Raw genomic sequence first — 248245 nt, 5'->3', positions numbered from 1 at the left:
GTTCAAGCAGGGAGGCAGTGTCAGCAGCAGCAGAGGCTCTCTGTGCCCTTGGGATGAGAAGCTTGTTTTCTTGCGGTGTTTCCAAGCAAGGGCCTGGAGGATGCACGTAGAAGGGGCAGGAAAAGCTTGTTTTGGGAGTATAAAAGAAAACTCTTGAGACCCAGCCTGCTCAGCCCCAAAGCAGAACGCAAAGGGCCTTCTCCTGAGCTCCATGTCGCTGTGGTTGGCTATCTAACAGGCAGGCAGCAGTGCAGTCGGGGGACATCCTGGGTGAAATGCTGCAGTCTGCATGATGCTCTCAGACTAGATGACTGCAGCGGTTCCCTTTGTGGTGAGACAGTTGGTGACTTTAAGTCCAGCAGCCCCGACTGTAACTAACCTGTGGGCAATCACAGTGGTGCACGTGACAGCAACCTCTGGCCCTCTCTCGCGTAGCCTTGCAGGGGCCACTGCGTGCTGGTCTGGGGCAGCTGCACTGAAATCACTTCCCGTTGAGTTAGACTGAACAGCGTGTGTGCAGGCTCCGGAATCGGTTGTAGACCAAGCTGGAGGAAAGCGACATCGATTTAAACCGAGTTTAAATGGATTTAATGGGTTTGCTTGAAGAGGCGCATCCACCACTTTAAAGCCATTTCAGGTGAAGTTGGTGGGATTCTGTATTTAGACCAGGCCTGTGGGTCAAAGCAGTATCTTACGGGATGCAGCACTTGGTTAATTAGGGCAAAATCCTTCCCTTGGATTTTGTCTTATTCAAGCACATTTCCTGACTGTTCGCAATCTATTTAAATAACTTCCTCCAGTAAGTACCATCAGGGGGTGAAAACTTTATTGGGTGCCCAAAGAAGAGACATGTGTACATACCCAGATGATATGCATGATAACGTAAGGTGTATAGCATGCAAATACAAGGGCAGAAAAATGCCTGAGCTATACATGAACTAAAGCAACATTTGTGAATATGGTGGCAGATACCCAGGGCACTACTGGCAGAAGTGTGAGAGAGAACCGAGGCAGCAATCAACCAGACCCTAGTCACAAACTAGTTGTGAGGATGGTTTTCAACTATCAGACTATTTCTTCCCTATACAGGTACAAAGCTCTTTCTCCTATTCAGTGAGGCCAAGGAGGGCAGAGGACCATAACACTGCGTGTGGCATAGATTCATTTTCCGCTTCACCGTTTGCATGCGACCTGGCCGGTATACCTGGCAAGGTGACCTGGTAGGAGGTTGCTCCATGCTAGAAGGTAGCTACTGAAACATCGAAGCCGTTGATCGATCCCACTGGCTGGCCCCACATAGTGACACGAGGAGCCTTTCTGCACGTCACAGAAAGAGAACCTGAGAGCCGGCTCTTCTGCTGTCGAATGACTTTGACCCAATCGATGCTATGAGGTTTGGCCAGAAGAACGCCTGCTCTGCCGGTGAAACGCTGAGCGCGCTCCCTGAAAGCCCCCGTGGTGGCGGCACCCTCCTTTCAACAGGCGGCGTGAGGCTTCTGCTCGCTGTCTCGGGACGTATCAGCCCTTCTGCTGCCTTGCATGTCCGCGGAGCTGCCTGGAGGGGTAGGCGCGTGCACCAGTGGGCGGGCAGTGGCCTCCAAAACGTCTGGCAGGAGGCCGAGGTGAGTACAGAAGAGGCCTCAAGGCAGCTCAGTCCGGAGGTGTGGGAATCTGTACATGATAGCGTATGAAATAACTGCAGTGTACATAATGGCATCTCTATGTCCTCTGAAAAAATAACTTGCTGTTTCTCCAAGCTTCCGGCTTCTCTTTGTTACCTCCCGCGTAAATGCCCTGTGGACCCGGGGTGGACACAATGAAACCCCGTTCACTTGCGCAGGACTGCCCACGTGGACTGAGGCCGCGGCCTGAGGGTGAACGTGGTCTCGGGAACGGTGAGGTCCAAATCCGATTCTGCGACTCCTGGTGGGGCTCGGAAAGTGAAGGTCTGCAGCAGCCCTACAAAGAACAGGAACAGCTCCATCTTGGCAAGACTTTCGCCAATGCAGTTCCTGCGCCCTGCAGCATCCAAAGACATCAGTAGTTAGAGAAAGAATTGCTGGGCGAGGGAGTAGCGGGGTGATAGGTATTGCAATGTTACAGTGATGAGGTGATATTTTAGGAGCAGTAATGGCATCTCGGTATCGCTATCATTATACCCAGCTGAACTGAGGTTCAAGTGCAGCAAAATGGTCTGTGTCGGAACAAGATGATTATGTGGCTCACCCAGGTGACCCAAGCCCCCACGGGTCACCCTTGTCAACCTGACCTCCGACCCGACCACCTATGGGTGACCCGGGTGACCTCCCGGTAGCTGATCTCACCTGTATGCGGGTTCTTTTGCTAGCCCTGCATGTGTTGAGCAAGGAGGTGGCAGACACCTGTCAAGTTTGCTGGGTTATGAAGAGAGCAATTGAGGATGAACCCTTTCCATGGCTATGTGGTGTCATGGCTAGATACCTGCCTGATAACCATTCCCTGTAACCTGGGACAAATCACTTCTCTTCACACCTTCCTTTTCAGCACGCTTTGCGTGTCTCGACTATTTACGCTGTAGGCCCTTCAGGTTACAGGTTGCTTTTTGTTCAGGGTTTAGGCAGCACCTAATCCGATGCAGCTGTAGTTCTAGACTGAGATGTCAGAGTACTGTTGGTGGTAATAATAACCTGCTCTTTGCCTGCTGATGTATCATCTAGCATACATCCTAGCCTTCCAGCAGCTTCAGACAAGCTCTGTCTCCAAAAGGGCAATGGTTTGATGATTTCTTTTTCTTCTAAGTTATTGCCCTGAACTAGCAGGGTGCAACCCCAGCCTGCAGAGCCAGGGCATCCAGCCATGGGGCCTCCCCATGGCTCAGAAAATTTGGCAGTGGTGGAGCAGTGGCAATTATTACTGTCATTCCACCCTTGCTGCCAAATTCCCAAGGTCCATGCTGCTGGGTCAGGGCTGGGACCAGGCCATATTCCCTCTTCCTACGCAACTGGATTGGGGCCAGGCTGACCCCCATGGGCCAGGTCAGGCATCCATCTCACGCGCTGAATGGGGCCCACTAGCCACATGCAGGCTGTGGATGCACCAGGCACTGCCCATCCAGTCTGCGGGGCAACAATGTTGGGCACTGCTGGCCTAAACTGTCCCAACCAGGAGGACAGTCTGTGAAGGTCGGTATCATGAGGAAATTATGGACCAACAAGAACATGGTTTCCAACATGAAAAATCAAACCTGATGTAGGTTAGAGCACCAATTTCCACACTAGAGACTTGGGGACTGGAATCACTGCTGGATTTCTGCTCTCCCAACTACCACATAAGGGAAACAGCTGTTAAGTGTTGGGTTGCAAGGCAAAATCAGAGGGATTCTGCAGGAAATTTCCCTTTAAGCTGCTTGAAGTTTCCTGCTGAGCTGGGACCTGTAAAGCTTGCAGTGAGGCTGTTCTCTCCAGCTGTGCCCTCTTGTAATGCACTCTGCTGGAATAACAGCTTGCACAGCCTGGAAGCAGGTGGCTTGGGAAGTGATCCACATGTGGAGGCGCTTACTGCTGTGCTGTACCACATGGCCAGAGAGGTGATGCCTTTTTACTAGGGAAGACTGGAGAGGGAATTTCTCATACCTTGCAGTGGTTCTTGCCATTGGCATATAATCCGAATACTTATGGCTTGGGAGGTTTCTTTGGCATTCTTGTTTGTTTGTGTGTGTGTGTGTGTGTGTGTGTGTGGCTACATCAATGCAGAGAGGCGAGGTAGAAGCTAGTGGTATATTTTGCACTTCTGCAAATGCATCATTAACAAAGCTTCCCAACACCATTGTGACAAAGTATTCTTCTTCACTCTATTTTGCAGCTGAAATAGAAGCCTGCAGTGATTTAAGTGACTAGCCTGAGGTCGTGCAGTGATTTGGTGGCACAGCCATAAGAAGAACCCAGATTCCCTGGTATGTAGTCACTTCTTCTAGACCCTAGATTGTATGTCCCCTCCATAAAAAAAAAAAAATTACTTGCTAGAAATGTCTGGTGATGGTCAAGACTGCCATTAAAAGACTTATCTCAAGTGTGTAATGACCTGAGAGAAACAGGTTGGTAGTTTGCTGCTTAGTGTAGGAGAGGAGTGGTCAAGGACTTCCCCTGTTCTAGCTGTCAGACAACCACAGGGGCAAATCCAGCTCCTAGAACTAAGGTTTCACAATGAAAGCCCTAAATACAGGGTACATTGCATCCCATCCTGCTTCTAGACCTTCTTCTGCTACATGGGCAACTGGTGCCATCTTAGGGGGGGCATGTGCCCCCCCAGCAACCAGTCAGCGACCAGAGGGGGGTCCCCCCCACGGCCAATCTCACCGACTGGGGGTGGAGTTCCCTGTGGCAACTTACTATGAGTGGCCGCGCTCCCACTACACCCAGCGCTCCCACACCCCGGCCGGTGCTTGGGGGGGAAGAAGGGGGGAGACAGGTGGCCCCCCCTGCCCATCACCTAAGTGGGGCATGCAGCTGGTCAGGGGGTGCACCAGTGCTCTCAGGGGGTGCACGTGCACCCCCGTATACACTGCCATTGTTCTGCTACATATTCATTGGTTTCACTTGATGAGTTAGCCCTTTTTGAAGTAAAATTCAAGTACCTGCTGGTCAGTGCCCTATCCAACTCTTGCATGGATAGGGCACTGATCAGCAGCAATTGTACTGAGCGTCCTGAATCCTGGGCGCCCTCTGTTCCTTGCAGTTACCTGAGGAGAAAGCCAGAAAAGCGTCCTTCTTTACAAACTTCCCATTGGTGTCAAGGAAGTGGTTGGGATTGAACTCATATGGTGTCTCCCACTGAGTTTTATCCAGCAGCACAGAAGTGAGCGAAGGGATCACAGTTGTTCCCTGGGGCACAAAGATGAGGCAAAGACATCAGCAGGGGTAAAAATGCATCTTTGTCTCTATAAGTTCCTAAACATCTGACAGTGAGTTGGCCCTCCTGTCCTGAAGAGCTGCCCTCGGACGCATTGCTCAGAGCTTTGTATGGCAAGACCTGTCTTTTTTTTCCTTCTTTTTTTTTTTTTTTACAGAGCCAAGCACAATGAGGTCTTGGGCCCTAGGTAGGGCTCTTGGATGCTACCACAATAGTGGTAATAGGTAAGAGCAGTAATGTTTAGTGCAGGATCTAAGCCTGCCAACAGCATACACATTACAGCAGTGAGATTGTATCTGCAATTCAGGCAAGAAAGGGCTGCAGAACTTGCTCATTAGGAATCAGTAAAGTCCAGATAGCTCCTCTTCATCACTATTTGCCCTACTCCTTAAGCCATGCTTCCTTATGTGATTCAGATTGCCCACTGAAGTACACAGGAGCTTTGCTGCTGACTTCATCAGAACCTGAGCGTGACCTAACAGACACTCTGTCATACTGGATATGCCAAGTTCAAGGTCTGGCTTGGGTTTCTGCCAGCCGTGTTTGCATAGTTTGACTGAATTTTGCACAGCGTACACATATGCTGAGATTTTCAAAGCAATGTAGCCAATGACAGGTGTGCACCTAACTCTTCTGAGCTGCTTTGGAAGCCTTAAGTCAAGGCTGACATCCTGCACGCTCGGCAAACAGCTCCACTACGGTCAGGGTGAGGAATTACTCACTGTAAGGGTGGCTCTTAGTGCCTATGTTTCTGGTTATACTTGCTAGCAACGAGCAGGAATTATGTTTGATCCTTTTTTAGAAAGATTATCCATACCTTGGGGATCAAGTAGCCTCTGAAATGTGTGTCTACAGCTGTGCACCGTGGGACGTGTGGCAGGAGGGTGATAAACCTCTGCACCTCATGTATCACTGCATTAGTGAAGGGCATCCTTCTCCGGTCTTCGTATGTGGCCCGACTTCCTGGTTCGACAACTCTTCCAATCTCCTCTTGCACCTTTTCTGGAAGTAAACCCAAGATCTATCTGCCCCATTTCCAGACCTTTCTCTCTCCCTCAAAAAATTATTGTGAGTCCCCCAGCCCTGGTTTCCTTAATCTGCTCAGTCCTCTCTGTAGTTTAGCTCATTTGTTTCCACTTAGACAACCCCTCCTGATGCAGGTCTCTCCAGGAGGCAGAGCAGTTTAGTGGAAGGTAGAGATGGGGCTTAATCCGTTTAGATTAGAAAGTCTTTGGGTGAAGGGGCTATATTTGTATTCTGTGTTGATGCAGCCCCTAGCACAGTGGGGTCCTCATTTATGGATGGGTCTGGTAGCACAACTGCACTATAAATAATGGTAAGTTAGTAGTAAGGAGACAGGATGCTGTTGCAAGCGGCATTGCATGTACTCATCCAGGCCAAACCTCCCCCTTTCTTAGTGCAACGTAACACAAGGGCTGCTTATACATGTGCTTGGAGGGGGGGGGGGTGCATTTTAATTAGAGTGGTTCCCAGAGAGGTGTTCCAAAATACCTCACCAGGATGTGTATTAAGCCCCTGTGCCTTTAAAAATGGCTGCAGGATGCTTTAACTAAAGCTTATTCAATGAGTTTTAGTTAATGTGCCCCTGCAGCCATTTTAAAACGCAGGGGGGTGGGGGGGAAGCTTAACGCACGTGATGCTGCAGCAACTCTGGAGCCTTCTAATTACAACCCGGAGCAGAGTCGATTAGCCGCGTCTGCTCGTTCGCACTCTAGCTAGAAAACAGAGCAGAGTCGAGTAATCGTGTCTGCTCATTCATATTCCAGCTAGAACACCAATGAGCATGTCTACAGGCAGCCAGGCAGAGTGGACCCAGTCTGTGGCTCACTTTGAATCTCTGGGTATTTCATCATCAGAAGGATGGTCCACTGCAATGTTGTGGCAGTCGTCTCAGTGCCAGCCATCACCAGGTCGAGTATGGAGGCCACCAAGTTTTCATCATGGAAGAGGCTCTTCTTCTTGTTCTTCTCCTTTAAATACACAAGTTTAACTTTGTTTTGAAAGTACTTTAACCAGGTGGCATCAGAGCTGAGCAAGCTTGGGAAATGCCACTCAGGCCGGTGATTGTCAACCATGGTGGGTTGTTTGAAGGGTGCTGCAAGGTGTGAGAAGACAAGTGAGGAGCTAAGCAAGGTGTGAGGAGGTAAGTGCAGGCTCAGGCCTGTCTCTGCCTGGCTACAGCTCTAACCCTGCTGTCCCGATCCTCTGCAAGGAGGTAAGCACTGTAGTAAGTAAATTCATTCTTGAAATGGGGGACGTTCAAGTCACAAAAGTTATGGAGTGATTTGAGTCTGAAAAGGTTGAGAACCGCTGTTCTAGAAATAGCTAAGCACTTCGAGTATAATGGTCGGTGACTGACCACACAGGTCTCTGCGTTCAGGAGCATGCGCGTGTGTTCCCCGGCTGACTGTATAGCAGACGCACAGGGCACATTTAACTGGTGGCAGCCACACCCAGCTGAGGTCACTGAGCTAAGTTGAGGCATTGTGGCAGTGTCCTCAAACAGGGATGCTGCCACATTCAAAAAAGTGGTGGAGGGGTGCCCTGAACCTAAAAACAACCATGGACTTAGGCCATCATGTTTTAAGATGCTTTCCCACATCTGGGAGTCAAATGAAGAGCTGGGTCTGCACCACGACGTTCAGAACTGAAGGCAGAGATAAACCTCCCCCAAAAGTGTGGGGAATTTGGATGCTGGGTTTGGGTCCTTGGTGCATCTCTAATCAAATGTAGTGCTGAGCAGAGCTTTGGACCCTACTCACAGACGCAGCTGTGTACTCCAATTTGCAAGGGGTGGACTTAGCCTGTCCCCATCTCAGTGCAGTTGGAGAGTCAAGTTTAACTACATCAGGCTTCCCAAAAACCCCTCCACGGCTGCCCGCTCACAGAGCATCCCTCTACCACCCAGCTGGAGGAGAGTGTTGGCATGAAGGAGGAAGTTCAAAGAGGCTTCACACCAGATTATCAGAACGTGTTGAACCTTGAATCCTGTCCCAGATGAGTGACTCAAAGACTCAGCATGCACACCTCAATCAGCTCCAGCTTGAAAGATGAGAAACTCAGAGCTCAACAGTTTAGTCTGTATTAAAAATCATGCTGGGCATATGCCAATCATCTTAATTAAATGGATAATATATGGAGGGAAAAAAACATGTCTAGCACCTATAGTTGTGATATAATGACTCAGTTTCAATAAGGGTGTGAGTGGTTTTAGGATAATGAAATCAGTTACTGATATCTATATTCTTGTAAACAGAGGGGCAGATTTAACCAACATTTAACACCATTTATTGGTTTGTAGGAACCAACAGTTTACTTTAGATTATAAAGGAGGTTTCAAAAACAGAGTGAAGTTTGTTCTCTCATCTAAATCTGGTAGGAGCCCATGTGGCATAAGTTATGGCAAATGTAAGGGAAAGGATTCTCATCTCATTTACATTGGGTAACTGCATGAATTTCAGTAAGGATCCTGCTATGACTAATACCAGGATCTAGCTACTTGCTTTTGTGGAGAACATCAATTGTAAATGGATTCAGTCGGTCAAATACCTCTTCCTGTTTGAACACCATGGCATCAATGTAGCTCCTTATGTTGTTCTCATTGATGTCTTGCCTGCTTGCCTTGATGTAATTCCTTAAAATGATGCGCACATCTTCTATTCTTCTCAGCAAAATCTTGTGGGTTTTTAAAAAAAACCCAAGGAGTGGGTAGAAATTAAAAAACTAACATGGAAAAAACATAAAATGTGTTAGCACTTTGTTTTACAGTGTAAGTACAATGCAGAAAGGACCCAGACACCGGGGAAACAGAATGGCCCACGAGTGGAGTAACTTATCAGGTTATGAAAATATCGACCACGTGGGCAGGGTTACTTACTTGCAAGTATGGAGAGCCAAGAAGGTTCATAACTTCATCTATGAGTCTCAACAGAGAGAGAAACATTGGGTCTTTGTAGTCAAACCTCTCCCCAAACAGCATAAGAAAGATGATGTTGGTTGGAGCAATGTTAAATGATCTTAGGCTGAAAGGTTCACCTGTGATAGGAACAACCAAAGCATCAGTCTCAGCCCCATGCAGCAGTCCCTTCCAGACATAATGATACAGTGTCTAACCTTCTTGCTCCCTGGCTCACCTCGGTGGGATTTGATCATCTCGGTGAGGAAGTGAAGCTCTTCAAAGATCTTTTCCTCCATCATTTGCTTCCCCATGCCAAGATTGCGCATGGTGGACATGGTGAACCTCCGTGTTGTTCTCCATAGCTCCCCAGTAGAAAAGAACACACCTACAGGAGACAGTGGTAGCACAAGTAAACTGGGGGTGAGCAGGGCACCGGCCCAAGGTACTGACTTAGAGGGGAGACAAAAAAAAATAACAGCTGTGATCATTGGCCCAGCTATGCCTCCAGGAGGGAGAAAACCCATAATGGGTTGGGTTTTTTTGCCTCTCTCACCGGTAGGTGCCACCATTTTGGACTTGATGGAGTCCTACTTGGTGGAATAGGGTCTAACAGGGGACGGCTGAATCTGTGACTTCCTCACACCATCTTTTTCCTCTTTTCCCATTCTCTAAATGTCTTAGAAAACATTTTATCTCCTCTTGTTTTTTCCCTACGCTCGAGTTCAAATTTGAACGGAAACTTTCCACCCCAATTCTCTCAAAATACTCCTTGATTCCAGTGAAGGGTAGTTATGTGGTCATGTTTGATATCTCTCCCATCCATACGCTGACTCTGAACGTGGCTATAGATAGCTCTGCTTTCAGTTCATGATGGGCAGAGCCCCCTGCATCATGGCTCTGGAAGCTGAACTCACCGTTATCAAATGAAAAAACAAATCAAGGGGAAGGGAAGAAAAATATTACTCAGAGGCAGGATATCTATAAAAAGGATATAGTGAGGAGCTACTGGTGCATAGAAGCTTGCTCTAGCTGGGAATTTTCTAACACAGCATTTTTTTCTCCAGCAGAAAGTGCCAGTTCAATTGAGACCTGGGTTGCTAGGAAGGGTTGGTTTGGATAGGTCTTCTGATAGTTCAGGGAAGGTTTTAAAACAAACCCGGGGCAGGTAGGCACCTACTTTCATTGACTTCCTACTTTCAAGCACATTACTGCCACCCGGCCTTTACAAATTCTTCCTCTTCCCCTTCTAACAGCTAGGATGTTATTTGGACCCAAACTTGCTTGCAGCATAATTAGCACAGAGAAAACCCTGGTGAGGCACTGGAAAGACAGATTTTCAATGTCAATTTAGCTGAAGTAGAGCCTTAGGGTGGGATTTCCAGAAGTGTTCTGTAGAGGAGTCAATGAGAGCAGAAATTATGCCAACGCTGAGCATTTTTGAAACTCCCGCCATTATTTCTCCAAGGACCAGTACCATTTCCGTGCTGAATTTCTTCAAATATTGGGATAGCAGGTCTGTCTACAAATTCCTCTGGGAAGTTCACCAGCGCCTCCTTCACAGCTTCATACCCAGTCAGGACCACAACTTTCTGGAACCCAAAGTGGAGGGTGAACACCGGCCCATATTCTTCTCCAAGCTAGAACAGAGGCCAGGGTTTATGGTCAGAACAGGAGAGAGAGCACATCAAGAAAGCACTGATTTTCTCTTAATAGCTCTAGACCATGCCAGTGCATTTGAAACACAATCCAGAACATGGCTGATGCCCATTCTTGATTCAGGACCAATGCTAGGCCATGAGATATGACTGCAAAGGCATTACACTTGAAAAAAAGTGCCATGATGGGTAGCTGAAGAGCAGCTGTTAAAATGGCAAGTCAGCAGAGACTCTTGGATGGGTTCTCCTAGGCGGTGAGGTCTGTAGGTTAATTGCTTGGTTTCTGTGTTGGGAAGAAGGTTAATGAAAAACAAATGCACCCAGAGTTAACGGATGAGGATTGGTTAGCAAAGCAAGTAGAGGAACAGAAGGAAGACAGAAGTGAGATAGACATTGCCGTGCAAAGTGCAAAGCAAGTCTTAAAGCAACCATGACTCATTTCAAGATAAACCACACGTCCCATTTTTCTACAAAAGCCCTCTGGATTCTCAGTTGCCTTGTGCTGAAGTGTCTGAATAGTGATACTTGACACAGGCCTTGCACTGGGTTGCAGTGATGTGAACAACTGACCCTGATGCCGGACAGCAGAGAATCAAGCCTCTGTATAGAAGTCAAATTGGAGACTTTGGCATGTGGGCCTTATGAATATAGTGGGAGCATCTACACGAAATGCTGAAAGCGCAGTGACTAATTCTACTGCACATTAGCACGTCACAGCAAAAGCCATGCTGGTGGGCTAATTAGTCTAGTCTACTGTGCATCCGTGTCACCTAAAAGACGTGCACCAGAGCTACTGTGCAGTAGAGCCAATTACAGCACCTTAAGTTAGTACCTGTTATTATAGGTACAGTACTAAACTTAATGAACCCTAATTACAGTGCATTAATTCACATGTAGACATGCCCTGTGAAATCCATCTTGCACCAGAGAAGATGCTTCAGGTTTTTCTGTCTTATTTTTAAGAAAAAGGAAGGGCATTTCGTTCACTGCTCCACAGCCAAGGCAGGCTCCATGCGGCTAAATCAAGCCATGATTTTCCTTCAGGAAGAGCTAGGTATTAAACACTGTGAAAAGAAAATAAAGTACTTTGAAGGCCCCAATGCCAAATTCCCACCCAAGGACACAGTGGCAGCCAGTACTGCCTGCAAGATCTGCTTTAGGGGATGAAAACTGGCTTCTTCCAAGTACTTCCAGACAGCTGCTCCTATTTGGTGAAGAAACATGCTTGCTAAGGCATTCTGTGTAATTCCCTGGAGGAAGAATCCCAGCATTGCAGGGTGTGTGCATCTGCTGCTACATGTCTTGCATTTTTAGAGGATGAGAATGTGACCCCTCTAGCTAACCTTCATGTTCCACACAGTGAGAGTTTACAAGCCATTTCATACTAGATTATGGAATAACCCAAGCTATTAGCATAGAGGGCTGAAATTTTGGCTCCTACCTGTTTCTGCTGTGGTTGCAGTGGCTTTTAACATACTGTGGTTTGCAAAGGAAGCCATTACGTGCTGCCTGCATGCTGTGAACTAGTGCTCCAGAGCTGCACAGAAAAGGGTGGGGGTGGTCCAGGGCAGAGGAGGGGAGATCCAGGGCAGATATGTGGCCAGTTTTGTAGCAAGGGGGTGCAAATAGGGCAACTCCCTGAGTACTGAAGCAAAAGGGTGCCAACAGGCACTGCCCAGCCAGGGTGGGGCACAGGATGGAGCTGCAAATGGCTCATTTGGGGGGGCATGGGAAAGGGTGGCTCCCACTGCTGTGTGCACTCCCAGACAAGCACTGGGGGGGGGGGGGCACGTACCCCCCTGGATCTGTGCGCAGGGCGAGGGCAGGCTGCCACTGTGGGCTTTGCCCCAGGTGCCAAACTTTGTTGCTACAGCCCTGTGTGTGGCCGTTACATAATTCACTGCCAATAACTCAGCATCAGACGTAGGGTGCAGCCTTCTCCACAGCCTATTAATTAACACGGCAGCCACATAGCGGTAAGGGAAAGTGAGGAGCCCAGCCCCCACCAGACCCTGCAATCTCTCTAGTCCATGTGCTCAGACATGGCTCATGGCTCACGGTAGTGACCAGTACGCACCATGCAGCTCTCCTATTGCTGTCGCTTATGCATTTATCCTGTGAAATATTGCAGGCCCTGGGAGACCCAGCCCGGGACCAGGACTTTACGTATCGGGCATGCTTTTTCCCTGCTCCCTGGCAAAACTTCCTGAGCAGAGCAGATGTTTCCAGAGCACGGAGAGGAAGTTTTACCCAAACTTCCCCCTGCACCTGAAGAAGCATGAAGGTCTTGGAATGACATTAACCTGACAACCTCTTTATCAGCATCATCTTACATGCCAGAGCTGTTGCTCTCGGTAAAGAAGGATAAATGGTATTTAAGGACAAGCTAGCAGAAAGGCTTACTTGGGTATTTATTCCAGTTCCTTGACAAAAATGTTCCGCCCATTTTTAATTTTGACCCTTTGCTTTCCACCAGCATTTGCCTGGTTAAGAATGGGGTAAAATGCTGCCCGAGGATATGGGGCTTTTGACCTTTCTTTTGTGTTTTTGGAAGTCTGTAATTATTTCCTCTTATTTCTCCCTGGTAATTTTTCTTTTCATGCTAGCTGTTTGCCAGCACCTTAAAAGCCTCCTGGGTATGGGAGCTGTCAAATTAGTATTTAAATTTCTGTAAGTGCTCTATACTTCATGTATCTGATGAAGCTTACATGAAAAACTCCCACATTACCCAAGGCCTTTTTTCAGTGTTTAATCACTCATATATGACACTGCATCAACTCAGGCAGTTGCTAGAAAACGCCAAGAAAAAATGTTACAATGCAAGTTGTACACCCCTGAAATGTAATTCAGATTAGAACAAATGTTCTCACTGATACAGCTGACACCGTCTCAAAATTCACAAGGATATTTGTTTTGTTTTGATCCTACCTTCATTAGCGACTTATCTTGCCTTCTAATATCCAGCAAATGCAGGTTGCCAATGATCGGAAGAGGAGATGGACCAGGCGGCAATTTACACGCTGAATTTTTAGAGCCAGTTGAAAAATAGAGAGCCCCTAATAATACAAGCGCACACAGCAGACAAATTAGTGCAGGATCACAAATGAATGATGTTAAAAAAGCCATTTTTGGTCTAGTTGTAATCTGGCTTCTGGGACCAGAAGCAATCAAAATGTGGTGGTGCAGTTCAGTTGCGAGCAGCTGGCTTCGTGTTTGCTTTTCGAGATTGCTACAAGCGCTCTATTCTTATTAGGGTTTACAGAGCACCTAATAAATACTCCACACTCCACCTTCTTTAAACACCTGAGAGAATGTGGTCCAAGCAGTTTGCAAAGCCTGTCCAGAAATTAAGAAGGTTTCAAATTACAAACCCCTGCATGTGTGTACAGGCATATGTACGTGGGATAATGGAGCTCAGCATTCCTATATCTCTTCCACACAAGACCTCTCTCAGAGCAATGGCATGACCTTCCAGGCACCTTGGTGGCATAAGGAAGAGGGGATTTTGCCTGAGAATCTGCTGTAGAACCTAAAAGTCAGGTGTGGCTGTGGAAAGAGATCTCAGTAATGTGAGGGCTATAAATACCCCCGGGACTTTTATCGTTAATGGAAACTTTAACTTTCCAGGTATCCGTTAGAGGACAAATGCTGCTATTAATGGCAATTGTTTCTTCACCAAATAGTCATTAAACAAGCAAGGGCTAACCTTGGTGTTGGTAAGTAGAGGGAGGATTATAGAAGAGCCAGTCACAGTCACTCAGTTGGACTGAGTGATCCTGTGTATTTAGTTCAAATGAAATGGGAGGATAACTGAAAGTGGGTCTATAACTACAAACTTTGGGCAAACTTTGGAAGGTAACGGAGCCAGCTATTAAAAACAACTGCACTGAGAGGCTCGAGGACTTCGTTCCCAAGCTTCCTCCACTGTGAAAGGTGCAAGTTCCCATCTGGAAACCGTATCCCAAGCAAGGGTTAAAAAGTTATGTGGGAAGGGAAAGGGAGTTCATAGCTAACTGGATAAATAACCACCTCAACAAAGGTCTTAGGAGTAAGCAAAGAAACTATAAGGAATTAAAAAAAAGGATTGATCAGCAAAGAAAGGTGTGCTGTGGAGGGCGGGAAGTGCAAAGATAAAATGAGACTTGCCGAAAGTTAGACCTTGCAAAGGAAATGAAAACAAATAGTCCAAGGTTCCTCAGCTATATAGATAAAAAGAGAACACAGAAAGGAGAAGTGGGGTCAGTGCATGGTAAACACCTGGTCAACATGAAAATTATGTATGCTCCCCCCACCCAAGTGAATACTTTGCCTTTGTTTTTATACACTAGGACAGACAGGATTGCTAGTGCCAGTGTTGAACTGGAGGGTACCATGGAGGTGGAAAGAAAGCGCAAGGGGCTCGGTGTACTAACATCAGAAGGGCTGGATCATTTCCATCCCAGAGCTGGCACATGAAATTACACATCTGGTCGCTACCAAGTTTGAGGTGGTACCGTAAGAGTGAATGTGGGACACGCATTTTTTACCTGATCTTTCTCTGGGAGGACAGCTGATCTTCCAAACAAAGCGCAATAAATGCAATATAGCTGCACTACAGCAAAGCATTTGATTTTGTGCCATGTGGGAAATCTTTACTAAAAAACGAGACAATAGGGGCTGATAGAAGTCATAACGTGAGCAAGGACTTGGCTAAAAGGGAGTTGCTTTGCAAGGAAAAGTATCAGTCTGGAGGGAGGTTACTAATGGCATTTCTCAGGGATTGCTCTTGGGACCAATTTTATGTAACGTTTGCATGAATGACGTTGGTACAAAAAAGAGTGCGCTAACGAAATGCGCTGGTGACACAAGTTGGAGGCATAGTAAATAGTAAATACAAAGGAGGATCAGAATATAATAGGAAAAACTGGATGACTTCAAAGACTGAGGCATCCACCTAAGGACCAACAACAGGAATTTCTGCCAGTGGTTGGGAGCTCAGCAGTTGAATATAGGGTTGTCAGCTCTATTTTAATCTGTTCCCGGAGGTTTCATCACATGCCATAATGACTTTAATGATTGATCTACTGTACTGAGTATACTTTACATCAGGAAGGCAAATGCACATTACTACTACATTTAAAAAACCCACTGGCTTACTGTATAAATTGGATTCAACATTTTATATTTCTTTTAAGGAATGCCCTATCATTTACTTTGCGGGTGACACTCAGCAGTCTCCTGGAGATTTATATCTAATTCCTGGAGACTCCAAGGCAACCCTAGTTGAAAGGATGATTGTGCAACCAAGGTGATCCAACTGAAAAAAGGCAAATACAGTCCAAGGACACACCAAGCAATGGATCCAGCTGAAATGGGGAAATACTGGTACACGTGTACAAGGAGCTGGTGAGACCCTGTCTGCAGTGCTCTGTACAGGTCTAGGTACCCATGTTCAGGGATGGATGAATTCAAATGGGAAGAGCTGAAGAGAATGGGCTTTGAGAATGAACCAGGGGACCTGCTCCTTTACAAGTCAAGACTAGAAAGAGCTGCCCTGGTTCGGCCTAGAAAAGCGAAGCTTGGAAGTGGATCTAATTTCAGTGTATATCTACATTATGCAGAGGTCACCAAGGAGGGGGAAGAACTATGTAAGCTAAAAGATAAACGTGACCCAAATCCCAGTGGCATAAACTGACCATGAAGGAATTAGGTTAGCTATCAGGAGGGGCGCTACTTCACGGTCAGGGTGGCTAGGGTCTGGAACCAGCTTCCAAGAGAAGTGGTGCAGGCTCCGACCCTGGGGGTGTTTAAGAGGAAGTTAGATGAACTTCTTGCTGGGGTCATTTGACCCCAGTACTCTTTCCTGCCATGGCAGGGGGTCGGACTAGATGATCTGCTCAGGTCCCTTCCGACCCTAGAAACTGTGAAACTATGACTGGAGGCTGGCAATTAGAGGACTGTGTAGGCATCAAGGGTGTGAGGTTCTGGAACAGCCTTCCCCGGCGGGGGGGAAGGGACAGGGAATCTAACTCCTTTTCAGATACAGCTTGATCACTTTGTGAACACTGTTACGGGATACGGCTGCCTGTTACAACAGGGAACAAGATTCAGTGACCTAAAAGTTTCCTTCCAGCCCTGGGTTCCTATTACTCTTCCATCTGCAAAATGGGAGATCAGAAACAGCAGAAAGTTAAGTAACTTAGCCAGGGTTATGTGGTAACTCAGTTGCCGAGTTAGGAGGGCAATAGCCTGTTGAATTGCCTGTAATAGCACCTTCACCGGGCACTGAAGCTGTTGGTAGAAGGGGGATTTTAAAAAAAAGGCTTTGAGCAGTATTACAGGGAGTGTGGTAAAGCCGCAGCCTTCTAGTCAAATGTCAAAAATCAAGCACCAGGTTTCAAGTGACAAGGTTCATTTACACTTGTCCCTGTAGCATCTCAAATCTCCATTTTGCAGAAGAGCTTTGTACTGGCTACACAGATAGTTCGCGAAGCTCAGGAAAATAGAGCGTGGTTTCTCAGCTTTTGTAGGACCTGTGCACTGGCAAATGGCTCCCTCTGTGCAGCTCAGTACATCAGCCCTTAACAGCTTTCTCTTCAGCCAGATGTGGTTCTTCAAATGCTTCATTTGAATCATGCTATCACCTGGGTTCCTGTTTAAATGGAAACCTTCCACTTCCATCATCTTTAGTATTGCCAAGAAGGAAGACAAAGAGGTCTTGGGTTATGTGATACCCTCATATGGCTGGAAGCAGCTGTTACCACGGGGCTAGCAGCAATCCACTCCTGGAAAGCATTGGTGCCAAAGTGTGTTGGAGTCTCAGTCCTGCCTGGGCAGGTGGGCAAAGAGAGAGAAGAGGCAAAAGAAGTACAAGAATTTTTGCCTTCACAACATCCGAGGCCGATAACCTAGTGACGTCCTTGCCCCAGCTCCCCTGGAACTGCTGTCACATCCTCCTGTGTTCACAAAAGCTTGCCCGTGGCGAACGCGATGAGGTAGGCCCCGCGACCACAGCAGACGTGTTCAAGACAGACAGATCCGGGCTTGCGTGCGGACCCTAGAGCACGTCCACTGTCACTTTTAGCAATTATTACGGCAGCACTGACTGCCGGCTGCTCCCTTCAGACATGGTCAAACCCCTGCCCCCGGCATGTTGAGTTAGCACAGCTTGTGTGGTCTTGGGGGATTTCTCCTGTCATGCCGCACCCTACGGCCCGTGGAGCTCTGTGCTACTACCCGTTGCTTTGGTATTCTGCCTTCCCTTTGCAAAATGTCTAAGTAATAAAAAGGGCTTTTCAGAAAGAGACTTAAACTGTCTGGGAAAGGATTTTTTCTTCCAAGCCGGCGCTGAGTGCAATGCCCTGAAATGACAAGGCGATGTCGGGCGCCTGTGATGACAGAAGATCCCTGTCTAGATAATGGACCTGCTACGTGTTTCCCATGCCATGCATTTGGCTACGTGCTCGGCTACCCGAGCACGCCGAGTCTAGCACAACACGACACAGACAGACATAGCACTAGGAGTGTGTTACCGGGGTAGAAGCACTGGGACAGCACACAGCGACATGCTGCTGATGTGGGCACAGCTGTACTAGTAAAGCAGCCCCCTGTGCCAGCTTCATAAAACCAGCCCCACCCCCAATAAAACACAAGCCACTGTAATCTGGTCAGTGGGACTGCATCGACAGCAGGGGGTCTGCTGGCCCAGCTGTCCGTCAGGATCACACCATAGACCTGGCCAGAGACAGAAACCTAGAAAAGCCTTCAGATGGTTTACGTCCACAGCTGCTGTGCTGATCGACACCTGGGACATCGTTGTGCCCCTGTGCCAATCCAGATGACCAAGTGTGGGCACTGGCCTAGCCCACCTGCCCAAGCCACAGACACTATCCTAGTGCATCTTTCGTGTGCACGCAAGGTGGACTGGGTTAGTTCTTGGTACGGTGGGGTTCAGTGTCCTTCTGGCTTCAGGTCCTTATCCTGGTCTGATTCCTCTCTCTCCGCTGGTGCTACTATGTCCATTATCATTTTTGGCTCTCTGGACTCTGTGCTCTCGAAGGCCGGGACTGCCAGTCTCTACTGCATGCAGGATGTCTGATGACCATGCTAGCTGCATTCTCCTTTGGCTACCTACCAGCAGATACCATTTATTTTCCTCTAGGCCTTATTCACGCCTTTCTTACCTTGGCACTGGGGGCACATTGGGCCAGCTGATATGTGCCATTCATGAACCTTGCCATCTAGATTTAGGTGGAATAATCTCTTCACCCATTTTTCCATTCTGTATCTCCGATAATGTCTCCTTGTCCAAGACACCTGCATGGAGCTGAAAGGTGTGTTCCTCTTTATCTGCCCGTTTGCAGATTTCAAATGTCATCAGGTTTGGCTTAATATCTGCACAAGCACGACTCACTACAAACAGGGCTGTGTATGGTATAGCTGTGCATCTAGCCGCCGTTTTCAATCACCAATCAGGACAGTGGGTTTCAACCTTTTTGGACTCAAGCTGTGAGCTTGAATAACGTCTGTGAATTGAATGGAACCCAATTTCAGAAACAAATGTATATATTACAGTGCTTACCTCCTTACAGAGGGGCTGGGCAGTAGGGTTGGGGGATTGTTCAGGCAGGGACAAGTTTGAGCCTGGCTTTTCTGCTTAGCGTATCTGCTTATCTCCTCACACCTCCCGGCACCCTTCAAAGGATCCAGTGGTCCCCTGGTTGAGTTAGACTCTGAGGTTCTTCAGACTTTTTAATTTGTAAAGACTGCCACCTGAAGACCCCCAGGTGGAGGAGGCAGGTTGCTAGTTTCCTGGAGGACATCGAAAGGTTAAGAGTAATGTGCATTCTGGGGAGGTGACAGGAGAAAAGGGTTTTATGTCTCTAACCAGGCCCTGATAAACTGGCTTTGTGTTAGCTCTGGAGTTGGGCAGAGCTGCATTTTGTCCTCCTCCTTATCTGGAGTTGCGGCTGCCTCTGCTACATACCAGACTGTCAGACTGGAATTGGGCACTGTATGGATGGATATTTGGCGAGCTTGGAGACTTGGACTTTGCAGGTGACATCTGTCTCATTAATAAATCAACTGAAGATGTGCAGTGAAAGACAGATGGTCTTGCAAATTCAGGCAAGCAAATAGGTTTTTATTATTAACAAATGAAAGGTAGAAGTTATGAAAGTTAATTTGCCAATGGATAATTGTGTTTGCTTGGAACGTGAGTTCTTGAAAACTGTTATTAAATTTGCTCATCTAGGGTAGCATCGTTCATGACACTGGTGACTGCGCAGTTGATGCCGAGTCTAGAACTGATCAAACAAGTGCTGATTTGAGCGACTGCAGGATGGAGACCCCGTGTGACCACTGAGAACAGCAAAATTAGGAAGTGCAGCATCCTCCTCTATGGAGCAAAATCCTGGAAAAAATAACAAGTCCATCCAGTCCAAACTGAACAGCTTTCAATGCTGGTGTCTGTAGAGTCAGTAAATGGATGGAATATGTCAAGAAGAGGTTGAAAAATGGGCACAACTACCCACAACAATCCAGGGAGCATGGAAGAAGAGCTAGGCACATTTTAAAAGTACTAGATAATAGGCTACATAACCAGGTTTTTCTCTAGTCAGCTCAAGGCAGTGGAGGGAGACTGACCATGAGGCACAAACAATCCAGTAAAGATTTGGAGAAGTGAGGCCAGGAGGTTGATGCCTGGTGCTGCCTGACTTATGCATCGGACTGGTGTAGACAGAATGACGATGAACCAAACCTCCAATCAAAGCCAAGGCTGATCTTCCTGCATCTGTAGTAAAGTCTCCAGAGAGAAAGTGAGCAGTTGATTGGTCAATACTGACTTGGTCCATAGGCAACCCGTGTACAGAGGCCATTCCCGGACCTCCTAACATTGACTAGACAGCTGTCATGGAAAGGAGAACTGCCTCTCATGCGGTTTGATCCTGCACTTCACCACTCAGCGAGCTCTCAAAGTTCTTCAGCTTCCTAATCCTCATTACACAGCGGGAGCGAGAGACCAGGTGTAGAATTGCTAATACAGTTGCCAGGTTCCCCGGATCATGATATGATTAAGCCATGCATATATGACTTGAATTTGCATATTCATTTAATAGAGGAGACATTTAAAGAGGATAATTAATAAGAAAGAAGATCTGCAATTGCCTTTTTCGATTGCAGTTCTCCGAGTTTCAGATTAAATTACTGCTTCTGAGCTAATCACTGCTATTTCCAGAGAGGTGGTTACACTTCCTACCCATAGCAGGATAATTTGCATGTGGAGTTGTGGGCAGGTAAGGTGGGTGTCACTGCTTTTGTAGCCCCTGTGCGAGTCCCTGAGTGACAGGCTGGTGCATCTTTTGCTTACATCAAAATTTGGCCCAATATCTTGCTGTATCCTAATCCTGAGATGCTCAGCACCTGTGGCTTCCATTTTAGCAGTGGGAATTGTAGCTGACTGGCAACAGTCAAGCAAGCCTGTAATCTGGTAAGCTGCAAAGCAAAGCGATAAGCATTTTGGTGCTTACCGCAGTAATATCTGGAGAGGAAGATACCTTTGCAGCCCTTGGAGCACAGACTGCATTCCTTACACAGGGCTAAGCAGAAAGGGGTAACATTTTCTAGAGGGTTTAAATCCCGTGTTCAGAGAATTAGGGTGCAGACAGATGAAACATTCCCCACCCCCCCATTTAATCAGCAGTATACTAATGTAGGAAAGTAACAGACAATAACTATTAAATTGGGTCATTTCACTCAGTCTGGTAAAAGATCAGGAGTAAAACTCTACCAGGGTAAGTTATACTAGTTTAGCTTTTGTCTGCTTCCATCCGGGGTAGCCGCTGGTTAAATGTAAACTGGCTATTAATAGTGCCCTGCCACTGTGTGGTGAGGACAGCAGTAGCAGGTACTGTCCCAGGACAGCTGAATGTCTTGGCTAAGTACAGACAGTCAGCAAGCCTGAGGCTGAATTTATTCTCTTTGCAGGCTAGTCTAAGCTGTGTGGATTGAACTGATGAGCAAGTGAGCAGACATTCACTTTGGAGTCCAGAAATGCCTGCAGTGGCCCAGGCCAGAGGCCAGGGGGCGCTAGAGCACTCCTCCCTGCTCAGCTGGACCACAGCCAGCCTGCCCACCCTGCAAGATGGGGCTTGTGGGGGAGGTCCAAAGCATCCTGGGATGCTGGGGGACTGTGAGTTAACTTGAATCTGGAGGGGATCTGGGACAGAAGTTGAACAAACCAATTGAACCTAAATCAGTGAAGTCTGGTACTACACCCATCCAGGTTTATCTTAAACAGGTTTCAGTCATTTTGAAAGCAGTTGATGTGCACTGAACTTCTGTTGTGTTCCGGATTTGAGCCAGTTTCCAATCAAGTCTACTAGTTCATGTGTCATTTCTGGCCCTGGCCCTTGGCAGTTTCTGATCCTGGTTTAATTTAGAGCTGGATACAAACCTGATGTGAATGACAGCAGGCATGAGGAGGGCTGTCTGCACCCCACATGACTAGTATTTCTGATAATAGCACCAAAAGGATGTTAATAATCCTATGTCGCAGCAGCAGGAAATAGGAGCTGTTAGGGAAGGACTGGCAGGGCAGACTCTGGTGCACAGAGGGAGCGCAGGCTCAGGCTCGGCTCAAAATTTGGGTCAAAGTGTCTCAAGAAGATTTTTTGATCCATCAAGTATTTATCTGTGTCTGTCTGCTCTGTTTCAGGCAATTAGCAGTTGGTTATAATAAAGGTGTGGTGCACAGACTGTGAGCTTTGAATTGCAGAGGGAGATTCAGAGGAGAGTCAATCCGTTCTGGCATCATCTGAAGAGATTACGCAAAACAGTTTGATTCCTTCAGTTAAAAACATCGCTGCTTCTTGTATCTTAGATGGACTGTTCCGATAATGACTCTCTTTGTTTCCCCATTCTTCGCTTGATGATGTCTGCTGGCTTTGGGTCTGACACTTAATTGTGTTTTACAGGCGCCAGGAGAATTCGTGGAAAGAATTACATGAATGAGAGGCAAACATCTGACTTTCCTGGGAAGAACAGAGAGCATAAAAGGGAAGAAATAAGGCTCATAATGACAAGGACACTTGAAATGTATAGAGTCTCTGTGTCTGGTTTAATGCAGAATTGCTGGTGGCTTTGTTCAGAAATCCGGAAGAAAGCCTCCCAGGATGGAGCGGCTTCAAGGGAACAACCGAATTTAAAAATAGTATATTTGGGCTTCACTTCATTTGCTGGCTTCTGAGCCTTCACTGTGCACTTGGCCTCTGTTCTCAAGATAGTCTCTACAGTCCTAGAGGTGACAAATGTACTTTTATTAATGAAAAACTGAGATTCTTAAGTAATTCCAGGACTCCAGGTAAGGGGGCTTTGAAACTAACACCAAAGAGCTGGTGACAGAGAGAGAGCTTTGCACAAACACGACACAGACTGAATGTTTCTGAGTAACTGCTACACCAGCATGTTTTGGGAAGAGTCCTGCCATCCTCCCACCGTGCCTCATCCTGCAGGAGGAGGTAGGTGGCTGCTTGCAGGCATTTCAGCTCGTGCACTTGAATTCTGCCAGAGCAGTGACACTACTCGGCCTTTCACAGAGCTTCTGGGCCTAATTTAGCAGAGTGCATCCCATCTTAATACTTTCTTCCCCTGTTCCTGTGGTTCTGTCTGCACGCAGGGCTCTCCCGGACCCAGAGGGACAGCCTTCCATCTTTAGTTCCCTCTGTGCAAAGATGAAGTTTATTTCCTACCTATGGGGACTTTGTACCATCTTGTACCATCTACACTTTTCCCAGAGCCTGACAAAGGGACTTCGATCCCGAAAGCTTGCAGAAAAGGAAAATGTTCTTGCTATTTCCCAGTTGGTCTAATAAAAGGTACCAAGACTTCTAGTTTTTTGTTATGTCTTTTTTGTCTCAGACCAACACGGCTAGCAAGTGCACCCCTACAACATCAGCATGGTACTTGAGGTGGATTAATTAGCATGACTGATAGTGCCAACTAGTCACCCCAGAGCTAATTAGCCTGCCTCCGTGGCCATGGCAGTGTGGCTTCCCATTCAAGAGGCAGCCCACCTGCAGCACCACAGCAGGCTGTAGATATAGCCCCCTCCTCCCTTCATGACTTGTTCCCCATCTCCATACCGGCCACAGCTTCCCATGAACACGTGGTCAGCATTATTCTCCTAAAGCCCACGTGACCAGACCTGCAGCTCCACCATCCCTGACCATCCCATGAGCTGAGGAAACGCATAGGACTCGTGATCTCTTTCCGTGTTCCCACCATGCACCCAGCCGGCTGGACTCATACAGATCTGTGCAGGTGAGAGAGCTGGGCCCTGACCCCAGGGACATGGGAAAGGCATCAGGTTTTGTACCCTTCCCGCTAGACTATGCCTTGGGGCTACCTGGGATTAGCAAGAGGGGAAGACGTTGTATCCTCCCATGCTCCCTGCATGGTGCACCCAGGAACCATCTGGCCCTGGGTCTTTCCACCGCAGCTGTGACTGAGCCAGCAGTTGGAAAGCACTGCCCTTAGCTGGAGTAACACTGCAGTTGCAGCACTTGGAGCTGTCACCAACCTCCCCCCGTTTCCTCCTGTAGTGAATGGTGCCTCTTTGGCATCAAAAATCTGATTTCAAACATCAGCAATTCAACATATTTATTACACGTGCTTTGACGATTCATAGGGTATGGCACAAACCAGGTGAGGCATTGGGGTTAAGGTGAAGCCAACATCCGCCGTGAGATCTAGGTCTGACTTAGACACGCCAGGAGGGGGTTGGAAAGTAAATTTCCGGAGCAAACCTGCAAAGAAAAGGAAAAGCTCCATTTTGGCCAGTCCTTCTCCAACGCAAGCCCTTCGCCCTGGAAAACATGGAGGTGAGTGGTCAGCAACACACTGCTTGGTTAATGCTTTTGTCTGAGATCTTTACAACTGTATCTATGGAGCCTGTAACAGCTGGTAGGAGGCAGCTGTTAGGGGGCACCTGACTGCTTTTAAGAGAGGTTTTGATACATTTATAATGTGGCTGATTGTGATAATGGGACTGGATGATGACCTAGGACATACCTCCAGTTCTTAGGTTTTGTGTTCCTATTTGGGTCTGATTTTCGTAGGTCTGAGCCTCCACAATCCCCATGGGAATTGGAAGGAATGGCATGGTCAGCAGGATGGCACGCTGAGTGCAAAATGTGCTCATTACCTATGGAGAACGGTATAAACGCCTCCTTCCGGATAAAATTGCCATCACGGTCCAGGAAGTGGGAAGGGTTGAACTGATCTGGTGTCTTCCAGTGCAACTTGTCATTCAGAACAGAAGTCAACAGGGGAATCACCTCTATTCCCTGCAAGGAGTAAGGATAACAGACAGGTCCAGCTGTGAACGGTCAGAGGCCGTCACTCGCACAGACCGAACGCATTTATCCACGGGAGGAAGTAAATAGCACTGAGAATCACTGAACAGATCAACATGATACTTCCACTCATGGGAATATTGAATCCCTTCAAATCCAAAGAAATCACGCTCAGGAAAGAATCGTGAACGCTACTGATGGATCTGTATTACACAGAATACATGGTTCGTAAATACTGAAATCCGTCAGCAGTACGATACTTCTCCTTCCTCCTCTAACTAAACAGTCAGCCCTCTGAGACGGTATTAGGTGCCTCCCAAAGAGCACATCTTGGTCAAAAACCTGCACTCGGTTGAGTGGGCATAAACCAAGAGAAACGGCATTGACCGCTGGACGCAGAATCCAGTTCTTCTAGATTTTGAGAACAGAATCTGCCCCAAAGCTTAGAAGTTAGATACAGGAGAGCAAACACCCCAACCTTTTTAGATTTATATTCTTCCCAGCTTTGAGCAAAACGGTGCGAGTGGTTGCAATGTCAGCTGTCAACCTCAACGCTTACTTTAGGTATCACGTAGCCCCTGAAATTAACATTCCTGGAGGTGGAACGTGATACGCTCATTGGGACAATATTGGCAAATCTTTGTATTTCATGGATCACAGCATCTGTGTAAGGCATTTTTTTCCGATCTTCTAGGGTGGGAAGCTGTCCTGGTCCAATGACCTTATTCATTTCTTCCTGAATCCGCCCTGGAGAAGAGAAAGGGACGAGGATTTCAGGTTTCCAGAGGAGAACACAGCACCACAACAGGCTTCTCATCTGCAATCTAAGGAGAATTTGGAAGAAATCTGGGTATTGCAGGAATAAGTGGTGGTGGTTCATCAGGTGACTCATTTCCCCTCAGTCATTACTGAGCCAAGAAACCCCACTATCATAGTGAATCCCACACCTGGTTCTCATCTCACACTGTTAGCACTCCGTAGTCTTCACTGGACATGCAGTCAAACCAGGCCATCCCTCAGATGTGAAACCAGTGAGAACAAGGAGGTAGGTCGCCAGCCCACAGAAGACCTGTCGACGGGTATAACTGAACCGAAGTGGAATCCAGCCTCCCGTTTGCTTCTAGTTAAACTCAGCTGAATTGCACCTCTTCATAAGATGGATTATTTTCTAATTTACCTCTAACTTGGGGCACTTTCTATTTACTCCTGGTGCATGCCCTCTGCCTTCTGTAACTGTGATTTGATGTGTAGCAGAATTGGATAAAAGGCTGGTTCTTAGCCTTACTCTGGATTTCTGGGTATTTCATCATCAGAAGAAGACCCCACCGCACAGTGGTAGAAGTCGTCTCAGTGCCAGCAGCGAAGAGGTCCAGGGTTGAAAACAGCAGGTTCTCATTGTGAAAGTAGGTGCGAGGGTTTCTTGACTCCTTCAAAACACACCGGGAATGCTCATTAGATCCATAGCAAGTAAACCCTGCATAGTAAATCTTAATGCCTTTCAGCTTTTAATGGGTTTGAGCCTCATTTCACTTTTAAGGAAAGGCAAGAATGTAGTTCAGTCTAAGCACCAAACTTATAAGAATTTGCTGAGTTGAAAATAAGCAAGCAGTGCTAGGGGCATAATCCTGAACAGTAAGTAGATCTTCAGACACTGTGATAGGATGTTTCTGTGCAAATCCCTGTCTGCTAGCAGTGATTCTATTGCTTTCACACCATGAATTTCCATGGGACTTCTCTGCACATTAGGTCACTTGGTCAACAATATCACTAGACTTATTCAGAAATCAACAGGCAACTTGGTGGGAGCACGGGCAGGTGGAGCTGGCCCTGATATAAGTCTATTCTGATCACAGTAAGTCTAGCATTCACATTCACCCCCGTTCCCTACCAGATGTTCTGCATTAATAAATGAAGCAAAAGCTAACAGAAAGGAAAGACACGGGTTATGCCGAAGCTTAGCTGTAGCATACCTGCTGTTGTTTCATCAGAAATGCATCTACAAAGCCTGTTAAGTTATTTTCATTGAATTTCTGCTTGTGTTCCTGAAAGAACTTCTGCAAAAAGGTGTTCAGCTCATCCACGTTCCGCTGCACGGTCCTCGGGGCGCCGAACAGAAAGCCAATGGAGGGGTAGAAATTATATAGCTGGCAGAAAACAAAAGGATTCGTGTTCACTGGCGTTCTGGACACCTCCCAGAGCTGCAGCCTGTGGAAGGGAGGAGCTGGCATAACACATGGCACCGTGGACTGTCTCATGCTGGGGGTCTATCAGCGACCACGGTGTGATTCTCGGAGAGGGCAGTGAAAAATCCCCAAGGGACTCCTAGCTGATTCATGTAAAATCCTTGATTTGCTATAAAAACGCCTTCCTGATCCTTAAAGGAGAGCAAGTGATGCCCTGAAGCATCTTGACTGGAAGGTCACAGCAACCCTAAATTAGCTTATACAGCCAAAACTTATGGGTGGCTACAAAGCTCTCGTGCCTTTGGGAACCTCCTTCCGACTTGTCCCCTTGGACATTCAAGCGGGAAGCATCCAGAGGGCTGCCTAGCATGCTTTGAGTGACAGAGGTAGGGCCCACTACGGGGAGTCAGACCAGGGGTGTATGTAGGACAGCGCTGGCAGCAGGGGGAGGAGTACACTGCTGCTTAAAGGAGAAGCAAGGATCTGCAAGGGCCCTGTGCCAGCGAACCATAGGCATCACTGGTTGATTATGGTTCCTGACCCTGGCACCCCTCCATGCCCCAGCACTTCTCTCAGCATCAAACCCAGCAGTTAGCCCTTGGCGGAGTCACACTTACCAGCACCATAGGGGAGCCCAACAGTTTGGTGTTTTCATTTATCAACTTCAGCAAAGTTAGAAACACGGGATCGTTGTATTCAAACCTCTCTCCAAACAATATAGAGCAGATGACATTGGATACGGCGCTGTTCAGTATTACCTTGGTGTCAAAGGGCATCCCTGTGTTTCCAGCAATGAAAGGAAATCAGTTTAGGAGTCGCGCTTGCATGGGAAACGTGCCAGTTTCACTCTGCTGGGCAGGAATGCTCCATCTAGATATCATATTTCCGAGAATATTTGATTAAGTTCTGGGAAGCGATAAGCCAATGATGTGGAAAGCTACTGACTCTAATGAATATGGAAACCATCAGAGGCTCAGTTAGAGCAAAGTCAGAGATATGCAAAAGGACCTTTTGCAAAAGGGGTAAATTCTTAACTCCCCAGATCAGCCAAGTCCTTACGCCTACGACTAAGCACGTGGGAAGTCCTGTTAGTCTTAGGCTAAAGCCTGTTGTTGACCTGGGCTCTCGCTGTTCTTTATCAGAATTAAAGTTTTCACACTCACCCTGGTGAGACTCAAAATATTTAATGAGGCAATTCAGCTCTTTGAGAATACGGAGCTCAATGGTTTTCTTTCCAACCCCAAAATTTCGCAGAGTAAATAGGGTGAATTTTCTCATGGTTTTCCATGATTCTCCATGACTGAAGCCTATGCCTAAAAGAAAGTTAGAGCACACTGACATATCATTTGGTTTATGAAAGTCCATAAAGCTGTATTTCAGCCTGTATGGAAGTTGTTACATGTTTTCAAAATGTCATGCATGTCAATGCACATATTGACAGATTTTCCCTCTCATAAGAATACAATGAACATACACATATTTAAAAAAAAATCAAATAAGCCCTTATTTACCATTTCCTTTGGTTATTTTCTGAAAAATGGGGATTTCTGCTCTCCCTCCAAACTCTTCAGCATGGGTTAAAAGGGCTTCCTTGATGGTTTCATATCCAGCCAGCACCACTGCCTTCCTGGGTCCAAAATGCACAGTGAAGATGTTGCCGTATTTCTCAGAGAGCTTCAAATGTAAATACATATGTTGATATAGTAACAGATCTGGATCCATAATAGTTTAGGAAGCATCAGGCCAGTATCTGTACACACAGCCTGAGCCACTGGTCATTGCCCTTTTGCTTTAGTTACTACCCCACACTTCTCAGCCTGACACACCATTCACACATAGGGTTGACCGGGTGACACCCGTAGAGGAACAGCTCCTCCATACTGATTTCAGGCTTATATTGTGGTCCCATAAAAGCACAGAGAGCCCAGGTCTGCAGGGAGATGAAGGTATGTCTACATCATGTCCCCAGCCTGCCTAGGAAGGGAGCGCTCTTGAGTATGCGCTGCCTGCCCACACCCTCATACACCAGACCCAGAAATGTGGCGTCTCCCCGTGGTTGTTGGTTTCTGTGACTGGTGTGGCTCCTGTTACCCATCTGGACTCGGGGCTCCGACCACTGGCTTCTGTCATGAGTCCTGTGTAGCCTAGAAATCAGAGCGCCACCACAAAAACCGCAGTGCTTGTGGTAAATGGGTGTTTATATACATGCTCCGGGAGTCGGGGTAGTGCTTTAAATAGACGGGCTGTGAGAGCTGCTCTAATTAAAGCACCCAGAGTGTCATGTGTATCAGCGTCCCCACGCTGAAAGATGGCAGCAGGGGCGCTTTAAATAAAGCTCATCGAACAAGCTTTAGCTAAAGCGCCCCACCACCATTTTTCAGTGCAGGGACACTGATACACATGATGCTGGAGCCTGCTGGAGCACAGTAATTACCATGCTCCAGCACACTCGATTAATCGAGTCTGCTCTGATGCGCTGTACTTATACATGTATAGGTGCCCTATAAGACTCAGCCAAGACTTCCCCATGTCCTAGAATCTCTCAGCTGACAGAATAGCTCCTGGGCCCATGTACAATCCAGTTTGAGGCATGTTTTCTTGGGCCTCCCAGGAAGGTGGAAGCTGAAAGCCTCTGGCAACAAGCAGAAGTCTTCATTTCAACCTCCAGCAGTTTGCCTGGAGAACAGCTATGGAGCCCTAGCAACAGAGGGCAAAGAGCACGTTCTGTTGGTGGAGAAGACCAGGCCGGGAGGATCAGGGATCAAGACCACTGCCACCAAGAAGAAGCGACAGGTAGTGGTGGTTGGAGACTCCCTTCTCCAACCACTCCCTTCTCCAAATGGAGGTGGAGGCATCCATTTACTATTTAGAAAAGTTGGACATATACAAGTTTATGAAGCCAGAAATGATGCACCCAAATGTGCTGTGGGAGTTGGCCAATGTGATTGCAGAACTCCTGGCCATTATCTCTGAAAACTTGTGGTGACTGGGAGAGGACCTAGATGACTGGAAAAGGGCAAATGTAGTACCCACCTTTAAGAAAGGAAAGAAGGAATATCCGGGGAGCTACAGACTGATCAGCCTTACCTCAGGCCTTGAAAAGTCATGGACCAGGTCCTCAAGGAATCCATTTCTAAGCACTTGGCAGAGAAGAAAATGATTAGGAGCAGTTAGTATGGATTCAGCAGGGGCAAGTCATGCCTGACCAACCTGACTGACTTCTATGATGAGATGACTGTCTGTGGACACGATACACATTGAATTCAACAAGGCTTTTGACATGGTGTCCCACAACATTCTGGCAAGCAAGCTAAGGAAGTCGGGGGTGGATGAATGGACTGTATACTGAATTGAAAGCTGGCTGGATCATCAGGCTCAAAGGGTAGTAATCAATGGCTTGGTGTCTCTTTGGCAGCCAGTATCTAGTGGAGTGCCCCAGGGGTCAGTCCTGGGGCTTCTTTTGTCCACTATGTTCAACAACCTGGAAGATGGGATGGAGTGCACATCTGGAGATGACACTAAGATGAGGGGAGTAATAGATATGCTGGAGGGTAGGGCAAGGACTCAGAGAGACCTCAACAAATTGGAGGACTGGACCAAAAAAAATCTCATGAGGTTCAATAAGGAGAAGTGCAAAGTCCTGCACTTAGGACAGAGCAATCCCATGCACCAGGACAGGCTGGGGCTGACTGGCTGGGCAGCAGCTCTGAAAAAAATGCACCGGGGGTTACAGTGGACGATAAGCTGAATATGAGCCAACAGGGTGCCTTTGTTGCAAGGAAGTCTAACAGCATCCTGGGCTGCATTACTAGCCAGCAGATTGAGGGAAATGATTCTTCCCCTCTATTCGGTACTGTTGAGGCTATACCTGGAGTACTGTGTCCGGTTTAGGGCACCCCAGCTCAGAAAGGATGTGGAACAATTGGAGTGTCCAATGGAGAGCAACAAAAATGGTTAGGTGGCCTTGGGCACATGACTTCTGAGCAGAGGCCGAGGGAACTGGGTTTATGTGGTGTGGAGGAGAGGGGATTTAGTAGGTCCAAAGAAGATGGACTTGGACTGGTGTCAGTGGTGGCAGATGACAGAACAAGGAGCAACAGTCTCAAGTTGCAGCAAAGGAAGTTTAGGTTGGATATTAGGGAAAACTCTCTCACTAGGAGGGTGGTGAAGCCCTGGAACAGGTTACCCGGAGGTGGTGGACTCTCCATCCTTGGAGGTTTTTAAGACCCAGCTGGACCAAGCCTTGCCTGGGATGATCTAGTTGGGGAAGGTCCTGCTTTGAGCACAGGGTTGGACTAGATGTGACCTCCTGAGGTCCTTCCAGCCCTCATTTTCTATAATTCAATGGTTCTAGGATCAACTTAGAGCAGACTAGAGCCTGCTCTATTTTATATGGCAAGCACTGATGCGGCATAGAAACAGTCCAGGGATTTAGGGGCAAAGCCACTTTGCTGAACTGAGGACAACTCAGCTACAGGTCAGAGTCTGGGCTAGGTTTTTATTACAGAAGAAAGCATCTATTAAAAGAGTAGCACAGTCACTTAGGGCGGGCAGCTCTGTTCATGTTGAAGAGCTGTGTCTTATCTTGTTTCTACTACTCCAGTGCGGGGCTCATTTTCTTCACTCAGTCCTGTCATTTCACTACCATGGAGTTATGCAGCAAGAGCGCTTTACAGGCGCTACAGTTCAGAATGAACATCCCAAATACTGAGCAGAGGCATACAATGTGGGGGGTGTCTGCTTGCAGGCTGGTGAGGAAAGCATGACAGCATCATTTAAGATCAGGCCACAAATATTGAAGTGATTCAGAAGTCATTCTCTTCGGCTCTCATTCCTGCAGTCATTGCAAGGAGAATTGCGCTAGGGTCCTACCAGAATCAGCTGCTGCCCCTTGGAACTTGAATCCCGCCTTGAGGCATTTCTCTCGGAGAAATTCACAGGAGCTCCTGGCTTTAATAGCAAATTAAGTCTGAATCATCTGTTACACACAAGAGCAGCTTTGACAATCTAATCATATGCTCAGGATTTTATACTTAGTTTAAACATACTGTAAGTCATCTGCTCCAAATTTCTTCTCATTTCATGTGTGCCCAGGATACCATTTGCAATGCATTAGGTACATCCTGAAAATTGAATTTCAGATTACAAGCTGCTCCTGTTATTACTCAAGACAAATTGAATTTTGTTTTCCTCGAATGATGGCTTGACAGCGTGGGAGAGACTGCAATACTGATTCTTTTCTCTCCAGCAGAATCACAAGGCATACAGCAAACAACCAGGAGCAGGCAAGCATAGTAATTCCCCAACCTTTGCTGAGTTAGTTCTTTACATTAATATATCTTGGCATGAGATCTAACTTGGAGCTGCTGACTTCTCTCAGCATCATGAATATTGGATGTGGCAGACTTGAAAGTATGAAGGAAGCCACTTGGTGGTTTATGGGACCTCCCAGCAGATGTGCATGTAAATCCTCCACCACAACTAATAGTTACTACCCTTCCTTTCCTCACAGCCACACTTACAAGCTCTGCAGAGAAACCAAGGATTGAATGGTTGGAGAAACTGAGCTCCGGTCCCCTGCAAATGCCAGGAGGGGTACGTCGGTTGGGCAGCAATGGGAATTTGTACTTTGCAACACCTGCCTAACTGGAGAATTGCTGTGCCCAAGGCCGCCCCTCCTCACTTTGACACTCGCATGCAAAACAGAAAGGCAAACATGACCTCAACACAGAATAGCAGTGCCCTGTGGGTTTCAACACAGCCTCTCTAGGTATTTGAATCGCTGCCCTTCACGTGAACTGGACAATAGCTTTATGCAATAGTGCAACATAGCTGGCCTAAAAATAGCGAAGCTTTTTTTCCCTGTAGACAAAAAGATACCCACGGAGCTCTGAAAATGGACAGAAATACAAAGTTTCCTTTCAGAAAGAGCAGTTGATTACCTAGAAACCTCAACAATCATGCCCAGAAATCTAAAAGAACATGGGCTCTGGGGAGGGAAGGGTTGAGGTTTGTACTTCCTCTGTGAATAAGCGCTGGGGCCCGGGAAGCAATGTAAAAACAAGCAAAATCCTTCTGTATTTGTGGTGCTGTCTTCTGTAAAGATTTGTATGTACCTGTTGGTAATGGTGTACAGGCTGGATCTATAGGGCTTGGCCCTAAGTCTGAGGTCAGGTCAGCTGTAGTGGCATCTTACACTCATCAGAGACTAAGTGGAGGTCTCTGCATGCCCAAAGGTCAACTGCTGGGGTGGGATTGCAGGATGGGAGCCTGTTTGTATCTTTGCATGCATATGGGGGTGGAGAAACGGGCATCTCTGTTGTAACTTAAACACTTCACTTTTGTTCCCACACCTGGATATGATTTAAACACATTACTCCCTAGATAGACAAGGTTCTTTGGGTGAATCTGATATCTTTTATTACGCCACCTTCAATAGTTGGGGAAAAAAATTTTCCCCCAACTATTTAAGTTGGCCTAATAAAAGATATCAGATTCACCCAAAGAACCTTGTCTGCCTATGTCCTTAGACCAACACGGCTACAACCTACACCCCTCACTCCCTCGATGTCATTCTCCACCCCACGCAGCCAGGCCCATGACTCTCATCCTGCCCCTTCCCTCTACTCCTTCCTACCTCCATCAGCGACTGAAAGGGCATCCTCAGATCCACCACGTTCAAGTTCCCGATGAGAGGAAGTGGGGGTGGCCCGGGGGGCAACCTGCAAATTGACCTTTTGGTGCTGGTCAAAAAATAGAGGAAAGCCGCCAGCCCCCCTGCCAGGCAGAGCAGCGAGCCGGAGCTCAGCCATTGCAGCGCAATGTCCAGGACGGCCATCTCGGATCAGAGCAGAGATGTGTTTGCATGGAGGAGCATCTCGGGTCTCTTGGGGCCTCTTATAAAGATGCCCTGACCTTCTGGCCACACCTGCTGGAGATGCGGCTATGGCACAGCGACACGGGGGCCGGACCTTTGTTTATGTACATTTGGATCAGATGTTCGGTGGGAACCTGTCTGCAAAAGCCCTGCTTTGTTCAGCACCCTGGATTATCCTGCCTGCTATTAAGCTGGGGCTCCTATTTCATCCCCAACACTTGAGAAGGGTTTTATTTGAAGGTGAGGAGCCTGACTGATGTGTAGGATCATCTGCCCCCATGGAAATCAGTGGCAGGCTCCCACTATCTTGCACTGGATTGGCCCCACTGGGCTCCTCTAATGCCAGCTAGCAGAACCCAGGCTATGAACGAAAGTGAGAACTGCGGTGGGGGGGAAGTGGCCGCGGGGGAAGCCTCCTGCAGTAGCTGTTCTGGCTGTGAGGCCTGTTGTTGGCTGGCCAGGAAGGAGGCAGAGCCAAGATAAATGATAAATGAGCTAACTCAGGCTTAATCTGCATTACGGAGTTTGGTCAACTTTTGTGGCCTCTGGTTTGCATTCATCCCTGCAGAACATTACCACAATGCGCCTTAATCCTGCCTTTCTGTTACTCACGTCAAACCACCTCCCAGGATAGCGCAGCCCCATGTGAACAGGGCTGAGAGGTATGGGATGCAGGCAACTTAGGAAAAAAAGGGCAGAGAGTTGATCCTACCTATGCACAATTACTATACCAGCAGTGCGTGGTGATGGTGAGGCGTAGCACAATGCACTATCCACAGTGCACTGTGTACCCGCAATGCACTGGGGCTCCACCCAATGCCATCACATGCCTGAGGGGGCACTACCCAGGCACAGGTACCAAGGGTAACATAGCAAAGCTGGCTGTTGTAAGCTAATAACATGGACGGCAGCAAAATATTCCAGTGCTGACAAACAGGTCTCAGGGCGCCGCCCCCCAGGCAGCTTGGAGGTCAGGCAACAGTCGCCCCCAGGGTTACTCCCCAAGGATGGCCATGACAGTGAACTTTGCTGTGGTGCAGCACCATCTGCAGACTCGTAAAGGAGGAACCAGCCCCCACTTCCAGAGTTAAGAGAGGATCTAGCCTGCACCCTTATCGGCACAAGAAGGCTTTTGCTGCATGTGATCGCTAACAAAGGGCCCTGAATGAGTGCCACAGATTTACACCATTGTCCTGAAGCCAGGCCCATGTGGCTCCATAGCAAGGACTATCCAAATGGAGATAATTTTTTTCACCCTGGCTGTAGATGCTGTTTGATGATGGGGTCATGTGGCATTACAGCCCTTTTGAAACCTCCAGCTTTAATAATACTTTTGCTAAAGCCCCACAGGCACCTGACACAATCTCCTCTGACGGAACAATGAATGATTATTTATTAATAATAATAAAAGTATATCAGCCGAAGGCAGCTTGAATCAATAAACTCCATCTAAATTGCCGTGAATGAAGGTGACTGCACACCTGTCTGCTCTGAGAAGCGTAGTGTTAGGTGGGCTTCATGGCAAAAGGGAATCGTAAAGAAACAAGTCAACTCCGGTCCACTGTGCAGAGAGGAGGAGGAAGATATGGATGTAGGCAAATCACTTTGGAGATTTGCCAGAAAACCAGGCATCCCCGTACTCTGAGTTTATTTCCTGTAATGGACTTTCCCAGTCCACAATGGCATAAAGAGATGGGGTGATGAATCACAGCTACTGTCAGGCCTTTGCTTTACATGCATAAGAGGAAACCACGCAAGCATGGCTGGGTTCCAGCAAGCTGTATGCACCAGCTATAGCTATATATGTGCTATACTGCTTCGTTAGGGCTCCTGTGGCTTCTGTCAAGGAAGACGAGGAGGGCCCTTAGAAAATGTCCATTTTGTTTGGAGGGATACTACCCAGACCCAATCACTGTAGTTACGCATATGACAACATATGGTCAAAAACCTTTCACAGGCGAAATTCTCAGTGACTTGACAACATCCCGCACGTGGCATAGACTGGCGAGAAATCATTATGTGAGGTTTTCAGTAGTAGGAACCATTGGGCTTTCTTAATGTTGCTAAAGTCTTTTCCCTGCTACCATTTCTCCTGTTGATCTGCTTCCCCCAAAGCCATGGCAGACCTCTTCTGCTGGATCCAGGGAGTCTCTGGGCAGGACTTGAGGAGCGAGTAGTGCTCTTCACTCACGCCTTTTTCTGCCAAGCTCTTTTTCGCATTCAACCTCGCAAGCTGAGGGGAGCAGCAAAACCAGGCAAGTGAACTTAACCATGCAGACTTGAGCCATTTCATCTGTGTTTCGTGGAAATACTCCACGCAATTCTCTTGGAAATGTCCGCAGAGTTATCTAACTTCTGTGTGCCGGCCCTGAGAAGAAAGCGTAATCCTCTAATGGGAGAGAGGTTAATAATAGCTACAATAACAGTAGGATAATGCAGAGAGAGGAACCTATTATAGAGCCATAATTCAATCAATGGGTCCTGATAACGTAATAAACCACAAGAGTGAACTTCATGCAGCGTGTACGCATCACAAGACACGGCAGCTGAATTACAGCCGAGAGAGATGCCTATCAGACTGTGCATTGTTAGCTGAAATATGTAAGGCCTGGGCACACCCTATTAAATGTTAACATTTTAGAATGACTTTAGTGTGATTTAAAAACACACACACACACACAGTGCTCTTAGTTGTGTGGACACCTTTCACCTTGACAAAGGCTAATGCAGAAAGAAAAAGAAGAAAGTTGCCCAGCCTTGACCTCTTTCCATTTCTTGTAATGGTCTATTGCAAGATTTTATGAGATCCCACCCAGTTCTTCTTCAGTGTCCCAACCCGACATGTTTATTTCGTAAAAGCCCAAGTGATTGATATCCTAAGTATCTGATGCATTCATTCTGGTACAAGTATCTTCTTCTGGGCTTGTCGCCCATTTCATGTCATTTAACTGTCAAATCAGTCTGTGTAGCAAGTCATCTTTGAAAAGAAAGTCTTTTAAAAAGTACTTTAAATAATGATTACCTTGCTGCAGGTTTTCAAAGGACGTCTCGCATTGCCACGTTCTGCACGTCTGACATTGGTGGGTCGTGTGATGGGTCTGAGCACTGGAAAAAGAAATGACTTTGCTAAATTGCTTCTTGTGGTAGAATCGGTAGGGAAACAGAGCTGTACTCAGGCAAATCCTGAGGATGTAGCAGTGCTTTCTCTTTCCCAACAAAGCTCCCTCATGAACTGTATTTCCTCCAAAACCATTATGCTTGCTTGTCGGGCTTTCATAGGGACACAGCCAATTCTGGGAGATTCTAGAAGTTCAGACCTTAAGAGGATGTATGTGACTTATCGTTTCCATATCTATCAACGCATTTGTAATACAATTCATGGTGGCTACTTGGAGAGGTCTGAGCTTTTCAGACTCAGAGACCCAAGGCTTTTTCGTTTTGATTGTTACAAGTTGGTAATTTTGTGCTGAGGAATCATATTATGAAGAGTTTATCGTTACGATTCTGTGGGCTCCACAGTGGGGGAAGAACTCAGAGACCTGACCTTGGGGTACGGGATCTCTCATCTCTTGTTTTTTGGTTAAAACTTGGCCCAGAATAGCAACTTAAACCCGTTTTCTGAGGCTGACGATCCACACCTGAGTGGGACCAAGGTGGTGACCTCAGGCAATACTCTATCATGTATCTTTACCAGGGGTTCTCGACCTTTTGGGACTCAAGGAACCCCTCATATGACTCAAGACACTCCTTTTTTGACCACAGAAAAATAATAGAACAATACTTTTGTTGTAGAGACCTCAGAAAGACCACAATAGGCCAGAATGGTTTTACTACCACCATAGTGATTCTCAACCAGGGTGCCATACACCCTGGGGTGCCTTGAAATCCTTTCAAGGATGAAGCGAGGTGCTACACAGGGTTAGCACTGCTAGGTTTACAAATGTGATTCACAAGATAATTCAGAGACTTCAAACCAACATCCATAATTGTGGTCTTTGGGAGTTCTTTGCAACAGAGAAATTGCTGTATGATTTTTCTGTGGGCAAAAAAAAAAAAAAAAAGAGTGAAAACTAAGAGCCGGCATTTTCCAAGGGCTACCTGGAAGATATCCAGGACGCCTGGAGTCTAAAAAGATTGGGAGCCACTGCACTATGGATTCCTGTTGAAATCTGTGGGTTGTGGTGAAGCATGTTTGCACACCTACCAGTGCTAACACCATGTGGCACCCATGACACCCTTGAAAGGATCTCAGGGCACCCTAGTTGAGAATCACTGATCTACTCAGCCAGAGATACCTTTGTGGAGTGACGTTCCTTACAGGATTCAGCAGTTCCTTCCTGGCTGCTGATGCTGGAGATGGGGACATGGATGGGGCCATAAGAGTACAGGTGAAAAAGGTAAATCTGCCAAGAATGTCTCTGTATGAGTCCATGCAAGGGAAGTGGGAGTTCCCTGGTGCCCAGGGCAGGCAGTTGAAGGTCACATTTTCTTTTTCTGGCTCTTCACCTTCACTCACTGTGTGACCCTGGGAAACATCACTTTGTCTTTGCACATTGTGGCTGTTCTCTAAAAGTTGTTCTCTCTCTCTCTACACCCCTCGTGCTGCTTCAGCTGACTCTTAAGAAGGAACGAGCCAGCCTTCTGTACAAGTTTGTACAGGGCCTAACACAATATGGCACTGAACTGGTTAGCATGCAGATTCGACTTCAACAGCAGCAGTAAATAATAATAATAATAATCCAAGTTATAAAACCCCATTATCAAAAACAATCTGCTCATTGGCTTTTTATTGGTCCAGGTGCCTAGATAAACTAGATGAAACCAGTCTTTGGTGGACAGGTACTAACAGAATTTATGCAAAAACCCAACTCCTAATTGGTAAATCATGTCAGATGCCACCGTTAGGGTGAGGCCTGAACTCACATAATCTATCCCTAAGGGTGTGCTGAGTCAACCCTGTGCGGGGGCTGAGAGGAAGAGTTGCTCTGTTTCTCCCTGTTTTCTGCCTGTTTTGTACATGAAGAAGGAACGTTAGCTTTAAGGGCCCCAAATTTCATGTTTGCATCTATGTGTAATTTTTCATCTGATTTCAGTCGTATACATTTCATGTATCTATTCCAGGCCAAGCCATATGGTCCCTGGAGTCTGCCTGAGTGAAAACTTCGTTATTTAGATTACAAAATATTGCCGAAGTACCCGATCTCTTGACTATTCATACTGTAAAGGCGCAGCCTTGCAATGGAATGTATTAATGAGGATTAAAGGACCCTGGCACTGGATTCTGGGATTATGGTCTTCCTGGTGCTTGAGTTTTGTAGCTCTGCAGAGAAATAATGCCAGGGAGTAAAAATGATATTCTCCTAAATGAGCACAAATTAGTTCGCTAAATTTTCAAAGTGATTTGATGATATAATAAAAGAAAAAAAAATATTTTTTACTGTTTAATAAAAAAACAACACCTTGGGCTTGAGTAACAGAGGGTCTTTTATATCTACAAAATGGTGCAAAGTGAAAGGCCTAGATTTTCCAAAGTAAGTAGTGCTTTTGACCTCTGTTTTCAAGGGGTCGCAATGGTGTGCCGTACTTTGGAGATGTTCCCAACGCTAGTCACTTTTAATGTTAGCTGATCTCTACTGTCCAATCAGCACAATAGTTTTGGATCTTTCTTACTAAATTTCATTTACCATATTTCTTGCGAAATAATCTGTAAAAAGCATTTGATTCAGCATTCTCCCTCCCAAGTATTTTGCAGCATTGCTTGTCCTGAGTTCTTGGGAAAGTATTTGGCTTGATCTGCTACAGGGGATCTGATTTTGTTGTTGTTGTTTGTTTACACTAATTATCGTTAAGCTTCATTTTATACCCTTGGGGAAAAAAAATCAGTCATTATACTGCTTATAGGCATGGATTAAGTTTCAAGACAATTTGTACCTTTCCTGGAAACCTGAGGAGGTAAATGCAATACATGCAGTAGCAGCTGAACCTAAGGCACTACTTGTCACGGTACCAAGTCTGAGTTTGGTTCAGTAAAAAGAATCAAAGTCCTAAACAAAAAACTAAATTACATGGTGGATAAGCACGGCCTTTCGGATGAGCTGCTGAGCAGTATTGTGTAATACGCAGGGGCTGGTCTGCCAGCCTGGAAGGAATTCACAAGGGGATTTTTTGCCTTGAACTTTCTGCTACAGCACAGCAAGGCAGCTGGCTAGGAGTGAAGGCATATAATCCAGGCAGTTTGCTAAAATCAGATGCTCCAATACTTCAATTAAAGTTGTGCAGATAAACTCAGGCTGTTTGTCTGATGCTTAGCCCTCTGAGGCCTAGAAGGCAATTTGTTGCATATATTTATGTAGAGGAATATCTCCCTTTTACTGTTAAGTGTTATAATGAAGTCAAGTGGAAAAGTGCTATTTACTTTATAATAAAAACATCTATTGTTCATATCCCCGAAAACATAATAATAAATAAAATCTCATATTTCAAGCTGTGTAAACCAGTTGCTTATGTAATAGAACTTCGTGTAATTTTCCATTTACAGTTGCAAGTACCATAATAAGAAAGCAATCAAAGCATAAAAAAACCACTTTAAATGGTGCTCCAGGTAATATTTCTGTAATGGCTGCCCTTAACAACTGCAACTGTTTTTCTTCACCCTGAACTGCTTTCCACTTATCTCAGTCATTTAATTAAAAGAAAATCAACTTAAAAGAGATAAAAGACCTGCTTAAACCAATTTCTGCTATAGGCAAAGAAGAAAGATTATAACAGTGTACTCCATGATTTACACATGAGTAGGTTAAACTGACACTCTTTCGCACTCTTGATTTTGCAATGAAATCTGGGGCTCTTTGAAGAACATATAGCATGGCCATCATCCGCAGGAGCTGTTGCTTTTTTTCCTCCATGCTTTCTTGAGGAGTCCAATTCAATACCCAAAAGCCAAACAGCCCTGAAGAAGGTCCTGAACTGTGCAGCCCTCTCCCATCTCTAACAGTCTATCATGCCATCATGCTACCCTGTCTGGATAGCCAGCTTGGGCAGCCACTGCCCTTGCCACTTGGAAGTATTGACTCAGACGTTGCTCTCAGTGTAGGATGCAGGAACACAGATCTGGAAGGGTCTCCCGGACCATCAAGTCAAGCCCCTGCTTTTGCATTAAATGGTGGGTGTAGACACAGAAATGTCTTGCTGGGCATGCACATCGCTGCATTATCAAAGCATTTTGCAAAAGTTCCCTTTATTTCAATGGGGATAAGATTTCACCCCAAGTCTCAGGCCTCGTGTCCCACCAGAGTAAAAGTTGCATGTGGTCTCTGTGGCCGTCTTTTCACAGGGATGGACTCTCTCCGGTCCATTCACAAAGCGCATCAAGAGCGGTGTCAGGTATGCGCCTGTTTTGGAAGCAGGGTTCATAATTCATCCCATTTGGCCTCGTGCTGAGAAGGGTAAGTGCTAAAACTCTTGCTAAAGTCGATGGGTTGGGTGTGGTTCGGGATCAGGCTCCCTTTCAGTACCTATGGAAGCTTGTAAAGGAGTAGATGATCATCTGCCAGTAACTGCTACTAGGCTTTTATGGAAACTCAGCCAGCACATCTCCACCAGGGACGTGTCTGGGCCAGTTTTCCTTAATACAGGCATGTGAGCAAATGAAAGAGGAAAAATGCAAGCGAGTTAGCTTTGAGAAGGTGCTGTCTCTCCAATTTAGCCAACATCAGTTCTTTCTTTTCCATCCTCAAGCAGATTCTCCCTGCCTGAAGTTCACTGTCATCTTTCGGACTTGGGGAAAGCTGCCGAGGAACAGTCTAGAAGCAAATTAGGAAAATCAGTGGGGAAAAGTTCAGCTGCCTGAGGTTAGCTGGCAGGGTAGGAGCAGGGGAGAGGGGCTTTCTTGGGAGGGCTGGTTCCAGGAAACTGCCCAGCGAACCTCCTGGGCAGCATGGGCAGCACCCAGCACATCCCCTGCAGTAAATCCCGGCCTCCGCTCAACACCAGAATCAACCCGGACCCGCAGGAGCACGAGTGACCCGTTTTCTAGCTGGAGCAGGAAGCGGGGAGGCCGGGGGAAGCTGTGCAGAGGATTGGGGCACGCGTTTGCTTCCCCACGCCCACAGCAACCGCGCAGGGGTGTGCCACAGCCTGGGAGGCAGGCCCCTGCACCAGGCGGATGAGTGGGAACGTGTGCGTGGCGTGACAGCCGTGGGCATGTTTCCACCGTGGCCCCATGGTGCAGCGCCGCGGTGGGGCGGCCAGCACTGCTGTAATGGCCCTGCTGGGGCCACAGCCCAGCAACGATGTCACTGCAGTGCCACCGTCCCTGGTGCTGCACTGCAGGGATGATGCCACCGCAGCAGTGTCGCTGTTGGCACCACACGGGGTGGCTATGTCACCACAGGACTGCCACAGTGGAGTGACAGCGTCAGTGCAGTGATGCCACTGCAATGGAGTGCTGATGTCATTGCTGGTGCTGCAGAAAAGTGCTGGTGTCATTGCACTGATGTCATTGCTGGTGTTGCTGCAAAGTGCTGATGTCATCACAGTGACGTCATTGCTGCCGCTGCAGCGGAGCGCTGCCACCATTTCACTGATGTCATCGCTGATGCTGCAGCAGAGTGCTGACGTCATTGCACTGATGTCATTGCTGACACGGCAGTGATATCATTGCTAGTGGGGCAATGACGTCCCTGCCAGGGGAGGCAATGAGGGGAGGGAAGCGGGGTTGTCACAGCAACGGCGCGGGGCGCCCGCGGGGGCCCTGGCGGGTGGCGGTCACGTGGCCCGGCGGCGCTCGGCGCTCGGCGGCTCTGGCCTGGCCTGGCCTGGCGCGGCTGCTCGGCGCTCGGCCGCTCCCCCTGCGCGGCGCCGCTCCCGGAAGAGGAGCGCCCGGCGGCGGCGCCACCATGTCGACCGCTATGAACTTCAGCAACAAGAGCTTCCAGGCGCGGCCGCCGGACAAGGGCGCCTTCCCGCTCGACCACCTGGGTGCGGGGCGGGGCGGGGCGGGGCGGGGCGGGGCCGGGCCGGTGGCGCCCCCTGGGACGGGGCGGGCGGGGCTGAGCGCTGCGTGTCCCCGCAGGCGAGTGCGGCGCCGCCCACGAGGCCTTCATGCGCTGCCTGCGCCGGGCCGACTTCCAGAGCGCGCCGTGCCGCCCCCAGGCCAAGGCCTACCTGCAGTGCCGCATGGACAGGCGAGTGGCGGGGCGGGGCACTGCATGTTGCAGGGGCTGTCTGTGACAGGGGTAAGGCGGGACGGCCGAGCTGGGCGTGGGTGTCCAGCGCAGGTGAAAACTGCCCTTCCTGCGGGCAGGGAGTGTGAAGCGCCTGGAAGCGTGTTGTGCTGGTGGCTCCTTGCACCCTGCGAGTGCCTGGAAGTGTGTAGCACGTCCACAGGGTCGGCCCTGATCATCATGCCCACGCTCGCTTGAGAACAAGCCAAGCCAAACCAAAGCCTCCGCAGCTGTGCCGGCCCGGCGCACGCAGCGCCCCACACTCTGGGCTCTTTGCTTCTCGCCCCGAACTTCGGAGCAGGCCGGTTTTTCTCCCAGGAAAACGAACGTGGGGGAGTCGTTCTGGATGACTTCAATGCGTGTACACGGCCTTAGCCCCGAAGGCAGCAGTTCCCAAATGCTGCCAGATTGCACACCCCCACTTAAAATGGTGCAGCCTCAAGTACAGGCAATCCTCAGACTTACAGCACAGTTGGCTCCTGAAAACCATGTTGTAAGTCGAGGGCTGCCTGTACCGCCACCAATTTAAAACGGTGCAACCTCAAGCATGGGCAGGTGGCACCTCCCGAGTCTGGAGGGTCCCCCAGCAGCTGATCGCCAAACCCAAAATCATCAGTGGTGAAAACAGAAGTGCGCTTCTGCCAGCACATCTGGTTTCGGGGCTGGCGTTTCCACGGGGTGCATGTGCACCCCCTACGCATTGCCAATGATCTTAAGCACCGCCACCCATTTAAAACGGTACAATCTGAAGTACCACCAGCAAATTTTTCATGCCACCACATACCACTGACAGGTTATCTGTGTACCACTGGCGGTACACACGCCACAGATTGGGAACCGCTGGTCTGAGGTGCAGACTTGGCCCTGCCTGGAGCCTGGCTTCCTAGCTCTCTGCTTATCCATGAAATGAGCCCACATCTGCTTTTGAAAGTGGTTGCCTCTTGGTGCTTGGGGAGCTCAGGACCGGTCATAAGAGTGGGGCAAAAGTTAGAGGGGGGCAAAGCTATCAGTGAAAACGGGAGTGAAGTAGTGAGTCCTGTTAGCTGGCAGGGGCCAACCGTGCTTGCAGTGCTCTCTGGCCAGTGCAGAAATGTGCAGCGTAGTCTTTTCAAGGTCATGGCTTTGGGAGTGAGAGAGAGGGCTGAGGACTTGCTCAGAGTATGCGCTCATCCACACGTGAAGTCAGCGACACTCCTTAGCTGCAAAGCATTATCCGTGCTGTGATATCGGTAACCCCCCACAAAGCCGACTAGTTCTCATTTTCTGGGCTTTGTTTCTGGGCCGCTATTAGAAAGCCTTGAAAAGGAGGAGTTAATTTCAGGGCTGCTAATCCCACAGCACCCAGAGCACTATGTGCATATTTAAGGAGTGCTGTTAACAGTGCTATTGTTGCTTTGGTATTAGTAACCCCAACACTGATTATGCTCCCATCATTTTCAAGGCTGCTAATAACAGTCATCTGACAGCTGGTTCTCTTTGTTTCTGGTGCAGTAAACAGTACATGTTGTTACAAAATAAAAGCAGGAGCAGGTAGATGAGATTCTGTGCACTTAACCAAAATGCATATAACCTGTGTTTTGTTATATGGGACTAGTGGGGTGTTACACAGCAAAGTGAATTATGTATGTAGCTGAATGGGGAAAGTGCATTTAATTGCAAACTAATTTCCTCAGATGCTTCAAAATCTCTTGTCCTTTCCATGGACTCTAGCCATGTTAGGCTTCTATTTAAATTAACTTGTTCCTGAGGGCAAGTGGAAAAAGAGGAGTTGCAACTTTTTTTTAAAGGGGCATTTGCATAATTTTCCCACTTACAGTGAAACAGCACGTTAATTACGTTGCAGTCTTTTTTTCATAAGTTCAGCATTGTACTCACAGAAATCTTCATAAAACCAGGTGTAGAAATTGATAGAATATTTATTGTGGATATTCAAGTCTCAGCTCAGTTCCTGGATAACCTATTGTGATATGGGATGCTGATCACCAGGGATCCTGGTTTTCCCTGATAAAAAAATTGCAAATTCTCTGACAAAACCACCCAAATCCATTATTAAAATTAAAAGCCCCCTGCAGCACCCCCTAGCCCTGCTGGTGCCCCTCAGCCCCCCCAATGCCTCCCCCAACACTGCTAGTGCCTCTCACAGCCCCCAGAGCCCACCCCCCCACCCTGCTGGTGCCCTTCGCTGCCCCCAATGCCTCCCCCATCCCTGCTGCTGCTGCCCCTCACTGCCGCAGTACTGTTGGTGACCCTCACTGCCCCCATAACAGCCCCTCTGCCCTACTCATGCCTCTCTTACCTCCCACCCACAGCCCTTCCCCCCAGCCCTGCTAGAGGGGGGCCTCCAGCTGCCAGGGCTATGGGAACACAGCCAAGTCTGCAGCTCCCTGCCCCCAACAGCAGGCAGCTGCCACAGAAGCATCATGGAGCTGGCTCCCCCACTGCTACTGCCTGCTTGGTTGGGGCCAGGGCCAGCACCTGGCTTCCCCAGCCCTGCTGATGCCCACCCCAGCTATGACCTGCAAGCCCCACTTACCTCAGGCTCCAGGAGAAAAGTGAAGCTGAGCTGAGCCGAGGGGAGCTGTGGCTGAGTGGGAGCCCTCCCCCTCCAGGCAGGGCTGGGGGTTTCCCACCCTGTTTGCAAACAGCTCTTGCAGGCTGGAGCTCAACCAGCCTGCAGAGCTGTTTGCAACAGCAGGGAATCTGCGGTTTTCTCTCTTTTTCCATGGGAAATGGAAAACCCAGATCCCTGCTGATCACACTTAACTGAAAGAATATAGGCAGAATAACAAGCGCTTTCTAGACATTACAGTTCCTGACCTGATGCCTTTAAAGTTTTGATAATTTGTCTGAGAGAGGTGGAGACAGATGCATGATTATCATCACTGTTTTGCTGGCAGCATTAGGTCCTTTTAAAGCAATTACTGCTAAGTTGTATTACCTCTGAATTAGAAATTGATATTGCCAAGTTAGTCATGGAGCACATTTTCCACTTTATATTTTTATTTAGGCAACTTATGGCTAAAGAACCACTGGAAAAACTAGGATTTAAAGACCTAATAGATGAGAAACCAGAAGGACAGCATCAGAAGTTACAGTGAAGACAAAAAAACAACTCTCGCCTCCTCTTATGGAAATTGTAATTATCATAGTACATATTGTACATTTACAAAATACTCTCTGAAGCAAAGAAAAAAACTCTGAAGCTTTCCACTCCAAAGTAAGATTTGTGAAAGAAGCAAATTGCTATTATTATCTCCTTTGATTAGCTTTCTCAAGAAACATGTGACTAATTGATTGACATCATCTTAAAGAGCCATAAGAATGAATTTGCATTGGGAAAACAATTGGCACTAAAGTATTTGTCCTTTCTCAGTTAAAGAGGAGTAAATTTTTGGAATAATAATAACTCCTCTGTGCACACAAGGTGAGGTCAGTTTTCTGGGATAATTATGTTACAAGATGAAAAAATGAGATGTCTTTATTTCCATAGATTACAAATACATTTGTTCTTCCCTTCCTTAGCTCTCTGTAACTGAACAGTAAAACATGAACAATAAAATTAATGTTGTTGTTTAAAACTCAAAATGCAGTTTGTCTTTACAGTTGAGCACAGCGCAGATTTTAAGAAGAGGCTTACGACACCTATGTACAAATCAGTTGGAAATATAATACTTCTACGTCTGGCTTTGGTGCACACATTATTGTTTTAGTCTCTAGGATTTCTCTTCTCTTACTGTGGAGGTAGAGACCACCCGGGGCCCAGTCGTGCAGTCTTTTTCCCTTGCACTTTCACTCGAATGCCAGAAATTATTGTCATTTTCTTAGGCGAGTTGTACATTTGCTCTCTGTGGGGTACTCAGACTGTTGTTGTTAAACCAATATTCACGTACTTTAGTTTCTTGATTTTTTTCTTTACAGTTCGCATGCTGTATTTGATACTTCTGTCACCTTCTGTTTCTCCCACTCTTAGTCCTTGTTTCCATACCCCTGTTTCTGGACTCTCTCTACTTCTTCTTCCACTGTACATTTATTTGCTGCTTCTGCCCTTTTCAGATGCCCCCAGGTCTGTTTACATCCTTACAATACATTTATGATGATGGATAGTGCTGGGGTAAAAAAAACAAAACAAAAACCCAACCAGTGTCCCTGATTGGTTTTGAACAGACTATAAATAATCCAAAGGGGTCTTTCTTCAACAAGTGACTGTTCACTTGCTGCTACATTTTATTTCCACTTCCTTCCACCGTTTAAATCACACCCTTTAGTCAGATTAATACATTTATAGAAAAGAAAGCAGAGATTTTATTACTGGAACAGATATTAAAGCATTTTATATTAAACCACTGAACAAGAGATTTTTCAGAATAATACTGTGAGTGAAAATATTTTAATAATCTCCAGTATCATCACAAGAAAGAAATCAAATTTCATGCTTCCTTGCTCCCTCAATATTATAAGGTGAAGAGAGTCTCCCTGAGGCCAGAAAAGAACCCACCAGTGGTGGAAGAATCCAGACCTTTCTTGTTAGAAGTTGGTTTAGTCTGCTAGATCTTATCCTGCATACTAATTGGAGAAAGAGTTATTCCACAGTTTAATTGCATTAGAAAAGCCACATATCAGATGCTGCTTCCGTAACTCTGGAAGTTAGAGAGCCAGAGAAATAACATTATGAAAGTCCTGGATGGTTGAATTTCAGCTGATAAGCTGGAATGATAAAATGGTGCTTAATTTCAGCTTCTCACATGACATGCATGTTGTTCAAAGAGAGGTGACTGGAGCCTTTCTTTGATTTATAATCTTTGAAGCCTGAATCCCTTGCCAGCTACAGACCGAAAGGAGTTTACATAGCTGCATAGAGCACCTGAGAAAGCAGCTCCCTGTGCACCACAGGTACGTCTGCAGTGGATTCCTTTTGTTTTGCAGAAAAACTGCTGTTGCCTTGGCTAGGGGGCCCCCTTATGGCAAGGAATGACTCTACTGTTGGTGCTCAACCTTTTAGCCCTATGGGCCAAATGAGTAGCACAGGGCTGGTCCCTGAGCCTGATGAGACCCTGGGGTCCTGCACCACTTCCAGCTGCTGGAATCACCCTGGCTTGGGCCTGAGTGCCTGGATGAGGTTCCTGGGCCCCGTACCACCTCCACCCAGTCCCACGTGCTAGGATCGGGTCCTACACCACCTTGCGTGTCTGATCTAGTGGCCTGCAGGGCTGCCCACGGGCAGAATAATGAGGCACCAGGAGCTAGGTCTGGTTGAGCACCCCTGAGATGGGTGGGCACAGCATGATGGTCCCTCAGCACCAAATGAAGAAGCAGCTACAGCTCCACAGCAAAATCTTCAACCCAGGCTTTTGAACAGTCCCAGCTGACACCAAGGCATCCTGCCGACATTCTCCAGTTTGCCCGTGGTCTTGTGCTACCTTCACAGAAAGGACAGTAAGCTCCACAACTGGGTCCCCTTCCATCTTAGGACTATGTGGAGGGCTGTGTGGGTGAGGAAGGGTGGACAGAAGGTGAGAGGTGCATCTTGTCTAGCTCTGTGGAGACTGGCTGGAAAAGGAGACCAAATCTGTGCTGCTGCCCAGTCCAGAAGATGGGTCCCAGGGCAGCCTTGTCCAGAGGAAGTTGTCCTACAACACCCAGCCCTTCTGCAGCTCCGAGCTTGGGTAGATGCCTGGGGTCGGCCAGTGCCTCCAGAGAAAGGCCTCTCTTGCTGTGGAGTAAACAGAGAGGAATCCTGCAGGTGAAATCTGGAATTATTTCATTTCTGCGGATGAAGAGGGAACAATCCAGGTTGTACTTCACCCCGGCAAAACCTTTTACATCAGCTTTTGGGGACTCGTGCCTCCCAGAGTTACTTTGAGATGACTGCAGCATACAAATCAAAGCCAGCATATGAGCAAGTGGTTTATTCTCCTGTTGTTTTACCAGCACACAAGCACCGAGGAGGAGACTGTCTCTGGGCTGCATGCTTAATTGAGCGTACGTTCTGCAACTGCTGGGTTGAGTGGACGGGTGGTTGTTTCTCAGGGTTAGTTTCCTGTTGCAGTTGGTTGGAGTTAATGACCCATTGTGCCTTCCATGGCATGAGAACCAAGGCGAATCCCCAGGCTTTCACTTCCATGTAAGTCTTAATGTACCGGGGCCTCTACCTTCTGCCACCTTCAGCTCACCCACAAAAGCTGTAGTAAGGCACCACCTAGTGGAACGCTGTTGGAGGAAGCTGTAGAAATGCTAATACTCGTTTAATAAGGTTCATATTCAAAATTCAAACTGCTGGGCTAAATGAAAGGCAGCTGGTGTTAAAGAGAGAGCCAGGCAGGAGAAGGGACTCTGTGTTTGGGAATAATGCTCCATGTAAGCCTTTGGGTGCAGTAATGAAAATCAAGCTATTCATGTAAGTCCTGGGTAATCAGAATCTCTCCATGTCTGCAGTCTGGGGGGGGGCGGTTTTCTATCTGGGGTCACTTGCATGATAAATCCAGATGTTCTGCTGGTTACTTGTGTTCCTGTGAACCTCCCAGGGGTCCCAGGCCAATCAAACTCTTATCCTGAGGACCCTGCCTTGCTCCAGGAAAATCATTGTGATGAGAATGGAACTAGCCAGAACACTTGATTTGTACATAGGAGAGATTTATGGAATGTGAGTCCTGCCCTGATCTCACCTGAATTGTCTTGCTGTGTGACCTTGACCTCTTGCCACTGCAGTTTATCCATCTCTGTCAGTGGGCTGGAACAATGCAAGTCCAGTCTGTCACGGGCAGGTGGCTTCTACAGCACATCAGCGGGGGGTCTTTGCCTGTGCCCGTGCCAGGATCAGACAGCTGGGATCTGTGCCCATGTTGCTGCTACTTCCCCCAGCCCCCTGTTCCCCAGCTGGAATGAGGCACAGCTTCCAGGTGGGGAGCTTTGTTGGGGTCAGGCAGCCAGAAGCTGCCCTCACTGTAGTCACATCTGCACCACAGCTGGAAACGGGGATGGGGAAGAGGCAGTAGCATGGATGCAACTGCTCCCTGGCACAACTCTCCAGTGTCTGGAAGCTGCATCCACACTGCACCCAGGGGGAGGATAGGAGGTAGGAGGAAGAAGCAACAGTGGTGAGGGCACAGCTGGAAGTTGCCCAGCCCTAGCACAACTCTTTGCTGCTTAGCCCCAGCATGGGCACAGGCCCGGGCACAGAAAATGCTGTATTAGTCAGTAGTCATCAGTGAGGTGAGTCTGTGGACTTAACTGCACCAATTCAGGCACATCAATTTTTGCCTCTGATCTAACAACGCACAGAGGGTGGACAGGTTCCCCGCTGCCTCTGGGAGCCCATGTACCTTTGTTAAAAGAAAGGAGCAACAGTTCAGGAGCTGGCCTGGGGAGTCCTGGTGCCTTGTAATCCACTTTAATCCCGTGTCTACTTCTGATCTCACTTAGGCCTGTGTCAGTCCAGGGGACCGTGCTAGAAGTCAGTTGCACAGCTGTAAATGTTCTGGGAGATCGAGGTTGGGTGGCTCAATTAAAATTCCCCAGGCTTTTTGGCTGCTTGCAGACATTGAAAAAAAAAGGCACTTTAAACTTGGTGCGCCAAGCCCTGCATATGCCCAGAAGAGGCAGTGCCTTGGACCCAGCTCACCTGATGTCTGTAAAGATTGGATATTTTAGTGGGACTTCTTTGGTGCTTTTTTCTAATAAGCGATTAAATAAGCTTTAGCTAAAAGCTCCTAAAGGCCCCACTAAAGCACCTGATTTTTACAGATACTCTGGAGCCGGGTCCAATTAACATGCTGCTGCTTCCAGTAAAGTGTTTTTTGGGGGAGAGGAGGCAAGGGTTTTTTTTTTAACATCTGCAAGCAGCCTTTGTCTTCAAGGTTATAGCAGGCTCTGGCATCGCTGCCCCTTCCTGCATCCTGTCATGTGGGACATGGCATAAAAACAAGCCCATCAGAAAAGCCTCCCTGACTACGCTTTGGGCAAAATCCTGGACTCTGACTGCCTGCTGACTTGGAAGGATGCTATGTGCTAGGGGCCAATCCTGCCCTAGCCCTGCAAGCACACAGGGCTCTGGTCACGGCAGAATCAAGGCAGTTCTGCTTAGGGAAACAGGGTTTGGAGGGGCCAGCATAGGGGGTCAACACCTTGGCTTGCCACGGCCATCGTTCAGGGCTGCCGTGTGTCCAGTCCTTCCTGTTCACAGGCAGGGTTGATGCGTGGCTGGTGCACGAGTTATCAGGGGCAGGATTTTGTCCTTGCATTCTGCATTATGCAGCAGCAGCGCTGACAAAACTATTAATAATGCAGTATGCTGAACCGAACAGGAAGCGAACATCATTAGTGAAGAAGGATGAAGCTGTCCTTAATAAACATGCACAGGAAATGTCAATCAGCTTAACAGGGTGGGTTCAGCCCGATTGCTTTCCTTTACCTGCTTTACCAGAAGCCCCTTTTGGAGACGCTCTCCTGGCTGATCCTTGGCTTTGACTTAGGAGTTCGGTTTCCATAGACGGCTGAGTGAATGGTAGAGGAAGGTGCAGTCACCCTTTCAGTTCCCCACGCCTTACCGTGTCCTAGCCGCCGACAGGAGGCACATTCCCTGGAGTTCACCGTATACATAGCGCACATGCGTGCATGTACAAGAGGGCAGAGGCAGCATCAATGTGTGGTTGTGTATTTCTCTTGTGCCATGTTTAGCAATTCAACGTGCCTCGATCTGTCTCATCTCAATGGGCATTTATCCCAGGCCCATTGCTGTTGTGCCTGTACATCCATCCTGATCCCAGGTGGTCTGTGTGCAGGAGAGCACCTAGTGGTTCTGGGGACCTTGGATAGCACCCGTCTTACCAAGTGGTGTGCACACAGCTGAGCTCAGCCCTTCCCTTCCCGAGCTGGCAGGGCCTGGTAATGCAGTCGCTGGCATGGCTTCAGCTGGAGAGTGAGAAGAATAACACCACGGAAATGAGAGGTGGGAGGATTCCTCCTCAGGAGGGATCGGAGTGGGAGGAACCAGCTGTTTCAGGGAACCCTCTGCCTTGATTCTCAAATATTGCAGTCAGTTTGGGGGTAACAATGCACAGGTCATGGGATAATTTCCAGCAAAGAGAGATCTGGATGGATGGCTTCGTTTGGGCTGCCTTCACGCTTGCATAAATGATGGTTGTTTATTGAAACCTGACCTGGCTAGTATTTTAAATCACTCTAGCGCTAATAGCTGGGCTGCTTGGCAGGGTAAATCACTCTTGCTGTACTAACAATGTGGGCTGACTGGTGTATTAAGCCCACTCGTGCAGTAATCACTTAGGCTGGCTGGGAGCTTCTATTCTGGCCTGCTTGACTTGCTTGAAATGCTGTTGCAGAAGTTACCCAAGCCACTGACCAATCTAGTAAAACACCTCTGAAAATGGCTGCTTTCTTTGTTTCTTTTATGCCATTTTCAAGGCTGGCTTGGATTGCTTTCATATAGGCTGCTATACACAGGTTATTTGAGCCCAAGAGTGGTTTGTCTGCAGCTTCTCCTGGTGGTGTTTTCACATTGCAATATGGCTATGGAACAATGCTGTTCCATTGTTGCTAGAAATAATTATGCTTAGTTAATTTTTGCTGATTTAGACAATAAGTGTACAGCAAAGCTTTCTGGTCCTATAGCTTCTGGTATAGTGGGCACTTTATAGAGCCTTTCTAACGATATCCAAATTAACTTGCCATCAGGATCTGAGAAAGGAAGCTCTGGTAGAGCAACTCTTTTCATAAAGAAAAAAGAAAAGAAAAAAAGTAGAGAACAGACTGTTGCCCTTTTCCAGCTGGCTCTGCTTGGGCTTTTCTCTGCCTGTCACTTTTACAGGCCCTCTCTGGAAAAGCACTACACCCGACATTTCTTATGGTGCTTTCATACCATGCACATCATGGCCACACACCGTCTCCAGGGGAGCGCTAGGAAGTGCCAACGTGTAGCCACAGCAGGTGACGTGGGCTTGAATCGGACCTTCCACAGCTCCCTTTAAGTGAGTGCCAATTGAAATGGAGCCGTGCCAGTTTATACCAGCCAAGAGACTGGCCCCAGTGGTATTTCACATCACCCACCCCCAGCTCTTTATGGTAAGTACCTGGGATCCACACACCGATGACACGCTTTCATAGCGTGTATGACATGGAGCAGATGAATACAAATAGATAACCCCTTCCCCGCCCCCTCCAACCCACAGTCACAGCATAACACAATCACTTCCAGTCCTTCACCTTTGTATCTTCCTTCTTCAGGGCATTTCAGGGACACAATACAGGTTAAGAGAGAAATCAAGGAAAACTCACACCTCCCCAGCCTGAGTCTGAGCTGGTTATCTGAGCTGTAGAGGTAAAGGGCTAGCAGCAGCAGAGGAAATAGTGCTTTCTTTCTCTTGGGCTGGGCTGATTCATTTAAAGGGCCTGCTGAGTGTGCGGTGGAGGGACGGGGAAAAGCAGCAGCAGCCATAGCTTTCCTTCTGGTGACTTCTCCTGGACTATTTAGTAGGAATCACTGACCTGGGATCCAGACCTCCAGAGGGGGAAGCAGCCAGTTGCAAGCACCGGTGGAGTTTATTGCAGCAGGCTGAAGACATGGGCAATTCACTTAGGGGTTATTGACTCCATTCTACAGAGGTAAACACTGAGGCAGAGATGTGAAGCAGCTTGCTTGAGGATATAGAGGGGGATCGGGATAGCAGTTCCTGGCCCCTTGTCTTGCAAGTTTACAACGCAGCCTTCTCAAATGTCTGCTCTGCCCATGGCCATGAATAGAAAACCTCAATACACAAGTATATCTTCAAGAGCAAAACCTCCAGGGCTGAGTTTATTTTTGACAGGAAAACCATAGTGTGACTACTATTGATTCACTTAGAAACTGGAGGTGCTGCTTCCCCCCATGTGCTGATAAGTAAAGCTGCAGGCATGAGGGCTGGGCTGCCTCTCTTGTATTGTTCAGGAAAGTGAAGGTGCTCTATCTGCTTTATATAACGCTCCAGTACACAGTTACCGTTGGCATGAATGATTGATCTTCCTGTTAGGGATTGGCTGTGCATAGAAATATTCACCACTTCCTTGTGTGAATGTGCTCTAAGGTACTAGTGTTTGAATTTGTTAGTACCTTTTTATTTGCGTTCTAGTGGCATTGATTTAATTATTCAGCTTTTGGCGTCTTAGAGTTTCAGTTAGTTTCTCTGAATTACTGTTATCAAATATCAGCATATTATAGCTAATGCTTCCTCTTGGTTTCTGTTCTGTTCATCACAGGTTCGGCCTTTACAAAACCTTAATTTTACATGTTGTGCTTTGCCTGGTTCCCAATAGCTAATACATTTTTCAGTGTTGTAAAACAACTGCTCCTTGGCTCTTGCCAGTTGCAGTCTTGGAAGGAATTTTTATGGCCGAGTGAAAAGCCAGAAATAGAATTTTTTAGATGAAAATGCTGACACTGTCATAATGAACTGCCTAACAGTGTAAATGGACTCTCCATGGTAAAACAAAGGCAAAGAGAAAGGAACCAAAGAGAGGAAAGAGCTGATGCCAAGGAGGGGGGGGAAGAAGCTGATGTCCTGGTAGCAAGCATATTCAAAATGTCACCAGAAAGACTGTCCTGCACAGAGATTTCCTATGAAACCTCCATAGTTTCTTGCCTGAAGCATAACTCTTGTCACACCAGGCAGCATTTCCACAGGCCCTGGATACTTCTAGTCGCGTCCCTTTCTAAGGCCACTGTTTTGTGACGCACAAAATATTCGCTGGGTTAAACATGTTTAATATCATGTAACGAAGTCCGACTGAACATGCCACTCAGCAGCAGGGAGAAAGCATTTGTCTGATAACGCAGCAGAGGTGATGACCCTGTCTCCAGTGCAGCTGAGGGCGGATGTGGGGGATCGCCAGTGACTTCCCTGGGACCACGAATGAGCCCCTAGCTGGTCGTGCCCCAATGTGTGCTGAAAGGCTCCTACCAACTCCAGTGGGCATTGGCCATATAAAAGCAAAGCCTCATCTGGACTCCCTGACTGGTAAGGGGTCCTGTCATTGTGGCACAGGCAGGTCGGTGACCGGACCCTGGCTGTGATGGATTTTGCCAGGTGGAACTCGCTGCCTCTCAGCTCATTCCTTCCCACCCCTCCACAATGCACAAACGTGTATAGTTGTTTCTGCTCTTACTTATGTAGGTGCAAACCAGGAATGACTCCGTGTAGCAGCCCAAGGCCAGACTCGGACCTGGTGTCCTGGAGCCATGCCGGGTGGCACTAGTTGAGGCCAATAGACGTTGTTAACCTAGAATCTGCAAAGTGGGTGAAATCAAGAGTCCATTCATAGAGCCACATGATGTAAATGAGGTCGGACCCCATCTTTTTTTATCCCAGTCATTTTCCATAGACAATATTTCTGTCTTCCAAACGGTGCCAGCTTTGGTCCCCATGGTTATAACTTTTCCACCTCCCACTCTTTTCCTCCGTTGGGCCCCTCTTTTCACAGGCACCGTTTGTTCTTCTCATTTGAAGTTTGGATTGCAATTTTTACAGTGAAGTTTTTATTGGCGGGGGTCGTGCTACAAATTCTAAGCTATTATTTGATTAAATGATGATGGTTTCTGCTGACAGATCTGTCCTGGTCCCTGTCCCCACCCCCACTCTCCTTTCTAAGCGGCTCTGTTCTGCTACAGCCCCTGTACTATTTGATTTTATTACAAGATATAAATTTCTCTCTGCAACCCTGGCTTACAGTGTGCAAAGGGGAAACAGGGATTGCCTAGCAACCATGAGAACAAAAAATTAAGAGAATCAATAAGCCTTGATGGAAAGCCAAACAGGGATTTTAAAACAAAATCTCTCTTTTTTTTTTTTATCTTCTTATAAGAACTTAATGACTCACTATCTCAGGTGTAGTGGGGAGAGTTGAGTGTTCATACAACAGATGTTGCTGGGTGCAGGCTGGGCCAGGGGACTGGGTCTCCAGGTGAAAATGTAACATCCCAACTTAGATTTCATATAAGGCTCTTATCCTGCAAATGCTCGTGTCTGTATTAGCATTGCATTGACTGATGCAGCTAATCGTGTTCAAGTGTTCCCAGGATTGAAGCTAAGATGCTGCTTTGGAGCCAGTTTTACTCTCCAATTTGCTGGTGTAAGTCCAGGATAAAGCTGCTGAAGGCAGTAGGTTTATTTCACATTTGCATCCGTGTAAATGGAAGGAGATTTGATTGGGAACAAGCCAGCTGTTTGCAGTACTAGCTGGAGCCCTGATAGTGCAGCTGGTCCAGTTCAAGTCAACAGCACTAGGATTACCTATGGAAGTAAGAGCTATAGACTTTGCTTAGTGTGATGGCCAGGTGTTTCGAGATCAGCAGCCCATAGATGGAAAAAGCAAGTTATGGTGATGTACAGAGCCTCGCCCAGGATCACTTTAATCTACTGATTCCCAAAGGGAGTGCTGCAAAAAAATGGGCCAGGTAGGGCCCTAGCCAGGCTAGCCCCACTTGGCAGGATCAGGCCCATGGACCAGTTTTAATCCAGAAAAAAAGTGATCCCCAGGTATCAAAGGGCTGGGAAACACTGCTTTAATGTCATTGAATCAGAGAAAAATAGAGCTGGAAGAGGCCCTAGAAGGCCATCTAGTCCAACCCCTGCTCAAGGCTGTGGCATTCTTGTCTAAACTATATCAAAGCATCAGAAATTAGCTCAGTTATACCCTGTGCGTGTCATTACAACTGGCAAGATAATTATAGAAATTATCTTCTAGTTTAGGGGTTATTTTAGACCTGTTAAGCCTGACCATGAATGCACTCATGCTGGTGTGTAACATGCCCCACCTGGGTAGCTCTACTCGGGCACTATTTACATGAGGAAAGCTATGCATGGGCCTGCTTCGGAGATCAGGGTCATGACTTGGATGCAGAGATGGTTTTCTGTAGGAGTACTTGAATCCTGGTCCTGAAAAACCTTGCACACATCCCTAATTTTAGCCTGAAGTCAGTGGGACTCCTTCCCAGACTGCCTTGCCGTTTTTAAGGACTGAGGCCCATCTCTGTGTCTCTGCAGAGTGAGATTCAATCTTGGGGGTTTGAGGGATGCCTGAACAACGTGCTGGTCTTAGGTCCCTTCACAAAACCAGACAAAGCCCTGGCAGCTCAGGATAAAGCTGCGTGGACTAAAACCTGCCCTGGGATGGTAACGTCCTAGGCTAGGCCTGATCTAGATACAAGCGGGCACGTCTACACATTCATTAATGCGCCGTGCATCGGGCATTGTGTTAGTACCGTAATAACTTCATGCCCGTAATGGGTGCTACTGCGCATAACCGCACACGAGCGCTTTTTGTGCGATGCTTAACGCTCGGCCGGATGAGCGCACATTGGCATGCTTTTTGCTAAGGCGCGTTAACATGAGTCCGGTGAGCATCATCGCGCATCCATGTCACGGATGTCACGGCCATCCGGGCTGGGGGGCCCGGGGAGATCTTCGCGTCCACCCCCGCCGCAGGGCAGGATCCCGGCAAGAGAAACGTCCACACGTCTCTGAAAGGAGCCCGGAGTAGGTGCCGGCAGCCCGGGCCAGGCCGGTGACGAAGTTCTTCCCGATGTCCAGCCTGAAGCGTGCCGGCCCCCGTCGCCGCCCGGGCCCGCCGGGTCTGGGAAAGTCGGGGCCTGCCCCTGGGGCTGGCGCCTCCGCCCCGCGCCACGCAAAGCCGGGCCCTCGCCCGCCGGCGGGGCGGGGCCGCGGGCGGGGCGGGGCGGGGCGGGGCGGCTGCAGGCTGCGGCTCGGCCACGGGGCGGCGGCGGCGCCGGGGACTGCGGAGCCCCGGGCGGCACCTGGCGCGGGGCGGCCGCGGACACCTGCGGCGGCAGCCCCGCGCGGAGCAGGAGCAGGAGCAGGAGCAGGAGCCGGGCCCATGGCGAAGGAGAGGGGCAAGAAGGCGCTGCGCGAGCTGGTGCAGAGAGCGGGCAACCAGCTGTGCGCCGACTGCGGCGCCCCGGGTGAGTGCGCGGCATCCCGCACCTGCTGCAGTGCGGGGCCCGGGCCCGGGCCCGGCCGCGGGGCTGCGGGCCGCCCGAGGGGCCCGGCGGCGCGGGGCAGGGCGCTCCCGCGCGAGGGGCCCGGCGGCGTCGGGGCGGGGTCCGGCCGCCTCGGCAGAGCGGAGCAGAAGCGGGGCCGCGGGGCGCGTGGTCCGGCTCTGGGTCCCTGGGCCCGAGCCCCGCTCTCGCGTTGCGCGAGCCCTTCTTCTCAGCTCGGGCTCCCGTTCGTATTGCGGGCGAGCGCAGCAGCCGTCTGTCCGGTGCGCCTCTGGCTGGGCGCCCAGGGGCGACTTATCTGGCTGCACTTCACCTATGTTATAACGTGTGTGTCCGTGGCACGTAACATGAGCAGATTCCCGCATGGGAGCAGGGACTGTTTCAGTGCTTCTCTCTAACCCTAGAGCAAGGGGGAGAGCGGGTACAGAGGGTGGTGGGAACTCTTGGGTATGCGTCACCCTGGCCTACTTGGTTAGCCGCCAGCGCAGCCGGCCGCGGGCGTGGGGCGTGTTGGTGGGGCCGCAGGTGTCGGGCCTAGCTTCGTATCTCCTGTGGGACTTGATTCGTGTCTGAGCTGACACGCGCTCGGCCGGGGGCTCGGTGGATCTAGCATTTCTCGTAGCGAGGCACAGGGCAGGTGGAGGTGGAAAGCGAGCCGAAAGAGTTTACTCAAAAAAATGCAAGTAAAAAGACGAGGAGCGGCAAAGGAGAGAGCAGAGGGGAAGAAGGGAGCGAATATACAGACAATGGGAGCAGTGATGGAGCAGCCACGTGGCCCCGGGTGGCAGAGGAGTGGGCAGTCCACTGTCATCCCGGGGATGGGTGAGGGGGAGTGTGAGCGCGTGTGCATCTGCTTGACTCTCAAAGACAAGGGGGATGCATGAGTCACTGAGCATCTGCGGAGAGGAGCCTTTGCAGAAGGGATTCTCATAATGGAGGCAACAGTAGAAGCAGGCAGAGAAACAGCCACTGTTTTCAGAGCCCTTTCATTTGGTTTGCTTAGAAACCAGCTGATTCATTTGTCTTCAGAGTCAAATGGTTTGCTGTAACATCTGGGCATTGTTGAGCATTGGAATTGGTTGCCAGTTTAGGGGCAAAAACTTCTCTCCCCTGTTGGTGGTACTGTGTTTGCGCTGAGGTGGGGCAGCCCAGCCCCATGCCATATGCGCGCGGTGTTGCGCTGGGCGCTGTGCACAAAAAGGTGGTGTCAGGAGCAGCTTATCTTGAATCTCTCCTTGTGACTGGGCTGTGACAATGCAAGAACAGCCTCCCAAATGCTAAATGAGCTTAAAGCCTCGGAGGGAGGAGAGGAGATCCGTTCTCCGTGGGCTACAGTGGCAATTTGCTCCTTCTGGACCACATGGCGGGGGATGTAGCATCCTGCTAACCCACATGACAGGAGCCAAGCACAGGGAGAAGAAGAGAGTCAAGGATGGCGGGGGTTGGGAGGGGAAATGAAAGTGTGAAATCTTTCATTGACACTTTTTCGCTGAACGGTTTTGAAAAGATCTTTAGTAAAAACCAAATTGTGCTTTTTTTTCCCCCACCCAAAAAAGCTTTCGTTTGCAGAAAAAGGCCATATCTTGATGAAAAATGTTTTAATTCCCAAAATTCCACACAGCTTTACAAAACAATGAACCTGCATTATCCTAATCTTTGAGACTTAATTACAGGGAAAAAAAGCCACTCAAATAAGAGGTGTTACTTGAAACAGTAGGCACCCCAGCAAACACGGTTCACATCTCTTTGTTGCATTGTGTGTCACACCTGGTAGGAAACGGGGAGGAGGAGCAAGTCCATTTCAATAGACTTGAAGGTGTTTTTCAGCATGGGAGACAGCTTCCCAGTCCAACCGCAAGTGCAATAACCTCTTGATTTTTCTATTCCCCCGCACCTTGTATTTCATTCGTGCGTGATGTGTGCCTGTGTATCTGCTGGTTCAAACTTCTCTCACGTGGATTTAGGTAGGAAAAAACAAAAATTGGAAGACAAAAGTGCAAATACCTTCTGAGAGGCACTGTAGTTTACAGCGGATCTAGTAGCATCAAAACCATCTGCTTTATAAAACCAGTGCACCTTTGTCACTTTGATGAGAATTACTAGTACACTAGTACAGAGCTATCCGTTCAGTGGGAGAAGGTAATTTCCACCTATAGGTGTATACATTTCATCTAATCCTGATGGGATATGTGACTGTGAGAAGGAAAAAGAGCAGCAAGGCCAGAAACAGTAGCAGAAGAGGGAATCATTACAGAGCTTGATCCTGTGGGGTACTGAGCTGAATTCCCACTGGAGCTGGGAGCACTGAGCTCATAACCGACTGTGGTTTGGGAAGAGAACTCATGCCAGAAACCACTTGCAGCTTGTCTCCCGCAGACACCGGCTGATCTTCCTAGACTTGTAATATGCACGTGGCTGGATAAGGAGCTTGTGAGCACAGGATGAGAGGGGAAGAATACCTGTTCCTGTGGTTTCATAGTTTCGTAGATGTTGGGGTCGGAAGGTACCTATTAGATCATCGAGTCTGACCCCCTTCTGGGCAGGTTTTCTGCTTCCTGCTATATTCTGCAGCCAGAAAGGGTTTTGGAAATGCGTGCTTGCTTGAACTTGCAGGATGCCCCATGGTAGCACATCTGCTGCTGTCAGGGTCTATAAACAGGCATCAACCTTGAAGTGACATCAGCCGTGCTGGGATGGGTACAGCTTAGCTGCTTTGTCGGGCAACACGGCGGTGCCAGTTGTCCTGAGCCAGGGTGCAGCAGTGTGGTGCGTACGCACAGAGGGAGCTCCCAGGGTCTGTATCGACAAGTAGGGAAACTAGGGCAGGTGCGTCCCGGGCCTTGGGCCCAATCCTGCAGGGGAATTCCCGGGGCACACAGGATCGGGTCCCTGACGATCTGGGTGTGCCTGCTTGGGGTGGCTCTGGGCTGCCTGTGCTCTCCTGCCATTAAGCAAACAGATGTCCATGGCAAACAAATGACACAAATGTTTACTACCTATTGGTGCAGCCAGAATTTGGGACATTTGTGGGGGCCTGATAAGGGCCACGGATGTCCTGCCTTGAGTTTGTATCACCATAACAATTTTTATGGCAGAACAAAGGTGATGTCTGCTCCCAACCATTCTGCGGGCAACAAGCAGAGTAGGGGTTCTGGATATGAAGGGTTTGGGATGCTTGTGTTAAGCAGACTCTTTACTCAGATTTTTTTAAGGGGAGATGTGGACTGCTGGATGCTTGGGGATACGCAAAGAACAAAGCCTTTTCTCTAACCCCATCGCTTCCTCCTGAAGTGCAGTAGCCCTTAGAAATAACAAAATCCTGACCCTGAACACAGGTGTCTTCTGTTTTTGGTGATAAATTGGATCTTGAGGCACCTAGTCACTGATGACTGTCATCTTTTTAGACTGAGATGCACACTGAAAAGCATCTGCTGCCATGGATTCAATAATGCTCATTGTATTAAGATTCCCAAGGTGATGCTACATAATTGGTATCATTCCTATTATGGGGGAAACCAATTTTTTTCTTTTTGTGGATGTATAAAAAATTCCTCCCAGGATTCTCTCACTGTCACTGACTATAAAATGTGCTCAGGACCTCTTCCTCTTGAATCTCTGTAGCTCTCCTCTTAATAGGTCATCAGTTCCAACCAGAACTGGTTTACCTTGCATGCAGATGCTGAATTTATGGTTCAGGCTGCTATTCAGCGTGGCACAGCTGAGTCAGCAGTGTCCACTGGAGGATGTGTTAACACACGGTGCAGCATTACTGCACACTGAACAAGATCCCCAAGACATCTGTCTTGTTCTGGCTCATGTCGCCGATGTAGTTTTTTTTAATCTGAGAATACCTGTCACTGTCTGGGACTTGTGGCTTTGCGGAGGTGTCTCTAACTTTGTAAAACTTTGTAAAATGTGACAACGTTTTTGCTATAGTTATGGCATGTTTGAATCTTTCTGTTCCCGGATGCGGCCTGCCAGGCACTTTCATCTGGCCTGCGGCATCCCCCAATGAACTGTACCCTGCCCAGTCCTTCCTCCAGCAAGGGTGGGAGCAAGGTGCCTACATCTGCCCTCAACATACCCTACTATACCTTGCTTCCACCTTCATGGGAGGAAAGACCCAGCCCCGCTAGCACCAGCTGCTGCTGCCGCAGGCCTCCCCAGCATCCGGCTCCCTCCGGGCAGCAGGTAGGGAAGTGGGGGAGCTGGGCGGGAGCTTGGGTCTGGTGGCAGTGCGGAGTCCATGCCCAGGGCACAGTGCAGAGGTCTGCTGGACAGGGTGTAGATGTGAGGGAGGGTGGGGGGTATGGGGACCTCCCCCACACTCCACCTCAGCCCCTGCATGGTGCACAGCCCTAGCATGCAGTGGGGGATGCTGGAGCTCGGCGCTGGTGAGCACTGGCCAGCACTGCACGCTGCAGGGAGGAGCACAGGCCTGGCTGGGCCATCTGTATCACGGGCGCTCCCTGCATTCATGCAGCACTGGAGGGAAGCCCCAGGCACTGGGCTGGGAGGGCAGCTGGCTCCAGTACCTGGGGCTTCCCTCCCGTGCCATGCAAGTGCAGGGAGCGCTGGCAATAGAGATGGTCCGTCAGGGGCTGCGCTCCTCTCTGTGATTTGCAGCGCTGGCCAGAGCCAGGCACCAGCATCCCCCCCTGCTGCTGTGCCGTGAGGGGGGGTCCCACACCCATCCCACCCTCTCTCTCACCCCACAAATGCCCCCTGCCCCATACACACACCCTGTTGTTGCCTGCATTGACTGCATTGACTGTTCCGGAGCCACACCCCCACAGCCCACAAACGCCACACCCCATCACACCCCCACACCCCCCTCAGCTGTCCCCTACGGAGTATAAGACTAAGAAATTATTCTGAGTTATTATGCAGTCACCTCTATACACAGTACACAAACACAGATCATGACAAAAATATTTTTTGTAATGAAATTAAAATACGTTATAGTAGGTGGTTGACTTCTAGTGTACAATTTGGGTTTTTTTCTGATTCTGAGATGGGAATCCCTCCCCCCACCCCCAAAAGGAGTATGGACTTCCAGTCCAAAGATAGGGACCAGGGGGCAGGGCAACCGTCAAGGGGCGGGGGCATCCATACGGCCCTCGAGAGCTCACCAAACCTCTTTAAGCGGCCCTCTGCCCAAACTAATTGTCTTCCCCTGCTCTAAGTTCGAACTCGGTTCATGGGCAGAAGCACGTTTAGTTATAGAAACACTGTGTTTCTGCTGATCTGCATCCCAATCCCTCAGGCTTGGATAAATTCTTGAGTCTCCTGAAAGGACTGGGAAACGCATGTTACGTGCTGGTATGACTGGCTGGTTGTATGGTCAGTAACCACAAGCTCAGGCTGTAGAGTTTGGAGTGCTTCATGCACTGGGTTTTCCCGTCGCGCGACAGAGGCAGCGCTGCTTAGGGAAGCTGATTTCCGAGTCCAGTTCTGCCGTTCCTATTCATACTGGGCTTTGCATTTCTCTGTGAATGTCTGGCTCTCCATTTTTTTGTAGTTTTAAAGATAAATGAAGCATAAAAATGTCATCCAAGTACCTTGCTCCTGGGCTTAGTTTGTAAGAGGCATAATGACAGAAGATTTGTATCTTTACCTGTTTAGTTTATCCATAAACCTCCATAATTATCTATAATATCGTGCAGCGGAAGTGTGCTAAAACTGACATCAGTTGTATGGTAGCGGTGATGCTTAAGGACCATGACTTATTGCATCCACAGTGGTGTGCTCTATTTAATATTCCCCTTGCTCAGTATTATTCTTCGATGCCTTTGCATAATCAAACAAAGCCTCTTGGCTGGAACTGGGGGGTGCTCGGAGGCTTTCCTTACCAGGTTGCACTGCTGTTTACTGCACTCGGTAATCATGGTCTTCTACAGCAGTTTGACAAGGTGGCAGAATGAGTGGCAAAATCTGAATTAGTAAAATTTCATCCTGAGCAGGCACAAAGCTATCGCAAATGACTGCTAATTTAGTGGGGAACGAGTGCAGGCTAGTGCTTGAGTTTGGCTCAAAACAGGGCTGCATGCAAGTTGTCTGATATAAAATGAATTGGGCAGTCCTTACACTTACACTGTAGAGCAGGGGCATCCAGCTCACCTGGGATCTTGGGCTGGATCCAGCCTGGGGTGGTGGCTGTGGAGCACTGGAGGGCTGTGTTGCACTGCCGTTGCTCTCCCCCCTGCTGCTGAGACCCATGAATACCAGAGCCCTATATCCCATGGGAGGCCACGTGCACAGCTGGCCGCACCTCTACCTTCCAGTAGCCCACTGGTAGCCCGTCAGGCTAGACGGGGTGCTGTGGGTCTCATCTAGCTCACGGACCCTATGTTTGCTACCTCCGCTGTAGAGACTATGTTGCTGTGGTTAAGTACGGGGCAACAGTGTGATTAATTGTCTGAGTGGAAAAACTCCTGTGCTTTGTTGCTAAAACAGCTTAGTCCCGGGGTGGGCAATTATTTCAGCTTAACAAGTTTTGGTGAGTTGTCAAGGCCTGCAAGTGTAGCCCCGCACACTGGTCAACACCTTGAGACCAGAAGTCCTGCCCCTAACCCCTGACCTTTGCAACCTATAACCCCACCAGCCTGGGCTCCGTGCCCCTAACCCCTGGCCCCAGGGCACTGGTGCGAGTCCTGCGCTCCCGCCCCGCTGCCACTTCCCTCCTGCCTGCCTGCCCACCCGTTGCTGCCACCACTTCTGTCCCCCCACCCACCACTGCCGCCCTTCTCCCACCAGCTGCTCCCACTTTCCTATCTGCGGGGCCGGGACGAGGGCCACCCTGCAGGCAAGGGTGGGAATCCAGCCATGCTACCCCTGCAGGGGTGAGCGGGGCTCGGCCCCATGTGAGCACAGCGGGGCAGTCCGGGGCTGGGCCGGATACAGTGAATTGGTAGGCACCCACTGGCAGGCCCGATGATATTGCCCAGCGGGCAGGATTTGGCCTGTGCACCATACTTTGTGTGTCCCTGGCTTAGTCGCTTGCTTGGTCAAATCAAGTCCTGTCTCATGCCTTATCTGTCAAAACAGCCGGCTAACTGAAGTAGACTGAAGCCTGTGACTGTGCTGAGATGCAGAGACCTGTGCGTGTTAGTCCACTGCCTTTTTGAGAGGAGAATTTTTCACGTGGTTATGCTGGGGAGCACAAATGAAAGGTAGCAAGATGCAATAGCTTTCATCTTCCTTGAGCATTATAGAGAGTACTAACAAAATATACAGTGAAATCTGGTGAATTAGTCTCTGGGTTCACTTGTAACTATGGCCTAATTAGTCCAGTGTTTCTCAACCTTGCTAGACTCGAGGCAGCCCTTGGAAAACATGAGGTCTTAGTTTTTGCTTGTTTTTTTGACTGCAGAAAAACAGTATTACTATTCTTCTGTTCCAGAGAACTCGGAAAGACCACACCGGGGCAGCATGTTTGTAACACGATGGGTTTTCTGGGTTTATCTTATGGATCATGGTTGCATACCTAACAGTGCATGGTGCCCTGTGGCATCCCTGAAAGGATCTTGAGCAGAGGTTGGCAAAATATGGACCATGTCTCTGGGCTCTGTTTCCTGGCAGCCCTGGTGGCAGTGCTTCCTGCTGGCTGCCACTGCCAGACCCAGCCCAGTGCACACTGTCACCCCTGGAGGCACCCCAGGGTGTGCTGCAGCACCCTGGTTGAGAAACACTGGATTTCAGTGCCTGAAATCCCTGCCAGAGTCCCACTGATTTGTATACAATATACTTGGAATAAGTCATCATGTAGGTACTTCCATCATTTAGTTACTTTAATGTGCACACACATTAAATCACAATGGAATTTGCTCCCAACTAATTAGCTTGGACTATTTGTAATATATTCTTTCTTTGTTTATAAATGTGAAAAAACATTCTTGATCATGTCTCTATGGCATGCAAAGTACATCTTTTTTTCTAAAGCAAAGATGGTCAGCTTCTGTTGCTTAGTCACTAACGGATAACTAGTTGTCATTACTTGGAATGAAGCCATTGTTCTTGAAGTGAAGCATTAACCAGCTTTTACTATAGGCTGCTTACAGATGTTAACCCCCCCAAAACAGCGCTTTAATTTTGAACTTGGTGTGCTCCCATGGCGGGCCCAGTGCATGCTCGGAAGAGGCTTTGTGTTTTTTGGACCCAGCTTGCCTGACGTCTGTGCAGATTGGGTGCTTTAGTAGGACTTTTTGGGTGCTTTTATCTAATAACCCTGCTGAAGCACCTGATCTACACAGATGTTGTGCTAGGTCCAACTAATGTGCCGCTTCTTCCAGTAAAGTGCAGTGTATTAGGGGTTTTGGGGGGTTTAATACCTAGAAGCAGCTATAATTACAGACTTGGGGACCAATCCTGCTTGCACTCTCTTGGGACCTGTGACTGAATCCAGTTGAATTTTTGTGTGTGTGATTCGCCGACACATTTTGTCTAACAATAATGATATCCATAGAAGTGGTTGAATGGCATAGTGGAACAGGGTGGCGGAGAGGTGGAGGCCCACTGGCATGTGGGAGATGGAGAGGAAAAGAGAGTGCACTAGTGGGCTACTGAACAGGAGGGTTTCAAATGGTAAATCGGTTGGTTTGGATTTTAATTCTTAACTGTTCTAATCTCCTCTTGGTTCCCAAGGGGTTTATTTCACTCTTGACACATTTTTAGCTATCCTTTTTTTCCAGTTATCCTGTTGGCACTAAACACAATCCCCAAATTGTCGGGCTGGGACTGCAGCTGTCAGTGTAAAGCCCAAGGCAAACGTCCATGCACGTACGCCCCGGCCCCACATGGGTCTGCACCAAGGAGTAACTAAAATATTTTAAGATGGGATGAGCCGATACAGCTACAGCAAACGGTGAGTTGCTAGTGTTATCGAGACCCACCCTGCCTTAAAAACGAGGCTTGTTTTAGCCTTGGCAGGCCTGGTCAGCAGAGTAAAATATGGCTCTTTCAGCGCAGAGCGCGAAAGCTTAGTTTGCTCTGGGGATGTGAAATGAGAGCAACATCAGCTCTGCTGTAGGCTAGAGTGGGCAGCGCTGCGAGGAAGGTGGCAGGCAGGAAGACAGCTGGCCGAGCTGGCGGTGAGCATGTACTGGCCTTCTGAAATATTGGGTCCTGCTGCCCCGCACACGGTTGCTGCGATGCTCTTCTGAAATAGAAACACGGTGCTTCTGAATGGCCCAAACCCTGCATCAGTAATTAAACACAGCTGCCGCTGAATTCAGTAGGGTTTTTGTTTGTTGAAGGACCAGTTTGGTTCAAAGCATGTATTATTTGTATTAGGAGAGTGCCATGATGCCTTGAGTGAGACTGAGGTCCCATTATGTTAGAGGTTCTGCACTCATATGGGGGGGGGAACCCACCCCCAAACCTTACCATTTAAATAAACTGAGCAGGAATGTGTCCCCATTTTAGAGGGAGAGTGAAGGGTGGCGAGACCAAGGGCCAGAGGTTCAGCTGGTAAAGATTAGCATGATTACCGTAACTGAGAATTGAGCCATAAATTATTTTCCCACATCCAAGACAGGGTCTTCACCCAAGAAAGGGTCCCATCTTGCATGCGGTGGTGCATCTTCCCTTGTTCGTTCTGTCTTCCTGCATCAGGCATTTCACCACTGACAGGCCAAATGACTCGGGTCAGTTCATGGACAGAGTCAATTGTGACATCTCATCACTTTGAAACATTTTAATGCAGCCTGAGGATCTTTTTCTTTTCCAAGGGGATTGTGACAGCCCACGTCCTAAAAGTTCCAGGCAGCATAAAATTGCCATCTCCGCCCAAACACGGCAGGGTGTCATAAGATAACATTTGTTTTGTAAAGAGATGAGCTGTTTTATCTCTGATAAAACTTGCACAGACTGATGTGCTCTTTGCTAGAAATTTTGCTGAACTAGACACAGCTCTGATCTGATCTCATTACTTTGGGAAAACTCGAAGCAAGATCATTACAGAATTGCTTTACTGAGACTACAGAACCGATTGTCGCTTTGAGGTTGGCACTTGACAGGCTCGTTCTTCTTAAACACATGCTTTCCCTTCCCTTGGTTTTTATATTGCAGGATGCTCATACATTTGTAAAAGAGAACCCTGTTTTGCACCTTGGCTGTGCCACACTTAATTTATAATAATCAGGGCTCCCAGATCTAATTGGGGATTGTTGCCTGCTTGCCAAAGTGAAGTCTCTTCCCAATTTATTAATTCCTTCCCAAGACAAATTCAGAAAAAATTATAGATCTAATTACGTGGGGCTGGAGAAAATTAAGTTTTGTTACTATCCTATGGGCCCCTCCCTCCCTCCTGATGCAGGAGGTAATTTTGGAGAGAAAGTATGCAGGAAGATTATCTTAGCTGTTTAATATTTGAACAGTACACAGAGCTAACAGGCTACTGTGGATCTTAGTATTGTACTGGGACTTGTGCTAATACCCACCCTAGATGTCACGCAGCTGTTAGAAATGCCTCTCTTCGATCCTGACATCAAACAGAAGTCCATCCTCATCTAGGTGGAAGTCAAAGCTCTGCTTTTTTTTATTTTTTGATAAGAGATGCTGATGCTTTGACCTTGCCCGACATTTCTCCTTAGATCCTGCAGTCTGAGTGGGAGCCGTTGTGAAATCCTCTTGCTGCGTGAAGCAAGCCAGGTCTGGAACGCAGCGTAGAGAAAGTTGGATTATACTGGCAGGTTCTGAGATTCCCAGGAGGGAGATGCAGAAATGTCCTATGTCAAGGAGCACTACACATCCTTTGCCAGCAGAATGGGGTCAGAGGAAGGGCAGGCTGAAGTGCTCTGGGTCAAGATTCAAGGGGACCGTGGGGAGAGCGATTTGACCGGGGGGGGGGGTCTACTACAGACCCCCAACCAAGCGGAGGAGCTGGACCGGGAATTTTCAGGCCAACTTGCAGAGGCACGTAAGGCAAGGGATGTAGTTGTCATGGGTGATTTTAATTACCCGGACATCTGCTGGGAGGAACAGTCAGCCAGGACGGACCGTTCCAGGAGGTTCCTGGCTGAGATACAGGACCTCCACGTAATTCAGGAGGTGCACAGTCCCACCGGAGGAAACACCCTGTTGGACCTGGTCCTGGCCACAGGCGATGACCTGGTAAGGGGCCTCCAGGTCCTTGACCACCTGGGCGATAGCGATCATTGCTTGCTGGAACTTGCCATCCAGCGCAGGGTGTCAAGGGCCTGCAGCAAGACGGTAGCCCTAGACTTTAGGAGGGCCAACTTCAACGAGTTGAGGAGACTAGTGGGTGAGACGCTGGGATCCTTGAGGGCAGGGGAACTCAGTGTCCAGGACGAGTGGTCGTTCCTTAAGGAAATGATACTCAGGGCCCAAGAGGAGTCCATCCCAACAAGATGCAAGGGGGGCAAGAGTGCCCGAAAGCCCCCCTGGCTCACCAAGGGTGTCCGGGAATGCCTGCTTGCCAAAATGGCGGCGTACACCCGGTGGAAGAGGGGTGCTGTCTCCAAAGAGGAGTATACCTCCTCTGCTCGGGCCTGTCGGGGGGGCCATCAGGAAAGCTAAGGCGGACATAGACCTAGGTCTAGCGTCCAAGATCAAGGGTAATAAAAAGTCCTTTTTCAAATACATAGGGAGGATGAAGAAGGCACCGAGTAATGTGGGGCCCCTGCAAAGTATGCTGGGCAATCTGGTGGTTGCGTGAGAGGAGAAAGCGGACCTCTTTAACCAATTCTTCACCTCCGTTTTCTTGTGCAGGGACTGGGACTTCCCCGCTGTGATGCCAGACGGACTTAAGGGGAAAGCCTCCAGACCTCAGGTTGGGGAGGGCCGGGTTAGAGAGCTTCTGGAGGGGCTGGACGTGTTCAAATCAGCGGGTTCAGATGCTCTCCACCCCAGGGTGTTGAGGGAGCTAGCAGGGGTTATTGCAGGGCCCTTGGCCCGAGCACTCGTGGTGCTTGGGCCAGGTGCCGGATGACTGGAAGATAGCTAATGTGGTCCCCATCTTCAAAAAAGGGAAGAGAGAGAGGACCCGGGCAACTATAGGCCCATCAGTCTTACCTCTATCCTTGGGAAACTCTTTGAGAAGATCCTCAAGGAGCACATCTGCGATGGGCCGGCTTCAGGGTGATGCTCAAGGGCAACCAGCACGGTTTCATCAGGGCCAGGTCATGTCAGACCAACCTGATTGCCTTTTATGATCAGGTCACAAAGGCAATGGATGCAGGTGTTGCCATGGACGTAGTCTTTCTAGACTTCAGCAAAGCCTTTGACACTGTCTCCCACTCCATCCTCATTAAAAAACTAGGCGACTGTGGCACTGATGCCTACACCGTCAGATGGATTGCAGATTGACTCAAGGGTTGTACTCAGGGTGGTGGTGGACGGGTCATATTCGACCTGGGGGGAAGTGGGCAGTGGAGTCCCCCAGGGCTCGGTCCTGGGGCCCACGCTGTGCAATCTCTTCATCAGTGATTTGGACGATGGGGTGAAAGGCAACCTGTTTAAATTAGCTGGTGATACCAAAATTTGGGGTGAGGTGAGCACGCTAGTAGGGAGGGAAAGATTGCAACAAGACCTGGGTAGGTTACAGGAGTGGGCTGACAAACAGGATGCGTTTCAATACTGACAAGTGCAGGGTGCTGCACTTAGGCAGTAGAAACCAGCAGCGCACTTATAGGATGGGAAACTCCCTTCTTGAGAGCACGGAGGCAGACAGGGATCTGGGAGTCATTATTGACTCCAAGATGAACATGGGCCGACAATGCGAGGTCGCGGTTGGCAGGGCTAACTGGACCTTGTTGTGCATCCACAGGTGCATCTCAAGTAGAGCCAGGGAGGTGATCCTCCCCCTCTGTGTGATGCTGGTCAGGCCGCAGCTGGAGTACTGCGTCCAGTTCTGTGCGCCCCATTTCAGGAGGGATGTGGACAACATGGAGAGGGTCCAGAGGAGGGCCACCCGCATGATCTGGGGACAACAGGGCAGACCCTACAATGAAAGACTGCGGGACCTAAACCTGTTCAGCCTTCACAGGAGAAGGCTGAGGGGGGGCCTGGTGACCGTCTATAAACTCCCTAGGGGGGACCAGAAGGGGTTGGGGGAGACACTGTTTCCCCGAGCGCCCCCTGGCATGGCAAGGAACAATGGACACAAATTATTAGAGAGTAGATTTAGATTAGACATCCGCAAGAACTACTTCACAGTTAGGGCGGCTAGGAGCTGGAACCAACTTCCTAGGGAAGTGGTGCTGGCCCCTACCCTGGGGATATTTAAGAGGCTTGATGCCTACCTGGCTGGACTCATTTGAGTCCAGTCTTTTCTCCCGCCCAGGCTGGGGGTCGGACTTGAAGATCTACAAGGTCCCTTCCGACCCGGCTTCTATGATTCTATGAAATGCAAAGAATGAGTGTGGAAATGTGTGTGTGGGCATATAAAATACTTTATTTTCAATGTCAGCTGGGTGCATCTGTAATCTAATCCTTGCTGGCATTCTTTGTGCTAGAAATACATGGGAACAGCTTCCTCTCTGAATGCCATCAGCATAAAACCTGATGAACTCCCTCCAAGCCAACAAAGGAGCACGGGTGTTGGTGACCAAAGAATCCCGCTGGGGAGCTTGCTTGTGAACGTCTGCCAGGTCCAGTGCCTCATTGACCTCGATGGGAGTGGAAGATGCTCGGCTGCTGGGGGTCTCTCGCACGCTGGTGGATTTATCCCTAGTTTGAGCCTTGGTGGCTGGTGCCCCAACACACCTGAACAGCGCTAGGAGGGAAGACCTTCCACAGTGAAGAGAGCCCTGTTAGCCACGGGGCTGCCAGTCTTGTGCGACCAGAGCTGCTCCTGACTGTGGGACTAGTAATAACCGAGTGTTTGGTTCCCATCTAGCGTGGGCCCCAAAGTGGGCCATAATGGGATCTGACTGCGACAATTAATATCGCTCGATTTGAATAACAAAGCTGCAGGGTGCCATCGCTAACCAAGCATGCGTCTTCTGGGGTGCGGCAGGGAATGCAGTTCATGTGGTTCACTCTGAAAGATAAGACCAAGCAATTTCTCCAAGCTGACAGGAGAAAACTAGGGTTGCTGTGTAGCTGGCGTCTCCTCAACCATTGCCTTCTTATGCTGATTCCTTCAGCTCTGTCAGACTAATTGCAATAAAAGTGGACCATTAAATATGTATAAGGAGAAAAACTATTCCCTTGCTTGTTATAAATAATTACTGCCCTGTGTAGAGTAAATGTTTAGCATAATTACTGCAAGAGAATAAACAAATTCTGACTGTGCAGGAGAGTGATAGAGTCGTCCCCACCCCCCGCCCCCCGTAGTCACCGATGGCCTGATCCAGTGCCAAGTGCGTCTCTGCCCCATGGACTTTAGCAGGGGTAAGGATGTCCGACTGCTCTGGGAATATGGTGGGATCAGGCCCTACATTGGGAATAGAGGTGCAAAAATGGACTTGTATGACAGTTTTGCAACTGATTTAGTTGCTTGGAAGGAAACTCTTCTTCTTGGATTCAGGTGGACTTGTGAGAGCTGACATTTATTACTCAGAGTTCAACCAAAGCTTCTTGTATTGGGATTGTTTGTGACGCAGGAGGAGGCTGGTGCGTGGGGGTCCTAGCCTGGCAGTTGTTGTTTTTCTCTGTTAATCTCTTCAGGTTATTTTAACCCTTTGTTTTAGGAAATGCAATCTAGTACATGTTCAGGGGTAACTCTCTTCCACTCAAAGGTTGAAAAACTCTCCTGGCTGAGATGCCTTTCCTGTCGTGTAATGTCAGTGACTGTGAGCCTCAGTGCTAGAACTTATATTCTCATGATGTCTTGCTGGCTTTTTATGACTTTCTCAGTTGAATTTTTTAATGTATTTTATTGTTGTGTACTGTGCCTCATGTTCTTAGCAGGAGGTGGGTTTATCAAGAAAATGTAGAAAGTCTCTTTGTTTTCTGTGCAAATGCAGAGAATAAAGAGAGAGTGAATTTTGTGATAGTTATTTATGCAATTAGATGTTCAGTTTGTATTCACACAATTTGTGCATGCAATTGCTGCCCTAGTGCATGCAAAGGTAGTTTTGTGCAAACACAAGGAGGACCAGATATTTGCAAATGCACTGTTGATCATTTTGAAGGTCAGACTTTCAAGTTTGCTTTTTGCATGTACATTTTATATGTGTATTGAGCACTCTTAGAATGAGAACTTCACTTTTGTAAAGGTATCTTGAGCCTTGAAGATGTCCAGATTGCATTATTTTGTATTCCACTTCCGCCCCCTTCCTCCTTGCTACGTTTTGTACTCCAGTTCATTGTAATGCTATTTTCCTTTGGCTTTCAGACCCAGACTGGGCATCCTACAGCCTAGGACTGTTCATCTGTTTGAATTGTGCCGGATTACATCGCAGTATTCCCCAAGTCAGCAAACTGAAATCTATTCAGTTGGATGAGTGGGATGATGCACAAGTTGAGGTACGTGGAATTTAACATTCAACACAGAACTTGCGAAGCGGCAATCTGGCTTATTTATCACTGGTTCAAACATCAGCCAAGTCTAGGCTGTGCCTTTTGGCTCCAGTAAACCAAAATAAGGGCCCTGAAACCGTTTCTGAGGGTGGGGGAGAGAGCTCTGTAGCTATGAATGTAATCCTTTGTGCAGCCTATGTAATAACTAACAAGCAACAAGTGCATTTTCCAGATACAAGATGTTTATACTGTGGAATAAATCAGCTTCATTTCCTAATCCTTCTAAAGACCATCCCAGTGAATCTTATTTTATTGTTGACAGTCATCCCTCTCCCACCCAATTGTAGTATAGTTATTGCTGTCCCTAAGATGAGAATAGACTCTATCAAAGTCTCTTCCAGAAAAAGTCTTCTACCTGTGAAACCCAATCCTCTCGCAAGAAGAGCCTTGCCTGCCTAAGCCTCTCTCAAGAAGCTTTAAACTCGGTGATAGCAAATATATCAATTAAAAAAAAAAAAAGTGGAATGAACACAATCGGGTGGATGAAATTGCATATGACAGCCCTGTCAAAAAAGGAGGATGCTTTTAACAGCCCTGCTTTATCTTGAGTTTATTATATTTGACCAGTCTCAATTCCTGGAGTCATGTGACTTTTTTTTTTTTTTTAACATGAGAAAAATTGGCTTTTATTTTAAAAGAAAGGATATAGTCTTGGTGACCATTGTAAAAAAGCTTGAACATGTAACCCCAATGTAAATTGGGGGCAGGAGGCATTTATTCATGTTTTGAAAGCTTGGGGTCTGCACTATATTGCAAGACCCTCTGCTGAGGGAAACTGTGGCTGGCTTGGGTTTCATCGAAAGAAGGAGCTTTCTCTATATTCCGATGTCGTTCGCTATTGAATCGGGGGAGCATGAAAATGTGTAGCTGTGTAGGTTTCCAGCTTATCAACTGATGGAATTAGATCAGTAGGAAATGAAGGCCAATACAGGCAGGAGATGCAGGATTCCCATGCAAGTTTGTCATGTCAGAGTACAGCGAACAGCTCCGCATTACACAGGGACCGTTGCTGCTGAGATGTAGTAGTAAGTAGTTTTAAAGGTGCCTTAATTTATTAAGTTAACTACCTCCTGTTGGTTTCTTCTTTAGCAAACCTAGATTTTAGCCTTACTTGTGACAGTGGCATGGTGGGGACCTTAGGTATGTCACTTGAGGGCTCAGCTTTTCCAAAGTACTCTGACTTTTGGGTTTCTCCAGTCTTGGCTGGCTACTCCACAGTAGCGGGAGCTCAGCATTGATGTCCCCTATGACATCAGAGGGCATTGCGAGTACCCAGGACCTCTGAGCATCAGGCCCAAGGTATCTTGATGGCCCCCAAATTCAGAGCCCATGTCTTAGAAACTGCATGACATCTGATCTCCATTGAAGTCAGTGGGGATGAGGGGGAATCTCTCATTGAGGTAGAGTTAGAATTTCAGTCCTGGATGCTAACTTTCCCCGACTTATAGAACAGGGCTGATGATATCAATTGTTGCTCAGTAAGTGTTAGGAGTGCATTTTCTGTTAGGGGTGTGCAAAGTGGGCCTTATTCAATTCAGATTCGGCCTGAACTGGGGGCAGGGATTCAATTCGTTGATTTGGATCACTGTCCCTGATTCAATTTGGCCAAATCCGAATCTGAAGATTTGATGCTGTTTCAGAGAATCAGTGATTCAGACATAGACATTTTTTTAAAAACTGTGTCTACATACGAGGTACCAGTGCAGCTCATGATCACTGCAGTGCTGGGGCGCATGGAGCGTCCCACAGGAGTGCAGGGGGGCCCTCCACATGCTCAGCAGTGAGCCCAGAAGTGGATTGGAAGTGCTTCCAGTCCACTTCTGGGTCTGCCGGGAAGTGCACTGGGGGGCTCCCCACACCCTCCCAGCTCAGTGATCAGCCACAGGGGGACCCTGGGTGCCTCCCCAACCCAGGAGGCACCAGTTGCCGATCCAGGGAGGTATGGGGGGAGGGCCCTGTGCACTCCCCGGCGGACCTGGAAGTGCTTCCAGTCCACTTCCAGATCTGCTGCCAAGTGCACTGGGGAGCCCCCCATGCTCCCGTGGGATACTCCGTGCATCCCAGCGCCACAGCACTCGCCAGCCCCTGCTACCTAGAGGTTTGTAGAAAAAACATTTAAAGCTGTGTCTTTGTCCAAATCTCCGAATCTTTCTGAATTGATTTGGAGGGTTCAGATTCGATTCAGAGAGATTAAAGGGTCTCCTGAAGCAGAGATTTGGCCACCGAATCAGGTCAAATCTCCGCCGAATTGAATCTAGGACCGAAGCTTCATGCAGCCTTATTTTCTATTGAAGCCAGTGTTTCCCAACCGGTGTGCCGCAGCATTGTGGGCTGGAGCCACAGCCCCCAACCTGCTCCTGCTGTGGACACAGACAGACGGGGAGCGTGGCTGCAGCCCAAAATGCTGTCCAGCTGGCTGCACACCACCCCTCCCCAGCAACATCTAGCTGGCCAGGCGCCGTTCCCGCCCCCTCCCAACCCCCTCCTGCTCTGCATCCGGTGTGCTGCGGTGCTTCTTTATTTAGGTAAGTGTGCAGTGGGGCGACAAGGTTGGGAAATGCTGATGTAGACCACTGAGTGTCAGAGGCAGGAAGAGAACTTGAGGCCTCTAGGTCCCCAGCTCCTTGCTGGTGGTTCAATGCTTCCTGGTATTGCAGTGCTGGCAGGTGGGAGGGCAACATCGTAGTCTGTGCTGTGTTATAAACAGTAAGTGTGGAATTAATGGCAGTCTACCTCTTCTGCTTTCTGTTCTGCTTTAAGGCTCTTCAGGCTATTTATAAATTTCTAAGGGCTGCATCTTTCAGTATCTGCAGGATGATTTCAGATTCGGTAATAGCATCTTGTCATTGTTTGGCCTAATTTTAAATGAAAGAAAAAATACCTGCCAAGCTAGTCCCATGTTAAGGTTAAAAATAAGCGTGTCTTGTTCTGCCATAAAGAGCCATATGCTTTACTTTTACTGGGGCAAACACCAAAGGGTGGGATCGTGTCAGCCTGTCCCCCTTCTTGTTTGGTTAAACTCTCATTGGCTTTAGTGGATGGCTATATGCTTCCTGCCTTGTATTGCACAACTGTAAGAAAACCGATGGCACTCCATAACATCCAGTCCAAGGCAGGTTGTTTTGGGCCTTGACCTGTCATTCCTTGCGCACCGGTGAGAATCCTGAATGTGGGCCGATGGCAAGATGTGCTCCCTGATTCATTGGCTCACCCCAAGTCCAGCAATGACAAGGAAGACATTTTGCACGGTATCGGGGAGCACTCTGCCTCTCATAAGCCTCTCCCCAGAATGGCTGGACTTCCTTTTCCACAGTGTTTCAAAGGAACGTGGCTCATGCTGGTCGTGTCTCAGGAGAGCAGTCATGCAGATCGTCAGTCCCTGGTCACACTCCCCCACTGGTGTGAATTGCAAGGACTCTTGTCAATACAGCTTTGACATACAACTTCTTTCCGTAATGCAGGGGTGGGCAAAATGTGGCCTGTGGGCTGGATCTGGCCTGCCAAATGATTCTCTCTGGCCTGTGGCTGCTCCTCTGAAGATGAATTGTATCTGGCCCACAGCTGCCCTGGCTTTTGGCACCTCTTGCCCTTCTTCCTTCCCCATGCTGTAGCCAGTTGCAGGAGCAGCTCCAGTGGCCAGGCAGCCATTCCCTGTCCTGGTCCACCCCTCCCCGCCCTACCACACAGCCCCCAGTGTAGACGCCAAGGCAGGGGATGTTGAGCTCCTGGGAAGGCTATCTGCGTGCAGCTCTGACCGTGCGGCTGTTCGCAGACCAGACAGCCCTGCCCAGCAAGAGTCAAAGCTCGGGTCTGGTTCTCCCCACTGGCAGGGAAAAAGGGTCAGGAGCCGGAGGTTATCCGGACCCTGTGGGGCCGGGCTGGGGCCTGGTAGCGGTGCGAGCTCTGCTAACATGGTGCTGTGCTGTGTTCCCGCGCGCTGCTTCGGGCTGCGCTATGTGGGTACAGCTGGAGCAGCTCGTGCGGCTCCTGCCTGACCCTGGCATGTGGCCTGACTCCAGCCCCAAGTCCCTGGCACGTGGCCAGGTCAGTCGGGAGCTTCACCAGATAATCCAGCTGTGTCTTCATGGCCTGAACCAGTATGTGGGAACACAGTGTGGCACTGGCCCAGCCTGGCTGCACGTGACTGGGTTTGTGCTGCTCTATGTTCCCCACGTGCCCCTTCGGGCTGTGTGGGTGCAGCTGGTGTGGCTCCTGCCCAGCCCAGCCATGTGCTGGGTACTTGGGGGAGAGGAAGGGTACAGGGAGAGTGCAGGGAGCTTGTGTATGTGTGTCTGCTTGCGTGTGCCTGTGTGCGTGCATGTTTGTCTGCACATGTGCATGTGTGTGGTCCTCAACAGCTCTATAAAGCTTGGTAAGTGACCCTCCAGCCCCAATAATTGCCCACCCCTGCCCTAATGGCAGGGGCCTGAATCTGCTTACAGTGCACTGTAATTACTAAGGGCAGTGGATCCTCATGCACCAGCAGCCATAGGGAGCTCTCTCGAAAGAGCTGGGTTACTTGAGTGGCATTGCTCTGGCGTTTTGCCCTGCACATGCTGATCACTTAATCTCTCCCAAATAGCATAAGGATTTACAGATTTTTTTTTTTTTTTTTTAAAGTCAAAGGATCATTAGTGGAGGGTGTTCTCTCTCTCTCTAGGGTGTGAGTATAGCTGGGAGCAGGCTTGATGTCAGATTGTACCCTCCAGATTGTACCGATTGCAGCAGGAGACGGTTACCTGATGGCAAAACTTGGCGTGTCCCAAAGTATGAAATGGAATATACTTGGTCAGATTGTGTCCTCACTTACATGTGTTTGGCTCCCATGCAAACGAGCGTGGATCTCTCACGTCTGACCAATGCCTGGGTTTGTCTTGTGGATGTGAACAAGACGGAGCATCCACCTTTGTTGGAAGGAGGCTGTTAATTCTCACCCTTCTGCCAGCCTCTGTGGTACCCTCCCTGATGTGTAGCCTCCTGAGAGCAACTGGTTAGAAGAGATAAAAACTCAACTAGCTGACAGCTGAGTCTGGTTCCTTTGGAGGGAGGAGTGGGAGCTTCTCCTGTAAGTAATAAGCAGTTTGCTGTGGGGCTTTCCATGCCAGACGTACTACAGAGAATCCCTTCATTTTCTGTGCCCATGGAGAGAGTTGTACCAACCTGCATCCCAGGACACATTGAACATGAGATGTTTCGAGTGCTTCACATCCCTCTGGTATGACTCTTGGATCCCATCCTGTGGACACATCCATAGTAGACTTGGTGTTTCCATCCATAAGTATCTCACATGGAGCCATCTAATAAGTGTATGCGACACGGCTGGGGTGGTCAATCAGTGGTACACATGCCAGAAGTGACCTGGGCCAGCCTCTGCGTGGCATGTAGAAGATCGGGAAGGGGACAGGTCGCACAATGGTAGGTAGGGCAAGGAGCAGAAAACAGCAGCAGGTTGGGCAGGGAGCACAAGGCAGGGAGCAGAAATGTTGACTCCCACTGACATATGGTATTGTTTTATTCTGGAGAAATTTTGGAGGGTGAGGAAACCAGGGCTAACACTGCTCAATTTTTACTGTTTGGTTTTTTTTTTTTTTCTTTTGCAGTTTATGGCCTCGAATGGAAACAATGTAACAAAAGCAAAGTATGAATCTAAAATGCCACCATTTTATTACAAGCCAACATCTCTTGACTGTCAGTAAGTAACTAAATATCTTTGTTGGTAAACAGCCTTTATTTGTGTTCTCAGCTGCTGCATCTAATATTTTAGCTTGTACCGCACATGGAGTTTTATTTAATAACTACCGTTGGATGATGCAGGGGGAATCAATTGCTTGGTCATTCCCTAGATCCTTCAGTAGCTAATGCTATAAAAATGCCAATTTTTAACTCCTCCATCTTTCTAAATAGTTCTTCTTCAAGAAAACATACTCCAAGATGCTACTCTCTCAACTGGAAATATGCTGTTTTTATTAGTGCCACAGTTAACTCAGTATGTCCAGGAAATAAGGTTTCGGGCTAGGACAAGCGCAGAGAGGCTCTCCGTGGTTGTGTCTGGAGTCACCGTTCACCCAAGGCAGGTGCTGGAGTTGTAGACCCAACCTTCTTGAACTCCCGTAGTCTGTTCCACATTACGTTGCTCTAGCACTGGGAAGGGAAAGAGAGGATTGGAGTATATTGGTCTTTCACTTCAATTCATTCATAAGGCCCAATCCAGCAAGGGGATGAGCACACTTGACAACTCTTGTAGTCAACTTGTTGCAGGATGGGGACCCTGGAAGGAAATGCACTTAAGGACGGAGTCACAGCGGCTTTGTCTACAAGTGCATTAATGCGCTGTTGTTACTGCGCATTAAGTTTAGCACGTGTTATAACAGGTACTAACTCAATGTGCAGTACGTTACTGTGCAGTAGTGCCGGCTCCGTCTTTTAGTGATGCTAATGCGCATTAGACCAGTTCTACGGTGCATTAGCACGGCTTTTGCTGTGATGCGGTAACGTCTACTGCACATTTAATGTCTTGTGTAAATGCGCCCAGTATTGCCTGAAAGGCAGGTGACTTCACCTACTGTTCCTCCCAGCTGTGTCACCCCTGCAGATGTTGTTTCAGGTAATGAGATGAGTTGAAGAAGGAGGTTTTGCTTATTGGTTTGGAAGTGCATTCCCAGCTTGAGCAATCCTGGGAAGTACTAAAACTGAGTCAAGACTGTTTGGCCCAAGATGAGGAGAAGAGTTTGGAGGATTCACAGGATTCTCTGTAGGTGTCCTTAGATTTTAAGCTAGGAGGCACCACTGATCATCTGGTCTGACCCCTGACCCTGCTGCAATGCTCCATGTTGGATGTTGGAAGCCCCAGGGGTGAGAGCATGTATCCAGACCTAGTAAAAAAGTTGTTCATTTGCAAAGTGTTTGCAGATCTTGGTTTTATTCTAAAATAATTCTTGGCAACCATTCTCAGCACTTGCAATTATAGGAATGATTGGAAAATGATGGTAAATCGCTCTGTTATGCCATGATCAGTGCATAGCACTTATCTCAGTGGGATTATTTCTATAAAGGAAAACAGTGTCGTCTTTATCCCTCAAAAACCCTGGTCCTTTTCAGAAAGTTACTACACTGTTCTCCATCAGTAAAGCACATAGCATCCCCCAGGTGCTCAGTCAGAGCCCCATTTGTTGCAGAGAGTAATGTTTCTCAGGATCGATTAGAAAAACCTCTTTCATGGTCCTTTAAGACTGCATTCATTTTATTAGGGAAAAATTAAAAAAAAATTCAGGCTGGACTATGGAAGCTCAGTTGCCCTCTCAAAGACTTGTCATTTAAAGGGGAAAAGATTGCTTCTTTACATATGTATGCAATATATGTGCTAATTTGATGTCTTTTTTACTCAGAATTTCTTTCTCCGTAGAGGGGGTAAGGTTTAGTGACTTGATTTACAGGGAATGCAGAACCTTTCTGATTCTAGCCTTACCTCTGACAGGCCTGTGGGCTTCACTCTGGCATTTATTATTATCATTATTTGTAACAATAATCTCCCACCTTATCCAGAAAGGCTCAGAGCAGCCTACAATGAATGACAAATAACACACGGATAAGGAACACAACAGCAGGCTTCCAAAACAACACTCCCAAGTTTTGAAAACTTGTCCCCTGACTCCCACATCCTTGCCTGTCACCCTTAAAAGCAAATCATTTGGCCAGTCCCAGCTATATCACTTTATAGCTGTAGGCTCTGTAAACTCTCCTCCTTTGAGCAATTTCCAACAAGGTCAACGGCATTTCACTTGTGATTAAGGACTCTTTGTATGAATTGAGGTGTGAAAGTCAACGTTGGTTATTTAGTACAACCTCTGTTCTCTAGAGGGCTGTAACGTGACTTTTCCAAGGTCACCGAGCCAGTCAGTGACAGAATCCAGCAGCTTCCACCTGCGGGTCCCACCCTGAATCGATAAGAGCGTGGTGCTTTCCCCTCCTCTCCCCCCGGAAGTCGCTTGACCTCTTTGACTCCCAGGCTCTGTTTCCTCATTCGCATATAGGGGAAATGATACTCGGGTAAATCATTCCTGATGCTTCCAGTACCATTTTGATTGACCTTTGTTTGAAGATTGTACTTTGAGTGGGTAACCACATTTTTTTTTAAAAAATTTTTTCCCCGTTCCTTGAGTGCCTGCTTCTGGTTACATGGTGCCTAGTACAGGAACGGGCTTTCTGGTGTTTCCAGCGTAGGGATCTAGTCGCTTTTGAAATAAGAACTGTGTTGCATTGGGTCTGCAGATGGCTTAGCACTGCTAATAAAGCCACAAGCTAGCTGGCTTGGACACAAATCACATCCTGCTTCTTACTGAGGGGCTCAGTAACAATGGTTTTCTTGCAACCTCGAAACAGTCTTCTTGAGTCTCCAGGAGTGGTGCACATCTGTGCTGTCCCTAATATAGGTCTGTGGTATCCTGTCTCCATTTATCCCTGTGCTTTAATTGTTAACAGTATCTTGTTGGCTTGCCATCATTCTGCTCTATGCATCTGCAACGGGAAATTATTGCTAACCCCCCCTCACTGCTCCAAGTGTTGGATTGAAACCAAGATATCTATTTGGGCAGAACATTATTCGTGTTTCTTTCCCCAGAACATTATTCATTCTTTTTTTCTTAGCATCTCTTCTGATGCAGAGAAGAACGGGCTAAAATGCAGTCTCTCTGCCAGGAGTTGCTTGACACCTATGCCATCAATGGCTGGAAGACTAATGCAATGAATGGGCAGTTTCACTGAGCTCTTGTAGTTAAAATAGGCTCCAGGATATTGCTGGGATTTTGAACCACATGGATTTTTTATTTCTTGCATTTCCAGGACTCTTGCATGTAGAGTTAAAGATGGGGAGTTTAGCATTCCCCTAATTATAGCTGTGTAAGGCTTTTATTAATGAACAACATCTCACAATCCTGTAGGGCTTTGCCATCAAGGAACCCACAGCTCCTTAAGAGCTACTGGCCTGAGCTGTTACCAATCCCATGGGCTTCATTAATTGTGGGTACTCAGCCCCTCTGAAAATCTCTCCTTTTCACATCTCACTGGAGTGCAGCATCCTACCCTAGGGTCAGAGATGAGAAGTGAAGACTATCATACCCAACTGGTTTCATAAGCATACTTCCCAGTGTTGCCCTGGCTAGGGCAGGAGAGCTTTAGTGCCTGCTTTAGTTTAATGAGACTTGCTGGGCAAAACCCTCTGCAATCTTTTTCTATCTTTTGTGACTCAGTTAAAATTAAAACTACCTCTCTTTTTTTTTTTTTTAACATGTTGGATGTAGCAGCTGCCCTGATATTACAATGGCAGGGACTGTATTAGTTCCTAGGCTGATTACCTTCACATTTCCTGGGGCTCTACTTGGGACAACATGCTGAATATGCTAAAGTCCCTTGACACATATTCTGACCTCCTGTAGGGATAGCTATAGGAGAGGAGGCTATTGAGAGAAGGCCCAAAGATACTTCCCTCTGCCTGCTGGCTCCAAAAGAAGAGCTGAAGAGAGCTTGTGCAGGGGAGCTTGTGTGTGTATGTGTGTCTGCTTGCACATGCCTGTGTGCACGTGCACGTGCATGCATGTGGTCCTTAACTACAAAGTTTGGTAAGTGGCCCTCCAGGCCAAATACTTGCCCACGCCTGCTCTAATGGCAGGGACCTGAGTCTGCTTACAATGCACTGTAATTACTGAGGGTCAGTGGTCACAAGACTCTTGCTCTCCCTCCGTGAAGGCTGATAATGAGGGGAGAAAGGGAAAAGAGCGCTACGAGGTTCTCTTTGGGGAACTCCTGCCTCCTGCCCTCGCAGGAAGAATCGTAGGAAAGTTCGGTTTGGAAGGGACCTCAGGATGTCATCTAGTCTGACCTGCCCAAAGCAGGACCTTCCCCAACTAGATCATCCCAGCCAAGGCTTTGTCTAGCCGGGTCTTCAAAACCTCCAAGGATGGAGAGTCCACCACCTCCCTGGGTAACCTGCTCCAGTGTTTTACTACCCTCCTAGTGAGAGGGTTTTTCCTAATTTCTAACCTAAACTTCCCTTGCTACAACTTGAACCCGTTGCTCCTTGTTCTGTCATCTGAGAACAGTCCAGCTCCATCCTCTTTGGACCCACTTTTCAGGTAGTTAAAGGCTGCTGTCAAATCTCCCCTCAGTCTTCTCTTCTCCAGGCTAAATAAGCCCAGTTCCCTCAGCCTCTCAAGTCGTGTTCCCCTGCTCCCTCGCCATTTTTGTTGCTCTCCGCCGTACTCTACAATTTGTCCACATCCTTTCTGTAGTGGGGGGCCCAAAACTGGACACAAGAAAAGTCCACAGGATGGGGCCCACAGTCTTCTCGCTGCAATTGATACTTCAGGAAGGGGGTGATGGTAGGGAAATCTTCCTCTTGGCAGCTTGGGGGGGGGGGGCTCTAACCCTACATTGTCTAGCAGGCTCTGTGTCTCTGCCAAAGCTCTTTAGTTCTTGCCAGGATGGTCCGTGTGACTCCTGGGAGTGCACCAGCCCACCCTCCAACCCCTGTGTTCTTGACGAGCCTGTTGTCAGGGTTAGAATTTGGGCCAATGCAACACCTTCTATTCAGCACCCCCCAGGTTTGAAATTTGGTTGAGAACAAGGCGGATGGAGTCCATCTCTAGCCCGACTAAAACAACCTGCTGCACAGCCAGTATTCATGCTACTGTGCTGACTCTGTGCAGCTCAGAAACCACAAATATACTTGTCTGACTAGCCCCTAGGCAGATGCAAAAACCACCGTCCACTTTTGTAATGATGTCTGTCTGCAGCTGTTTCAAAATGCAGTCAACTGAGCTCTGCTTTTTGCCGCAGCTCAGGCTTCGCACTAGAATTTCTTCCCCTCGGGTTTCCCAGTTTTGCTGCCCCCGGCGAAGCTCCGCTAGGCAGAGCGCAGCACGGAAGAGATGCCAGCCGTGTCTCAACCCATGCTTTGTCTGTACTTGCTCTGAGCAAAATTTGACAATGCTGCTTTTTAACAAAGGCCCAGAGTCTGTCTACAGGAGCGCTCTCAATGCTGCTCTTGTGGACTCGTCTCAGAAGTGACAGCAGCAATGGAAGGTTTTAGGGGAAAAGAATGACTTTTATATTACATTGATACGATCTCTTGCAGTCACAGAATCCAATCGAATACCCGGTCGGAGTCTACAGCCAAGATGTCTGTTATAAGACATTGCTTTCCATACTGGCCAAGGAAGTTGGTTAGCAGTGGCTGGACTAGCTGAGCAGGGCCCTGTGTGGACGGTAGGTTTGACATCTGTGACAGACACGAAACCAGAAGTGCAGATAGCAAGGACGGCTTAAAGCGGAGTAAAGGCAGGACATACTTCAGGCTTAAGCCTATTAATCCTACTAGCCTCTTCCTGCAGCTTTGGGAATCCCTTTGCTCCCACTGCTTGCGTCTAGAGATTTCCTCCAGGGAAATCCTCAGTGCAGTTCCTAAGTCCCAGGAGAAGAATGGAGAGAATGACACGGAACCAGCTCTCCTTTTGGCTTCTTTGGCTTTCCGCTTCCTGGGCAAACTTGATGGTTTCTCAGTTGCTGAAGCCCCAAGGCGAACTGTCTGCTGCATCCAGCTCAGTAGAAAGCAGGGGTGGGAGGGTTTTGTTCTGGCTCCCTGACCGTGTCGGTCCTCAGGCACAGTTTAGAGAAGTCTGGGGCTGCTCTGAAAGCCTCTGGTGCCCAAAGCACCATCTACCAGCTGAGGATGGATATTGCACCAAGCATCCCGCACCCAGCTCCCCTCCAGCCTGCAGCACAGCCCCTGCACCTGGAGGGAAGATGTGCAGCTAGCTCTTTCCCCACTGGGCAGTCCCTGTGGCTGAAGTGAAAGCCAATCTCCTGTGTTCCCGTACAACACGGGAGCAGGGCAGAGAACAAACCCTGCAGGAGCGTGATTCTGTCGTGTGTTGCTTGCCACTTTAGTAAGCTGGGCTCTTTGCACTGAGTGCTGTATCTGGTGAAATTGGGACAGCATTTACATTACAGGTCATATGAGGGACGGAGAGGGGATAGGATAAGAAAATGACTTATTTAGTGATCAGACTGCCCACAATAATTCAAGTCACCTGTTTGCTGCTTGCACCCAGCCTACCTTTGCTGGGTGCAAGCAGTGAGCATGTGACTTGAATTATGCATAGAGGACTGTTCAGAAAACAGCTGTGCCTGGATATAATCCTCTCTAAAGTGTTCCAGTTGTTGCCAAACAGTCCCTGCAACCTCTTATGGGCAGGAGTGGTACCAGTGACAAGGCTTCTCTGTGGACCAGGACACAGAAGTGATGGGATATAGGATCAGGCCCTGACTTAACAGAGCTTGAAGAAGGAACCATCAGTGCTCATCAGTAAAGACAAATCTTAATTTGGCTGGAAGCCTTGCTGCAGGCTGCTTAGAAAACAGAGAGGAGTCCTTCCATTATATGCATTTTGCTTCGGTGTTGGAGGTAAATCCATATCTTCGGCTAGTACTACGTGTTTACGTCATACTGTAATCTCACTGTAGTGAGCTGAGATGCAGCACGGGGAAGGTCACATACACTGGGGAAACACGCTGTACTTCCTATAAAATTCCTTGGACCAGATTTTGGTCTCAGTTATTCCAGGTTGTCATAGATGTAAGGATAGCATCTGGCCCTTGGTCTTAACCATTAAAGTTTAATGTATTAGGACTGAGTATCTGTGGGGTGGTGGGAGCTGCACTCCAGTTTAAATAAGAGCACAAAATGGCATGTGTTGTAGTGGGCTGTTTTCTTACCTAAGATTAGACATCAGGTCAGAGAGATCAAGTGTTTTCCACTTGAAATAGAAATAGAGATAATGAGAGGTAGGAAAAAAGTGATGGCTAGAATTGTTACTAAAGCCTGGCTTAAAAAGAAAATGGAAGTGTCCAATCATGTAAAGGACTCTTCTAGACAGAACAGTGGCCATTAAAAAGCATCACTGATTGCACTTGTGTTACTGGTGAATAGATGCTCCCTCCTCCTCCCCTCCTGCACAGCTCCGCAGCTCATTTAAGATTCTGAAAATTGGCTACGTTCTTCCCTTCCCGTGCCGTAGCCAGAATGAGGATTCTCTGTGCCAGGTTCAACCCCATTTCCCTCTTGTCTGCAGTCTCATTATCTTCACCTGAAGAACCGTAGGGCGTAGGCAGCTTTTCCTGGCTGTAACTGAATGGGATTTGGAAAGCCCTTTGGTTGATCGTAAGCAAAAGTCAAACCCAGGCACATACCACGTGCGTCACCAAAGGCAGCCAGGGTGAATGTAGAAGAGGGCAGCTAAGTGTGTAAAACGGTAGGTAACCTTCACTTTTTGCAACAGGATTGCTCTCTGGGATTGAGCCAAAGTGCGGTAAGCCGAGCAGAAAGACTCCCGCTGACTTCAAGGTGCATTGGGCTGGGTCCTTCAATCTAAGCTGGAGTGGTGCACTTCAGCTTGAGATGTGCGCTCTCACTAGTGCCTGTATTCAGCAATTAAGAAAGACTTCTGTCTTTGTCGAGCTTTAATTGCCGTCGCACCCACTCAGAGAGACTGGCTGCGGTTCAGGAAGGATTATTATTTTTATTTTGGGAGTTGTTTTTAGAAATATTTAAGTAGGTGAGAATCCCTGAAACATCTGAAATGGGGCACTAGTTAATCCAGAGGTGGAAGGGGTGCGAGCGGGTGGCTGGCGTTCTGTTCTGCCGGGTGCTGAGCACACAACTGGGCCTCAATACATTATATAAAGATCTTGGGTATTGTGAAAAGTCCCTTGCATTTCTTATCCTGTTCTCCTTTTATTCAGATGCCCAGCTTGTGCTGCTGTGTGTTTTCTATGTGTAAATCACAAAGCAGGTGGCATTTATAAGCAGGTGGCATTTATGACAAAAAGCACTTGCTGACATTCCTGGCTCTTTACCTTTCTCATTTTGGTGTTTGTCTCATAACTGATACCTCAGGGTGTTTGTGGCTGGTCCATGGCACGCTGCAGCAGGAGCAATTGCAGGACACCTGCCAACTGCTTGCAGAGCTTTTCAGAACTCCTCTCTCCTTTTGTCTGTCCTCTTTTTTTTTTTTTTAACATTTGGCAGAATCCCAGCCAGATTCCTTTGCATCTCATCCTACAATATAGTCTGCAGCCTGAATAGAGAGCCATTATCCAGTGCGATGTACCTACCTAGGAAGGTCTCTATTGTACAGCTTCACTGAGAACAAGGCAGGGAATTAGAGTGGATTTAACCCTGGCCTGGGATTCAGTAGAGCTGACAGCTTACTACTGACCTATTCTGTAACCTTTCCCAAGTCTCTTCCCACCTGCATGCTTTTTCCCTCTCGCTCTTTATCTGTTATGTGTATTTGGACTGTAACCACTTGAGGCAGACTGTCTATTGCTATGCGTTTGTACAGCACTTGGTGCATTGGGGTCCTGATCTCAGCTTGGAGTTACCATAATACAAAAAGTGAGTGTCTGAATAAGTTTTGCTAGGCCAGGGGTGGGGAGTTACTTGGGCTGGAGGGCACCCCTTGTGAGGCTGTAATCTTTAATGTAGGTGACCTGTGCATGTTGCAGAATTAATTAGTCCCCCTTCTTCATCTCTTTCGTACCATGCTGGGAATAGGGCTCTGTGCAAACCTCTGCTGTTATCAAACAACTGGGCTCTTCAGCACTTTTCCTAAGTTGAGGTCACAAGCAGTCGCTTTCCAAAGTGAACATCTCAAAAGTTATGAGCATGTGAAAACAAGGGTATGTAATTGAATTTGACAGTAGCAGATGCTACTGTAACCTGTTGTCAATACTATTAAGATAAGCTGCTTTACCATAAAACATTGTGGTTGAAATGTTTCATTCTACAACTGACTCTGGCCTAGTTGATAAGATATTAAATCTAAACATTTTTCAGAGGAGGCACGTTCTGTGAGATGTTGTAAAAGGGCCTGCTTTTTCCGAGAGCAGATGCATAATACTTTCTGAGAAATCTGAGACAACGACCATGTCCAGAATGGCTGAATCTGGGTTTCAGGGCCCGGAATTATTTTGCAATACTGCCGTAAATCTACCCATTTTCTTGAATAGAAAAACTAACACCGTGGAAATGATCCATGCAAAGGTGAAATAAATTGAAAAGAAGCAGATGGTCCCATTCCTTCCTCACTGCCATTTTCACTTGCAGAGCAAAAGAACATATACTGTCTCTAAGTGGCAGTGGAAACTCCCCACGTACAAATCGTCTGGTCTTTGTCACTGGCTGATCAGTCAGTTCATTCATATGGATTTATTTTATTCCTGGAGGCAGTTGCTGTTGGATCAGACTAGTATAGACTATTGGGCTGTTTCCTGCATTGTTTTAATCCATGTGTCACCCCGCCCCAAATAACATAGAAAAATGAAATATTCAGTTTGGAACAATGACATTCCTGGATTCAGTCAGTTCACACTGGATCAGTATAACATTAACCTGCAGCAGCCACAGTGCCGGGGATTGCCTTATGCTCCCATGCTCCTCTGTGGGCTGTACTCCCGGGCTGGACTACGCCTTTCCGCGGTACAGATTTGTCACTTCCAAGAGGCAAGGTCATGATGTGGCATGGGAAAACAGACCATGGCCACAATGGGGACAGCAGGCTCCTGTGAGACATGAAGGGCTTGTTGACCCCAGCCCCGGTGAGGGACTGCACCCGTCCCAGCTGAGGCAGTTCGGTACACTTCAGTATCAAAAAAGGAACTTCCAGATCTGGAGTTTCTAATGCTGCCTAAATTGTCCGTGAAAGCAGCCCGGTTTTCCGCTCTGCTCTGTATAGGATGCTTCTTGGACATTCTTTTGCTTTGCAAGTGCAAATGGCTTTGAAGAAGTGAGGAAGGAGTGGGACCGTCTGCTCCTTTTCACTTAATTGCACCTCTGCATGGATCTTCCCCACCGTGTTAGTTTTTTTGTTTTGTTAGGCAGAGGCTTCTGAACCTGTGCCAGCTACTGTCTCTGTTTTGAAGGGCATGCGGCTGATCTCAACCCACTCCAGTGACTCGATTTAAAGCCTGTGTCTGTCCCCTGAACTTGAAACCAGCTGTGTTGTTAATGGATCCCTCTTCCTTAAGCAAATAGACGAAGAGAAGATTGAGAGGCGGTGTTTTCAAGCCTAGCACCAGCTTGCCCTTTCTTAGGCCTCTGTTTCTGCCATCTCCCAGCTCTGCTTTCATTCTTATTGAATTCGTAGAAGTCCTTTTTCCTTTGTTAAATCTGTTGTGTTGCTTTTTTTTTTTTTTAATTCCCATTTGTTAAGTTGTTAATTACAGAATGAAGAGCCCACTAAGACCTTTCTGTTCCAGTTGCCAAGAATGGCGCATTCCCTGTAACAAACGGCACGGCAGACTGTAGGTGGGCTGCACTGTAGGTGGGCTGTAAAAGTTTGGATCAGATCAAGAAAGCTGTGCATCTTCTTAGCTTGGAAACACAAAAGCAGATCATTTCCAGAAAATAGGAAACTTGTTCAAGGGTGCAGAAACAATTGCTATACACCTATTACATGACCGTGTGCCTGATGCTTACCTCTATTCCCATTCTCAGAACTCCTTTTGAAGGCAACTGGGATTTCACATGTTGTGTTTTGTACCTCTCTATTTATGTGTTCCAGCTTTTTTACGCAGTGTAACTTTCCCATCAGTTCAACCAATGCAGAACCTACCTACCTTAAGGGAGTACACAACTAAACATGCAGAAATACGTTCCTAGCAGATTCTTGTAATGTCACCAAGGGCCTGTTGTAAATGAAGCAGGGCATGAGACTGAAAGTCTGCTGAAAACAGTGGAAGGGCTCTCATTGACTTCTCTAATCTATGGATTTGGCCTCCTATTTTGAAGACTTCAGTTGTTCAATTAACACCTGAATTCGTCAAAATAGGAGGCCAAATCCAAAGATTTGGAAGATCTCGTAGCTAAAAGGGAGGCGCACACCCGATGGCAGGGAGGGGCCATCACCAGGGGGGATTATACTGCGGTTGCTCGGAGATGCAGGGGGCAGTCAGGAAGGCCAAGGCGGAGATCGGACTGGGACGAGCTTCCCGGATCAAGGACAACAAGAAGTCCTTTTTTAAATACATCGGGGGCAAAAAGAAGGTACCAGGTAACATGGGGCCCCTGCAAGACATGCTGGGAAACCTGATTGTCACACCAGACGACATAGCTAACCTATTTAACAATTTCTTTGCCTCCATTTTCCTGAACAGGGACCAGATCAGCCCCCCCCCCGCCCCCCCTCAGGCCCCAGGGGAGGCGCGCCTAGGCCAGGGGTCAGGGAGGACCTAGTCAGGGAACATCTGGAGGGTCTGGATGTATTTAAATCAGCTGGTCCGGACGATGTCCACCCCCGAGTGCTGAGGGAATTAGCTGAGGTCATTGCGGGACCCCTGGCACGGCTGTACGAGCACTCATGGTGCTCTGGTGAGGTGCCAGAGCACTGGAAGAGGGCCAACGTGGTTCCCATCTTCAAAAAAGGGAGGAAGGAGGACCGGGAAACTATAGGCCAGTTAGTCTTACCTCGATCCTGGGCAAGCTTTTTGAGAGCATTATCCTGGCGCGTGTCCCCGAAGGGCCGGTGGGGAAGAGTATGCCTAGGGGCAACCAACACGGGTTCATTAGCAGCAGGTCCTGTCAGACCAACCCGGTGGCCTTCTACAACCAGGTCATCAAATCATTAGACGCAGGGGTAGCAGCGGACGTAGTCTTTCTGGACTTTAGGAAGGCCTTCGACACTGTCTCTCACCCTGTTCTCGTTAAGAAACTGGGGGCTGTGGTGTCGACACCCACACAGTCAGATGGGTCATCAACTGGCTGGAGGGCCGCACCCAGAGCAGTGGTGGACGGGTCATGTTTGACCTGGAGGGACGTGGGCAGTGGGGTCCCCCAGGGCTCGGTCCTCGGGCCCGCACCGTTCAACATCTTCATCAGTGACTTGAACGAGGGGGTAAAAAGCACCCTGTTCAAATTTGCTGATGACACTAAGATGTGGGGGGATGTGGGCACGCTAGAAGGGAGGAACAGGCTGCAATCGGACCTAGACAGGTTACAGGAGTGGGCGGATGAGAACAGGATGGAATTCAACACCGACAGGTGCAAGGTGCTGCACCTGGGAGGAAGAGCCAGCTGCATACCTACAGGCTGGGGAACTCCCTTCTCGTCAGTGCAGAGGCAGAAAAGGACCTTGGGGTCATCATTGACTCCAAGATGAACGTGGGCCGGCAGTGTGGGGAGGCAGTCAGGAAGGCCAACCGCACCTTGTCATGCATCCACAGACGCATCTCAAGCAGGTCCAAGGAGGTGATCCTCCCCCTCTATGCGGCACTGGTCAGGCCACAGCTGGAGTAGTGCATCCAGTTCTGGGCGCCGTGCTTCAGGAGGGATGTGGCCAGCACAGAGAGGGTCCAGAGGAGGCCACTCACATGATCAGGGGCAGCAGGGCAGGCCCTACGAGGAGAGGCTGAAGGACCTGAACCTGTTCAGCCTCCACAAGGAAAGGTTGAGGGGGGATCTAGTGGCCTGTTACGAACTAGTCAGAGGGGACCAGCAGGCACTGGGGGGAGTCCCTGGTCCCCCAAGCACTGCCAGGAGTGACCAGGAATAACGGTCACAAGCTGGCGGGGGGTAGGTTCAGGCTGGACATCAGGAGGTGCCACTTCACTGTCAGGGCGGCTAGGATCTGGAACCAACTTCCAAGCGAAGTGGTGCTGGTTCCTAAAAGGAGGCTGGATGAACACCTTGCTGGGGTCGTTTGACCCCAGTACTCTTTCCTGCCAGGGCAGGGGGTCGGACTCAATGATCTGCTCAGGTCCCTTCCGACCCAACCAACTATGAAGCAACTATGAAACAGTTAAGACGTGATTCTGAATGTTTCCAGTCACTTGAGATTCCAGTTGACACCAGGTTGCAGGCCAGGCCCAGTTGAAGTTTATACGAGTTTTGGCTCTCACCATGACATCGGGGTTTTACTATATAACTTGAATTCTTTGGGGATTTTTCAATGAGACGGTTTTTCATTGGAAAAAACCGTTTAATTGAAAGTGAACTTTCTGGTGGAAACGTGTCGGTTTCTGTTGGGAAGGTTATCTCGGGGCCAGGGTGGAGTTTCATGTCCATTTGAACAAGATCAATAGTAAGCTGGGAAGAGACCCTGGAGTCGGCTGCTGGGTAGGTCTGTGGATCACTGAGTTCAGGTCCTTGCTGTGCCACTTCCCGACATCAGGTTAAGTGCCCTGATCGCCAATCTATTGTATTTCCTGGGCTGGGTCTTTCGTTCTCTCTCTGTTGAGGGTGTTGTACTGTGGGAACCTTTCCCCCGCAGCTGTACTCACGTCCTCCGAAGTTCAGAGCGCTCCTGATCAGGATCCAGCTGCTCACTAAGGTCATCGAGTGTGTTCTGCAGCTGCCTGGATTATTCTGATAGAAGAAGTTAAATCATTACATAACTGCTCATGAATTTGTCCACTTCTGCAAATGTATATGGCAATATTATTTTCAGTTTTGCACAGAATTACACAAAAGTGTTTCCCCGAAGTGTGAGACTGGCATGAGATAGCTGCTGTGGAATCTGCGTTGTACAGCGAGGCCACATCTTCAGACTTGTGTGCATGAACTTCAGTCTATATTTAGGCATCTCAATAGAAAGCCTGCCTTTCAGAGACGCGGAGCAGCTGCAGCTCTTTTGAAATGAGCAGCGTTCCCTGACACCGGGGAGAGCGGTGGGTGCCGCATTCTGGTTCAGCAGGTAGAGAGTCAAAAGTGCTCTTTTGGATGAGGTTCAGTCTTTCAGGGCTGAACCTCCCCTCCCCTCAAGCATCAGCTGTTTAAGCTATTAATTAAAAACAGACGGTATCCAACAAGGGTAGATTTCATTCTGAATCCACTACTTTTTGTTGGGCATCCGTGTCTTCTTAAGCGGTGCCACAGCTATCGGCTGGCATCCCCCACAGAGCGCCAGATGCGGAGATTATTGCTTGGCAGCAGTAACGCCGGGCTCCTGCAGCATCTAGACTAGTCAAATGGAAGGACTTTTGACGTCCTCTCCTTATCGTTCTGCAGCGCTGCGGGTGAACGTAGCCCTTTGCAAAGCAGGAAAAAGCGAGCTTGTGCCCCTCTGTAGAGTTCACAGTCCGAGGTGCAGCTACCCACCTGACAAGGAAGGATCACTCATGAAAACAGGAATAGAAAGGGAAAAGGCAAGGCCAGTAGATTATATTACAGTGGTCCCTAGTTCACAACCAAGACTTGGGCCTGTTGTGCTAGGCAGCGAGTAGATGTGTAACACGAGCAATCTCTTGCCCGAAGCATTTGTAAGTAGGAAGATGAAGTGGGGAAAAAAAGTGTCTTTTTCCATAATTTGAAGACCAGGGGCTTTTGACCTTTTTTAATAAGCGTACCCCTGGTGGCTGGACGCGGAGTGGGAGGAGTTGGGGGGTTGCATGCATCCAGATGTGGAACGGCAGCAGTGTGGGGTGGTGGATGGTGGTGGCCACCACGTGCAAGCTTCCCCCCTCCCCCCGAGTCCAACCACCTGTGCGGCCCACAGAGGGCAACTGCTGCCCTCACCCTGCCCCAGCCCAGCCCTGCTCCTGGGAAGCGGTAGCGCGGGGTGGTGGGTGGCAGTGCTCCGTCCCCGCCTGCCCATGCACACTCCTTAGGGCCTTCCCAAGTACCCCCTGTTGTAGATAATAGAGTGACTATACCGTAGTTCTGGATGGATAGTCTTTTATACATTTCCCAAAGCTGCTTAAAGTGAAAGATAATTTTTTTTAATGCCTTTGCCCTCTTACAAGCGTTTTTTTCAGAGAGCATTTTGGGACTTCTATACACGTGCAGAATTAGTCAAGTGTGCTGGAGCATGGTAATTACCGCTCTCCAGCAGACTTCAGTGACATGTGTATCAGCGTCCCCACACTGAAAAATGACATCAGAGGCACTTTAAACTAAAGTTTGTTGGACGAGCTTGAGTTCAAAACCCCCCACTGCCATTTTTCCGAGCAGGGATGCTGATGCACACAATGCTCTGGGCTCTTCGATAAATGCGGTTCTTGGAGCTGCGCTAATTAAAGCCTCCCTCCCCCCTGCCTCTTGGAGCGCATCTATAAATGCCCTTAATGCAGAAGGAGGCTGGATTTGCAAACACACCCACACAGATATGTAGGGTCCCATGAATTGGGGAGGGTTTAAGTGTGATGTGCGCTGCATTGGTGACTGAGCATCATGCAAGGCCTCCGCTGGGTGGTGCTGTTACTGAAATCAACAGCGCCTACTTCCAAGTGTGCCCGCAGGGAACCGCGGCAGTGCCTGGGCTTCTTATAATACATGTTTTTTGTCCACTTAAGCTGTTTAAATTAGAGTGCCATCAACTGAAGTGGTCTAAAACAAATGAGTAGAGACCTACCGAAGTCGCAGTGAGACGACAGGTTTTTCATGGCCCCCTTGCGGTGTGCAGAACTGATTTCGTGGGCATTTCACGGTGGCCCCGCTCCTCACTGCTGATTGGCAGAGGGGCCCCAGTGGCTCTGCCCCTTGCTGCTAATTGGCAGACGGTGCCTTCACTCAGTCTACATCGCTACCACTCCCCCCCCCCGCCCCTCACTGCTGATTGGTGGAGAGTGCCTTTACTCAGTCTACCTCACTGCCACTTTTTGAATGATTTCTTGGGCCAATACTGGGTTTCCTGGTTGTTGTGCACAATGCTGTTTTTCATGGTTTCCACAAAATACTCAAAACCGCGATTTAGGTAGGTCCCTGACAGGGAGAGACTGTGACAGATCTTAGGTTAGGCCATGCCCACTTATCTCATCCTTGATTTCAACAGTTGATTTCTTATTTTTAATTTTAATTTTAATCACTGATGTAAAAAAAAAGCAAACCAATAGCTGGCTGCCTTTCTTCTAAGTTTTATTCCAGGTATTGCAAGTTCATGTCTCCTACATTCAGAGCTACTGCCATGCAATCCTGGTCCAGTTCCCCCACCTGGGAACTCACTGGGCGATTGTATGTGGGTCCCACCATACTTTCAAATTCCCCTTGGTTTGAGTAGGTTACAAGCACTGGTTCTTTCCAGGACCTCTGGCATAGTCCTAGGGCTGAATCTTCTGGTACTACAGGCCGAATGAATGGCATGGGGCTGATCTGTGGCCTGGATCACTGCCTCCAACCAGCCCCACACACCCAGATTGAGCTCTGCACAGCGTCAGCCAGACCTGCACCTGGATTGGCCCTGCACACTGGGATTGAGCCCTGTGCTACCTCCACCCAGCCCCACAGGTCCCAATCAGGCCTTTGCTTTTATGCCAGCAATGTCAAGACAGTTGTCGTTTTTTCCTTAAAAAGACAATCCCCTTTGCTTAAGAACCCAATCTGACAAATACGTTTCTTGGCTTAGCACTGTAAATCTCAATGAAATGATATTTGAAATTACTCTTAAATTAAGAAAGCCATTTTGCATGGAGAGTAAATGCTAAGCTACTTGGCTAAGTGTTTTGTAGAATTTAAAAAATGTCCGTGAGAATTGTATGTACAAGAAAAGAATCTCCTTATTGTTGTCTGAAGGGTGAATGGAGGAAACACAAGTCAAGCCCACGATTCCAGACTGTACAATTTAATTTTTGGAAGGCTTTCAAATCGCTCTTGAATTTCCATTGAAGAATTAATGATCATGGATTCTTTCTCAGCTTATCCTGGACTATGTCTTCTTCTCTGTGTTTTTTTTTTTTTCCAGACTGCTGCGGGAACAATGGATCAAAGCCAAATATGAAAGAAAAGAATTCATTTACAGTGAGAAACAAGAACCTTATTCAGCAGGTAGTGAAAGAATTTTTTGGTAGATGATTTTTACTGTGTCCAATAGCTGCTATTTCCTTTCTATGCTCTCATTTACAAAAGAAGAAAAACATCTTTTCATTGTTAAACCTTACCCTTCCTTACCTAGGATGGGAAAGTCTGACTAAAGGCTTTTGGGGCTGGAGGTCTGATCCAAACGCAAAATCAATTGGATTTCTTTCCATTACCTTCAGCAGACTTTAGATCAGGCAGTGAGCAGTGACTACAGTGAAATTTTAGACGCTTTCTGTTAGCTGGAATTAAAATGTAGATAAGGAATTTATCTCGTCAAGGTGAATTTCCTTTGGACTAATGATGTGGGATTATCAATTCCCTTGGTATTGTTGCACTGTCTTTGGGAACAAGTATTTTGGGGCAATTATGTTAAAATTGTTTTTCATGCTAAGTGACAGCCTTTTTTTCTCTGTGTGTGTTAGGATCAAAAATCCATCAGATTTAAAAATCATGAAATGCGAGTTGTGTTTTTTTCTTTTTAAGAGAAGAAATGTGGGTTATTATTTGGGGTCATTATTTAGAGCTGTCACCAGTATAAATCGTTTGTGGGGGCATTTCTTGTTTGCTTTTTGCTGGATTTTGTTTCTTTTGTATATATTTTTTTAAGTGCCACGCATCATAAACCCTTGTTAACTCCAAGTCAGCAAGTTGTTGGTTAAGCATGTGCGAGTTGATCCTTCTCCAGCTGCAGTCAGTGGCAAAACCCACATGCCGTCTTTGAGCCATGGTCAAATCCGTGACGCGATGAGCAGAACTAGCGTTACACCCTGGCAAGAGTAAGTGCTCTGGTCCATGTTGGTGCATGGAATAAAACAGGCTGCGGTCTTTTTTTAGTGGGAATATTTCTGCAACAGATGGATCTTGAGAAGGATTTGTTGGAGGGCTTCTTAAGAGGAGGTGTGGAGTTTGGCAAACATTCATTGTGAGGCTGTTCCAAACATAAGGGCTAACATCAAGGAAGGCATGAAATTTATTTCTTGACATGCAAAAGTGGAATTTAATTCATTCTGCATTTAACCTGGTTCTTTTTTTTTTGTATATACCATGTGGGAGTGACTCTGGGATAACTTTGTTAATGAGGACCATGTAGCCAATGAAAAGGTTAAAATACTAATTTCATGCTGCTTGTTGAGGCTAAGTAGGTAGTGCTGGCAGTTTGCTCCTCTTAAAGCCACTATTAAAATTTTGACCTCAAATGTATCCTGCTTGTATTGAAAACACCTGTACTCAGCTGTCTTATGTGGAATATTGTGATCCGCACACCGTGTGTAGGTGTGTGTATTAAATATATATACACATACACATATATAATATCAAAAGTGTAAATGAGCCCATGGGTGGGTGAGATTGTGAAAAGCTACATAGTGAAATTTGACACATTCTGTTAATGTTAATGGTAGAACTGTAGCCAAAATATCAGTCCGTGTGCATCCTGCACCCGCACAATAATGTTTTACTGTCCAGACTATTGCTCTTGGGTGTCAAAGCTCAATCAAGGTATTTTAGCAGAGTACTTGGAGCAGATGCCTGATTTTAAGCACCCATGTAAGTCTGTTTAACTGCAAGAAGACTATTCACTTGTTTAAAGTCAAACACATGATTCAGAGCATTGCTGGGCCGGCTCCAGAGCTTTCTTCGAGGAGATTAGAAGAAGGATTCAAATGAGAGACTTCTTAGCTGTGTGTTTTACAGATGTCTGATACCCTCCCTAGTTGTGAAGAGCTGATTATTGGCTATTGGCACAATGGTGCAGTCTTGTGTTTTGGGTTTTTTTTCTTTTTAATTTGAAAAAAATCAAATATGCTGCAGTGACAGATTTCTGCCAAGGGAAAAGGGATTGCAAACGCATGCACGTCTTCCTGTTTTGTGCTTGGTGCTTGTATGCGTTCTTTGAAATGAAATTGAGAGCGAACATAGATCGTTTGAGATTTTGATCCAGATTAAACATCTCTGCATATTAGCTGCAAACATTTAACCAGGAATTCTGTCCTTGTCTGATTAATGTTTAGTTGTAACTTGGTAATGTGGGTGTAAAGGAGCATTTTAGCCACTTTGCTTTCTCCCAGTTCCGAGGCAGCTGCATGCCGGTTTGGCTGGATGGCACAACTAAGAGCAGCCAAAGAGGCTTCTCTAGATTATACCAGCTGCAGTCTGCCCTACCCTGGGTCCCAGCCACGCTGTTCTCACTGGCTACAAGGCTGGATGTGGTTAGAGGAGATTCTGTAAAGCTGTAAAGAGTGATCTTTTGTGGCAACTTTTTGCTTTTCAGGGTCACACCATGGGGATGTAGGTTTTTATTGCTGACCTGATGGATGCAAGGTGTCTAATATCCCAATTTCCCATCACAAATCCAGGAACTACCACACCAGAGTGTATATTTCCCCCCATTATTTTTCTCCCACATGAAGTTACTTTTTTTTTTTTTTTTTTGCTCCCACCACCATGTTTGCCAAGTTCCTCGCCGTTCTGAATTCCCCAGGGGGGTGTTTAGTTGCTAGTTTCTAAGACGAAACATTTTGCTGCTAATAGAGACATCGGGATCCATTTCCTGGTGTTTATTGGAAGATTTAATTCCATCTTCCAGTCCCAGAGGCAATTTTGTACTCTGATATTTCTGCAGTCGTTGCATGAAAAGAAGAAAATACTCATTTGTGTTCCAGGCAAGATCCTGTTCTAGCCAGTCTCATTATAAGACCGTCTTTTTTTTGTGGGTTTTTTGTTGGGTTTTTTTCTGAAGCCTTGGTCAGAAATTCAGCTCATTTCTTTTTTGAAAAGCCTTTGGGGAGAGACTGTCTAGAGTCTGTAAATGCCAAACAACAAACTCTTGCAGCCTTACTGACAGTCACAGCTCAGAGGAGTCTCAGGGCTGGACTGTCAGATGTTTCGGGTCGGGACGGAGGTGAAGAGGCAGCCCTGTGCAGGGAAGCTTGAACAATCTGGCAGGAGAGAGGCAGGCAGGGAAGCAAGGAGACTGAGGAGTCAGGGCTGCGCAGGGAATGAAGGGCTTCTTGCCAGCCCCCGAGAGACCTTGCAAAATACCTGAGCTCACTGTCACCCGGTCCCTTCCCGGGGTCGGTCTGCATGTCTGGGGGAATTTATCCTTGCAGCCAGAATTGGATGGGACTGCCCCAAGTGCTTTCTGGATGTTGTCTCCACCCATGCCCTCAGAAGACAAGGAGGAGTCTGTTTTGCAGGCCTCAAATCTCATTATCCGATGCAACTCACTTGTTTGTTATTCAGGAATGGGAAGGGGCATCAGATGATTTAGCATCTTGTCTCCAGCATGTACCGCCAAGGATGCTTTGAATCATAGAAAATTCAGGCCAGGAAGGACTTCAGGTCATGTCTAGTTTAACCCCCTGCTCAAAGCATGGCCATCCCCAGTTATATCATCCCAGCCAAGGCTTTGTCTTAAAAGCTTCCAAGGATGGATATTCTGCAACCTTTCTGGGTAACCTGTTCCAGTGTTTTACTGTCCTCCTAGTATCTAACCTAAACTTCCCTTTCTGCAACTTGAGACCATTGCTCCTTGTTCACTTCCCTGGATCTGCTGGCAATGCTCCTGCTAATGCAGCCTGGTATGTCATTAGCCTGTTTTGCAACAAGAGACGGTTAGCTCATATTGAGCTTATTGTTCATGGTAACCCCTAGGACAGGGTGGGCAATTATTTTGGGCGGAGGGCCACTTACTGAGTTTTGGCAAGCCATCGAGGGCCGTATGACAGGCAGCCCAGGGCAGATGTATATTAATTTTCTAAATTTTTAGGGGCCCCGCAGGCCGGATAGAATGGCCTGGCAGGCTGTGTCCTGCCCCTGGGTGGCATTTTGCCCACCCCTGCCCTAGGATCTCCTTTGCAGACCTGGTGCTTAGCCAGTCGGTCCCCAGCCTGTAGCGGTACACAGAATTGTTCTGTCCTAATTGCAGGACTTTGGGCTTGCCCTTCTTGAATCTCATGACATTTCTTTTGGTCCAGTCCTCCAATTTGTTGAGGTGTCCCTAAATCCTAGCTCTACCCTCCTGCATATCTACCATTTCCCCCCCTCCCATTCCCAGCTTGGTGTCATCTGAAAACTTGCTGAGAGTGCACTCCATCTCATCTTCCAGGTCGTTGATGAAGACCTAGAACAAAACCAGCCCCTGCACTGACCCTTGGGGCGTGCCACTTGATACCAGCTGCCAACCAGACGTCGAGCCATCGATTACTACCCTTTCAACCCGGTGCTCCAGCCAGTTTTCAGCTCACCTTACAGTCCATTCATCCATCTAACCCATACTTTCTTAGCTTTCTCACAAGACTGTTGTGGGAGACCGTATCAAAAGTCTTACTAAAGTGGAAGTACATCACGTCCACTGCTCTCCCCACATCCACAGAGGCAGTCATCTCATCAGAGAAGGCAGTCAGGTTGGTTGGGCATGACTTGCCCTTGGTGAATCCATGCTGACTGTTCCTAGTCACCTTCTTCACCTTCAGGGAAGTCCTTGTCAGCAGCATGTACAAACTTCAGGAATAAGCTGGACTCTGTGGCCAATATAATACGGACATGGATCTAATACCCTTCTGGGCTTTCCCCCACCCGGCTCCCTGTTTACCCCGCATTGCTTTAGAGCCAGCTGGGCATCCAGCATGGTGTGCTAGCCAGATCCGGTGCCACGGATGCTCACTGAGATTTTGGCTCCCTGTTTCCCCTTTAGTGGCTGAAATGCAAAGAAAGACTTGGGAGCCTGCTTCTGGGTTTGAGGTAGCAAACATGAATCTTCCAACTGAGCGGCAGAGGCTTGGTCTTTTCAGTCCAGCCCCCAGTGCTAGCGATTCACCAGGGCGCCGTGCGACACCTAGAAGGCATTGAAACCCCAGAAAAGGGACTGTGCTGAATGTCCTGCCCCTTCTGCAAGTTTTACATCACAGGCTTTCACACTCATCACTCCCGAATCCATCTTTCATCTCCTTGCTCAGAATGGCAGACTCATTCAAACTCCGCTGTCTTCATTCCTCCGCAAGAAGCCTCCTTATCAGCCCCATTGATTTCAGTGTGAGGAGTCAGTTCAAGTTCAGATAGTGCAGGGAGACAAGTAAAACAGTGATTAAATGCTTCAGTGATCCGCTATTGATCCTCCCCTACACCTTTTCTCCATTAGATATGCCATTGGAAACTGAGTGGCTCAGAGTTAAATGAGTTGTTCACCCTGGCCAAATGTTATGAAGATAGCTTTATTTGCAACCCAGTAATTTGGGATAACACTGAAGGGTCTCATTCCTGGTGTTATTAATACAGCATACTGATAACGTATCATTATGACAGCATAATGATAATACTCTTTAAGAGTCCTGTATTGGGTGTCTTTCAGCCTGGCTTCAGACCTTCTGAGAAACAAATCCATCAAATTACTATCAGCCTACATCTGATTATTCCCTTCAATGCAGTTTAATGGAGCATGGGTACTGAATCCATTTGGAAACTTGGAATGAAAAGTAAATTCCACGAAATGCAGGGAGGGTCGGGAACTCGATCCTAGCAGAGAGGTTTGCTTTTCACTTGGTAATTTGAGTGGCTTGGTTTCCCTTTAGAGCATCACAGGCTTCTCTAGGAATTGCGGTAACACTGAAAAATTCCTGGAGTCCCATGGAGAGTCGAAAGCATCCGAGAGATGCAACACAGTCCCTTAATCAGGTTAACTTGTATCAGTGGCCAAGGGAATGTGTGGAGTGTTTTACACTGGTAAAAGGTCCAGCACATCCCATGCATGTATGTATATGTATTTAAAAAAATAAAGTGTGTGTGTGTGTGTGTGTGTGTGTGTGTGTGTGTGTGTGTGTGTGTGTGTATGAAGAGCTACATCAGTGTACAAGGGGCTACAGAATTCAATTTTTCCCTTTTTAGCATCCTCTGTTCTCCAGGAAAAATCATGATCTGAGGGTTTGGAACAGGCTGCCCCGACGGGATAGTCACCCACCCTGGCAATCTTCAAAAAGTGTCTTGATGCCCATCTTGCTGGGGTCATCTGATCCCACTGGTCTTTCCTGCCCAAGTGCAGGGGGGCTGGACCCGATGATCTTGTAAGGTCCCTTCCAGCCCCTAACAATTATGAAACTATGACCTGCCATTACTGGATGTACTTGGTGTTACTGCTTCACGGTATACAAGCTGTAACAACCTGGCCGTGGGCAGCACTGAAGTTCTGTAGCCAAGACACAAGCAGAGCCAGAGTCCAGTAGCCAAGGTCACAATCTGAGATTGGGGACCAGGAGCAAACCAGGGCCAGGAGACAATCCAGTGTGAGGAGCCAGAGCTAGAAGCTAAGGGACCCAAGGTACCGAGAGGGAGATGCACAGGGGCCAGGAACTCAAGTAAGAGTAGGGGCAGGGGTACTGGCTAGGAGAAGGAATTGGGCTGAGGCAAGCCACCGTTCCTCTGGTAGTAAGTGCCAATCTGCTGGCTCTGGGTACCAAGCAGATTGCAGGGTGATGTCAGCCACTCCACTTGGGCTTAGCAGGGCTGCCCAGAGATTTTATGGGGCCTGGGGCAGGTGTGATGTTGGGGGCCCCACCACTGCCCCCTACAAGAACCCGTGCGTGTGTGTGTACAAAGCTGGGGGACCACACGCAAGAATTCTCACTTGCGGCTCCTTCCTTTGCCCTGGGAAGTGGGAACAAGCCGGCTTTCCCCGCTTGTTCCCGTGGCAAGCAGGGCTAGGCAGAGAGAATTTACCTTGGAGGCAGGTTATTAAAGCAAAATGACATTCACAGTTTGCAAGTGAAACATTTATTAAACTTACGCTGCAAAGTTAGGAACTTAAGAACAAAATGAGAAGAGGAAAGTTTAATAAAGTATTTCTTTCTCGCCTTCATGGATGCAGTCATCAATGACATCATCATAATTTATTTGCTTTGCAAGTGCGTTCTCCACTGAGATCATGATCAAATGGTTCAGCCTATCCTCCCTGATTGCTGACCGCAGGTAGTTTTTAATAATCTTAAGCTTACTAAAAGTACATTCCCCAGATGCAACCAAGACTGGCAAGGAATGAGCATTCTCCAGCAAATGAATGTCTGAGGGAACAGATTCTACACCTTTGCCATAAATCCGGTTGAGAAGCTCAAGTCCAGTGCCCATGGCTCTTCCAGAGGTGCACCAATTTGAGTCTTTCCTGTTTTACAAAATCAGGAAAATGTTCTTCTTGCAACTCATCCTTGTTCACATCTCGTGGGTATGTGGTGGACAGAGACTCAACAAACCTTGCAATTTCTTCATCCTCCGCAACAGCTGGTGGGTCAAGTATGGATGAGAACAAGCTTGAGAGTTTCCCCATGGTCTCAGCTAGGTTTCAGAGATCTTGAGGAGCATATCTATGGCTGTGATGAACACTTCAACCCTGAATTTATCTTCAGGGGAAGAGATTGTGTGTTCTGTGTTGGCTGGCTCATCGTGGAAACACTTCATCCTTCTTGAATTCGGTGGCGACACCTAGCTCCTCAACGATGACCTTAGTTTCCATGAGAAGACTTGGCCAGGAATCATACAACCGTTGAATTTCTTCCAGGAGGCTCTTGACACGTTGCACCCCTTCTTCCGTAGCGAGCTTGGATCCTTGGACCACACTGGAGTTAGGCGGATGAACTCGAAGGATTGCATCCACTCAGTGAGACCTTAAACATAAGCCTAGGGTTTCTGCTGTCAAGTCCAATTCTTCCTCAGTTTTGAAGAGAGAATCCAGCATCCCTGTAGACTTTTTCACGAGGGGGTGAACAGCATCGATTCTCGAGCTCCATCTAGTTGTTGACATGGAGTGAAGAGAGAGTCCTGCAGCTTTCTGAAGAATTTTCCATCTTGCAGGACTGCATGGAAATGCAGTGTACAGCTTCTGGATATTTCTGAAATATGGTTTCACTTCAGGGCTCTTCTCCGTGGTATGGGTACCACATCAGTTCAGAGAGTGTACACTGCAGGGTGAAAACAATGCTTGAGGATTTGTATCCTAGTTTTCACACCCTGGTATTTCCCAGACATATTTGAAGTGCTGTCGTACCCTTGGCCTCTACAGCTCTGTAATGCTACCTTACGCTCCGCCAGTACTTTCTTTATCTGCTCCACAATGTCTACTCCTTTCTCTTTATCGTGGTCCACCATTTTCAGAAATCATTTCTGCACATCCCATTTTCCATGGACATATCTCATGGTAAATACCAACTGCTCAGTATGCGAGACATCAGGCCTCCCATCTACGATGATTGCATAGTAGTGAGCATTTCCCACCTCCTCAAGAATCGTATTTAGTACTTTCTTGGCGCACACCTCCAAATACTCTTTCTGCCTGCGCCAGGGCATGTAGTAGCCCATTTGATGCTCCATAACCATTTCAAGGTGGCAGTTCAGATCTTGATTGTATTTACTGATGAACTGTACAGTAGAAAGGAACAACCTGCAGTCGTCATGCTCTAGGATAAAATGTGATCCTCCAAACAGCAAACTTCACTCTGCCAGAAACAGGGTAACGTCAGCCAGACCTCGCAATACTTTGCGCCACCATCTCTTCTCTGAATCTGTACCCTTTCCAAGAGCGTTATCAGTGACACCTTTTCCACTAAGAGCATTTGCAAGATCTTTCCACTGTAAATAACGTTGAGGATGACCGCAGACAATGACTCTCCAGTGAGACCTTGCCTGGAAATCTTCACTAGTGCTCACGTAACCCTCATAAGATGGGCTGTATGTGGTTCGGGCTTGTGAGTGTGGCAGAAGATAAGCAGGCCCTGCCTCTGTTTAAGGAAAAAGAAAGTAACCACATAAAGAGTAGACAGAGGAAGGAGGATTGTCTTTGTACAGTTGCTGGAGAATAAACTTCTATATTTAGTCTTTAACCCCTTGATTAAGGGTGAGACTGTTCCTATTCTTATGGGACTTAGTAAGCAACTGCTGCTGTTTGAAGGACCGGAAGAGAGCAAGTCATCTCTGTAATACTAAAAGCAAGATTTGCAGTTTGGAGCACAGGCTTCTTCAGTCAAGAAGGACTTTAATATTTTTGTTTTCTCCAAGAGACATTTTGGATTGAAGTACTTTTTGAAGCGGGGAAACATGTGAACCTGAATATGTGTTATGTCTAATGTTGTTATTTTTCTTGGCAAATATAAAGAAAACAATATATATCATTTGAATTATTATATTCTTGCAAATTCATTTCTGGCTTTGGCCCTTAAGAACCCACGGAGCTTGCATTCACTCACGACTTGAACTCGGGAGGTTTTTCTGTGACCATAGCTCGGCTCTGTCACCAATCCCTCCTTAAACCTTCCCTGTTCCTTCTCTCCTTGCAACAGACTTGTAACCAGGGCTACTTGGCCTGGACCCTAGGCTAGGCAGTTGTAACCCTGCCTGATCAATCTCGTCTCTCTTGCTGCCCAGCGATAAAGAAATATTAGGACTCGTAGTAGGAATTATTTCTTTTATTAGACCAACAAGATTTTTGCAGAAAAAAGTCTTTCATGGCAAACTTTCAGGCACAAATACCCTATCATCTCTATTATGAGTCTTGATAGCCTTTTCCTCTAGACCAGGGCAGGCAATTATTTTGGGCAGAGGGCCACTTACTGAGTTTCAGTAGGCCATCGAGGGCCACATGACAGGCAGCCCAAGGCAGATTAATATTAATTTTCTGAATTTTTTAGGGGCCCCGCAGGCCGGATAGAATGGCCCGGCAGGCTACATCTGGTCCCTGGGCCACATTTTGCCCACCTCTGCTCTAGACCAATACAGCTACAACCTGGATACCAGAGGTAAAGAAAGATGTTACCTTACCATGATTGGTTTAGACTCCCCCTTGGACATCAATGCAACAATCACTTAAGCCTCAAATTAGCACCTGTTTCACACACAACTACGTATGTATAATATTTACTCCATGGTTGGGGACAGGTCCCATAATGTCACAGTGATGTGTTGAGAATGATTCAGTGCCCTCTTACATACTAATGCACCAATTTCCTCTTTTTTATGAAAGCAAAATACCAAGAATTTGGGTGGGCAATGTCACAAGGCAGGAGCCAGCGGTGCACACAGGAGTTGTGGGGGAGGCTTTTGCGTTGCAGGGGCCCGGGGCAAATGGCCCCAGTTGCCCCCACCCCACCCTTCTGGGCAGCCCTGGGGCTTGGGCTAGCCCTACCTGTGGCCAGTGTCAGGTCCCGTACACTGCCTGAGTGAATCCTCGGAAAGGGATGTACGTGGCAGAGGCCCTTCTGCTCTTTGCTTTCACAGAAGAAAAGAGGTAAGAATTGCTGATGATCCAGTCCTGAGCAGATAGTAAATCGTGTGGTCCTTGCATGGGGAAATGACTTTACTGTTAGGGTCTTTAAAACATCCATTCACAAGCTGGAGGTGGTGAGCGTTGCTGCCTGTGAAGGCTGATCTGTATCTCGGGAAGCTGACAAGGCTGCCGGTCTCCAGGCATATCTCAGAGAAGGCCTGCGTATTATCTGGCATCGGGGCTGGGAAATCCATAGCATTAATAGGTTCCCTGTAGATAAATACAGCATCCGTTCACATAAATGCAACCAGAGAACAATAATTGAAAAGCATTGCATGCAATGTCTCTGGAATAAAAAACAAAAATCTGTTGTGAAACAAGACAGCTTCCCTGGAAAAACTGGAATAAAATGACCAACAGCAGTTGACCCTGCCGTAATGCTTCCTCTTGCTTCCTTTCTTCCCTGTTTCTGTTGACCTTTCCATTTCAGAGAAGCCATTTCTTCTTATCCATCCCCCTTCCTGCACCAGCTTTCCTAACACAACTCGAAGTTGAGATTCTCAAAGGTACTAGGGCAGGGATGGACAAAATATGGCCCATGGGCTGGATCTGGCCTACCAGGCAATTTAATTCAGCCCGCGGGCACCCACTGACTAACTGTACCCCACCCGGCCCACATGCCTGGCTCCCACCTTCATGGCTGGAGGGACTTTCAGTAGCAAAAGTCAGAAGTTAGCAGCGGGACCAAGGTGGCGACCAGGGGCGGGGCCCTCGGCAGCTCACCAAAACTCATTAAGTGGCCCTCCAGCCAAAATAATTGCCTGCCCCTATACTAGAGAGTCAGGTACCCAACTGTCCTTGAAATAGGTGCCCGACTCCTGTATTAATTGATTCACCCTATACCTTCAGTAAAAATGCTGTTTTGGAGTAGGCGGAAGGTCTCGATATGAACTGTCATCTGTTTTGGCAACTTTTAAGTTGATCTTAAACTTTATGAAAGTGTAACACTGTCATATGCGTGTCAAGAAGCTCAACTCTCAGCATTTGAGGTTGGCTGGGGCTCCAGCTGTCGATTTGGCGTTGGACGTATTTTGCCTTGTGATTGCTGTGCAGGAGGTGACACGATAGACTATCCAAAACGGTGTCGCGTGGAGATCAGGGAACAGAGGACAAAAACCAGCCAGGCTCTGGTGGGCATAAATAATGTATCACTGGGAGGAAAAACCATCTGTTCTTCCAATTCTGCTTTGTCAAATGGAAGACCATTTGGAGAAGGCCAAAATAATCCAGGCCCTGACACTTGCCCACAATCTCTTTTATGGCCATTCGTTTCCAGGCCACGTTGCTGCTGAGGCAGTGCCCTTTGGCTGAGGTCAGGCTGCCTTGCCGTCTGGGATGCTGGAAGGCCTCACCGCTCCTACTGGTTGCATAGGCATCTGCTAGCATGCCCAAAGCCCATTAACCTTGCTGGGAGTGAGAAGTTAATTAAGCATGTGACAGAGTCGTCAAGTAGCAGCGCTGTGTGCTGCAGTGGGCCTGCTACCAGCTGCGCTGCCTTGGACCGTTACTGTACAACACGGCCGTGCTTATTTTTTAATCTGCCAGCGAATCTGCGTGAGGAAAGGTGGTTCGCAGGAAGCTGGGGCATGAACTTTTATGGCACGCTACCTTGTCCCCAGCAACATCGGCAGTGCATTTCAAGCAGGAGATAGCTTTCAAGTGGAATAAATTGCCTCAGTTTCCCGGTGTCCAGAACAGGGAGTTTGTGCGGAAAAAATAGCTGGCCCAGAGTGAATTCACACTGCATGAAGTCATTTTTGTCAGGATCCTCAGAAGCATTTAGGCACCTAACTGGGATTGAAATCAAAGGCCCCCAGGCAAAGGGGGCAGTGTTTAGCATTTGAGAGGCTTTGCACTATTTAACTAGTAATAGGTATGAAAAGTCACTGGATGAAATGCTGTGCCAGTTGCCAGTTAGGTTGCCGAACGGCTCTGATGGAAGGAATGATCTGGCTTGTTCTTAGGCCTAAGCACAGGAAGAAGTCCAAGCCACCAGCCACAGACACGTGAAAAGTGCACCCTGTGTGCCCAATTAATTGTGCATTTGGCGCAGTTTACACAGTTTTAAGTCACCAGGATGCCAGGGCTTGTAAACTGGTTGTGGATTGACAGAGAGACGTTAAGGCGAACTTCTTGCAAGCATCAGCATCATCAAAGGATGCTGGCCTCTGCAGTTTTGCAGTGGGATCTCTTTAATGCAAACCTACCAGCGCGTGTGTGTGTGTTAAACCTATAAATCATGTTGATGCTAATTCCCTTCCCCCCTTTATCAGGTTACAGAAGAACAATCAATAACAGGAGAGGATTTAGTGGCAGGAAAGGTGGATAAATATATGACTGCCAAGCCTGTGTGCTGACATGCAATTGCTGTAGCAAAGCCGAAGAAAGGTAAAAGCCCCCTTCTGTGCTATCCTGGTTGCTACAAAATCTTCGTCATGAGGCACTTGCTTTTCAGAGAAGCTCAAGGCAGTGGCTAGTCTCTGCAATGAGCAGGATGACATTGCAGATGTGCATCTTTGTTTAGGAGCAATCTCATTATTGCCAGAGTGGGCTGGATACTCAGCTGGCATGAATCAGCTGAAGGTCTGACCCTGCACCCTGATTGCACAAGTCAGAGTAGGTCATGGTATGTGTCACACATATCTAGGGTGACACATCATACCATACAACATGGGTGTGTGTTTATAGCAACCCCCAAATTTTACACTGGTATATTTGGCTCTTGAGGCCAGTGGATTTTCACAGGGGGAATGGAAAGCAGTGCTTGGCTGGGAATATGCATGCCCTTACATTATATTTTTCCAAATGTCATAAAGACTAGAAATTTAAAAAAAAACCCCTAATAAGCCACATTTCCCCTCCCCCCTCTCAAATTCAAGCAAAATGAATTCATCCTTCTGAGAAATGGCATGCGTTGTCTGGGACATGATGTGGTTAGGGGAAGGCAGGTTGATTTCTTTCTCTTCTACGCTTGCAAACATTTGCCAGAGCTTGGGCTGGAAAGGAAATGGGGCAAATGCATGGGACACAAATACGATCCTCCTACCCATGAAAAGGAGGTCCATTCGTTCAGGCTGAACTGAGGTAGCTTCTGGGTAGTCTATTTTGGGCCTGACCAAACCAGACAAAGCGAGGAGCAGCATTATAGCTAAACCCCAATTATTTTAACTGACAGATCTTATCTTCCGCTGTCTTGGACCTGCCTTCGCTGTCTAGCGAGGGAGCTAAAAATGGCCAGGCTGCGCACTGTCTGTAGTGTGCTTGTATTTTTTTCTAGCATGCACAGCCTCAGAACTGAAACTCCCAAGCCCACGAACTTCTCACACTCCATGCTACAGGATGGGAGCCCTGAATAGCAGCAAAAGAGACCTTGTAATAACTTCAGAAGTGAAAACTTTTAGTGTTTATGAGAGGCAGCCCGTAAGACAGCATGGCCGGTGCTACCCAACCAGGGCAAAGAAAGCAAGCATGGGCTGAGTGGTCCAAGCCGTTAATGTCCAAAGCTCTTGAGTAAATGCTAATGGACAGGGATTTCCATTGATACACAGACTGGCACCAGCCATGTTTGCCATGCGAACATTGGTGCAATACAGTGCAATAAAATATTTTGATATGTCACTCTTACAATTGTCTCCAAAGCCCAGCAGTGGAAACGTTACAGTAAGAACGTGGGAGTAGATAAGGACCGTGGACAAAGAGACAAGAAAGGCTGGTAGTAAGTGCAAGTGTGGGGAATGAACTGAAAGCAATGGGTGATGGTACAGGGCAGGCTGGGAGCTGTTTTTTGGGTTTTGGGGGTGTTGTTTTTTTTTAAGTTGGAAAAGGAAATAAAAGGAAGAGACTGTGAGAGATGCTGTTAGGCAATGGGAAGTAAGAGAGGTGGAAGCAGAGCCCATCGGGTAGTCAAGAATTAACAAAACTTTTGTTTTCTGGGTAGCAAAACTTGTTCGACGGTTTGGGGGGCTAGCAGGGAGGAATTGAAAACTAGGCATAACTGTTGAAAAATCCTGGTTTGACATTAGTTAAAGGAAACAAATTGTTAAAGGAAAAGGTTTTTGGGGGTTTTTTTTAATTGAAATAATATTTTCGTATTAAAAATTTTTAAGGGATTCATAGTAAGTGGTCGTGGTGGGAGATCAAAAGATCAAATGAATGAATAGAAAATTATGGTAGAGCTGCATCAGTGGGTTTTTTGGATGCTTGGTTTGTGGAAACGTTCAAGGTTTTGACTTTTTACCTTGATTTGGAATATGGAAAACCTGTCAAATTCTCATAGAACAGGCTAGAAGTCGGAGCCGGCCCTGTCCCGGCTTCTCATCGCAGCTTGCAGGCAACCACAGAACGGACAGGCAAGAGCATTATCGGGATAATGGTACACCCGTTGCTTCCTTTAAGGGGCTAGGATTTGTCCCCAACTCATCGGTGGTGCTGAAGAGCCCTGGAAGGTTGCAGAATGATGTGGGGCTCCTAGGCTGGGCTTTGGAGACCAGGGGAAGCAAGAACGGTGCCTACCTTCAGTACGGAGGTTTTTGCACCATGTATGTATGTTCCATATATCGTGTATATATGTCCCTGTGGAGCCAAGGTGGTAGCAGAATACCATCCATAAGTGAGCAGTGATTTGGGGTGACGGAGCTAAGCTCAGGTCTGAAAGCAGCAGGCAGAGGTGAATAGGATGTTTCCCGGCCGTCAGCAGGGTTTTGTAATGCGAGCCAAATGTGGGGAAAATCACGGCCGAGGGGAAAATCCATACCCCTGCAGGGGAGATATCGAACAGACAGAGCAAGAGCACGCAGCTCGGAGGGAAGGCACCTTCTCCCAGCTTCACACCCACATCCCCACACCAGCAAATTACTGCCCTACAACAAAGCCTTCATGTACTTGGCAGCACTGCCGTGGTTAGGAAGGAGACCCAAAGCAAAAGGGAAACTGGTGCTTGTGAAAAGGTCTGCGTGAAAGGCTCGGCTGCAGTCTCCGTTTGGGGCCCTCGAGCCCAAGAGTGAAACCTGGTTGTTAATGCATTCAGGTTTCCGCAGTAGGTGCTGGGAGTAACAAATCGTGCAGCCTGCTAGCACCTTGCACTGGCTCTGAGGCCCCAGCACCACTGCTATCTGGGTCAGACAGCTGGGCTGGAGCATGCCAGCTTACACCAGGGTTTGAGGAACGGCTTGCGAAAGGGTTTTATTTCCAGCAACCAACAAATGTGCTCTTAGGAGGGGAGCATTGTTAGGCAGGTAGCACTGAAAATTGGCATCCTGGCTCCTAGCCCTGAATCTATCCCTGACTATACGTGTGATGCTTAGTTGTCTGTGTGTCAGTTGATCCATCTGGAAAACGACACTGTCCTTCCCAGGCAGCAGTAATTAATACATAATTAATGAATGCTTGCAAAGGCACTTTGGGTTTCTAAGATGAAAAGAGCTACACAGGCAAGTGCAGAGTTGCGGTGGGGTTACTTTCGGATTGCAGCTAGCATACCCAGAGAAAATGACGTACAAATCCCCTTAATATGATGAGGATTTCTAGTCCCCTAGCATATTTTCTCCCACAGTTGTGTGTCTGGTTTCTGTTTCTTTCTGTGTTTAATCAAAGGTTTCCCTTCTTTGAACCTGTTTCCTCATGGGTTGTCTAAACAATGTGCAATCAAGGGCTTGATGCTTTGTCTGGGGACTGCAGCTGCAAGTATTTCCACCCCCACAATGAAACGTGTAGGGGTGTAAGTGTGTGTTGCGGCAGGAATCAGCGTTCAGCATATAGCCCTTCTCTTCTGGCTGACCACCTTAGGGAGACTGAAGTGACTTCAGGTAAAATACACTCTTGAAAATGAGGAATGGCATGGTACTGTGGGTAATGTCATGCTAATTGAGGCAGTCGTGGTGGTAAAGCTACAAATAAATGCCTGGATGACTTGAACAAAGTGCAAACCTATGATATCTGCATATCAGATCAGAGTGGTGGGGAAGAGAAACCACATGCAGTGAGAAAGCACAGTGCGAGGCACAGCTGTTACTGCAGTAAGACGGCGCTGCCCTGGCTGAGACGATAGCCAGGCTGTGGCAATAAGAGTCGAGAAGCGGGTAGAGTTGGGGTGTCCATTCGGCCAGGCCCCAGGCTGGCATTTGGTAATGGTGCTAGGGGGCAGTCCTTGGACTCTGCTGTCCTCGAGGCAAAACTAGTATCTGCCGTGACCTGTGCTGTGCAATTTTACTTTTAAAACCCAGAGATGAATAGGTGCTTTCTACTGAAGGGTTTCAAAAGTCTTTATAGAGACCAGTATGTTTACTAATGCCTCATTTTTAAAGGTGCTATGGAAGCCAATGGGAGCTGTGGTTATTCAGCATACACGAGGATCAGGCTTTACATCACTTCCATAAATTGGCTATTCCCATTGTAAATATGGATAAACTGAGGCAGAACCTGAGTTCAAGTGACTCTCCCGTTGTCACTTGGTGACTTCAAGGGTCTGGCCTTAGCTTCCGCCAAATCCAGGTGCCTTGTCCCTTGCTTGAGTGAGCAAGTAGCACTCGTAGGAAGAGACACAACCTGCCTGGGAAAATAAACTCTTTCTTTATCTAGCCGTTCTCTGCTGCAGTTAAGAATTTATCCACCTTAAAGTAAAGCCCGGGCTTTCACGGCATTGTTTCCCTTGCCTGCCACAAAATGTTCACTGGCTGCAGTTTGGGTTTTGGCAGTGGTATCCAATAGTCTTTGTATTATCCAGCCGTTGTCGTCCACCACGTATTTTTGGTAGTCTAGGTCCAGGCTGTCCAGCTTCCTGTGGCTGGGGGCCACATACCCTGTGCGTGCCACACCGGTGAGTGCCCCACACCACGTGGATTGAACTGAGGCTCCCAGGCACCCTCCTGCCCCTTGCACCGTGTGCTTGCGCAGCTCCGGACTTACCTTCCACCCCCTGTGTCCTGTGCCCCCCTGCCCTGCCCCCTGTGCGGGGGCAGGAAGCAGTAACCTTAGGAGGTATGGGGAGCCCAGAGCCCCGCTCCCAGCTGCTGTCGCAACCTGGGTGATGAGGGGAATGGTGGGCAAGCAATCGCCCTGGGGGCTGCAACTGAACCCCTGGGTGGCATGTGGCCAGGAGGCTGCCAGTTGGGAAGTCTTGTTTGAAACCAAGGCTCCAGTTCCCAAATAGCACAAATTGGTGCAACTCCCTTGTTGAGAATTTGGAAGGAAGTCTGTAGTCCCTCCACTTAAAATGTTGATTTGTTTTTAGAGAGCCAAGCTGGCAGCTGTCTTCTGATGCCTGATCAAAGGGTGATGGTTACTGATAAGAAAACCCTAGAGATTGCATTATCTGTGTCGCAAAAGAAGCCAGCTTTTCACAAGTGAGAAGTGGTGTGGGTGTTGGCTTCTCTCTCATCATGAGGGTAAATGCTTTAAATGACACCTCCAGCTCTATAGAAACGACACCCTTGCAAAACACGCTAGAAGCTAGAGCAGCAGGGACTTTTTTTTGTATGCAGTCTTTTATTTTAGCTACCCCATCCCCATTAGCTATCCTACCTGTTTTTTGAGTATGAACAAAATTCACAATACTGCCAGTACGAGGCGTTAAGGACCAGTTCCTTCGTGGATGTAAAGGGGAACTTGTCCGTGAGCTTCGGTGAAGCTATTCCAATTTGCCTTTGCTGAAAATGAGTCTGTGGTTGGAGTGATTACAGTGTTGTTCATATTGTCCTAACACACACAGGCCCCAGCCCTGTTGTACTGTGCGCTATGTTGACACAGGGCAAAAAGATGATCCCTCCTCCAAAGGGTTTATCATCCCAGTGTAAGGCAAGAGCCAAGTGGATTAACAGGAGAGGAAACCAAGGGGCAATATTGGCATTAAGGCCCTGATTTGGCAAGGATGAGGCTTTAGTTTGGTGAGCTGTCCCATCGATCTTGTGCCCAGAACAAGGGACTAGTGAAAGGGGTTAGTCATTCCCTCCGCTTCTGTATCCAGTACGATGCTGATAATGGCACACTCTGCTTCCCCTCTATAAAAAAATTATATAGGCGCATCTCTCCCTTTTTTGAGCTTTTTCTAACCTGTCATCCTTTTTATAGTGAGAAGCAACTGAGGATGAAAGATGAGAGAAGATTGCTACATTAGGTCTAGATAAGGTAGTTAAAGCATCTGGGCGGCCCTGGCTCCCACTGAAAACAATGAATTGGCCTCCAATGCGTTCCCTGGACACTGGGTCAGTTTTCGGTGTGGATGTCACCCTTGCAGCGAACCAGAAATACAAGATCCATTGTGACTGGCAGTGGAAAAGACCTTGGGGGAAAATCTGGTCCAGCTGAAGTCAATGAGAGCGTTCCTACTTTAAATGACTGCCTGTTTTACCTTAAAAAGCCAGGCAGGAAGGGAGGGAAGCCTGAAACAAGCCAACCCAAAAGTGCCAAATAACACTACTTCAAGAGAGGTTTCAACCCCCAAAAAACCTCCACTGAGCATCTCAGTTGTTATCAATTTATGTGGAAGTTGGTCAGACACTCTGGTAATAGTTTGTATTATAAAATCAAGAGAGAGAGGGAAGTTCACTTGTGCCATTCATCCTTTTTCAAGGGCAGGGTGAGACTCAGCTAATCCTATGAAAGAGGGAAGATTCTGCCATCCCTTACATCTATGCTTTTCCATATTACAGGAGAGCAAGAACGAAATCAGCCAGCTGCTTACACTTAAAAGAAAAAGTAGGAACCATTTCTAAACCGAGCTGTATTAGACTGCCTGCTGTTGAAAATACCCGGGTACAAAGCTAGGAAATAGTTGCAGCGTTCAAAGTAAAAGGAATTACAGCCTCGCTGTTGGGAAACCTATGCATGTATAATATGTACACGTGGGAGACTTAAAATGTGAGCAGGAAATGCAATGTGACAGCAAAGGCTCAGCCATCGAGACCCTTGACTTAATTTTTTATGTGACCGGTGCAGATCATGAATACATTCAACTCTAGATGTGCAGTCTGAGTATGACAGCTCCTGGGCCTCTGCAAGGTAGTTTAGGAGGGTGTGTGAGTATGGAAATACTATGGGTAATACAACCAGGGCAATGTTACTGCTCTTTTAAGCATCAAGGGTAGAGATCTTTGCGATAGGGGCCTGACATCTTGCTTCTTTCCATGGATAATGTGTGTGAAATGAACTGCTTTCATTTGAGCTGTGCCTTTCATCCCGGGGATGGCTTAACAATAACATTGTTGTTAGCCCAACTGGTGGGTAGATTTGGATGTGCTACAGCTGTGTGTGTGTGGGACTTGACTCTTGGGGAACATACAATGTCTTTCTCATATATGACCTGACAAGATCCTTTGGCATTTTTTCCCTTCTCTCTCCAAAGAGTTTACAACATCTTGTTTGTGGTTTAAAAAAAATTTTTTTTTTAAATAGTCCTTCTTATCAATGCCCAGCTGTACAAGGCTGAGCAAAGCCGCTGCTGGTCCGGCTGCCCTTTGTTCTAAAGGATCACGGCACAAACAACAGGGAGGCTTGCAGGAATATTAAATGCAGTAGCATCTCACAGCTAATGTAGCTCGCTTTATGAGAGGAGGCAGGAGCAGGTTGTAACTAGGCCATAAAAACATTTGCCTCTCCTACCAATACCTGAATTATTACCGATGTATCGGTTTCCGACTCTCAAATATCTGCTTTTGCCATGAGAAGGAAAGGGAAGTAGCTGTAGAGCAGTTGTAATAATTTTCATCTAGCTGTAGAGCGGTTGTAATAATTTCATATACAGTCAGTTCTCTCCAGAGGTCATCAGAAACCTAATCCAGATCCCATTGATGGCAGTGGAAATATCCTCTTTGATGTCTGTTGGCCTTGAATGAGGCCCTTTATATACATTAAATACCATCAGAGTCTCCATACTACAGTGTAAATTATGCACTGTATCAGTAGGATTTGACAGTAATCTCTTTAGGGTGGGGTTTATTATCCTGTATGCCTGCAAAGTGACTATCGTGCTTCTGCGCTAAATAAATGGTGGGCCTGATCCTCTTGCTCCGCTTTGACACTGGTGTAACTCCACTGGTTGCAATACCATTGTTGTTAGCCCAACTGGACTCCTGATTTTAGAGGAAAATTAGGCACAATATGTGAACATTTGAATTCCACCCATGACTTTTTTTTTCTGTGCCTTTTCAGCTTTTCTGCTCGAAAAAAGGATGTGTTAGCTCTGCTTTCATGGGTTTTATTACTGGTTTTAAAATGCAGGTGTGTGGGGCTGCCTACATCCCATGTAGCCATCTGAAGAGTGACTGCAGGCACAGTCCCCCCCACCCCGCATCCCCTCCCAAAGTGACTTCTCCACCAGATCATTTCTGGGTTTGGCACGAGTGAGTGGGAGTGGGTAGCTGGGGTGCACTTGAAAGCATGTGCCCCTGGCAGTGGTGGGCACATGGTATGGAGAGACCTGTGTGTCTGTCTTGTGGCAGGGGCTGCCACTTCATATCACAACTATTGGGGTTGTGCATTCCCTTTATGCCGTTAGTCAAGCCTCTTAAAAGAGGCAGGGCTCTGTTTGGGGTCACGCTGCCTACTGCGCCAGTTCTGGAAGAGGTGGTGCCTTAGGAACGTTTTTTTCCAGAGCAGCTCCGCTTTTTGGAGGAGTGTGTTAGTCTGTGGATGCTGCAGCGCGCACACACCCATCCACACTGTGGCCAGTACGAGGGGGCCACTCGAGTAGCCGTGGCAGGGAATAGACCTGCAAACTGGCTTGTGTTCATTTGGAAACACTGCTGTAGGGCCTTGTGGGAGTTCTACTCTGGTCACCTCTTTCCCCCCTTCTCCTCTGAGAGTTAGTCTCCCCAACTGGACAGCATTTCCCGAGATGCCCCAGGGACTGGGTTTCCAGTCCCTGCCCAATGAGAGCATGTTTTTCCTGTAGAAACTTGAGACAAAAAGAGTTTTAAAAGAATTGGAGTGGAGCACGGGGCAGAAAGGAGCCCCTTTTCTGCTTATCAGCTCCAGGGATAGCTGTATCTTTTTCCTTTCTTTCTCCAAAGAGTTTGCAGCATCTCCTCTTGGTAAAAAAACAGGACTTTGTGTCAAATCCCAGTTGTACAAGGCTCAGTATAGCCACTGTTGGCCTGGTTGCACTTTGCTCTAAACTTTAGAGCAAAGGGGGAAAGGGGTCCTTTAGAGTCTAAAGGATCACAGGAAAAACAAAAGGGAGGATTGCAGGAATATTAAACACATTAGCATCTCCGGCAGCTAACATAGCTCACTTGATGAGAGGAGGCAAGAAGAGCAGATTGTAACTAGGCCATAAAAACATTTGCCTCTCCTAACTTGGGGTAGTATGCCTGCTCCTCTGCAGACCTTGTGTTGTTGCATTACTCTGCCTAGACAAAGACTGGACCTTTCTTCAGGGGTGTAGGTAGCTTTTACATCTTTTATTTAAATGCAAATAAAAGTGTTTTATTTGTTTGCTTGTAAGAGCTTTAGTGGACCTTGATCTTGACTATAGAGAGAATTTTCAGTATCAAGAAATCAGTTATTTCCACTTACTAGCTTCAGAGAAAAGTTGTTGCATTATTATGATTGGTTTTTAATGTCATCCCTATCTGATTTTAGTCTTAAGATGGTTTAAATCCTCCAACATGAAAGGGCCAAATATTAAAGCTTTAATTTATTAGTGAAACCTTATATTTCCTGCTGTTGCCCCATTTTGATAGGGAGTGCTTATTTCCACAGTGTAGATCTAATGGATAAAAGCCATGGGTGCAGAGTACTTGGCTTTCATTTAACCCTTTCCCCCTTTGCAGAGTGTTTGCAAAAGGTTCATTTCTTTGTGCTTTTCTATTAAAATTCAGATCAGTTGATAAAGATGTTGGACACAAAAGTTTTTACCTGTTATCCTTAAAAGGAACGCATTTGGATAATGCCTTAATCTCAGGATCTCCAAAAGGCTTTGCAAACGAAAAATATGCTGCCCAGCGTTGAAATTGCAGCTGCTTCTGGAGTGGAAGGCAGCATCTGTTATTGCAGTGTTCAGTGGTACATCATGCCGGTTCCTGATCCTGCCAATTCTGTGTATGGCGCTTCACGTGAGGTCAGAAGCATTTGCACATACTAAGTGTTACAGCCGTGTTCCTCTGTCTTTAATACTGGTACAGCCTCACGGATATCGGTAGGTTCAACCCCTTGATTTGTGTGTATAGGAAGAAGTAGGCCTGTAGATCCAGCAGGAGCTGTAGGTGGAAGGTAGCTGGGGATTTAGATAGCGAAGGCAGAAAGCCATGACCTGAATTGGAGTTTGGCTAGGACACTGAAGGCAGTTCTGGTCTGATAGCCAGTGTCACAAGAAAGACAAGTATTGAACCCTTAATGAGTCAATGGGGACTTAAGACTTCATAAGTTATTTATCACACGGCTGATATCTGGAGTCCATCTCGACTACCAGCAGTGGTTTCTGGGGGAAGTAATGACTTCGTTTTCTTGTAATGTGCACTGCTACTTGCTAAACAAATCATTACTGTTTCATTCCTACCTGCAAAATCGTTACAGTGGAAATCCCCGCAGCCCTTAACTAGGGTCTATCTGAACCAAATCTCCAGTTTCAAACATATCTGAACTTTAGAAAATCCATAATCTGATTGTCACAGTTTCGTCCCGCCCTTCTTTAAATGCTTTCTGCCATTCATTCAGTAAATCGCCTCCCATTCTTGCTTACACTGCTCAGGACTGGGGGTAACTGAATTCATTTGAGAGACCCACTACCTATAATTTGGCTCATGCACAAGGCAACTATAGGGTTACCCTGTGTCCAGGGTAGGGAAGCTCTTCCCTCCTGCCCGCGCCAAGACCGGGCTTGCTTCTGCCTCCCGCATAAATCAGAGTTGCTGTGCTCCAGTCTACTTGGGATGGGGGCAGCTGGGGACCCTGGCTGGCAGGGATGGGGGGAGCAGGGGGCTGTGGGTTGGGAGTGAGGGGAACCAGCATGGCCTGGGGAGTGGGGGACTGCGGGCCGGGAGTGAGGGGCCAGGGGCTGCGGGTTGGGAGCAAAGTGACCTCCGACAGGTGTCCTCTTTCTTGGAACTGGAAATATGGTAACCCTAACCACCTGTTAGTGGAGAGGGCATCTCCCCACGGGGAGCAACGTAGGGTAGTTGTGAATCGAGCAGCCAGGGGCAGGTCAATCCTTGAGAATTTGGGGAGCCCGGAGAGATTTGTGGATAAGAAAGACTAAACTAGAAGGAACAAGAAGGTGAATCCAGGACTAAGCTGTGTAGTCTCGCAGAAAATTCGGGCCAGTTTCAAATACCGAAGCTAATTGTGAAGCAGCTTCGTGGGTTTGGTCTTCAGGCACACCTGCATTTTACCTTGCATCTCCATACACAGTGAATCGGTCGTGAGCAGAACACCTCGTCTCAGAAGACAAACTGACCTTTTCCGTATTCACACTGGAGTGAAAAATCCTGGGCATGTTAACGTGGCGCCGTTTTCAGAGGTCTGAATTTGCAAGAGGAAGAACTGGTTGGTGTCCCGGGCAAGTCTGTCTAATTAAAGGATACTTATGCACTGACTGTAGCAGGCTCTGTGTTTGCCTTAAGTCAATGAGCAAAGCATCATCTTTTTTTCCTAAGCCTATTACTGAATTTCCTCTCTTCGCGAATGCTACTGATAGCAAATCTCCAGATCAGTAGGAGGACAGAGCCCACAAAGGCATTGCACCTGCCCCTTGCTGCAAATCCTAAATAGGTTGTGCTTTGAAATCTGGATCTAGGCAGCTTCCAGTCTGTGGACTCGAGCCCTGCAAGGCTCCGAGCTGACTTGAGCTGTGGTTCTGCTGGACTCTGGTGGAAAATGGATGAAGGATCGGGGCTCTTCATAGCACAGCAACGCACAGTGACACAAGAAAATCTGGGAATCAATCCAGGAAGGAGGTTGGAGATTTCAAGAGAAATGTGATTTGAAGGAGAAGACGGGGGCTGCTCTTGGGGGGAGGCGGGGAGCAGGGGCTGCTTCAGGTGTGGTGTGAAAGAAAGTGTGAGGCAGAGGCATGAGCTAAAAGAGATGAGAGCAGTGGTGTGAATGAGAGCAGCACTCTGCGGAGGACAGGGCACTTGTCTGCCCTTGTCTGCGTGTGATCTCTGAAGACACAAGTTCACAGTTTGAGACCTTGAAACTAAGCATCACGGAGATGCTTAATGGGATCTTCTAGACTGAGCACCGAGTCCCATTGGGTGGAGTGGTTTTCTTTAATCTTTATTAATCTGTAAAGGAGCCTCTGGGAACCGCATAAGATTGGGTCCCTAATATAGTCCATGGCCTGTTGTGACCTATTTATAAAACTTCTAAAAAGGTAACATGAATATATTGGCTCAAATAGTATAGAATTAGAAGTTATAATCCCTAGTCCATGATTATATCTTTGAACTTTAACATATTTTAAAGTAAAACTAACTTTATATATTTTTAAAAAGCATCTTAAAAAATCAGCAAATACAATTAAATAAAAGAAAATCCATTTTTTTAATCGTTGACTTCTATCCACCCTGGTTGGAGCACCTACCGAGGGAGCGAGAGATCCTTCACCTCGAGGGGATTTGCACCTGCATCTTTCACTTCCCAGAGCATGCCTTAACCAGCAGGCTGGGAGCTGGGCTGAGTCGGGGCCCTCCAGCTGACCCTGGCCTGCCGAGCAGTGAAGAGCGCAGGATTCATGAGCCTGGGAAGAGAACAAGCAGGAAGGGGGTGTGCCGGCAGCCTAGCGAGGGGGCTGTCTCCTGGGAAGAGGAAGACCTGGGTTGCAGCCCTTGCTGCAGCAGTGTTGACCTGCTTTTACCGATGAGGGTGTGCTAATACACAGAGGCAGGGACAAAGCAACATAGAGAGGGGCACTTGAAGAAACTAGGTGCTGAATTGTTTTGCAGCTGCTGGACTTGGGTCAATCTGGGTCACTCTTTGTGATTTAAACACCTAATTTCTGCCTAGGTCTTATTAGGTGCCTGCAAGGCTTAAGCAGCCTCAGGCTGTCTCTGCTTCTGTGGGGATAATAGCACTTCCCGCACCTACCTAAATCCCGGCTTCTGTGGCTTGGTCACAACCCCAAGAGCCAATTGTATGGTCATTTCACAGAAGCCCCACCCCTTGGTGCTGATTGGTGGAGAGGCCTCACCCTTCTGTGTTGATTGGTGGACAGGCCCTGGATGTAAGCGGCAGCCGCCATCTTGACTGCTGGCTGCCATTCACACAGGCCTGCCCCGCTGCACTGATTGGTGGACACCTGGCATATTGTCTGCTGCCCTTTGTGCCACCCCATGTCCCCGCCAGCCAGCACCTTCCTTTCCCAGGCGGGCTGCGAGCCCAAGCTACAGCAGCAGTGAGGAGCCAGCGTTTTATTTTTATTATGCTTTTTTTTTTGGTTGATTCCCTGGGAAAATGAGGCTAATGCTATTTTTCGCAGGGATTGCCATTGTTTTGCAGTTTCCACAAACATCATGAAACCGTGATTTAAGTAGGTCCCTACTGGAGGGGTGTTGTGAGAATAAAAGCATTGGAGATGATGAAGGTCAAGAAATGCAGTGTTGATGGAGGCCTTCCAGGAAAGTACCCCAAATGCAGAGGCAGTGTCAGGTGGGGCAAGTCCAAGGGGGCGAAATAGCAACAGTGCTTTTCTATCGCGGCTGCAAACCATTTATGCAGAGTCCTTCATTGGCAGAGTGTCAGCAAAGAGAAGGCGCAAGCAGAGCCTCACCCAAAGGAAAAAAAGGCGGGCAGTATCTGGTTTTCTAAGAGCCATTTCACCTGCATTTTGGAGCTCGTCTGTTCTCTTAACCAGATGCGTGTGTATATATATATGTGATTTGCACCCAGGGTCCTCAGTCGCAGCTGGGTACTGCTTGGAGCAAGGCCCCGTGCAAACAGTAACCAAAATGGCGATTTCTGTCCCAAAAACATCCAGGCTGAGTTCTGCAATCCGTGCGTACATGCCACGTGGGTAGTATGCATCGGCCAGACATTCAGTAGGTTGTGTGTTAACACGAACACGCTTTCATTGTAGCGCCGCGTACTTGGAACGTAACAAAGATCAAGCGAACCAGGTACACGATGTTTGAAAAAGGCAATGCCGGCTTCCTGTAGTCAAGACTGCCTTAGCAAAGTGCCAAATTCTCTCAGCCCAGTAGTGCAGGAGGAAAAGTGCATTACTGACAAGGCAGGCACCTTCTTTACGCGCAGCAGGGGAGCGGGAGAGATTCTGCAATCAGTGACATCATTCTGCCAGGCCGGGGAAATGTCTCATCTTGGGAAATAGGTTTTATAGTCCCTGGGTATCGGGGAATCTGCTACCGTACACCATATAACATACTTTAGTGCTTGCAAAGGAAGAGAGCTTTTAAACATTTCATTTAGCATCAGAGATTGGGCACATTCAGAGCATGCATGGCCCTGTGATGATACGGAAAGCCCAACCTAGGCTGTCAGTTGGATTAGTCGTGCCTGAAAGCCTCTTCCTGTTATGAAATTAGGTGTGAAAACCAGGATGTTAAATGGCAGCTCAGGACTGAATGGACTGGATATTATAGACCTTTGTGCAGCCATGTGTACGTGTCTCTTGTGTCATTCAGCTTGGTGACTTCACTTGCAGCACCAGTGGTCTGTAGAGTCCCTTCCTGAATTAAATGTTTTGCATCCCAAAGGAGGAGTGCAGGAGGTGCTGAAGAAGGGCGATCTGCCTCTTACTGAGTGATCCACAGTGCCAGCTGCCACACTGGCACCCCTGTGAGTTTGGCAGGGGCACATAACAGTGCAGGAGGCAGGGTCTTAATGGATGGATGCAAACATCAGTGCCTGAGCATCTGCCTCTGGTGGGCACAGGCTCACGCAGCCAGGCAAGGAATTTTGCATGTGCTCAAATAGAGACCGAGGGCAGAAAATCTGCCCCCAAATTCTCTCTCCCTTGTCAAACGGGTCAGGTTGGGATCCAGTCTGGGGTGCTCCCACCCCACCCTTGCTCTACTGCACCCTTTTCCAGCTTGTACTTCAACATGACGCTCCACGTTCTCTGCCGAGCCTGCCTGGACCTGTGCTCAAAGTAAATCTTTTTCATGGAGGTTTGATGTAAAAAACATTTTATAGGGTTCCTTCTCCCCTCTCCCCGCAGCCACCACCACCCTTCTTTCCTTTTCTCAGCACACTGGTGCTGTCCAGGCTGAAACCAGGGGTAAGGCTCAGGAGAACAGCCTTTTCCCATGGGATTTCCAGTCGTGCCTGGAGCAGGAAGTAGAGGACAGCACCAGAACCCATTTTGCAGAGACATCCAGGTCAATTTTGGGGTCACTGCAGATGGCCATACTTGTCTCTGGTATCCATAGTGCTCAATGGAGTAACTCAGGGACTGAGGTCCATGCCTGGCATTTTCTGAGCGGAAGCTCTGAGCCTCCCACAACTGGCTCTGGTTGAGAATCACTGGTCACTAAATCTATTATTTGAAAATCACTAGGTTTATAGTGTAACTGAGTCTCTTAATAGTCAGCTTAAAGATAAATAGACAAATAAGAATCCAGTCTATTTGGTACTGTGAAAATCCATTGTCACTGAAACTCTTCCTGTCTAATTTAAGCAAAGCTGTCTCTTGTATTAAAGACCTGTACAATGGCAGGAATACTTTTGGCTCTTACTAAATAATAGTTTCCTGGGAGCAGGGGCCATATCTTAATATTTAACATATGCTAAATCAGATCAAAACAAGTAACAGTGATCTGTTGCCATTAATACTCAAAAAAACCCCATCCCAGCTCCATAACTTGTTTTATATTTCTATTTTTCAAGAAATAAAATCATTTAAAGGCACAAAATTTTGGAGAACTTGAAAAAACCTGTATCAACAAGACCTGGTGCAGTGACATGATGATATAATCATAGAATTGTAGAAAAACGGGGCTGGAAGGGACCTCAGGACCTAATCCGGTTCCTTGCCCAAGGCTGGATCATCCCTGTCTAAACTCTGGTCCAGTTTTTCTAACCTGCTCCTCTTACAAGTTTCCAGTAATGGAGACTCCACAATCTCTCTATGTAAGCTGCTCCAGTGTTTAACCACTTGCACGTCACAAGCCCTTTGTACCTCTAACCTGTGTTTCCCTTGCTAAGACCATTGCTCCTTGTTAGGTACTCCATGGCCACCCTTTAGGTATTTGAAGACTGTTGTCAAATTGCCCATAAACCATCTCTTCAGAATAGATAATCCCAGTCCTTCTGACCTTTCCTGGTAAATCAGGTTTCCTAAGCCTCTAATCATTTCTCTTGCTCTCTCTGCCAAACTCCTTCCAAGTTGTCCACATATTTCTTGAAGCAGGGGCCTGGACTGGATGCAATAGTCCCGGTGAACTGTGGGTTGCTCAAGCAGCTTGTGGGCTCAGTCTTGAAATGAATCTGGCTGCCCCTTTTTCTTGAATGAAGAAGAGACAAAGAGGAAAACAAGCCAAATATTTGTTGGCTTCTGGGGTTACAGGGCTGATAAAATCCCGGCAAGTAGGTCAGGGTGCGAACAGTCGGAGGGCTGAGTAGTTTGGAGTGTAAAAGTGTCAAAGCTTCATGGCAGGGGTGCTGTATTAGAGTGACTGCTGCTGGCTGTGCTAATGAGGACTGTAAGACAGAGCATCAGAAAACAGCTCAGGGAAGAGATGTAAATCACATTTCCTCCCCGTTATAAGCCTGACTCAGCAGATACATCTGCAGCAGCAAGGCTGGGGTTTGCTGTTTTTTAGTTCAGATGCTTGTTGAAAAATATTTACATGATTTACCAAGTTGCGGTTAGTACTGGACTGGAAAACCCATTGTCAGCACCTCCTGATCTGACTGTTTTAAAACTCTCCTTGAACTGGGGAATGTGCAAAGTGGCCACCAACTTCAGCTGTGATCATTATGTCGGAGAGCGATTCCATCCAGGAAAACCCAACCCTTGCTGGGCTGTTAGACCCCACTAGGAATCCGATTCATAGGGATGGAAGGGGCCTCAAGGTTCATTTAGTCCAGAAGTGTCAAACATAAGCCCTGACCTCCAGATCCAGCCCACAGAGCCGGTCCAGCCCAGGGGGCTATCAGGGGTGTCGAACTCCTGATAAGCCCTGTTACGGGGCACAGAATTTGGCATGACTGGGCCCCACTGGACATGGGCCTTGGCAGCAGGGGACAAGTCAGTCCTGCCCACCTCATGTCTGCTTGGCCCTGCCTTCTCCCCCTCATTGGGCCTGTGATGCCATCTCTGGACCTGCTGCAGCCACCACTGGGCACGCCGCTGTTGCAGCTGCTGGCCCTATGGATCTGGCTTGGGAGATCAATAGGTCCATGTGCCACCCATCCCACAGTCCAGATCTGGCTCGGGGCCCAGAGTGAGTTTGACACCTCTGATCTAATCCAGTGCCCTGCATGAAGGTGGCACGCGTCGCGCATCCATAATAACTATAGCTATGTCCATCATCCCTGGACTATCTAACAAAGTAATTTGCACACTGAGAAGGGGATTTTGAAACCTTCATAAAATACAGACCGACTCTCCGTATGCTTGAAGAAGGTTGCTCATGCCTGAAAGCTTGTAAAGAACAATGTTTCCAACTATTCAGTTGGTCTAATAAAAGATGCCACATTTACTCACAGACTCTTGCCAGAGCTGGAGTTGGGAATTTTTGTGATTGGCTTCAGCAGAGCTTGGAAGACACCCTGGATCCATAGAGTTGGATCCGTCTGCAGGGCAGGATCGCGCTCATTTTCAACAGTATCCCAGAAAGCGAAGGCATATGAGCGTGCATCCCCATGTGACACGCACATCGCTGTTGCAGTGTAGTGCATCGAGTGCATCTAGATCTGGCTGCTGCTCATAGGAACATGCAGTTTGAGCTGATGCCTTGGGCAGCCGCAAAACTGGCAGATGGAGAAGAAAGATTGTGCCAGTTAACAAGTTATCTATGCCCGGGGCAGAGCCGGAGTTTTGATTCTAATTGTGATGAATAGACAGATGATCGAGAGCTGCTCCGCAGCTGCAACAGATGTGCCAAAGCCATTTGGGCTTCTTTTCAAAGTAAACAGGAGAGCCTGGGCTCTCTAGGAAGATGCTTGCTGGGATTTAGCCTTGAAAATCTGCTCACTGGGGTGGGGGGGAGGTCTCTATGTCTCAGTGGTAGTGCTCTGGAGTTAGGGGTCCGAGGCCCCGTGAAGGCCGCCTGAATGGTTTCCATTGAATCTAGTGATCCGTGGATCATGCACTGAGGGGAGGGAGTGCTAAACCTAACTGGTCGTGATCTACGTGAGCAGCTGTTCTAGTCTGAATTTTATTTACAGACGTGGCTATAAGACAATTTGTCTGAAGCTATTCATGGCTTGGAGAATGTGTTGGACGATTCCCAAGACTCTGGTTTTGAACAGGGCCACGCTTCACAAAACCTAAGCTGCTAAATGTCTCCCCCAGCGCCAGATTGTCAGCACTGGCTTGGGGCTTTGCAGCACTTTGGAACCGAACGTGCCATTTGCAGGGCAGCAGAGACCGGCGTCGCTCAGCTGTGGGCATGCTCAGGAACCCAATTTTATGATGTCCTTTACTAAATCTTTAGGGGCCTGTCTTCTCCCCGATGTGAGAGAAGAAGGGTTTCCTGGTCATTGTTTGGGTAAATCCCCTCTGTATCAAAAGATCATTGGGTTCAGAAAAGCCAATAAAATGTTTGGCATCATTAAAAAAGGAATAGAAAACAACATGGCATTATACAAATCCACAGTGTGCCCACATCTTGAACGCTGTGTGACGGTCCAGTCTCCTCGTCTCAAAAAGTTTGTAGTAGAATTAGAAAAGGTACAGAGAAGGGCAACCAAAATGATCAAGCTATGGAGCAGTTGCCATACAAAGAGAGAATAAAAAGGCTAGGACTCTTTGGTTTGGAAAGGAGAGGGCTGAGTGTGAAGATGATGGAGGTCTATAAAATGATGAAGCATGTGAACCAAGTGAACAGGGAACTGTTGTTCACCAAGTCCCAAAATACTACATCTAGAGGGCCCTACTAGGAGACAGCTGAATCTGTTTAAACTAGGTTTAAAACTAACAAGAGAAAGTACTTTATTATGCAACTCATAGTTCACCTGTAGACTATATTGCTATGGGAGGTGGTAGAGGCAGATGGGATAGCCAGGCTTGAAAAGGGACTGGATAAATTCATGGATGATAAATCTATTAATAGCTGTTGAACAAAATGGTTGGAGACGTTTCCTCTGGAATCTCACCCAATAATGGTGGCTGCCCAGGAGGGCAGTGGGTAGAGGATAGGTCGCTCTAGATCAGGGGCGGGCAGTTACTTTGGGTGGAGGGCCACTGAGTTTTGGCAGGCCATCAAGGGCCACATGACAGGCAGCCAGGAGCAGATAAATATTAATTTTCTAAATTTTTTAGGGGCCCTGCGGGCCAGATAGAATGGCCTGGCTGGCCATATCTGGCCCACAGGCCGCATTTTGCCCACCCCTGCTCTAGATGTATCCGGCTCTCCACCTAGCATCCACTTCTGCCACTGTTGGTGATGGGATAATGGGATAGGTCAGTGGTCTCCAGCCTTTTTAAGTAGGAGATCATTTTTGGCATTTAAAAACAAGATCTACCGTGTGCTGCTGACCTCCCCTCACCCCCCGGTCCAGCAGGTAAGTCTGTGGGGAGAGAATGTGGGGCAGGCAGATCGAGAAAAAGTTATTTGAGCATGCGCCTTCCCAGCAAGTAAGTCCCACCCAGCTGGGGTCCCTCTCAACTTACCCCTGCTCCTGCCTCTGTGGCACAGTCCTTCACCATGAGGGCCTCAATCTAGCCCCTACCTCTTCCCTCCCCCATGGACTGGCCTGCTGGGCTGGGGTGCATGTATGCATGCACACAGGCACTCAGCCCCCCACCCCAGCCTTGTATTGACTGTAAGAAGCTCCAAGATCTATCTCAAGAGACTCCAAGATCTACCAGATCAAGATCCACTGGTTGGTAACCGCTGGGCTAGGTGGGCCATTGGTCTGGCCAAGTCTGGCACGTCTTATGTTCTTGTGTTCCAAGTAAAAGTAGGGCAGTACTTGATACCAGCTCTGAATCTGGCCCAAAAAGACCCAGGTCCTTTGGTTTCTATGGGGCTGCACCCTCTTTTGTCAGTGAGGTTTTGTTGCACTCTGCTTAAGAATAATCATAGGTGTGTTCAGGTCTGTGGATGGGCCAGTGGTCGGAGGTGTGCTGGCAGGGAGAAAAAAGAAAGGACCCAAGCAGAAGGCAGAAAATGAGTTCAGGCAGGAAATCTGGCTGTCTTGGCCACATCTGTACAGCTTGTTTGTTGCTGTTGATAATTGAGCCATGGGATTGTTAATGAAAACCAGGAAAACTTCAGTTGTAGTTTAACAATAATTTCAAGGGCATGTTAGGGAATTGGGGAGTTGAGCTCAGACATGCTGTGGGGGTTGGGAATTGTGTCCCTCTTGTGGCTGTTTGCATTTATAATACAATCTGCTCCTACTAAGGAAGGAGCTCTCTTTTAGCTCCGGGCCTGCCATTGTGATGCTGAAAGTCCTGAGTTCGAGCCCTGCTGTGGCAGCTGGGTATATACAGCTATGGCTCGTTCCACTTGTTTGCCATCCTGTTAAGTAAGTGCATGGTTGGCTTCAGACCTTTCTGTCCCCTTGCAATGAGGACGATTGTGATCAGATTCAGCTGAGACTGTGCCAGGATTTCAGAAAAACAGCCCTGGATTATTATTGTCCATCTGTCCCATGGTTTGACCAAACTATCCCATGGGCTCGGTGCTGTACAAACACAGAACGCAAAAAGCTTCTGGAAATCTCTCCGTGGAAAAAGAAAAACAGCAGAATCTCTGCTTCTTAGTATTTCAATGTCCTTCTGCTGCGTTTGCGGCACTAATGCTGCAGTGTGAGAGCCAAGCATGAAAGTAGCTGTGAAGGCTCCAGCCCAGCTTCTAGAACAGCCACTAAGCTGACAGCGTCAACAGTGAAAAGCCAGTAGGTTCCTAAGCATCTTTCCCTTTTGATTGCCTCCTGTGGTTAGTCATACAAATAAGAAGTGGTTTTTGAAAATGTAATGTGGTAGTTGCAGCATTGTTCATAGATGAGGAGATCGTGGGCTGTACCACATTCTCCATATGCGGCACTGGGGAAGCTGCACATTGTTCTTGATTCAACCAAGCAAAGCAGTTGAGCACATAGTTCTGTTTATCCCTATTAAGCAAATTATATAGGATTTAAGCACATGTTTAAAGTGAATCACATGCCAAAATGTTTTGCTGGATTAAACTTTTAAGCTTGGTGTTGCCTCAGTTTCCCATTTGGCTAAAAAGGATAATTCAACTTCCCTTTTTCCACCTCTTGTCCATCTTTTCCTGGTTAGAGCATATGCTGCTTGGGGTGGGGACTCTGTCTTCAATATGTTAGTACCTAGCATAAGTAGTTAGTACCTAGCATAAGTACTAATTGCCCACTGGGGCGGGCAATTATTTTGGGCAGAGGGCCACTTACCAAGTTTTGGCAAGCTGTCAAGGGCTGCATTTCCCACTCCAGTGCAGGGAAGCAGGAACAGCCCCATGGCCCCAGGCCAGAAGCCTCTGCTAGGCAGGGCCTTGCTGCTGGGTCCTGCTGCTGGCTTCCCCTGGATCCTACTGCCCCTGGCTCTTGTCATCTTTGACAGGCAGCCAGGAGCAAATAAATATTAAATTTACTAAATTTTTTAGGGGCCCCATGGGCCAGATAGAATGGCTGGCAGGCCGGATCCAGCCCCCGGGCCGTATTTTGCCCACCCCTGAAGTAGGCCCTAGTTTCAGCCTTTAAATGCTATCGTTATGCAATTTTTTCTTTAGTTGTTAATCTTGAGTGTGCATATTCTTGTCTTCCCAGGAATATCAGACCTCAGGTGCATTCGTTATTGAACTTTTATCAACTTTACAGTTAAAAAAAATGAAAGTGAAGGTCAGAATGCAATTTGGAGGTATCACGTGTTGTTATAAGAGGTTGCACTGAGATGAGGAAAAAGGAAAAAAAAAAAGGGAAGTTGTTTACTATGGACATGAGCCTCTGCAGAGAGGAAAGTAATGTAGCTTCAGCCAGAGGTGTTCAAGTGGCCAGGATCTCCCAAATGAGAATTTGCAGATGCCGGTCAAGGAAGAAAGATTTGATTTCCCAGTGAAATCAGATACTGTGCAGCATTTCTCAGTAGTGTAAGCTCAAGACTTCCAGTAAAGGAATTCTCCTTAAGAGAGGACTTCAGCTTCTGCTTTCCCACAAATCCAAGGTAATCACCTTCCAGTGATTAATTTGTGTCTAATCTTTAATATGTAAACAGTTGCTCAGTAATGAAGTTACCCGGGAAGCTGCACCATATTGATAGGCCCTTTACAGAGGGAATCGATGGAAGGGTGGATGTGACTGAGCCTCAGTAGGATGACTGTAGGGGAGATCTCTGCAATGACAAGAAGAAGACTGGGAACACGAAGCTTTCTGCCCATGCTCCCTCCCCGCCCCACATTCTGCGGGGTTTAGGGCTGGCTGAGAGGTTTGCATTTCCTGGCATGCTCTGGAAGGGAAACGTTTCTTAGGGACCTCATCAGAAGCTCTGACCATTGCTGGACTGCTCTCATATAGTGCACAGTAGAAGAGAAAGCGGAAGAGAAACCCCTGTCCTTCCTCACCTGTCTCCATTGTGCAAATCCCAGGTACCTGTTCTCAATCCTGAGAGCCAAGGCACAGCAGCTGCATTGACACTAAATGCCAGACCCTTGGGAAGCAGGGAACGTCTGATATGGGGCCGGAGTGAGCTTCCCCAGCCCCAGCCCTGCAAACACCTGCTGCACTCTCCTCCTCCTGGGGTCAGGGGCACAAGCACCGTGATTCTAGCTGTTTGCTACACAGATAAGCAGGGCTTTCTTCCCCCTCACCTTGAGTATCAATGCAAGACATACTAATGAGTGCATCCTCCCCTTCCACTAGCTTCCCTTCTAATTGCTGATCCATATAATGCAGCCTGCAGAGTAACTTGAACGGCTCCTGCCCGTCATCTCAGTGGTGGCTTCATTTCATTTCACACCTCTGCACCTTGCCATATGTTCCTTATGCGTATTAGATAGACCCAATAAATGAAGGCACAATATGATGCCATCCGCAACCTTCTGGGAATATTAATGAATAGATTAATTTCTTTGTTACCTGAGAGTTGCTCCAGAGGGAACTGTAACATGTGATTAGAGAAACCAGTTAAAAACAGCTTAAAAAACTGGATTAGATGCCATGTTCTCTTATTATATTCCCTTTAGCTGACAACTCTTTGAAAGGAGAGGGTCCGGATTACACTGAGAAACATCAGAACTGAACGGGAGTGTTTTCTGACTGTTAGGTTTAGTGGTGTCATGAACAACTTTAATCAGATTTAAATAGTGGCAAACATCACAGGCTTAACGGATTATAGCTTTATTATTGGAGCTTTGCCGAGGAGCAATCTGGCTTTTCAACTCAGAGCCTGCAATGCAGGTATATTTTTCATGACTTTAACAGGCCTCTCCATCCCAGCGGCTGACCTTGTGTTTAAATGCAACACACATGCTCTCAGAAAAGGTCCAGGGCTTTTCAAGCTGAGGCAAGGACTCGGGTGTTTTGCTAAGCTGTGGCTGATGTTTTTCTGGAGAGATGCTGTATTTGGCTCCATTTCACACATTGATTTCCAACAGATGGGTTAGCTGAAACACTGCACATTTTTTCACTTCAAAGGGCTTTGTTGTTTAAGAGGCAGCAAAATAACACAGAGTTTTTGCAATGATTTCTAGAGATGTAGGGTTTTTTTTTTAATTCCTTTCTACATACTTGGCCCAACCCCCAGGGTCAGCCCAGATCTAAGAGCTGTCTTTGTCTTTTGTTGATTGAATGGGTGGCTGGGTTTTTGTCTTTCCTGAGGTGCTCTGCTAGGAAGAGCTGTTTGTACCTTTCTCTGCCTCGGTCACAGAGCGTGTATAATACTGTCCAGCGGTTCTGGAGCTCGCAGTGACAGTGGAGATGATGTCCAAGTCCCCAGGGCCCTGACACTGCCTACAAGCTGGGTTTCTTAGTGGCGGCGTGTGTTGTGGGAGACGATAACTTGCCTGAAATCTTTCAGAGGGCTCTGTAAAGTGTGTTTGGCTTAGCTGAGCAGATCGGCCAGGAGAACGGGAGTGCGCGTGGAGATTCTGGCTCCCTGGTGCGAATGATGAAGTTGCATCCTGGCAGGGACCTCTGTGAAATGGGTTGATCTCAGTGCAGCTCTGCATGGACAGGAGGAACCCGCGCACACATGCAGACACAAATTAGGAGTGGAGTGAGTTGGCAGTCTCTCAGTTAAACACTGACCGTGGAAAACAAAGGACCATCCCGAGTAGAAGTTAGGAAGGCTCCCTTCCCCACTCCTTGGGCCGGTGATTCTCAGCCAGGGTGCCCTGAGGATCCGTTCAAGGGTGTCGCGGGGTGCTGCACAGTTAGCACTGTTAGGTTTGCAAACATGATTCACAAGGGAAACCCAGAGATTTCAAATAGAAATCCACAGTTGTGGGCTTCCAGGGTTCTTTGCAAATGAAAAACTGCTCTATTCTTTTTGTGTAGGCAAAAAAAGAGTGAAAACAAAAAGGTGGCGTTTTCCAAGGGGTGCCTTGAATCTATCTAGAGATGCCTCAAGTCTAAAAAAGCTTGAGAAGCATTGGACTAGGTAGTGCATACCGCAGAGCTTTCAGTTTGGGCGAGGGTTGGGGAGGCATGGCCCTTTTCCTTTCTTAACACCATGGCAATTCTTTTCCAATGTCTTTGATCCAGAAAATAATCCCTGCTTTTCTATACACACCCACTCCCCCTTCCCCGCCATTGGATATTTCAGCTGAAACCACAGAGGAGCTGTTTCTGGCAGCTGCAGTACTGGGCTGGGAACATTAATGACGATGTTATCTCTTGGAAGGCCACTGAGATGTCCATAATGTGGCATCTCAATCACCTTCCAAGCCCTCTTTTCCTGCATGATTTAGCCATTCAAGTGCTAATTGCCTTTGATTAAGTCAATCATTTGCAGAGCAAGTGGGTTAATTGGGTATTGTGGAAGCAATCAATCTAATCAGCAGCTTGCATCCATAGCTGGCCTAAAATGCAGGGGGGACAATAATTGGTTTATGAGCTCCTGGAAAGCAGCAAGAGCAGGCTGGGTGGCAGCAGGAAATTCTTTTCTGCTTAAAGTGGCCATCGGAAAGATAATTTGCATATTAAGAGATTGTTAGGAAAGGACTGATTGGCTTTAGATCCTGGAAATTCTCACATTTGAAATGGGCGCATGCAGAAGAAGTCATGTGGTGATAGCCCCTAGAAACCTGGGACGGGGAAGAGCGAGGTCTGGGGATTTGTCTGCTGGGCTTGTGAGAGCTTGGAAAATGTGAGGAATAGACACTGAGTCTTCAGGGATCGTGCTGATCGTGCTCAGTGCCAGATTGACAGCACCCTACGCTCTTCACAGTGGAGAGAAGACTTCAGTTTGAACATGCATCCTTCTCAGTCCAGTGCCTTGTGCCCTGGCTATGGAGAGTATGGGGTCACAGGAATCAGAGGAAAGCGTAGCGTGGAAAGTATAATAGTGTCACATTCTCCCACAAGCCCCTCCATTAAAAAGGTGTCATGACCATTGGCTGTCAAAGATGTCTCTCGTAGAGTCAACTTTCTTAACTGTACAACATCAAATTCATGTTGCTATTCCAATAAGTACCTGTCTACTGGAGTGGTTTAATGCATCTTGTATGAGCTGTAGAATTTCAGGTTTCTTATAGAAATGGAAATGCAGAAATATAAGCCCTGTTATTTTAGCACTGAATTGACTGGGTTTTTTTGAGCTGCGGATAAAGCTTGTTGTTTGATGACTTAAAGGAAAGGGAGTCTGTCTGCATGAATGAAGGGCTCAGCCCATGGGACTGGTAGCTCAGATTGCTATTTGTATATACCTACTGAGTAGGAGTTCCCTCCATTTCCATGATCTCTGGTTTGTCTCCCAAGGAGATAAGAGGCAGAGGGAACAATGGCAAGAGGTATTTGGGGTTTGCATGAGCATTGGCTTGGTTGCCAAGGTGAGTTTTGAATAGGTCGGGATGCTTCCCCTAACTATAGGGTGATATACATCCCTCTTTGCCCCAGACAGTCCTGGATTTTGAAAGCTGGTTCCAGCTGGTCAGACACACCAGGCTGCTCTGCTTCCCCACTGGACTGCATCCATGCCCCTGCCCGCCAGCCTCTGTTGCTGAGTTGGGTGTGAAGGGCAGTGTCCTGGATGTCCCAGATTTCCTTATGGTCACCCTACCTAAATGTAGCCTTTGGTTCCTCATCTGGGCTAGAGCCTCATGAGAATGGGCCTCCTCAGACTTCTTGGAGAGAGTCAACATGAATTTATCACCACAGGAGCCCTTCTCCTGTTATCTTTGGAGCTTTTAGTCTTACATGAAAACAGGCATTAGTGCCACACCAAGACAAAAAAAAATATGTTTGGCATGTTCCGAAGTTACACTGGTTGACTGGAAGTCACTCCTGGTTTATTTGGGGATAAGGGAAATCAGAATAAGGGCCCATGGGGTTTTTTAATCATTAGTTTTCTTTTTTCTGATTATTTGCTTCTTCCTGGGCACTATGCCAGCAACCAGAATCATAATTCTAACTTACCATGTACCAAACCCTGTGAAATCATTAAGCAGTCCTTATGATGCATGCCCCTTTCAGGTATGGAAGTTCAACATCCCCTTTTTATAGGGACTGAACTTTGGCCGACACAATGACTCAATGAGGCCACAAGGGAAGTCAAAAGAACCACTGTGGACTTCCTTGCTGAAAATGTCCTACTTTTGCTCCCACCACTTCGATCGGATGCAGCTCCAATAGTAAAAGCAAGAGTGTAGATAACACTGCTGGCAACAGCTGATGCTAAAAGTCCTGCATCCTTCTTAGATCAACACAGTATGACGTGATGCTTAATACACCATCTGCTCTGTTATTTCTCAGTGCTGGGATTCCCATCTTTGCCACCACCTATAGCAGGACCATACCCCAGTGGCAGCTATGATGTTCCCTGGTGGCCTCGTGGCTCCTGCCCCACTCCAGGTCCACAGGAACCCTCCCTTCTCCTCTCGCCTGCCATGTCTTGATGGAATTATTTTCTGTTGAACAAGGGAGGGTGCCCCAGGGTCCCTGAGAGACCCCTAGCTTGCTTTGGCCGGTGGATCCCTCCTGTAGCCAGCTTGACCCCCAATTCTGTTCTTCAAACCCTGAGTGGGGCCCCTGTTGGAGCAAGGGCACCAGTCACCTTAAAGGCTATTCATGGCCTCCTTCCACCCCTACAGTCACATTCATGCCTTGCAGATGTCACTCTGGTGCTAGTTGCTCCCTTGTTATCCTGGCTGTAGACTGGTAGCCTAGGCCCACTGGCACTGGCCTGCGCTTGCAGTCTCAGCCTCTCGTTGCCACCCCTGTTGCCCTTTGGGCTTAGACTCTGGCCCTCTCAGTCTCACCCTGCTCCAGTTTCATGCCCCTGGCCCTGATGGGGCTCAAAACCTGACATGCCCCTCAAGCCTCCTGGTCCCTCCTTTTCCACCCTTTACAGCCCCACCTAGTCCTCCAACATAAATTAGAAAATGAAAAGACAAGCAATTGCTCAAAACACTCAGTGCCTTCCTCTGGGTCATCATGCTGTGCAGCTGGCCCTGCAATAGGCACTTGTAGCCTATGGGTCCCTGCCTACTCCCCTGCAGCTAGCCCCTAATGTTCAGTCTCTTCCCCTATGTGGGGATATTCCTGTTGCAGCTTCTTCCTTGAAGTAACAGGAGCCCCGAGCTCCCTGTTACACCCGCTGTAGCAATATTTTTGGGACAGAAACCTAATGCAAGCTGAGTTAGATCATAGGAGCAATGTAGCGGCCTCTCACTGTCCATCCTGATGGGTGGAGTGGGGGGAGGAATCTTTACTGACTCTTGTCTTCTGAATCCAGGAAGCTAATTTTTCCCCCCGCTGTTATTATATACATTGTGATGGACTAAGATGTTGCTCTGGAACGGCTGGAAGATACGTGATGAGGCAGAAGTGTACTTTCTGGCTGGTCATGTAATTCTTTGTGATTTACAGTTATATTGCACACTATTTGTTGGTTAAGTCTGTCACAGCTGTTTTTAAAATGTTGCTAATTCATGCCAGAACTGTCTGCAAAAATAAGTGATTGGTTTTCTTTTTGGCAAGCATCTGACGCTCTGCAGCGAACTTGACGTCTGCAAACAGAGGTAACGTTAGCAACAGCAGAGCGTTGTTTCTAGAGACCGGTCTGAGCTCCTGGCCCGCTGGTCTGGGGAAGGCAGCCTTCCTGCAATAATGCTTTAGGGCTAGTGAATTCATAGTGACAGTCTTATCCTGCAGGCTGCTGGAGACAGTACTGCACTTTTGGAGAGAAGACAGTCATGGTCGCAAAGCCGTGCTGCTTGTCCTGTAGCTTAGGGCCGAGGCATACAACTCTTGAATTTCATAGTTTCACAGTTGTTAGGGGCTGGAAGGGATCTTACGGATCATCGAGTCCAGCCCCAGATTCTTTGCAAGTGTCATGTTAGTGGGCCAGACAGCATCACCTACTTACACTAGCCCAAATTTGGCCAGATACCTCTAATTGGGAAGCTGTTGCTTAGGTGAAGAAGGCAACAGAGGTAAAACGAAGAGGTTTCCTTGTCCAGATCTGGCACCTTCCAGTCTCAAATGATTTCTTTTATGGGAATCTTTGCTTATTTCTTCTGCGGCCAGTATATTAAAAATCTTCCTGTTCCCAGGGTGTTTCAGATGGACGTTCAAGGCAAAGCTTCTTGCTGACATCCGTAGCTTGCCTGGGGAACCAGGAGTTCATGTTCAGTTCAAGTAGAGTGTGCTGTTTTTTCCACTCTCTATTATTGATGGGTGCAGACGCTAGATTGGGGCAGGATAAAAGGAGTATCACCTGAGGACGCAGCCCTGAAGGAAGAAGGAATGAAACAACCCGAGCAACATGCTTATTAAAATCCAGGCTAGGGCAGCATGGGAATTAGGATGTAGTCTATCTGTGTCCTCAGGGGCTTATTGTGTAAGGTGCAGGACTGGGCCATAGGAAGAAATCATGTCCCATCCTTTGCAGCCATGAAGAACCCATTGGTAGTGTAATGCACCCTGTCCATCCTTCCAAGAGACAGCCCGGAGGAAGAGACGCCCCCTCCGCTGTGGCACAGAGCCCCTGTGGCTGGAGACTGTAGGGCTGGACAGACTTGGGGAACGAGGATCCCCTCCGGTTTTGCAGGAGAGGAGGTTGCTCTGGGGCCGTGGAGGGCTGCCTCTGCAGGGGGGTAGAGTAGCCTCTACTGAGCACTTCCACAGCCTGGTTGCAGCTCCCCCCAAAGCAACAGCAGTAGGCAGGGGAGCTTGTTGTGGGGAGGGGAAAGACTGCAAAGCTTTCACAAGTCATTGATAATGATAACCACCTAAATGCTTATGTGGAGCCCAGCCCTTTGGAGGCATATACACCCTTGCTTGCCGAGAGCCCAGCAACCCAGTGCCCTGGCTTCTTTATCCAAGGCAAAGCGTTTGTCATGTCGGCAACCTTGTGTCCTGTCCAGCATCACCTGGAACTGAGCAAACTGCAGGTGCGGCTTTGAAGACAAAGAATCCCGTGCCCTCGAAGTGTTGTTGACCTGGATACTTGCCTTTGCTGCGTCAGGCAGGCATCACTGCATCCTCTCTGCTCCCTTTTTCTTGACAGCTGGGTCCAACCCCCTAACTTCCGCCTCCAGCTCGTCTGTCCTGCAGCTTTCTAGCGAGGTGTTATTTTTTCCCAGACGCCAGATGCAATTAAGCGTGGGAGAAGTTTGGAAACTGCCAGGTTAGTTTAAAGGGCCCAGCAGAAATTGCTTCTGATCAGAGGTGTAACAAGGTCTCCTGGGCAGCTGTGACGCACGGGGCAGCGGGGACTTCTGGCTGCTTCCAGGCCACCAGCACACTTGTGCGGCTGCGGCAGCCGTGGATCTTTTCTGGCCATCCTCCCCGCATTAGTCTACCCTCGTGATGTCTTCTCCAGTCCTCTCCATGGGCTTGGTATTTAGCCCTGGTTCTCAGGAAAGGCAGACTCTCTGACTACCTGTCCTTGGTTTTTAAAAACCGCCTAGAAAAGGTTTGTGAACAAGCTGCTGCGCACTTTGTTATTCACCGGCGCAGTTGACAAGACCAACCCTCAGCAGCCAGGAAATGTTTCTGCCTCGTGTTAAGCAAATCTTGCATTTTATAAATATATCAAGGAGGCATCGTCTGCGGATTGTCTGTCTTCTGTCAGCACCCTCCGAGAAGAAATCCGTTATTCCCAGTCAGATCCATCATGTGCAGTGTGTCGTTAACTGTATACCATTTTCCTTGATAAAATCTGGCAGATACATGCACCTTAATAGGAATCCTTCAAAGCTTCAGTTCCTTGTAAAGACGGGGGAATTCATTTGTACCACCAGGATGATGAGAGTCCTTGGGCAGCAGTCAGTGCGGTTTTGCACTCACCTTGATGTTCTTGGGTAGTGTAGTTGTGGCCAGGTCGGTAGTTTTCTTAGCCTTTGTATCAGATGGTTAGTCGCTCGCCAGACTAGGGAGCAGGATTTTTTTTGCTTGGTTCATTTCTGCTGCTTGATTAAAGTCCCCTCTGGGACTCCCCGTTTCCTTTCATTAAAAAATGAAACAAAAAAAAAAGTAGTTTGAATTGCATCTAACGGTATAGATTGCACTCCATCTCTGCTTGCTCAGGTCTTCTTCGGGACAAGAGGTCGGTGCCGGCCATCAGAGGGGAGGGTCCGATGGACCGGAGCAGTTGCCGTTCCAACTCCCGAGTCCACCCGCTTGGTTGCACTCTTTAATATTGTTCTTTGATTTCTGCATGCATCTTAGCTTGTTATAGGTGGGCAGCTGGCTGCAGCCACGCTCTGTCCCTGTATAAGCTTGGGGTCGCTCCGTGGACCATTTATGTGGATGGATCATGGGGAGCAGAAAACCTGGCGAGGCATAGGCAGTGGATGCTGTTGGTGAGGGAAGCGAGCGAGGAGGATTTGGGCTGTAAACAGTGCAGAGGGGGAGTTGCTGAGCTCGGTGAACCGCCCCCAAAAGACTCCTGGTGCTGCACGGCTGCAAGGCACGGCGGAGGCCTGTGGGCTGTCTGGCCGGCAGCAGGATGATGTATCCATGGAGCAGTGCCAGGGGACTTGTGGTCCTGGAAGCTATTTAGGTTTATCTGAGTTGAGTAAATGATTGTCAGGTACTGTGCACGTGCAGAGTAGCTGTGTCGAGGCGGTTGTGCGCAGACTGTACTAATTTAAAGTGGTAGAAGTGTAAATAATGGATTATAGGATGTCCCCAGAGGCTGGTGGAAACGCGAGTTCTCTTTCTTGGGTGGCAGCACATGTCGAGATGTATAAGCAGCCAAGGAGATTGCAGCGGGGGAGTGTGGGGAAGAATGAGGCACGGGCATTTTTAACTGACCCCCCACACACACACTGTGTCTGACCCATCTGGGATGGAAAAGAAAGTGCTGCAGACAGCTTTAAATATTTCCATTGCTTACATCTGTATCAAGTTATCAGCCCATTTACAACCTCGCGTTCCAGTGGTCTGATGGGTTTTTTTAGATTTACGATGTGCGCTATAGTTAACATTCAACATTAGTAACGGCGGAGTGGTTAAGGTTGCATTTGTTTATGCCTAACATGGAGGGCTTTGGGTAACCCTTCGGAGAAAGTCGGCTTCGGGATCTGGGGAAAGCATTTGGTTTTAATTTTTATAAATCCAGACAGAGTAAATAGCACTGATGTAGGGACTATAACCAATGGTATATTTAGCTCTACCAGCACTTACGGGTTTCATTTTTAACCTTAGCAGTAACATATTCTGTTGCCTTTATAAAACTGTCTGCCATTAACCTCTCATTCACCTAGAAGCTTTTTACGCAGCTCGTACTTACAAAGCTATTTTTTTTCTGAGATGTAAATACATTTTACATGGGGGAGTGGGCATTTAGCTCGACGCTCACTAGTCGAGGTTTCTGAGACGCAGGCTGAAGAAGGAGTTTCTATAAATTGCTGTTTCATAACATACATATAAATGACGGGCTGCCTGCTGATGCCACAGCTACTTTGCATATCAAGAAAGAGCTTAGTTATTTAGTTACAAGTTAAAAGGCATTTAATTTCTCGCTTTAAAAATCACATCTATAGAGAGTCAATGACAAAACCTAAATGGAGCAGAGAAGAGAAATTGAGAGGGAGAGATCTCAGTGGGGCTTTTTGTATAATTAACATCTCAAATATATTGAAGATCATTATCAAACAGCTCAGTCAATATTTACAGAGATTGTTCTGCAGATGCCTTGTGGTGTGTTTTTTTTTTAATGCACTGCAGAATAAGGACAGTGCTTTAACACATCTGTGCTGAGATAAGTGTCACATTCTGGCTACGAAGGCACTGGAAAAGAGCATGAGTGTGTTTAGCTGCAGATAGTTGTGCTGTCTGGGAATTTGCAGTGGGGATTAAAAACAGCTTTTTTCTGATTTTTAATTTTTAATAATAATCTCAAAAACTATTCCAAGGGGCAAATCCCATCGTAGCAGAAGTGGGGCTGGGGAAATTCCCCAGGTCCAGGGCAGCTCAAGTGGTGAAATCTCCTCTGCGACCTCACCAGAGTGTCTCAGAATTGCATGAAACAACCCAAGGAGGGAGAAGGTAGTCAGTTCTCTGCAATTTGGGCAGGTTCTGCTCCCAAGCCTGTAGAAAATGATATAAATGATTCCCCCCATTTAAAAAAGTGCATTTAAAAAGACTTCCATTGATTTCAGAGAGTTTTGCATCTTCCCTGTCTGAGCAGACGGCCGGAGGCCTACGTGCTTGGTGTTTTCTGCGATACGGGCAAATATCCCCGGGATCCAGACCCATCGCCACCTGGTTCTTTAGTACCGTCAGCTCTGCTTCCCTGATTCAGACTCCAAAAATGAGTAGGATACCTGGGATGAGATGCTCTGGCAGGACATGTATGTTTGGAACAACTGCTGGCCAACTCACCGTCTCCGCGAATAGCCGTCTTTGAAGCACAAGGTCCAAAATAAGGAGAGAGAGAGAGAACAGGGTGAGGCAGGCATCTGGCAGGAAAGGCCACGCCATGGCCTGTCTGCTTTGTGTCTAGGAGAAATCAGGCAGATGTTGACCTGTTCAGCTCGGCCCTTCCTTGAAGTCTTTTTGGTCTTGATTCTCTGCTGTGTCTTTTGGTTGCAGGTTACAGAGAAGGATTTCTATGGAAGAGAGGGCGCGACAACGGGCAGTTCCTAAGCAGAAAATTTGTCTTATCGGAACGGGAAGGTGCCCTGAAATACTTCAACAAAAACGATGTAAGTGTCTGGGGCCAGTGCCTGGTCACGGGAGGTTTGGGCCGTGTGGGTGTATCTCCATGGCACTGATGTTTGATGAACACCGAGTCATTTATTCCTCCATTGTGCAAGGAGCAAAAAGCCAATTGGACAGAGCGCTGCAGCGACCTGCTCTCATTGTTGGGTTTTGAGGGCAAGCAAAGTGTTTTCTTGACTCCAGCAAGAAAAATGACAAGGCTGTCTATGATGAACTCTTGAGGACACACCGTGACACGGCTGTGGGCACAGGTGGTTATTAGGCCTGTGCAAGTCGGCAGCGATCCGATCCAGCTTTGGATCCGGCCAGTTTGGATGGCCACGATCCGATCTGGAGCTCTGGACTGGGTTTCTGCCTCGATCCGGCCGAAGCGGCTCCAAAGCTAAGGGGCCGCCCCAGAGATCCGGCCATCAGGTATAATGGGAAATCAATGAAATATCTATAATGTTGTTGTTTTTTTGTCCGATTTGGATGAAACTTGCAGGGATGCTAGCCTCTGCTGAGCGCATGAAACCTGACAGGTTTCAGGAAGATCAGTGCAGGGGTTTGGGGGGGAACTGTACCCCAAATTCATGAAAGCCAAACTCCTGTCATGGCGGTGAGTTACAACACAGGGGGTCAAAACTGTAGGTGTTACTGAGGCCACAGAGCCTGCCAAGTTTCAAGGAGATCGGTGCAGGGGTTTGGGGGGAACTGCCCCTCAAGCTGCGGACAAGCAAAACTGGTGCCATGGGTGACCCTGCGTGTGCTAAGGCGCAGTGGGGTGACAGCTGCAAGGATGGTGGCCCCTGCCGTGACACCTGCCAGCTGTGGAGGAGATCGGTGCAGGGGGGTCCTGGGGCCTGTACCCCTAGCTGCTGACAGGCAAAACTCATGCCCAGACCGTGTCTGTCTTGGGGCAGTTGATTGTCTGTATTGAGTCTTTCCTCTCCTTAGCCTGGTTCTGTAGGTGCTAATTGCTGCTCGTTAAGTCTTTATGTAGTAGCTAGTACTGAGCTGGTCCCTGAGTGAATCATGATGGATTGATTGGTAACTGGGAGCACAGCAGCTTCGCAGCCAGGCCTGCAGCCGCGTCTCCCCTCCGCACCCCAGGACGGACGCAGTCAGCCCCACAAGCACCCATGGCACCAGCTTTGCTTGTCCTCAGCTTGAGGGGCAGCTCCCCCCAAACCCAGCACCGATCTTCTTGAAACTTGGCAGGCTTTGTGGCCACAGTAAAAGCTACCACCCCTGCAGTCTTTACCCCGCTATGTTGTAAAGCCTAGACGTGACATGAGTTTTGCTTTCAAGAATTAGGGGTACAGTTCCTCCCAAACTCCTGCACCAATCTTCTTTAGACTTGGCAGGATTCATCCTCTCCGCAGAGTCTACCACCCCTGAAAATTTCATCAAATCAGACAAAATACAACAAAGTTATAGATATTTTATTGTTTTCCCATTATACCTTATGGCCAGATCTCCAAGGCGGCTCTGAAGCGCTTCGGGAAGCCGAACGAGACAGCGCTTCAACCCGGATGTGCTGCCTCGGACCCCGAAGCATCCAAAGCTTCCCTGGATCTGAGGCTCTGTCCGAAGCCTGGCACAGCCCTAGTGGTTATAGGGGCATTTGAAAGCCTCTGACCGCTGTGGTTCTGGATTTGTAAAGTCCAAGACTCCAGAAGGGCAGGCAGTGGCACATGCCTGTCCGTGTCCTTGGCTGCTCTATGTTCATTAAACAACATGGCAAGCAGTCAGAGAGGAAAATGTATCAGGTTTTTATATTTCTGTGTCAGGCTAGGAAATATTAGTCTTCTGCTCAAAACCAGATCTCATCTATTGTAAGTGAAATAAGAAGCCATTCAATGAAAATGACATGGGTGATGAATGGAGGGAAGCTTTGTCATCGTGCACTCATATGACTGAGAAAGCCGAAGTGCTTTTCTGGACTTTTTATTTCCTTTAAACCCTGCAGAGCCGGGCTGTCCTTGTGAATGCCCGATGCTTCTTGGGCTCTGGTCAGTTGGGTAAAGGAGTTGATTTGCTGCCTCTCCCTTTGCCAGGCCTTGGCACAATGCTATACACACATCTGCTGTGGGCCAGGTTCTCTTCCGTCTATTAGGTGTATATGTGGCCTAAGGCAGCATTTTTCAACCCATGGGTCGCAACCCAAAAATGGGTCACAAGAATATATGAAAGGGTCGTGAACAAAATTAAAAAGTGGAAAAACGCAGGAAGCCGTGGCTTTTCCTTTGCAGGCTGGCAGAGCTCCAGCCAGCTAGGGGCTGCTTGGGCCCTCCCCCGCCCCGCAAACCCCTGCCCCACACACTGGGGGGAGAGAGAGGGGCTCTGGGGGTAGGCGGGGGAGTAGCAGGTTGGGACTGGCCACTGATGTTTACAAACGGGTCCCGGTACAAAAAGGGTTGAGAACCACTGGCTTAAGGCACTTAAGTGCCCATGCATTTAAGCACACCTACATTTAATGCACATTAAGCTCATGTGCACTAAGCAATTTTTGACAGGTGTCTACATGTGCAGGGACTTGGCACTAAAGTTAGTGCCAAGGCCCTGCAGACCTGCCATGTGCCTCTAGTAGCTGAGCAGACCTGGCATTGAAGTTAGTGCTGGGTTGCGTCTACACATGCATGAATGCACTAACTAATCGCACTTAAATTTGATACCTGCATTTGAAGGTATCAAATTTAGGCACGATTAGCCTAATTTTGCCATTTTTAACTTGCATGAAGGGTGCGCATATGTAGACACGCACCCGTAATGCACATTAAATTAAGCTAAAGCTCATTCATGTGTCTTGTGTAGACGTTCCCAAAGGCACCTAAATTCAAGTCTGCTCAAGTCCTTAGATTATATAATAATGGCCTGGGTTGAACCAGGAGCAATCCTTCTTGGCTCATTGGTGAAAGTAGGTGCCATGAGGGAAAGGTGTCCAGCTGTCCTGACTTTTCTAGTATAGTCTTGAATTTTGTGGCAACGTCGTGGTGTTCCCAAAGACCCCCTGGAATGTGAGTTTTGCCCTGTATTTGAAAACTTGAACACAAAACTTTATGAGCAATGCACAGTGCATTTGACACCCATTCACTGAAGCAGGGGTTCTCAGCTGGTCATCTGTATGGGTTGCAAAGTTGTGTACTGAGAGCTGTAGAGAGGTATGCATGTGTTGGATAACACCCTCCCCCAAAACATTCCCATGTGTCCAGCGTCATGTTCTGTGTGGATTAATTAGCTATGTCTAGTGGTGTTTCACCAAGACAGATCACCTATACCAGCTTCAGTTCCAGCTAAACTTCCACTTCTGGAAGTCTCTCATGGGCCTTGAATTTGTGGAGCGTCTTGGATTTTAGTTCACCAAAAGTTGGTCACCTAGCATGGAGGGGACTTGTTTAGCTTTGCTGTAGTGGAGTTGGGCACCCGTCTGATCACATGGGTTCATCACGTGGGTTCTGCTAATCCCAGCAGCTTCTTGATAGTGGTGTTGTCCTGATCTTTCTCAGCCACATGTGCAATGGTGCAGTTGTGATTTGTGCCTGGAAGTAAGGCAGTCATTGCCTAAAGGGACATGAGTGTCCCTATAACCCGCTGATTCAGTGCTTTAACCCCATTGATGACCATTAGTGTAACACAGGGGTGGGCAATTATTTGGGCCTGAGGACCCCATAGGGAGTTTTGATGAGCTATGGCAGGCCGGGTCAGCATGCCCACCTCCCATGCACCCCCTCCCACCCCCCCACAACAACTCACCAGAACTCCCTATGGGGCTTTAGGTGCATGGGGACAATGTTCAAGAGTGGGACAGGTGTGATCCACAACCTGCATGGCCTGCCTTGTGTGGGGAGTGGAGGCGGGGTGTATGGGAGGGGTGTGGGGGGCCACCTGGGAGCCAGCCAGGGGTGAGGGGGAGGCGGGGACATGTGCAGCAAAGCTCACCGGGTCAGTGGCTGCCCCCGTGGCGCTCTGCATGGGGCCAAGCCCCACCCGGGGCAGCCTGTGCCGTGCTCCTGCCCATACCCACCAGCTCCAGCCAGCGTGCAGCTTCTAGTAGGGCTGTTCTCAGTGTGGCTGTGGGACCTGGGCCAGCGGGGCTGTTCTGTTCCCTCCGCCTCTGGCTGTGGCTGCTGTTCCTGCTCCTGTTGCACCGCTCCCGGTGGTGAGCAGCTACTGCCCAGCTCTGGCTCCCAGCTGCCTTCCAGCCACCCGGTTCAATGAGCAGTGAGAGCATGGTGTGGGCTGACCCAGCAGGAGCAGATGAGGCTTGGCCCCGTGTGGAGCACCACGGGGGCAGCCATGGGCTGGATCCAGGCAGTCGGTGGGCCAGATCTGGCACATAGGCCACATTTTGCCCATCCCTGCTGTAACAGGAATCAGTATGCTCCGCTTGGATTTCCCACCCCTCCCACATCCACATCCACTTCGAGTCCCTGGTCAGCCTGCCAAAAAAGGGCGACTACCACTAGTAGTGCATTTGCCAGTGTATCTGTTTTCTTTTCCTTTCCCCAAATGAACAAGCACGTTCAGTGGAATAGTTTGCTGTGGGAAGGAGTTTTTGATTTGCTTTCGTTGCCATACTTGTTTTGTTCAAGAAGGCAGGCCAGAGCAATGTGGCTGGCACCTGGTGTGGAAAGCACTTGGATTTGTAGTGATCCTTAGCTCCCAGGAGGGTTCATCCTGTCCCCTGAGAACGGCTGCCTCACGAGAAGACTCTGTCTCGCATGTGGATGAGCTTTACATTTACTGCAGAGACTTTCATAAAGCCAGAGTTGTAGAGTTGTTGAGCACAGTCTTGGATCTTGACGCCTTATGCTACCTTTTAGATGTATCCTGGACAGGCCATGGAGAGCTGAAGCTTTGGCTTTTTCCCCCTAGAGGCACTGGGAACAAGTGTTTGTACTTTCTGATTCTAGGTCAGGGATTGGCAACTGCTGGCATGCATGCCAGAGCATGGCACACAAGGCCATTTTCCACAGCACAGAGCCCAGGCTGCTCGTAGCAGGCGGCCGGGAGGCTGCAGGCAGCCTTGGCTCAATGGCAGGCAACTGCTGCCCAGAGCCCCAGCCGGCTGCAGCTGGGAGGCTACAAACAACCACGCTGTGCTCCGCAGCCCCGGCACTGGCCCTGTGGCTGCAGTGGCTGCATGCACAACTCCAGCACGTGACCGGGAAGGGACCTGAAGGCAGTGCAACCCTGGCCCTACCTCTGCTGTCCCCTTGGAAGCACACATGAAGCTGTTGCTGCCATAGAGCCGGTGCTGGGTGCTGCGGAGTCCAGCCCAGCTGTTTGCAGGCTGCCTGCCTCTGCTGCATCTGCCCAGAGCCTGGGCTGGCTGTGACAGGCAGCCAAGAAGCTGCATACTGCTGCACTGGGTTCCCCGATCTGGGTTGATGGTGGCGGTAGCTGCATGTGCACCTTGGGATGGACAGCAGGAGAGGAACCAGGGCTGTGCTGCCCCAAACCCCTTCCTGCTTGTGCAGCCAGAGACATGCACACAGCCCATGGAGTCAGTACTGGGACCGTGGAGCCCGGGGCAGCTGTTTGCAGCCTCCTGGCTGCCTGCCATCGCTGGCCCAGGCTCTGAGCAGCTGCAGCAGGCGATGGGCAGGCTGCGAACAGCTGTGCCGGGCTCTGAAGCCTGGGCAGCAGCTCCACGGCAGTGGTCAGTGCACATGTGCCTCGCAGTGCAGGGTGAGGAAGGGGCCGGGGCAGCAAAACCCTGGCCTCTCTCCTGCCATCTGCCCAGAGGCACGTGCGCAGCACTGCCAGCAAGAAGGATCTGGTCCCTCACAGCTCTCTTGCCTCTGGCACACCAAGCCAAGGCATGGGTGAAGGTTGGGGTGTTGTTGGCGCTCCAGCCAAAAATGTTGCCGGCCCCTGTTCTAGGGGGGAGTGGACAAGATGCTGCTTCAGGTTATTTCATTGCTCCCTTAAGGTAGAGACTAGTCCTGGTCCAAAGTGCATGTGGAGAGGATGAGTGACCTGTCTGTAGAAACAAACAGCATAACAACAAGAGTTTCATTGTTCTTTGCAGGGGAATAATGTTCAGTTCTATGAGGGTAAGAATGAATTGGTCCCAGATGCTGGGGATGCTGAAAACATCCAGGCCTGTTTGGTTAATGGCCTGTACTTTTTGGCTGGCTTAACACAGTTTTTGTTTTGGGTTTTTTTGACGGGGGGAGGGTGTTTTAATATTGCTTGGCCAGACAAAAATACAGGCTGCTTGCTGGATAGGTGAAGAGACCAGCTGGGACCTGAAGTCGGGAGGGTGATTGAAGAGGGTCTCAGAGAAGGGGCTCTTGCAGAAGAAAGGGTGCCTGCCTGAAGTCTGTTTCTGTAGCACCTCGTCTTGTCTTGTGAACTGGCCTCATCATCCTTCTTTTGGCACTGAAATTTTCCCATCTCCTTTAAAAAAAAAAAAATATTACACCAACTCTGCTGTATTTTCCAGAACAGCAAAACATGTGCCCAAGCTCACGGGAGGAAACATTAATCGAGAGCTGTGGAGAAGTTTGCTACGTTATCACCAGGCAGTTTGGGGGCTGGGAATCATTTTGGCAAATGGCCTTTATAAGGATTGAACTGTGCTAGGGTTTGAAAGGCTCTGCTGCTTCTCAGACATTTACTCACTCAGCTGTGTTTTCCAGGCAAAAGAACCCAAAGCAATTATGAAGATTGAGCATTTAAATGCGACTTTCCAGCCTGCAAAAATAGGGAACCCGCATGGACTGCAAATCACTTACTTGAAGGACAACAGCACAAGGAACATCTTTGTCTACCACGAAGATGGCAAGGTGAGAGCTCGCAGGTAACACAACGGGTGGTGGCAGGTCCCCGGTGACAGGAGTGCTCCACAGAGCCAGTTAAAAGAGCAGGCAAGCCTATTAGCCAGTAGGCACCCTATGTGGTCACAGGCCCGTGGGCAGCTTTCAGAGCAACTGTGGACAACGCTGGTCTCTGAGATATACAGCAGCACTGGTTGCCTATGTTTTCTTCCTGCCCATGGGCTTCCAGGCTCTAAAACCACGCTCATAGTGGGAGTAAAAATCCTCCTTTAATGAGTAGGAAGGGAATGTATGGGGTAGGAATGGCAGAGGCCGAGCGGCAGAGAGATGGGAAAAGCAAGCTGGTTCTTTTAGGGCCTCCCAAGTATGTAAATAAGCACGTCAGATGTGGCTGTATCCAGTTGTTTTGCAAGTGCCCTTTGCAGTGGTAGCCAGCCCTTTGGATTAAAGCGTGCATTTTGCTGCAGGAACTTGACGTGTAGTAGGGAAACTACGTCTGGAAACTTGGGACAGAGCCCCTGTATGGCCCCATTGAGGGCCCCTTGCATGCAATAGTGCTGTCCAAGAGAAGCAGTGGGTGGCTGCCAGCAGAGTGAATATCTTCTCAACCGAGGGAGAAGGAGCGAGTTGAAATTGTTTTTTCCCCTGAAGCCTCTGCCCCACTCCTGCTAAGCACACGACTGAGAGAGTTGCAGTTCCAGTGTTTGACCTCTTGATGAAAGGTGGAGAGGGAGTATTTCAAAAGCCTAGCTTCTCCAACCCAGAGGAAGGAGAAAACCCAGAAGGAAAAGAGGCACTGGGGGGACCTGGCTTCCTTTACGGATTTGAGTCTAATCCAGGAGTCACAACAGGTGGTGGGATCAGACTGAAGGGGACTGAGCTCAGGAGCTCCTTTCATCTCTACCTTGCTTGTGCTTCCTAAGAGTCAAGTGTGTGCATTTAGAAATTCCTTTAAGTCCGCATGTCCTTTCTTTACTGCTCCATATGTAGAGCCCAGAGCTGTGACAGCCATGTAGTTCTTGCAGGGAATATCTAAGGCAGTGCAGAGGGCTATGGCACTATTTCCAGAGTTAGACAGCAGGACCCCTCCATGCTTGAGAAGGGTGGCAGGCACAGGGAGCATGCTCGAGAGACCTGGGAACAGCAACCGGTCCGTTTCCAGACCCAGCGGGCTCAGCAGTACGTGGGATCCAGCACTTGGATCCCACCGCAGGAGCCAAAGAGCAGGACTTCCACCACAGCAGTTGGATCCAGAGAGCAGGAACTATACCAAGGAGCCATATCGCAGCCTTATTTTCACGATGCAGCTTCCCACTGGATCGTAAGGCCAGCCTAGAAGTGGCCATTGAATCGAAGCTGTCATGTTTCCGGATTTACATTCCCTTAGTGTCAAGCTGCCTTCCTCCTTTGGCAGTGCATTACATTAAGCAGTGACTGCCTGTCAGGATAGCGTGCTGGGAGCAGTCGCAGCTGGGCAGGCCCAGCAGGGCTTCCTAGCACCAGCCACACCTGCTGGAGGAGGATCAGCTCATCACTTAAACCCTTTTTGTGCTCTCTCTCTCTCTTCCTCTGCTGAAAGGCCTCAAGGTAGATTTATTCCTTGACTCATCCTCAGACAAAACAGGCCGGTAACACTGCTAGAAAACAACATCCCACTGATTGAACTGGAGAAAAAATGAGCTCTCCTGAGCTGTGCAGATTCAGGGAGAGGCAATGCTGAAGAACACATTTGCCTTCATCCTGTGCAGCAGTGAGTCTGAACAGGGTTTCCATTTAGCTCTAACCCTCCTTGTAGGCACTAATTAGCATGTCAGGTCAGGTTAATCAGTAGAATGATGAGTTTCTGTTCTTCTAATTCTTTTTTTTTTTTCCTCTTCTGATCTAAGAAAATAAATACAAGAAAGCAACTGCTGTTCCCCACTGAAAAGGGGCAGGTCTTGCTCCAGGCAGGAAGTGTTCCTTGATGGTATCTGTGTACCTCCTGATTGCTTCAAATACAGTGATTTATTTGTAGAGCTGTATTTCTTTAGCCTAGTGCTCTGACTCAACCCTCTGTGGCCTCCCTATTCTAGCACCTTGCAGGTCATTGCTCATCACAGCAAGGGGCTCAATCACAGTGAATGGTGCACAGTGTTTCTGAATCATGATGAGCTGCTCCAGCAGAGTCACTCCTAAAAGTCCCCCCTCTTGCCCCTTCCACTTGTGATTGCAGTGACAAGACACATTGAGTCCCGTGCGATGGAGTTAGATGTTGGTTCAACTTGGCAAGGCATCACTCGAGGCCTTGTCAACCAGGTCCCTGGCAACGATTTTATTCCAGAAGCTTTCTCAGGAGAGATGTAATTGCTATCATGACTGTTTATGATTTGTTTGCTGACAACCCACTTGGGCTTGTGGAGCATGCAAAACGGGGGTGATCCTGCCTCAAGGAGCTGAAAGATGCATGCAGACAGAAGAAACGTGTAGGGAAACTCAGACGAGGAAAGGATTTGGTGTTTTATTAATCGATTTTGTAAAGGATAAGCTCCCTGCAGGAGGCTGGTTTCTGTGGTTCTTCGGAGGACCCGCGGGCGTCTCGTCTGACACTGGTCCAATTCCACGAACATCCACGGAGTTGCTCCTGCCTTGGCTAGTGTAAGAAGCACTGCCTGGAAGCTCATGGTCTAATAGCTTCAAAGTTGCTGTGGGGTAGGAAGGCACATTGGAAGGGCATGAATGTGGGGCTGAAATCGCAATGTATGGCTGTTCAGGTTAAAGGCAGGAGCGCAGCACTACACGGTATCTGGAGCCAGTAGGCTCAAGTGGACTTTCCTGTTGATTCCTTTCTTTATCGGGAGGAAACACCATGACGTAGGGGGACTAGGGAGGCAGCCTTCAACCTTGAACTTGCATACAAACAAAATGATGAGCCATTAGGTCGCATTAATTTTAGTTACTTAATCTGGATCTGAATGATAATCCTTGTTTCTCATAACTTCCAACACATTTTGTTCATCACTAGCTCAGGCCTCGCTGCCTTTTCCTCTTCCTGATAGTACTCCCCACACCTTGGGAGGCTAGCCCTGTTTAGTTATTCCAAATAGAAGACCACGGGTGCCTGTAGACATGTGGGGAGGCTGCGCCATTGCGCTGTAATTACAGCACATGGGAGCAGACTCGATTAATTGAGTCTGCTGGCATGTGCTAATTAAAGCACCTCCAGCAGCCTCTACAACTTAGTCCTAAAGCACAGAGAAGTGCATCATCCCTAGATGCTGACTTCTTGTTGGATAGGTTTGACTGGGTTCTTTTTTTATGCTAAAGTGACCTCCACCCGAAAGAATTCAAGGCATTTATTTTAGGCTGAAGTCTGGCTTATTTAAAGTGTCCCAGATGTTGCAGTAATGAAGTCTTCACATCTTAATGACATGCAGATATTTCAAAACCTTGTGGAGACTCGTGGAGCTGCAGACAGCTGTTACATATCCCTTCCAGAAGGCTTTCAATTTGTCTGTACCTTTGAACTGTAATCCAGTATTTGAAAGTGCACTGATGCAGGTAATTTGCTCTAAATTAATGTAACATTTCTGAATGAAACTTAAAATGACTGGTGGCAGCACCAGGAATATAGATTGCACCCGAAACAAATCATCTTTCCACATCGTTCCCCATCTTTCCTTCAGCTCATCTGACAACGGTAGAGAAGGTCAGACCCTGAGGGATCACGCTGCTGGCCAGGAACTGGGACGTTATGATTGATACCGTACAAGATTATGTAAACCCAGTAGAAATCTTATACTGAGAAATGAGACTTCCTTGTGTGGCAGGGACTCCTCTCAGTTATGCTGCGTGGAAGCAGTTGCATGTCACTGCAGAGCTAATGAAATACTCTTCCTCAACCTGAATGTTGCATAAGCTTCTTTTATGGTGACTTTTGGACGGATTGGCCTCAAACATGTCTATAGCAAAGGGGCACCTGTTAGCCCATACGGTCCAGTACTGTGCAATGCTGCTTGTGTTGTCCAGTGCTCATCACTAGGGTGGTATTGCAGAGGGTGGAGAAGAGACAGGGCTTTGTTGCACTGCATAAAAAGGAGGTTTTATATTAAGGATCCTGAACAGGGACATGCCTGTTAATTCTCTCTGGCTGCTGGACTAGCTGGGAAGAAAGCGAGGAGTGGCAGACTGTGACTTGAGAGGTTTGGGTTCTGTTCCTGGGTCTGTCAGTGGTGTGCCGTTGGGCCTCTGCCACTCTGTGCCTCCATTTGACTGTGTGTAAGGTAGGGAGAGGGCTACCAATCTCCACCTTAAGGTGCTCTGCCATCTGCCAGTGAGAAGGACTAGTTAAGCATTAGGTATTCTCATTAGGAGAGCATGTGCTCTTCGTCACTGCTGCACAGTGACTCCTGCCGACGTTGTGCGACATGAGGCATGGCCTGGGCCAGTGCCACCAACCTGCCCTGCGGCTGTAATGGCATTTATGACAGACCTGGTCTCTCGCACTGATTGCTGCGGGTGAGCAAAGGAAGGAGGTGAAAGCAGCTTCTTTTGGAGTACTGGAAAAAGAACTTGGAAGTGAATGTAATATTGGGGACCAAATGCCAGCCGTGGCTCTGAATGACTTGCTACATGTTGAGCTAATGAGTTTTTTACCTCTAGGTTCCAGTTCAGCTGAACGCTTGAGCATGTCCTTGACTTCGGGTGTGTATGTCTACCCACCCCAGTTCAGCAAGGCCGGTAGACACCCGCTGCGACTCATCATGACCCAGTGTTCAATTGGGTCAAGTGTACTCTTCAGGTCTAATCTCTGCTCTTCTCTGGATCCCCCCTTTCAGAGCCAGAGCTCAGCGGGGCTGTGTTGCTTGCAACAAAATGGTGGAAGGGCCAAATCGTAGCATCACTGCCAGTTGACTGCATATTTACTGACTCCAGCTTCTCTTTTCCGTTGTTAGGAAATAGTGGATTGGTTCAATGCCATTCGTGCAGCACGGTTTCATTACTTACAAGTGGCGTTCCCTGGAGCTAGCGATGTTGATGTGAGTTTTCCTGTTGTTTTTTTTTTTTTCCTTTTCATTTTTAGCATCTCGTTAACAAGCTGGAAAGTCTGGAGAATACGCGGCCCTTCGGAGTCTGCCTTACAATTACCGTGTTAAATTATTGCACTGGGATTTGGAGCCCAGGTGCACCAGGTGCTAACTACATCTACCCGCAGAAACTGGTGTACGTGTGTCTGTGTATGTGTGTGCGTAGGCATGGGTGTTCAAATGAATGTACATGCATGCACGCACATCTTAATCCCTACACAATTATCTGTGTGAGCCAGAGCCTCTTTGTAAAATGTGGCTGCTACAGTACTACATAAGAGAACCAGAGTTTGGAAGAGAAAGCCTGATCTTTTGATCTCTGCCTCTTGTTGGCTTAGATCAAGTATCAGGTTTCAATTTGATACAGCCCATATTGCAAGCCTATATCTGCTTTGTCTGGGAGCTGGAAGAGATAGTCTAGTTATGCTGTGCAGGTAGAGCCACACTATAGTATAGACTATATTAAAATGAGTTAACTTTCTATTGCAAGTGGATTATATTGTGGTTACACTTCTATTACTGTGTCATTATACTGGTTAGTGTGTGTTTGGGGGGGGGTGTTGATAGCTGTAATTACTACCAATTTATTTAATTGACAAGTTAATTAATCACTCTTATCTCCTTGGTTTCATGCCCATACAGGGTATATCAGAATGTATATTAAAATGCAGTTACATTATTCACATTGTAATAACTAACAGTTATATTAATTGGTGGTAATTATAGGCACTAAAAGCATAATCAGAGCAAAATTACACTGTAATTGCAGTACAGAGAAACCCTTGTCTGACACTTCTTTCCCATCTCAAAACACTGTGATTCCTTGAATACTGGCTTACTATACACCTATACAAAATGCTTAGGAAAATTCACAAGCCTAAACAAAATATATTTGCCCAGCTCTTAACATTATGATTGATAGTAGAAATCTGTTTCCTACCATCACTGGTGATGCATAAGCAGATAAACTAACAGCATTGTCCCTACCTATTAAAAGAAAATATTACTTGATGATGCTGCACAGGATTTTGCAATACTGGATTTATGACCTCGGAGTGCCAAACCCGGCCTCATGTTTTCAAGCCTGTGGAAATCTCTGTGGACGGTCTTCTTATTTATACTAATGGCTTGAACAGTGGGTGTTACTCGCTCCAAGACTCCTTCGTCCTGCCAGAGAGGCACAAAAGAGGCCTAAAGCAAAATGAGAACAAGACTAAGGCTCTCAGGAAAAGGTGCAACAGATATTCAGATATATGTGTGTAAGGATCACCGCCATGCCTTTCAAGCCCTTTAAAATGCCTTAAGCGGGCCTGAGCCCTGGTGCATTGGGGGAAAGGCTGTGCCCCACCAGGAAGGTGATAACATAATGTGCTTTGCTGCCCGCTAAAGCCCGCTGCGACTCATCATGAGCCAGACGAAGCCCAAGGTGCTGCAGGGTCGTTCTGCTCCAGATGCAGGCTCACTCGAAGCAGCCGGCTGCCAGGCTAAGATGGGGATAGTCTAGATGGCAGCCAACTGGCTGTATGTGCACTGGTTGCTTTTTATATGTTGGATCTAAGGCGTGTCACACGGTGCAGGAAGATCACTCTGAAAGCTTTGCCATTTATAATGTGTTTTAAAAAAAAAAAGCAGCAGGGGGTGGGGAAGAGAAGTGTTTCATGAGACCTGTCAGCTCCGTGTGCTGGCAAGTCTCACTTTGCTTTTTAACGAGCCTTGCAAAGGCACCTGAAACCATCTCACAGCTCGCAACTCGTCTGCACCGAGCACCGTTAAAAATATTACAGGCCCAAGCAATTATTATCAGGCCTGTCTGTGTGAGGGGCGAGTCTGCAGATCTCCAGAGTAGCAGCAGTGCTCTCAAGGCAGGTGGGAGGATAGGGGCTGTCTGTCTGTACGTGGCTGGTTCAAGCCCTGGAGAAGATTACTGACATTGCTGGCTAATACCTCATGTAGCAGGGGTTCAAGTATGAATCTGAGTCCAGTTCCTCGAGTGAGCAATCAGGACCCCATCCCTGCACACCGTACCCCTGGGCAGACCAGTCCTTATTCACTTTAGTAAGTCTGCTGATGTTTGTGGGGCTCCCTTTTGATGTAAGGGTTTATAAGCCTTATGGCCTCAGGTTTACTCAGCCCAAACTCCTGTTCAGATGAAAGGTCATAATCTCCTGCAGGGAGCAAAAATCGGGAGGGTTTTTCCACCTAGCACAATGGAAGAAGCATTTGGCCTAAGGATTTCATGATTTGGGCCTGTCAGCAATATCTCTGGCACACTTAATCAGCAAGCTGGGCTGACTGGAGCGCTTTGTTCCTTTTCTAGCCAAGCTGAAGGCTTTGAAAGAAGAACTATGCAGGTTAGGTATTCAAGAGCTCCCTGGTAAACTGTGGGTGCAGCCTTAATATATGTGCAAGAAGAAGCAGGACATGCAGGGTACCCAGCAGGAGGGACCATATCCGGGCTGTCCTAATGGATGCACCTTATTGCCATTAAAAATATTGTGGAGGCTTTGTGGCTTCCTTGGGGCATGTTGTCATGGCCTGATCCAAGGGCTGGCCGTGACTGCGAGACCTGCTGTCTGGGCTTATGCAGAGCTGTGTCCCACCTGAAATACACAGGGGTCACTCCAGAAGGGTAAAGAAGAAGGGGAGGGAAAAGCTAACAAGGTGTGATGGGATGTAGATGGGGCTTGTCCACTCCCTGTGGGTCTCAGGGACCCCAGATGGGCTCCTGGATGGCAATCCCTGGCTTCCAGTCTGAGTCTGCTGTGTGTGAGGTCTGAAGGAGTCTGGGCACTGCCTTTCGTGGGTGCAGGCATAGGCTCTTGGAGGGCTCTTGTCTAAAAGTTCAAAGCTAGGGGTCATGGGTTAATCTGTGAAGTCCACATTTAGGCACTTGAGAACCCAGTAGTCTCATTAAACTCTTCAAGGGCTATGTGTTCCCAGCACAGCTGGAAATTAGGCACCCCACTATGGCCTTAAGAGTCTATCCTGAGACCCCGTATGGAAAATCTTGCCCCTTGCTCTTCAGGTAAAGGTGAGGGAGGAATAGGAACGAATGCAGCCACTGCCGTGACTAAAGCAGCCTTCCTGTGGGTCTGGCGGCAGCACGCTCTCTTGCGGTTTTACCTGATAAGCCCCCACTGAAGTAATAACTGGGGGCGGTGACATGACTGGGCAGAAGCCTGCGTGTGTGGCACGTGCCTCCAGCTGTTGAATATGCACTAATGTTGTACTTTTCCCTTTCTTATTCTGACCTTTCTAGTTGGTGCCAAAGCTCTCCAGGAACTACCTGAAGGAAGGCTACATGGAGAAGACTGGGCCAAAGGTGGGGTGTCATGTATCTTCTCTTTTTTTTTTTCATTTATGCCAAATGCAAGCATGTTTTGTGTTGTGCTGGGAACGACGTAATGGTTCCCCAGTCACTGCTTATTTCCTACAGCCTGGTGCACTGAACCTCACTGTTCAGGGCTTTGTAACCCCCTCTCCTTGGGGTGGGGAGCTGTGGCAGTGAGGACAGTCACAAGAAGAAAGGAGTCTGTTAAACAGTAAAATCACCTCTTTATATGCCGAAATTCATCTGCGTGCAGAGAACCAGCGCAGGCACCACTTAAGTCTATTGAATATAGAAGTCACAGTGGCATATTTCACCCATGCATGAAGAAACATCCTAGATCTCTACATGCAGCATCAGCACCAGTGTAGCTATGCTGATGAGAGGTGGCATTTATTTATCGCTGTTGGTATATGGGTGTGGGCCCTAGCGTGGATGGAGTTGCATCAATATACACGTTCCTTGTACCTGTACAGAAATACGGTATCCTGATGTATAGATTTTTATATCAAGATAGCTGCAGATGCCATAGAGGGGCAGGTGAGGGTTGTATTGCTGTAACACAGCGGTTCCCAAGCTGTGGTCTGCAGACCCCTGGGGCCATGCAAGACATCTCTGGGGGGGTACACGGGAGAAATTCTGTAGTGGCAGATTTAATTTTCATTGTAATAATAATTGGCACTGAAGGGGTTAAAATTTAAAACGTATGCTGGTGGGGTTGTGCAGGCAGCTCATAAGCCTGGAAGGGGATACGCAATAAGAAAAAGTTTGGGAACCTGTGCTCTAACAGTTTTGTTAGATGGGCACAACATTTGTGGGTAGATGGGGTCCTGCTAGAAGGTCGCTGTTTGTTGTGCTGGGGCCTGGGCAGCAGCAGTGTAAATCAGCCACATGTGCATAGTATAATGTGGTATTCATTAAAATAATAGCAGCTGCTCTGTGCTCTTGTGCCTGTCTGACTTCAGAGCTGCAGAGCATCTCCTTATATAGCCTGACAGATCCTGGGAACTTCCCACCTTCCTTCCTCTTTTTCCACACACACGCACTCACATACACACACACACGTGTACACACACACACAAGCTGGGAACTGGGTTCATCTTTTCAGACTCAGGAGCTTGCCTTTAAGAGGGTAGAATTCAGTTTCTTATTGTCTTTTAAATTCATGTTCCAAGGGGGAGAGCGATGAGAGATTGTAGCTGATGGAACAAAAGCATTTTGGAAACCCAGGCCAGATAAATTGCCAGGGTCATTTTGCTTCATTCCGATAGTGATTTTTGCTAACAGTCCTTTCAGGAATTGCATGCCCATCATTTCCTTGACTGTGGAGCAGGGCCAGAGAGCTTTGTAAGATGCACCGTTTGTAAAATGGAGTAGATCACAGCCCCCTCCCCGATTAGTTAATGCAGATCAGAGATATGCCAAGACTCCAGATCCCAGTGTGCCGTGCCCTGTAAGTGGGGGGAAAATGAGTCTTTTGCATCTTTCAGAGGTGCAGAAGATGGCCTGAAAAGGGATTGTATTCCCCCTATCCTCCCAATGTCCAAAACAGGGTTGTGGGGAATTCCACTTATTGGATCACAAGTGAAAATGTGGATTTTTCCTGCATCTGTTGCAGTCTGTGCTGAAGCAGCCTGTCTCTTCCTTTTTCACATCCTTGTGACAAGTATTTAGCAGAATTCACAGATTTGTTAGAATGTGACAGGCCGTGCCACGAGTCCTTCTGCTTTGGCCTTGAACTTAAACCTCTGGGTTGTCAACCATGCTCCTAGGCCACCCAACCCCCAGGTTGTAGCTTTTCCCGCCTCCCTGGCTCGGACTAGACCATCAAATCCAGACCACGTTCCCTCCCAACCATGCACCGCCTTAGGACCTGTGCCACCCCAGGCCCAGGTTGTAGCCGCACACAGTGAAAAACCAAGGGCAAGGGCTCCTTATTGGTTGAACTGCAGATTGTAGCTATACCAAAAATACACCTGTGCTAGCAGAGCTTCTCTTTGTCATTGAAACACGCCCCAGGGGTTCATACGCTTTAACATATATAGGGTTCAATTTTTTTCTGAATCAGAATACTGTATGTGCTGATAAATGACTGCAAATCGTGGCCCTAAAAGACCATGAGAGGGAGGATGCCAGAACAGGACGTCCAGGCTACCAAGGCACAAGCCGAAGCTGGGAGTGCTGTAGCTGGAACAGAAGTGGATCCTGAAACATTTGACTGAGCAGCTCATCAGTTCAGCTCTCTTTCACTCCAGGCTAAGATTCCCATTAAAAGACACAGTCCTGTTCCTTGTACTGGCAAGTTTTGCAAGTTACCCACCCCCTGGCAGCAATACCCTCTCTGCCGGTACTGAGCTTTCTACCCTAACTCAGCACAGTGCTACGTTGAATGACAATGAGTGCATGTACATATTCATTAATGCACCATAGTTACTGTGCACTAGGTTTAGGACTTGGATAACCAATGCTGAGTAACTTATGCTGCTGCGCAGCTGCACCGGTGCGTGGGTTTTTTCAGGCAGCCTAATACTACTGCACAGTAGCATGGGTTTTGCCCGGCACCGTATTGCACAGTGTTATTAGGCTACAGCGCAGTTAACGTCTCATGGGGAAGCCCACACTGATGCCCTGTAAACTCCCATGACATCTCTCCTTAGAGATGAGCCGTATTTACTTTCCTCTCTGTTTAACAATTACTTCTTGACCCTTTAGCAAACAGAAGGCTTCAAGAAGCGATGGTTCACTATGGACGACCGGCGGCTGATGTATTTCAAAGATCCTCTGGTAAGGTGTCCGACTGCTCCCACAAAGAATAGCCGTGGGCAGAGTTCAGTTTCATTGCAGGGAAAGAGAGGATACGTAGTTCCTCCCAGGGAGCACAGCCATGTCTGGCACACAACAGCCTGTTTCCCCATTCTTCCCTGGCATGTCTACGAGCCCCCATTGGGATTTACCCAAGTCAGGCGCTTTTCAGTCTTTGTTACATCAGACTTTGCCTTTTGTCCCCTTCTCTGTGCAGTCACCTCAATGGTGGGTTGCACAAAGCATCCCGGGGAGTCAGTTGCTCAGTTCAGAAGGGCCTCGGTGTTTCACTTTTTAAAAGCCCAGCCCAAAACCTGATGAGCATTGCTGTCATCCTCACAAGGTCAGTCAGTATATCCACATGACACCGCTAGTAGTTTCTGGAGCAAGTAGAGGGGCAAAGCTACAAAGGGCTCAGTGGTGCCCACAAACCAGCAAAAAAGCACTGTAAAGGCATCAACCCTTGCTACATGCCTCAGGAGCACCTGTGAAGATGTGATCCCCGCAAAGGGCTGAGCTTGACCTCGTTCCAGTGCAGTTGCTCCTTGTTCATTCCCGGGGTTGAGAAGCAGCCTTGAAAAGATGCAAGGATCGAGCTCTGTGCCTTGTATCACTGAGCTGCTGCCAGTCTCACCCTCTACATACCAGCCCACGTACCGTTTTCTCTTTGTCTCGACTGACGTGTTCTGTGAGAGGTTCATTGTCCTTCAACCAGGCAACCGAACAGTGCTGTGTTTCCATTTCATGGTGCAAAGATTACATACATGCAGGCATACGCACTTAGTCGGACACGCAGGGCGACTTGTTAATCTTCTTGCCTGAAAAAATAGCAGGCTCAAGACACTGGAAACGTAGCAGGGAAAATGTCAAGTTAGGAATATGTCAAAAATACCGGAAGAATTTGTGTAGCGTGCCGTTGGGAAGTCACTGTGCCACTGGGCGCAGTCCCTAAATGATGTGACTAGGATAACTGCACTGAACACAAGGAGGCAGCGAACGCCAGAGCCCGTGGAGCGGTGCTGTTTTGCATTCACCGAAGATCTGCTTCACAGTCTCAGGTCTGCTACTTATTAACCAGGAGTTTGTGGGGAAGAGGTTGGAAGTGGGAGATGTAAGCTTCTGCAGCAGGGCTCCTTAGAAGGAGGCGGAGACGCACAACGCGTCTGGATTTTAAACACCCGCAGGTTGCAGCCCAGGGGTTTGGTTTGGCGCATTAAGTTACAAGTGATTTAACAAAAATCGCCATAGCAGATTCATAATATTTTTTGGGGGGGGGAAGGTGTAACCTCAGAAGTTGATTTCACACACACTTCTCTCCTTTGATGTGGCAGGCAGAACAGCCATTACCACGCACTGAATGACCCACATTCCCCAGCTCACCTTGAAAAGGAGCTACGTTTTGCAAGCGCTCTGAAGTCATTTATTTGTCATCTTGCAGGATGCCTTTGCTAGAGGGGAAGTTTTTATTGGAAGCAAGGAAAACAGCTACAAGGTCCTGGAAGGACTCCCACCATCCACCCAGGGAAATCACTGGCAGCACGGAATAACGATCGTGACCCCAGACAGAAAATTTCTCTTTGCTTGCGAGACGGAAAACGATCAGCTAGAATGGATTACAACTTTCCAGAAAGTTATCAGCAGGCCAATGCTGCCTCAGGAATACGCAGGTGAGTCGTCTCACCGGGCTGACGGCTTTGGTAGACACAGTCCTTCACATGAGAGACGAGGGAGACAGCAGAGATGGGGAGCCTCGCACCTCATCCTCAAACCTGGTCTGCATAAGGCGGCTTCCTCAGGGGCTGTCACTTCTGTGCCCGTACCCCATCCCTCTGTCTCCCTAGGTAAGTGGACTGCAAACTCTTTAGACCAGGTTGTCTCTTGCCCTGTGAGTGTTCAGTGACCCCCACCGAGTGATCTCTAATAATAACAGCCACTCTCACCTGAATTGGTACAGCAGTGTTGGCATCTGATTGATGGGACGTGGGAGAGAACATGTCTGTGGCTCTCCTGGGGGGACCTACCAGGCCAGAGCGGAGACCCACGAGCGGGGAGCTCTGTCGTGCTTTTCCTGCTCTTCATGTCTGGCTCTGGCACCTCTCGTGCACATTGGAGATGGAGCTTATAAATGACTGTCCATGGGAGCCCCGCTTTACGATGGTGCTTACGGCCTGTCATGGGGTCTTGTCTGCCCTGGGAAATATAATCATGCTTGCAGTCAGTGCTGAGCAGTAGAGCCGACCGACGGGATCCCGGCAGGTTCGTGCTGACAAACACAACTCACGTTCAGCATTGTGTCAGCTGGTGCCGAAGTTTTGCCACAACCTGCTGACACCATGGGAAGTGTGACGTGTTCTTGTCTGAGCGTCACATCATGAACGTGGTCCTTTCTGGTTGTGTTTCTAACTGCCCGGTACTGGCCCAGCCATGGGTAACGCTCACTCCAGGCTGGACCAGGTTGGGGAATGGATCGCAAAGGACGGCATTGTCGCTTGTTCTAACACGAGCTCTGTTGTCGGCTTTTTATTTCAGTGGAAGCCCATTTCAAGCATAAACCTTAGACAGGACTGTCTGGGCGGACCTAAGGAACGAGATTCTGTTTACAACACAACGTGGTTTTATTTGAAATGTAAAAATTAATAATAATAATAATTACAAGCCGTCATTCACCTAATCATGTTGGAAGGCAAGAAGGGAGCACTTCACGGCAGAAGCAATGGAGAAGCTGCTGAGCCATAGGAAAGCAAGTTGGACACTTGTCTAGGTAGGCACAGCCGGGCTTGTTTTCGGCCTCCCCGGTGCACCTCCGTAGACGACATCTCCGTGTGCAACCATTTTGTGTATCTCACTACATTAGGTAAGGAATTACCACAAAGACTGAGCAAGTTGTCAATATAGTAGACTCTGAACAATGTGCAGCAGGATGCCCCTTGGCCTGTGCTAACCTGTAATAACACAACCTGCCCTCTCTGGTCTGGGAAGGCCGTGTTCAATGAGTTTGGATGGACTCCGTAAGTAGTATTTTCACAGGGTGGCAACAGATGATTTACCATTCACAATATACCCTAGAGGTGTGATGTTTGTCCACCTGGAAACGTGGTCGATGGCTAGAAAATGGTAAAACCTAAAAGGTTTTCTGTGAAAAAATGAAACTCAGCTTGTGATGCAAGGAAAGAAAGTTCTTTATATATCCTCTGTAGAAACCTTCTTAAGCTACCATTTCAACAACCAGTTAGACTAATGGTGGCTGGGTTTTGTTTGCTTGACTTTCACCTCCTGCGAAGTTCCAGTAGTTCAGACGTGAGATGGATACATGATTTGATCCTAGTTTTGGATCTGAACTTTCCCAGAATTTGGGGCCGTCTGGACCAGTTACTGTCCCGAGGGCAAACTGGTAAAGTCCTGATCCAAAAAACAAATTCCCTTCGAATTCACATCAGGTGCTTTGCTCTGCATCTTTCGTGTCAGCACACATAGTTTTTGGCATTTCTGCTCCCTATGGGCTAGTGGATTTGAATCCAGCAGGCTTTTCTTGAAGCTCTCACTGTCCTGAGTGTCCTCAACAACACATTTTCTCATGTTGCAAAAGACGGGGGATTTTCAGAAACTGTGAAGTCCTAAGAGACTACAGAGCTGAAGCTTAAAACACAGCGGAAAAAGACATTACCTTTTAGTGCAGGGAAGCATGAATTATAAAGAGTAGGGGTCAATGTGATGCATCAGAAAGCAGTATTACACGTTCTGCTGGTTTTGTCTGGTACTAATGCCCTAAAAATAAGGAACCTGAATATGACTCTTAAGGTGTTTAACATAAGGCTCCCAGTCATAAATTTCCTCGTTATTATGGCACATGGGCAGTATATTCTAGACAGTCTCCCAAATGCAACCTTTTTTATTCTGTTTCATGCTTAAGGTTGATGGTAAGGAAACAGTTTGCCAAGAAACCCTCTCGATGCCAAAGCGTAGGGTAGGCGGCTGTGTAGGGTGTCGTTCTGTACCAGGACCCCTCACCGACGCCAGGAACATTTGCCCCAGACCCCTGCAGTGCACTTCGGAGGGAAGATCTGTGCCAGACCTCGGCCATGACCCATGACTAACTTGATTTGCATCCCTTTTGACTCTACTGGGTGGGCAAGGGATGCAGGACTAGGAGGGCATTTAGGACATACAGCGTGAATCTGTGCAGGGACCAACGTCCCTGAAGCCAGTTCACTCCTTCACACAATTCCTTCCGTGTTGCTAGTGTCGTAACCTGCTAACGGTCTCTCAGTGTTTCTTTCGAGATGGAAGGGCTGAGCTGAAAGAGATGCTAGCTAGAAGCAAAGGGCTGTACCCGTTGCAGTGCCCGATGTCTTTACAATGTACAGTAAAAGCACGCGACTGCCATGACTTGAAGAAAACTGCATGTGCACTTTGTAGGGAGCTCGCACAAAGTGGAATTTGAAACGGCTCCAGCTTACGTGGTCTTGTGATGTGTAGATGTTGCTAATGACTGATTCTCAACATGTCATACAGGTGAGGTCCAAATAATTTAACGTAGGCGAACGCCACGCCTTGTAAGCGATGATAACTTATACCGCAGGGGAGTGTGCGGAAGTGGGAGCGGTTCCAGCAATCAGAGTTGTTGGCCTCATTAATTGCTCGCCAAAGTGCACACCCAAGAAGTGCCCATTACTGACAGAGGAATGTCGATGCGGGGAAAGCCCGGCCTTTCCCCACGCACCACGTCCAGCTGGGGCCAGGGGAGACAGGCCCATCAGGAATGACAGTGGCAGCAGGCTGCCGTTTTAGCTTTATGCAGTGGACAGGGAGAATCCGGCCCTGACTCAGACACTAACCGGACACAAAAATCAAAGCCCCGCATGCACAAACACTGCTGCTCTGAGACCACTCCTAATTATAGCAGCCTTTCAGTTTGGTCACGGAGAGACCGCGGCATGGAAACAGGGAGGTCGGGCGGTCTTCTCCCAGCATTGTCATGTCCACAGCAGGGCGAGGGGCAGCACCATATTAGTGACACGTATCCCCCACCCCTACCAAGCCTACGAGTCTCCCAGTGACCATATTCCAGGCTCGGGGCTTTTTTTACCCTCTCCGCTCAGCCTTGTGCAGGTCCCCTTTCTTTATTTGCTCCTCACTGCCAGTCCAGAGGCCCAGCATGAGGGTTTTGGGACCACTTACATCCTCTGCAGAGGGCTTCAGTACACTGTCACTGATGCACAGGCCTTCAAGGTTGCACAATGCAAGTGTACTCAGCCTTATTACATGGTAGAGGAAGGGACCGTGGAGCGTGCAGGGGAGGGAAGGACAGCATTGCAAAATGGATCCGGAGGGGCTCCCCCGTGGCGCAGGTCGGGTGTGCGGAGATGCTCTTCTGTTGCCACTGCTTAGACTCCTAGAAAAGCAGGGCTGGAAGGGTCTTCGGGAGATCACCTAGTCTAACCGCCTGCTCAAGGGAGGATCATCCCAATCCAAACTGCCCTGTTCTTACAAACACCAGGGAAATCGTCAGCCACAACTGCTGGGCACAGTGCCCTGCACGTAAGAAATGCCCTTTAATGTGCTGCAGGTAAAGCAGTGTCCTGCCTGCCCGGCACTTGGTTCAGCTCCAGAGGCAGGGATTTTGGCACGCGCTCTGCTTTTCACAGCACCCAGTCCAGAAACAGGCCGTTGACCCGGGGTGTGAGGGGAGGAGAGGGGGTCCCAGCCTGGGAGATCCAGCTGTTGGACTAACGCAAGCCACTTAGCGTCAATGGAAAGGCTGGGTTGCCATGTCCGGGTTTCACAGAAGATGGATGACGGGAAGGGAAGGAGAAGTAGGGAGTGCCTGTGGGGCCATTGACATGGGCTCAGTCGGGCATTAACCCTGCCTCCAGATCTGAATTGAAGGTGTGATCCAGGCCGAGGACAGTCACTCATTCCAGCCAGATTGTCACTGAAGTGGTTGCACTCTCGCCGCAGCCTGCAGAGGAAGCTGGGCCGGCGGTGGGGGCGAAGCCAAGGAAGAGCGGAGGGCGAGGGTGAGGTGTGCTCTGCTCTTGGCTCATACCCCAGCTCTCTTCAGTCCCCTTCAACCTGCCAAACTGCCCCCTTTGTCTCTCCCTTCTCCCTGGCTCGGACTAGACCATCAAATCCAGGCACTTTCCCTCCCATCCACGCGCCGCCTTCGGACCTGCGTCACCCCGGCCCCCAGTTGTAGCCACACACAGTGAAAAACCAGGGGCAAGGGCTCCTTATTGGTTGAGCTGCAGATTGTAGCTGCACCAAAGCCACACCTGTGCTAGCAGAGCTTCTCTTTGTCATTGAAACATGCCCCAGGGGTTCATACGCTTTAACATATATAGGGTTCAGTGTTTTTCTGAATCAGAATACTGTATGTGCTGATAAATGACTGCAGATCGTGGCCCTAAAAGACCATGAGAGGGAGGATGCCAGGACAGGACGTCCAGGCTACCAAGGCACAAGCCGAAGCTGGGAGTGCTGTAGCTGGAACAGAAGTGGATCCTGAAACGTTTGACTGAGCAGCTCATCAGCTCACCTGCTCTTTCACTCCACCCTAAAACTCCCGTTAAAAGATACGGTCCTGTTTGTTATACTGGCACAGACCAGTCCTGCAGGAACAGGCTCTTGGTGCATAATCTCTTTAGGGCAGAGCTATGTCATGGGCATGCCAGGCACGGCATCCTTCCCGAGGAACACGAGCTCCATGCCAGCCTGGCCCCCGGCACCCGGGGAGAAAGTGGGGCACGACATGTGCACTCCAGCTGTCCTCTGCTTTTAGTGCCTCTTGGGGCCTCGTCTGCTGGAGTGAGCTGGTGCAGGCAGTTATACAGGGGGCTGGCCCCGAAACACAAAGCTTGAAACGGTCTCTCCCTGCCCGTGCCCACCCCCACCCCACAAACCACACAGCTGAAGATTAAGCCCAGGAAAACACTCTCACCCCTGGCCCAACTTCCTCTTCAGGCTGCGGTGAGAGTGCAAGGACATCAGTGACAATTTGGCTGGAAGGAGTGGCTGTCGTTGGCCCGGATCACGCTTTCCTCGCAGATCTGGAGGCAGGGTTAATGCCCGACCGAGCCCGGGCCAATGGCCCCACGAGAATGACTCCCGTGAAGACTTAGAGGATCTGAGGACGGGTGTCGTGTGCCACAGCAGTTTGTTGCGACAGATTTGCTGGCAGTAAGTGTTTGCTAGTGGTTGCCCCATTCGTTTCAGGGCAGGAACCCTGGGAGGTTTACTTCATATTACGCCAAGAGGTGATTTGGTTTAGTATTAGGGGGTCGGGAGATTTGAGCTTTCCTGTTCATTGATACCCATCTGTTAGCACCTCCAGATATTATACCCACTCATGCTTCCGCAGCCCCTGGGCCAATGTTATATGAGCTTGCCTCCGCAAACTGGTTGTTGCACTTTTCCCCCTGGAATCCTCCTTTTTTTTTGATTTTGCCAAAGCTGCTTAAAGTGACATTTCAACATGGTGCGATTCACGCAACGAAAGAAAACGGTGGGTGAGGAAAATCGAAATGGCCGGATGGGTAGTAGTGCTGTACGTAACCGATTCTGAATTTTTACCTGAAGTAATTCAAGGTGCCCACGTAAATAATGGGACAATACGGTGACGTGTCCAATGCATTTCTTAAGTTAGTGTTTGTAAAATGAAATCCATCTTGTCAGCTGTATACATTTGTTATGTCACTGGTAAGAAAATGATGGTACTAAATGTCATTCAAACCAATAAATTATTATGTCAAATCAACGGAACAAGTGTGCTGGTAAGTCTGCGGCACAAATCACGTGGCATGAAGGATGCAGTTCAAGTGCGACCTGTCCACTGCCCGCCTAGCGTTGCTAACACACCCAACGTTTGCAGAATTAAAGGAGGCTATTTCTGCACTGCCTCCTACAGCGTTCATAACTGACTTCACTTGGGCAAAACTAGTGTTTTCTTACGAAGCCTGCCCCCACTCCTCGACCCAGTCTCAAAGCAGGACGAGCTGCTAAATTTGCTAGCTAGACAGCAATGCGACGCTGAAAACCCGGGCTTTTAGATAACAAGTACGTGGGGAGACGCATCCCCACCATCTCAGGCCATGAGTCAGTTTTTCTTCCGCTGTGAGCACTGTTTCCAGCTGGCGCTGCGCATCGTGTTGGCACCTGTTCCCCACACGGCTATGCCAATAGGAGCCAAGGTGCTAAGCTGGCCAGATGCAGTGTGGGTAGTTAATTGCCTGCCTTCTAGCTAGGTAGACATGGCAGTGCCCTTCGCTTCCCATTGCCCAGAGTTGGCACTGGGGGGTGAAGCAGCTTGAAGAGGCCTTGGGATAAAAGGCGCAATATGAACGTAAGATTTTTTTTTTTAATTAAAAACCCCCGAGGCTGAGAATGTACCGAGCTCTCTAACAGAGCATCCCGGGTACCAGGATGCGCTTGAACATGCAACACGTGGTCCCTGCTGCATGCTGGCTTGCTAGCTGTCGAGCCTGGCCGAAGCGCTGTCATCAACCAGTGGAGCGCTAATGAATGAGTCCCTGGGGGTGTCAGGCTATTCTGCAGTCGATCAGCTTCACATTCAAATAGCAAAATCTAGCTCTAAGTTAGATGATCCTGATTTCTCCCAAGGAAAACTGTGCTGGGCCAAGCTGACCTTCCCAACCTTACTCCAAGAGCTGTTCTCTGTGGCATCTTGCCTGCTCAACAGTGCAAGGCCAAAGAGCCCGCATAACCAAGCTGCTTTATGCCTGGGTGGATCTAGGTGGCAGGTGAGACGGGGTGTGATGATTACTCCCCTTCTGTGACTTGCTGTCCAATACAAAGTTTTCCTCCCTTCTGTTCACTACTCAAAAGCCAAGATGGGTCACGTGCTTCAGTGAAAGAGTGGAGCAAGCGCTATGCCTTCTGCAGGCTCGTTGCCCACTGGGTGCGTGGTGGCTGCAAAGTGTCGCATGACTTCCTGGGCATGAAGATGAGCCCACTTGCTGTGGGCTCAGGTGGGGAGGAGTGTCAGCCCCACTGTTATTTCTGGGTCTCAGGCAGCTCTGGGATTGCCGGCAGTGTTTATTAGCATAGACCCTTAATCAAGCAAGTGATGATGATGAAGGCGCTATGCTAATAGAGCCCTCAAGAGCCCACGTCCCAGAATGCACTGAGCTCCTCTGCGCCCTTTTGCTGTACAAACGATGACCCTGTGCTCGGATCTCAAAAAGACTAATAAGTTCCTACTCCAAAATGCAAGCAATCAGGAGATGCTGCGGGTCACCCCCACAGTTGGGAAGGCCAGTGCTTTTGCTGGGGAAGGGGTGACTCCAAGTCCAGCAGCGCTCAGGGTAGTCCTGCCTTGCTCACCCCCAGCTCACTCCCTGGCTCGGTGTGGTCTCTTCTCCACGACGTATCATACCACGATAGAGAGTTGCTGTTTATTTGTATTAGCTGTGCATTGTGTCTCATCATGCCACTTCTCTGCTTGTCCCTAAGAACTGCCTCTCACTTCTGATACGTAGCACGTATAGGCTTTCCGGCACATGCGTGTAGCAAAGCGCTGGCGCCGGCTGGCATCTGAGGCACCTGTGGCTAATGCACACCTCCCATTCACTCAAGTGACACTACAGCGCTTCCCGATGAGGGGGTGAGAGGCACGCACCGCCGTGCCTGAGCACTGAGGCGCTGGCACTAGCCAGCTGGCATTTTGCTTTCACTTTACAAAATAAGCCAGTGGTATCTGCTGAGAGGAGCTATGGGCCAACGAGGGGTCACCTCTGTGCACACCACTATTAACATGAGCGATCGTGTTGGTGAGGAAAGGGGCCAAGGCTGAGGTCTGGTGACCTGGCATCACGGAGCTGGAGCCTCACTACTGCCTGTAGCCAGGAGGCCTCATTTCTCCTGCTACAGCCCAAGGCTGCCTGGGACACAAGTGCTCGGCAGGGTCCAGGCGCAGCACTTGAAGGGCTTGGCCGCGGCCGCATCACCAGCACCAAGCTGCAACCTCTGGGTGTGAGGTGGCTGCTCCACGTGAGGGTGCAAAGCACTGCCTAAGGGCCCCAGCTCAGGCCGGAGGCTCCTGTGCTAGATGCTGCGTGGGGAGGAGCGGGGCAGAGAGCGTGAGAGAAAGAGCCACGTGCCTTGCTCTGAAGAGGCTGCAACAGTAGCATACCTGGGGTTGGAGGTGACCAGGGCAGCAACCCCAGGTGCCACCTTGCCTGGGCAGGGGAGAAGTGGCGGGTGCTGCAGCCGGCCTGGCAGGAGCTGGTGCTGCCCCCGGCAGGACCTGCACCTCTGGGGCATAGTGAGCACCACAGCAGCGGGTTGCTTGAAGGCACAGCCCAAGGCAGCGAGCCTGCCACCTGCCCCAGTGCACTGCCCCTGGTGGATGCACCATTCAGCCATCGCCGCCCTGTAATGCCCGCTTTTTTTTTTTTGTACAGCGCAGTCGCACAATGAGCAGAAGGCACCAGGGGAGGGTTTAAACATCTCCTCTGCCTTGTCTTCCCACCAGCTGGGTTGCATATCACAGGTCCTCCTTTGGACCGCTGCCTTGGCTTGTTGTTTACACAAGTTAGTTGCTTGGCACTGATGCCATTTGGCCACGCTCAAACAGCCTTGCGCTTGCAGGCGCTCAACTCTCGGATCCCCCGGTCAGTCTCATCAAACCAGTCTTGATGTTGCCTAGAGACCACCCCCCCACCCAAACTGGCTCTTTATAGGCTCTGATGACAGGGGACTTGCCGGCACCCCCTCCCCCAAGCACTGCCAACATGCTCCCATTGACGGTGATTGGAAGGCATCAGGTTTCTGCTGAGATGCTGGCGGATGCAGTCTCGCTTGACTGGAGCCTTGCATCTTTTGACATTGATCTGCCGTTGACACCGCCTCTCCTGCAGCCGTCATTTAGGAGCCAGTTTGACTGACCCACATCTTTGCACTGGGTTGCCAACAATAGTCCTGTACAGATATAGATATATATAGCTGTAGACATAGATGTGTATATGTGTGTGTGTGTGTGTCTTGCAGGGGGCGGGGGAGGAGGGGACAGGGTGTTGCCCTTGTCCCAGGCACACTGCGCTGCTGCTGCTATTTAGCTGCCACCCACCGTGCTCAGAGGCTCTGGGCTGCATTGCCCAAGGCAAGGTGCCTTCAGGGCACAACGCAGGCAAATCCAGCCCTAGGGCTAACACGGAGGGGCGCTTCGCTTCAGCAGCTGTCATCTCTCTGCCCGAGCGTTGTCCTACACGCAGCATGTGCTGGCCGGAGCCATGGGCATGCCCGAGTCAGGTGCTTGTGGGACAAGGAGGTGAGCAAAGGCATGCATATGCTACAGCACCTGAGCAGCTGGGGTGTTTTTTTTGGGGGGGGGGGGGGGGGGGGGGGCGAAGGGCAGGGGGAGCGGATGGTGGGAGCCCTTTCCCAGTACCTGCCACTGTCACCTGGCGCAGGTGCTGTGGCTGCGCCCCCCCCCCCACCCAGCCCTGCCCTTTGCAGGCATATGCTGCAGCCACACAGCGCTGCTGGCAGGCCCCTGGGACCCTGGCGTCATGTCTGCTGCCTGGCCTGGCTCCGCTGTGGCTGGCCGCCGGGCTGAGCGGGCAGGAAGGCTATTTGGCCTCATGCCACTAATGCTTGTGTGACTGGCACCAGCCGCAGCCCGCCCGCTGCGTGCATGCAGCCTGCGCCTGCAGGGGCAGCACCATGGCAGAGTGCCCCCTCCCGCTAGAGCCAGGCTGCCGGGCAGGGCCAGCCCAGGCCCACACATCAGCGTGGGTTATGGGCTCAGCCGCAGTTTATCCAGCAGATGGCTGAGGCAGCGTGCCCAGATGGGTCACCCTGAAGCCAGACGCACGCGACTTTGTCGTGCTCCTCCCTCCCCCAGCTCTACGTGGGTCCCGGCAAGGACGCAGTGCCCTTGCTGTGACAGCTCCTCAACAGCTCCATAAATGGCACCCATGGGAAGAGCTTCTCATTAGCAGTCCTGCGCTCCTGCCTTTGCTGGCAGGCCCAGCCAGGCTCGTCTCTGGCTAAGCAGGGCTTCACCCCAGGCAAACTGGCTTCCTCGTGCCCAGCTTTGCCCTTGCTTTGTAGTTCAAGCCACTGCTGGGGGGAAGCGGGGCTGGAGCTGGGCGCAGGCCCCAGGTGCTGATCGGGCAAGGACAGGCCTTTGGCACACTACTTCACGCTTCAGGAGCTGGAGGACGAAGTGCTGTGCTGCGCCAAGCATGCCCGTCATGCAGCAACTTGCCCTAGGTTCAGCCTCTGGCTTGGATGCCGAGTCCAGTCGTGACGCTCAGCCCTCCGTGCTGTGCCATGCAGGGGCTCCCCGAGAGCTCACCAGGCAGGGCAGCTGGCCTAGCAAGGGAGGCACAGAGCCGTGCGCCCAGGGCCCCACTGCCAGGCCATGGCAGGAGCAGGACTCGAACCCCCATTGCCTAACTCTGAATCCTAATGTTAGTTCATGAGGCCGCTGAAGCCAGTGTTGATGGTGGGGCAGGTCTGACATCTGCCTCTCTAGGTCACTCAGTAAATGCTAGACCTAGGTGCACACGGCGCTTCATTTGGACTCCAGGAAGGCAGCAGGCGTCCTCCGCCCTGAACACAGCCTTTTCCCCACCAAGTAGAGGGCACACGCCAGCCCCCACTCCTGCACCGGCCTGGGCCGCAGGGGAGCAGGCGAGCCCCCCGAAACGCCCTTGAGAGCGAGCGGGTACGAAAGAGCCGAGCCCTGTGCTGTGCTCCAGGCCTCGGGATGTTCAGCTGCATTTGCAGGGCAGTCGCCTGCTTCAGTGATGCTCATCCTCCATGGGGGATTCACCGCACCAGCCAAGGAGCTGGGCTCAGGGGTTTGAAGCAGCAAGGTTTGGGGACGCTGTGAGTAATGCTCCCCCTGAATGCAGGGGGCTTCCCAGCCCTGTAGCCTGCACGGTAAGAGCAGTGAGTGGCCCCTGGGATACGATACAAGCACCTCAGCTTGCTCCCAGCAGTTAACAGGCAGCTTCTGCCATCCAGACTTAGCAAGCACAAGTCACTTCTAGTGGATACTTCCAAAGAGCAGGGAGAAATCCCTAAAGAGGAGAAGCTACTTGCAAGGGGCAATCTTTCCCTCAGCCCTAGATAGGGCTGGAGGGAGCATAGGCGCAGGCGATGTCCTCCTCTCCCCTGCTGCCCTCCAGAAACCGTGGTCCCTTCACTTGGTCCCACACCACAGTCTCAAACGCTCCCTTTCAGCAGCACCTACTGGCAGCCCGGAGCAGAGCAACGGCTGCCTTGCCTTTCCCTCCAGCTCTCAAGGTTGTCAAACCAGGGCTCGGAGCTGGCTGGCTGTAGGCGTTTCTCCCACTTACAGTTAAAAAAAAAAAAAAAAATCCCAACTGCTAAATGTCAGTAAGCAGTGGGAGTGTAATTGTGACTCTGAATCAGCACCAGCACCCCCATCCTGGTGCTGGAGCTATTCAGGTTGAGCCCGGACAAAGAGTGCACGAGTGCATCTTCCCTGCAAGCGTGCCAGGCCTGAACGTGCTCTGTACAACCCTCGCGGGCGGGCGGCCTGTGGTAGAGGCAAGCCCACGGCTCTCCGAGTCGGTGGCAGTGCAGAAGCACAGGGCTGTTTCACTAGCCCCCGGAGCAGTGCCCAGGGGAGAGCAGGGTCTAGTGGTGCGGCTAAAGACCACAGCAAGGCTGTCGCCCTGTTTCCCCCCCAACATCCAGCACGTGGAGGGTAAATGAGTTCCTTCATCGCCTACTTACGGACAGGGATTAGGCCTTATTTGAAGCACCCTTAAGATGGCTCTGAGCTTCAGTCCTCTGTTTCCCTCTCCCGAGCTTGTCCTGGGATCCAGAGGGTGCAACCATGATGTACAGCTACCTTGACCTGCCCACGTCCAGCACTGGGCATGGCTCTGCCGAGCGACACGATTCAACCCAGTCATTCGCCTCCAAGCCAGGCGGCCACAGCAAGCCTAGCCAAAGGAAGCAGGCTGTGTAGCTAAAAAAAGGAGTCAGGAAGCACAGCAGTTAAAACTCCCAGCAGCTAAACAGACTTGGTCACATTCCACATCCTGTTTAGCTTCGGGGAACAGGCTCTGCAGGATAAGCAGCAATAGATTTCGGCCTGTTTTAATTGTAATGAAAACACCGGACCAGAGAGATCGCTCACAGAGAGGCAACAACTGGAGAACTTGGACATTTTGCCCATTCTTGCCCCTCTAGGATGTGAATACAGGTCTCCCATCCCCATCGCATGCCCAAAGGGCAGGATCTCAGGTACTCTGGGGCGTGATCCCAGATGCTTGTTGATCTAGGGAGAGCAAGCAAGAGCCTGGCATGATGGGTTGTGGCTTTTGTTGCAACATTTCTGTTTTAAACATGTTCCTGTTATGATAATGTGGTGTGCCTCGGTTTCCCTGGTTAGCTTGCACACGGGGAAAACGGGCCCCTGCTAAGTCTTAGAGCTGCTATGGGGGGACAAGACAAAATGACTCTTCAGCATCAACCGACTTGGGGAGGTTGGAGGGTCCAGGGGAGCAAGAGACATAATCTGACAATAGCCAGAGCATTGAACAGAGGCTGGCAGGGGGTGAACAGCTGAGCAGTTTTGGGGCACGTGGTTGGGCGGACCAGAGGACTTCTCAGGGCTGGCCTAGGGCCAGAGAGACCAGGGACAGAGACCCTGGGGTTGAGCAGCTTTGGCCTCAGTAAACACTTCTAGCAGAGGAGCAAGTCTTGGTGCTTGGAACCGGAGGGCATGCTTCACCCAGCAAGAGCAAATCCCCCGGTCGGGAGCAGAACTGGAGGCAAGCTCCTCCGCCGGGGCCAAGAAGACCCAGGGACTCAAAGCCCAGGACATCAGGAGTTTTGAGGAGTCAGGGCTCCCCTGCCCACTCTGGAAGCCACGCCTGGGCTGGCTCAAAGGGGCACTTGGAAACCTGACAAGGCCACCAAAGTCCAGAGCAGGTGCCCCCTTCCAGGGGAAGGGCCCCTGGCTTTTGTCCAGTGCTTAACACACCAGCTGGACTTCCAGAACAGGTCATTACATAGAAAAGTGTGAGTGCCAGCAGGAGAATGAAACTCACCCTTACAACACCTAATGCCAGCCGGTTAGGACACTAGCCAGGAATGTGGAAGAGCTGGTTCAAGTTTCTGTTCCAAATTAGGCCTCATAGGGATTGAAAAGCAGGTCACACCATGTCTCAGAAGGTTGCTCCAACAACCGTCAGAGACGGACACAAGCAGAAACTAAGGTCCTTGGGTGTCTTCTCTGCAAGGCCTAATTCAGATCTGGGCGCCAGGAACACCACAGAACCACGTCCCATCTCTCTCGCTGGAGTCTGGACATGCCACGGAGCTGCTTGAAGCCATAGTTCATCACCACGAGGAGCAGTAACGCATGTGGTTTCCAGGCACACACTTCAGCACGTATCAGGCAGCAGCTGAGTCAGATCCCTTGGCATGTGCATGCTGGAATGGAGCACCAAGCCACCACTTCCAGTGCTTCAGTCACTTTGTGTCTTTACTCACAAGGCAGCTGTGGAAGACTGCATGCCACAGAGGTGAAGAGTTTGGAAGCAACCTTCTCTTTTGCTCTGCTACTATCATTTGGTTGAAGACTATTTCCCTGGCCTTGCCTGTCCTAGGAATAGAAAGTATATCAAACAGGTATCAGCTAAACATGGCAAATCCTAGTAGACAAGGCAGCTTGTCATTTTAACTTGTTAACTGGCTTCCCCCAGGGTTACCTCAACTAGCCATCAAAATTACAACTTGACATCAGATTACACTTGGATATTGATACATGCTCCTAGATCTAAGCTCACATATTCCACCCGTCTGTACTCGACCATCACAATCCTCTTTCAGGGATCACGCAGAATTTCAGAATATGCAGAGGCCTTAAGAAAGAGCCTACGCGGCATGCACGGGTTTGCCTGCGGGTAGGAGGGAGAAAGACTAATTGAACACAGAGTGTGGGTTATTTGCAAAGTGGGGCATCCAGTTCAAAACAGTCCCCTTTCCCCCTTTCCTTGGTGCACAAAGTCACCTTTGAAAATGATGCTTCTGAAAAGATTTTAAATCGGGTAATGGACAGTTGCACAGCCCCGTTGGATTTTCCCAGCGGAGCTTTGAATTACATCAGCGCTAATGTTGGTAACTTCATGCACAGAGAGGTTGTAGCCAGAGATGCGAGAAAGGTTGCGTCTCCTCTCTGCCTGGCAGTGCACAAGTTACACTCATCATCTTAATCCGACTTCTGACTCTGCTAACAGGTAACGCATTGCAGCTGAAGTCAGCTCACGTTCCGGTCACCTGACAAGCCTGCTACCTGGTGCTGAAAGTGTACTCACCTTTTTGGAAGGTAAACAGGTTTCAGATTGATAAGCCCTCCTACACCATGCTCAGGTGACACTTAATATGCAATTTAATCCACGTGCCTTTGATTGGGTACCTTTCCAAAGGTACCAAAGGTAGAAAGAAAGCTATTGTAAATACTTCTTCAGACAAAATACACAAGGAAGTGCAAATACAGTCCACTTTCCTGACTTCCATGTCAAACTACGATATTGGGATGTAGAAGAAAAGGCTGCTGGCAAATTACAGCAAAGTGCAACCAGCAGTGATTTACAGGGATAGGAATGTTCTTGTAAAAGATTTTTAAGAGAAGGTAAAGCAAGGAGGGTAGCTGGACAGAATTCAGCTCCCTCCTAACACACTTTCTTTACAACATATCTCAGTGTGTTTTTAAAAAGCGGTCCTATCCGGAAATGAGCTGGTAAGGGAGCCAGTCAGATCCTCAATGCAATAAAATCCCCCCCCATCACCTGCTATTACTGTACCTGACTCCGGCTGCACATACTTCACTCCTTAATCTTTAAAAAAATACAGGGAATTAGACACCTCCCCCTCCCCCAACAGGTCCTAAATCTTCACATTTGGGGACACATCTGCAGGGAGAGTGCCATCCTCTGCCATTTTATGAAGGGATCAGAGCTCTTCCCACACCTCAAGAATTAGTACTGAGGGTGGATCAAAGGGCAGATCAGTGGGAGGTGAAAAGCGAGCGATTCAAAATACAAGCTTTCAGTCCAAACCAGAAAAAAAGCATTTTTATTCCACAATCAGCATCCATACAGAAAGCTATACTAGGATAGGAAAACTAGAGAATGCCCCTCTACCCCACTCCACCTTCTGCCTGCAGCTTCCCATGTCTCTCCCCATGTATCCATTCATACCTTCCCCTGAGCACAGAGATAAGTCTGCCTTGAGCAGGGGTTTGGCCTAATACCTCTGAAGACACCTTCCAGTCTGTCCGTGACTCCGATCCATGGTCTGTGCTGTGCATCTTGTCCCTCTCTATGGCATTCATCCACCTTCCCTAGAATCAGCCACCATTTCAGGACCAGGAGCATGAGCCCATGGATTGCGTGCCTCCACAATCCCTCTCTCTCCAGTCTCTCGTCTCACTAAGAACTGGTTTTAAGGAACACAACCATCTGTGTATCTTTACCCCATATTATGGCTTGGCCCAGTAGCTCCTCAGAGTTCATTTACAAAGGCTTAAAAACCAAGCTTAAATGGTGCTTTGCACAGGTGCAAAAGCAGTGCTGTATGAGGCTTTCCAAGGAAAAGGGAGGACAAGAAAAATCACTGGCTACCTGACACCAAGTTACAACTTCTCCCTGCCCAGGCCATCCGCAGGAAGTCAGAACCAGCTTTCCTCAGTCAGACGGAGAAGTACCAAACGGGGCAGCTCGTCCCTTCCAAATGTGGGCTGCGGGCAGCTTGTGTGGAGCAGATGGTCCGTTTTCCAGCACTTCAGGTGCTTCCTGAGCCTCTTCCCTCCCCAGACTAAACAAGTTGCTTCTTCATTCTTTAGACATCCCTCTCTAGTGAGGATCTTAACTCCGTCCTTAGCAGCCCTTCATATTGAAGCATGTTACCTAAGCCAACACAGACCCTTTCCCACCCAAAGCAATAAACCCTGTTAGGCCACAGTCATCTTCAGCCAAGACATTTTGGACCCGTGGCGAGACGCCATCAGGAACCTTTCAAGCAGCAGCAGCAGGTACACTGTAAGCCACCAAAACTCTTTCTTTTCCTCCTCACAAAAAACCTTCTTACAAACTATTTCCTGGTTAGACAATTCCCACTGAAACTCCATGACACTTTTCCTCCTTGCTCACATCTTTTTCACATATCTCACCATGAAATAAAATTGCCCAAAAGTATTCCCCCTTGTTCAGAGCAAACCAAATCCCATGAAGCCAAAGCCTTGAAAGAACAGAAGGGACAAGTAATCTTCATATCTGGCAATAAACACTCATGCCCTCTACAAAAACTTTCAAGTCCAGAGCCCCAAAACAATACTCTCTAATTTAACCTGGCAGGCAGACAGAAAAAGCTTAACCACCACCCTATCTGCTTTTAGCTTCATTTCAACAACTCCAGATACGTAAGTTATTAGGCCTCGGCACTACAGAGGCCACTGTTAAGGTTGTGTGTTAACAGTACAGATCCACTCCCCGTTTTCAATAAGGGTAACAAGCAGATCACCAAGAACTCAGGATTGTTGCGAAGCTCCACCTCCCAGATGTGGTACACTGTGCGGAGAAGAGAGGGACACAGAGAACGTGATAACTGTAGCCTCACCTCCCACACGCGTCTGTCCCCGCATTCGATCATACAGAGCCAGCTATCTGAACTGGAAGGCAGAGCCTTGGCTGGTGGAAGGCATGACGACACAACACTTCCCATGGCCTGCTTGACATCTGACTGACTACTTGTCAGTCTGTACTTGTAGCAATCATCAAAACTACTTTAACAGAGAACTCTCAATCCCTGGATGTAGGAGACAAGTCAGAGAAGAAAGCTGCACAACTGTTGGTCACGTTAAGGGAAGGAGCGCCTTAAACGGAAGACCTCCAAGCATGAGACTGTCAAAAACCAACAGTGCTGCCAATCCCAGTATAAAGTATTTATTTAATACTCAACAATTAACACAAAGTCTTCCTTTAAATTCTTATCTTTTTTTTTTTTTTTTTTACAGTAAATAAAAATGTATTATTCCCCCCATGCATGATCAATGTGTATTAATCTAAGCCTTTTATTTTAAATGTGAAAAAATAAAGTGTTTCCCCCATTTCATCTTTTAATCATTCTGCTAACATCTGGTGCACTGCATTAAAAGGAGACAAGATGTAGAATTATGCCTACCGCATGGTTTGCAGTTATTTTAGGTATTTTTTATTTTTATTCTTTTTTATACAGAAAGTGTTAAATGAATCAATCACCCAATAAAAATAAATATTGTATCATAAAGAACCAAGAGTTTTCCAGTATCCCTTTTCTTTAAATAGAGTTGTGTTTCAAATGCGTGTGCTACTTGTAGTAAAAATGCCGTGGGTTTTACTTGATTACAAAACCCCAGTCACCTTTCCACACTATCACAAACCTAAACTTAAAAAGACTCCATTCCAAAGAATAAAGCCATGTGCTAGAGGAGGTATTTTAGCTGCTGAGTGTATATGTATAAAATTACATGGCTAGGAGATTTTGACCCAATTAGTAGCCAATTGCCTACATTCAAATGATCCATTTTATTCAAACTACCTTTGATTAAATCAGGTACTTATGAGGAAATGTGGGCATAAGCTGCAGGCTGATTTTAAATATTAAGAATTGTTCTTGATTGCACAAATTTTATGATTTGCTGCAACAGGAATTAATTTCAATGAGGACTTGTCTCTTGGTACCAAGATTTCTTAGATGTGCATCTTTAATTCTACTTTTTTGGCTCGTCTTGAAGTATTTTGGCACTGGGCTCTTAGATAAGCTATTCAGCCATTAACCCTGCCTTTCAAGACACTCCTTTGCGACGTCAAAGATTAAGCACTTTTCAGAATCATCTGAAAGAAAATTAGTTAAAAAATGTAGAGTAGCAAATCAATGTTTATGCTTTATTCATTGTGGAAAAGGGAATACTGCACTTGAAACCACAGAAGACCATATGTCAATATCGAGCTCACTAGCCAACATATTGGAAATCTGTTAACAATAACTCCAATCAGTTCTTTTGGCTACTTTTTTTTTTTTCTTTTTACATAAATAATATAGACCAAACATTATAAACATTTTAGCAACTTTCTTTAACAGAACTAAGGAGCCCTTTTAGTTGCTGAGAAACAATGGCCGGACTCAAATTCTGAAACTGTCTTTCGAGTTATCAAATTGTCAGATTCATGCAGCTCCCACTGAAGAAGAAAAAAACAAAAAACAAAAAAAACAAAAAAAACCCAACCAAACCAAAAAAAAAAAAAATCAATCAAGTTCAATAGGACTGCTGTCTTCTTGACCATCTTCTGCTTCATCATCTTCTCCAGTTCCCATCAGACTGTTTAAAAGATTTCCTATAATTAAATACGGAATAGTTAAAAGATGCTTGAAATGCTAAGCTCTAATTTTAGAACATTGGTAGAATTATTTTATTTTCAAGTTTCTGTCACTGCAATGGAGTAGCTGATTGAAGAGAGAAAGAGGGAAAGCATTCCTCAAAACCAATGGCTTCACAGCAAGGCATCATCTATTTTATTATGCTCCTTTAATTTAAGTATTTAGCAATAAGAATAAATGATTGTCTTAGAAACAACCAACCAACCCACCCAACCTTTCTTGAAAGTACATGAAAAATCATTTAACCATTTATGCCAGAAATTAAGAGGTTACATAAGATCTCAGTATCCATTCCAAAAACTATTTATTAGGGCGTGAAATTTCGCTGGCTGTTTTAATTTGATACCGTTTTGACTCATTTCGAGCTTGAAACAGTAAAATCGAATTGAAACGAAGGGCTTTGAAATAGGCTCAAAACAAAATGAGGCTATTTGAAATGCTTCAAGAGTTTTGAAATGTTTCTAGTTTTGAAGCAGCCAGCAGCTATGTGGTGGGAGACAGGGGAGTACCAGCGGTGCGCTCCCAGCAGCTCTGCAGCCGCATGCAGCTCAGCCGGGCACGAAGCCCTGGCTCTTCCTGCCTCCCGCAGGAAGCTAATCACAGTGCAGGGGAAGGGAACTAAGCCGGGCTCAGTTTCCCTCCCCAGGGCTGCGAATGGGCTGGGGAAAGGAATTCAGCCCAGCCTGAGCCCAGCTGGGCTGAGTTCCCCAACCCGATCATAGGGCTGGGGAGGGGAAGTGAACGATCGGGCTCAGTTCCCTTCCCCAGCTCCCCAGTCCCAGGCGGCAGCACCCGGCTTCCCTCCTTCTTCTGGCAGGCAGATCACGGACCCGCAGCCCTGGGAGGACTAGCACAGTCACTGCAGCCCTCCCGGGGTTGAAGGCCCCCATCTGCCTGCCAGATGAGAGAGGCTGTTTCAAGCTTCCCCATTATAGCGAATGAGCGAAGTGCTGAAACAGCGTCACCGGTTTGACGAAGCTAAACGGAACAGCGGTTCTGAATCGAAATGAAATTCGTAATGAAACGCTGTTCTGTTGAAACCTTGAAAGTTGAGTCGAAACAGAACTGTGCCATTTCACACAGCCCTACGACTTATCCGGATGGAAAGAAGAATATTTAATATAAGGAGCTACAATGGTCTAGAAAACCAGAGTAAAGTAGCCTTAAGTGACATTCACCTCCATAAAAAGACAGAGTATTTGAGTCTGTTTAAAAAGGGCACCCCAAGTTAAGGTAACTTCAGTGCTTAGCTTATTTACATAAATTTGCAAACAAGTACTTTACAAACTGGGATCCTTCCTGAATATGAAAACTTAGGGAAATCTATTTTATGAGGAACTGAACAACTGCAATTCTAGGGTCTCCAGTGGAATTTGTGGACAATTACTACTTTGAGTGATTAGGACCTAAAGAAAGATCTGAGGCATTAGAAGCTCAAGACATAAAACTAAGTGACTGCTGCCATGGTTTGCAGACCTCAGCTTTTACTGAATCAGCCTCCATTATCCCTGGAAGAATAATTTAAGGCACTGAAGGACAACAGACATATTATATTGTATCATCTGCTTTGACTACAGCAGAGGAGTGAGTTTTGGAAAACATTACAAATGAAAGAAAACTAGTTTTCAGCAGCGTTCACATGCCTTCATCTTGCTTAAACCGAATAGCAAATTTCAAAATGCTGAACAACTATTACTGGATCAAGTTCAAGAATGAAGTTTAGGCACCAGTTAAAGGAACTCTAGAGACATCTGTGAACTGCAGTGAATCAAAAAAGCTTCCTGAGGAACAGCTTAGTTCTTCTGAGAAAAGCACTGCAGTCAATGGTTTTGTAAATAATTAGGCTCAACTTGTTCCTTCTAATACATTTATAATCAAGATTAAATTAGATGTGTTTTTTTCTTCTTCCAATAAAGGTTTTTTACAAAAAACCCCGATGTTGTTTCTTCAGAAATATTAAAGTTATTTCTGTAGCATAGCTGTTACACTTCTCTTCCAAGAACCTAGCCAAAAAATTTTAGTATGAACATATCTTTTAAGAAATAAGTAATCCCGCTGAAGTCAATGGGAATACAAACACGCTCAAAATTAAGCATGGGCAAATCTTAGTGGGACCGAGGGAGCTGCTTTGCTATTTAATTTCAAATTTAAAAAATATGTATGTTTCTAGGGATATACAGGTATGCCTTCCATTTTTAGCATAAAATCACGACACTACAAGCTATATAACAATGCACTTGCATGCATAACTGATTACTGCATATTTGATAATGGTAATTATTGTTTAGATTACCCTGTTCATTTCAAAGAAGCCACGCCTATTAAATTTAATAGATTAGGACATGTAAAAGAGGTTGATATACTTAAGTAACAGATTCTGTAAACAACTATTCTTTCAAACAAGACTATACATTTCATTGTTACAAATTACCTAGTAATCCTCCATAGGATGATGTTTGCTTGGGAGGAACTCCAAAGAAAAGCTGTCCTATTCTATCTAGATACTGCAATGACACACAAACATAGATAACATTAGCTACTGGGACATGTATAAATTATTACAGCAAGGGAAGAAAAGAAATCAAAGCCCAGAATTTCCTAGCAATGTATTTCGAGAATTTCTTTCTCCGATTTATACTTAAAACATTAATTTTTTTAAATAAATCTACCAAAGACAAGTAAAATACTGTGCTATATATTAATGAATAATCACGTCAGGGTAAATAAACTGTGTGACTAAAAAGAACATTCCATTAGTGTTTGCTGGTAACTATTATATTTGAAGAAACTGAAAGAAGTCATTCGTGTTGTACTTTACTGGGCTTCCCAGTTAAATACGGATGTGCTGCTGAGGCAGCTTATCTAAGCAAGTCTACTTGGCAGTGCTAAATCCCGTTCAGAACTACCGATAACTCACCTCATTATACATGGGATCTCTTTTCAGTGAGGGTTGATACTGTTCACACAATACTGTAAATACTGTTAGTTTTCCTCTAGGAAGGAAACAACACAATATGTAATCTTGGCAAAATGTAAACGTGAATTAAAACTAGAAGTAACGCACTATATCATACCCATCAACAGCTAGTAACAGAAACCAGATGAAATTTAGTAATGGCTGTACAAATGGTGGCCCCTTTTCTATCGAAGGATGTTTCTGTGTATATGTTGTAAAAACCACTGATGCACTGGTCTTATTCTTTAAGCAGAGAAATCTGAAAAGGAAAGCAGAATAGTAGAAGTTGAAATGATATTTATCAGTGCCGGAAAACCTGATTTTAAGCCAAGAACATAAGGTTAAAATGTCTGCTGACCTACGTTGAATTTACATAAGCAAGCTGAATTATGATCAACTGATTAATTAATAGTCAAGGCTCTATTAGCTGACAACGTACAGCTCTGGCGATCACGTAAAATAATCAGCCAGGGAGAAAATTGTTAAACTACTTCAAAGAACAACCAGAACATGTAGATGTTAACATCAGTTACGCTGATCTCTGCTCAGGAGGGAGAAAAAAGCAGCGATCAATCCATCTAAAGCAGGATATACAACAATTCTCACCCAACCTTATTCACCTTTTACCACAGTGCATGAAAACTGATTACAGTGGATGCCGCTTTTAATGCATAATTGAAAATAATTGCATATCACCAAAAATTCACTTTACTGGAGTAAAAATGCAATCTAAGTGATATTCCATCTTCTCAAATATCCATAATATCCATCATCATTAGGTTCTCTTACCCCAGAATGATCAAACAATTTCCTTCAAATACTGCCAGCACCTCAGAGTGCTGCAATATTGGAAGATCCAATAAATTCTGTATATTTTGTGTCTGAATGACTGCAACTCTTGTGCTTAGTAAATGCAGTCAAATTTCCAGCAAGATGCACTAACTTACTGGGAACCTTTTGCTTAGGAAGCAAAGCTTGTTTGCAAGGGTTGAGTTGGCTGTCATGAGAGATCTCATTTTCAATTGTGTGCTGACTTCCAAAACTGGACTCTTAGATGTAATAGGTTTTTAAATTCACTGCGTACTGTTGACCAGGTGCCGCAACACTGATTTTTCACATGATCATAGCTTGAAGTAAATCCACATATGTTGCAAGATTTAATCTGGTTAAAGATCTAGGCCAGTAAAAGATTTAGTTGCATTTCTGTATAAATACTGCATGACATAATGCACCTTATGAAACTTTTCCAGCACACGCAATTGCTCTGAAAGCTGGAACTCCCCTGCATGTAGCAGAACCTCATAAAGGAACTGCTTCGGTTTGATGCTAGTTGAATGACACGTAACAGAAAGACGATGTCCAAGAAATGCTTCAGTACAGCAAAAGCTGCTTTGTCAACTGCACAGCCCACTCAAAATGTGATTAAGACTAAAACAGTGGGCCATTTTTATACTGACTCAGATAAAGTCAAGCATCTGAAAGTGTATTAGGCTGAACAGAGTTAAAATGGATGCTGTGCATTTGACATATAACAACTTATAAATCTATGTAATAAATTGTACTAAAGCATCATAAAGGAACAAGCAGGTCCCTTAATGGAAGCACCTGATCACTGACTACCTCTGGACCACCTCTGACCACATGCAACAGCACAAAAGGGATCATTCTTCTACTGGGAGCCTGAGGCAGAGCCTTTGTATTTGCATGTAGGCCAGTACAAATAAGCCCCAATCCTGGCCTGGACCTTTAGGCAGCATTAAACACACGTAAATACATTTCAGTGTCGTGTTTGTGGGAACAGAGACAAAGAAAATAAACACAATACACTGCTGTCTTTAATGTTACAAAGGAAGCTTCTTAGCAACTGGAGGAAAACCTTTATTTTGGTGATGAGGATGCTGCTTCTTGGATTCACATGGGTTGATTTAGTTTTCCTGTTTAGCACAAATTTACACCTTCCCCATTAGTCCTTTTAATCAACATATCTACTGTGTAAAGTTTTTCCATCTGATGAACTACAAAAAAGGGCTTAAAAACTCTATTCACAAATCTTTTGCAGGGAACATATTTAACCAACAGTTGCCCTAACTAGAGCCCTGCGGCCAATGCAATGCAGAATTCAAATCATATTATCAAGCATTTTGATAACAAACGTTGTGGAATACCTACTGCAAGACTGCCTGAGCTACAAACATGTCCACCTCACTGCGATATCCCCGGGATGAGGAATATTCTACTAGCATATTAGCACAACCTTCGCCATCTGAGGAGTGCAAGAAGTGATACCGGGATTCACAATAGTTTTGCTCTACAAAAGAAAAGAAAACAGCTAAGAAATTAGTGTTACATTTCACCCCAAAACATTGGCTAGGTTTATGCCTTTTCCAAAGAGATGTGCCATTCAAGGCCTGTATAAACACACAGGATTTCTATCCAGCACAAACATGGAGATGGTCTAATGAGGATGGTCACTTTGCTACTAACACTAAACAATTTACTTGGGAGGCAAGGCAATAAACTACTATCTGAAATATATTTTAAATCAGTGATATCACTGAATACAGTTTTCTACAGGTCTTGTTTCTCAAAAACACTCAATTACCATCTTGATTATTGTTATTAGCATTTAACGCATTACAGTCAAAGGGAAGGAAAAGTTCTTCCTGAAACATACATGCTATAAACTTAAATGCCATAGTTTCCCTGAAGTGTGGGGAGAGATGGTTTATCTGAATTTTGGTCTGACATACCCCCACACTCAGACATGGATTATTTCTATACTGGAGAACAGAAAGGGGAAATAGAAGGAGTTATGCCAATTTAAAAACAAAAAAGGATTGGAAAATGTTTGCTTGAACTTTGATGTAAAACACTTCTCAAGACAACAGTGGTGATAAGTCAGAAGGCATAAAAATCAGAGCCTGCTTAGAACCAGGCAGTCCTAGGTTAAAAACCTGCAAATCAGGGGATGACCAACAACAAAAACGTACACGTTTTAATTTGTAGATGCAAACTATGTCCCTGGCCCAGATAGAGGATGTTCACTTTCAAGAACTACTTCCTTTCCCAATTGCCTTCTGGGGCCTCAAGGAAAAAAAAAAAAAAAAAAGCTTATGTTTTCAGAGAAGCTCTCACTCTGTGGTTGCCAGCACCCTTTAAAAAGCCACCCAATTAGTCATAAAATGACTGAGACAAAATGTGAAAGAGCACCAGTAAACATTACTATGAGACCAACATCATTCCACAGCTGTGGAAGAGCCTGACTTCCTCCTCTTTTTTTTTTTTTTTTTTTAAAGCACCTAACAAACCCAGGTTGGTTGATAAGAAACCCACAAAAAAGGAAAATTCTGTTAATTCACGTATAATGCAATCTAAAATTGAAACTGCACTCGTTAACAATGATTGAAATAACACAACTCTGTCAGGTTTAACATCTGGTAGCTTTCAGATATTGTACATGTCAGTCAGTTTTTTACTTATTGCAGATCAGAAACCTGATGACTACTGGGAAGTGCTGCTAATGATGATTAAAAAAAAAAAAAAAGCAGCAGACTCTGAAATACTTTCTAATCCAAGTCATTTTAATCTCTGTTAAAACTAACCCAGGCTTTGAAGAGGATTCAAGGGAAGCCCTCACTTTGCGCTCTTCTCTTAAGAGAGGTTCGTCAAATAACATTTTAACTTACACAGTGATAAGAACACAGAATCAACTCAGGAAGACCAGAAATGAAATGACTGTGCCTGTAGCTTGTTCCTACCTTTCCACAATGTGATGGCTAGTAACTGATGTAATTTTGGGTGACCGAGTTTTCCTGACCCACCGCTGGACCATTTCAGTGCTCTGGATACAAAAGCCACTCTTTCAGGGGAATTTGGATCCATCAAACTAAACAATTTAGCCAAGTTTTCTAGAAGTGATACAAACAATTAACATCAGAGATGACAAACAGTTAACATCAGAAATATGACAAACGTTCGGCTCTTACTGTATCTTAAAAAGCAACTGTTAGTAATTCTTTGTATAAAGACATATTAAATGACAGTCAGTCTTCTCCAGGTAGTAACTCTGAACATTATATGCTTCCATATGTAACTCAGTAACATCCAATTGACCTCTCCGCTGCAGTGCCAGAAGCCACACCCTGCCTAGTAAGCAGCAGGCAGTACATTGAAAAAAAAAAAAAGCCTTCTGTGCGCCATGGCTTAGGTTAGATGTCCTGGAGCTGTCAGGGAGTTCCCGTGGAAGAGAGGCTTCAGTTAGGAGTCACACCAGTCATAGAAAGCTGTTGGGGCTGGGAGCCTGTAATTAGGAACAGGCCTGTCAGAGGAATATGGGGGGGGATAAAACATCAGACTGGATCTACGGATCTAAGTGCATTCTCTGTCCCATTCTCCATCCTGTCTGCAGGCCCCAAAGAACAGCAGTTTCCATGGGCTGTAAAAAGGACTCTTCATGTGATTTCCAGCTGGGCAGCTCACAAGAAGGGCTGTACGAACTGCACGCTTACCGAATCCGACAGTCCGACAAGCAAAGTTTCTTTGACAAAATGGACGACCCCTGGGCAATGTGCACATCACCACACTGACTGGATGAGAAGCCGCTGTCCATCAAAGCGGCAGAGAGGTCAATTGCTGTGCAGGTAACACATGTTTCTCCTGTGTCGGAAAAGGACAACACCAAAAATCATGCTCCACCTACAAAACAGTGAGGTTTGCTCAAAGTATGCCTGGATGCTCATTATTTTCCACCAAAGACGTCTGTGGGACACTTCTGGAATTAAATTAATTCTTTGGCAGGACAGGAGACCACAACACACGGCACAATGGAAAGGGCTGAAGTCTTAGGAGACTTACGTTACAGATGCAGCTAAGTATTTTTCAGGAGTGGAAATACATATTAAACAATTTCAAACTAACCCAAGTAAAAGTCTCACCTAGTAGTTCATCTGTTACTTTTGTGTCTGATTTTTCCAGGGACTCTAAAACCAGCATGGACAGATCAGCAGCACTGTTTTGCTACAAAACAGAGACAATGAAAAGTTTGTCATTAGAAAAATATATTAGAAAAATGCATTTTCTTTTTTTGTTTAACTGATTTTGCGAAAAGCAAACTAATAATTTTGGATGATTATAGCTCAGGCACAGGGAGAGTGTGCGGACTGATGAACCAATTACATTTAGTTAAAAGAAAAGGGAGCACTTCTCACAAGTCAGCTGTATCTATTTTGTCTCTCTGTAAGTGAGAAGTGAACTAGGGCAGTTTACCTCTGAATGAAGCAACTGCTAAATTACTGCAGTTTACCTGTCACTTGCTCTGGGACAGAGTGGACACATGAAACTACTCCTGTGAAACAGCAGATGTGCAGTAAATCATTCCTTCCTCCATCCCTTTAAGTTGGTGTAATTTGTTCATGTGTCCACACCCTCAGTCACAGGAATGTAATAATGTGTGCCAAATTGAAGTCCTCCATGAAAGCAAAACAGAATTGGGTTATATTGCTAATGCAGTGTGGAGATATATGAACATCACAAAATCTCCAGGATGAGGTTTAATTTGACACAGCTCATGTTTTCAGAGAAAAGACTGAGATTGAGGTACAATGGTAAAGCTTGCACAATAACTTCCCAAAATAAGACTACTTATCAGCCCCAAACTTTTGGCACTAATAGCTCACTGCTCAGCTCCCAAAACTGTTTGGATAAAACAAACAAACACAAAAAAACCCCCAGGTCTTACTTGGCTATGACTGAAGAACAACAATGCCCCTGAATACATTAGTTCCCTTGCTTCTGCATGTTTTCCTTGCGACATATACCTGCAAACAAGACCAAAGCAAAACATTCCTTAATATTCCATAAAAGGTTCAAATATGCCCAATATTATTTGGATTTAAAGTGACCTAATATAACATCAAACACAAGGCAGCAAGATTTCAAGCAGGTTAGTAACACAAATAAAACTGCAGTATAGCAAGGTGGTTACGCTGCAAGTATGCAGTGTTTGAATAGATTGTAACAGAAGCAGTCTGAAAGGTTTCATTTTGGGCTGAGATAATGGCACAACCCCCAAAAGCCTGTCATGCTGCACTAGGCAAGTAGTTTAATTATAGTATTGATACAAATCGCTAACAAATTCTATGACACCAGTTAAAAACTGGAAGCACTGGGTACATTTTTGCACAATCTGCACCTAGGATAAAAACAATAGAGCACTATGACGTGGATGAAGCCTAGCAGGCTTCCAGGTCCCTGCCTGGGGGGAGCAGCCCACCCGGGGCTTGTCTGAGGCCTCCACCCAGACAGAGCCCATAGGGTTGCCCAGCAAGGTCGGGGAGGTGGGGCAGGGATTGGGAACCCCCACACCTGTCCTACAGGTGCCCATGTCCTGCAGGTGCCCACCTTAGGGCCCTGGAGGTGCAGGTGAGGGAGCTCCAGGAGGAGGTCAGCAGGCTGAGGGGAATCAGGGAGGTGGAGGAAGAAACTGACAGCTATCTCCTTTCCTTGCAGGGCCACACACCCAAAGAAGAAGCACCTCGGGAAGTGCCCTCCACTGCAGAGTGGCAGACGGTCACCTCTAGAACCAGGGCTGCTCGTAACACAGCAGTACCAGTTCCTCCAGTCCGGCTGGAGAACAAGTACGAGGTCCCGGCAACACTGAAAAAGGAGGGAGAGGAGGCAACTCCACGCTCTCCATGCTCCGAACAGGCTGAAGGAGCTAAGCAGTCCCGGAGGAGAAAGTGTCGAGTGATCATAGGCGACTCCATCCTGAGAGGCACAGAGGGCCCCATCTGTTGCCAGGACCCCTCGACATGAGAGGTCTACTGCCTACCCGGAGCAAAGATTCATGACGGGGACGGTCCAGGCCGTGACCCAGCCCACCAATTACTACCCCATGGTCCTAATCCATGCAGCCACAAATGATGCGGCCAGGAGAAGCCCTGATCACCTGATGGCGGACTACCACGCTCTGGGGGGTGTGCTGAAGGAGAGAGGTGCACAGGTGGTTTTCTTTTCTGTTCTACCAGTGAGCAGACGTGGAAGACGGCATGAGACATGCATCGCAGAGACCAACTGGCGGCTTCGGGAATGGTGTCTTGAAGCGGACTTTGGTAATTGTGTGTTCACTTCTAGGTTGGCAGATCTCCTTCGGCAGGCTTGAAACTAGGCTCGTTGGGGGAAGGGGAAGACAAGGGAGGAGGAAGCCTTGGACTGCTAAACCAAGCAGCACTCACAAGTACAGCCCAGCCTAGCCTGACGAGCGGAACATATACACAGGTAAGCAACAGGGGCCAGGGCAATGCTGAGATTAGGGAGCCAGTGCACACATCCACAGGAGGCCACAAATGCTCACAGTATGGGAAACAAGCAGGAGGAACTTACCCTCCTGCTAGCCGACACCAACCCAGGCAACGTGGTGGGACCCAATGCATGACTGGGTGGTGAATGTCAAGGGCTACAGGCTGTACAGGAGGGACAGGGCAGGGAGGAAAGGTGGGCATGTGGCACTCTACATTAAGGAGGAATACACATCCTCACCAGGTAGCACAGGGTCAGAGGAGGGGCACATGGAAGTGCTCTGGGTTAGAGTACAAGGCAGTCGAGGGGAAAGAGACTTAACGGTGGGGGTCGACTACAGACCTCCCGACCAAGGGGAAGAGCTAGACCAGGAATTCTTAAGTCAGCTCACAGAGGTAGTAAGGTCAAAGGACGTGGTCATCATGGGTGACCTGAACTTTCCAGACATCTGCTGGGAAGAGCAGTCAGCCAGGTCTGACCGCTCACGCGGGTTCCTAGCCAGAATGCAGGACCTCCATCTAACCCAGCAGGTGCACAGCCCCACCAGGGGAGACGCCTTGTTGGACCTGGCGCTGGCCGCGGGTGAGGACCTGGTGACAGGGCTGTGGGTGCTTGACCACCTGGGCGACAGTGCTGGGATTCACCATCCAGCACAAGGTGGCAAAGGCCTACAGCAAGGCAGCAGCCCCAGATTTCAGGAGGGCGGACTTCACTGAGCTAAGGAGAATAGTCAGAGAAGCACCAAGGTCCCGGAGGGGAGGGGAGCCAGGTGTCCAAGAAGAGTGGTCGCTCCTTAAAGAAACAATCCTCCAAGCCCAAAGGGAGATAATCCCAACACGGATCAAAGGGAACAGGAGGGCACAAAATCACCCATAGGTCACCAAAAGCATCCGGGAATGTCTCCTAGCTAAAAGGGAGGCGCACACCCAATAGCAGGAAGGGGACATCACCGGGGGGATTATACTGCGGTTGCTCGGAGATGCAGGGGGCAGTCAGGAAGGCCAAGGTGGAGATCGGACTGGGACGAGCTTCCCAGATCAAGGACAACAAGAATTCCTTTATTAAATACATAGGGGACAAAAAGAAGGTACCCGGTAATGTGGGGCCCCTGCAAGACACGCTAGGAAACCTGGTCATCACACCAGATGACAAAGATAACCTATTTAACGACTTCTTTGCCTCCATTTTCCTGAGCAGGGACCAGATCAGCCCCCCCCACCGGGCCCCAGGGGAGGTGCACCTAGGCCAAGGCTCAGGAAGGACCTAGTCAGGGAACTTCTGGAGGGATTGGATGTATTTAAATCAGCTGGTCTGGACGATGTCCACCCCCGAGTGCTGAGGGAATTGGCTGAGGTCATTGCGGGACCCCTGGCATGGCTGTACAAGTACTCGTGATGCTCTGGTGAGGTGCCAGGGGGCTGGAAGAGGGCCAGTGTGGTTCCTATCTTCAAAAAAGGGAGGAAGGAGGACCCGGGAAACTATAGGCCAGTCAGTCTTACCTCGATCCTGGGCAAGCTTTTTGAGAGAATTATCCTGGCACATGTCCATGAGGGGCCGGCGGGGGAGATTATGCTTAGGGGCAACCAACACAGGTTCATTCGAGGCAGGTCCTATCAGCCCAACCTAGTGACCTTCTATGACCCGGTCACCAAATCCTTAGACGCAGGGGTAGCAGTGGACATCGTCTTTCTGGACTTTCAGAAGGCATTTGACACCGTCTCTCACCCTGTTCTCGTTAAGAAACTGGGGGACTGTGGTCTTGACACCCACAGAGTCAAATGGGTTGCCAACTGGCTGGAGGGCCGCACCCAGAGCGTGGTGGTGGACGGGTCATTTTTGACCTGGAGGGATGTGGGCAGTGGGGTCTCCCAGGGCTCAGTCCTCAGGCCCGCACTGTTCAACATCTTCATCAGTGACTTGGACGAGGGGGTAAAAAGCACCCTGTTCAAATTTGCAGATGACACTAAGATGTGGGGGGATGTGGGCACGCTAGAAGGGAGGAACAGGCTGCAATCGGACCTAGACAGGTTACAGGGGTGAGCGGATGAGAATAGGATGGGATTCAACACTGACAAGTGCAAGGTGCTGCACCTGGGGAGGAACAACCGGCACCATACCTACAGGTTGGGGAACTTCCTTCTCATCAGTGCAGAGGCAGAAAAGGATCTTGAAGTCATCATTGATGCCAAGATGATATGGGCCGACAGTGTGGGGATGCAGTCAAGAAGGCCAACCGCACCTTGTCATGCATCCACAGATGCATCTCAAGCAGGTCCAGGAAGGTGACACTCCCCCTCTATGCCGCACTGGTCAGGCCACAGCTGGAGCATTGCGCCCAGTTCTGGGTGCCGCACTTCAGGAGGGATGTGGACAACATGGAGAGGGTCCAGAGGAGGCCACTCGCATGGGGGCAGCAGGGCAGGCCCTACGAGGAGAGGCTACAGGACCTGAACCTGTTCAGCCTCCACAAGGGAAGGCTGAGGGGGGATCTAGTGGCCTGTTACAAACTAGTCCAAGGGAACCAGCAGGCATCTGTTTCCCCGAGCACTACCAGGAGTGACTAGAAATAGCGGACGTAAGCTGGCAGAGGGTAGATTCAGACTAGACATGAGGAGGCGCTACTTCACTGTCAGGCCGGCTAGGATCTGGAACCAACTTCCAAGGGAAGTGGTGCTGGCTCCTACCCTGGGGGTCTTTAAGACGAGGCTTGACAATCACCTTGCTGGGGTCATTTGATCCCAGTACTCTTTCCTACCATGGCAGGGGGTCGGACTTGATGATCTGCTCAGGTCCCTTCCGACCCTAATAACTATGAAACTAGAATAAGCACTCCTGTCACTGACATCTCTGCTCCATTCTCTTCCAAATCTCCACGACTACTACACTGGGCTGCTGGACAAAAGGACATGCACACTGCAACAGTCCTCTGCAGAGCCAAATTCGTTTGTTTTTATTGGCATCTACCAAACTGACAGCAACTAGGGAGAGCCACCATGTAACATTTCAAAGAATCTCAGCTGTCATTTATTCTCCACTGCACTGGCAGCAAGTCCAGTTTCACAATGCCTCACATTTCACAACACACTTGCCCAACAATCCTGTTACTGGTACTCATGTTAAAAATGAACCCCAGAACTCAGGAAGGGACAACAACCCTTTTGTTCCAGAGTCACGGGTATCATAGCATCACTCTCACTGGCCAGAGGTTTTGGCAACATGCAGGGCACATTAGAAATCAATGGGTTCAGAGAGGCCTAAGCTTTTGTGGGCAACAACCTACAAAACCTGTGACCACCTGACAAAATAGGTTGTTGCCTACAAAAGCCTGTGGTTCTCCAAACCCATTGGTCTCCAAGGTGCCATCCTACTCTGCCTTCCTGATTGTAGCCAAACACAGATAACCTCCCTCTCTGCTAAAGTCTTTGAGTAACCTCAATCTGAGATTTAAAGTGTTTTAACCAAATCTGTTTGAGATTCAAAACCTGGGAAAAATCAGGAAATATTTTTGGTGTCTTTTACAGTCCCTGCACTGTATTCTGCCTCATTTGAGTTTTGAGCACTGACAACTGGGTGATTCCTGTTCAAGACTGTTAGGAATATTACCTGAGAGATGTTAACAAGTGCTCAGCAGAACCGCTGAAACAAAAATACTTCCTCTAAATTTATATCCCTAGATTTCAACACCTCAGAGATCTTTCAACTAGACTTTGATTACCACAGATCAGAAGTCCTATCTTCTGAAACAATACCAAGTCTTGTAATCCCAAATAAGATTGAGGCCAAAGAGAGGATATAAGACGTATATATTTCTGCCTGCAGAATTGGAGTGTAACATGTACTCCAGTGATTTTGTTTTTGCTCATCACATACATGTTTTCTGCTTTATATATGAAATTATCTTGGTCTTTGGCAAAAATCTCCTGTCTCTTGTTTTTTTTTTTCTTTTAAAGAAATGACCATCTCCATGCCTCCAAAATGACGGCACAGATGCAAACACATATAACACTTGAACCGCTCCAAAAAACTTTACTGATTGGGAAAAAGTTTACAACTTTCCCTGGACAGAAGCATCTGTGTACACTGCTAAGGGCTCTAAACAGAGCTGTCACCATTTAGGGATTTAACTGCTGCCTTTCAGGGGTCAGTGCCTAGTTTCCCCAGGATTTTCCCCTGGAGGAAGAGGAAGACTTGGACTAGCTGGACACTAAGAAAGAAGCTGCTATCATTGCCTGCAATTGCAATACTATGCTCCCTCTTCTTAAAACCACTGAGTTAAAAAAAGAGATTGATTCAGTTTAATAAGAATCACTGTTACACTTTATCAAAATTTATATGGCTGCCTGATGTTGCATAAGCGTGAGACGAAAACCTGGATCCCATCACAGGAAACAGACCTCACTCAAGGGAGTCCCAGACTCATTTGGGGAAGGAAGAAGGTGGGAGGGGGAAGGTACTGGGAGGGGCTATCTGACCCCCTGCTTGCAGTGCATGAGGTGCCTTAACAGTAAACACTTGTCAATTGCTAGGTGGGAAACAGTAACTAGGAAATGTGTGTATGGGGAAACAAGAGCCATTGCACAACAGGCACTTAATAGAATCGATGGTCTGTCAATGTCACACTAAACAGGAAGTGAATTAGTCCATTAACTGTTAAATGTCCCTCCCTCACTGTGCTACATTTGCAGTTATCCCTGGGACCCAGAGAAGGGAGGGGAAACTGAAAACACTTTCCAATGCAGGCAAAAGCCCCCAAGTTCTTGGAGGACCCCATGTGCACCCAACTCCCTAAGAACCACGAGCAGGGGCCACACAACATTCCCCAGCACCTGGCTACCCACCCCATACCCCAGGTCTCTAGCACAGAGGCTTCCTGCTTCTCCACCCCTGAGAACTGATTTCTGTACACAGATCTCTGGGCACTCCTGTTGCCTTGTGTGCGTTTGGGGGTAGGGCGTGAGGAGCAGTGCAGTCTGAAGTGACCAGACCCAGACATGGGATGGCATGGGAGACATGGGATGCCCGGTGTCTGCAAACAACACTGAACTGGCTCACTCAGGGCCAACTTGAGATAGTACTTGATTTCCCCAGCATGCTTTTGAAACTTCCCAGGAAGTTTAAACCATTCTGAAGTGGTGCACATGTCTACACTGTTAGGGTTTCATGTATATTTAGAACACTGTTACATCTGTCCACATCTTATGTCAACTTCACTGTAGAAAGAACAGGTTTATATAACAGATAGAGAGGTCTGAAGGTAATGAAAAAATTATAAATGAGTAATTCACAATAAAACAACTGCAATTTCTTCTACCTACTATACCAAGTTCCCTCTGACCAAATATGAATAAAATCTGCCGGAAAAAGGGGCATCTCTGTTGCCCCTCCACCCTCAGCACCACCATCCATTCAAAAGCAGCCGAGGACACCTTTTGTATTAATCATTCAGCAATACAAGGTTCTTTCCCTACCCTTAGATACCTACCACAGCCTCTGCATTATCTTCAAGGTCATAGTGTGTGGAATAGAGACCAGGACAAGGAATACATCTCTGGCCAGGTAGGCAAACAGCACTTACATATCTGTAGCTATTTTATTAAAACAACTTCTTGTTGGCCTATTTTAAACAACCACAAGCACATAAACCTAGGCAGTGAAGGTATTAAAGACTGCCAAACCTATTAATTCCCAATTAATTCTTCTGAAGGTAGCCTACTAAGAAAGCCATCATTTCAAATGAATACAGCACAACTATCCTTAAGCAGACAGCACTGATATACTACTACATTAGGGTTACAAATTCATTAACAAGTGAGCAGCTGCACTGTAAGTAAGGGGGATTCTCCACGAAAGTTTCTGCAGATACCAAAAAGCAGGCGATGCAAACAAATTTAGCCTTGAAAAATAGCTCACAAAGATAAAGTGTTCATTTTATGGGACAGTATATTGTCTCTCTAGATCATGACTGAAGTTACTGAAAGCCAACATGTCAAACAGCTAAACACCACAACTGGCATACTATATTGGTTGACACTATGGCCCGTCCCTTCACCTTTATATGTCTCCATTGTTTCAAGTTATAGAGAAATGCAAGCAGGGAAAATGTAGAACTGGACTGAAACATTTCTGTAACGAGCATGGCGATGGCTTACCCCTATTAAAGTGTTCACGAATCCTGCTAAGTCATAAGTCAATTTGATCATGACATCAACGCTGAACTTGGAAATCTGACTCAGAATTTCAAAGGTCCCAAACCTAGAGGTGTTTGAACCAATCAACCCTGACAACCCTAAACCCAAATCCACACTTCCTGGGGAACAACTGCCATATTGGATGAGACAGAAGTTGCACCTCATCCACTGGTCCATCTTCCAACAACGGCAGCACCAAGAAATTCAGAGGAAGGTGCAAGAACCTAATGCGGGATTATCTGGCTCCCCAGCTTTAAATGTCATCTATGCGTCCAAGACTCTATTAGATCATGAAGTTCAATCTCTCTTCCAAGAAGTGTCACAATAATCCTGAATAGCGTTACCTGCATAAATAGCCAATCCTTCATTAAATTGTGATATGCTCTTGCCATCAGTGACTTCCCAATGACCTCCACAGTCTAATTATACCTTCTTGTAAAAAACATGTTACATCTGTTATTTCAAAGGGGAAAATTCAAAATGTCAGAGGCCTCCTTTTTTTTTTTTGTCTACTGTGAAATGCCTGATCCATCTGAAATTCATTCAAGAAGAATAAACTAAGATGTAAGAAATGATCTTGTTTTTAAATCAGCATGAAAGGCAGGGGGAAGAAACAGCCTGTTACAAGGTGTGGAAGATAAAGAAGTTTACAGCTACAATCTTGTTCAAGCAAAGTGAAAAACAAACCTCCGCTGATGTGAACCATCCACAGAATAACTGGAGATGGATGAATGTTACTTGTAAACATCTGGGCCCCCTAGCTCAACTACATCATTCAGAGTAATAATAATCTCACATGCTTAACAATACTTCAAAATTACAACAGCCACGTACTCGGGCAAAAAAGCAGCACACTGTAGCATGGAAGAGGCCTGTTACCTTCCTCTTCAGTAAGCAAGCAGCCAAATGCAGAGACGTCTCGTACGTAATATCAGCACATCTTGCATCCATTTCAAACAAGTGATTTAAAAAAATGGATCATCCCAAGGGGCATTTTAAAAAGTCCTGAAATTCGCTTTGCTAACCCACCAACAGCACTTGACTCAGGGCGGGGGGGGGGGCGGGGAGGAGGAGGAGGAGGAGGCAGCTAAAACTACGTCTGCTGTGACACGAGAAGCTCTGCCAAGCTGCATGTTTGGAGAAAGGTCCTGACTGCGGCTCTGGTTGCAGGCAGCAGCTCTCTGCCTCCGTTGTGCCAGGCGAGGGCCAGTCCTGCCCCACTGCCCCAGCGTGCGGGGGCAAGGGAGTAGGCGCACAGGGCTTTGTGGGATGTGGGAGAGGCAGGAATGTGTGGGGGCAGATGCATGGGATTAGGTGCATGTGGGGGGCAGAGGCCTTGCTGTGATGTGGGGAGCAGGGGGACTAGGTGCAGGGGGCTAGGTGGTAAGTGGGGGCAGCGGGGGTCTGGGGTGTAGGTACAGAGGGCATGGTGGGATGTGGGGGGCAGAGGGGTGTGTGGGGGGTAGGTGTAGGAAGCTTGGTGGGATGCGGGGGGAAGAGGTATGTGTGGGGATCAGATGCAGTGGGACGTGTGCGGGGGCCGGGGGGGGGGGGCCAGGGCAGTCCACAGTTTCTCCCATATTTAACCCCGCTCGCCCCCCTTGCAGGTTGCAGGCGCGGCCCCAGCGAGAAGCGCTGCTCTCGTAAGGCCTGTATTTAAAAAAAAGCTGCACCCCCCACCACCCGGGATAGCAGCAGGCGCTATCCCGCCCCAGGCCCAAGCCCCTCATTCCCCCGCCCCCATGCAGGTCAAGCTATTCTTCGCGGCGACCACCTCCCCCCCGCCGCCCAATCGGAGGCCAGCACGCGGGAGAGACAGGGCGGGCAGCCAATGGTGCGGCGCGGGGCGGGGCGTGGCAGGGTAGCAAGCTCGATCGCGCTCGGAAGGCTCTGGAAGGGGGGGCGCACCTGAAGAAGAGGGTCCGGTACATCTGATGCGCCTCGTAGTATTCGCCGCGCTCCACGCTGGCGCGCAGCTTGCCCTCCACGCGCTGCACGCCGCCGCGGTTCCGCCCGCCGCCCTTCGACGGGTCCTGCTCCGCCGCCGCCGCCATCATCGCCGCCGCCATCGCTGCGGGGGGAGAGACGCGGCGCCGACACCCGCGGGCCCCTCGCTGCCCGGCTTCCGCCAGCCCCGCCCACCAGGACGGCGGCCCGCGAGGCTCAACGCCCGCCGCTGCGCGAGAACGGGCCGCCCCCACGTGACTGCCGAGTGGGGCAGGCTGGGCGGGAGAGGGGCGGGGCTCTCAGGGCCTGTGCCGCCAGAGCCTGTAGCCGCTTGCGGGGGGTGTGGGGCTGCCTGCAAATGGCGGGGGGGGGGGCGGTAATTGAGCTGCTTTTTAGCCCACAAGGGTCAGGCTTGGATGAGCAGAGCGCCTCCGCCCTGGCAGGCCCTGGGTCTGGCTGGAGCTCAGCTCACAGCAGTGGGAAGCAATTAAAGTATTGCAAAACCCGAGTTGGTTTAATAAAAGAGATCACCCTCCCTGCCACGACTCCTGATGGCTTTTAAGAAATTCAACCCACCCCTGCCCCGGACACATGTAGGGAATCTCGGGTCTTGCCAGGTTCATGGGACAAGCCCAGCGGCTGCCAAAGGAGACCAAAATAGGAAACCAGGAGGGCTGTGTCCCCCATACCCCTCACCCTCTTTAAAAGATTGGTTTGCAGTGGGGTGGGGTGTAATTTCAGGCTGTTTTGTTCATCAAAGAGCAAGAACCTCATTTCTTCCTTTGCAGGTTAGCTTTAAAGAATACCAGAAAAATGCTTTGATGATAATTCAGGACTCGCAGTAGAGATGAGATCTTTTATGAGACCAACAAGATTTTTGCAAAAAAAAAAGTCTTTAATTGCAAGCTTTCCAGCACAGACACTCATCATCAGGCATCAGAGAAAAGATGGTAAAAGCTCTCCTGGGTAGAAATGAAAGCTCCTGTTTCATAGGATTTTACAGAGACATCAATAGATGGAAAATTCCTCTGGGCAGGCAGTTCATAGCTGGTAAGGAGCCTCTCACCTCCTGCGAGGATGCAAATGACCTTGAAACAAGGTCATTTGTATCATCTAATTTATAGTCATTAGATTGCCAACAAAGCTGATTTTGGGGTGCGAGCAGAAAAGTGATCCTAGCGACAGGGTGCAGTCGACTCCTAGACCGACTCTTCTAGGAGCATCCTAAAATGTGCCCCTCTGTAACCCACCCCAGCTTTTATACTGAGCCCTGCTTTTTGCTCAATGTTCTGTAAATACTTCAGTGCATGCACCAGCTCTTCCAGCTTAATTACGTACCTCTCTGAGTCGCAAGCTGTGATTTAGGAACGTTCCAGCCAGGGAAAAGAGGTGGGTGGCAACATGGCAAAACACAAGCCTTGCTGAAATCGCATGGCGTGTGACTACAGCAGTTGGCTGCACTTGCAACTTAGAAAGAGCTGCTGATCTGAGTAGTTTAACAAAGCATCTCCCTGCCATGTTCTTTTAAGAAAGAAAAGGCTCCAACTCCTTTATGCCACAAGAGGGCAATTGCTTCACAAAAACATTTGTGCAAGGAAAACAAAATGAAGTTTAGGGAGGTTTTGGCTCTGTTCTTTTGAAAGGAACAGCAGGCAGCACATATTTATGCATTTTAAATTTCACTGTGCTATGCTTAGAAGTCACACAAAGGACAAGTTCAAATAGGTCTTTTCCAGCTCAAGCAACAGCTTTATCATTGCTCAGCACCCCTAGGCATTAAGTTCACTTACGACATTTACTGTAATATGGCAGAAGGCAAGTACACATACCGGACCAACAAAACGTAAGGCTTAGCTGGAAAAGAGATCAAGTACGTTAGCTAGAATAGATCGGTGGGATGGAGACAAGCTCCATATTTTTTGGTTGCCAATGCATGAACCTTTTGATATTGCATGTACACACACAATTATCTTCACTAACATGTAGCTGTGGAGGAAAGAATCTGATACCTTTGCCCATTGGTCCACAAGAGCAAGTGAAGTCAGATGTAGTAACTGTAGTTACAGACTATTTTAAGATGCATTTGTTAGCACTGTGTATACTATTGCCAGACAACATGCAAACCCTGTTAATTTTCAAAGGTTATTAGAGCATGGAGTACAACCTCGTTTTGTAATGGACAACCACTTATGAGCACAGCACCCTTCCATATGGGTAAGTGCCAGTGTACAATTGGATTAGGCTTACTGTGGCAGAGTTTCAGCAACTTCATGGTTTTCCTTGAACTCTCAGCCAACCCTTAGAAAGGCATCCTTTCATTGTATAACACCTGGTGCATTTTAACTGGAATGCAAAAGAGGAGAAAGACGGAAGGTGGAATTGTGAGTAGATGAAGCCTTGTCTACACCATACATTCTACGTTGTTTAACAGCCTGAGGAATAGGTTTACCAAGGGCTGGGGTTATCCTCAATCCTGCTGTTTCTAGGAAGAGGTGATAGTAATGGTAGCATCATATTTTATGCACAAGTGCTCTGATACAATTACCTCCTCCCCTTGAAAAGATCTTAAAAATTTGCCTCTCACCTCCCAGGCAGCCTTCAGTTGCCACACTATATAAGCTCTTCTGGGTGAAGAGAATGATACATTAGGATTCACAAAACAGACACATCTCTAGGAAGCTAAAAAAAAGGTGTAGGCATAAGTTTTGACAGGCACTAAGCTGCTCACACTAAGATGCTTCTGGACTTGCACAGCAGCAGATTTTTAGGTGCCTACAGAGCTAGGCTGGATTTTAGAAAGTGGTGCTTAGGGGCTCAAGCACGTACCCCTTCTTGGATCCAAACGGACCTCACAGCTAAGTGACTAGGACTTGCACAGATTTAGGTGACCAAGGTAGATCAGTTCAACTAGACCCAAGTCAACAGCCATGAAACCACTAAGGTACCTCCCACCATTTTGCCCTGAAAAGATCCCAAGGCCTCAACTTGGGCTAAACTATACATAGCAAAAAACCAAAAAGACCATTGTCCTCGGCACCCTACTTCTGCCCAAAATCTCTTGTGGTCCAGAATGATGTGGGGAGGTGCCTAAAGTCTCCAGTTCCTTAGGCAAGGTCAGACTATGCCAAGTGATTTGATGCTGCATGCACATGGGGCACTTAGGTGTGCTCCAGGGCCAGGGGTGGGGCAGTGCTTTAATTAGAATTAAAGCACTGCCATGTCTCATGTATCAGCATCCCCACACTTTAATTCAAGTGCCCCCGCCACCATTTTTAAGCTCATTTGATAAGCTTTAGTTCAAGTACCACCACCGCCATTTTTAAGTGTGGGGATGCCGATACACGAGATGCAGGAGGCTGCTGGAGCATGGCAATTACCATGCTCCAGCAAACTCAATCAAGTCTGCTCTGACAGGCTGGAATTCCAGCATGTTGGAGCAGCCTCAGCACTCATGTACAGGCACCCATGAAGCTTCATGCAAAACCACAGGGTGGTCAGTGTGCTGTGGTCAGAGTCTAGCATAAAAGGCAGCTGGTAGGAAGCTAGAGATTCATGCACCAAGCATCCCTTTTCCTGAGGGATTTCAAACATAGCTCTGACTTCCTGGGAGAGTACTTTAACCACAGAGCTAGGAGGTAAGGATGGTTGGGTCCACTTCCAACCAACCAGTTGAAGCACTAGGCAAGCTAAGAGTGCAAATTTCATGGCAGACCCCCAGTGGCTCATATTTAAATACCCCAAATTCCTGATCTGAGCTGCAAAAACTTAGTTAAGCAGCCGCAACATACACCCGGTAAACATCAAAGGCCCATCAGCAAGCAGTGCCACCAGGTAGAAGAGCTAAACAAAACAAGACTTCTATGCCAGTTTGCGTCCCTCCAATGACTTCCTAGCTTAGTATTTCAGATACCATATCCAAACCCGATCCACTACACCCAAGGCTTCTCTGAATCAGCTGGCAGAACAACTCCCCACTATCCTTCCTTATGCTACAGGTTCTCATAGATGAGCTATAAGTAAGTGAGCTTTATATTTTTGAGAGTCTGGGATTTAAAGGGGAGCGGATCAGCTGAACTTTACTGTGGGGAAAAAAATTCAGCCCCATAATAAAATGCACGTTCACAAAAAGTCTATGTCTTGGCAAAATGACTGGAACAAGCAGGGGGAAAAAAAAGTTGCATAAATTTTTTCAGCGTTTGAGCCTTCACAGGTGACACTGAGGGGAAGAAAAGCTGTCCCAATAAACTCTGAACTGCAAAAAAGATGGGAGCTATTAAATCAATGATACTCCCCTAATACTGGGAGTGTTAAAGATATGGTGTGTGGGCCAGATTTGGCCCACTGAGCTGTATCATCCAGCCCACAGGCCTCAAACTAGCCCCCAAGTGCCCCAGCCCCAACTGCTGCAGGCCTGGTGCACGCTGCACATGGGGCTGGAGATGGCACACGTGCTGAATGCAGCATGTCTCTTGGATCAGTTTTTCACACTGCATGCTTTATGTAGTGGGTGGGGCTGGAGTTGGTGCACATGCTACATGCAGTGCGCAAGGGAGCTGGTCCGGAGCGTGCTGCATGTTGCATCTGTGCCAGACTATCCCTGTATGCTGGCTCCAGTGCACGAGATGGGTCTTGGGGCCTGCTCCAGCCTGGAGACAAGCCCAGAGTTTGATACCCCTGCCATACATCTTTGATGAAAAATTCTGAGTAGAAGCCAAAGTTTGGGTACAACCCCCCCAAACAAAAAACTGACTGTGAGAACTACTCTCCAGTATATCTCATGGTTCTTGAAGGAATTCTTGACACACACGATGCTTTCATTTATATGTAATAGTTCTTTGCCATGTCTTTCCCCTCCTCTAATTGTCTACCCTTCTTACCTCATCCACAGGAAGGAGCTGAGAGCTTCAAAGAACAATTTTATGCTGAAACATTTAAAAAGATGTAGAAGAGGAAATACTGGGTTGCCAATTAGATTTTCAGTTTTCAGAGTTTTATAATTTCAGGAATCCTTAAAGCAGTTATTATCTGAGCATATTCATCATAAATACAGAAAAGTATCTTTATTACTTGTTTCAAATATTACATGCACTTTCAAAAATTAAAACTCTTTATTTAAACATCTCAATAGCATCTGTCAGTTTGGAGGCAGCAAATGACATTTTGAAAAGCATTTACAAAAATACATTGCACAAAGTCCTATCTTGCTTCTTTAAAAATAAGTTAGTGTTATTCAAAATATTCCCACCCCAGCTGCCTAATTTCAAGATAATTCTGATTTAAATATCTGACCTATAATATGAAACACCTGTACATGTTTGATCTAGCTTTTCTGCATAGGCCATTGCTTCTGTTTCTAGTTGAACTTAAAGTGAACAAAACGCTCTTCCTATGGAGAGCTTTTAAAAAATATCTGAGGACTGTTGTGCAACATACATAACTCTATCCAGAAAACCAGTCAGCACCATCATTCATCTTTCTGAAAAATACATAGCTCATCTGTAACTAAGATTACCCAATAAAATGCATTACAACAGTTAAGAGAAATTTCTGCACAGAAGTCTCTTTCCAGAATCTTGTTCAGAAAGTTTCCAGTAATACTCAAAAGTTATGAAATGACTCTTAAAGTATCAACACGGAGAGCAACAAGCAATCTTTTACTCAATGCAAGTTCAAATTAAAATTCTAAATCAAGGTGCTGCCAACAAAAACTCTAACATTCCTTCCAGGATAAAAGTCTTCCATTTTAATGGTAAAAAGTGGAAACAATGTTTAAATATCATGGCACTGAGCCTAAAATAAAAAAACTCTTGCAGACAGTCCATGCCGATAATTTTTTTAAGAAGTTATGCAAGGTTCTGCTTGAAATCACTCATTTTCACTTACTGTATTTCCATTGTCCAGTGGAGTCAGCCTAATTAATCCTGTCGTGAAGAGATCATTTCTGGGGTATGGAGTTTTTTTTGTCAGACATTTTAGCTGCGAATTAAATCTCAGGCAGACACCCGACTGTGTTTTCACCTTAGTGTACGATAAGACAAATCAACCACACTGAACATGAGTACAGCAAGCTAAGTGAATAAGAAGAAAACTTAAAATAACGTTAGTGGTTTAAAATCAATGCTGGCTTTTAGATTAATGAATGGCTCCACATTAGAGAAAAGGTCTTCAGGCCTCTGGTGTTTAAAACTAGTTTTGGTTGTAGTAAATTTCCCTGACAGTAACATTCACCATATTCTACACGTAGCAAGGAAATCTTTGTGGGCCTAGCAACAAGTTCAGAAGTCAGGGTCAACTTACACACAGTTAGTGTTTAAAACAGATCCATAAGTTTTGTCTTATGGTACCAGGCTAAGAAGTGTGCAGATAAGCCCTGTATTAAAAACAGATTTCCAGCTGCAGCAAATGTGGTTTATTTAAAAAACCTATACATTCATTTGTAATAAAATAAGTATCACCTGTTTGCTAACTGAGTTTTGTGAACCAGAGTAGTTTACATGCAATATTCTAATCATCAGCAATGACACAAAATATAAAGCTGACTGGCAATCAAAGCTGAGCAACAGAGCATATAGGCGTTTTTGTACAAAAAGTTTGACTGGGTCTTCAGCCTTTTATTGAAGAGGAGCACTGAGCCTGTAGTATGTCACACTTCCTCATCCTTTAAAGATTCCAGTGTTCTAGGCTTTCCAATATATACAAACAGAAAAAATGTACAACAACAACAACAAAAAAAGTAAGCTATGGGGTAGTAGTTTACTCAGCAGGTCTCCCATGCACTCTGAACCGATAGAGACAGGTGTACTCCGTATGGCCCCAGTTAGAAAGGATCCTTAGCTCCACTATTTGGAATGCATTTTTGTTTTTCTCCTGTGGAGGAAACGGGATAAAATTAGGTATCTAATATACAAACGCATCTCTGAAGTCAGTTCTCAGATTTTAGGCAACGACGCTAACAAACTCAGTTGTTAAAGAGCAGCCTAGTCACTAAACTGTGCAAACAATTAGCAATTGCAACTTATATCTCTGCACAAGGCAATCAAGATTAGAGCCAAGGTCATTGTTAAAATAGAAGTTGTCAAACTTTCAACTTTCCTTGACTGTTTTTGCTCATTTGACCTCTAAGTGAACATTTTATTTATAAATAGCCTAGTTTTGGTTTTTTTTATTAATTTCATTTACAAATACTCACAGCAGGAACACAATTATGAGGATTACACCGCTACCCCCAAACTAGAGTAATAACCTCAGCCACTGAGAGTCTTGGCTGAACAGTGCTGCCATTTTTGTAAGAGTTATTGGCACACTCAGTTTCGCATTTGCCTGCCAGACTTAACACAGGTATTTCCTTTCCTTTTTAGTATCCGTGCGACAAGACAGTTAGTAGAATTCACAGATTGTGTTTGGAATTGGACAGGCCGCATCATGAGCGCTTCTGCTATGGCCTCAAACTGGCAACCTCCAGGCTATCAACCATATGCTCTAGTGCCTGTGCCACCCCACTCCCCACCACAGACATTGAAAATTTGTAAGTTAATACCAAGATTTGCATTCTCTGTGGTTCATGGAACTGCCAAAGACTTTATTAATTGTAGTTCAAGATAGTTATAGCTTCATTAAGTTTTTGGAGTTACTGATTCAAGAGAAATTAGATGCGATGCATACTCTCACACCAGCAAATAGTACTGCTTTGATTAAGGTTAATTTACTACTATGGCCTTGTAAATTCAAAGAACTTTCTACAGTTTTGACTGGACTTTCCTTTCACTGTGCTGTTCATGAAGGTAGGGGAAGACTGTTTCTTTACCTCAGTTTCACTCTACACATGTCCTTACTTAAGAGGGGATAAACTAAAAGGAGAAAGGCAACTCCCCCCCCCCCCCAAAAAAGCAACAAACAAAACCCAAAAAACAAAGAACCAAACAACAAGGAAATTCATGTTTGCAGGCTTCATATTGTTTGCTCTGCTTGCAGGCGTCATCCCCTCCACCACACACTTTCAGTCAAAAGCCCTTTGAGACAGGGATCAACTCCTCTGGTCAGAGCGCCTAGCTTGCTTGATTATTTAATAAAAATGAGTTAGCCCTTGGTAGGCTACTAATACAATTCTACTAATGTGACCTTACCATCACTTGAAATGTCTGTAGCGGCTCTCCTCCTTCATCATACCTGTACTGTCCCAGAAGTACGCCTTCTTCCTGATATTCATCATCCAGACCCTAACACCAAGAGAAAGCCTTTGATATATTTTTTTTGTCCACAGATCAAAAATGCAAATGCAAAAAAACCTCCCCACGAAAGCAGTGATTCTCAACCAGGGTGCCACAGCGTTGAGATCCCTTCAAGTACTGCAGTGACGCACAATATTAGCACTGTTAGGTCTGCAAATATGATTCACAAGATAAACCCAGAGATTTCAAACAGGAGTCCAGAGTGTCAAAAACATTCTGACCTGCTGTGACCAGCAGAAGAGTCTATTAGAGAATAAGGACATAAAAACTGCCATTTACTGGGTCAGACTGTAGATCCACTTTGCCCAATATTCCATGGCAGAAAGCAGATGCTGAAAAGGAGAGCAAATCGGGAACAACCAGAGTTTCTTCCCTGTGCCTCCCCAACTTGCAGTCTTTCTTTAGTCAAAAACAAAATGAAAACAAAAAACTGGCATTTTCTGAGGGGTGCCTTAAATCTAAAAAAGTTGAGAACTACTGCCCTTAAGGTATATCTAACGTATCTTCTGCTAGATGCAGGCTGCCATTCCAGCTACCTCAAGTACTTCAGGCAGTCTAGCCATGTCAACTGAACTCTACATGCTATTATTTTCCCAACAGTCTGCCATGAAGACACGCTTTAAGTGTTACCTACATTTACAAGCTATCACGGTTTAGAGAGGAAGATAGCAAAGCCACTATTTCTTATGATAGAGGGGGAAAAAAAAAAAAAAAAATCAAGCCCCAAAACTAACGTAACAAAAAGGCAGGCAGGGGAAACGGTGGGCAGTTTCTGGGAAGAACTGGATTGGTACTGCAGCCAACTCTTTTACAAATTTCAAGTCCATTAGAAATCAAGCTTAAAAAGTTTCCAGAGGTCAGAAAACTAACGACATTCTGCTGAATATTGTAGATCACTTGTGGCAGTGCCTGAACAGCATCATAATGTATTCTTGTTAGAGATGCACTGATATCAGATCGGTATCACATGAAGAAAGCAGTCTGTATCAGATATTGACCCAATGGGGCCGATAAATGCCCATGCTGCATGCAGCTGCAGTACAGCATGGAGCAGAGGTGGCAGCATGGACAGCTGCCTCCAGTTGGTTAGTCGGAAGGGGATGGGGGAGGGAAGGGGCGTGAGCAGATCAATGTCCCCTGCAGTGAGGCAGGGGGCAGGCACGGCCGAGCCAGGGTGGGGAGGGGGGCATGGGATGGAGCCACAGCTTGTGGGGTGGGGGCAGCTCCTACCATTGCTTGCACCCCAGGAGGGTAGTGTGGGGGGGGGGGGGGGTGCCCCTGGATCTGCGCAGGGTGGGATGGGGTAGGTGGCAGCTGCAGGGTGGAGCTGGAGCCGGAGCTGTGTGGCTCTTCTGCCTCGGGGCTGGGCTCAGAGAGGGCTCCAGTGGTGCTGGTAGGAGGCTGCAGCCACCCCAAATTTTGATGAGGCTCTGCTCCCAGCCCCATGCTGCTGCCTGGCACAGCCGTGGTTTTTCCCAGCACTTGGATGGAGGCAGAGCGTTCAGCCAGGGCTGTGATGGGCAGTGACATGGGGCTGGGGCTGGGAGTGGAGCCAAGGCAAAACATGGGGTGGCTACAGCCTCCTCCTAGTGCTGCTGGAGCTGGCTCCAAGCCCAGCAAGAAAAGCCCCATGCAGCACCAGCTCCACCCTGCAGCTGCTGCCTGCCCCATGCCGTGCAGATCCAGGGGCACACGCTCCCCACCCCACAAGCCATGCCTCTGTTCCACCCCTCTTGGGTAGCACCTGCCCCTGCCCCCTCCCTCACTGGAGGGGAAGAGTTGATCTGCACCCCCTTCCACCACACCAGACTTACCACTTGGAGGCAGCTGTATCAGATATCGGATCAGTATTGGCCAATATGCCTCCTTAAATACTGGCTAGTGGTATTGGCCCCCAAAAGCTCCATCAGTGCACCCCTAATTCTTGATATGAACAGACGTGGTCTTTACAGGTTCTCTTAGGATAATACTTGCACACAACGTTGTGATGGTTTAATTTGCCTTACTAAGCTATAGCCAGTCACTTAGGTTTGGAAATCTGTCACTAGCAGAAAATTCAACCAAACAAGACATCAACTTCTCTTTAAAGTGCTTTCTTGTCGAACAGATGGGTAAAGTGATAATAAAGTCAATAGCATTTTTAAACAATACTTTACTTCCCACATTCCTAGGTCTCAAAGCTATTTAAGAAAAAAGGAACCGCTTCAGGAAGAATACTGCAAGTTTTTTTTCTTAAATCAAACTGGGTTACAGCAATTATTTTTCAAGCTATAAAAAAGGTATCCAATTCAAAACACTGGACGATGTTAAAGACTATTTAATGCCTTAAGTTTACCAAAAATAGACTTACATATACTGAAAAATCCTTAGGTGCACTGGTAATGTTACCCGTCGGTGACAGTGTTTTTGGTATATGTTCCAGCGTAAAAGCTGTTGGGTAGATCTTGATGGAAAGTCTAACTACAAGGTACCCCTGTGATCCTTTGAAAGCCCAGCAGTTTCCCGGATACATCTCAGGCTAAAGGACAGTGGAAGAAAGAAAATAATGAACATATTTGTGAATGTACTTTTGAATTATTAAAATATTTTGATTAGATCCTGCCACTAGCTGGGTTCTATACTCTGCTACATAAATAATTCCATCCATTTAAGACTATTCAAGTGAATCATTGATTCAAAACAGATTATTTTTGCTGTTTGCAATTGTGATCCTAATCAGGACACATTCTCTGCAATGTGACCATTATAGGCCACAGACAAGTGCTAACTGGAAATGATACACATTTTCTTGATTCAAAGGTTTAAACAGAGAACAAACTGTAGTTAAGGTTTCCGTTATGCATTTTACTAAAATGACAGTGAACTAGTCTGTCAAAACGAATGACCACTTTCTGTCCACTTCTTCCCAAAGCCCATGTGCCACTTTAGTTATTTTTAAATCATAAACAGGGTTTATGCACGACTTAGGGCGTCCTGGTGTTGTACAGGCTCTCTGCACAGAGCTACGTTCCCAGAAAAACACAAAGTTTTAAATAATTTTCCGGACTACATAAGAGATCTAGTATCTAAAAAGTCATCTTAACCCAAATATCAATGTGGAATGTTTACCTGAATTACCACTCTGGGAGATTGCGAGAAATACCACAAAGGAATTCCAAAGAGACTAATTAGCGCCGTTTTAGTTTCATACGTCTCAGAACAGCGAGTACTCAGAATACTGCCACCTTGAAAAGACAAAACAAAAAGTCAAATTAAACACAAATAAGAAATGATTCTGTATTTTATTCCATCTTTTATCATGAAATTGGCCTACTTGGTTAATTATGTATTACACCAGCTTAAGCAGAATCTGTCAGTGGTTTACTTCGAAGTATTACAAGCCTGCCAATTTTAGCAAATTTTCTTTAAGCACATTAATATGGAGATAAAAATGCTTCCCGTTTTTCTAAATACTGGTACGTCAGCTTTAAGTGGTAAGTGTGTTGTAATCAAAAAGGTTTAAACTTCTGCACAGGTAAACATTTTCCCCAGTAAGTTTGGTTCACCACTGCTATATCATACAAAATAGTTATCACACAACTACCCCCTTATTTTTTCTTCAGAACACATGTACAGAACAGTCCTACTGCAGGTACACCCCTATCCCCCAAAACGCAACCAAGTTACTAGTTTATACACACTCTAAAAAGATGTGTACTATCAAGTGTGAAAAATGTCTTGTATGAGTACATACATCCACCTATTACAAATTAAAACAAAGTTAGTTTACCTATTTTTTGTCACTCAGATAAAAGTTAATTGTAGCAATTTCCAGGATGCAAAACAAAGACAGATTTATCTACTATTCAATGACAACTCTATTTATGTGTCTGTTATATTTACCTCCAGATTCTAAAGCGAAGTCCACCATACCAGTCTTGTCTTGAGAATAGAGTTTCAGTGCATTATTTACAATAATGCGTGCTTGCTATAGGCACATTGAAGAATGAGGAGAATGAGAAGAAAAAAAAAACATTTGAGTAGTTTGGTTGTGTGCGCACAGCTAGGCCAGAATGAATACAATTTTATTTTTAAAAGAATCCTTGCACCCCACTTCGTTAAGAGTAGGAGCCAATTTTGATATGTGGCAGATAGACTAGACTGATGTCTTGATTTTGGAGGATTCCTTCCTGAGCTTCCATTTTTCTATCCATTAAGCTACATTTTACTTCTTTGTACTCTGGATATTTCCCAACTCTCAAGATGGTACAGTTTGACAGCTCTTACCAGATGAAGGCAATAGAAATTACGTTAGCTGTTACATACAATTTAGCTATTTATTTAAAAAACATAAGAATGATAATGGATTTAAGTACTGACAAAACTAGTAACTCTTATAAAGACCCAATTACATGTTCACTGAGTTGTACTGCTGTCAGTACTTGCACTGTAGAGCCTTAAATTGATCCCCAAAGAGCCTGTGGCACCGTGCGCACCGAGCAGTACTATACACAATAAAAAAAAAAAACAAAAACCACAACCTAAAAAAGGATTATATCAACTGCTGCTGAAAACAATAAAACAGGAAATGCTGCCAGGTTAGCTAGCTTAATAAGAATTATATTTCATACTTATTTTAAATTAGTTTCATGAGAATTCAAAAAAGTCTATTTCCTTTTTTAAAATCATTAACTTACATTTGACTATTACATACAGTAAAAATTTGTTTAAAAAAAACAAAAAAGTTATCAGCTCAACTTCCAAATGCTCTTTTTAGAAGGCTTACCGCTTCTGAGATACCAGAAATCCCAGCATTAACAGCACTTGTAACAATTTCAGAGGTTGCCTTTTGGTTTGAGACAGACATATGAAAAGATATGTTCTTGAGGATTCGCATCTCTAGATCTTGTAACAAGGTCTGCAAATCATTCTTGGTCACGAATTTAGACATCAGCCACTGCAGCAGCGATTCAGGTAAGTCACTGTGCCGGTCACCAAAAAGTATAAGCTTGACAGATTCCTTGATCTGGGTATCTACCTGGTGAAATCCATCAATAATAGAATCTTTATAAAAAAAGTCATTACAACAAAATGAAAATAGACATTTGCAGAAACAAGAAAGGATTTTCTGAACACTCAATGAAGAGCATTAATTTTTGTGAGGCCCCTATACACATTATAGCCATGTTGCATGTTAACTGTGGCATAAATGCCAAGGGTGCCACACATGCACCCAATTTAAGGCATCATACAATGGCAAACCAGCCATAAAAATATTCTATTTATATCAAAGTAACTGCTGGTTTGTATGGTGTCTTAAACTGAAGCTATGGCAGGTCACAGGTCAATCTGCTGATTGCTGGCCCTAGAGCCCACACCTGCAGACACTCAAGCTTTCAATCTGCTGGTACCGGGAAGGCCTGAGATCCCCCTGCACTGGCAAGTAGAAAACTTTCAATTTGATCCCCAACCCCAAAATTGCACCTTATGCCACACATGATGTGGCACAAGGTGAAATTGTTGGGATTAGGCATCAGATCCCATGGTGCCTTTAAAAATGAACCTGTGCAAGGGGCTCAAGTTACCTCAGCTGAACCCTCCGTTGGCATAGCAAACCTCTGATGGAAAAAAGGGTACATCTTGCAGCACTTGAAATTGCTCTAGCAGGTGAGGGGAAAGATGGTAGTCAACATGTCTTTAACTAAATACCCTGGTTTTGCCAATCAACCTTTTGTCTTCTAATTACATCAGTTATTCACGAATAGCGGACGGACATTAAAACTATTAATTTGCCATCACTAAAGTCATCACCTTATTTTATTCCCAGTAAATAGTTTTAGTTGTTAAGGACCATGGCAAACTTCCTAAGCTTCAAATACAAAGGATACAATAAATACAAAGATGGTCCTTTTCCACAAAAAAAAGTCAATAAACAAACCACAGCTACATTATCCTCTTGCGTAAGATGATACATTTATATATAAATTTATAAATGCAATCTGCTTGGCCTTAAGTTTGAAGAATTAAGTCTTTTTAACAAGCACCAAGTTTAAACTTCCCCCCACCACAAACAACCCTAAACAGACATCTGTGCACAAAAAACTGTCTTTTCAAAAACTGTAAGCAAACACTCAGGCTAAGTAACCACAAGCATTTTTTTCTTAGAACTGTTCATTAAAAACCTAAAGATAAGTTATTAAAAACCTAAGGATAAGTTACTAATTTTAGTAGGGGGGCACTGAGATAGATTTTCTTGGGTCAATATTGATAGCCAATTATTCACCAGGCATATCAGCTGATACCGATCTGATTTACAGGAGCACAGTGGGGCAGTGTGGAGAGCAGCTCCCTGCAGGAAAGCCTGGAGGGGAAGGGGCACATCAAGGCCCCCACAATGAGGGAGGGAGTGGCACAGGGCCTTAGGGTGCTGCCCAGCCAGGGCGGTAAATGGGACCCTAGGGCTAGTGTGGGGAGCAGGACAGAACTACAGATGGCTTGTCCAGGGGATCAGCATCCCAGCACTTAAAAACAGCAGTGGGGCACTTAGTTCAAAGTGATGCCACCATTTTTTAAGTGCAAGGACACTTTTAGGAGTGGAGCCAAGTGGGGAGAGGCTGAAGGCAGGCTACTCGCTGTGGGCTTGGGGGTCTCCACTCTGCTGCCTTTATCCTGGGAGCAACACACTGGCTGCGTGTCCCCTGCCTGCCCAGCAGTGGAGGGCACAACTTGCTGCCACTACTGCTGCCGAGTGGGCAGGGAATGCACGGCCAGCGCACAGCTCCCAGGGCAAAAGGCAGCAGAGTGAAGAGCCCCAAACTCACAGTAAGCAGCCTGCCTCTGCCTCATGCACAAATCTCCCTACTCCCTCCCTCACCGTGGCAGCCTTGCTCTGTCCCCACCACACCCTTTTCCTTCCACAGGGTGCTGCTTTCTACACCGCCTGGCTGCATTCCTGGCTACACATGCATGAGCACATGCACGTGGTGTCCAGGGGCCCCGGTCAGAAGGCATATTGTATTTAAATCGGTGACATTACTGGCTACACCAGCCAAAAAAAACCCCAGTAGCCAATAATGTTATTTTTCCTTTTAAAATCGAGGCTGATCCAATATGCAGTGCAATATCAGAGCACCTTTAAATTTTAGTTCATTTTTTGTTCCTAAAGCCGTTTAATTCTCTGCTGAGAACAAAATCTACACATCCAAATAAAATCTGAATTGCAAAGAGTTGCAAAAAGGTTAAGGTGCTTAAAAATTAGCCACTTAACCAATCTAACAATCAAACACAAATGTCTCAAAGTGCTAATAAACTATGTTCAGTTACAGCTTCGTATCTCATCCAAACCTTCAATTTTTATTTGTTAATGCTGGCTACAATGGATTTCTTGAAAGGGGTAACAAAAAGGACCAATGCACAATTACAGTTCAAAGACAGGCTGAGAAAAGAGTTCTCCGAGTTGGACACTAAGATTCAACCAAAAAGAGAGCATTTAAAAGGCTGATATTTCACAATTGTGAATTAACCACATACTCAGAGTCTCTTTCAATTCAATATGTAGTCAACAGCTACAGGGCTTTTTTTTTGCTTAACATTATAACCAGCTACTTTGAGCTGAACCTCAGGGTCAAAACAAGACTAAGTGCAGATACACGACTCATCTTTGATCAAGTGGCCATGTGTTTAGTGCTACCAAAAGTTTAATTAAGGCATACACCCAGTTTCTACATAAACAACATCAGTTCCCTCCTGCTGTTTCAACATAGGGCAATGTACTGCTGCAAAGGAAGAAAGCGGAGCTATATTTGTACATTAGTTAAACTGTATCAGCTTAAGTATTGATTTACAGTTGTAGTGTTTTACTGCAATTCTAAGACTGTAAAGATAAATAAATATATACACAATGCACTTTTAGTTCCATTTAAGAACAAAAAGTTATTCTCCTAATTCGTATAAAATGCATAGTAAAATTACCTAGTTGTCTAGCTACTCACAACTATGACTAATGTGCCTATTTGCTTTAGTGACTACACAGTTTTCAATACAAGCGGTCAGATGCAGAAGAGTTGCATTTTATTGAGATGCAAGTGTATAACTTACGTTTTCATATATGGTATCTACTTTCTCACACTGAGTCTTCAAGCCTTGTAAGTTCAACAGTTCTACTCTCATACTAGCCAACTCCTGTTCCATTTGTTTAGCTTTGGATAAGAGGTTCTGAAACTGTTCATCACCCATGCTAGAATAAAAAATTTTAAAAAATAAATAAATTATGAAATAAGAACAAAAAGGTCAAAACATTTGTGCATCTAACCCCCCCATCCCCCAAATATATGACAACATAAGACATTTGTCTTAAGCAAAATAAAGAACTTCACTGGAAAAGCAACTGAATAGATTTTTGAGGACCCATGGTTCCTTGCATATCGAGATGCTCATTTAGATTGTATTTAAATCAATCTCTTCTAAAGTTGTGAATGCACTTGGAATTTACACACCTATGGGATATTAGCAGAATTAAGTTGCTGATGAAATACGACGTACATAGGCTTGAGAGATTCTGTGAGGTTTCCAGGGAATATGAGCTAAAGCTGCCCACTTATATGAATTCCCCAGAACTTTTAGCTGTGTACAGCAATTTAAATGATTTAATTGCTCTCAGATTCAGTTTTCAAGTCATGTGCAACAAACATGAGCTTATGTGAACTATATATGAAGGGGAAAAAAGATCTCATAGCATTTAAAAGCTATTCCATAGCTGATTTTTTAAAAAATTTAAATAAGGTATACCTACTCCTACCATGCATCCCTGCCCCCCACGAGGAAAAAAGTATTTTCTTTTTGCAATTCATATTTCCAGAGCAGAAATGAACATAATTGAAAACCAGACTTAGATGAAGATACAAGCTGACCTGACATGAAACCCTTGGAATGGGAACTTCTGAGTGTAGTTTTCTCTGAGCTGCTAAAAGTATAGTACCTAACCTTCAAAGACCGTTTTGAGGAAGTGTCAAAAATCCTCACGCTTTTAGGAGTTTAAGTGAAACAATACTTTCTTCAATCACACTCCTTAAAGAAATAAGGTAAAAGTCGGACAGATATTGGGAATAGGATATAGGACTGTTCAGCATTCCCTCTAAGCTGTGCGGTTGTGCAGGTGCGTTCCTCCCATGCTGCCAGGTGTGCCTGAGCGGCCATGCAGCTTAGAGGGAATGCTGGGACTGCTGAACATTCCAATACAGGCCTCTTGAACTAATACCTAGCTTCTCTGCCAAAGCCTATTGTAATAGCAGGATAACACTTAGGCTGATGAACACTTGGGCAAAACTTTACAAGTCATTCAACTGACATTCACAATGCACTGGAAAAGAAGAGAGTTACCACTGCAGTCCAGTGAATGACTCCTACCATGACCAATTAGTGCCAGGATTCAAAATGCAACATAGTAGACATGCACAATAGTCTTACCTCACTGTTCTTGTTTTGCTTAGTTCAAGATCCTTCTGGATGCCCTGAAAGAATATGAAAAAGATTTGGTTTCAACTTGTGCATCCTTTCATTTGAATTATTGTAATTGAGGATAATATCGCCACATGAAAACAATGTGCGTGGGCAGCTCCATACACAATGACACGCCTAAAGCATTTAAAGTTTTTAAACATGTTTTTTTTACATTGACAACATTGAACAGTTTTACCTTCTTGCGCCTACAGAAAAGCTTGTTTGTCAGCCCCTCACTGTGGAAAGCACCGTCTTAAATTTTAATTGCTGGAGTGATGCACAACAAATGTCAGGGAAATGTAGTGAAGCAGCTTCTCTGTAATTGTCTTCAATATTTATAAACAAGCTAAGACTCCAATTCATAATTTAAAATGAAAGAACATTTCAATACCTCATATTTTGCAGAGAGTTTTCCAATGTGGTCTTCCAACGTCATGATGCTCAATTTGTGTTCTTGGTATAAAGCCAGAAGGTCAGTCTTAAAGTCAAGAAGGGGGAAAAGTGTTTTATTTACTGAGCACAAAAGTCAGTCAAATAGCTGTCGCTGTTTCTCCAAGTAAAATGGTCTCATTCATGCAATGATCATACTACATTTTGGAGACACAAAAACTAGGAGGAAGGATTTTTAAGAGGCCTTAGTTGACTTAAGTCTAGTTGTTTTTCAGTGCCATGCTGTTCTGCTTTCAAATGGCTAGTCTGAGTTAGTCCTTTGAGACAGACAGCACTGGAAAAATAGCCAATAAGTGTTAAACTGTACTACTTGATATTGTTGATATTGCCTCTCAAAAATTGTAGGTGGTAAAAATCTCAAGTTGGATGTAGAACTAGGACCAAAACAAACTGGGCAGCCAACTGACTTGCATGGCTTAGTAAAAGCACTTATTTGGAAGAAAAAATAGCTAACTAGTTTGAAATGTCACACAGGATTTTTATTAGCCTATCAAAACTAATTTCCTGCAATGTTTCTATAATTGCTACAGAAAGCAGTGATGAGATATGATTAAATAGATTTTATAAAAATATATTTTGCAAACAGCGTATAAGATTTAGCAACTCAGTGGTACGATGAAAGTTTACACGAGGAGTTATTTAGGGGCATTAGGACACTCATGGAAATCCCAGCCAGAATCATCATCTAAGGTTAGCAGGGGTCAGGAGAGAGAAAACTGGCTGGAAGAAGTTGTCTGTTACTAGTAAACAATTAATAAATTCTGTCCCTACCAACCGAAAATTAACAATATGGTTTTCACAGTCAGATAGGACTCCCCTCTACTAGTGAGGAAAGGTATTAAATATGATTACAGAAGGCAGTCTAGACTAGGCATTTCATCCTCAAGAAACAAACCTTTCATTTTCTTCCAGCTGTCACCTGACTGCACTTGTTTTACCTCAGCACTAGGGCTGTGCGAAGCTTTGGTCCCCGATTTGATTTCAGCAGATATTTGGCCCGATTTGGTGGCCAAATCTGAATCGAATCAGAAGGCCCTTTAATCTCTCTGAATTGAATCCGAACCCTCCAAATCAATTTGGAGAGATCAGGACATAGAGACAGCTTTAAATGTTTTTTCTACATACCTCTAGGTAGCAGGGGCGCATGAGTGCTGCGATGCTGGGGCACATGGAGAGTCCCACAGGAGCGCAGGGGGCTCCCTAGTGCACTCAGCAGCAGACCCAGAAGTGGACCAGATGCAATTCCAGACCACTTTCAGGTCTGTGGGGGAGCTTGCTGGGGGACTTCCCCCCCCCCCAACACCACCATGCCCTCTCAGCTGGGTGATAGGTGCCTCCTGGGTCGGGGGGCACCCGGGGTCCCCCAGCGTGCTCCCTGGCAGACTTGGAAGTGGAGCAGAAATACTTCCAGTCCATTTCTAGGTTCACCACTGAGCACATGGAGGGAACCCCCCACTCCTGTGGGACACTCCATCCACCCCAGCATCGCAGCGATCACGAGCCGCGCCTGCTACTTCAAGGTATGTAGAAAAAAAACATTTAAAGCTGTGTCTATATCTGAATTGCCAATTCTCTGAATCGGCATCGAATCTTCAGATTCGGCCTAGTTGAATCCGGGACAGCAATCTAAATTAACAAATCGAATCACTGTCCCCGATTCGGGCCAGATCCAAATCTAATAGGGCCCGCTTCGCACATCCCTACTCAGCACCTCATTTACTGTATGTTCCATTTCTACCCCTTTTGCTAGCCCTTCAGCTCATATCTACATCCCTCTTATTATAGATTACCAAAGCCATTTATGTTACAGAAGTTACACTGTAATAGTGCAAGTTAGGCAGGGATAGTTCCTCGTTTCTTGCCCCTTCATTATACGCTTAGACTTATAAGCAGCTTTCAAGAAAATGCAGAGCAGATCACTGTGCTGGGCTAACAGTCACTATTATTTCTTAAACTGACATTAAGATAGAGCTGAAAGTTAGCTTCAGTTTCCAGAGGGTTTGTATGGAGAGAGTTTTCTATCACCATCAACTCAGTTGGGTTAACTGAATACAAGGGGATGTGTTGGACTTGCAAAAGGTAACAAATAAAAGCATTAAATCTTTGGTTATAAACCTACAACAGACTCCTCTTTTAAGTTCAGTTTACTAGACTGTGGTGCTGATGTAGAACTTCACAAGCAAGTGCGCAAACATACAAGCTATTTCACACTTAAACTATTTTCTAGTCTTAAATTTTTCTTTGCATCCTGTTCCATACTAGGAGTAATAGAGAAAAAATGACATGATTTACAAAATAGTTTATTATACTAATAGTTTAGTATACTAATCAAACAGCATCAGAAAAAGAGAGTCACAAAAAATTATTATATCCTTACCACTGAGTGTGCTGTTTCTTCAGATTTAGTTTCTTTAAGATGTTGGCCCATTACATTTTTTATTAGTGTTAACATTTCACTTTTGTCATTCATCAGGGCAACCTGATCCTGAAGCTTCTGGAGCAACAGCATCACTTTACCATACTCTTCATCATGATGATGACATCTGTCAGACATTAAGGCAATCTGTTTTTCCAACTCTTTCATGCGGCTAGAATCAAAGTTAACGGAATCCTAAAAAGTAAAAAAAGTTAAAATGTGTTTACTTTGCTTACTTTTGGATTACAGATCAGTCACCGCAAAAAAAAAAAAAAAAAAAAAAATCCAGCAGCCTGGAGTTCAGAAGCCCTTTACATGGTTTACCTCTGGAGGCCGAACTGAGTGAAAAGAATCAAGCCTTGGTTTCAGGATGTAGAGAGACTCATCTACACTTTGTGGTTTACTTATGCTTGTCCAATTGAATGCAGGCAGTAACGAAAGGAAGCCTTCAAACCCCCAGCACCATAAACCTTAGGCAAAAAAAGAGAAAAGGCAAAAAAAGTTACATGTAGTCACAATTTTTAATTAAACATGAGAGGGGAAAAGTCAGCCTTCCCTAACCACCCTTTCAGAACGGTTGAAAAGTTTTAGTAACTTTTTTTAAACTTGTTTAATAACATTCAGACTCAGGTAGAAATCTGGAACAGAATATTTCAGCCCAAACATGAAGTTTGGCAAATAGGATATTAAAATGGTAAGTACTAAATATCCCTAATTCTAAGTAGTCACTACGGGCACAGTCTGGGAAATACAGCCAACACATTCTTGTTGCAAAAAAAAAGCCACCAGCATACTGGGTTGTACTAACAGAACGACTGTCACTTGCAGATCAAGGGAAGTGATTCTTCCACTCTATTCAACATTGATAAGGCCTCACTTGGAGTGCTGTGTTCTGTTTCGGGCCTCATACAAGAAGTATGTGGACAGTTTGGACAGAGTTTGGCACAGGATAAAACATGATTAAGGAACTGGGAGGCAAGTCTTATGAAGAAAGGCTAAAAGAATAGGGTTATTTAAATCTAGAGAAGAGAAGACTGAGGGGATTTGATAATGTTCTTCAAATACCTGAAGGATGGATTATAGACAGGAGGGAGATGGGCTTTTCTCTGTGGCCATAGGGGACAGAACTAAAGGGCAATGGCCTCAAGCTGCAGAAGGGGAAATTTAGACTGGAAATTAGGAGGAACTTTCTGACTAGGTGGGTGGTTAAGGTAGCCAACTGCCTAGAACAACTGTGGAAACTTTATCCAGAAGTTTTCAAGAGCAGGTTGGGCAGACACTTGGCTGGGATGGTCTAGTTGGGGATGATTCTGCCTTGAACTGGGGGCGGGGGAAGAGGGGGGTGGACTAGAGGACCGTATGGAGGTCCCTTCCAGCCCTACTTTCTTACCACCCAAATATAACCATAGAGGCCAACCTTTTTGGCAGCTGTTCCAAAAGATACCCCTGCATCCTGCCCATATGCCACCAATCCACTTCCCCAAATCTGATCTGCTGCCTGCCCTATCTGCCACTGTACTGCTGCCTCTTCTCTCTCCAGATCTGCTATATGCTACATGCACAGGCTGCCATGCCACAGGTTGGCCAGCCCTGGTCTGTAACAATGCAATCAGAACTATTCCATCAGTCATCACCATGTAGCATACGGGAGGTCTTAATAGGATGAATGTCTTGTAGATCTTGAGGGCAAACGGAAGTAAAATTACCTCCTTAAAACAAAGGATATTCTTTTCATAAGAAAAGGAAAACACATTGACAGTGGAAAATTTTTGCCAAAAAAAATTCAGTCTCTTGTGCTGTAAATTGCATCTCTTTCATAAAAAGCAAGTCAATCTAAAATGCTGTTCTGATACCTTTGTAATAAGCACATACCAACTTGAAAAAGAAACTAAATGATTCACATACCCAGGAGCAACAGCAGTGGGATGAGAAACAGTAACAGCTTATAAATTTTTGGAAGGCATCTGAAAAGACAGTGTCAGAATTTAACTTTACAGGAAATACAGAATGGGTCTACCATATTTAATACTGTATTGTAACAGACAGGATATTAATGTAAAGTTCATCCGAATCTCAAATTCATCTATAAATATTTCAGATTCAATTCTGTTCTGATCAATCAGCAAATGATGTACCCCTTAAAACTTTTGCTTCCTAGTGAGTAGAGAAGTTTGCTGCAATTTAGTACATCGGTCTCACATTTGCAATGAGAAGAATGGCCAGTTAATCAACCAATGTTAGCAAAATAGAATTTATTAAATGTACAGAAGAAACTCCAAATCATGAAGTATAAATATCAGTTTCCTTTATTTATGCTACGCATCTTGTAAAACAGATTTACTTGGTTTACATTACAGAAAAATAATTTTTAAAATATTTTTGGCTCAAGACACTAAATTCTATTTAAAAATCATGATAATTAAAAGAAAGAAGTTTACAAACCTTGTAAGAAGAAACACATTGAACAAAGAAATCAAAGTAACAAGTTGATACCATCCAGTTCCAAGCCACCAGAAAGCTCCAGAAGCTGCCTTACCTATCAGAGAAAGGACATTCAATTAACAAAGTCACATGCTACAGAATATGCAGAGAGACCAAGCAGAAGCACATGCAAATGCTGTGGAAAATGCTCTGTATGGCAAACAGACTGTTGAGGTAGATGGATATAGAAGAAAGAACTCATGCAAATCATTTCCATCTAAAACAAAACACAGCTAAAATACCAATATCATCAGATAGTCAGCAAACAGCCATGCAGCGAGATGAAATGCTTGTTTGTTAAAAACTACAACTTTCATGAGGATAGAAAGTAAATCTTTGCAAATGAGTGACACCTTTCAGCTCAAAATCTCCATGCGTTTTGAGAAGACGTTTGAGCATTAATTTTTCTGATAAAGGGTATTGTGTCTATGGGAGATTAAGCAAGTTTCCCAAACCAATAGGGAGTTTTAATTGGCAAATCAGGAACACAGGCCATTCCCACCCCCAATCTCAAGCCCTGGAAGTGTGGTCTAACCATTAGTGCCCCCCAAATGAAGCAGCCTAATAAATGATCTATTCAGTCTGTGAACACAAGTTTACCTTAGTTTTAAACACATTTAGACCGTACAAAACATAGAAAGCAAGCATAACAAGTGCAGCACAAACAGCCAAATCTATCAGCCACATAATAACATACTGTAGATTTCTAGTGTGCCAATCAAGGCACAGAACATGCAAAATGTACACAGATTAGGAAAATAACCTGGAGAAACAATGGCCAGCCACAGTAGTGCTAACACCTTCCGAGATACAAGCCATCCTGTTGTTCCCACTGTTCGCAATACTCGTAGCACAAAGTAACCTAGTATATAACAAATGAACCGGTATATGACATACATGCAGACATCCTGAACCACTGTTTGCAAAAATACATTAGAGAAGCTATTTTTTAGTGTCCGAAATGTTATGGAAGTAGTTCATATACATAAATAAAAGAGAGAAAAAAAGAGAGAGTGCCCTACATCCCAATCAGACATAATGGACACCTATACACACGCCTGATGCCTGCTTCGACACATTTAACTAGAATGCGTTGGAGCAGGCTCGATTAATAGAGTTTGCTGGAGCATGCTAATTAGCACACTCCAGCAACTCCATCATCAAGTGTATTCAGTGTTCCTGGGCTTCAACATGGCAGCAAGAGCACTTTAAAGCTTGTCAAATGAGCTTTAGTTCAAGCGCCCCCACCGTCATTTTGAAGTGTGGGATGCTGGATACACAAGACACTGCAGGCACTCTAATTAGAGTGGCTCCCAAGAGCTGCTCTAATTAAAAAAATGCCCCCCTCTCACCCCGTATAAAGATGCGTAATGTTTAGACTAAGGGATGCCACAGACATTACAGCACAATATTTAGCGAAATCGAGTAGCTGACTGAAGTGTGTGTCACACAACTACGTTTCTCAGCTGCTTGAACAGTGCCGACAGCAAATACAGTTCTGAAGATGTTTGATGTCTATGTCCATTCAAGTAACAGAAGTCCTCTCACAGGACAATTCATCACCTACACAAACCTCTTGTAAAAACTGGCTCTCTAAAAATAAAAAAAGGTAAGAGGTAAAGGAGTTTAATCAAATAAAATATTATGTATGCTAGTATCCCACTGTCCTACTTTTGCTTTAAAAAGTCAGCTTTCCAGAACACTTTATAGAACTGCAGTGACAAATTTAACTTTTTAAGATGCATATTCTATAATAACTACCATACCTTCCTTTTATAGTGTGATTGTACCATAGGTAAACAGAAGATTCTCTCTGCCAAGCTAGTTCCTAAAAGCCAATTTAATATTATAGCAAACACCACAAAGAATGCAATGCTATTTAACTATTCTTGTATGGCCTAAGTCAGTCTATTCTACATTGATAGTTACAGCTAAGCTAAAAATGCAAAGCAGTATGAGTGATTAACATTTGTGAAGTTGTGATAGAAAATAAAAGCAAAAGAAAAAAAAGGTGCAAGTCAACCTGCATAAGAAAAGGTGTGCCAAATGGTCCTTGCTACCCTTTTAGACCTTGAGGATTGCATGTGGACTGTTGTGTATGTTTCAAGATGTTTCTTCCCCTTACAGTCATCACCTGTTGGTTGTGGTAACAGTCAATTAATGTGACAAGTTAATCAATAAAAATTACTAACAAGACAGATGTGTGCCAGTTAGGTCACAATATCACTTTCTAAAACCAAAAATTAAGGTAACAAGTAAAATTAAGAAGGCATACATATAATGTGCTTGTTACGTTACAGAAATATATTCATTACACACTTACAGCTGTATATCATGTCTACGTTGGACACAAAACAATTTTTCAGCTTTCACAGAGCTAAGGAGTAGCTATGTAGCATCTAGAAGTCATAATGACATCCAGCCCAGGCTAAAAAAGGTAGCATATAAAATGCCACACTTATACAAAGGCAGGCAAGGCTCTTTGAGTAGATGCGATATCTTTTATTAGACCAACCGAGTGGTTGGAAAAGAGTTCCTAGCAAGCTTTCAGGTGCAATCACCCTTTTTCAGGCATAAGAAGTCTCTGCTGTTCTGAGACTCCAAGGAACAGAAATTTCTTTGGAGTCTCAGACCACAAGAGATTCCCTATGCCTGAAAAAGGATAACTGTGCCCAAAAGCTTGCTAGGAACTCTTTTCCAACTACTCAGTTGGTCTAATAAAATATATCACATCTACTCAAAGAGCCGTGCCTGCCTATGTCCTTGGACCAACACGGCTACAACCAAAATCCCAGCAGCACTTACACAAAGATTCCCCATTTATACCAAGATGGCCATCTTCTCTGAGAAACTCTTTTACATTCATACTTCCACAGTAGTTTGAGTGAGCTGAAAGAACACAGAAAGAACACAGCAATTTAACACTCAGGGAATCTACAACTTTCCAAACAGCTAGATTAGCAAGCAAATTAACCCGTCTCGACTGTTTATGAAATTACACCACCTACCGGACACCTTGAAGATGGTACTTGTATGTCTACCTACAAAGGTCTGACCGAAAACCATGAGGGGTCCCCCCCCAAGCTTTCCTGCATATTTTACTTTACTTCTATTAACAAAAGCTAGTTTTTGTTTTATAATTTAGCTCAAGTCTTCTTAGAGAAGATGGTTGGGTATTTGGTCCCTGCCTCAAAGCTGTCTGACTGTCGTTGGACCCTGGTTTGGCACCCATATAACTGAAATAGCCTACGATCAATTGCAGCCAGTCAACACAAGTTGCTTTCATATTTGCTTAATAACTGCAAAGTCCCATACTATTTTCCAAGGAATCTGACGCAATAACATCAGATTTGAGTGTCTAATTTGAGAGACTCAAGTTGGAAAACAAATCTCAAATTCAGATCAATTAGTCCACCCCAGGGGTGGGCAAAATGTGGCCCAGGGGCCGGATGCAGCCTGCCAGGCCATTCTATCTGGCCTGTGGGGCACCTAAAAAAATTTAGAAAATTAATATTAATCTGCCCTTGGCTGCCTGTCATGTGGCCCTCGATGGCTTGCCAAAACTCAGTAAGCGGCCCTCTGCCCAAAATAAGTTGCCCGCCCCTGGTAAATCCAGTTTTTCCATAACACATACTATGGATAACTGAAGAACTAGTTCAGACCTCACAAGCAGCAGGTGAAACTTGGATTACAAGAAAATGAACAGAAGTAATATTTTAGTGTGTATTTTTATATTTAATACAAATCCTGCTACTTCCCCTGCACAAAAAAAGCTGCAGCAACAGATCCTAAATACCATCTCATCACTTTAATTTCCAAGTCAAGCATCATACAACTTATTCTGTATTACTGGAGGTTCTGGAGTACATAAAGATAACCAGAATAAACCTTGCCAATGGTTGGCAAACCGTAAAAAGGATGAGAGCACCACACCAAAACCTTACCAAAGGAGTGGGAGGATGTGGAACATCCCCTTTAGCCCATCTTGATGTATCAGAGGAGCAACATTACTGTTACTTTCTCTCTTGGCAGGTTATATTTAACATTTTGGTTATAAGATAAGCAATATTCACCACAAGACCAAACACCAGAATGGCCTACACAAAGGGTTAACCTATGGGTTGTAGAGAGAACAAGCAAAGCTTTAGAACCCTGAATAGCAAGACTATAGGTAGCTAAAACGTGTAAGCGTGAGAATACCGACTTACAGAATTATAAAATTTAACGTGCACCGTTTTGTATACAATACCTTCTCCATTTAAACATTCCTGCATGATGTTTTCTGGGGGGAGGGAAGAAGGGGGAAGGGAAGGCAGGGGGACACAGAATGACCACACCATTATCACCACTAACCTGGATATTGATACCTCCAAAAGACAAAATGCAAAGACAACAAATAAAAATAAGAAAAAAGAGAAAAGAAACCAACCATTTTACTAAAGACACCGTGCCACAGAGGAATAGTGAAAAGCCAGAAAAGAACAGTGAGTACTGAGCTTTTCCTCAAGGTGGTAGTGCTTTTTGTGGAGACAGAAAAACAACTGAAAAGGTACCTTTAAATTCATAACCCAGCTTCAACAGAACCATTTGAAATAGTTGCACTAACAGTGATGCAAAAGAGGTTGCAGCGTATTTGACCAATTGTAGAATCTTATTCATGTAGAAAAAGGTGCCTCCTATTAAAAAGGTGTGGATTAAAAAATAAGTTGTATTAAAAAGTAATACACAGTTATTTCCCTACATATGCACGATAATGACAAATGCAATACCAACAGAGTAGTGGAAGCAGAAGGAAGAGGTGGATAAAAAGTTTAGTTACTTAACCAGGAATACGAATGGTAAGTGAAACAACTGTTAGCAGCATTGCTAATCCTATTTCATTTATCTATGGTTAGCCTTGGCTAGGGAAACAAGAAGGACACTTCAACAATGCCAGCAAATCTAAGCTGCAACTAGGAGACCAATTTTAGAGGGCAGAAGAATAGCTCAAACCATAAAGTCTGTTTATCTGAGAAATACCATTAATAATTTGAAGAAAAACTAGCTTTTTGCCACTGTTTACAGTGCAACTTTTCCAAAATTCAGCAATTCTTAGTACTGTGAAACCATGGATAGTGACCGTCTCAAGATCCCAGCTCAAGTAAGAAAGGGCTTAAGGCAGGGGCAGGCACAATATTGCTGGCCACTGCCAGCCGGACTGGAGCTAAACCGGTTCTCAGTGGTGGCGGATGACGGAACAAGGAGCAATGGTTTCAAATTTGCAGCAAGGGAAGTTTAGGTTTGATATTAGGAAGAGTTCTCTCACTACAAGGGTAGTAAGACACTGAAACAGGTTACCCAGAGAGGTGGTGGAATCACCATCCTCAGAGGTTTTTTAAGACCCAGCTAGACAAAACCTTGGCTGGGATGATCTAGTTGGGGATGGTCCTGCTTTGAGCAGATGACCTCCTGAAGTCCCTTCCAACCCTAATTTTCTATGATTCTATGCTGGATGCCTGAGGAGGGCAGGCAGTGCCCCATTCCACTCTGCTCCAGCCACTCTCCCCTGCCCCTCCCAGCTTCCTGTTGGTGCTGCAGCTGTACAGTCCTGGCACCACAGCTGCCGGTCCCACATGGGACAGGGTGTAATGAAGCACGCCAAGTAGCCATCCTGCCTGCTGTGATGAGCTGCTGCCGCCACAGCACCACGAGGTGCCAGAGGTGAGTCTGTGCCAGGTGCAGAGGGGGTTCAGCTTTGGGCAGTCACCCCAACTTTCCTCGTGTAGCAGAGGCAGTGGCTCATGGCAGTGGGAGGATAGGACAACTACTCCATGTGCTGCGTCATGCCCATCCTGTGTGGGCCCAGTTGCTGGCAGCCACGGTGTCAGGACTACACAGCACTAACAGGAAGCTGGGCAGGCGGGGGGAGGAAATGGCTGTGATGAGGCACAGGAGTCCATGTGCTGCATGGCCTGGCCAGCTTGGCCCTGGCTGCAGCTGAGCAGAGTGGAAGGGGGCACAGCCCTCCCCCCTCAGGGGGCATGGGGCAGAGCCCTCCTCTTTCAGGCTCCTGGAGGTGGCTGGCAGGCCCAATAGGCTCAATTAGCATCTTCCTGACCCACCCCCAGGCCTCAACAGCTCACCAAAACTCCTTAAGTGGCCCTCCAACCCACCCCTGGCTTAAGATGAATTCTTGCTCAGGGATGGGGAAGAAAGTTTCGCTGCTCTCCACTCACTGAATTGTGAGTGGAAGAAATCAAATATAAAAGTTTCTCTAGCAAAGACAGCTGTTATCATGAACGAGGTGTGCCCCTGGCAGCTGCTGGGGGGGCATGGCAGTGCTGGTGGCAGCATGAGCGCACCAGCGAGCTTCCACAGACATTGCCGGTGGTGTTGATGGGGTTGGGGGGGGAGGGGTTAGCACTAACCAGGGGTCAGCAACCACCCGTAGACAGACATTGCTGGCAGTGTTGGCAGCAGCCAGTGGTGACTGCTGACTGCCCACAGACATTGCCAGCAGTGTCGGGCGGGGGGCGGCACAGCAGCGAACAGCGACTGCCAGCAGGCTGACTTAGTGGTGTCAACAGTGCCTTTTTGTAAGGGGTGCAGCACCATGCTCAGATGCACATGCACCCCTATGCATCGCCACTCGCTATTATAAAATTCTCCCCTGCATCCTTCCCTCCATGTCAGAACATGCACAGTAGAATCACCAGTATAACAGAGTAGCATTGTGACGTTTTAACTTTAGAGACTTCTAAGGAAGTACTAGATGTGTGTACTAGGAGGGATTATCATAAAAGTCTCCTGTGCGAATATGTGAGAGATATTAGAAACTGGTATTTCTATATTGCAATACCAAATTAAAATATTTGACAGAACCCTTATCTGCCCCCACATATGGGAACAGACACTCCTTGCATCTAAGAACTTAGTCTCAATAGTCGCATCTTACCATGATCTTCCCCAAGATTCTCAGAAATCAATTTACTAATCAAGATTTACTCCAACTAGAGGCATACTTTGGTCCAGAAAGAGAAGCAACTGGATTAACTGCCTGCAATCACTAGTATGTAAAATTGAGGCCAGAGGAGAACAAGAGTTCCAGGGAATACTTAATGAGACTGCTACTAACAAACAAAAACAAACAAACAAACAAACAAAGAAACAAACCCAACCCCAAACCCCCCAAAAAGCAAGACAAGGAAGGTAAAGAAAGAAGAGGGCTCAAAACACTGAAAAGGAAACAAAAGCAAGAGGGGTGGAAAAGCAGAACCCCCAAATGGTCATCCTGTCTTGAAAATAAACAATGGGAAGGGAACATTCAAAGTTTTTTGTACTGCAAGTGCCACACAATCTCTGCCAAAAAAATGTAGAGAAAAAAGCCGTGGATTGATTACATTGTACACTAGAGAGGAATTTTAATACGAGAGACCAACACTCACTATTCTAATGAAGTGCTAATTTACTACTAAAACCAGCATTAGCCACACCAGCACAAAACAGTTTTCTATCTGAGAATGTGAACTAAATTTTGATGTGACACATTTAAACTTCCTGTAACTGTATGGAAAAATTCATACTGTCAATTTGTTGTGCAATCAGAGGTCAACTCTTATAAAAGTTTAGTCTCACTCTGAACAAACCATCATAGGATAAAATGCCAACTGGCATTTAAGGATTTACTGGGCTTAAAAAATATATATATATATATATATACACACACACCACAATAAACAGAAAGGAAGATTACTTACCAGACTTGTGTTTTTGGCTCCTATCCCTGGAGTAAATTCTTGAAGAAGGCATGTGAGAAGTAGAGTATGCCGTGAGGACCTCTTTCCGTTCAGAAAGCATACTGCAATCATTGCAGGTGTAGCCATTGATTACGGTAGTCTGCGTTTCTACTGTTGCTAGATCACCATTTCCCTGAATCACTGTTGCGTCCCCACCTGATGCATCAAAAAAGGGATAATAGTCAATCTATTCTTTGCAATTTACTTTTCATATTGTAGCCATTAATAGAGGGGGTGAAAGAAGTGCAAGGGCTGTGCAGTTACCTTTAGGATCACCATCATCATCAAGACCTAAATAAAAAAAATAAAATAAATATATTTGCTCCTGCGTACAGACTCTTGCAAGGTAAATCAGCTACTATTCGAGTTGAAGTGTAGTTAAACAATTTTTTCTGTTATTCCTAGAACCACAAAAGGCAGCTTTATTGGGACCACAATACTATATTTATTGCCTGTTGAGGTGGATTTCAGTATATTCAGATCTTTTATATATACACTGCTGACCACCTCATTCCATTATTTTTTCCTCCTACAAATAAGCTACATAACACCATCTCTCAGCTCCCATGTGACCACTAAGGCAGCCAGATAATTGGTAAGTGATGCTGTTTCTGTTGCTTAGTAACCACTTTTTGCTACTACTGTAAGTCAGACTATAACAGTAAGAACCAGTTAACAGGTATCGTCAAATTTAGCACATAATACTCTGCTAAAAATTAGACCTACATTTCTTCAAATTAAAGAACTATGGGCAAGTCACAGATATACCAATTAGAAACAAGCAGGATGGAACTGGAAAGCATGACAAGTGTCACATGGCTTTCTCTTTAACTGCTTTATCTAGGCAGTGCTTTGCTTTAGGGAGCTTTAGGTTTAAGGGGGGGGGAAATCATCCAATTAAGTATGAAAAGAAGTAAAAAACTGCAAAAACGTACATGTTCCCATTTCTTCTTCTGAGGGAATTTAAAATGCCACTAACCTGAAACCTTTAGAGTAACCAAAATATCCAACGTGATATTTATACATCAATCAACATTTTGAACCTTATATATTTCATTCTTATCTGGGAAGTTACACTAATTATTCATTGGGTAACAACATTAAAGAAAACAAAACAAAACCTTATTATCAATTCCACAATCTGATACCATCTATATTTAGTAACGAGGAGCCTTTTTTTGACGGAAAAATACCTCTTTACTTCTTCCCGTGAGGCACCCAAAAAAACCCCAACAAACCGCCCCCTCCACTCCTAGATCATTATAGGATCTTTTTCTCTTACCCTCTCAGTTGCTACTGCAGGCTGCCTGTCCATTTAACAAAACCAAAGGCCCAGGAATCTAACCTGGGTCCCTAAGAAGTGTCAAGTATTGCTCGGACAGCCACATCCCTGCAATAGTAAAATTCAGCCAAATTCTTGACCACAGCTTACTGTTTTAAATGGAACAAAGCTTTCACCATCTTCTCTCCCCCAACATGTCTAGGCTTGGAACAAAAATCCTTGTTCTCAGAGGTTAGTATTAGACACGCACACACACACACATTATTATCTATTACAACAGTCAGATCTTACGTAGTATAACTATTGAACTACAATAAAAAGCTGTGTTAACCGCATCTGGCTGAAAACCCCTACCCCAGGTAACCGGCGTTTTTAGATTACCGGCACCCCTCCCACCCCATTCCTCCCTCATGCTGGATAAGAGATTTTACTGTAATTGTTCACATGGTCAGTCTTAAATAATCATATCTTCTGCAAACTATTACATCCTGTTATTTCACTAACGTGAACATGCATGCCATAATGGTTTTGTTTGTAGTTGGACACATTTCGTATGTGCTTAGTGGTTCATACCTAAAAATAGTATTTTGTACTTTGATTTTATAAAGAAGTACACTTATAGAACATAAAGCACCAAAATTAGGAAGGCTGTTCTTTTACTGTACTTCACTATTTCAAGTTCACAAGAACTGCATTCAGTAGCAGCAGAAAATGAAATAAGCACACAAAAGATATGGTGCAGTACATAATAAAACACATTCTTGCTTGGCACACTGCTGCATTGACAAACATGTCTTGATGTCAAAATATTTTACTCCTAGGTTACATGTCACTGGCAAAAATTGGACTTTACAATTAAGTACTAAGTGGTGGTGATGTCTATCAAAAGGTTGTGCCTTGTTAGCAAAGAAAGCATCTAACAAAAAAAAAAGTGTTAAAAGGAAAGACAGATGCACATACCTCCCCAAGCTCTTTATACCCTTAAAAGGTACCATGTTTTCTCATATACAACTGACCTCAGACTGTACCTTGCTTTTGAAAGGTGAAATACATAAAAACAAAGATGCATCCAGAGTTATGGCTGCATAGAGCAAAAACAGGGACAAGTTTTCAGCTGACTTGCCCTCCCTTTCCTGATTAACTAAAGCTGAAACCCTACCTGCTGCTGAGGACCGATCTTCATGGGGGTAATCTATGATTAAAAAAAAAAGAGCTAAAGAGTCCCTAGGGATGTGAAAGGAAAGACCAACAGCAACTAGAAGACAGCAAAACTAGTTTAAGGATGGCTTGATTACTGGAAAATTAAGACCATTATAAAGGAGAAATGATTATTCTTTACTCCACAAATATTAACAATGAACCTCTAAGTCAACTGACTCCATTACTTGCCTTAATGTTACAGCTGCACTGTGTAGCAGAAATCAAAGCTTCTATCCCATGCAGAAAAATCAACTTTCCTACTTAATACATTTGCACCAATTTTTATTTTCTGGGGGGAGGGGCGAGGTACATGTTGTACATGAGAAAATATGGTAGTTTTGCACACCAGTTTGACTCAAGTACAGTAGCATTCACTACTCACCCCAAAAATGGTCAAGCTCTGTCTGCTCCCGGATCAGAGATTCATCTAATACAGTGGACAGTGTAGATGTATCACTGACATGGCTGTTGAAGCTACTTTGGCTAAAAGCAGAGCTGGATAGATTTTTTCTTGGAGTATGTTTTACACTGCCCAACTGTTTGCTCATACTTTTGCACTGCTTTACTGTTCTAAAGAAGAAAGGCAAACCATGAAGAAGTTATAACATCAAGATGTGTAGAGTGCTGTTTCTAATATTTGCATTATTTTAAAAAGATGTGCTTCACACTCATGAGATTTTTTACACTTAAATTGTTAACACAAGCTGAAAGTTTTGTCTGTCATTCCCAACTTAACTCTTCAGCATGTACACAAGTACATACACAGACATTTTACTCTGAATTACTTAATAAAACATTGTATAATCAGGCATTTCTTCATATACCCCAAAGTGACATGTCACTATCAGATGGGCAATTCTAAAAGAGAGCTTTATTTTATCTTGTGACATGCTGCAAATTGCAACCAGATCTGTATGCTTTGAGACCTTAAGTTTCATAATTTGGATCTTACCTGAGAAAGACTTAAATCACTTGCTACATTTCATGCATTATAACAAAAACCACCAAGCAAATCAAAAAGCAATCCCAGTAACAAGTTACGGGGGCTACCCACAGTGCCTACAGATAAACAGGTAAACATTTCCTAGCTCAGGGTAAAGTTTACTATAGCAATGTGAAATTCAATCTGCTTTCATAAGCTGTGTTCAAAATACAGCCAGTTGTCTCACTGGAAAAAAAGTTAACGGCAAGTATTTCTAAAATGTATTAGCCTCACTGATGCAACTGAGTGGATGAAGAGCACACTTGGCAATGTTCAGCCTTAGTCTCAAAGTGGTAAACGATATTTAGTTCTCTTTTGTTGAAAATGACACTAAATACCAAAAAGAAAATGAAAACAATCTTCTCTTTCATTTATTTCTTTTTGTCCAAAATTCAGGAAAGAAATTACCTTTGTATGTTTCTCAGCCTTGTGTAATCTGGGTTCTTTATTTCAGTTTTTTTACTACAGTAGACATCAAGCAGTCATATTTGAAGTCTCTCATTGTAAAAAAGGGAAGTTCTTAAAAATAGCTGCAGGTATTGGAAAAAGATTAAATGGGCAAACCTAGAACCTGACCAGCAAATAAACTAAAAAGAATGCTTACTTAGATGATTGTTCTGTAAAAGACATGTTTCCAGAATAGGAGTTGTTGTAGATGCCATCAGTTCGAACATCATCTGCTTTACTATATCCTGCAGTGATCAAACGTAAACTGCGCCGTGACATTCTTGGAGAATCAAATACTGGATCCAATTTATGTTCGGTCTCAAAATCCAAAGCAGTTGAAGAGTAACTTGAACTACAATAAGAGTTAAACTGTAAACTAGCAGATTAAAGGCTCAAGAAGGGTTACAAAACCCCCCACAAATCAGATTTTAACAGATATCACTTATTTTTATAATGGCTCCGATTCCATTTGGAGGACTCCACAAGCCCTCTGCTCACTTCAAGAAATATTTCAGTAGTTCCAATGGTGCTCAACCTTTTCAGAGTCAGGGCACCCCTCTACCAGTTTTTTGAATGTGGCAGCTTCCCTGGCTGAGAACCATTGTTGCTACTGCCCCAGTTTACCTCAGTACTGTACATATGAAGTGCTTGTTAGTGCCAGAAGGTCAAACTTTCCCGCATGCCTGCTGCATAGCCAACCTGGGAAAGGCTGTGGCATGTGGACTCTCTCATTTTGCACTGGGGCTTCTGATAACCCTAAGGCAGCTGGCCTAGGCTGTAGCCCTTCCCAGTCTGCTTCCCCTGCCTCATCCCAACCATTCCTCCAGGAAAGAGACAGGAGGGTGGAACTGTCCCACTGCCTCTGTCTGCTTTAGGGTTATCCGAGAGCCCTCACCTAGCAGAAGTGTGCATGTGCCACAGCCCTGCAGGCAGTGCAGTTTTACCTGGTGACTGCCACTGCAGCAGCATCTGAATTGCTGTACTCACAGAGTCCTGTAGCACCTCAGGGTGCTGTTTTACCCAAATGAGAACCACTAGTCCATATAGTTCCTACTGCAGGATGGAGGTTCTAATTAGTTACAAAGACAAAACAGAAGGACATACTTCTGTAGAGAGGATATAGAAACAGAAGGACATACTTCTGTAGAGAGGATATAGATAAAGATTGGTATATACCCACAAGAAAGAGGAAACATCTCTGAAAACTTTTCTGACACCATACAAGTAATTAAGACCAGTATTTCCAAGCTTTATGATGTTGCTTCAGGAAGTATGGCTCCAAAAAAATAATTTGTCATCATTTACACAGAAAGTATCCTTTTAACAAGATAATCAAGTTCACCGTAAGCAAGTATAAAAACTAAAGAGACACAATGATTTAGAAAATAGCCATCGCATTAAAGCCAGAGCAGGAATTCTGTTCCATCACCTTCTCAGTCTTAGACATCCACAGCCCCAGCCCAAATTGTGTCGAGCTTGGTTTCAACCCAAAAGGTGATTCTTCTTCCCTTTGCAGTATTAAAATTCATCATGGCATTTTTTACAAGAGAGAGAGGGGTGGGGGGAGAGGAATAAAGCAATTAACTGTTCAAATTTTAAGCCATATAGTAAAATATGTTTTGACCCAACTCAAAGACTGCATGGAACTAAAGATTCATATGCCAGACAAGTTTTAATTTTCATTATATGAAATGGTCCTTCCCCATTTTGGTCAAATACCTGTAAGACTTTGTTTACTTACATCCCTACCAGTTTAACCAAACATGTTTTAAAACACTTTAGGTTAAAGGGTGCAAAAGGCTGTAGATGTTGTTATTTTGATTTATTGTACATCCTTAGAAACAGGCTTAGCCCAAACCACAATAAGAGCATCTACAGCCTTTTGTGCCTGTGTAACTGAATCTACTCAATTCAACTGGTACAGGTCTGACCGCAGTCGGGGCCAAGTTCTTTCCCCACAGAAGCGCTACCCTTTGAGCGCTGAAGCAGACTGAGAGGTCTTGCACAAGAATTTTATATTTTAAGACCCTCAAAATCCTACAAAAAATTACAACTATAAGGAGCATATACTAGGGCAGTTGTGAAATTAACAGGATAAGAGAAAGCAGAGTAAAGCACGCTTAGTCCAAAACAAGAAGGGGCATTCATTCTCGGTACTGTCAAACAGGATTATATTATAGACACATGCACACAACACCTTTGATTACGATCTAATACCACTAAATATTGAAGAAATAATGGATGAATGGTCTCCATGTACAGGACATGTGTTCTACTATTAAATTTTTCAGGATAGCTGCTTGCTTTAAAATCAAACTGTTACAACAGTAACTTCTCATGGGAGACTGTCTTTCTGTGATTCATCACAGATTACAAACACACAAAAACACTACCCAAAACCAAGGTGAAATTCCACTAAGCTATTTGTTCACTTCCCATGAAAGTTCTTCTCCACCCCTCTTCCCCATTGTGTATAGCTTGATCTGTCAAGCAACTGATTTGCGCCAATAAAATCATCAGATTAGCATAGTCCATGTTTTGTATGATCAAAAAAATTCCACAGAATAATTAAAGACACTACTAAAGCATAACAGAATATTTACTCTTATAGCCCTAATACTTCAGTAACTTAAGCCTTTTTTAAAGAAGGGTCAACATGAATGACACTCACTTACTGTACAGACAAATCAACTGCAGAAACCGTATTACTTTGGACATCTGTATCCATGCACAAGTCCAAAGTCTTAGTCCATCTCAAGAGAAGGCAATGCACAACTTGTGCGCACGTCTATATGAAAGGACCCAAGCACCTAGTGTGCCAAAACCCACCCCCAAATTAAATTACAGAGGCACTGCTGTTTGAGAGAAACTTTGCCCCTAGTATTCCATTTACATTTGTTGTTGGTAAAATATTGAGATATTTATAGTACCTTTCAAAAATATTTGGTAAGGTTTTTGTAGTTAATATCTGACTTTTTTTTTCTTCTCTTCAATTGCACATAAAGTCTATTTTGTTCTCTGTTGCTCCTTCCTTCTCCTTGAAAGATATGAAAGATCTCAACAGTTTTATTAGTTGGAGAACTTCCCTAAACAAATGTTTCGTGATTTGATTGTTATTTACACTTGCTGTTATCCATCTGCTTTTACGCATCCTCAGCCAGATACTTACAGATACCCAATTCACATGAAGAACACAGAGTACACAGAGTATGTGACAGCTGTAACAAGCTTCAGTTTGTTTTCATCAGTGAACATTTGGACTTATTAAGTATCCTAATATTATGGAACTGTTTTGTACCAAATCAGATTTTAAGGCTTGAATCCAAACTACATATATAATGTAAAGTGTCATGGGATTCATTTAAAAAAAAAAAAAGTTCTCATTTCCATGTCCTTGTGCAGTGTAACAGTTTTATTAATTCTAAAGTATATAAAGTTGTATCCTGGCCTACAGGACAACAAAATGGACAATATCTGAAAGAGCCCTGACTCAGAAACAATTTCCATCTTTTGGTAAGGGCTCCCCCCCGCCCACCTTGTTGGAGACGCTACTAAAAGCTTTCCTTACATCTGAACAATTTATACCATACAGGTTCTTTTCCACATAAGGCAGATTATAGCTTGATAAATGTCACTGTACATCCACTAGACACAAACAGACAGACAGGGGGAACTGCATAATGATTCCTTCCACCTCAAGCCTGACCATATAGGAACACGCACACAATGGCCCCTACAACGCTTTGGGCTGCTGGTACATCTCTTCACTATTTGAGATGCGGGTTTACTTCTGTTTCCCAATTCCCAGCTATTGTGTTCACTTCTATCCTTTATTCTAGTCTTTAAACTGGCATATTTTAAAGTTTGATTTTGCTAACTCTCAAGTTACTGATTTAAATGGAATCACAATTATTCCCAGTTATTAAACTTAGTGACAGTGAAGCCAATTAGTGAAGGACTCCCATCTGCCCATTAAACACTCAGATTTTGATTTACTGCTAGTTAGTCTGCCTTAAACCCAAACCTTTTCAATAGTACTTGTATTTAAACAAAACTAGATAAGACATAAAGGTTCAAATATGCATGAATGGTCAGGCACTACAAACCTTTGAGGAAAAGGGGAGCCAAATTCAGACATTAGTCTAAAAAGGGGGGTGGGGGGGGAAGGGGTAGAAATTTAACATTGTCACCAAACTTTTGTCAATCTCAGATTTAAAATTTACATGCCGAAGGGGCTGGAAGTTTAAATGTCGTCACTTTACATGATTTTCTGAATTTGGCTCAAAGTATAATACTTATTACTGCTATAAACATTCAGTAATGTCAGTTAACATAACTTCCATGAACAAATAATAGCTGAGGCTAATAATTCTATAGCATATAATTTTTACCGAAGATTACTGTTACAGTCCTGCACAAGATACAATAAATACAGATCCTATGTTATTTTCTACGAGCAAAAGGCATGTGCTATAAAAAGCTAGAACCCTGGAAAAGGGTAGCATTTGTAGAGGACCTCACAATCAAAGTGAAATCAAACCTTTATTCTGGGGAGCAGGGGGAGAGAAGATTTTATATAAAAAGTAGAAGCAAAATGAACATCAGGTCCAAAAAAAAAAAAAATCCAAAAAAGAAATACTCCTGAAGCAACAGATTAGTGCCACTTTTCTTCTGTAAGGTTACCCCAATATTGATTAACGTTAGAATGGCAGACAGGTCTGTGCGCTGTAACAAGAATTCAGCATGCAATGAAAAAAAACACACAGAAGACCTGGTGAGAGGACCCAAAGTTTGTCAGCTTCCCATTATTTTAGTGTTTAAAATGTTTGTATAGGAGGTGGAACACTCCAATTTTGTTCCAGCTCTCAGAACAATCACAGTGCATTCCCCACTTTCATCCAAGTTTGATCAGTCTTGCAGTTCTTACTCAAGCAATATTGCCACCTCTGACAGCAGCAAATATCATGAGAAGAAACAAGAATAGAGATTCAAAACACTTTTCAGAAGGGGTCAAAAAAAAGGTCCATCTAAAATCCAGTGCACTGTATCAGGGTGAAGTTTCTTTATAAAGACATTCTAAAAGTACTGCCTCTCTCAAAAATGTTGGATCTGCACCCTAATTGCCATGCATGTGTAGACCATGACTCTTTACTGCACAGCAAATTAGTCTGCTGCACAAAAAAGCGTCTCATGTAGATGCTTCCCATTAGAATTCTGTTTGTGATAGAAGTAAGTTGCTATGGAGAAGATAGTAAAAAGTTAAAAAGAGAATGCATGTAATCAGCCAAGCAAGGACAAGAATTCAGATAAGAGCCTAAATTTTATGCAACTTTCCTATCATCAGAAAAAAAAAATTGCACAAATTATAGAACATACAAGTAGTTGTTGAAGGAATTCACCCAAATAACACTTTTTTCACATTAAGTAACAAGTTTTAAAATCTGCCCCACCAAATGATACCACTGTTTACACTTCCTTTATAAATATGGTCTTGCTAACTGAAAATATTCCTTGGCTGCCTACAGTCAAAAACAACTGTAAATAATTTAAGAAAGATCCATCTCCTTCCATCACTTGCATATACAGTATTTTGTAGATGCAGAAGAATCTGAAGGGCCACATGCTCAGCAGGCTGCACTGGTGGGGACCACACATGCATGTGACCTACGAGACCCACCCCCACCTTCACTACCCAGTAACAGGTTCCTGTGCTGCATGGGTACATGAGGTTGTGGGCGCTTTTGGCACTGTGGGCTGTGCTGTGATGCACCACACCACTCTACTCCCTGGGGTGGAGGGTAGGAAGCAGAAGCCAATGGAGTGAGGGGGAGCCCAGAGATCCTGGCTACTGCTAAAGCCAGAGCAATAGGAGGAATGGCAGTTGGCTGGAAGCCCGGGGCCTGCAAATCAACCCCTTGCAGGCTGCATGCAGCTCCTGGGCCACCAGTTAGAAAGCCCTGGTTTAAGACATGTAGGAATGGTTAGGAAGATTTAAGTTGCTCTTTTTTTTTTATTATTATTAGTATCATATACACTATATTAAGATCGTGTTCCATACCCCTTATTACCAAAAGGCAGACTCCCAAAAATGAGCAATAAGCTATACACTGAAGTAGTTTGTGCAAGCCTGGGCTCTTGAGGAATTTTAAAATTGGGCTATCTTTATAGATTCTCAAATTTGTGCTAGAATTCCATGAATTACCACAATGCCTCTGCATTAAAAAACAAATCATGATTTTCTCAGGTTCTGTATTAGAAGCGCTCCTTTTAATAGGTGAAAAGAAGCTGCTTAAGTTCACCTGAGAAACATTCTTGCAGCCAGAAGCCCAAACCTAACTAGCATACTGTATCTACTTAGTTGAATCATTTTTAATTCTTTAGTTTTTCCTTATTTCTCTGCCAGTGCAGAAATCAGATAGCTGATTTAGCCAGGCACCATTAGCTTTACATCACACTTTTTACTGTGATACTTTCAGTGATGTAACAAATAAAAAGTAGGCTGGCACAGTTAATAACATGCGTACAGCAGTTAGTTTAATATCCGTAACAATTTCCAGTTCACCAAAATTCAGGTTACTACTGCTAGCTGTGTAAAACTCACACAGATCTATGGGCAGTTAATTCTAAGTCAAATTCCACATTAAGTCATGCACTAAAAATCAGCAACCATTGTGAATTATAACTAACTGCAGAATTTCAGCCCCATGTTCATTTTAAGCGTGCAAATATTTATTCAGATACATTTCAAATAAACTTTGCATCTTGTGTAAAAATTTGGACAGATTACTTATACCAGCTATAAAAAAGTAAGACAACAATGGTATCTAGGTGGAGCCTTACACCAATTTTTCATAGTAACCAGTAAATACCAAGTCTTAGTCATCATCCTGTTGGTTCAAAATGTACTGTTTTCAAAATTAATGACTGCGTTTGTCCTGAATAAGAAACAAGAGTAAACTTTTTGATCAACAGCACAAGCCATAAGTTTTATTTAAAAAAACAACATAGTTAGAAGATACTTACCGCAAAAGCCAAGCTCTCTAGAATTAACAAAATGCTGCTGAGAGCACATAGTTTCATTACAAGTAAAGAAAAGTCTCACCTGAGTGCGTATGTATAGCCAGTGTTCTCTGGCACACATTGGGGAGGGGTATACGTGTGTAGACGTGAAAAGTCCATGCTGACTGTTTCAAATCATACTGCAAAGAGGTGAAAACAAAGTGATGCAATGACAAGCATTTAAAGACAAGGTAAGAGCCCTTGCTTTGTTCAGCCTGTGTTACTGAATACTGCAAAAATACTGCAGGGGCAGGGCAACAAGCCTTACTGGTATCAAAGAACCGGATTCCCACACAGAAAGTTAACATTACTCCAACCAACAGCATTACTGTTGCTGCTAGATATCACTTATCACTGCTGCATGAAGCTAAATGGCTTCCGCTTGAAGACTGTTTTCATTCTGATTAGTCCTAGATCTTCTATTTTCATTAGGTACTTGGTTATTTGGAATCCCAAGCTGCTATCACCAATACGTCACACTACTTTTCAAGTAACTGAAATACTAAAATATGCCATTCCTATAAAAAAACCACACATATTTTTCTACTCTTACTAAACATTGTCACGATTTTACAATACCCAAAACAGTACTTTCAAATTACTCTTAGTAGCTCAATTAATAGTCCTCAAATGACACAGCACTTCCTATAAGAGTTTGTTATTGCCTCCTCTGCCCAGCTAAAAAGTCTAATCCAATTTACAGCTAGAAATTTTGCACTGAAGTAAGTCTCTTACTTTTGAAGTCTTTCAAACACCTTTTGCTAAAGAGTAGGGAGGTTGTTTCGGACTCACTTTAAGAGGTCATACAGTATTTCAGGACTGGCTAAACTAAGCCTCTGTGTGAAAACACTTGGAGCCACCACGCCCAAGCAGAGAACATGAGTCACACAACTAATTAGGCATTTTCCTGAGCTCCTTTCAGTGTAGGCTGCAGAAAAGCGACTATTAAATAGTTCTGCATGATAGCTCAGTGGGTACAGAAATCTGAGTATGTGTGAATTCAAGTATTATTTCCAAAATAGCAACCCTCTTCAGTAAGGTGCCTGGGAAGGCCTGACATCGTAATAAATGCGATCTGTAGAGCAGCTATCAAGAGTAGAATGCAATCCTGTTTTATAAGAACACAACCAGATATATTAACTGCATACACGTATTATAGTTATAATTAATTAGATCTGTATTATAGTATTTTTAAGTGTCTGACAGAATAGTCTGCGCGTGCTTCTGGAGACTAAAGACAGAGCATTTCCAAAGGAGGGTCATCCTCTATTGCTGCTTCTCCTGGTCCAGGTCTCTTCTGTTTTTTTAGGCTTTTTACTCAATTGACCCTTCCTGCACTACTTGACTGAGCACTACTCATTTTTTAAAGTAACAAGCCTGCCACAAAAAATATTAAACTTGGCTAATGGTTTGCAACCCATTAGGTGCAAGACTGAGGAGCTTGCAGGCACCAGATCCGTACATTTCTCAAAACAGGCATCCAGTGTCTAAGGTGTTCCAGATGTTTCAATCATTCAACCTATGTTTTGTAAACAGACCACCACAGGTACAAGCTATAGCAAGTTTTCCCCACTGATAAACAAAGACCCAAAGACAGGTCCCCCAACTAATACCTTTAAGCATCCTGTTTTGTCACTCAAGGCCCATCACATTTAATTGCCAAGTTAGTCAGGGGCTACAAAAACAAACCAACCAACCAACCAACCCAAGTCTTCACACCTAAACAAATCCAAAAAACAGGAGCCAAGCAATTTAATGTGACAGTCACCCTTTTCCTCCCTGTTTTGTTCAGACTTTAAGTCAGCCACTCATCAAGGAAAAATGCTTTAAAAGTTATACAATTAAACAATATAAAGCAAGGCAGAACTGCCAGCAAGTTGTGCAGTCCAGGAAAGATCAAGAAACCATCCTGCACCCAGGTTAACCAGCAAAGGATCCTGCTCGGTGACGGTAGCAAGAATGGACCAGCTTGCCTGCCTGCATTAGTAAGAAAACACTGCTACAGCTAACTGTGTACTAGGACTTCTGTAATAGCTCATTTTATATTGGGAAAAGAGTCTTTTTCTGTCATTTAATTTTGTAGCTTGTTGGTAGATATTAAAGCAAGCCTTTCTGCTTTAATCAACCAAGTGTTGTGCCAATTCTTAAAGCGCTAGATTTAAAAAACTGGTTTTTAAGTGCATCAAACAGCAACTCACAAAGACACTCCCATGGACCCAGAGGAATGGACTTCCACCTTCAGCTTCCTTTATGCAAAAATGAAGTTTATTTTCTACCTATGGGGACTTTATACCACCTTTCATTTTCCCTGAGCCAGAGGATGGGCGCATGTTCCTGAAAGCTTGCAGAAAAAGATATTTTGTTTGTGATTTCTTAGTTGGTCTAATACAAGGTATCATCTCTGAACCAAGAGTTTATTTTCGTCTCAGACCACCACAGCTACCAAATACATCCCTGTTTCTAAGTGCAACACCTACACCTAGGTTTTTGGCCAAGTAGATGGGGACTGAAGTGTTAATATTTTTCAGCTCCCCCACTAGCCTTTGCAATTAACAACTCTGAACACAGAGTTCCCTATTTGCTCTAACATACTGTTTAAATCATGCTTGTCTCTTCTGATTATTCGTGACCTATAAAAGATATGATGCTATTCTCTCCTCAAATGTGCATGCCAGGGATGCTCAAAGAAAGCAAAGCACTGAAATAAAAAAAAAAAAAAAGAAAAGCCGCTAGCTAAGGAGAATTATCCTTTCTTCACAGAAAATATCGTTAAACACAACTGCAACACAAAACTGAAATAAGTGACTTAAAATGGCCATTTTCAACAAGGTCATCCACCCTGACACAGACACCTTACAACTACGAATAAGAGACTCTTCCTTGTGAGACTGAACATGGATCCAGCTGCACAAACACTTTGCAAACAGCGTTTCATCAACCAATCAGATTTTGACCTGGCTGCTGGAGGGCTGATCTCAACTTTCTGATACCCAGGGATCTTGTACCATGCAATATTAGAGTATAAGAAGGACATTTTCATAGCCGTCCAATCCCGAGTAGCTAACTCCTGCTTTGGAAAAGCTTCTTCCCACACCTAAGTGTTCAACATACAATAACTGTCTATTTGGAAAAAAAAAAAAAGTGTTGTGGGAAACTTTAAGGATTCCAAGCAACAGTAAAATAATAAGAGTTAGGTGTTAGCTTATTTTTTAAAGTAGCATCATTTCTGATCACACAAATAAAATATTTCAGAAATTACCAATTATTTTATTTACATTTTTGCTACTTAAATTGCACTGAATATATTTACACATATGCAAAGGATCTTTGGGGTTTTTTTGCATTATCAAAGATCTCTAAAAGGGATTTGCCACCAAAATGTCCTATCTTAATGGAAAAATTGCCCTAACGTTTAAAGGCCTTGCTTCATTTCTTGATTTCCGAGTTAAATTCAGATTACAAATCCAATAGGACAATTCAGGAATTGGGCATTCTTGTATTATTGGTAATATTTCCAAAAACAGTCGATATAAAGTTATTTTTCCTATGACTAAAAACAGATCTCAATACGGTCCCTTTGAATAAAAATCATCAGTATGAGAGCCACAACTTGAAGAAAAGAGGAGTTCCTAAAGATAGAGTTAGGCTCCCAACAAAGTACATAAATCAGTTCTCCACGTCAGTGCTCCCAGAAGTGCTTTTATATTAAAACTAGGCCACCAGCTTAAGGCTAGGGACAGAAGTTACAAATAAACCAGTATAAGTGATTGAAAACCAGTTCAAATCTATAACATAACAGAAGTTCAGTGCACATAAACAACTTTCAAAATGGCAGAAACTGGTTTAAGATAAACCTGGATGGATGCAGTGTCAGACTTAACTGCTTTGGGTTAAATCAGTTTATTGAACTTCTACCCAGATCCCCTCCAGATTCAAGTTGCCTGCTCCAGCAGAGCAGGCAAGCGGACCCTAGCCCCCAAGCTTCTGGCTTGGGCTACTGCAGGCATGTGGCTACATTTCTGGAATCAAAAGTAGAAAGTCTGTTCACTTACTCATCGGACCAATCTAAGCAGCTCTAACCCGTGAAGACTGAATCAATTCAGCCTTGGGCTTTATGATGGTCTGTACTTAGCTTAAAGGCCTAACTTTAGATACTTTTGAAAAAACTTTGACTCTCCCCCTTTCTGTTTCAATATTTTACACCCATTATGGTTACATGACTACTATAGGTAATAAGAGCTGGGTGGCACAAATCTTTCTGCTTTCTCACTCTGTTGACTTGAAAGCATTCTCCTGTATGCTCAGTCAATCCTCTGTGTGGAGCAGAAGGAAATGCATTTTAACAAAATAATGCAGTTGCCAAGTACACAAATTGGCAAGAGAAATGAAGGGCTGATATAGTATTTATAGCACTTTTTTTCTGCCTGAATAAACTTCATACTGATTGTGTCATAGGGTGATCACTGGTAAGGCAGGCTACATGTAGGCTTTTCAATGTTTGCTGAATATTGATTTAAGAAGCTAAAAGTTGATGGGGTGAAAAATTGATTGGATTTACCCTTTCCTTTCTCTTTAGACTCTGTTTGCAGCATTCATGCAACTTTTGCATAGTATTGTGAGGATACAGCTAAAGAACGCTGGAGTAATTTACTAAGAACAAGAAAGAAGATTGTGTTTGTGAGGCAACTTGACAGCACTGAAACTGGAGACAGAAGCGTAAGTTCACCCAAACAAAGTGCAAGCGAGAAAACATGGGATGCCTCCCCACTGTCACTATCCTTACAATCCTACAAGTCAACATCCTTGTTCCTCTTGGACATGCAGGTAAACTGATGTTTGCTGGTGGGGAGAAAACAACCATATCCCAGGAAACCAATCAAATTACTGTTGTAGTGCTGAGTACTAGTGTAGCCCCTGCATTAGGAAGGTGAAGGGGTCCTGCTGCATGCCCTATATTCCAGCAATAAATCCAAAGATGTCAGAAAAATTAGTAAGATCAAGTCTATGTTCCTGCCCCCACCATAAGCTTCTTTCCCAACTGTATAAATACTCATTTTCCATAGCTTTAGAACAGTAAATAACGCAAAGGAAATCCTGGCCCAACTGATACCAATGGAAGACTCATACAAAGAGACAAGACCTACTGATAGCAGCCTTTTAACACAAACCTAAAGGTATGCAACCTCATGCATTCGTGTGTCCATAGCAGAGACAGGACTATAATGAGCCCCAACTTAACTCTATTTTATGGACTTATATAGCCACATCAGGATTATATCAGAGCATCGCACAAGCTGTTTCAAGTACTGTAGTATTATCTTCAATAACATCCTTGTGTGTTAGTATTTCTCATCCTAACTTTACAAATGGAAAACTGATGCACACGAGGATTAAGCAAAGTGACAAGGTCACAAAATAAATCTGCACTAGAAACAACCCCACAGTCCCAGATGACTGCTCTAATTGGTAGACCCTGCTCCCTCCCCCACCCCCACCCAGTCAAAAATGAGAAAAGCAAGTCTTCATTGCAAAACCATTTTGCACATAAACATTTAGCAGGAAAGTAAAAGCAACACAGCCACATGCCAAACCAACGTGAATAAACTGCAAAGAATGAACAACTGATTGGGTCAAAACAAAACAAAAACAGCAACAAAACACATCTCACTTTTGATATTACAAGGGGTTAGGAAGAAGAGAATAAAGCAATTCTTTTAAGCCTTGTAAAATTTTAACAACAGAAATCTGCTATTTTATTTTAGAGTTTTTCTGGTTTCAAAATTAGGTTAAGTTACTAAAACATGCTGCTACTACAAACTGCAGCCTTAGCTGGGTGCAAGTGGAGGTGACAGGCTCTGGTTTCATTACTATAAATATCAAACAACAATTCCTGGCAAGATACTGCTTCTACTTTGGATTTCAAATGTGAAATTATATTACTGTTCAAAATAACTATATTTCAACACAAATACTCTCCTGGATGGGGAATAGGAATCCTTAAATAAGAGATTACATTAGATGTGAATTTACTTCTATGGAGTGTACCTTGAACACTTCCAAGATCTCTTCCACATACTCCCAGAACTACCAATATAAAACAGGCTGAAAAGCAATGGCTTTAAGCAAACAGACACAGGCTTAAAATACATTTTTTTCCCCCATAAGGATGTGAAGAACATTTAAAAAAAACCAAAATTCATATCTTAATCACATCACAGAAAAGTAAAAATCTGTTATGCTGCTCAACTCTTACAAAAATTACTAAAAACACTATTGAAATAAGCAAATATACCATATATTCAGATTAACTATTATAAATGGAAAAAAGGAGCCAAACAGAAAATAGCTACAAATCCAGCTGTGAGCCAATAAACAGATCTGCTCGGTGCTTGTGCACACAGCATTTGAACATGCTATAGTTACAGTGCACCAAGTCATTTTACAGACTAGGAATCTGTAGATTTAGATAGCAGTAAGAGTCAAACATCTTGCTGCACGTGAATCAAAACAGGCCTCTCCATTTAAAGAGGCTCCGTGCTCTACTTAAGGCTCCCTAGAATTAGATAGTTACGCAAGTTAGTCCATAAAAAAAAGCAAATCATTTCAAAACACTTAGTTGCAACTTGCCTAGGTAAAGCTCCAAGATCTATCACTTTATTGCAGATGAACAGAAGACAGCAGTAAACGTGTGGCAAACCTAGATATCCCAAATCCAGTGTCATCCGTTTCACATGTTTAGCATGATTAAATGTTTCAGCCTCCTGTTCCAAAGCCTGGCAATCCCAGCCAAAAATCGTTCAAGGCAAGTTTGCAAGTTGACAGTATGTTATTTTCTATTCCACACTGCAGAATCCCAAAATGGCTTCCTAGCTTCAACAAAGCCTGAAGGATCAGCCTAATCTGATCCAACCAAGTAAAGCTCCTGTTGTCAGTCAGAGCCATAGTTTAAATTTATTGGACACTGCCAATTTGGCCAGCCCACGCCGTTTAACTCATTAGTTTCCTTAACGCTAGAAAAGCCGGCCCACAATTAAAGAGCTGGTCCAGCAATTTATTTATAGTTACATGCCACCATTGTGCGCATTTTAAGTATCGCATGTCAGTGAGCTTTATATAAAATAAAAGAATGAATTATAAAAAGGTGTTTTCTCATATGCATGCAACCACTGCTTAGCAAACTCTGCAAGTCTAATCCTAAGAACCTACCTTGATTTAGTGAAATGAAGAGATAAGCTCTACAAGCCTGATCCAATTTTCTGCTTTTGCTAACAGAGCTAACCTCCCACCCACAGACATTGGGGTTGTAGCCTAATTTAAAATAGCTCCTAATCGCAGGTCAGTGAAGCAGTGTTAATTAGAGTATGGCAGGTCAGTTCATGATTTGTTCCTGTACAGATGCAAGTAGAAGGAAAAATGCAATGTTTGCCGGTTTAACAAACAAAGCTCTTCTTAAACAGGTCATTGCAAAGGTGGTTCCTTCACAGCCCTTGTTTTCTAAAATAAAAACCAGCAAAGTTTATTTTGATGAGAATAATATTGCTCCCAGAGATTAGGGAATACACTGGAAATTAA

At 46.5% G+C, this 248245-nt stretch overlaps 6 protein-coding genes across 10 annotated transcripts; 2 read left to right on the top strand and 4 right to left on the bottom strand.

Moving 5' to 3' along the window:
* Positions 1–816: 816 nt before the first annotated feature.
* Positions 817–13756, bottom strand: LOC149854992 (cytochrome P450 2W1-like). Its single transcript, XM_090024178.1, has 9 exons — positions 13390–13756; positions 10281–10443; positions 9042–9191; positions 8786–8943; positions 8458–8631; positions 6737–6878; positions 5705–5889; positions 4718–4859; positions 817–2019 (listed from the first exon to the last, which is right to left on the bottom strand). Exons 1-9 carry the CDS (start codon positions 13585–13587, stop codon positions 1829–1831), a joined length of 1503 nt encoding a protein of 500 aa, XP_089880304.1. The 5' UTR covers positions 13588–13756; the 3' UTR covers positions 817–1828.
* A 10346-nt stretch (positions 13757–24102) lies between these two features.
* On the bottom strand, positions 24103–33815 carry LOC149854991 (cytochrome P450 2K1-like). Its single transcript, XM_090024705.1, has 9 exons — positions 33615–33815; positions 28489–28651; positions 28141–28290; positions 27595–27755; positions 26765–26938; positions 26080–26221; positions 25354–25541; positions 24644–24785; positions 24103–24305 (listed from the first exon to the last, which is right to left on the bottom strand). Exons 1-9 carry the CDS (start codon positions 33813–33815, stop codon positions 24103–24105), a joined length of 1524 nt encoding a protein of 507 aa, XP_089880831.1.
* Positions 33816–42589: 8774 nt separating this feature from the next.
* COX19 (cytochrome c oxidase assembly factor COX19) lies at positions 42590–46663 on the top strand. The gene is made up of 3 exons (XM_090023678.1): positions 42590–42833; positions 42928–43039; positions 46086–46663. The coding sequence occupies exons 1-3, from the start codon at positions 42752–42754 to the stop codon at positions 46174–46176; spliced, it is 285 nt and encodes a 94-aa protein (XP_089879804.1). The 5' UTR covers positions 42590–42751; the 3' UTR covers positions 46177–46663.
* An 11174-nt stretch (positions 46664–57837) lies between these two features.
* Positions 57838–167814, top strand: ADAP1 (ArfGAP with dual PH domains 1). Its single transcript, XM_090023812.1, has 11 exons — positions 57838–58040; positions 73378–73508; positions 79163–79254; positions 96287–96369; positions 141977–142089; positions 148735–148881; positions 153804–153887; positions 157195–157257; positions 159976–160047; positions 161504–161732; positions 162595–167814. Exons 1-11 carry the CDS (start codon positions 57956–57958, stop codon positions 162621–162623), a joined length of 1128 nt encoding a protein of 375 aa, XP_089879938.1. The 5' UTR covers positions 57838–57955; the 3' UTR covers positions 162624–167814.
* An 11446-nt stretch (positions 167815–179260) lies between these two features.
* Positions 179261–199134, bottom strand: GET4 (guided entry of tail-anchored proteins factor 4). Its single transcript, XM_090024043.1, has 9 exons — positions 198838–199134; positions 189183–189261; positions 188380–188461; positions 187204–187353; positions 185615–185753; positions 183564–183704; positions 183407–183482; positions 182921–182993; positions 179261–180446 (listed from the first exon to the last, which is right to left on the bottom strand). The coding sequence occupies exons 1-9, from the start codon at positions 198996–198998 to the stop codon at positions 180358–180360; spliced, it is 990 nt and encodes a 329-aa protein (XP_089880169.1). The 5' UTR covers positions 198999–199134; the 3' UTR covers positions 179261–180357.
* A 4831-nt stretch (positions 199135–203965) lies between these two features.
* On the bottom strand, positions 203966–247566 carry SUN1 (Sad1 and UNC84 domain containing 1). Of its 5 annotated transcripts, XM_090024709.1 has the most exons (23): positions 247301–247566; positions 240717–240813; positions 233772–233966; positions 232568–232755; positions 229968–229994; positions 229665–229859; positions 226482–226604; positions 224734–224817; positions 223952–224062; positions 222692–222790; positions 221890–221983; positions 221353–221411; positions 219772–219917; positions 219409–219642; positions 216973–217059; positions 216549–216592; positions 215181–215319; positions 211870–212121; positions 210987–211071; positions 210213–210328; positions 209455–209622; positions 207000–207092; positions 203966–205743 (listed from the first exon to the last, which is right to left on the bottom strand). In XM_090024709.1, the coding sequence occupies exons 2-23, from the start codon at positions 240791–240793 to the stop codon at positions 205630–205632; spliced, it is 2730 nt and encodes a 909-aa protein (XP_089880835.1). In that variant the 5' UTR covers positions 240794–240813; positions 247301–247566; the 3' UTR covers positions 203966–205629. The 5 variants fall into 5 exon arrangements, with proteins under 5 accessions (XP_089880835.1, XP_089880834.1, XP_089880838.1 ...); XM_090024708.1 differs by lacking the exon at positions 240717–240813; XM_090024712.1 differs by lacking the exon at positions 226482–226604 and having other exon boundaries at positions 247301–247565.
* Positions 247567–248245: the final 679 nt, after the last annotated feature.

This window comes from Crocodylus siamensis, chromosome 12 (assembly GCF_052110815.1).
Source record: "Crocodylus siamensis isolate JL-2025a chromosome 12, ASM5211081v1, whole genome shotgun sequence".
In the NCBI taxonomy this organism is placed as follows: Eukaryota; Metazoa; Chordata; order Crocodylia; family Crocodylidae; genus Crocodylus; species Crocodylus siamensis.
The sequence above is the reverse complement of the archived record's forward strand: the minus strand, read 5'-3'. Positions and strand labels throughout refer to the sequence as shown.

Coding starts and splice junctions, on each gene's coding strand:
- LOC149854992 (XM_090024178.1), bottom strand. CDS start 13,587: ATGGCTTTTTTAACATCATTCATTTGTGATCCTGCACTAATTTGTCTG. Junction 4,860..5,704: donor GAGGCTACTTGATCCCCAAG/GTATGGATAATC, acceptor TTTGTGCCCCAG/GGAACAACTGTGATCCCTTC. Junction 2,020..4,717: donor TTTTCTGGCTTTCTCCTCAG/GTAACTGCAAGG, acceptor TGGATGCTGCAG/GGCGCAGGAACTGCATTGGC.
- LOC149854991 (XM_090024705.1), bottom strand. CDS start 33,815: ATGGCCGTCCTGGACATTGCGCTGCAATGGCTGAGCTCCGGCTCGCTG. Junction 25,542..26,079: donor GAAATACCCAGAAATCCAGA/GTAAGGCTAAGA, acceptor TCTCTTCTCCAG/GGCGGATTCAGGAAGAAATG. Junction 24,786..25,353: donor GGGGCTACGTGATACCTAAA/GTAAGCGTTGAG, acceptor TACTCCTTGCAG/GGAATAGAGGTGATTCCCCT.
- COX19 (XM_090023678.1), top strand. CDS start 42,752: ATGTCGACCGCTATGAACTTCAGCAACAAGAGCTTCCAGGCGCGGCCG. Junction 42,834..42,927: donor CTTCCCGCTCGACCACCTGG/GTGCGGGGCGGG, acceptor GTGTCCCCGCAG/GCGAGTGCGGCGCCGCCCAC. Junction 43,040..46,085: donor CTGCAGTGCCGCATGGACAG/GCGAGTGGCGGG, acceptor ATTTTTATTTAG/GCAACTTATGGCTAAAGAAC.
- ADAP1 (XM_090023812.1), top strand. CDS start 57,956: ATGGCGAAGGAGAGGGGCAAGAAGGCGCTGCGCGAGCTGGTGCAGAGA. Junction 96,370..141,976: donor ACAAGAACCTTATTCAGCAG/GTAGTGAAAGAA, acceptor TTTTGGTTGCAG/GTTACAGAGAAGGATTTCTA. Junction 161,733..162,594: donor GCTGCCTCAGGAATACGCAG/GTGAGTCGTCTC, acceptor TTTTTATTTCAG/TGGAAGCCCATTTCAAGCAT.
- GET4 (XM_090024043.1), bottom strand. CDS start 198,998: ATGGCGGCGGCGATGATGGCGGCGGCGGCGGAGCAGGACCCGTCGAAG. Junction 183,705..185,614: donor GTAGCTCAGGCAGTCTTGCA/GTAGGTATTCCA, acceptor TTTCCTTTTCAG/ATTTCTCTGCTTAAAGAATA. Junction 183,483..183,563: donor CTGTTACTAGCTGTTGATGG/GTATGATATAGT, acceptor TTTCCTTCCTAG/AGGAAAACTAACAGTATTTA.
- SUN1 (XM_090024708.1), bottom strand. CDS start 247,395: ATGACACTGGATTTGGGATATCTAGGTTTGCCACACGTTTACTGCTGT. Junction 219,643..219,771: donor ACTCAGTTCGGCCTCCAGAG/GTAAACCATGTA, acceptor TTTACTTTTTAG/GATTCCGTTAACTTTGATTC. Junction 210,329..210,986: donor CTTCGCTTTAGAATCTGGAG/GTAAATATAACA, acceptor TGTCTTTTCAAG/GTGGCAGTATTCTGAGTACT.